Raw genomic sequence first — 240,035 nt, 5'->3', positions numbered from 1 at the left:
TCAGTAACCCTTAGAGGCTGGGTTTAGGCAGGGATTCTGGGTGAGGTCTCAGCAAAACTTGGTTTGTTTGGTGTATGAGCCACATGAAAACTGAGCTCTTTGGAAAGCCTCATCATCACTATCTATGTGTAGCTTTATCATTCTACATCAGGTAACCTTTCTGGGGACACAATCATGGGTGAAAGTACTGAGCTGAGGAGAAAAAGGGATCAGGAGAAAATGTACTGCAGTAACCCTTTATTAATGAATGAATGCATACTCATGCATACTTCAGCTATCTGCTTTGATATCCAAGCACAATGGAGCTATAGACTAGGCTCAGAATTTGACCTTCAGTATCTTACCGCCAGGGCATTTATTCCTCAACTGGTTTCTTTAGTCTTAGGTTGTTTTCCTAATCTGTGCTAAGCAGTGAAGAAGCCTGGTAACCCCTGCTGTGCTGGAGGAGACTGTGCCCATCCAGTGACGGTGGCTTAAGACTGGAAAACTTGAGTCCTATATTTTCTGACAATCCTTCTTCATCAACAGAAGCTAAGCTTTACTAAAGAGCTTTGGTGATGGGATAATGTTTACTTCTGTCTGTCAAGACCTCTTTCCAATGGAAGTACAGGAGTGATTTGAATAAAATCTAGTCCCTCTTAGCCATGAAATATGTTGTGAAGCACCGATTGTCTTTTGAGCCGTGGAGGAAAAATACAGAATACAAACACAAAATCAAGGAGCATGAATTATTTTTTCCTTCGATCGAATATTATGCTGAGCTCTATTTCTTTGCTACGTATTGAAACCCATTCACCTATAGAACATGATACTGCAGCTTTGAGTAGGGGAAATTAATTCAGTAAACATGAGGCCCTGATGACTACAAACAACTCTCAGAACTTCCCCTTTAATATCAGGGATAATACGAGGATGTATTTTGGGAAACTCCATAGGTCTGTGATGGATGTCCACGGTTTTAGAAGGAGAAAAGAGCACTTCCCTTTTAGGAAGGGTAGTTACAGGCCTTCCCATAGGAAAGGATGTACCCAGAGCTGGTTACGCTACTATGTGCTTGAAGGGCAAAGGCAAGATTTCTTCTCCACTACTGCATTGCCAGTCCCAGTTGTCAGGAATACCAGCTCTCCTTCAGCCAGGGGAAAAAGAGACAGGGAGAAGGACCAAAGCTTTGCGAAATTATCAATCAGGCTTCAGTATTGCTTCCAGTGGGGCTGATGGCGCGCAAGGCTGGCCAGAATCAGTTCCCATAGCTCCAGTACCCCAAGAAACAAGGGAAAAGGTGGCCCTAAAAAACAGTCACACAAAGAGAGCAAATCAGTTGGAGCCACACAATGCCTGCTGCTATGGAGTGAAAGAGGACTTCAGCAGACTTCTTGAGGCCATACTTGAGGAAAAAAATGCATTCACACATCGTATTGGACATTTTCAAGCTAGATTTGTCACTACACCCATAAAGAGGCACTACTCGTTTAACGTGTCCCTCCTCTTCCCCGCAGATAAGAAATATAACGGACAATCAAAACTCATGCAGCATGCAAAAAAATGCATTAGTTAAACTGTGCTTTTTCAAGGAATCAAATGAACATGTGGTTACCACTCAAGGATGTAATCACAGGGGTACAATGATGTTACTACAATATAGAGAGCTTTTTTGGCTGGGATTTCAACCTGTCTCAACAAACTATTTCTTCACAAAAGGGATGACAACTAGTAGCAGCACTGCAGGATGCTGAGTGATCTCCTGTGACGATCAGATGACATTGTTTTTCCTAACAGTTATCATAAATTTACATTTACTATTAAAATACATGACAGAAATGCTATTACATTTTTTTGTTCTGCTCTTAAAGAAATGCATTTCTATAATTCATTATCAAATCTGGCTAAAAGACTTTGGAATTGAGGTTTTTTTTTGCTGTAAATTGGAAAAGAAAAAAGTATCTCTTTGTCAAGGGGATTTAAAGTTGCCACAATCAAAAATCAAAACTTCTACGTAAACTGAAATGACCAAGAACATGTTTTAAATCCCACTGTCTTTAGTTTGACCAGCAGGTCTCCATTCATGCCTGTCTTTTGCCTCCTTTTCCTGATTTTTTACAGCTGAGGATCACAAGCTCTTGTGCTCTATGGAAAGCACCTTTAGAGATCTGCCAGCTCTTCTCTGCTCCCTTGTCCCTATGGGCAGTTTCCCAGCAGGTCCTACTGACTAACTCCTTGGAAGAGCTGGAATTGCTCTTTCTTAGAATTTAGGATCCTGACATAGAAGCAACACTTCCCTCCTTCCTTCCTTGCCTGCCCCTTCTGAACTGCCTGTAGCCACCATAGCCACACTCCAGTCATGGAATTCATCCCACCAAGCTTCAGTAACAGCAACTAGATTGCAGCAGTATGGTGGCTTCCAACTCCTGTTTGTTGCCCATGCTGTGCACATTGGCGTAGAGGCACCTTCTAGGAGGAATACCCCTTAATTCCTTTGAAGCATTTCACTGGTGTTCCCTTGTTGGCTCCTACTACCTCAGAAGCCTTTGGCTCCTCTCTGTAAGATGTTAAGTGTGCTGCAGTGTAGCCAGCATGTCTCAAAGCAACAGGCTGAGAGCCCCCTCTAGCACTCCATCCCTCTAACCTTGGTGTGTCATCCCACAGCTTGTCATGGGCAAGGCCGATATTACCCCATTCCCCCTCAAATCTAGTTTAAAGCTCTATCAATAAGACCTGTTAGCTTGTGAGCAAAGACCCTCTTCCCCCGTAATTAAGGGGGGGGGGAATGTAAGGCTTAAATTTGGTCACTCTTGAGCATTAGGCGGAATTTCACCTTTGGCCATTCAATGCAATTGAAACAGAAGCTCCAAAATAGTTGGTTTTGGGGCTGAAAAAGGATTTTATGGGCAGCATTTCTGAATCATTTTGATGTGGTACAACCATCTTAGTACTGCTTTTAGCAATCAAGCTGATTTGCTTTGGGTAGAACTCAGAACTTCTTAGAAAAACAGAATTGTGCTGATTTGTATTTTTTCCTTATGCAGGCTGCATTTGTTTGCACACAAGACGTGAGTAATGAAGGAGTCTACAAAATTCAGTTGGCAAAATTCTATCAGAGTTTGCAAGAAACAAAACAAACACGAAAACCAGCCCATCAAGTAAAAATGGCTGATTGATGCAAAAGGCAACACAGATGGAGGTAATGGGGTTTCAAAAGAGGAATTAGAGAAGATGTGCAGCAATTCAGCTTTGCCAAGAACTGCAGTGGGAAATCCTCATTATGGGAGATACCTCTATGCTGTAGTCACCCATGGGAGGTTTGCTAGGGCAACCACAAGGAAAGTATGATCTAGTGGTGACTGCAAGACCCAGCAATCAGCATTCCTAAGCCCTGCCAGGCTGTGCTGCTGACTCATGAGGCAGTCTTGAGTGAGTCACTCATTGCCAGGTGCTTTGACCTGACCTTGTCAAGGTGCCGCAAACAAGGAAGCAAAACAGACTTAGCTTTGGCAACTCTGGCAAACAAGTTTTATCATGTTTCAGCTTCCCCCATGCCACCAGACAAGCAGCATGGCCAAGGAAGAAGCTTTGGGCCATGACAGGGGGGCTGAGGGCTGTTGCCTTGGTGTCATAGAGGCACTACAGAGTTGTTTGTAGCAGAGGTGGAGATGACAGGCTCGGCTGTTGCAAAAGAAACACGAGGAATGGTTCAGGTCAGCTGAAGGACTTGTCTCCCTCTAAGCAGAGGCTCACTTTAGGTCTTTCACCAAGTGGGAAGATCACTGGTCCTAACAGTGGGCTGATGAATCTGGGAGGGCTGCAAATCTGGGAATTGGCCTGTTTATTCTACCAGTTTCTCACCAGAGGAGGGCATATCATATTGCTAGCCTAGGAAGGGCTGTCCTTGGTGTGACAGGCTATCTCAAGACATTTGTTGTGTCATCCTTTCTCTGCTACGGGATCAGATGTGAGGAGACTGATCTGTGTTTGAAAAAGATCATCAGGAGTTTCTGAGATACTTTTACTTGGGGCTGGGTTTTTCAAGAGGGTTTCTCTCTGTAGTGCCTCTCCACAGCATCTCTTGTACCACCACTAATGCTGGGCTGGACTAACAGAGATTTGACCTAAACCTGACTGGCAAAGCCTGCAAAAAGAGTTGAGACCTGAGTGGTGCTTGGTCAGACCTGCAAACCCAGGGGCGAAGGAGCTGTATTTGCCCCTCTCTCTGTCAGAGCTTCAGGTCTCCTCACCTCCCATTGCTGGCTCTGGACCAAACTTTCCTGTTTCACGACAGGAGACAACTTTGTCATTAATCACATTGCTGCATCCACTATTTATACATAGAAAATTCAACCTGTATTCCAGAATATTGAAAATCCCTACCACGTGCCAATGGAGGGTTTTGCTGCAGCTGCACGGATCCCATTACTGGTAAGGATCCTTACTTGTCAGCTCGGAGGGGAATTTTTCAAGGAGGTGTAAATGAGAGGCCACAGTGCATAGCTGTAATCTGGAGTTTGGAGTCACCTCATATGTACAAGAGCCGTATACAAGTGCCATTAAAGTCAGTCTAGGAGCTCCTGCTGCGATAGGCAGGTTAGACAAACACAGGCGACAGAATGCGCCCTGAGCCCTTTTGCATGGCTTCTCATAGACTCTGTGAGGGCTGTGAAATGCCGGAGGGTTTGGGAAGGGTTTCAGCTCTGCTCTTCTGGGCTGAAGTGGATAACTGTTGTATGCCATATGGTGCCTATTTTCTGTTGCTATAACCCTTCAGTGACACCCAAAACACTTCAAGGAGTGATTCATAAAACTACATTTAAAACATATTAGCTGCATTAATGGGGTTGCAGAGATGGCTAGAAATCTTCATAGGTGTGGGCTAAGCCCGACTGCATACCAAAGGCAACACAGAAAGCTGCCCTAAACTGTTTGTACTAACCCACAGGTCAGGCTTTATTTTAGGAGGTAGGTCTCTACCAGACTGCAGAGCCTCCTCGGCACTCCAGCAGTTGCCCAAGGAGGTGGTGGACATCCCTTTATATGAGGTCTCACCCTAACACCATGAAGCACTGTGTAAGGAGCAAGCCTGCATTCAGAGAGGGAGAGATCTCAATGCAGTAAGTGCCTCTCTTGTTTCTGCTTTGTGACTCTGTTGGACCAGGCTAGTGAAGCATGTTTGCCAATTTGAATCCCTGGATAGCACCGTGAAACCTTATGTCCTTTGTGATGCTTCCAGCTACAGCATTGCTTTCCTAAACATATTAAGTGTTAGGATTTTTGTACTCTCTTGGTACAAAGAGATAAAAGTAACACTTATGCTGGAGCTGGCCCATTTGAGCTAGCGAAAAGTTGAAAACTCCCAGTTGTCTTTGAATAGATACATTTCAACGTATTGCCCAAATGCCTGCGAACAATATTCAAACTCCTTTTTTTTTTGTGAAATATTTTATTTGATGTTTGCAAAATATTTGATATCTGCAAGCTATTGGATTTGACTCTCAGCTCATGTTGAGTGCTAAGCAATGTGCTTTATGACTGTGGGACTAAAGCTTCCCTCCCGACAATGAGGGGCTTGCACATCACTCTGCTTCCTTTTTGAGTTTTCTGCAGGTAATTCATGCTGAACTCATGAAGCGTTTGCAGAATGGCTTCTAATCACCAGTAGTTAAACCACTATGTTATCTCAGAAGCTGCAGTAAATGAAATTATGCAGGTTTTATTTGCTGTGCACCTAAATGTTTTATTTACTCTTTGAAAAGAGCTATAAATTCCTCTTTCTGAAACTATTAATGGGCATATTTTCTGTCACAGTTGGAGTTGCATATGTATTATGTGACAAGCTGTCTTGTTAAATTCCTTTGAGCAGATCTTCATTTAGGACCACATGTGCAAATTATTCTGCAGCCAGTAGGAGCAGTGAGTGTGAATGTGAGAGCTGCGTTTTGTCTGTTGAATCAAATGGCCCAGCCCATGAGATGACCAAAAGGGGATGAGGATAAAGATGCAAGTGATAAATTTGGGTACCATTGATGTACTGGTATGCTAGAAGGATATAGAGGGATATGCCTTTCTGGACATATAACCACTTCCCAGTGATGAGGAAAGCTGTGGAAAGTGGGGGCATTTGAGAAGCTGGGAAAGAGATGTAGCAACTGAAGCTAGTGGGAGAGCATGACTGTACCCACTGTCAGAGTTTCAGTGCACCAAAGCCAGGGTGCCTCACCCCATAATGACACAGCTAAATGGAAAGATTTTGTTTCTTTTGTGTCTCCACCCAGTTAGATAAAGGTACAGCTAACGAAAGCCAGGTCACACCTGTCTGTCTGCTGGCACCTTTTACTCTCTCATTATGTGTGTTACCTTCACAGATAGATTTATCTCGGAATAGAGATAAAGGGGGCTCTTTTTGTTTGTTTTCTGTTTTCTTTTTAATTTTAGAGGAAGTGCCTCACACCTGAAAGGTGCAGATTACAGCTGATTTTACTTTCTGTACGATTAGCTCTGGTGGCAGGATGGGAACTGCTGAATCTGTTATGCTGATCCACTAAAGAATAAAATGTATATCCTTCCAGTAAATAAAAAGTTGGGGTTGCAGAGATTATAGCCCTTTGCCAATAGTCAACTAAAATCTACAAAATAAACTAGGGATATCTTAAGCCATCTCATCTAATGAAAAATAATTATGATTTTCACATACATTTTTACCTTTTTGAATATTACGATTTGATTCACCTCAAAATACTTGCTAATGCAATGGAAATGCTTCACAATCTAGTACAGTTGGTTCTAGACCAGCATTTTTCATCAATACCTTCTCAAAGGAAATCCTTCCTATTTCTAACAGACAACCCAAATCAGTATAACAGAACTCGACCTACAACACATGAGGGATGCAGGCATGGCTTGGCTGAGAAAGCACAGGTTTCAGTTAATCTTGGAATTATCTGTCCTATAGCAAAATCCTTTTTGAATAGAATACTTTTTTCAGCTTGAAGCCTCTAGCAGAATGAAAAACTCCTCATGTTGAAACTTTTACAGGTGCTTCATGCAACACTGAGTAAATTACTCTGGAGTGAGTTTGGCTGGCGAGAAGTGACAGTACTTTTATTCATTACACAAGCACCTCAGTCAGTCTGTCTGCTCAGGTTTCTGGAAACCTCTGTGGTCTGATTCACTATTTCCTTACTGTTTGTTCTGGAACTGGGAGTAACTATGCAAACACGATGTTGATGCAATGTTGTAGGGAGTATCTAGGCTAAACCCTACATTCAGCTTCTGAACATGTTTGTTGAGAGCAATGGGTTGGAGTCCTTGCTGTCTCCTATCCTGCACTGTCTGTAAGCCTGTGGAGCTATAGCCACACACAGAGAGAGTTTTACACTTATTTTCCAACTGTAAATCACCATGCACAAGCCAGTGATGCTTGACACAAGACAAAATTTCTAGCATACAGTGGACACGTTCTGACAGTTGGCATAAGGACATAGAGCACAAGAAATGTATTATCACACTAGAAATGTTTTTACAAGTTGTCAGTTTCTGAGAAATCATCTTTTGTCTTCAAAATCATCTAAGGCAGTCAAGCTAATGCCTTGGTTTTGGTATTGGTGACTAAGCACTTCCAGGGAAGAATCACAACTTGCTTCCCTCCAGATTTGCTTTAAGTCATCCACAGATTTAATTGTTCTACCAGGACTCTTCAGAGTTTAGCTGGAGGGACAGTATAAGCGCCAGGGAGACACTTAAAGAGACCTGAGCCACTTTTTAATATGCATTTCAGACAGTATCCATCTCAACTAACACTGAGCTACATCTGAGCTGGTCCTGTATGTCCCGCATCTGACCTGGTTTAGATATTTACCTTATGAGGAAAGAAAGGTAGGAAAGCCTGCTTCCCTCCATCAGCTGTGAAGGGATGGATGCAGTGCACTCAGATGGAGCAGTCTGCAGCCAGTCTGGCCACAAGACATCTCACCCTTGCAGCTGAGCAAGAAGCAGTATTTGATACAAGAAGTAGCTCATTTACAGTAGCAGAAAGTGTGAAGAAAGAAAACCCCACTGACCTCCCAGACCTGCTTTCCAGTTCCTGGTTCTGCAGGGAGTGTTATGTTGGTTTTGGAGGCATTTATGAGGGAGGAGGATTTAACATTACTTTTTAAGAGCATGGTGGATAGTGGTTACAAGCCTTTTTAGGAAAGATCAACCTCAGTCTCTCTGCAGACACTACCACTTTCAGTTGCAAAGCAGTGGTATGGAGATCAGAAAGGCTTTCTGTTTAATCTCCCATTCAGAACTATAAAGATACAAACAATTCTCTAGAAGAACAGTTAGAAGATTGCATTCCCTGGCACTGGCTATGTAAAATTGAATTGTAGGTGGATGTGGTGTTCTGATATTGGGAACTTTACGTGGCCTGCAGACAGGCAGGACAGAAGTCTGTGGTACTTGGGGTGCATTAGGGTGCTGAGGGCTTTCTGCCATCTTTGAAAGGTTATGGTCAGGTTTCCAGTCTCAAATGACTGGAAAACTCAGTCACATCTGAAAGGTGAGGAAGGATCCAAGGAACTGTAGGCTGGTTGGCCTAACGTGGAAAGACTATGAGCATATCTCCGCAAGATGTGACCAGACACATGAAGAACAGGCAGGTAACTGGGAACAACCAGCGTGGGCTTAGCAAGGACAAATCAAGCCTAACCACCCTACCTGCCTTCTGCCCTGGCTCTGTGAACAAGGGGAGAGCAATGCTCATTAATAAAGATGTTAAACAGCACTGGCCCCAGTGCTTACCTCTGTGAGAGGCCACTAGCAACCAGCTGCCAGTGGGACTTTGTACCCCTGACCACGAACTTTAAAGCACAGCGATCCAGCCAGCTTTCCACCCACCATATAGTCTAACCATTAGTTCCAGCAGTTTGGCTCCAAGAATGCAATGAGAGGTTACAGTAAAGGCCAAGGTCAAGTCAAGACTCAACCAGCACAGGCTGCGACAAAGGAAATCCTGGTCAGACAAAAGGAAAACCCAGCCTCACAGTGGGCTGGTTATCTGGTGAGACTCTGGAACACACTGTCCTTGGAGATACCCACAACACAGTGACCCAAGCAAGGCCCTGAGCAACCTGATCTGCAAGAGCGCTGTCCCAGTGAAGGGGTGGATCAGATGGATGAGAGGCACCCAGACAGGTTCCTTCCACACTGAATTATTCTCTGATCTATTCTGTGGTGTATGTGTTAATACGTAGGTGTGCAGGAGGCTTTGAGCATCATCTCTGGACTTGTGTGGGAGGCTGTTTTGTACCTTAACTCAAAACAGCCATGCCTAGCTTTCTCCAAGAGAAGAGAAAACCTTCTGAGAGCTGATGTTTTTGTTTCCACATCTGGATCACCAAAGTTACCACTGTGTGTGGGCCGAATTACTACCTATTTGAGAAAAGGAATATGGGACTGTATTGCCCTCTTACAGAGTTAAGTGTGGAAGCCATTTGAGCAATGGGAGGGAGCCTGTGCTCCGAGACAGAACTGTCAGTTTACTGTTTATCACCTCCAATACACATCTCCATTTTGTGTGCAAGTTTGCCGTTTGTTCTCCCATGCCCCTGCTCTAACATTGAAGATATCACAAATCTGTAACAATATTTCAAGATGGCCTTGCCAAGCAGAAGCAACTAAAAAGAATTAGCAGCAAGGATGGATCCATAGGGAACAGCTGTGAGGTGCAGTACCTTCTCTGTCCTCCTGATGGGAAACGGAATAATCTTTAAGGGCTCAGCCAACAGTAAACATTTTAATTACATAATCAGTATTTAATCTAAGAAATTTATGTTAATATTGCCTCCAGTATCATGATAGAGGTAATGCCTGTGAATGGATAGGAAGGCTCCACAGTATGGGGCTGCATCCCTCTTGGTACAGTCAGTAAGGATCTAGACCATCTAGTTAGCATAGTCTGGAAAGCAATTTGGATGACCAAATGCTGGGGTCTGCCTCAGAAGAAGGAAAGTAGCTCACTAGGGTCCACTGACCAAGTGGGCTCAGTCTTCCTTGGCTGCCATGGGAATTTAGGCTGCATCTCACATCCAGGCGCTATGATTTTGGCAAGCTAAATCCCACCCATGGTGACTAAAAAGAGAAGAAATAAATACATTTATGAGAAAAATACGAAAATTATCACTTTGTGTTAAACATTGTGATTTTCATCCGATAAGTATAGAAGGGCAAACGTTTTGAGGATATTTAAGGTTCAGTTGCTGTGTCTGAACATGCAATCACGCACTCCCAGTATATTATATTATATGATATACACTCTCACAAAACATATCCTTTGTTTATAGTCACATGGATTTACAAACACTCCCTGGAAGAACAAGAATACACTCATTGTATACAATATACTTTTACTTCTGTAAACTATAAATGTGGAACTATAAATAATAGTTTTGGATATTTTGCATATGGTTTCCTGCATTTTCTGATACAATCTCTACAAGAGTAAATGAAAACATTGGTAGTGTATAACAATGATCTCTTTGCCCGGTCTCTTCTGTTCTTCTACAGTATTGTTATATCCTCCTCTGTTGCCATAGAAATGATTGATATGTCCAATCCCAGCATTCTTGCTTTACTCTTGCCTCTACATATTAAGTATCTTGCTCTTTAAACCAGACTCTCACTTGGCTTCTTGATATTTTGGGTTACAATCTAAAAAAAAAATAAAATAAAATAAAATAAAAAAGGAATCTTTGGCTTTCAGAAAGCTGAAATTAACCCAAAAGACAAAGCTGCGTACACTAATATTGTGAACCTCTGTGATTTTACTGTAGCCTTGTGACATTTGGTACCTTATTAACCCCTGACTCTGGGAAGAGATGACTTTGAAGAATTTTAGCATCTTCTCCTGCAAAGCAAGTGTATGCATTGTTTAAAGCTTCCCAGCTATGGAACCTGAAAACACAAAACCAAAGTTAAAGAGCTGCCTTTTGGGGGGGTGTGTGCTGATTTCAGGGGGAATGAATTATGATTTTTGCAGATTTGGGTTTCCCTCTTGAGAAAGCAGGAAAGAAAAATTACTACTGGAGCTTCTCTCTGACATGACACAGTGAGTAGCGGTCAGATTGTCCAGTTTAATTTTGCTTCACATATTTCAAAACTTAGTAATGCAGGCTGGCTACTTCCAGACACGGACGTCCATTCCACAGTAGTTTATCACCCTAAGAAATATCCTGGGGCTGCCTGGGCTTCCTTTCTGCTGACTTCTCATTCTCCCCCAGCAGTGCCTGAAGGGATATGGCACCAGACAAACGTCTCCTTCCCCTGTCCCTGGACAACAAGCCTTTTTTAAAAACTATTATTATTATTATTATTATTCTCATATCTTCGCCCAGAGCTGCATGAGGGCCTCTATGGCATCCCATGTCCATCCCCTATACAGGAGAGAGGGCTTTCTGTTCATCCAAGGCAATTGCAACATGTGCTTTCAGCTTGGAGCAAAGAAAACCAATGCAGAGGAAATTAACACAAGCCAGATCAGGAAACCAACAGAAGCTGAGTCTTGGGAAAGGGCATGGCTTTGCACCCCCTGCTACCTCCCATTGAGACACTCTGCATTTTGTTCGTGCCCCACAGCATCCCTTAGGAGCAGGGTGGCCTAGCCAGCAACAAAAAGAGCTTTCAGTGCAACTTAAGCAAGGCATGGATGGACCATAAAGCTGCCACTAAATCTCTTTCTCAGTCTCCTTCCTTTTTTTGGGGGGGGGGGCTCTGTAGCCTGATGCTGCCTGTAATACCGATTTCTAGCCAATGCCACTAGGTGGCTCAAGATTGAACACGCTGCAGGCAGCAGCTTTCAGTGGGATGTGCGTGTGTGGGGGGGAGGAATTTGGGAATTATCCTTGGGCGGTGAGCACCACCCTCATCGCTTCTGTAATTTCCAGATCTTGGTCGTAGATGGGAGACGTAGAGGAGGGAAAGGGGCATCCCAGCAAACCCGCTGAAATGGGAACGAGCTCGTTCTTATTTCTCATGTGAAACGAAACACCGGCAGTTTTCTTTTGATTTATTCCCTGAGAATCGGGACAAATTATAGCCTGGAGCCTAGTAGTCCTCCCTGGAATACCAGTCACGCTTCCCCTCCCCCCCCCTCCCCCCCCCCCCCCCCCGCTAAAGAAAAATGTGTGTTATTCTTCTCTTTTAAGCTTTATCAAAGGCAATCGTTACCATTATCAAGGGCTCATTTTGACCTGAGTTTGCCTTGAGAACACACCATGCATGGGAGGTCTGAGTCCAATGTACTGGAGGAGAGGAGGGCTTTCACACTCTCAGCAGAGGACAAGGGTGGTCTCCACAAGGATCACTTTTATGACTGCCTCTTTCCAACCTCTTTCATAGGAGTGCTCTGAAGGAATTGATTACTCCCCATTTCTCATTTCCCTCCATACCAGATCTCTGTCTTTTCTGCCCATTTCTATTCACTTTTACTCCGGGGTGCTCCTTGAATTGCCTTTATCTCCATGCATGGGGCTCTGTGTGTTTTCCTGTAGCAGGAGCTCTGCGGGCATCTCCATCCCTCCTCTCCCACAGAGTGAAATTCCACATCCCAGGAGGACTCTGTCCCTCACCCTTTTCCCATCGATATTTGTTCAAGCATCAAACCTGAGGGTTTCTTTGCACACCCCCCGTGATGGTGGTGGTCGCATCTCCCACTGCTCTGTCTTACCTGCTGCCCCAAGCGTCTCCACCTGCCCCAGGGGAGGTGTGAGAGGATGCTGTGGGGAACGGCTGGGAGGAGCAAGGAAGCTGGGATGCAGAGCTCAGCCTTCCCTGGAAAACCTCACCCTGCTCCCTGGGGAGGCCAGGGCTGAGCTTGTCAGGTGTCAACACCTCAAAGGCAAGGAGGAGGAGGGGGAATGAGGAGATAGAGGCATTGTTGAGCAAGAAGGTGCAAGTGGGTGCCATCAGCCAGTTGTTTGAACTATAAACAATTGCAGAGATGCTGGAAGCTGTAGCTATGCTAAGCAGTCGGCCCATCCCCCTCCTGTGGTGTTTTCATTCCCCTTTCCCTCTCTCCCCCACAGTCAACAAGGTTTTGGCCAGAGATACCTTCCCTGACATTTCGGATTTGATTAGAAAGCAGTATATATCCTATGACATGCAGGCAGGCGAGCACAGAAACACCATCAAGTCAAGCGTGTGGTCTCATAAGCCCTGACAGCAAGTCAAATATCTCCCCCAACACCACTAAATTCCTCATTTAGGGCCTGAGACAGCAAAGGTGAGCAACACCAAAGAGCTTCGCTGTGGAGCGTGGGGAAGATTTCATTTGGCTTCTGCACGGCAACTACTGGAGCTCCCTCTAACCATTGACAAATTGGGTGCTTGTTTGAAAGTGTAAAAATATACTTCTGCTGAACTTTGCTTTTACTGAGAGAAAAAGGGATGGAAAATGAATTCATAAGCCTCACCTAAAAACTCTTCCCAAAGTTGGCTCAGCCTCAGCTCCTCTCCCCACAAACACTACCTGCCTCCCCCCAGAGGGCTCCTCCTGTCTTCCTCATTTTTAGGGTGGAGGCTAATAAGCCTCCCCAGCCCTGGTAAATCAGGATTAATTAACCTGCAGATCCCTGCAGGCTTCCAACACCTGCTAGCTGAGAGAACCCAGCCAGGCTCTCACGGTGCACACAGCTAGCTTTAGCACCTGGAATAAGAGAAGGTTGCAAGCTCTGGCTTTGCCTGTGTGCTTTACGATGGAGAAGAGAAAAAGAAGGGAAAGAAAAAAAAAAAAGAAGGCAAAGAAGAAAAAAAAGATGTTTTGTTGGGTCTTTGCTCTTTCTTCTCCCCCCCCCCCCCCCCCCCCCCCCCTTTTTTTTAGGGCCAGCAAGCTCTTTTGCATGGGAGGGGCATCCGCTAGCAAGCAGCTCTGTCTCATGCCATTACCACCTTTCTGAGGCTGGGGGAGGCACTCTTAGCTGAGTTCTGACGCTCTGCTAATGGGCACCCGTCTCTCCTGGCTGGTGGCTGCCATCTGTGGCAGACGCTGCAGAACGGGTAGTCAGTCAGTCACTGCGGGATGCAGCTATCTGATGCAACGGCTCTCCAGGGACTGATTTAGGACCACTATAGTAAGGACAGTTGGAGCTAATTGGATTTTTTTCCCCCCATCCTATGTTTCCAGATGTGACAAGGCAGCATTGCTTCATTAACCCATCCGCGTTCACCCATGCTCCCTGTTACAGAGGAAAGGATCTTTTTTTCCCCTCTCAGTGTTGAATCACAGCTTAGTGGGGGTTGTTTCCTGCTGGTTCCTGAACAAGAGCCAAGCGGCCTTGCTTGCTTGCTGGAATTTTACAGCACACAGTGAGCAGGGGTGCCACCCTGCTGAATGCTGGCATTTCTTATTGCAGTGAACACTTTTTGTTATCTCCACTAGGAACTGACTCATTCCAGTGCACTGGGCAAACCAGGAGCAGAAGAAAAAAATTCCCAGGAGCGTTCTTCAGTGACTCATTCAGGTGGACGAAGCTGTCACAAATGTCCCCTCTTAGCTAACAGGACACTGGCAAAAAGCTTGTGTGCAGAAGAATTAACACAGTATTTTGCCGAGGCTCTTCTGCAAGAGCCTTGGGTACTCCATGTGTGATTTGCCACCATCCAGCCCTTCCCTGCCCAGGCCCTTGGCTGTGCCTTGGTGCCAGCTTTGGTGCTCCCCACATACTCCCGCAGCCATTTCATCACTATGACTGTGTGGAAGCATAGAGCTGTTTTCTGCTAGTGCTTTGGCCCAACACTTACCAGGCCATGAGGGAGGAGATAAGTCCACCTGGTTGGAAGGTGTTGGATCAGCATGGAGCAGCAGCAGCCTGGGCTCATGCACCAGGGCCACTCACCAGCTATGCATTCTCTTTCACAGCACCATCCCTGCTCCATCCCTGGCAGTGTTCAAGGCCAGGTTGGATGAAGCCTTGGGTGACATGGTTTAGTGTGAGGTGTCCCTGCCCATAGCAGGGGGGTTGGAACTAGATGATCTTAAGGTCCTTTCCAACCCTAACTATTCTATGATTCTATGATTCTGTTTTGAGAGAGATGAGAAATAGAGGCCCAAGGGGAGATGAAATCACCTGCCAAAGGTCATAATACAACAAACCTAGCCTCTCTCACAAGTTTTGCTAGTGCATTGTACCAAAACACCAAAAAATTACTTGTATGCTATATTTGTTTAGATAATCCTGTGCTTTAGATAATGGACAGCTTGGCCCCTCTGCACTGTGATCCACTCAAAGGGCAAAGGAGTGTGTTTCAGGGAGAGGAGATTATTTTCTGTCATGGCCATTGATCCTTTGTTTTCTGCATTTCTTCCCTAAGGATCCTTGATGGAATAAGTGCTCTGTCTTTATCTGTCCTAAAGGTCTTTAAGAGAGGCTGAAGGCTTGCTAGTACTGTGCACAGTATTACTTCAAAGCCAGAATGGAGAACACCCGTCAAAACATGGTAAATTTTTGTTCCTAACAGACCTGGGAAGATGCCTTCCAACACAAGTGGCTCTGTCAAGACCCTATGCTTGAAATGACAGTCCATCCACCTGCAAACAGGCATGGCAATGGCCTTGAGGAATACAGTTCTGGAGCAAGAAGGACCACATGCAAGCCATCTGCATAAATGTCAGAGGTCTCATTCCCTTGGATACCCTATACCTGTGGACACATCTGCTTGTGCCTGGCCACCACTTTCTCCTCTCGTCACACCTAACCTCTCTTCTTTTTTTCTTTTACACCATCTGCCAGCAAGAGGGCAAATCTCCTTTTGTATGAAGGCTGGTACCAGAACAGTAGTTCTCCCTATGAGCTCCCTACCTGCCCTCCCCACATAGTTTCCCTATGAAGCATCCTCCTTAACACACTGTGCTTGGCTTGCCTGAAGGCTGCAGCACTTTAACTAGAAGACAGGCTTCTGGCATTCTAGGAAAGTGAAATTAGAGTCATGCCGGCAGCTGCTCTCTGCCCCTGTCTGTTGAAATAGCTCAAGATGATCCCAGCAGCCCCTATGCTGCAGTAGGAAAAGGCTTTCCAGCGGTCAAGGGAGATGATTACTCACATCTCTTCAGCACTGGTAGATGTATCAGGGGTGCTGGGTCTAGTTCTGGGCTCCCCAGTACAACACAGACAGGAACTTTCTGGAGCAAGGAAGTGAAGGGCCATGAAGATGACAAAGGGACTGGAGCATCTGACATGTAAGGAGAGGCTGAAACCCGGGATTGTACAGCCCAGAGAAGGTTCCAGGGGGAACTGATCCAGGTGTATGAATACCCAAAGGGACAACTAAAGAAGATGAAGTCTCTAACTGGTAGCCAGTAAAAGGTCAAGAGGCAATTGGCATGAATGGAAATACAAGAATATAATTTCAACATACCCCCCCCCCCCAATACTTCTCTACTAAAGGATGACCACTCAGACAGGATGTGGAGTCTCCATCCTTGGAGATACTCAAAATCCAACTGTATCGTGATCCTGAGCAACCTGCACTAGCTGGCCCTGATCTGGGCGGGGGCTGGACTAGACAATTCCCAGCCTTAACCATTCTGTGATCCTGCTTGCTGACCCACATGTCCTGCAGTCAAGACCCACTACCCTTACTTGTATTTGCCCTCAGCCACCTTGGTGGAGTAATGTTTGACACTCCTGGGTGAAGGGACAAATTAGCTCTTCTGCAGCAGATACTCAGAGACACCTGGCCAGCTGACATATGCATACCTAATAGAGCAGTAGATGAGGAAAAGTCTTTCTATATGGCGTTAAGTCCAGACAAGCATGTGGGATTCATCCCATCTACACATCTGCAGTGTAATCATTTATACCTGAGTTACATATCTAGGCTCCCTTTTGAGTCAATACAGAGAAATAGCCATTTCTAGAAAGTGATTCATGTGACCTGTTTTACATGAGATGAATCATGCCCAAAACCTGCCTTTCTTTCTCTGATAACTATTATAAAGAGAAAGAGATGTGAAGAGGTCAGGTTTGTACTTTGACACCTTAGACATCTTATGGCATTTAGAATTATTCCCACCCTGATACTTGTGCAGAAGTCTATCTGCTATTGCCTGGAGTAAACTTTTTCACACCATAAAACGCAGTCAAAATTGATGTATGTCTCTTCACCTACGAATAGATCTAAACAAACAGACAACTGAAAGGGACAGGCAAACCCCAGAGCACTGCAGATTAAAAAATCATACAAGGAATCTAGGGGCAGGCTGGAACCCTGCTGTATTCTTCCAAGAATGAGTATTTTAGGGGTACAGCTCAAGGGGATTTTGAGTAATGGGACCTCATCTACTACATTATGCCAAAGTCAAGGGCCCCAAAGACAATCCTAGGGATTCTTTGTGTGGCTGGGCTCCTCAGCCTTGAGTCCAGGGGAGCCTAGAGAACTGGTTACTTGATCAGTCCATGTTATCATCTCTGGGGGGAATAGAGAACTATGGACATGATGGCTCAGTAAAGAGATACCTTAGACCCTCCTTTGCAATTGCTAGTCCAGATTCCTTTGCATCCATCCATCAAGAGACTGTTACTGGGGCAGAAGATCTTCACCTTGTCATGCTACTGTGATGTACTCCAGGTTACCCTGCTCTTGCAGGGGGGTTGGACTAGGTGATCTTTCGAGGTCCCTTCCAACCCTTGGGATTCTGTGATTGAACTTTCTTACTCATAAACTACACTTGGTCTGCAATGACAAGCAGCAAAGAGGTAACATACATCCTCGGCATGACAGGCCCTATGCTGGAGCATCAAATGCTTGAAGGGCACTGCAAGATGACACAACTTGTTTTGTTTTTTGAAATATGATGAGGCAACGTAGCATAAAACTGTTGCCCTTTTTGCATTGGCTGGTATGCATCTAGATAGCATCTGGACAGCATCTGGACAGAAGACTGGGCAAACTTGGCAGAGGTGATTTGGCTATGCAGAGTGATGCCTGCACATGCTATAGGAAGCCGGATCACATAAACACACTATGGTGGTATGGGTGCTGGGGTGCAGTGTGGTCCTGGGTGCCTTAGACAATCAGTTTAGGAGCTTGCCCTTCATGTTGCTGCAAGGGTTCTGTGAAAAGGCAATATAGCTCCAGATTTCATCAGGAACGTAATCTTTGGGCAAGATGCTTAGCCCAGGGATTTTTTAAGGCAAGCCACAACTTTTAGAGATCTGCATGCTTTTCTGGGATGTTAGAACTGTAGAAAAATAAAGGATTGAGAAAGAGTATACAAAGTCAACTGCCAAGAAGCATGACATGCAAAATGTGAATGAAAATACTTCATCTCTGCTGTGTGATGCAGGGATAAGGCTGCTATTTAAATATAACCTTACACCTTACCAGTGCAGAATTTTATCATCAAAAAATCATAAAGTGTTCCCATAAAATTTTCCAACATAAAGTTACTTTCGTAGTGAAAGTGACTTACAAAATACTTGTATTTTGTACTTGACACTAATGTAACTGGCCCTTATTACTGAAAAACTCAGTAATTTCACCCACTTGGTATTGTATTTTCAATGGCATGAAAATATATCTAGATGTTATTTCCCAGCAGAGCTGGGTGCACAACACCAAGACAGGGCCTTTTTTTCTCCTGCTCCACAAGTGTCCACCTTGTTGGAAATGCATCATATCCACCATTCCTTGCACCAGTATGATTCCATGGAGGTCAAGAACATTTTGGATGCAGAGGTTTTTACCCCCCAACCTTTTCAAGATTCAAATGCGAGGAGAAACAATTTTGGTGAACTCACATTCATCCTCAATGCACAGAATTTCAGCCCCTGACAGAGTGTAAAGTTAGTCTTTCTCTCCTGGAGGAAATCAAGGACTTGATCAGCAAGGGAACTGCAGGCAGGATTTGAGTACATCTGGCAATGTCCTGGGGAGCTCTGCAAAGTGCTTTTGCTAAGTACTTAGGATCTGATCTGAGGGAACACCCTTATTCAGAAGCACGCATTTGCATGTCATTAATATCCCACCACTTTCAGTACTTAAGCTGTCTTCTGAACTGGGACTTCCTCCTGTGGTGTATGCCTTCATCTCATCACTTGTCCCTGTGTATTTACACCTAGCTCAAATAACGGCTCCAGGCTGGGCTTATGAGAGGAGGGAACAATAATGATCAAAGCAGCAGCACAAGTTTCCAAGTGCTGTTGGGAAATCATGTGCTATATTTCTATTCTTTGTATAAATTTTCCTGATTTTTCCATTTCAGAGCTAATTGAGCTAAGGGCAAATTGCCTATTCACCGCTGCCTAACAACATTATTTCTGACATGACTGCTTATAGTAAGTACACCAGTCTTAAATGGGTGGAGTTGGTCAACAGAGCATCCCTGCAGTTTCACAAGAAGGGCTATGCTAATTCACAGCAGTTAAATATCTGCTCCTTTGACTTCACTGTGCTAGTCAAATGGGTAGTTACACAGGACTGCACAGCTGAAAATCTTAAAAGCTAGCATGGCATGATAGAGCATTGACCAGCTGCATGGTATTCATTGCACCAGCCTCAGATGTCTTCTGCATCCAAAATCACCATGCCTTCTTCAAAGACAGTGCTAAGATACTGTTTCTCTGAGCTACTTTATCTGTCTGTTTCAGGATGAGACGAACTGTACCTTGGAGCTGCTTACTTCTTTCAGTCAACTGTTAAAGGAAGCTTAGGTGATCATCTTAGACATAGCCATGCAAAATGGAAAGGTGAATCCCATGTGTTTTGCCTGGAGATGCTAGCCCTCTGTAGAACCTCCTTATTCAGAGTTTCTGTTATGTCCAGAAGACCCCCAAAAGCCTTCACATTCCAAAAGATAAACAATAATGTTCATTAGGAAGTTCTTCACTAACAGTTACACTGAGGACCTTTACCAAACTGCTGTGTCACAGCAGCCCTGAGATTTGGTTTGCTTAAAATCAGATCACAGAGTATCATACAGAAGAGCCATCTGGTAAATCAACAAGACCTAGAAGAAAAGAAAACGACACAGAATGCCCTTTCAAGCCAAACTGTAGCTAAAATACTTTGCCTCTCATCAAAACCCAGCAATGCCCCATAACATTTAACCTTTTACTATGTTTTAATGACAATGTTTTGTTTAAAAAAACCCAAAACAACAAACCCAACAGTACCTGGAGGATTACCTTGTGTCAATCACTGGCCCAAGGGTGACTAATACTTTTCGTTTCAACCATCTATTATGACCAGTGGGTGTCTTTTGTTAAATTATATACTGCATGGTGATGCCTAAAGGCTTTGTCTCTTCCCACAGGCCTTTCCCTGGCATTTTTATTGACATGTCAGCAGCAGTCCCATGAAATCTTGGCTTTGCTGTTGGAGCTAATTTAAGAAGTTGCCAATGCCATTTCATCATTTCAGTTTCCCAAATGCCCCTCTTTGCTGTCATGGCCTTCTTGGTGATGCCACTGCCAGAAATCAGAACTGATTCACTTCTTCTGGGACAGTGTTATTCCTGCTGTTCGGCCCTGCAAAGTCTGGTTCTGGAAACAGGAGCTGCCCACAGAGAGGGCAGTGCTCTGTGGTGTGAATACAGGTACGAGGCGTCGGGGAAGGGAGGAGAGGGAAAATCTTAAATTGGCTTCATTAACAAAGCCAGAGTTTCCTGAAATTATGGCTTCTGCGGACCTCATGCTGTACAAAATGAAAGGGAAACTTAAACCAATTAAGCCTGTGTATTAATTGTGGAAATCCTTACATTTCCTTCAACAGCTCTGGGGTTTTAGTTTTTCATTCGAAAGGACAGTTAATTTTTACCTCCGCTTTTTTTCTCCCTTTTTTTTTGCATTTTGGTGATAATTCACCCTTTGTTTTTAGAATGTCTTTCACAACGTAACTCCCTACTCAGTGTAAAATATAACACAAAATGAAAATCCTTTCAATATTCAAATAAAAGTCACTTGGAAACTGAAGAAGAAAGCTTTCAAAGGGCAGCCTTCAGTAGCCTTAATGTTTGTTTAAAATATATGCTTTAGACTTTAATTTTGATTTCTGTAATTTACGTCGCTTAAGCCACAGTCCTCAAAGATTTATGAATTCTCAGGGAGTTTGCACAAGGCATGAAGTTCAACGCGAGGATAATGTGCAGGGTTGAAGGCAGCTGTACTCAGACCAGGGCACTGTGAGAATTTATGCTCTCACAGCCTTCTTGCAGAAGCCCACTGTTGGAGGAAGTGCATTGGCTTCATTCTGGCAATGTGGTAACTTCTGTACCAGCTCTGGCCATGGTTACAGGTCGGTTATTACCGGATCTGTGGGCTTTTTGGGATCAGCTTGATCTGGATCAGATATAAGCACACAATAATCTTCTTTCTGTTCAGATAGCCCAAGTATACAGAAATATTTCTGTACCAGCTTTATGCTTTTATACCAGATTTAAGCTGGCCACAGTACCTGCTCCATCAGATGTTTTGGGATAAAATGACTCCTTCGGAAGTTTTTGAACCCATGTGAATTGTCAGAGTAACTATTTACAGGTTCAGTGCTTTGTATCATGTTGTTGTGGCATATCTGACTCAGTATGTGGCACATCGAGACTATGCTCAGGGCCACGTCAAAACTGGGCTGAAGTTCTTGAGATGTAATCCCTGCCAACCCCCTCAGGAGCCTGTTAGGCTTGCAAACTCGACTTGAACTGTGTTTATACAAGGTGGTTGTCTATGAAACAGAAACCCAGCCACCTCCCCGCTCACTTCTTTGCTTGTTTCTGCTCTTTCCCCACACTGTGAGCACAACTGAGCTGGATAAAACGAAATCTGAAAATAAGGGTTATTTCCAATGATGTGTTTGATCACATGGCTGTGCAAGTAAAGGCACTGGCACAGCAAGGGCAGTGCCATGACAGGAACAAAAGAGCAGGAGGAAAAGCACAGGATACGTGCCCATGTGCTTGGTGGAGAAGGCTTGGGAAATCCTTACACAAGCACTGCCTGTAGAGAAATGCTTACAGAGCCCCAGCAACCATCACGCTGGCAGAGCAGCTTTTCTTATGCAAGGGCACAAATGTGAAATGAGCAGGTTGTCTCTCAGCCTTGTTCATTGTCCTGAAGCATGGATCTCAAAAACTCTGGGTGAGCATCCCCAGGTGCCCCTGGGTGAGATAAGGCACATCAAGACGAACATGAGGAGGGACAATTAGCCCAGAGGAGTTCTGACGCAGACAGGGAGGAAAAAAGTTTGCTCACAGCGGCTACAGATATGGCTCAGGGCCCTGTATAAGAGGTGAAATAAGTGTCACGGTTGGGTCACGAGAAGATAACTACAAGCCAGCTTAGCTACAAGCAGAGATAGCTTGTGACAGCCAGCCACACTTAGTAATTGCATGCTTTGTGTGATAGATAGCAGGACCAGAAACAGCTAACTTATTTAAACTTAGGGCACGGGCAGTGTCCAAAAATATACCCAGGGTTATAAGGATACCCTTGTAATCACCAATTACCCCAAGCATGTAACAATATTTTTATGTGGGGTTTATGTACTTTTTAATGCCAGCTTTAAGCCTGTCTGCAGGACTGACAATTCCCAGTGTGATGTGAACTGCAAGGTCCTGTGCTGTGCTGTCAATTCAGTCTGGGTAGATCTATTAGGGGTGTGGAGTCACAGAAAGACTGTAGCAGCATGAAATCACTCCTCCTCATCCTGTTCTGTTGCAGGGACAGGAGCAGCTTCCTTGTGGAGGCTGTGGTTCTGCTGCTGTAAATTCTGTATGGGTATGTTCAGAACCCGATTCAAAATGCCCCAGCTAGGTGATGCAAATTGCTGAACTTTGCTGGTTTGGATTTGTTACAGATTTTCCTGGGAGCACATTGTCCTGGCAAACCTCATACCATTCAGCTATCAGCTTCTCACATCCTAAGGCTTTTGGTGGACCAGGTACCATATGTCTCCACCACACCCAGTGTAAAAGCATAAGGAAGATATAAACACCTTATCACATTATTTTCATAAGAACACTGTCATATGCTCACTTCAGATCTGGATTGAGTTAGAACTGCTGGGTGTTCCAGTACTGCACAGGTGTGATAGAACAGGACTAATGTTGTCTCCCTAGGCTATACTGCAATGCCATTTGAGGTAACTCACCCCAAAATGACCTACATCTCTGTGCAACAACCTAAGGAATTCCTGCTTTCACATTACTGCCCACCACTCCTTCAAAGCAGGGTGCTAGGAAGAGGTAAAGCAAAGCCTGCAAGAAATGGAAAAAAGGTGTTTTCTGTTTTGCTAGGGTCAGCCCAGGTACTCGACACAGGTGAGCTGTACTGGAACAGTTGAAGAGCTGCACAGATGTGGAGCCTGGCAGAATTGCTGACAGTGCCGACAGTGCTGTGCCTTCCTGCCCAGCACCAAGCAGCCGTGGGAAGTACTCTGCCTCACTTTGCCACTCTTCCCATGCTAGCAGGAGTGCTATATTTAGGCAGCCCATGTTCCAGGAGCCCTGTCAATCCAGTCCCTGAAACGCTAACAGAGGAAGCCAGGGGGTGAACAGGAAGCTGGTGGATGGCCCCAAAACATACAGCTGGTGGCAAGCTGCTCCTTCTGGGCCCTGTGCAGCTCAGTGTCACCTATAGTGTAATCTACATGTGCTTCCCTGTCCTTGGGTCCAGCTACATGCCTGAGCCTTGCCTGCATGCCAGTATGAGGGTATCAGTCTGGGAGGCAGGGAAGTACTGCAGGGATGGGGGGAGCAGCAGGATGTCAGCAGCAGCAGTGAGGGCACAACTGGGCAACCTAGCTGCAGGGACATGTCCCATGTCCATATGGCATTCAGATGCAGCATGGAAGAACCTGGGTGTGCCAGCAGTGCTCACACAGAGCAGTCCACACATGGAGGTGTGAGATAGTGGTGGTGGAAGCAGCAGAGGAGCATAAGCTGGAGGAAGGCTGATAGTGTGGCACCCTTCTGTATGTGCTCTGCTCCCGTATGCCTTGTAATCACCAGCACAGGGAGAACTCACCCAGCATGAGAACAAGCAGTCTTTAGAGCCTCCCAGCCTCCCTCTGGTCTTGGGAGCCCGCTTGCAGCAGGAGAGCTGTACTGTGCAAAGACTCACCCAGCCTTGGTTTCTAATCTGTCCTCTGCTATTCCTCACCCTAGACTGAGACTTCCTGATGCACTTCCCTGGCCAAGGAGTGAACCATTTCCCTAGACAGTACAATGGGGCACATGTCTAACACTTCACAGTATCAAGGAGGTCAAAGTCACTCCCATTTTCCACACAGGGAAAAGGAGTGGAGGCAGGAAATGAGATGCCCCAAGGCTACAGGATGAATCAGTAGCAGAAGCAAAATGAAAACTCAGAACTTCCTGTCTCTTTACTCATCTCCTTGAACACTGTTGATGATTAAGCTCTTAAAAAGTTAATGCAGTTGATGACCTCTACATCTCTGGTCAGTGATTAGGGCCCAAGTGTATTAAATGTGGAAAAGAATAAGCACAGTTTCAAAGAACTGGGAGGAAAAAAAACAGAGAACAAGGAATTTCTTTTGTGACTACAACATAAACGTTGGGTTCCCATTATTCCCACAGTGCCTCTTCCAGTAAGGAAGGAAGCTGCTCTAGTTCTACCCCTGTGGGTCCACCGAGATTTGAAATCGGTTTAAGCCACAGCTACCACCAAGAGGCAATGCTATGGTTACACTTCCTCCCCTGCACATAGTTTCTGCCCCCCCTCCCTCTCACCAACACAACTGCTCCAACAGGCATACGAGGAGCCAGCCCAGGGAACTGATCAATTGTAACATCAAAAAGTCTTTTCCTTTCTCCTGAGCTATCATTGCACAGCTGTATGAAAGCTTATGCTGACACAAGAGATGAGGTGCCAGACAGAGAACAAAAGGCTGGAGAAAGGGAGCCTCAGCCTCGGTCCTTCAGGGATGCTGAAACTGCTCAGGGAAGCTCATCTCTGTTCCATTAGCTGCTGCAAGCCCAGGGAGCAGGAACCAGTGCGACTGTGTCCGAGGGTGACAGAAAGCAGCATAATGACCCTGCAGCTTTCTCTTGCTTTGTTCCCAAAGAGATGGAGCTGACTCAGATTTTTTGATGCTTCTACTTAGTTTGTCATTAGAAGACAGAGTCATTTACTGCTCTGTGTGTGGGGTGACTGTCCACAGGGCTGAAATTGCCTATTCTTGCATTTCATCTGCATTATGATTTCCAATGGATGTCTCACTCTGTCTCCTTCAGGGATGCTGGTTTCACTCCATGAGGAAGCCCAAACAGACTGCTCATCTTCTTTCCAGTGGTTTTAGGTTTGGGCTTTTAACCTTTAGACTTTTCAAACTTGGGTAAATACGCTGTGCTGGTGAAGAGCATAATGAACATGTGAACAGTGGTTTTGGCCACAGTCAGAGAGACTTCTTCCTGGAGAAAGCAACCCTTTCATCCCTCTGCTTGTGTAGGAAGGAAAAGGAAGGTGAGGTAGTGCGGTGCTTCACCCCCAGGAACTACCAGGAAGTGGCATTTACTGCTTTATGAAAACTGCTTTTTTTCCCTTAAAATTAGGGGACGCACCAATTTTCAAGGGTTCACAATCTTGTTGTTAGCACTTTTGCTTCTTTAGTGGTCTTCTAGCTTCTTTCGGTATCTGATACGATACTAAAACCAAACAACAAAACTCACTGTAGTAAAATATAAGCTCAAAGATGAGCTGGGACACTATGGTGGAGCCACATCAGAGCTATAATGGTGAAAATGTGTATTTGGGCTCAGAGCCTCAGCTCTGAAAAAACTCAGACTGTATTTTCAGGGGCACAGGAAAGGTGTTACATACTGAGTATGGACAACTTGAGTCCAGAGCCTAGGCTTGAAAATCCTTATTTTATCCAGAAGGACACTGCAAGTCTCTGAGTAGTATGGAAAGGGTCTGTGGCATTATAATAGATTTGTTCCACAGCAATGTCTTTTTTATACTCAACAACAGTGAAAAAAGGGAGTAGCAGGAGAGGACTGGGAACCAGGACATCACCATGATGTTGCATGGGGAACCATCATGAAAATGATATGGGAAATTCTTCCCTTGTATTAAAAAATAAGTCATCAGAACTAGAAATGGTCCAGTTTGGGGCCTACAGGGATGCGGGTGAGGGACTCTTCATTAGGGACTGGAGTGACAGGACAAGGGGTAACAGGTTAAAACTTAAACAGCAGAGGTTTAGATTGGATATAAGGAAGAAATTCTTTACTGTTAGGGTGGTGAGGTACTGGAATGGGTTGCCCAGGGAGGTGGTGAATGCTCCATCCCTGGCAGTGTTCAAGGCCAGGCTGGATGAAGCCTTGGGTGATATGGTTTAGTGTGAGGTGTCCATGCCCATGGCAGGGGGGTTGGAACTAGATGATCTTAAGGTACTTTCCAACCCTAACTATTCTATGATTCTAAGTATGGAATGGCTTCCATTCATGGTATCACTAAAAAGACCAGAACTTGCTAGCTGGCAAAAACCGAGGGGGAACACAACAGTCTATTGAATGTAATGGAAAAAATGAGTAGGAAATGGCTGTTGTCCCATCCAGCACAAGTCAGCCACAGATCCTTTCAATCTAGCAGATGATGGTTTGAAGCCAATGAACAAAGTTAGTCTCCCCAAGCAGCTAGTTCCTCTTTGGAACTCCCTGCCAGGGGACACTTTAAGAGCCAGAACCATGTATGAATCTACAAAGTAAATGGACAATCTAATGGAAGGCAAAAATCACCAAAGACTATGAAATGAGGTGACACATTCTGCCAAAGAACTCCCTGGGCTGCAGAGAACTGGGAGGATGCCCTAGAGAAGTATCACTGGATGGTTAACATATCCCTCAGCATCCACCACTGGCTACTTGTGGAGACGGTAGGATGCTGGGCTGTTCTCATGCATAAGAAGACAGAGTTAAATTAGCCATGTACTGCAAACCAGGCCGATGATAACAAACCTTTGTGGAAATACACTTTTCAAAACTTACTGCATCTTTAGACCTGATCCTGCTACTGTGTGCATGCACTCAGATGGATGCAGCACTCAGCCCATTGCAAATCAATTGCCTTCTTATGCCTATGGGTTGCTGTACAGAGGAAAACAGTTGCCTGCTCCGGCCCAGGGTTTCCTTTCTTTGTAGCTGCAGTTTAAGTGAAAATGAAGTACACCATTAAACTGTTATGGTAATTTATCCTTACACTTTCTGCTCAACAGGTTTGCTTTGTTTTAAAAGCATGTTTCTGTGATACTTATAGCTATGTATATGTAAGTTTGTGGTTAAAGTAGAAGAGACAGGAAAACCTTGGTTCCCACAGGAAACGTAACTCGACCTCTTGCAAGCAGGTAACACTTTTGCCATGTCGGTGTGATAAAGAACTTCAATGAGAGACAAATCCTGCCAAGGTTTACACCTGCACGCAATTGCCTGATGTGACTAGCTTCAGAGTGGTTAATGAGACTTTTCCATGATTCAGATGCTGCTGCAGGATGCTTTTGGGTGGGAATGGGGCCTAAGACAATGCCGGCTGTCAGTAAATGGTGTGTTAAAATCACAGCACCATCCTAGCAGTGCTGGACCTGGCTCTGCAGGCTAGGGTTTGCCTCTGTGTCTGCAGACGTCTCTTGATGGGGCAGGGACTTTTTTCCTGTGGACCTAGGGTCTCGAGGCGGGGGCACAAAGAGAGAGATACGGGTTTGTGTGCGGGGAGGAAGAGGTGGGAATGGAAAATACCCCCACGCCCCACCCCACGGGCAATGCCTGTCGCGACAGCCCAACATTGACCCTGCTGTCCCCCTCCATAACCGCCGGGGGCCGGCTGGCACACGGTCCCCTTCCTTGCCCACGCCTAGGGGCAGCGGCAGGCTGGGGGGGCCCACAGCAGCCGACCCGTCTGAGCCCGTTCTGCCGCCTCGGCCCACGGCCCTACGCGGACACGAGTGGGCTCCGCCACACACCCCCCATCCGTCCCATCGGGGCTATTGTTGGAGTGCGGACAGCAGCGGTGGCAGGAGTACCGCTGCCGCGGCCGCTCCCCTCCCTGTTCTCCGTGTCTCTTTCTCTCCCCGCGAGTTTACCCAGCAGTGCTTTGGTGCGGGCGCGTTTCCGCCGGTTTTTCCTGTTGGAGAAGGGAAGGGGGAGCTGTTTTCTTTCTCTCCCTCCCTCCCCGCTCGCAGTATATTTTGTATCCCTTTTCTCCTCCTCCTCCTCTTCCTCCTCCCTCTCCTCCTCCTCCTCCCCGGCTATCTTTGTCTGGCTCGCAGCACCCCACTCCAGCCGCGCGCCCGTGCCCCGCCGCTGCCGGGACGCGCAGCCGCTGCCCGTCGGTGCCCGGCGCCGTTTCATGCGAGGGCAGCGCCGCGGAAAGGGCTCGGAGGCGGCGGGGGCTCCGCCGCGACGCTGGGCGTGAGCTCTCCCCAACCCCCCCATGCAAGAGCGGGGCCGCGGCTGCCGGCTCCCGGCGTGAGTGCCGCCGCCCCGGCCGGGCCGAGCCGAGCCGTGCCATGCCCGGGCAAAGGGTGCACCGTGAAGCTACCAGAGGCTGCCGGCCCCGGCGCCGCTCCTGCCGCCGCCGCCGCGACATGGTGTGAGCTCGCTGCCGCCGGGCACCCACCGACCGATACACCGAGCGAGCGAGGGAGCGACCGGCCAGGGCACCGCCGCCCGCCTCGGAGGGACCCAGCCCCGCAGTGCACCCCGGGGAGACAGAGGGACCGCAGCACCCCTCTCCTTCCTTCCTTCCTCCCTTCCTTCTTTCCTTCCTTCACCTCCCTCTCCCCCCTCCTCCTCCTCCCACCATCCATCTATCTATCCATCATCCCCCCCGCCAACCCCTCCCAATGCTGAAGAGTTTCAACCCGGCGGGGCTGGAGTGAAGAAGGGAAGGGCGGAAGGGAGGAGAGGAGCTCCGCGCAATTCACAGCTGCTCCGGGGAGGGGGGAGCGGCGGCCTTGCTGTTATTTAACAGAAGAAAAAAATAAGGAAAAAAATACATATATAAAGGAAGAGACGGGAAAATGGCGAACGATTCTCCTGCAAAAAGTCTGGTGGATATCGACCTTTCCTCCCTGCGGGTGAGTGCCGGGGTGGGGATCCCCCCGGGGCCGCCGCTCCCCTGGCCGGGGCTGCCGGGCCGGCGGTGGTGGTGGGAGCGGCCGGGGCTGGGTGCGGGTCCGGTGTCGGGGCGCGGGGGGCCGGCGGCCGTGGCGGCGTGCGGGGAGCCCCGCGGGGGGAGCGCGGCCCTGGGCTGCTTTTCCTTTGTTTGCATGTATTGGCATGTGCGTGGAAAAACAGGGCGCAACAGCTGCACGCCGCCAGCAGCCATCGCCTGACAAAGTGTAACCCCGCTTCTCTTCTCCCCCCCTCACCCCCACCCCTCTCTGCCCCTTCTGTCCCCCAGGACCCCGCTGGGATTTTTGAGCTGGTGGAAGTGGTTGGCAATGGCACGTACGGGCAAGTCTACAAGGTTTGTGGCAGCGTTTCTTCTCCTTTTATTGTTGCCGTTTGTCGAGAGGGTACCCGGTGGCTGTGCCGGGCTGAGCGCTCGGCGGAAGGCGGGCAGCCCGCTGTGGTGGGGGGTGATAAAAATGTTGTCCTTGTCATTGTTACTGCCCGTGACAAGTTTGGCAGCCTCTCGGCTTCAGCGTTTACAGCGGGGCAGGAATTACTGTCCACAGCGCACATCCTGAGATGGTGAAATAGTCTTTTATTGTCTTTATTCCCCGTGCCTTCTCCCCAGAGAAATAACCGAACGGGGTGGACACTGTCGGAGTGTGTTGTGGCTGTGCAAATAGGTCCATGGGCTTATTTAAAATTGCTGCTGGAAGTCCTCATGCAAGTTGCTGCTGCTGCGGTGACTTTAGACAAAGGCATTGGCCTTCGTTAATATTGTCACCCTGTTTTCCTTGTTGGAAAACCGTCAGAGTGCTGAAACTGTGGAGTCAGGACTGAGCGGTGCCACATCCAACCCTGCATGGTTTTGTGGGGTCAGGGTGACAATGATAAGCAGTCAAAGCAGGGTAGCTTATTTTGTGGAAATCAGAATTCCCAGAATAACCTGTTTGACAAGTGTATGGCTTTAAAAAATAGAAATCGGAGGGTGCCCATATGTGTGTGAAGTGAGCCTGCCTTTTTTTTCTTCCCCTCCAGTGTGCAGTCAGTGGAACAAACAAATCTTGAGGTTCCATGACTTTGCAGTGAGTGCTGGCTACCAGGATGACTAATTATTCGCACAGTCCTAATGCTTGGCGAAAGGCTGAAGGCTCCGGCGTTAAGCTGTGTAGAAATGAAAGGCACATTTGCAGGGGGAAGGAGAGGTGACCGATGGTGCCTTTCTGCTTTGTTTTTATTTTCTATTATATTTATTTATTCTTTTGCTTGTAAACAAGGCAGAATAATTGGTGAGTTCCCCTGATGGTGAGATACTGCCGCTTGCAGCTCCAGTAACTAAATAAAGCACTTTGGTGCCTCTTCGGCAAGCAAAACACATGTCAGTTTGTTTTGAGGGCGTGAACCTCAGCCTTAGTACTGATGGAGAGGTAGTCTGCCTGCGCTGCTGCCAGTTGCATGTGAAGACTGGAGGTGGAATAACCAGGCTGCTGCTGTTGGCAGAAGGCTGGGGAAAAGGATGTGGCTCAGAAGGCCAGAGAGGAAGGGGGAGATGAGTTCTGCACTTCATACAATCATAGAGTGGTTTGGGTTGGAAGGGACCTTAAAGCTCATCTAATTCCACCCACCCCCCCTCCAACCCCCCCGCCATAGGCAGGGACATCTTCCACTAGAGCAGGTTGCTCAAACCTGACCATTCATTTTTTCCTCCCTAGCATTGAATTTCTGACAACTTAAATGGCACCATTTGTGTATTTTCTGTAGTCCTTCTGCTCCCAGAGCTTGCATCACCTGAACCTTCTTACATAAAGAAAAAGTAGGGCGTGAATGTGTGACTTGAAACTCTCCTGTTAATTATTGCAATTTGTGCATTGTTTCTTGGCTTACTTGTTAATACTTTGACTTAATGAGCAAAGTTCTGGGTGGTTTAAGAGCCTTGACAATAGAAATCTTAAACTTCATTTTCCTTGGGTATGCTAGAACCCTCCTGGAATAGTCAGCATTAGAAATGAAACTCAGCATATGCATTTATTGACTTGGAAGAGTGAATGACACCTAAGGTCTGAGGGGCATTTGTGTCGCTCTGATAACGGGGAGCAGGAGGTGATTTCTGTCAGGGAGTTAGTTTAAGTGTGTATCTGATGAGGTTTCCCCTGCCCTTCCTCATGGTTTCCTCTTGCCTGGTGACTGAGGGCATGGTACTTTGGGTGCCAGGGATAAACGAAATAGGTAAATACTGCTTTGCGATGTTGGACAGCAATGGATTGTCAGCTGTGTAAGTTTGGATTGGCACTGCTGCTTCTTAGGCATTTGTCCACCTTTGTGTACAGAGTCCTGACATGTGGACACCTGGCAGGGTTGTATGTAAACAAAAAACACCAAAACAACAAACTTCCTTGTTGTGATTAAACCTGGGCTTTCTTCTTAAAATAATGCGGTTATATGAAAAAAACCATAGATCAGTGCAGTAGGATTTAGCTTTTCTCAGCCACTCTTCTGTTAGGAAAAATGCTCCAGGGACACCAGAAATAAAACTCTGTGTGTAAGTGGTGAGGGCTTTCGGAGGAACTGCATAACCGAGGGAAAAACGTGGTTACGCTGTGTTTGCTTGTTGCCTTCCGCTTTCCTCCTACCCAGCAACCTCTCCTCGGAATCCCTCTTCCCAGATGGTCTTATTTCCCTTCCCAGCAGTCTGTCATCCCAAGGGACTGGCAGTGGGGGGAAGGGATAGGTAGGTTGTCTGTGGAGCTGTGTGTGCCCCCACATGTGTGGGGCAGCGTTAGTTTGATGTACTTCCACGCTGGTGTATCGGCATCGGCGATGATGTCACCCGGGAGCGGGATTGGCTGGCTACCTGCCACTGCGGGAGGACGGAGGGAGCGGGAGAGGGCATGACGTTATCTCTTTGTCTAGCTCATACACCCCGGCGACGATACCGAAGGTTGTGTGCCATGCTGGGCAGTCTGCTTTCCAGCCCGGGTGGGAAGGGCACTGCACCGACCTGTTGAAAAGCAGAAAATAGTCCTGTTCTCCTCTTTGCCTCAGCTGGGCTTGCTGGAAATAGCTCATCTCTACCAAGCTAAAGATATTTCTATACATAGTTCTACCATAGCTATTTATTTAGCTATATATAGGTGTATTGATGTATATTGGAACATGAAATACAAGGGCAGCCCTTGTTTATTTGGCATCTAAATGCAAGTGGAGTTGCATGCTGTCATGGAGCAGTGTGGATCCTCCTGGGATTTTATGCCATTAAATGGGTTGGCTTATGTGGAGTGTACTGTAGGCCTGAAACCTTGCTGGTGAGGTTTTAAAAATACCAAGTTTTCAGCTGCTGTGTTGAAGTCTATGGAGTTTTATGTTATTTTCATCTTCGTAACCTGGCTTACACTTCTCCTATGTGAAGGAGCCTTGTGTTTCCAGAGGAGCTTGTTACACAGCAGTGAATGGGGGAAGCCTGAGTTCCCCAGGCCTGGGTGCCCAAAAGACATGGGTTGTTCTGGGGAAGCCTTTGTGCAGGGGAAGGGGCTGTGGCAGGAGTGTTTTATTCATCTTAGGGCAAAGCAGAGCTCATCCAAAGTCCTGGGGAATGGAAAGCCAGCCTGGAAGTTGTTTGCTGTTTTGTAGTCAGTTCAAAATCTGGGAATAGTGACACAGAAGAAAGAAGGAAGCATCTGCAAATAGCATCACTTGTAAATTAGAAAGCAAAGGGTTAAGTGTTGCAGAGCAGAGTTCCCTCCGAAAACACTGGCTTCGGAAGGAACCCCCAGAGTCCTTGAATGCTTTTAAGGAGCTCCACGCCTCTGCTGCAGTTTGCAGAGGAGTTTTGCCCTGCAACAGGTTGGTATCAGCTGATGGGAGTGAGAGGCATGTGCGGGCTTGTCCCTGCCTGCCTGCCTGCAGCAGGCAGAGCTGGCGTTGGAGCTCACCTGCCTGGGGCTGGAGCCCCTGAGCCCTCTTGTAACCAGTAGAGTAGTGATGTGCCAGCTTTAAACAGTGAGGTGCAAGCAGGGGTTGATGCCAGTGCACAGAATTCAGCAGAAAACCGGCGATAGTCTGTAACTGTGCTTTTGTGTGCATGCTGCTGTCTTGTAGGGTGGCTGTGCCTCCAGTCCCTGTCACTGCTGAGCTCTCTCCTGCTTCACCTGAGCTCTTCGGTGTAGGTGGAACTCGTAGCCAGTTTACCGAATGATCAGCTGCCTTCAGGACTTTATATCTGATCTTTTGCAAATCGTGGAGGAGCATTTCTAGCATTGCTGTGGTCAGATTTTAGTTTTTCACATCCAGCAGTAAGCTTCATTTGAAGTTTGGCTTGCACAAAATGAAAACAATCCTGAAATTTGCCTCGAGATAAGATTCAAACTGGGTGTTTGCTTCCTTTCTGTTTTTTTCTAAATGCAGAAATGACACCTGTGAGCTAAAGGGATTGGTTAATACTTAGCACATATTAAAATCTCTGTCATCTGATTGTTTGTGGAGGCACAAGTGTTAATTCTGTTCTTGAGACTGAACTGTGTGAGGCTACTCAGTCACTTCATTTATTTCGGGGTGTACATATGTGATTTTAAAGACAGTTAACATGTTGAAATAGCTGTTGTGAGTGTGCTATTATAACTTGCAGATAGACATCCTAATTCCCTTGTAGCAGTGATGACTGGGGGGAAGGCTGGTTTTGTGTGAGTTCTGAGGCATCACAGGAGTGCACTAGGAAGAGGAGAATTAGGGATGATATTCCTAATTGCCCTCAGCACAGGCTGGTGTGGCTTTAGAAGAGTCTTGTAATAGTTAATTCATAGTGAAGGCTTCTTTTGTTGATTTATGTTGCAGCCTTCCAAAACTGCATATAAATGATGTGTATTGTCTAACTGCTGGCTCGTAAAAGGAAATGATGTAAGATGTGATCGTTTAAATGCTGATTTGAAAAGAAATTAAAACTTGGATAAATGTTTTCCCACGCTAAGGATACTCTATTTTTGTCTTAATGGACTTTCTATCTTAGAAGGTGACTGTGTTGCGGGGTAGGAAAGGAGGACAGTGCTTGGTATTCTCTACTAACTCAGCTGAGTTTATTTTTTAGCCCTCCTCCCCTTTTCCTTCTTTCACTGCTAAAGGGACATCATTGTGGATTCAAATGATTTTGTTAACACGAATACAATTCCAGTCTTATCGCTATAAAGGCAAACTGTGCTGAGGGTCAGTGAGGTCACTGGCTTCCAGGAACTGGTTCAGACCAGCTCTCTTAAGTAGGAACTGCCCTTCTTGCCTTCCTCCTCCGACTTTTTGTGGGTTGTATTGCAATGGGAGAGTTAGATGTTGGAGAAACCAGGAAGGACCACGCAGCGGCTGAAGAATACTGGCATTTCTCTGGGTCCTGCAGCTAGATGTTTGTGCCCCTGTTCTACCCTAAATTGGCTGAACTTTTGAGCAGTTCTCCATCACCCAAATCCTTCTTAATTAAATATACAAAAGCTAGGCAGGTGGCCAGTGGGGATTACTGATATTTGTTTTTATTGGAAAAGAAAAAAAGAAAGCAACCTGCTAGTTGTGGGTAACCGCGTGTCCCTCTTGTTCTTCCTCCCCCAGCCCATCTGTCTGTCAAAACGTCTTTTCTTTTGTATCTTGTCTTAAATCAAATTGCAGACTCCCAGGCAGGGACTTCTTATTCCTGGAGTAATCGTAAGAGGCACTCTGGGACCTGGCTGTGTGCAGGGCTTTGGGGTGGTGGATGTGACAGAACACAGCTATATGCTGACTCCTAGGAAGGTTTCTCAGCTTTCTGTAGGGAGATTTTTTCTATTGAAGAGGATAAAATTCCAGTCGAAATAGTCTTGTACTCTCTCCTTGCTTTTTATGTGTGTGTGTGCTCGCTCCCTGTTGGCAATGGTGGGGGTCATTTCCCCAGGCTTGCAAAAGTGGATGGTTTTACCCATAAAACTCTCTGCACCTTGCTCTGGGCATGGAGAGGTGAGCTTTGTTTGTGAAGGCTGAGGACAGGGGTTGTTTTTAGTTTAGGGGTACTGAAGAAAGAAGGGGAGGAAGAACAGAATGTACACCTTCCGTGCCTTGCTTTAGTTTTGCTCTCTCCTGGTAATGGAAATTTTGGTGACTTCTCAACTTCCAGGTACCAGAGCATCAGTGGTAGCATGCAGAAGTGCTTTTTTTGGCCTCTGTGATGATGGCAGGTCTGCGCCTCCCACCCTAGGGAATGATACAGAGGAATGTCCCCAAAGGGAATCCAGCATTACAAGAGGTGTTCACCCTTTGCATTTCCCTGCCTTCAGCGTATACATTTTTTAGTGTAAGTTTTTGAACTAGAATGCCAGCTGACTTTTCTCATGTGGCCTAGCGTGTGTTTTTGTATATACATTATGTCCTAGTCATCCTCTTTTCAAGTGGTGCTTTCTGTTGCAGGAGTGATTTCAGCCGAGTAGGTTATGTACCTCCCTTCTTGAGATCTTTTCCTTGGAGGAAAGTGGTATTTTTGTTTTTCCCATTTTACATTTCTGACTGTACACTGGCTCCACCAGAAGTGTTTCTCCCTGCCTTTCGATGACGTTCATATTTAAGCTCAATCGCATTGACTTGCACAATGCGAGCTTGACTGTAGTCAAAAGTTACAGTCAGATCCTTATCTGCGGCGTTATTTTAGGTCCCAGTCCAAAGAAAGTGGTGGAAAGAATTTGGCTTGCTTGAACGAGAGGTGGATTTGGGAGGGGATCTCATAGCTTTGCACAAGAGTTTTGTTATCAAATACCTTATGCTTGTAGTGTTATGGGTCCCTGGTTGTTTCTCAGGCCGGCACAGGCTCAAGGAAAGATACTGTTGGCTCTAAAGTCAGGCTGCTAATGAGAAGGGGGAGGGAAAAACCCACAACTGTGCATGCTTCTTGGGAACTTTGAGGTAGCTTTGAATGTACAGGACTTGGAGATCTTGACGTTACATCTCTGTATTACTTCCAAAGTGTGTTTTCTGCCTTGGATGTGGTGTGAAACACTTGCACAGAGGTACAAAATGCAACACTGGCTACAAACTGCAGAGTGCTGCCAAATGGTCAATACACTGTTGGGAAGTTCACGATGCCTCCATGCAGCCCTCATTCCCTAGTCTCTTGTCCTGTCCTGAGCAAGGCTTGCTGTGTCTCCTCCTGGGTGGCCAGGGGCTCAGCAGCCCTAACTTCTGTGGTGTTGATTTCAGTGTTAGAGAAAGGGCAGGGCAGCTTTGTGAAGTGAGTACAGACAGGAGACACAATAGTCTTGCAGGCAAAGCAGTCCCTTGCTTTCCTGGGCTTTGCTGTCCTGCAGCAGAGTGAAATCTGCTGCTCCAAATGTAGTGGATAACTACAGTTTGACCTCAGTGGTGTTGGTTTTAATTTGCTGCTGAAGAAGGATGAAATCACAGAGACTGGGGACTGCAGATGCTCACCCTTGCAGGGGACTTGCGCTTCTGAGGCACATGGGGAACAAATAGATGTATGGATAGAGGAGGGTTTTGTCCACTTCATTTGGAAATTGGTGCAGCTAACTCTTGTCTTGAGTGTCCTGTAGCAGGCATGAAGGGTGTTGACATCTCCCTGGGGGTTCTCCCATGTCCTCCCCTTGCTTGATCATGCATCATACTCATAAGTGAAGGAGCAACTCTATGGGAAAATGTGGAGTTAGGAAGAGATAGTGGGACAGCTCGGAGAGAAGCAGCCTACTGAAGGTGAATTTACAGAGGAAAGAAGAGGGTGCAGAAGGAGAAGCTGGCTTAAATAATAAGAGTGACTTGATGGACTATTCATAGTTGAGGGAAACAAAAAGTAGTGTGGAGTCAAGGGAGTGCTTAATACAGGAAAAAGTAAGGGACAGCTTAACTGTCAGTAATAACCACATTAGCATATATAATTCCATATTAAAACCCATATATGTTATGAAAGAGATTAGCTTTTACCCATGGCAGGTCACTAACCACCACGCTTTGGGCTTATGCAGACTAGGGGAATGTTTATTGACACAGGTTTTTGTGCTGATTTCAGCATGGCTGAGGCTGAGGACACCTCCCTCAGCCCACCTTAGCAGTGTTGTGACCATGTGCTAGAATAATTGATGTCTTCTGGGGGAGATTGTTCAACATTCCTGGCAAAATCCTCCTTTCCCACCAAAGCTGCACCTCCCTGGGCTGCTCTGCCACTGTAGTTGTCATTACTGCTGTACAAACAGGACACTGCAAGTGCCAGCAGGTCTTGATCAGCCTGTCTAGTAATAAAACAGCTAATGTGGTAAAACTCCGAACGTGGATGCAGTTATACTGGTATTGTAGTGCTTATCTGGTATGTCTCCGTCACCTCCCTTTGGAGCTGTCCCACGGCATGTTGATAATCCCTGCTCTGTGTGCAGGGATCACAGTGACTCATGGTACCTGAGGCTGAAGGAGCTGCATGGGCTGTAGGCACATGCTTCTTGCAGCAAGGCAGCACTGCCGCTGGAGAAGGTGTGCTGTGGGCTGGGGTCAGCAGCATGGCTGCCGGGGCTGTTGGTGGTGCATTGTGGCTGTTGGTCGGCTTCTTCCCCTGCCACTCTGTACCTCCAGTGCCCCAGTATCTCCCTGGCTCCAGGGCTGCTGGTGCGGCCCACTTGCATAAAGCTCTTTTGACCACCTTGGCCAGGGAAGTCCTAAAAAATCGAGGTTGGATGGGGCTTTGAGCAACCTGGTCTAATGAAGGTGTCTCTGCTCATGGTTGATGATCTTTAAGGTCCCTTCCAACCCAAACCATTCTATAGTCCCTTTGGGAATCTTGCGTTTGCAGCTTTGGAGGCATGGATGCTGCCCTGCTCTGCAGCTGCCTCTGAAGGCTTTCCTTCTTCTAGTGCCACTCTCCACATGTAAACGCTGGTCTTCATGTCCATACATAACATCCATCTGTTTGGTCTTTGGCTCCTCACTCTGTAATGTACTACCCCCAGATGTGGCTTTGGCTTTCAGTATGCTTTTGGAGTCCCCTTCACTTCACTGGACATTTTAGGGCTCTCAAAATTGGGCTGGTTTAGGTTTGAATGTTTGAATTACCATCTTTTTATGTTGTACCAGCACATGATATGGACTTAATTGGCTCTGGTTCCTGCTCCTGGCAGCTTCATCAAGGGACAGAGATGAAATGGGAGGACTTTACTCAGGCAGATAAAGGAATGGCAGCAGCATGAAATACTCAGTTGCACCAAATCTGAGTTTTACTAACTTCCAGAGGACTACCAAGGCAATAGTTCACTCCTGCTGGTTTACCTCAAAGCTGATGCGCTTTGTTTGGGATTTTTCGCAACAGTTAAAAGTTACTTTAAGTCTTAAAACCACAACAGTCAATTTCAGTTAAGCTCTGGTAGGTTTCAATGGTTTCTTCCCAGGATTTTGTGAAAGTAGCTGTAGGGGATGACAGTGAGCAAGAGTTCATGATTCTAATTTAAACAGTAAGCTCAAACCAAAATAAACTTGTCTCAAAACTTGCCCCCTGCACTTCAAGCTATCTAATGGTATTGGGTTGTTTTGTTTTCAAACCCAGGAAATAAAAGCTTAACGTCAATGGGCCTTAATGTGTTACAGCTAAGTATGCTATGGTGTGTTTGGATTTATGTGCCTTAAAGTCCAGGACCCCACAGCATTATTGCAGTTCATAATTTTTCTTCATTTTTGTGCTTCACAAGGAAAATTCAATAGGGTAGCTTACCCATTTTGCAAGGCTGTTGTCAAGAGGGAATACTTGTGCACCAGTTCCCACAAGAATTATTATGACTATTGCAGCAGTAGTACTTGTTAGTGGACTACTGCTTAGGGTCCATCAGCATTTTGATTTTCTTTATGCAGCCCTTATCTGAAAGGGTTTATAACTTGGGTACAAGTATTCTTTGCATTTTGTAGTGGGAGCTGCAGATAGATTATGTGGTCAGTAGTTTACAGCTTGTTTCTATGCATTGGGCTTGGACAGTACTTTTGAAAGGTGCTTAAATAGGGTCTGCTATATGCCTATTGCCCTGCTACTGTCTAAATCTGAGCTGGGTGGAGAGAAAGAGGACAGGGGAATGGCCTCTGAAGATAACTGCCCTAAGGATGAGTTCAGTTGCTCTTTACCCGAGTCTTAATTATAATGGAAGCTTATGGTGAACGTCTCAGTTGTATGTCTTCTAGGTGTCTAAGGTTGGCAGGTTGACACCTCCCTTCTTCCCCCCATACCATGTATGTAGTAGCTCCTACAGTCTGTTGTCTTTGTGCGATATACAGTAGGAGTGAAGGTGTCTCTGTACATGAATATGCGAAAGTGCATAGCATATAAAGCTCTTCTTCCCCATCACTGTAAAGAGAAGCATCTCTTTACCCAGAAGACTCATAAATAAGTGACTGGCTTTTACATGCATTTACCAAAAGGTGAATGTGCTTTCCCTCAGTATCTCTGCACATTTATATGAAGGCTGGGAGCTTAAATGTAGATGGGTTTATTTCTGCAGAACTTCCAAGGGATCCAGTTGAGAAGAACTGTCAGTGTGAGAAATCAATGCCTTGTGTCTCCTCTCTTGTGCTCTCTGCAATAAGTGCTGAGGTCTTCCCTGTTAAATTATACGTCTACAGAGAATTCATTTATTCTAGGTTACCGCTTTTCAGGAGACAATTACAGAAATACTTTTAAACTCCTGATGATCTTGGTAGGGGTCATAATGAAGCATCTGACATTCAAGCTGTGTGCTGACATTCGAAGGTGTGCTTCCCTACAAGGTATCCTTTCCCAGCAAACCTGTGTGGGTTTTTGTTATTTATTTTTCCCCAGCCACGTCATTGTATTGCTTCTCTGTAGCTGTGGGCTCAGATAATAAATTCAGTCAGGTTGGGATCTCATTTTTAAATTTCAATCTGTTGTAAATCCAACCCTGATTTTTCTCTAATTAACACTTAGGGCTTTTTTGAGGCAATATAATGTGTGTTCCTTCAGTGGCTAGAGTGGACATTCCTGAAGTACCTGAAGCTTCGTATTCCACACCAGTTGTTAAACCGAGCTATCACTTGTGTGGCAATCTCCCGTGTAAACACAGAAGGGAGTGGAGCTCTTTTGTGCTTCTCTCATACTCCAGTTATCCACTGTGCTTCACATCCTCCTTGGGTGAGGATGTGTGAGGGAAGTACAGTGGGGAACTGATGTAATGTATTCCCAGCCACCCAGGAAATATATGACAGAGATACAATCCAAATCTCTGGATGCAAAATTCTGTGCTTTGATGAGAAGACATCCCTTTGTTGCCTTAGTGATAGCTGGGATCAGCTTTCACGCTTACTCGTGCCAAAGAGAGGAAACACTTTGCATGTTGACCCTCTGGTCTTGTAAGAGCGGCTCAGAGGAAGGGACTGTATGTTCTTGGATAGCTGAGTGAGCCTCATGGTGCCCCTGCTTGTTTTACTTGTGTTTGTGGTGGAATTGTTATGTGCCGTCTTGCAGTTGGTGAGGCTTCTGTTTATAAATGGGTTTTGCAGGAAGGCCTGAACTGTTGCTCACGTTGAACTGTATTGGTGTCTGTAACAGAGGTGAGGTGGGTATTAGGATATTTTACTGTGACTAAACAGCAGCGTTAATACCTTTAAAATTGGTATATTGATGTTATGAGCAGATACCACATTACAGCGGTAGCAGCTTCAGGGGCCTTCTGCTGCATATGAGAGCTCTTGATTGGTTTAGAAAGCAAACAAATAAAATTTAAAAAGCCACCCTGACACAATGGAACACGTTAAACCGAAAATGCAAAGTGATGCTATATCCTTAGCTTATCCCGCAATCCGCTGTTATTTCAGCAGATTAAGTTAATGATGTACTGTCGCAGAAGAAGGAACAAAAGGCGCAGCGTTGAGAGCTGCGGGGAAATCTCCCGTGTGAAGGGCCTCCCTGATTTCACAGCATGTGTTCTGTACACCAGCACCATACCTCACACATGATGCTCTTGTCCCAGGGCACGTTCGGAGGAGACCCTTCGCTGCAGGGGTTGGTGCTTTGGCAGGGCTGGCACACCTCCAGGATCCCTTAAATTGTCGCCTTTGCCTGTGTTTCTGGTGTGGTCTTGTGGGGGAAGAAAGAATGTCAGGCTATTAATAGTGACGGCACAGGCTTTCTCCTCTTCATCTGTTAAAAATCACTGGAATGCTTTGAATAACAAATTACTAAAAATCCATTTTTTTGGGGTTTTCAATCTGAGCGATGGGAGGTGTGCTTTGCTCCTTACTTTCCCCCATGTGAAACGCAACGAAATCCTCTGATCTGACTTGTCCTCGGGCGCTATGGAAAACGCTTTACACGGCTCCCTCTGTGTATTTTAGGTTCTTGCCAAGAGTTAAATTCTGGAGTGATGACAAGTGAATATGGAGAAAATGTTTCAAGTCATGTGAAAGAAATGTTACTTGCTAAGTAACTTGAGTGTTAAAAGAAGGGATGGGAAAAGCTTTTCCTAGGCTTTGTGGAAGTCTTATATGGCAAGGAATGAAAATCTTTAATATTGACCTAATTTTATTTGTATTTAAGATCAAAGAGCTCTTGTGAATGAGTTGCTTGTCTTATATGTCACTGGCTTTATGGTTTTCTGAATGGCTTGAGGCAGTAAATCAGTCCTGAGCAATGCTACCTTTCCTTATGTTTCCTCTGAGGTAATGGAAGAGCTCTCTGGTTTCCTCTTCAGGAATAAAAATATATTTGTTACTGAGCAGACTTCTTTCTGGTTCAGTTGCTGAATTTGGAGGTGCCTCCTCATGGGTCAAGTGTTGTGGCAGCACTTGCATTGGGTTTTGGGAGAGGAAGAGAGATGGGCAATGAAACCACTGTCATTGACACTGCCACTTCGGTCATAGATCAAGTCCCTGCTGCGACTGGGGTTTGACTTTGGAGCATCCCCTTCTGCTGCTGCTCTGCATCTCTTACGTTTTTGATAACAAAGCATGTAGTCAGTGTGTGCTGTTGTTGTGGGGCAATATGTTTTGTATACATATGGTGTGTTTGCACTGGGCTGTGTGGGAAAGGGGAAGGTTTTCTTTTGTACTCCCCAGCAGTAGGATTTCCTATTGCGGAAAGGAGAGGGGAAGGTGAAGCAGACATCTGAAACACCCTGGATGGTATCTTGTTACTTTATTCTAGCAGGGAGAGGAATCCCACTTGCTGACATGGTACAGAGCTGTGCTAAAGGCTCTGGGTCTTGGAGATATCTCATTCTCAGTGGAGAATATACGGACCCAGTAGCACCATAATGTGGGTTTTAATCTTTCTCTGTAACTCAGATAAGAGAAGATGGGAAAAGGGAATGTGGACAGCATTTCAGATCTGCAAAGATGGCAACAACTTAGTTTGTAGATCCTTGGGAGTTTGGAAACAAAGCCAGTAGGCTTGGGTATTAAAGTGTCACGTTACTGTTAATACCCACTCGCCCTGCAGGGTCAATATGCTTCAGAAAAGAGATGAAATCTCTGTGGGTGCCTTTGTCTGAACTGTTGACAGATGTGAAATAGCACATGTACATGAAAACCCACTGAAGAGGTGTGGGTGGTACAGTACTGCTGAGATGGGGATTTGGCCTGCTGAGCTGGTGGGTCTGTGTCAGTGGTGGTGGGTGGTGCTGACATGGCTGAGACTCATCTCCTCTGCTCGGAGCAGGTGTTCCTTGCGAGAGTGAGAGGTGCCCAATAAGTGAGGATTCTCATAAAGCCACTTGTGTTGCTGAGCTTTACCATACCTGGCCTTTTGTCAAGGTTAGCTGGAAAGTTGGGAGTGTGTTTTCCTTCCAAGAACTCTTGGTTTAAAGCGCCATTAATTGTATGTCAGTTACCATATGTGTTACAATAATAACCAAAAGTGGAAAGGACTAGATTTATTTCAGTAAACATTTCACCTAGTAAAAATTTAATAGCTTGTCCGCCTTCAAAGGCCATTCCTTTTTTATCCTTTGCAGACTGCGCACCCAGCAGCAGTACAGAGTGTTTCCCAGAGAGCCGTGTTTATAACCTGACCTTGAGATACTGCTCTTCCCAAGAGATGGGGCTGTTCAAGGATGCTGAGTTTCTTTGCAAGGCGCAGATTGGGTTCGCCTCTGCTGTGCTGAATTCTGTGGGTTTCTTTTAATAGTGACTACGGACAGCTTTGAAAGATGATAAAACCAGCACGCTGAAATGACTAGGGACTTGCGTCTGAATCACAGCCGTCAGCAAAACCACCTAGTTTCGGGAACTGCTCTGCGTGACGGCAGAAAGTCTTGTGAGCGCCTGAGCCAAAGCTCTCTTCAACAAATATGTGGTTTCATGATTTGAATGTTTTGAGGGGAAAGTTTTTGAATGTCTCTGCTGTCTTAGGGTGGCAGGAATAGTATCTTCTATGGATTATGCAGACTACCTGTGTATTTATAATTCAAGAGGCGTCAATGTCTTCTGAGAGAAAAAGAAGTGTGCTGGAATAAGAGCATGGTAGAGGTAGTCTTTGTTCTGCAGTGTTCAGGTGTATATTGGTTTAGTTCAGATTGCTTCTCTGAAGCTATAAGTACTTTGGCTGACCAGGGTCGGGCCCTATCTGCTGAAGTCAGTGGAACTATACTGGATATCAGCCTCATTGCAGCTTGCGGTTAGGGCTGTGTGGGCAGAGGCTTGCACGTTTTGGTTCGAGACAATGTTCCCTCATCAGGCTTGAGAGGAAAAAGTATTCTTTCTAGAAATCTTTTTGGAACATAACTCATTTTTGGGAAGTGCCTAATGACTGAAACGTCTTTGCCTTTTTCTTCAATCTTTTCCCATAGAACAAATTTTCTATTTTTGCCCTTTTTTGAGCAGTGGCAGGTTTCTCCCCCTTTTGTGGTTTGTTTTGTCCTTCTTGCTCTCTTCCCTCGTACTCATCTGATGTGGGTGAATTCCTCCTGCTGCTCTCCTTTCCTCTAAACTTGACACTCATCATCCTTTGCATTTCTTCCTCTAGGCCTGTCTGTGGCTTTTTTTTTCAGTATAAAAGTAAGTGGCAAATAGAAAGGATATGGTTAAATCCGCATGACCTCTGGTATTGGCTGTAGTTCTGCCAAGATGAGTGAGGTTTGTTTGTATTTTCATTAATGTGTTTTTCCACATGCATTCTGTACCTTCTTTAGATCTTTTTTTTGTTTGTGGTCTCTTTTTACCCTGGCCTTCCAAAGAAATGAGGCTCCATCCGTTTCATCCTCTCCTCAGCACTTTTTCAACCTAAGGGCTGACTTCAGCTGTATTTTGGTTTGGGGTACGGGTCAAATCCAAAATCCTCCCAAGTTGCATGAAAAATAGATGACTAGGTAAATGGGAGCAAGAGAGCCTGTTCTCTCTTCTTCTACCCGCTGCTTCCCTGTGGAGAAAGCCTATTAGTCCCCCTTTTTATTGGGCACTGGGAAGATGTGTGCCCGAGATGAAAGCTTCAGGTTTATCTCTGCTCGCAGCGCTGGCTGTTTGCTGAGGGGTCACAGTTGTTACCTGTTGGCTGAGCAAAAAAAGAGAAGATCTCAGGTCTGTCTTCTGCTCCACTGGATTAACTTATTATTACCCCCCCCCCCCACTGTCTTTCAGACAAAACTGTGGTGCTGTCTCCTGAAGTTAGGGGGGTCACTGCCGGTGGAGGTGGCAGTTGGAGGAGCTCTGTGGGGATGCTCTCTCCCAAGAGCTCCTCTCTCTGCTGGGATTGAAGGTGTGAGGTTTGTATATGCTAACTAAAGTGCATTGAAAGTCTTTGTCTAGACAAGGCACACTGCCCTTGACACATGCTAAGTCTGTGAAGTTAAAGCCTCAGGTGCTTAGTGTGTATGCTAACCTCGGGTGGTAAATCCAGGGCTAGACAAGCCCCCTGAGGAGGTGGTGGACAAGGTGGGGATTTCTTTGCATTAGTCTTTGCTCCAATCTCAGTTGGTGCCTGAATGCAGGACTGCTAATAAACAGTTGTAAACCCTGGATGCTTTTGCTCTTGTCAGCTCCTGTCTGAATAGGGTTTTTTTCATGGCACATACTTGTTTGCTCATGTTTCTCTTTTAAGGAAAGCAGTTAAACTAGGCAATAACCACCAGTAATTCAGTGCTCTGTTAAGCATGTAATAAACCAAGCCCCAGATCCCTTGCTCTCGAGCCATTAGAAACTGCTGCCCTTTGTTTCTCCCTGTGGGGGGAGGAGGGAATAAATGGGGCACAGCCGACTTGTTTGATATGGGAAGGACAAAAGGGTGGCCAGAGAGGGGAGCAGGGCGATGCATTACCATCCTTCCCAAAAAACACTGGATAAAAACCCGGTCTTTGCTCTGTGCCTGTGATGGCAAATTTGTTTAAGGAAGGGGTTGCAGCTCCTCACAGCTGGGGATGGTCTCAGCTCACCCCCCCGAGCAAAGCTTTTTGATGCCAGTGTGGGTGCAGAGTGGAAACAAAGCGAAGGTTTTAACCAGTGTGTGTATGTGTTTAGGACAAGTGTCTTACAGAGTTCTGGGAAACAAAATTAAGTGCCTTCTTACCTCTGAATTGCCCTTTTAAGCCTCAAACCCAACCTCTGCAAATCAGTTTGCTCTTTTACAAGGACAATGGTTTCATGCCATTTGTCCACATGATTTTGGAAACTGCGTTTCCAGAGAGGAGCTTTCTTACACATACGCAGAACAAATTTTGGCAGAATATTTCACTTCCTTCTAGCTTCAGACTTAGGAAAATGAACCCCTTCATGACTTTTCAAAGCATGGATTTAAGCAAAAGCTCTCAAGGCATTTCAGTGCTGCTTCTGATACAGCTGTTAGTTTAAGGAATCTCTTTTTAAGCTGGGGGTGGCTGGTAAATATATGCAGGAGGGGAAAATGCAGCACTGATCTGGATGAACTGTAGTTTAGCTGGTACTCTGAGGCTGCTGGCAGGTAAAAAAGACATCCTGTCAGAAAGGTAGAAGGAGAAGGACTAGTTTAAATTTAAATACATCTAATTTTTAACAACCTTTCCTGAAATTTTCTGCTTCTGCAACTTGTTTTATCAGCATTTCTGTCCAGGAGGGAACCATCGCTCCCTGCCACCCCACTTCAACTGCTTTGTTGTAATACTTCTGGCTGTTCAAAATTTGATGTGACTTTTAGTGCAATTCACTGTAGCATATTTAGTATACATGAATTCTGTTTCCCGGTCTTTTAGGTATAAGGAGGTGCCCAGTGGCTGTGTAAATGCCGAATGGCAGCGTGTAAGACTGTATGCATGAGGCAACTGGTAGGGAGGGGGCAGGGGAGTTGAGGGAGGAGAGTGGGTCATCCCCATGGGTCTGAGTTCATCTTGTTGACTTGCAGCTTCCACGTGGACTGCCACCGCATCCTGTCTCTGGTTCTGCGGGTTAGCCAATGCGATCGTCCCCCTGAGACTGTGTGGGCATCATGGCCTTAAGAAATGGTTCATTTAATTCATCAGGATGATAATAACATTTGGTGAGGGAAGCTTTAAATGTGGAGTGGCTGCCCTTGAAACCTGGAGCTTAGTCACTGTTTTCCTTGCTGGTTGTGCTTCTGCTTCCTGGATGTGGCTGGGGCTGTCTGCTCCCTGTGCTGGAGTGATGCTCTCACCTTAGGAGCCGCCTGCCCCTCTGCTTTGATTCAGGCTGTACTGCCCAGGAACCGCTTTCCAAAGGAGTGGAGTGTGTGGGAGAGCTGTGGACACGCCAGGCTTATTATACCCACAGTTTCCCAGCATGCCATGTTCACCAGGTGAAGTAAAATTGGTAATCTATTCAGATTTTTCTCACCTTGTGAATGAATTGAGGCGTGTATAAGGGTGTCTGTGGCCTTGTACCATATTGTGAGCAGCGGGGGATGAAGAAGAAGCTGATGTACATCTCTTCTCCAGCATTATGCATGCTGGTTGCTGCTGTATCCTTATTCAGTCTTTCAGGTGCTGGGTAATAATGCAGTGGTCCCTCTGGTAGCAGCAGGCAACAAATTCTAAAGATCAAAACTCTCCCACTCAGCTGCAATTTTGAATGTATTCACATAGCCTCTTTTTTTTCCCCCAGGAAAACCATCATCACATCTATTGCTCAAGCTGTTTTTTAAGGTTCCCTCCTCCCCTCCCACCCCTTGATCTGCAAGGAGGTGACAGTTGTGGGAGGATTGAGCCAAGCCTGTTTTTTAGGTATTAGGAGGTACTTAGAGGAGTTTCTGTTGAGCCCACCATCTGGCCGGAGACTCGTTTGCTGAGGAGCTGCACTGGTTCCAGGGGAAAACTGTTCCAATACAGTGTGTATGGTACTAGCAGGCTGAAAAGGCAGTAAGGGGAAGGTGTGGGCTGCTGTATGGTTACTTGAGGAGAGTTTCTTAAAGATTTAACTGGATAAAAAATAGCGGGCAGGCCAGCAAAGTGGGCAGATCTGTTTCTTGGAGGGTTTGGTCTTGAGCTCTGTAAAGCACTGGGTGGGCAAAAGGCTCTAGTCATTGCTTCTATATAGCAAATTCAGTAACAGTGTAGATGCCTGACTACTTAGGAATTGCTTACTTCCCTCCATTGGTCTGGGCCCATCCCAAGCAGGAATTGCTGAAAGCAGGTTATGTTCTTGGTAAGAGTTTAAATTGCATCAGATTTCCAACTTGACCCCTTGAAGTGTTTGGATTGCTAGAACAAACTCAGGAGAGAGATGCTCTTGCCCTCGGACACAGATCCTGTTTGTCCTGCTCTGCTGAATTTAACCTGCTGCCTTTCATGCTCTCCATGCTGGAATTGATTGAAGATTAGAGCCGGGTGGGACACGACATACATGTCCCTCTCTGGGGGCAGTGCACTGAGGGTGGGGGTGTTCATGTTTAGGCACCAGAAGGATGAAAGGGTGCACTTTGAAAAGATACTCCTTCATCTCACTGATAAGTGGCACTGGACAGGCACAGGCACAGGAGGTTAATGCCCCTTTTACCTGGGTCTGTTTAAAGAAAGGCAGTCGTTTAGCTGAAATATACATCCACAGCTCATTTGTGTTTAAACTGAAATTACTGAGTAAAGAGATGCATCCTGCGAACAGATTAAGCCATATGTTAGGAAAGGAGCACATTTCTCTCAAGCTGAGTTGACAGCAGCACGCTTAAGGGTTTTCTGTATTAAATATTTGATAAATCTCTACTAGACTTGCATTCTGTGTGGTTTTAATTACTTCTGATTTTTAAGCCTGTGGGATTGTGACATTTTCCTTCATTGTTACCCTGTTTCATTGTGGAATGAGCACTTGGGTATAATTGGCTGTAGCCACGTCCTGGTGATGGGCAGAGCCATCCCTGCAGAGCTGGCCATAAGGCTACATTTCCAGCTCTTGAAAAGCTCTGGTCCTGAAATTTGTTGCTTCAGAAATACTTGATTAACTTCATTGGTTTACTGTGAGGTTGGGCTTATTGCTACTTCCTATATGTTATTAAAAATCTATTATTTAAAGTGCAGGCATGTATGTTTGCTGCTAATGAACCCCTCCTTTCTGTGCTATTGGCAGCAGTTTACTATAGTGTTGTTAGCAGCCAGTGCTTCCAGGGATGGTGGAGTGAGGAGGAAGGAGTGGTAGGGAGGCATTCGCCCCTCCTGTTTTCTTTGAGATTTATATTTTGTTTTATTTTATCTATTTTCCTTTATTTTATATAAAAATATTTAGAGTTGTTCTTTCTTTAGGCTGGAGAGGGGCTGATTCTCCCTGTGCCTTTTAAAGCGGAGTTCTGGATCTTCCTTTCCCATCAAGTTGTATTTGGAGGATATTTGCCTGCCTGTGGGCCGTAAGCATGTTGGTGCCACTGGCAGCTTTGCCTGTTTGCTTTCTTCCCCACACTCTGAGCTGAGCAAAGGTCGGACCTTTCACCTGCTCTCCTCTTTGTATTGCCAGTGTTTGGATAAAGTTGTCTTGCTAGGGAGCCATAGGCGCAGACATTTCTGCAGGGCAGATGCACCCACGTTATCTCCTGGTGTGATTTATGCTAGGTAGTATAACCTAGCATGGTATGCTAGGTAGTATAACCAAAACCTGGTATAAGCAGTTGCATGTAGCTGTTTCAGATAGTCTGTTCTTGCTGCTGCTTTATCACTCATGTGTGTTGGGCTGGCAGGCTCTGGACTGCAGAGGGCAAGGAAATAATAAATAGATCCACTCTAGAGAGAGCTTGGTTTGCTTAGTCACAGTATGGGTATCTTTCTTAGCAAGAACATCAGTTTAAGGGAAAAGCACTGGTCCCATGTGAGCAGTTGTGATATTTTGTTGTGGGGAATCAACACATTGCTGTGCAAAGCAGAGCTGTTAAAAATACTTTCACCAGGCTAGGGGTGCAAGCTGGGGGTTAAGTTGACATTCTCCCTATTTCTCCTTATTTTGACCAGGTCAGCAGCTGTTTGTGTCTTGAGAAGCCCTTTCTGGAGATGTTTGTTGTGATTCCCCCCTGTGGTATCTTCTTGGTCTCTCAGTTTCCATCCTTTAGAATATTACAGATTTGGGAATTTAATCTTTCTTTGGTACATTTTCCAGAGGGTTGTAGGTATTAAAGAAATGCTGGAGACAGCTAGAACAAAAGATCTTTCCAGACAAAAAATATAATACAAGCCATCTTAATAACTTAGTCTTCTCCATCCTCCTGCAAGCAACCTTCCTATTCCCTCAGCCTTAAGGCCTCCCTGAAGTCTCTCCCTTCCGGAGCTGCCAAGTGCTCAGTTGCATGTTAATCACCAGTAATAAAAAGCATGCTTAAGATCAGACGAGTGTCTAAAGATACTTGTCCAGGCTACGTGTCTCCTCTGTCTCTGCAGCTCTTTCCAGCAGTGTGTGGATGGAGTGATTCATCCCCCTCAGCTGCAGTGCTCACTTGTGGGCACCAGCTAGTTCGTTTCCCTCTTACCTCCTGACAGGTATCAGTGTGATCCATGTTCTCAGGAAAGAACTGGCAGGTTGTGTATGATTGGGTAGAGGATGTGTTTGCTGTGTGCTGGTGAAACTTCAGCTGAAGGGCTCTGGCTCACTCTGCTCCTCACTCTGAGACCACATGTGTTCTAAGAGGACTCTGCTGCTATGGACACCCATGGTAAAGATGCTACCAGCATGGATACGGTCATAGGGGCATGGTCAAATAACTGATTAGGGTGGATCTGCATCGGGGTTTATGTTAGCCCTTTGTGACCCTCTGGCTGACCGGAGATTTGAAAGCTGAAGCTCAGGTGGGAGAGCCTGGTGGTGCCGTCTTTTCCTCTATCACCTGTTTCTGCCAGTGCTTGTCAGCACCTTGGCGTTGCCCAATGCTGATTTAACTCCTTGTCAATTCATCTCTGTTATACAAGTCATCTGCTGACAAAACAAAGATCTGGGTCACTGCTCTTAAAATAGATGCAGCATTGGGCAAATTGTTCAAGCAAGCTCTCCCCTGAGAAGGCAATGTCAACCCAACCTCATAGGTATACCCCTAACAAGCACAGCATCCTTCCGCAGAGGCCACATCAATTTAGCAACACTTGCTTAATGCCCTTGTAAAATGCAGTGTCCAGCTGTTTGCACAATGTCTGACTTGTGCTTGTGGGAGTAAGTTGGTTTTTTTCTTTATATTAACACAGATATATGCATCAATATGAGCTGCTTTTTTTGAGGTGGTCTTTGCAAATCTTTCTTTGTGCTTTGGTGCCTGCAAGTGTGGCCTAGTTGACTTTAATGCATAAAAGCAGCCATAAATGATATCTGTACAAGCTGATTGTTGCCCTTGCTTAGAGGCAGAGTTTACTTGATAATAGTCACCCAGTAACGGCTTTGAGCACCCTGTGCCAAGCCCATGTGCGGGTGTGCAAGTAGTCAAGGTTAATTTACTCATGAAATCCAGTTTTAAGGTCACAGCTGGGCCTCTGCAGACTCTGATCCCGAGTTTATAGGACTTCCTGCATGATGTGCCATTTTGCCAAAGTCCTGCAAGCTTCCTGGACCTGGGCTGCAAAACGTGCTGCCTGGTTGGTTTATTCTGCTTATCTAGGGGATTTCTACTGTGAAGAGGGCTGCTGTCACTGGGAGTGGGGCTGGAAAACACACTGATTGAGAAAGGGGAACTGGAAAGTAGGATGTTGGTTCTTTTTGCTCATCAGTCTACCTCTGTCTGTGTGTACTGACTTTGCTGTGGCCATGGAAAGCATGGTAGCCGGTGATTTGATAAATTGGGAAGTCTGGGTGGAATTTCCAGTTGTGAGGCAGATAGAGTAAAGTATGGTTTGGTGTCCCATGAATGAATTGCTTCCTTGACGCCATCCCAGCCTGGGCTGGGAGTAGCAGAAAAGTCCATCTAAAGGTAGAGGAAGTGTCAGTTTTCTACTAATTATGGAGTCATAGGGTCATTGTGGTTGGAAAAGACCTTTAAGATTGAGTCCAACTGTTAACGTAGCAGTGCCAAATCACACCATAGAAAACATGGTATGTGTTTTGAGGGGCAGTGGTTTGACAGCATAAGCCCTCATAATTCTTCCCCTGCCCTTTTCCTATTGTTACATTTGTAATATTTGCTTTGTGTTTGCGTTATACCCCAAGGAGACTAGACAAGATTGTGGACAGGGTCTTGCTATCATGTGAAATTGTCAGCACAAATTGTGCACCCTCTCAAGGCTCTGGGGGAGCAGATGCCTTAAAGATGGATCTAACAAAACCAGACTACTGACCAGAGAGCCATGTATGCAGGCAGGGAAAGTACCCGTGAAAGTTGTGTGCACAGGATTGTAACTGGAGTTTAAGATGTACCTTTTGGCAACAGGAAAACACTCTCTGTGAGAAGGCTGTAGCCATGAAAACAGCAATGTGACCACCCGTGTCACAAAATATAGGGAATGCTGGTGGTGTTTCTGTAGTGTGTTAGTAAGAGCACTTGGCTAGCTAGGACCTGGGATTCAGGCTCTTTCTCTGGGATGTCATTCCTTGTCTCCTACCCCTGAAGGCTAATCCAGCTGCTGTGCTGTAGGAGAGTCTTGGTAGAATTGATTCCTCTCTCTTAATGAAATTGTTATACTTTGCACAAATAAATGATTGGTTTGGGAAGGAGATGATACGATTCATATGACTCTGTGTCATATGTCATTACATACAGTGTTTTGAGTCCCAAATCTACATGTCTAAAAGTACTGGAATACTGTGTGGGTGAAAACCAGGATGCCCCTTCCCCATGATGTATTTGAGGGAAAAAAGAGAGTGTATCAGCACTGCTGAGGGTGAGAGGGGAGGCCAGGCTGAACTGAGGAGTTACTATTGATAGGTACCAGTTTTACCACCAAGGAACAGAGGAAGTCAAATACCTCTGTAGATACTGTGCTCAATGGGAACAGAAAGCTCCCTCCTTTATCAGGCCTGTATGTCCCCAGTAGTTTGCAAGTCCAAGCCATCTCTTGCCTATCAGCTAAGAACAAACCATTTCCTTTCACAGACTAGAGGAAAAACCAAGGAACAGTGTGGTAACTATTAATAATGTTTCTCTACTTTCCTGTGATAAAGTGTTGGCTTTGTTTCTTTTTCCCTTGATGATGAGAAAGCAGAAGTGCCAGGCAGTGATTTTAAACTGCCTGCTCCAAGGAGCACTGCTACTTTGAAAATTAACTGTTTCCCCTTGTCATGCTGCCACTGAGGTTAATCCTGACCTGGAGCGTAGCATTTGCCTTTTCATTTTGGATTCTTCCCACTCCCAAATCACAAATCTAATCAATTTAAACAGAAATTAAAGATGCTAACTGGGAGAAGGCTTTGTGACTGCTTTCCTGAGGAGGCTGGTGCTCGTCCTGGTGTAGCCTTATGTCATTGATGCACTGGGAGCACAAAACTGTTAGTTGTTGTTTACCTCAGATCATTGTCAGGAAGATGGACTGAATGAGGGTCAGAAATTGTTTCAGGTTATTGTCACCCTTTTTATTTCAACTCTTTTTCAATGTTTCCTTTACTGAGCCCAGCTCTAAGCCAATATGACCCTCAGCTGCTGCTGAACTTGCATTTGGGAGCCAAGCTGTGGGCTTGCATGTTTGCTTCAGGAAGGTTGAGGATTGGGACAGAGAAAGATTTGATGGCATGTGAGTGTATTTATGAGATCAGGCCCAAAGTAATTCACTTGACAATACTGAAGTACTGCAATGAACAGAGTAGCATTTTTCAGGGCGATGCTGTACACTTCAGTTCCTTGCTGTATCTTTAGAAAATAGTTCTTTCTCTCTGTTCAGTATTCCTTTTAAAAAATTAAATTGGCCCTAGAATGGTTTCTTTTTAGGTCTGGGGTGAAAAATTCACATAGGCTAGAAAAAAAAAAAACAAAAAGGAAATAGAAGCTTGCTGGAATGCTCTTGTTGCTTGTGCTCTGCTTTTAGCTTTTCTTTACTGGAAATGTTCAACTAAACTTTAACCAGGGCTTGATGGTGAAATCATATGAAGTGCTAATTTTGACTCAAAAGGTAAGATGACAAAAGGAAGATGAACAGAATAGTGGACGTAATGCAGAGAGGTTGAATTAGTATATTGAGTTAAAGCCATGTGTGGAATATTCTTACTCAAGCATTTTATGCAACTTCTGACCAAGAGCTCCCACTGCTGTGTTGTTTCTTGGTCTCCTCTGTGTTGTTAACCATGAATTTTTCAGTGTATGAGAGAACTGTGTCTGTGCTGCACCTCAGAATAGTATAAATCATGCATGTTAACATACTAAAGAGATAATGCTAACTGTTCTAGTTGGCTGCTAGCGTCTTAAAAACCAGGACTTCTGCATCAGTGTCCTCCCCTCAGTGTATGGAGCTGTGACAGCTGTCCCTTGGACATACGTTTGTGTATTAATTTTTGGTTCCTATATCAATTAGTAGCTTTATGCAAGTCTTGATCAGATTGATAAAAGGCAAAAAAGGATCCTCTCTAATACAGCTTATGGTGAAAGTGGCACTGTAAGTTCCTCCTGCATGAACAGCAGTCCCCTGATGCATCAGGGAGACCTGGTTATGCAACAGTACTAATCAGCTCTGGATGCTGCCATGAATTATGGGTTGGCTTAAGTGCTGCGATACACGTTTCTGCCTTAAATTGATGGCAGAAGCAAAACAGAAAACCAGAACAGAAAGCCCAAATGTCGACAAGGCTTATCTTCTTTATGTCTCTATCAGCGTTAAAGAAGCGGTTTCCTAATGTAATTATAACCTGTCTCTTCGATGCAGGCTAGCAAGAATAAACCAGGTTATATTGAAACTTTACTGCATAGTGTTACACAACTGTGCTTGTTTAAATGTGGCTATTTTCATGATGTGCACTGAGCCTGATGTGGGCCATGGATAAGGAGTGCTGACCCACTGTGTTATAGCTGAGTAGAGGAACAGTGTTTGTAGAAGTCACAGTGAAATTTGGAAATTTTCTGATGTGTTTGCACTTAGGGCAGAAAGAAAGGGAAAAATAATGATTGTTGGGAGGAAAATATCCTACCTGCCTGGTGTATTTGTGGTGTACCTTGGTTGCATCTATGGCTGAGAGAGGAATAGGTGCTTTCAGGTGATTCATATGACCCATCTTGAGACCCTGATCAAAAAGTGACTACCTGAAACTAGCAGATAGGTGCCCTGAATTAGGACAGATGTGTTCCCTCCCTGCATCTCCATAATTTCCCAAACTCAGATTGCTTGTGAAGATGAGGAGGGTGGGTTTGGTCTACCCCTGGTAGTTCCCAAACCAAGTCCACAGCTGTTAGGTGGGTTTGGAGGGGGAACTGTGCTTGGGAGGTGGTGGTTCAGACCAAGTGGCTTTCAGAAGTATGGTACAGTGCTGGCTCTTGAGTACTCAGCTGTTTCTTAGATATGCAAATCTGCTCCCTCTGATTTGGCTGGGAGAGCTGGGTGTCTGCATCTCCTCATGATGAGATTGTTTGTTTGTTTATCTGTATGGGGTTTTCAACATTATAAATTCCCAGTATAATTACAGTAATAGATGGCATGGTTATTTCACAGTGTGCCCTCTGCCGTGATCGGCTGTTCCACTTGAGAAGCCTACGTGCCGTCCACAGCTTCCTGCCCTCTTGCCGTCTTTGTCTTCCAGTTGTTCCAGCTTTCCCCTCCTTGGAAACAGCAGAAGTTTTCACACATGTAAAAAATGATAATAAAGGGATGCGCAGAACGTGATCTAGTGAGGAGGAAATTATTAACGCATTCGTAAGAAGCAGCGCTCTGTTGCCTTATGTCTGGGAGCACTGGGTGACACAGACCCGTGACGTGCGAGGTGTGTCTGTGGAGGAGAGCTGGCACTTACCTTGCAAGTAATTACAGCCTAAGCAAGCTTAGAGAAGGGGTGGAGTGCAGGGAATAACTCAGTTTGAGGACTTATTGTACAAGGAGGTTGGCTTTACTTGCTTTCTTTTCTTCCAGGGTTTTACCCTTGCAGGCTTCATGTCACGAAGCAAGGGGGGACAGCCACCCTTACGCTGCTCCAGGGATGGGACTCTCAAACTTTAACCCCCAGAATTTAAATGTGGCTGTTTCTCAGGCATTCACTTGAGCAGAAGCATCAGCTGGGAGAGCTGGGCTCTCTGCCTCTGCCATGCTGGTACTCACTAGGGCTCTGGGTCAGCTGGAAACTGTTAGCTTTGGAGTCGGAGCCCTCGGAAACACACAAAACCTGGATTAAAAATGTTGGGATGGAGCATGGTCCCTCAAGTCTCACCTGCACTGTGAAGACGATCATGTAGGTCTCTTTCTCCAGAGTACAATTTGGCCTGAATGAATGGTTGTAATATTGCTGATCACAAACACCCCACGGCTTCTTGTTCCCCTTGAACAGGCCCACAGGGCGACGCTTACAGACACTTGCAGCTCTGCTTGAGAAGTTTCAGTTCTATGCTGCTGCTCTTGAAGAAACATAGCAGGGCCCACAAAGCTCTAGGAAAACCTGTGCCCTTTCTCTTCCCTCCTCCTCCCAGCCCCTGTTTCTGTGGGATAGTGGATGTACCAGCCAGTGCAATACCAAATACACTTTTCGTTATTGTTGTTTCTTGATGGGAGGTCAAATCAAAATGCAAAAGCCCCACATCAGAAAACTGGTAATTAATTTACCCGGAGGCTGTGGTAAAGGTGTGCAAATTTCTTGATAGGTTTTCCCCTGAGATTGCATTTTGGCTGTGCAGCCCTTTTATTTGTTTGAACCAGGGATGCTCCCTCCTTATGTTTGCTGGTTTTCCCCTTTGCAAGCCGAACATCCCTCAGGTGCGCAGCTGAGCCAGCCTTGGGTGGGTGGGACGGAAGGCAAGAGGAGGACAAGTGTATGCAGGAAAAGACATATTCTAGATTCTTGCTGTGGAGATGAGTAATCGCTGGAGGATAAAGCAAAACAGGAGAGTTACAGACAAAGTTTTAGCTCGTGTCCCTTTTCCCCACCCGAGAGCTGTGTGCCTTTTTGTTATTAAGGTCTAAAGAGCTGAGCCAATAGGTTGCAGGGAAAGTTGTTGGCTGCTTTTTGATGGTGTTGGAAAAAGCTTTGCAAACTACCTTACAATTTTTCTCTTTTTGGAAAGGTGATGTGTAGCCAAATGGCAAATACGGGATTGTCTGCGAAAGGGATTGCATAATCATAGCACAGGAGGTGAGGGTACTTGTGTACTGTCTGGGTATGAGGATATCAAAAAATCATAATGTGGTTTTGTAGGTCTAAGTTTGAGTATTTGGGAACACAAGGGCAGAACTGGAGCCTGCCTGCACAGTCACCCAGCCTGGCAGTGTTAAAGGTTTTCTGTATGAGGCCATGAACAATGGCTCCAAATGTGATGCTATTGATTTTCTTCCCTGCAGTGTTTCATAAATACTGTGCAGTTTAACTCAGCTTTTAACCTTGCATGCAGGTTGAAGCGTGAGGCATCAGGTTGCTCCCTCAGTGGAAAAAAAAAGCCAACAGAAATCAAAACCCAACTGCTCTACAACCCAGATCCCATCGGTACACGAAAACATGCTCATTCTGCTGTCCAAAGGGGTGGAAACCCTCCAGGGTGGTCCATGTGAGATCTTGCACCATACCCTGCTGCCTGGGCCCTCAGGCTGCAATCTTAGATGGCTTCGTCTCTCACCTGGATCAGTATATCATCTGTTTGGACCCAGAAGGGCTTTGTAGTACAGCCTGGCTCTGTCTATTGAGTTGTAGATTGCATGAGGTACTCTGGAGCCCGCCTTGAAAGGTGGCTGTAGGGTGCTCTGAATTGAAATCTTATAGCTAACTAAGACTTGTTTTCCACCACAAGGTTGCTATTTCACTGAATATCGCATTGCATATTCATTAAAAAAACATAAAGTCCAGTGTGGGAGGTTCATACATTCTCCATACTTTTGTAATGGTCTGATGTTTCTGGGTGTGCAGGTGTCTCATTTACATTCCTAGAAACACAGCCTTCATGTTTCCTTTAAAGTCAGGGTTTCTGATCTGTTGTACTTAGTTAGCTTAAGGCAGCCTTGGCACCACTCAGGAACACCTTTGAGAGGGGATTGTTTCACAACTGCAGGAGCTGATGTCATGACAATACAAGCAAAAGGAAAACCATCAGAAGTGTCACCGTGTGCGCTGGGTTTCTCCTGTGCTGGGTCTTTGTGAGTGTGCTTTTTGTATGTTGAGTTTCTGTCAGTGCGTGTCTTGGCTTGCGTCCACGTGTTGTACTGTGCCTCTCGTACAGCCAACCTCTTGTGCAGGTTATTGTGCAGTTTCTGCTCCCAGTTGCACAGATCTGGATTTGGCTGGTGCTACACTCCCCTATCCAACTTATTAATTGCGGTTTCATATGGACCAGCAAATACTGAGGAGCATCCTGGCTGCTTCTTGCCTGTGCCTTGCCTGCTTAGCCATCTGGCTAAGATATTGTGTGTAATTAGGAGCATCCCAGAATGGTACACCTCAAAACGTGATCAGTGTCCGTGTAGGGAGCAGTTGGGATATGTGAGACCTGTGCTCTCTGCAGATTGACTCACATAAAACAGAACTACAAAAGGAATTCAGTGTACAAGTTCCTGTCTTTGCATTTTACACCTCTGCATGCTTACACTTATGCTTAAGATCAGGTTATCAGCACAGGTGTCTAATCAGAAGCATTGCTAAAAGATTCTAATATTGAATGTGACTTTCTAATACTCTAATACTGAAGTTGAGCTCCTCCAGGAATCAAATTCTTTCATTTTGCAATGGAAAGATTTTAAACAAGGGCAAGCGCTGCCTATGTTTGTGTCTTCTTTTGCATTTTTAGGAAACATTTTAAAAAACCAAAAAGCTAGTTCTGTGTAAGTTAAATGAAAATTAGTTCTATGTAAGTTAGTTGTAGCCATTAGGATGCTGGTAGGTTGTTCTGTGCTTCTGGCCATTGTACTTGAATTCTTCGCGTTCTGGCAGCACTTGCAGTTCAGCTGTTGGGATCCTTTGGTGTGCAGAACTCCACATGGTGGGAAGGCATGAACATGGGTTCTCTGCTGAAAAATCATTTGATTGATCCTTCCCTCTTCCCCTCCATCCTGCTGTGGAAAAGTACAAACATGCACTTCTGATGGCTATTTGTTTGCCTTGCCGAGGTTTGACTGCAAAACCCGCTCTGAAATTATGTTCCTTGAAAGCCTTCTGGAGAATGGTGTGCTCAAGCCAGAAAGGTCTTGTTTCATGGCCCTGCTTCCATGGAAGAAATTGAAGGATAGAAAAAATACAGCTTAAATGCCTCAGATATTTATTTTGCCCTTTCATTACACAAGCCTGCCCTCCCTCCTTTGGCTGGGAGGTCAGGGCATGTTTGTGTGTGTGTGTGGCTGTGCTTTAGGGGAGAACCCTGCTGCAGAGGCACTTGTGGGCCTCCTCCGGGCTCTGGCCCCTTTATTGTTTTAACAATTAATCTTTCACCATTTATAATGGTGAAATACTATATATTAATGTAATGTACAATATAATTAATGTACAATAATAAATACACCCTCCTCTCTTCCATCCCTTTTTCCCCTCCAGATTCTGAGGAATCTCTGCTCAATTACTTATCTCCAAGCTTGCACAAATAAGTCCTCCAGCGGTATCTAGCCAAATGAAACCTTGGAGGGAGGTGTTTGACCTTGGTTTGTGCAGTCACTGTACCTTACCCGCTTGTCCTGAAGACAGAAAAGAATGTTGACATTCACAATGTGAAAATAAATATTTGAAGATAGGTTTTGGTCTGTCAGCATAAACAAAATCCTTCTCTTGTTTGCATTTTCAGGGTCTGTATTGTAGCCTTCACAATGCTAGCCTGTATCATAGGAAGCCTTTCACAGGACACATTTTAAGTTTAAACCAGAAGTGAAACTCCTCTGCTCCTATAATTGCTTATATTCCTTTCTTCATCCTAAATTCCACGTATATTATTTTCCTTTTATGTTTTTGCGTATCCCCACAATGAGTGGGATGTTTGCTGTCCCACTTGGTAGCTCAAACCCATCCCCCAGTCTTGGTTTCTTGGGAAGCCTTAATTTGAAGTAAAATTTGAGAACTCCAGTAGACTGCTAAGGGAGAACTGGAAGGCTTGCTTCGTGTTAGAGCTCCCACCTCTTTCTTAGCTGTGAAAGTAAATGGAAGACTTGTTTTGGTGACCTGATGTGTTTGCCTGAATGCCTTCCTTTTCACTGATGGATGGAGGGACAGGCTTGTAGCTCTGTGTTAACAGTGGGCCATGGGAACTCTAGTTCCCAGAGCAGGACTTCTAACAGCAGGAAAGGAGTAGAAGCCAAAATATCTACATTTCATTCCATGTGTGGGCATCTGCTCCAGGAAGCTTCAAGATGGAAAAAATCTGAGATTCAGGGATACCGAGTTGGTAGCTTTGTTCTTGCATGTTTCTAGGTACTGTTCAGCTTTCCTCTCCTTTCTTTCTCTGCCTTGTTGAAAGAGTGTCAGCCCTTGTTTTAGACCATTCACCAACCATTATAACTACCTAAGAAAGTAAGAAATGACATGATGAATTTGGACTGGTCCAGATTTGTTTGCCTGAGGCTGAACAAGGAATTGTGTAGTTGAGCTCTAGGGAAGAAACCTCTTGCAAAGAAAATGGTTCCTCAAGAGGTGGTGCTAATTTCTCTAAGTTCAGTATGCACCAGGTGAGGATGTCTGTACCAATGAGGTGCAGTGTCTCCCAGGCACCCAGGAGAGGCATGCCGATGGGAATGGGCTCTTATGGATAGAAATCTGAGAGTGCCTCCCACAACTCTCCAACAAAGAGATTCTTTTGGAGTTTTGCTTTAAAGACTGAAGGGGACCAGAAACATTGGGTCAAAATGGTGAGATTATTGTTCTGCTTGCTGTGCTTTTATTTTATTTCTAAAGCCAAGGTGAGATTGGTACCGATCCGTAGCATGCTGTCAGTTGTTTTCCATGTCCTTCTGATGCTACTGTACCTGCCAGCACTGTTGCAGACCATCAGGATTCTGTTAGCTCCAGAGAAGACTATAAAAGAGCAATTGTTGGTATTGATTTGTGCACTGAGAGTTCTCTGTCAGTCTGTGTTGCATGCAACGACCAGATCTGGTTTTGATCTGATTAGCTTGATTATAGCTTGAGGTAGAAGAGCTGAAAACTGCCTGGAAGCCTCTTTGCCATCCTTTGTTTTCCTTGATTGCTTCAAAATACTGTTGCTTTTGCTTGGAGTTTATTGGGCACCCTTTCCCTGCCCCCTTTAGAAAGGGACTGCCGTGTTTGCTGTGGTGTTTGTAGAAAATCTAACGCTGACAGGCAGTGATAGATTTAAACAACTTTCCTTGAAACCTCTTTGTCATCGTTGGCCTTCCTGGCAGGCTGATTGTATTCTGCAGAGCAGGGGCCTGGAGTCAGATTTCATGTTTTGGTTAATTTGCAGGTCATTTAGAGCTAAGGGTATTGCAGGGAGAAGACAGCAAAACTGTGTGAAAAACATGGGCTTCAGTCGCTTGAGGTTTGTTTTTCTGCTTATCCCTAGGATTCCTGCCTTTCCTGCCTTTTCAGTTCATGCCCTAAAAATCACTCAGCTCTCAGTGAAGAGGTAAACGTGAAGTCAACAGATCGGCTTCCTTGGTAGTGTTTGTTTGAAAGAAGGTTTTAACTTTTAAAGGTTTAAGAGGTGAAAGTGTAACCAATCCTCTCCAATAGTACTTTCACCTCCTCACTGGTGGCCTGTACCCTGTGGTGTCCTACCTAGAGGTGGGCCCCTGATGGGACTAAGACCCTGGTGGTGGTCCTTAAAATGAAGAACACTCCATGTAGGGCTCCATATGCCCTATAGTTTTGCTCTAGTCTCTGTTCTAGCTCTGTTCTGCCAATAGTAAATAATAAGGGTGACTCTTCATGGTGTAGGAGGCCAAAGAAGGCACCAGCTACTTTCTTTTCAGATTACAGATCACCTAACTCCCGATGCATATGCACTTTGAAATGTTAGTACCTTAAACTCACACCATGTCTTTTTTGCTTATTCTGCTCACTATCAAGGTGGAAGCAAGGCACAAAAAGTAAGCACTGACTAAAGTTAAGAGCTGTGATTCACTGAGGTTCTCTGTTCCTTCCAGTGCAATATTAACCTTGTAATGGTCTTTTGGCTAAACAATTGCTGGGAACGGTTCAGGAGTCTGATCGCTTTAGCCAAATCCGTGGTTGGAAAGCATGACAGACAAGAATACAGAGCTGGGGTTTGCTAAGCTGCTTTGGTTTCCTGGTTAATCCGTCACTGCTGTGTGGTGCCTGGGTGGGTACAGAGAGCTTGCATGGATTGCCAGGCATCAGGGCTAGAGCAGAATGGGTCTGAAGCAAGAAAGCCTCTCCTCTGAAACAGTGGTGTCAGGGTGGCAGTGCCTGGTCAGGGCTGCTTCAGTATCTGATGTAGAACACGCTGCCTTTGAGAAGAGGCAAGAGAAGGCTTATGTGACAGCATTAGAGGCAGCAGATAGGAAGGGAAGACTGGCAAATTTGCCTTTAGTCAGGCAGAGCCAGGAAAAGCCATCATTAACTGTCAAAGAGAAAAGCAGCTGGTTCTGAGCTGTGTCCATGGCATGTAGACCTTTTCACAGGTACTGGCAGCTCAGCCTGCTGGCACTGGGGGATTGCATCTCACTGATGGGGTGCAGTCATTTTCCTGTTGCTCTCACGTTTTTCTGTACTGGGGTAAGGGGCAGAATCTGGGGTAAGTTGAAAACTGGTTGTTGGCCTGTGGGATCTTACTGGTGCCTTGTGTGCTTGTGGCTTTTGTCTGCATGGGTTTTGGGGCTCTGATATGACCTAGGGAAGACAAATTGAAGCAGCCTGTGTGCTCATTAAAGCACTTCTATGTGTGGTTGTAATTTGCGTTTCCAGAAGAGTAAGTGATCCATTTTAGCCTGCTAATTGTTTTTCCTTTCAGTATAGTGACAGCCCGAGTTTTTCAGAACTAGTCCACTGAGAGGAGAAAAAAATGGAAGCGTTTAGGCAAATGAAGGCTTCAGCAGCTTAGTGCTTGTCTACATGGGGAAGTTAGTGCGCAGTAAGCTAGGGTGTGAATTTACAGCACGCTAGCTGCTCTGCACTAACTCCCCCTGTGGATGCTGAGTGTGCACTAAGAGCGCCTGTTGTGCAGGTTAATTTAGTCCGCTGAGAGAAAGTGTGCTGAAAATTCACATTGTCGCTTCCTCCACCCTGACTTTCCCATGTAGACAAGCCCTTAGTAAGTGTAGGCTATAATGTCCTTGTTCAGAGGTGTGGTTTGAATTCTTTTTTCTTTCCCCTCTCCTTTCTTTCTTCCTCTCTTGCCTTTTTCTTTCTTCTCTTTTCTCTCATCAGTGCAGATTAAATGTTACTGGGGCTTTGTCATCCTGGTAAAGGCTCTCTGTACGTATAAATCTGGGGGGAAGGAGGGAACGACTTCAGAGGGAGGCCTGTAGGGGTATCACATGCAAGTGTAAACTGTTTCTGGACCAGATGCTGAAAGGGGCATGTTCTCCAAAGCATAAGGTGGGTTTGACTCAGCCAAAATAGCATAACCAAAAGCTTGAAAGCGTCGTGATTTGGAGGAATATCCTTCCCCTGGCTTAGAAGGTGAGGGGCTATTTATGCATGAAACTGTAGGTTTTATAGATTTATTATTAAATATGTTTAATCTTCAGCAGTTAGAGATCCCATAAAAAAATCTTAAACAAGTAGAGGCAGTAATTCTCTTACTGATTCCTGAGATACCGGGGTAGATTAGTGTTGTGGAAACAAATTAATTTTTTTATAGGTTGTGCTCACTGATGGTTATTTCCCTCATCACATCTTGCTGCCTATTACCTCAGTTCATTTCCTCTTGGGAGGCAGGAAACGTGAGAAGGAGGATTGGATGATCTGGTACAAAATGTAGAGCCCTCAGTCGTTTTGTTTTTTAGGTACATGCTAGCGTATGAAATTGTGGCTGTGTCTTAATGATCTTTTTCAGTCTAGGTTTTGGAGAAATAGGTGGTTCTGACTTAGGTGACCTAAGCGATGGAATGAAAATTGGCGTTTCTTCCTCTTAATTGGGAGGGAGAGAAGACATGGTTACACACATGTGTGAAAACAAGCCACTCCTTTTCAGCTCATCTCACTGTGCTAAAATAAGCCCAGTCAAATGGGTGAAATGGGTCAGGTACAGTGTTATGCCATACTGTGTCTTTGGATATGGATCCTGGTTCACGGTGGAGTTTCACAGAAAACTCTTTCAACTTGTCTGCCCCAGCCCTGATGAGGAGGGAGGTACAGGCTCTTCCCTTTTTAATCTCTCCATTACGTGAGCACTCACATACAATTCATGCACATGTTGTAATACTGGATACAGACCCTTTCATCCAGTGTTCCCAAATGTGAAGGAGAATGAGCAGCTGGGAGGTGAAAGAGAAATGCCAGGGCTGTCTTGGTTAGGAGATCTTGTTTTAAGGATGTGCACAAACACTCACTGAACTATAGAAAACATAGGCTAGGTTCGGGGCTTGGTTGTGTGTTGCAGATTCTCCTCACAGGCCCCATCGATGCTGTCTTAATGGTCCACCACTGTATTAATTGTCCATGGTTGTAATAGCCTAGAGGCACTGCCACAGGGGATGTGTTGTTCATCTTCCCCATCCCTATTGGTACAGTGCTTAAAATCAAAGCAGTTGTATCAACCTTTTTACAGTGAAGCCTGTGTTGTTATTGATGTAGTTTGTCTTTAAAGCACAGAAGCTACAGTTGTGGTTTCTGCTTGGTGTCCTGGCTGATGCAGTCCCAAGTTTCTGAAGCTTACTTTGGCCTCCTGTAGCAGAGATCATGAGCTGTAAACGTGGGTATGCCACCACTTTGGGGTGTTTTGACTGAATTCTTCCTGGCACTGTTTGTTGTCTGCTGCAGTATATCAGCTGGTGGTTTGTCAGCCTGTAAACATGTATTTCTTTATTTTATAGAGAGATTATAAAACACAGGGAAAAGTTCCTGTCAGGTTCAGGAAGAATAAACCGGCCCTCAACAAATCTCTGCAGAGCAGCAGGAGCTGTGGCTTATATTGTAATCGTAGCATATTGTTGATGGATTTTATTTAAACAATAAAAAAAAACCAACAAACCCCAAACCAACAAAAAAAAAAGCATTGCAAGCTGGTAGGTGCTGCAGTTTCCCTTCCAACTTGAACTGATCCATGCCTTTTTCTCTTGCCTGATGTAACCTCGCTTAAATTGCTTTGAGCAATTTTTGTTTTCTTTTTTTAAATCTGTCTGGTCATTTCCTTTCTTTTCTGGCATCTGTGGTGGGAATATGTCTCTATTTAGCCCCTCCTCCCCTCCTTTCCATTTTTGGGAGACCCTTCTCCTATAAATGTTCCCAGTGCTGGTTTCCCTGGGCTGCTGCTCCTGGCCGTGCCAAGCAGTGAACAAAGCTGAACTTTAGCAGTCTCTTGGCTTTCCAGTTGCCTGCCAGCTTCCGAATAGTGGCTGGGGAGACTGATGAGGCACTGTTCACCTCCCTCCTGCTTTGCTGCTCTTTGGCAAGGCAAGGCCGCCCACTGGGACTGTGCCCTCCTGGGCTTATAAAGACGTTACTTGCCTTCTCTTAGCCTGGGTTGGGGTTTGAGTGACTCCCGTTATAGCTGGTGGGGCACAGAGGTGGGATTGTGCTGTGGCTGAAAGCTCAGGCTCTGCTGAGGTTGGGGTGCTTGCACTGGGGTCCTCTTTTTTTTTTATGGGTGGGAAGAGTTATTCAGAGCATCACTTCTTCCCTTTGAGCATCAAACATCTGAACACAAGTAAGCAGGACAAGAGAAGGAAAATGGGACCCTCTGCCTATACCTGGCAGGTGCAGGAGATGTAGAACAGCAGGAGCTGTGGCAAAGCCTCACTGTGTGGGGGATGGGCAGCTCCGCATGGAGGGAGGACTCGAAGGTGACAAAGATAAGGCTTGGATGCTAGTAACCCGACTAATAAAGGACTTATTCCAGCCTTAATAAGCTCCTTGGACAGATGGATTCTGTTGGACAGATGGATTTAATCTGGGAAAATTACATGGCTTTTGTACTCATTAGTATTTCTGGTCTTGGTATTTATGCATTAATATTCTTGCAGTAGGTTGGTGAGAATAGGGTTGTGTAAACCTGAACTGCTTTCTGCTTGCAGCAGTGGGGCAAGATGCTTTTGTGCTCTCTTTCCTACCCAGTACATGGTGAATACATGTGCTTGTCTTGTATAGACTCTTTGTATTCCTGGGATTCTTGCATGACTGAGGTGCAAACCTCTTATTTTGATATGGCTGTGAAACCCTGTGTTCTCTGAAGGTGCAGCTGTAAGTGATTTTCCAAGCAGGAATATTCTGTCGGCATTCGCAGCTCTTCGAGGTAGTGAGTGAGATCAAAGTTGGGACTGTTGGGTTGTCCTGATATTCCCAGTAACATCCTAGGCAGCAGGGTGGACCAGAGGGTAGCTAAATTGCTTCACAGTGTTCATATAATAGAGGAAGGCACGTGCACCAAAGTGGGTGTGTAATAGGAGAATAATTAATGTTAGGACAGAGGGTGCTAATAAGCATCAATCTCTCCCAAAGTTTCATTGAAAGTAAGAAGCTATAGAAGCACAGAGTGAGAAAGAACATGCCAAACTGTTGTGACTTCTTGTTTTCATTGCCCTAAGTGAGAGGTACTTAATTTTAAGCACTCAATTTTCCCATTATGGGTGGGTGTCATTTGCAGCTCTGGACTGGCTAGGGATGTTTGAAATAGCTGGGGCATGAGGAAATTTTAAGTGAAGGCAGAAACCAAAACTTACAGTGGAAACTTTCTTCATGTGTTTCATTTTTTACCTCCAGAGCCAGTGGAAAAGGGCTGGGGGCAGAGGGAAAGGGAGGAAGAATGATTTTCATGGATTGTTTTGCGAGTGCGTGAGTGGGTGTTTTAATGGGAAAAAAAACAAACAAAAAAGTTTATTTCACAAGGTTTATGAACCTACTCTGCTATAAACCCCAGTGGTGTTTGCCAAATGTTTATTTTCTTCCTCCTCAGCACTTCATTTTCCTCTAAGTGCTTTACCAATGCCACCTCTTGTGGAGGATTAGCTCAGGGGTTGTGATCCCAGTTTTGCAGGCTTTGGAGGAAGAGCCATTTGTGGTGGGAGGCAGTTGGTGTGACCTGCTGTGGAAGTCTGGGCTGAGCTGCTGGCAGTGTGGGCATGATGTGGGGATGGGTGATGCCCACGCTGCCACCCCTCTGAAGCAAGGTTACCCTATGGGATGGGCATCTTTCCACTTCTGTGACTGCCGAGGAGGGATCCCCTTCAAAATACCTCTTTCCTTGTGAAGGTGTCTGTACTTTTGGTTTTCATAGGGAGCATGTTAAGGCTAAGGTATTGGTGTTTAAAATGTTTTTGTGCTTTCTCAGATGTAGTGTGTCCCTTCTCTTTTTCCCATGAGTAGGCAGAAATAGGTGAGCACAAGGTCTAGGCTGTGCTGGTGTTAGCCTGGCTTCCCTGCCTCTCCTTGCTGTACTGCAGCAGGGTAGTATTAAAATAACACAGACTTTTTGGTGGAAGGTGTGTGTATTCGATGTTCTGATTTATTTTTTTGGGTGTCTCTCATGACTTGTTCAGTACTTATACGTCTAGACTTTCTTGATGCTGGAAAAAACCCAGAGTAAAAGACTCCAGAAATTGCATGCTCGTGTTTCAGGGACCTCAGGGCTGTTGTGGTGAGATGCTCAAGACCTGGTTGCTTTGAAAGGGGGCTGAGGTTGTCAGGCAAAGAGCAATTAAAGAGTTCTTCAGGGAGCAGATGATCCCAGTTGTGTAATTAAAAATAGTGGCCTGCTGCTGTCAGTGATGTTGGGTTTGCTATTAGAAGCAGAGCCGAGAAGGGCAGCAGGCTGTTGCCCTTTCCAAAGCTCAGCTGCGGGATGCAAAGGACTGGCTGCTCAGTTGTTCTTCCCTCTGGTACCCTCTTTCCACCCTGCTTTCCAAGCATATCCTCAGGAAAGCCCCTGCTTAAGGGCGCGAAGGCTCGTCCAAGTTGCTGGGCATGTGCTGGGATGCTTGTTTCTGAGCAGACTGCTTCAAAGCACCAAGCGTCCCAGTGCATAGAAAACTTGTTCTCTTCATGTTTGACTGAGTGCTTCGTGGGTTTCTCATGGAAAAAAGGGCTAACACAAGTGTTTAGTTACAAACAAACAAGAGTAAAACAAGGGCTGTGGAGCAGCATCATTTATACTGGCTAGCAGTGGGTCTCAGAAATTGATTTTCCCCAAGTTGTGGAGTTGACTTTTCTTTTTTGCCTTTTTTGTTCACTGCTGTGGGAGTGTCCACCATGCAAATGGTTTCCCAGTGTAGTGTACTGCATTATATCACTTGGAAGTGTTGGATGGGGCTTTGGGCAACCTGGCCTAGTGCAAGGTGTCCCTGCCTGTGGCAGGGGGTTGGAACTGGATGAGTTTTAAGGTCCCTTCCAACCCAAACCATTCTGTGATTATAAATTACATTAATAAAGCAGCTCCTAAATAAATCCCTTTTTTAGGGAGCTCAGCTTCTCTCTTTTATCTTTCTAATGATGGTTTCACTCTGCTTTCTGTCTGGTGCCATGAATCATGTGGGTGTTAATAGCTCTCTGTCAAGGTCTGCTTGCTTACAGAATTCAGAAGGGGAACAAATGATTAGATGCCTCATAGATGAAGAACTGCTGTAGCTTTATTACGGGTTGAAAAACAAACAAAAAAACCCTCTCAAACCTGCTAGCATGAGGTTATTTTTCTGTGAGGAAATATGATTGAATGGGAAAGCAAGTCGGCATAACCATGACCCTCCAGTTCTTTGTCTCATCCAAGTATATAAAGGAGTGCAGATGGCATTGACCTTTTTGGCCTATCTTTTCTTTGCTTGCCTGTCTCTAAGGTTCTTTAAGGATATTTGCATCCTTTGCCTGCAGCAAAACAGAATTTGCTTTTTTTTTTCTGATGAGATTTGGATGATACAAGGGAATTTCTTCCATAGTTTTATTTAAATTCAGAACACCTCCTGATTAATTGCATGAAGAGGGATCATGTGGCCTGTATGCTCTGTTTTGGTAGGAAAATCCCTGTGCTTCCCATATTCAATGTCAAACAAGCAGTTGCTGTTTTGTTGAGCTGCTGGTGCTTGGTTGTGATGGCTGGTCCAGGGTTTCAGGATAAAGAACTTTGGACTCCTGACTGAATTCCTGCGCTCAAGTCATTGCCAAAGCAACTAACTGAGCTAGCATTTGTGATTGCCTTTTTCATTCACTTAGATGCACAAGCTAACTGAGGTATGAGGGGACAGCCAGGCACCTCCATGAGTGCTTGCAGATGAGCTGTGAGCAGACACCTGGGTCAAAACAGACCTTCAGCTACCACAGAACAACCAGCCAGAGCTCATCTGTTTTGTCTCAATTAATAAACTGTGTTTGGGTCACATTGACAGAAATGAGATGTTATCCTCCACCCCCCAAAAATAAACAAACCCCAAGTTACTACATTGAGTATCTTTGTTCAGGAGTAGTAAATTGGTAGATGCACTTATTCTTGCAGCAGCTTCTTTTTGACATCCGTGCTTTGTGTAGCTAAAACATGCACAAGCGGAGTATGATGGTACTTTATCACAATGCCAATTTGTCGGGATAAAAGAATAGTCTCAGAGGGGCCAGAAATTGCATCCAAATATTGGGTAGTCCCAGCACAAAGAAAAAGGTTTCTGCTGTAGGTTTAGGGAAAGGGATGGTAAAGGTTTTTCATTTTTCAGCAATTGTAAATCTGTCTGGTTTTGGCACTCCTTAAAAAGTACTGTTTTTTTCACAGTGTAGCTGTCATACACTTCAGTTTTCTTTTGGGTCTTTTAGAAAGAATAATTCTTCAGGCTAATCTTGCTCTCTAAAGGATAGGTATGCATTTACTATCCAGCTCTGCTCTGGCTTCTACTGGCCAAATCCTAAATAATTCCCAGATTGAATGAGATCAGAATCCCAGCCCTGGGATTCAGCAGTGGGTTACAGGTCATGTGTAAATGTGCCATGTATTGGATGGAGCTGGAAGCTGCTCTGTTTTGAGATGCTTGTGCTTAATGTTGGTAAGCTCTTTGCCTCCCTGACCCCTGCTTGCTGTTTTGGAGATGACTGTACATTATTGCTCTCCTTGGAGGTTATTTGTAGCAGTTTAAGCTATTCTGATTGCCACAAGTTAAGGCTGTCAGTAAAGTGTATTATTTGGGGTGCCTTTGTAGCCTAAAAAAATAAAAAATAAATATTTTTATCCCAGCCTGTATTCTTGGGAACTGCTGGCACATATTAACCAGTCTGTGGAAACACCTTCTTGTGGCAGGCACTACTCAGTAAATACTATAATCTCCGTGAAAAAGTGGCAATTTTCGTCTCTTATTCCTTCTCCCTTATATTTCTCCTCCCAATGTTTGTTCAGCTTGATTGCTTGGAAGCATGCCTTTAGACTCATGTATGTAGAAGGCTGCTATATAAAAAGTTATCTTTAGTTTTGGATGGATGTTCTAGGGCATTGATACCGTGGAAAACACTGACGTGGTGTCAAGTTTAGCTTCACAAATAATTTCATTGACTAGGGGCCTAAAAGGGCAAATTATTCCAGTTTATTCATTAAATTTTTGTAATCCTGGATTTGAAAAGTTTCCTGTTTGAATTAGATGTGTCACAAATGGGCGAAACCTGCGTCTAGTTTATTTTACTTATCGAAGAACTAGAAGCGGTTGGGTTTGGGTTAATTAGAGCTAGCAGTTTTACCCACAGCTCTCGGACTTCGTCTTGAAGAGCAGATTCATCACTGTGATTGAAGGTGACATGAAAACTGAGTCATATACTCAGCCCCATCCAACACTGGCATATAATACATTTTAATTACTTTTAAATTTGGAATAAAAGTCCATCTCATGAAGATCTTTATTTTTATTCTAAGAGCATGTTTTCTGATTTCATGGCAAGACTGCATTTTGGCTGATCGCTGTGTGGCATTTTAGGGTGGTTTTCAATGAGGATTTTTTTATAGAAGCTTTGCTCTATATTTTTACAAAACCCAAATAGAATCTTGTATTTGTAGTCTAATGTAAGAAGTAATAAGTTGAGAGATAATTTGCCTTGTCTTTTTTTCATGCGGCGTTCTTTTGCCCTACCTCAGTTTTGAACGATGTTACCTTTGGGTACATGATGAAGTTGATGACAGGTTGGTGAAGTATGACGGCAAAGTCAGGCTTAATTTTAGCGTATTTTATACGTGGAAAGTTAGCTAAGTTCTTTTTTACAGTCTGACTTTAATGCATCTGTTAGTTGCTTAACCCATGTTTGAAGTGGAAGGAGAAACTTGTGCGCAGGGCAGAACGTGTAATCATGGCAAGTGAATAACAGCTTGTGATTATGGAATTGAAACTACTGGTGAGAATTTTTATAGTGGCATGTAGTTTATATAACTAACCAAATTAAAATTTAACCATATGTGAATATCTTTCCTCTTACGGAATATGTTTACTTAAAAAAAAACCCAATAAAATAAACCCCAAAGGAATCCAGCAGTTACACAGGGGCATTGCATTTGATCTCCTACCAATCTTTTGCTAATAGTATTTGAAAATACGAATTTAGTCTTAATGCATACATAATTCTTTCCTATTTCTACTTGTTTGATTTGGACTGTGAGAACAGACCAGCAGCTGATGTCCATGGTTATCAATACCCTCTTCCACACTGCTGCCTCCTCAGGGGAGAGCTTTTGCTTTCAGAGCAGTGTTTGAAAAGAACTTCTCTAAGCTGTGCTCCCAGGCTGGCTGGTCCTGAGGGAAGCAGAGGACCATTTTAATTTACCTGGTGCTGCTTCCATAGGGAAGAAGATACCCGAAAAAATGGAGAGGAGTAGCGGAAAAAGAAACCATCTGCTTTTCCCATTCAGCTGTACAGCTCCACTTAGCCAACTTGATATTAAATCCCGATAGAGAAAACAGGAGCTTTCTCCTTTGCTTATTGCTTAATGTCAGCGTTATATCTCCTCAGCTGCACTTAATGCTGGATCCTGCTTCTTGAGATGCCAGTGAACTGCCACTCTTCATGTAAAAGCCTGTTTCCAAGAACTGAAGCTTTTTCTACACAAAAATCTAAGTATATTTGGACTAGCCTAAGAGCTTCCATGTGGGATCAGACTACAGGTCTGTAATGTGTAGGCTGCTGTTTCTAATACTTGCCAGTGATGGAGAAAAGGATTAAAAATACATATACAGAGAAAGAGAGAGAACTCCCATAGGCTATGTCAACCTTTGGCAGCTGATGGTGGTGGTGCGGGGTGGGTGCTTTCTTTGTTTCCTGACCAAGGTTGCATCCAGTTCATCCACGCTTAATAGCGCTTATGGTATAAACCATGTTCCCACCTTTGGCTTCAGTGGCATCCTGTGGGAAGGATTCCGGCTGTGTAAAAAAGTACTGGCTGAACTCGCTGCTATATAAACAGTTGTAGAAGCATGGTGGCATGGCTCTTCAGGGTGGATTTCTCTGCCTGGGGAGGAGCGCCCAAGAGCCGTCTGCAGCTGGCACAGCCTCATCTTTCTGCTGTTCATCTGCCCTCATTGTGAGATAGCAGAATTACACCTACACTTCGGCAGCTTGATGACCTGTGGGTTGAATTGCAGGCGCACGCAGCCCGCTTCCATCTGCCAGGCATTATTAATGATACGTGTGTGTCTGTCTATTAGAGTATCAGGCTTGTGTAAACAGTCCTTTTTCCTTTGGAAACAAGGCTGCTCAAAAGCATGCTATCGCCAAATTGGGTTTTTTTTATTTTAATCTACAAGTGGGAAAAATATGTTTTTCTGATTTATTAGGCTGTCAGGAGGGCTCCATAAGTCAGGCCCGGAGCCTGCAGTCTCCTGCAGTCTCAGCTGGGACTCCCTTCCAAAACTGCTACAAAACCCATTTTTGCTGAAGCACTTAGATGTGTTCTGCAGTTAGATGAAGAGCACTTCAGATGAAAATTTGTCTGTTAAGAGTGAATTTGAGACTTAAATAAGAAGTTATTTCAGCTTTGAAAATGTTCCTTTTAGCTGTGAAAGAGATCTTGTTCCTGAATTTCTGCAGTTCCTTTCACACTTCTCAACAACGTACAGGAGGAGTTTTATGAAGAATCAAAGCAAGTTTTAGGCATTGCTTGCCACATGGTGTTTGTTGGCTGTAGTTTCTCAGCTGTAGGGTTTATCTGCTGTAATTTTCTAATTTGGCTCTCCAGCCTGTGTTCTAAATTTATGGATTTAATCATAGATACACATTCAAAGGTTCACGTATGGAGTTTGGTCCTTTAAACTGTTCTTAACCTTTGTGTTACACGTAGAAAGAGGAAAGAACAAAGCAAAAATCTGCAAACTGCATAAATAAACATTTCGTGATATATTCTTATGTTCACAAGCTCAGATGTTCATCACATCAGTAGGGAGCAGGACTCTTTCCAGTTGTGGTGTCCATTGAGATAGCTCAGCAGATTTGAATAGCTTAGGAAGACAGGAACAAAAGGATGTGACTCATGCAGTGTATGTCTTCCAGAGAGACCAATGAAAATGTGAAGAAAGACTGAAATTTTGTGTACGTTGTTTTTGGCATCTGTTTGGACCTGCAAAACCCTCCTGTTTTTATGATGGGAAATGCTTTTGGGTATCTGCTTCTGTCTCCTAAATATTTTCAGCAGCCTCAGAAACCAGCATTTTGCTGAAAAAAGTTCGGATTATGAATTCTTTGTTAGCAAAGAGTGAGCATTATTATGTTTTACTGTAATAAATATTTTCAGGATATGATAACCCGAAATGAAGTATGGGATGCATTGAAGGTTTCCCAAAACATGGAATACGTTTTTAATATTTTTCAGAGAGTATGTAATATTTTTTTTTCCAGGATGGAGATTATTAAAAAAAGGCTTTTTTTTTTCCACACCAGCAGTTGGTGACATAGTTTGCAGAGCATGCAGTATATAAACAGATGAAAGCTATTTTTGATGTGTCATTGTCTCAGCAAGATGGGAATTGGCAGCACCGATGAAATGACAAGTACTTGGCCATGTCGACTTCACCACATGGCTGTCAGTCTAGCGATTAAAAAGAACTGGCAGGCAAGGATTACTGTGGTTGAAGCAGAGGAGCTGATTTTTTTATGCTGGAGCCTGATTCTGCACATTTTGACTTATTTTGTAGTCCTGAAATCAGGTGACTTGGCTCAAGTGAGGCAGGGGTTGCTTGAGCATCTTGTAAGGTTTTGCTCCTCAGGACCAGGTCGGCTCCTGTGCAGACCCTCCTGTTGTGCTGCAGGGCTTGCTAGCACACACGGATGCATGGACACGTGGATAGACATGTGCATGATCGCCATCAGGGTGCTGCATTTTGAGCCAGAAGGGTTCAGGTCTTGTATTGATCCTTGGGCAAAAATCCTCCATGCACCTCTTGACTCTGAACTCTGGGCTGAGGTTGTATTTGCCTTTAGAACATTGCTTCTGGTTAGCATTGGGCTGAGGAGAATAAGTTGTTTTTCACTGCAGTGGGTACCTAAAATAACTAACTGTCCTCTTTCAGGTACCATATAGGAGATTTCACCCCTTAAGTTAGCAAGTTAGCTGAACACTTGGAAGAATGAAGATTTTGATCTTCATGTGGATGGATACTGGGGGTCAGACAGCATGCCTAAATTGAGGAATTTTCTCCCCGGGCGGTTGGGGGTGCATGTGCCCCAGCCGTGTCACTTTGTGTGGCATGGTGAAGGGCTAACATTGTTGTATAAAAGGTTTTTCTTTTTTTCACTTTAGTGTCACAGTTTAAAGGCTAATTGGAAGGATACTTGTCTGCTGTGCAGAAATGCTTAAAGGGCTCCTTGTGGATAGCCCAGCAAAGGGCCTTTGTTCAGTGTGCAGGCTCACGTGACGGCAGCGAAGGGATAAATAATGACAAGACATGTGCAAAGCAAAGGATTTACTTATCTTTACAGCCCCCACCCTCCCCATCTCCCCTATCCGCAACCCTGCTGCAGGCTCTTGGCTGATTTTTGGTGTTGAGCATGATCCAGTTCTCTCTTGTGCAGTTAAATTCGGCGTGGAGAAGGGGGAAATCTCCATTCGAGTTAAGACGAGGTTGCCAGTGACTTAGTGCTGCAGAAAGGGCAGTTCTCCAGACATCTTTAGGGTTTTAATGAGCGTAGCTGATGGTTTGGCTGGGGCTTTTCTTTCCTTTTTTATTTGATAACCATCCAGGAAACCCAGATGCAATAATCATTCATGGCCTTACTGTTGTCATTGTCCTCTGTCTCCCTGGGTCCAGCAGTGCTCACTGCGGCTGTGGGTATTGCTTGATGGGACCGGGCTTTTCTGGCCTGACAAGATGCTGCACACCAATCCTGCTGACAGCCCTGCTTGCTGCTGGTGCGGGCCTACCCGTGCCAGCAGATACCTGGGTGATTGATGCTGGTGCCTGTGTTTCAGAGGAGCGTGCTCTACCAACACTCCACGTGAGCCATCTGTCTTTAATGACCTCTCCAGCAGGGTTGGGGGTTTTGTGTGGTTTTTCCCTTCTCATCAGACAGGAAAAATTTCAGTATTGTGCCTGTTGGTTTCACATTACAAATCCTCTCAGCTGGTTTCTCCTTGTATTGGCCTTTTTTCTGACCACCTTGTGCCGCTGTAAGGAATGGAGTGAAGCCGCTCTCCCGGGCTAAGGCTCAACTGCTGCCTCTGCAGTTTTGGCCTTTCCTACTTCTGTTTTTCAAGCTCAGTTTTAAGTCCCAGGTGCCAAATGCATGACACAAGGTGGCTGGACCTATTCAAACCTGAGCTCACTTTAACATTTTAGACTTAGCAGAACTGTGTTAAGGGATGTAAAGCCACATGGCCGTTTCAGAAGTGCAGCAGGTATTAATTCACTGAGCTCCATCATTAAGCTTTACAGAAGGAGCTGGACAACTGCACATTTTTGACCTTCATTCCCTGTATCTGACGAAAGGAAGAGGAGGTAAAATACAACTTAACTATTGTTTAGTGCAGGCCTCTTTGCTTTGTTGGGGACATCAGGAAAGAAATGGGGGATGACACAGAGTTACCTGGTACTCTTTTGAAGGTTGGAATAATACTTACATGAAGGGAATGTGAGTACTTCACATTGCTGTTCTCAGTCTGGCGATTGGCAGAGCTTACAGCAGCTTCAAACAGCTACAGGAACACATGCTTTAGGTTCTTTTTTTAGTCCCTTTTCTAGGAGATTAGGACATGTCTTTGCTTTGTTTTAAGGAAAAAAATGAGTAGGCATCAGTGATTAGTCTTTCCTGTTTTGCGTAGTTAACCAGCTATTATGTAAAGCTCCCGTTACTGTACTTTTTATTCAGATGTAAGATTCAACCTGTCCTACCCCTGGCCTATAAGTTTTCTAGAGATTTGAAAGGTAGCACTGTTTCAGATGGGAGTTGAACTTACTGCTGTGCTCCCTCATGGAGTATTGTGGTTATTTTGCTCAGCGCATCCATCTCCTTCTCCAGGTGACTGGGCTTCAGAGAGATCCTGAGCTCACACAGCTCTGGGATCCTTGCAACCCTGACATGGGTTTTGAAGAAAACGGGCCACTTCCACAGCTTTATATACTGAAGTTTAGCCAGAACTGCTTGCAACTTAGGCTTTCAAAGCTTTTAGTTCTTATGGAAAGGTTTTTTATGTTCTGGGGAAGAAAGCAGGCAACAACCCCTGAATGTTTTATGAGTGCCATCTGAATATCCTCTATGTAATCATTAGCATCTGATATTGCCAGTTGTTACAAATACTGCACATTATTATCTCTTGCCAGATAATAAACCTTACCCCAGTTTGGAGGGGCATGGAGGAGACAGACCAAAGGAAGGGGTTTTCTGTGTGCATGGCTTGGACAAGAAATCTTTGAGTCTCTCACATAGGTTTCTAAATGAATTCCCGGGAGGTGTGGATCCTGCAGCTCAAACTTTCACACCTGAGAAGTGTGACTACTCATGTGCCCTCATTTTTTGGGAGGGCTTAAACAAAACTTGCATTTTGTACTGTGCACTTTATCCATCTTCCAAAAATCACTGGCTGCTTCTTTTTCCTTGTTCAGTTTATTTTATTTAGGTTTTTACTTTTTAAGTCCCACTGCTACTACTCAGTCTTCCGCAGTGCTGATGCTAATGAAATGCCATTGCTATTGTGATACCATTTGCACTGCTGGTTGCAGAGGCAGTGAAGTGTTGTGGGGTGCTCGAGGTGAGGGCAGCAGCTTGCTGTCTTGGCTTCCCACCCTTCCCACTGTGCTCTTGCTGGGACACATGGCTTGTCCTTCTGGACTTTATCTCTCCTGTCATGCAGAGGCCCCTTTGTTCTAGGCCCTTAAGAAGGTGGCAGAGGTACCCTGGAGGGCAGCAGAAGCCTGGAGGGGTAGGTAACTCAAAGCAGACACGAAGGGTTTGCTCCTGGATACCTGCCTGGTAGTTGCAGGGCCCTGGAGCCCCATGATGCTCTGGCATTGCCCCCAGCAAGGTTACTGATAGCGTTGTGGTATCAACACATCTCCCATTGAATTCGCAGTCACAGCTCCTTCTTGAAAATACCAGACTTCCTCTCCTGACTTGAGCAAATGTCAGGCCTTGTTCCTAATCAGCTTTTTCTTATTTTTTTTCCTCCTACCCTTCCTGTGTGAAGTCCCTGTGCTAGCCTTAAGAAGCAGATCAGAGCTTGAATTCTCATTCCTGTAAACATGGTACTCCCATGCACTGACTTAGAGGTCCCATTGAAGCTCCTTATGCTGTTATTCGGTGTTGAAATATTTCAGATAGGCTCTCATTGTCTGTGGCAGCCTGTTTATTTGTTTTCTTACTTATCCAGGGTGCCCTTTGGCCGGCTGAAGGGCTTCAGTCATTTTTGGCTGCACTTTGGTAGGTCTTTCAAGTGTGGTTAGCAAGCATGCTTAAGCACGGTTTAAAATTCTTACGGCTGAGCAAAATTACAGCGTGCTCCTGCCAGCATTGTGGTGGGAGCCAACTGGTGTCGGGGCTGTCTGAATAAGCATGCTTCGAGATGAGGGAGAGCTGTGGCAGAGGCAGGGGCGCTTGGCCACACTGACCTATGTTACAGCCTGGGTTGGCCACCTGGGCTCCTGCACCACTGAAGGCTGTCAAGGAATGCCCTGCATCCCTTTGGGGAGAAGGAGACTTTGCTGATGAGGCATGAGTTGATGGAGAAGAGGGGCTTCAGCATTGCAGGGTGGAATGATTCACAGTGCTGGGCGCAAGCTGGGGCAGGAATAATCTGTATTCATCTGTGTCATCCTGTGCTTTCAGTAGGCACTTTCCATAAGTGTTTTTTATAATAGCAGGTTAACCTTCCTGAGGGAAAAAAAATTGCCTAGTGGTTTAAGAGTAAAAGTCTGGCTATTGCAAAAGAAAATGTTTGTAGCACAAATGGGTAGTTATCTCCCAGAGTGTGGTCTTATCTGTTCTCTGGTCTCAAAGGTATCTGATGATACCATCTCAGTGGCATTTCCTCAGGAAAGTTGGTAGCTCAGATCCCTGACGCCACCAAGGCCCAGCTGGTAACGAAAGCCCTGGTCCTCCGTTGGGAAGGGAAGGGAAGGAAAGGGGGAAGAAGGGAATGCAAAACAGTCATGTTTTCCAAGGGAATAAAACCAGGATTCATTGCCCGCTTTGCCTCCACCTCTTTCTGGAGTGCCCCATGGAGCCCGTCAGGTTTTTTAGGGATAAGGGAGGTTTGAGTACATGTCCCCCCTGGCGCCTTTGGGCAGCACGAGATGTCGCGTCCATGCGTATGCAGCATACTAATCTAACGCATGTGATCCCATCTCCTTTCAGTGTCTGGCCTAAGTTACTTAACAACCAGCAGATTAACCTTAGGAAGATTTCCTTAGGCTTGAGGGGGAAGCCTGTTCTTTTTTCCCTGCACTGGGGACTCAAGCCTTACATAAGGTACCAAAGGTGTTGGTTGCCCGCAGTCCTTGGGTATGGGATTCCTGGCACTGTCTTGTGTCGCTGGGATTTTTTAAAGTGTGAATCATTTGAAGGCGTTTGGGGCTGTTTTCCTTTTCTTCCCAGGCAAGATCAGTCACAGCTGCGAACTGTATGAAGGGAAGTAAGTATCACATCTTCCCATGCCCCCAGATCAATAATTTATATGTACATGTTTGCGTATATCATGGAATCATATAATGGTTTGGGTTGGAAGAGACCTTAAAGCTCTTCTAATTCCAACCCACTGCCATGGACAGGAACGCCTTCATTAGACCAGGTTGCTCAAAGCCCTGTCCAGCCTGGCCTTGAACACTGCCAGGGATGGTATGTATATATATATACACACACATACATACATATATGCAAGTGTAGATACATAATCCATTCACATAATTAATTCGTATAGAAGAATCTCAAAGAGTTCATCCAGTCCTGTGTCACAAGACTGGATCATTTTGGTCTGCCAGGCTGTTCCTGATGGGTACATTGTGTAGCCTATAGTATCGTGGAGCAGCGTTCTTAGACAACCTATTTCCATGTCCCACTAGTTCTCATTGGTGATGTTTTTCCTATTGCCAAACCTGTACCTCTCCTGGTCAGTGCCTGATTTCTGGAGTTACCTGTCGTCAGTAAGGAGGACCCTGTAGCCTGCAGCAGCAGGCCCCCTGATTTCCAGCTGATAAGCGAAAATCAGTAGCAGTTTGTGTCTTATCCTCAGCAGAGATGCTGTTTTTGGTAGAAATGCCACCCTCTTTTCAGAAAGCTCTGCCCTCTTGCTCACTGACAGCAGGTGATCAGCCTCCCAGCGCAGCAGCACCAGTTTTGCCTCTGAGCAATGCTCCTGGCGGCAGCAGCTCACCCAAGCCATATACCCAAATCAGACACACAGGCATCTGTTCACGTCCCTGCTGAGTGAGGTATTAACCATGGCACATTGGTGGTGGGGCGAAATGCAGGTGTAGGCTGTGGCTTGTAGCAGTGTGGTCTGCCCAAGGTACATGGACTTATTTCAATAGCAAGGAACTCACAAGGTATTGGTGCACATATGTGGGCTTCTTGACCCCGCTGCTTCCACACTGCTCTCTACTTGAATTCTCACATGCTTTCTTACTCTTGGCTTTTGCCCATTTTTTGCCTTTTTCTTCTTGCTCACATAGTGGCTTCCCTGCTTTGTCTCCTTTACCTCCAAACAAGGATGGGAACTAACTTCATGCAGCTTAGCTGAAACTGCAAACAAAACAGCTTTCTCCTGAACACCCACTTTTTTTTTTGTTGGGCAGGCAGTAAACCTCTTTGAAAGAGCATTTTCACCACTTCTGCTTTCCTCTCTGGGGATCGATATCTCTTTTTCCAAATCTGCTTTGGCTAAGTACTGAAAGTGATCAAATCACCCATGACTTTTTGCAAGTGATCCTGTACATTTAGAGCTGTGACTCCTGGCAAACTGGACCTTTTGGCTTCCTTATGCATTAAAAAGAGGTGACTTGCTCTTCCCATAAACAGAAACTAACCTTCCTATTTCCCCAGCTTTAGCTGAAAGGATGAAGTCAAGCTGGGAAAAATAGTCCTGCATTCATCTGACTGGTGAGAGAGAGTCTGCTTTCATAGAGGCATGTTTTGAAAAGGCTTAAGTTACTCTTATGTTATCCTCAGAAAACAGAATTTGTTTTCATAGCTGAGGACAAAGTAAATGGATTTCTTTAAATGACAGTATTTTTAGTAAGAATGTGGGGAGTTAGAGTGGTAATAAAATTGTCTGCAGCTGAGATAACATTTTATTTTATTATCTGTTTTTTTACTGGTTGAGAGGTAGCATAAGGCATTGTCATTGCATGAGCACTGCAGAGAAGCAAAGTGCCTATTGCATGTTCTCTAAGAAAGGGACAAGAGCTGGAGGAGCTCCACTTTGCTGGTGAGCTCATAGTCTTTATTAGCAGCCTCTGTGTGTTCACTTGTCGTGGTGACATGGTTTTCTTCTTCCTTACAATGTTACAAGATCATCCATCCATCCATCCAGACTTATCTCTTCCCACTGCAGACTTATCTCTTCCTACTTTCTTTGCAGAATTAGCTCTCTGGTTCCTTGGTCCTCCTAATTGAAGAGTTCCCCTTGACTTCCAATCCACCCATCCATCCATCTTTGAAGTCTACAGATGTAGTAACAAAAGCAGAAGTAATGGGCTCAGGAGTCTGCCTCAGCCTTTCTAAATTACTTCTCAGTTCTTTGGCACCTTAATGAATAATCCCTAAGATATGGCTGGGGAAAGGTAGCTGTTTTTCTCTTCCTGATAGGGTTCATCGCAGCTCCAGTCACACAGCATAGTGGTGTTGTGAAGCTGTGCTGAAAGTGATGTTCTTGGCAGCAGTGAGTTTTTCTTGTTGAGCTCTTTGGCATGGAAGTGGCTTTTAGCAATCAGTTCTTATGATCCTACTTCCTTAATTTATAAATATTAAATTAGATGAATTAAATGTCTTCTGATTTTAGTCTTTAAGCTAATGAAAGCAAAGTAAATCATGGCTATGGATAAACTGCTGTGTAAACTTACTGCTGTAAAATACCCTGCCAGATAGAACATTGTAACAAAGTAAATCCTATAAGCCCAAAGCTTAATTATTGATTTGATTTAGGCATATGTACAAATGCTAAGAAAATACTGTAAATTCGGGGTCTAGTGTAAGTTGTAATTCAAGTTGTAGAGCAGTTTCCATTATAAGCCTCAGATCGGACACCCTCTAACTGATTTGTTTTTTTTTATTTCCTGTTTTGGCTAAAAGTTTGCATCTGGCTTGTTCTCCCTAGAGATTGCTTTGGATGTTTGTGCTCTAGTTTTGTATTGGCCTTGGAAATCCGAAGGGTGACGGGAGGAATTAGTTCTGTTCATCTGATTAAATCCTAGCCTTTCTTTTAAAGTGAACTATAGCAGATGTTTTAAACTAGAGAAGAAATTGGCATTAGGGAGATTTTGATGGCTCTTGAGACATGGAAATGTTCTGAATTTGTAGAGCAGTCCTTCAGTGGAAGAATGCCCTGAGAAGCTGCCTCCAACAGGTCCTTCCAATATTTTCTTAAAACCAAGAGTGTCAATAGTATCACTGACCCTATAGGTTAGAACTATGGCAATTCTGACAGAATCACATTTACAGGGAGACATTTCATAGCTGATAAACACAGTCAAAATTTGGGCACAGAAAACCTCCTTTAGCAGACTTCAAGGTAAACGCAGGTTGAATTGCTTCAATTTCGATTTCTGTGCAAGAAGTGATTTCTGGGGGGAGTTTGTTATACTTTGGATGTGTGTATTTTATGGGGTTTAATGTTCTCTTTAATTCCATGTCCTCTCTTTGAATACCATGGCTGCATATTGACCATTTTAGAGCACTTTTTAGAAATCCTCAGCAGCACCCAAGAGTTTTCGCTTTCATCTTACCAAGGATCTGGGATCTCGGGGGGCCTGAGCATTGGACACAACATAGCCAGGCAAAAGAGCTGAGTTTGCTGCAACAGTTGCTTGGGCCAGGCCTTTTCCAGAATGCCATTTCTGCAATAACTGGGACAGGATTAAACTCTTGGAGTATTTGCCCTCTGGGATAGCTTGGGTGCACATGTTTTCCTGAATGAGGACATTGGCTTGTGAGCCATTTGGGTTAAGCGCTTTGCTGATGTGGGTGGTTGAACAGTATCTAACACAATGCTGCTTTGGTCATGATTTGAGGCCACTGAGTGGTACTGCAGTATAAATAAGAAATAAATTGTCACTGAGCTGCACTCCCACGCTGAGCCTGTGTAAATCCATTCAGTCCCAAGAGGCTGTTGTTCCAACTTTAATTAGCATTTGGCATGAGCTTCCCCCAGTACCCAGACCATGTCAGTAGCTGGTGGAGAGGCTGCAGGCTTATCTCTTCCCACTTTCTTTGCAGAATTAGCTCTCTGGTTCCTTGGTCCTCCTGATTGAAGAGTTCCCCTTGAGTTCCATTGCGCTTGGTCCCTATGTGCTACCCCCACAATGAATCATTGTGTGTCTGCCTGAGCTCTGGGGTTGCCACGAGCTCCTTTAATCTGCCTGGATTTAATCTGCCTCCTTAGGGAAGGGCTTCATCTTCCTGTGCTTCAGGCCAGGTTGGGTCCTCAGGACATGGCTGCTGAGGAAGTGTGGGCTGCAGGCTTCCTTCTTCCCCGCTGCCTGGATAACACTGTCACTGTCTGGTTTTGGCTGTTTCCCCTTGGGAGTTGCTGGTATCATGTGTGATGCAGAAAAACTGCCTGGCAAACCCAGCCTTGTTCATGTATTCCCATGGATGGCTTGTACCTTGGAAATAACCTGCAGAACATCTGTGTGCAGGGGTGTATTTGATCATGGTTGAGACACCAGCTATGAAGTTTCTCCCATCTGTGTCTCTGCCTAGACAGCTTAATTTAGTTGTTTTAAATAGCTTTATTTTACCATTCATTTCCCCCTTGCTCTGCTTTAACTGTTGGTGTTTGGATGTACTAATATCAAACAGATGACCTGGGGGGGACGGGGGGTATAAAATAGGTACTTATAAATACTGCACGCTCAACTTCAGCATTCCCCACAACATCTTGCTGTGAGCTTGGCCTTCAAATGCAGGAAACCTACTAGCTTAACAGAAATGGGGTAAAGCAGGTTGCTGGTATCAAATCCAGTTTCAGAAAGAGACGAGAGGAGGAGCATGGGGAGAAATCACATTTGGACTTCACATTTGCATGTGATGAGAGGTCAGGTATGCTTTTGCGGTGGATGGTGCTTTGGTGACCTTCGTCATTGTGTTAAATGACTAATCAAATAGATAGTTAAATAGTCTAAGTTATTAGTCTTCCTATTCCAACAAAGAGAAGAATAACATAATTTTAGCCCACTGTGCTGCTCCCTACTGTGCTATAGTGTTGGCCTCACAGAGGGCTTTATTTGAAACTTGGCACAGGGAGAAGATAATTGGACTGTTGCTCTTTTTTTTTTACTGTTCTGTTAAATTCATGATGCACGTCCCTCTAACTGATGCTCATTATATGTAATCTTGTAAACTGCCCTGCTAAAGCTGCTAGCAGCATGATTATCTCCGACTGTACCTTAGTAATAGTCTAATGAATTAAAGGCACACAAAAGCACCAGGCAGAGGGTGAATTCAGGACCTAATTAATGATGAACTAAATGTCTGCCTCCCCTAGAGGAGGTAGGTGACAAGTCCTTAGCGTTGGATGTGTGGTGCAGTTTCTTTAAATAGCTGTAACTCCTGCATCTGAGTGAGAAAGGAGGATGAGGATGTGTTCCTACTGGTGGGTCGTGGGAGTGGTCAGGTACACCAAGGTGCTTGGTGGTGCTCCATCACAATAACTAATAAATCATGACCGAGGGGGTTGAGGATCTTTTGCTTTTGAGGAGTTCCTTGGGGTGCTACCTTGCCATGCAAAAATTGGCATTTAAGGGGGGGGGGTTAAACCAGCAGCGAAAGCTGTGTGGGTTGTGGGGCACAGGAGAGGGTCCCTGTGGATGGAGAGTGCTGCACGGCCCTGGGCTACTCCTCGTTTCTGGAACCTTCTTCCTTGGATTTGCAGAGTTTTAACATAATTTGGCATAGAGTGAGCCATCAGTTGAGAAGTGTGGGAGGAGTTGGCCTGCGTTAAAGGCAGTGTTTTCTCACCACCCCTGAAACACAGAGCCTTTGGAGGATCCAATAACTTTTTAATTTCGGAAACAAGAGCACCTTAGATTTGAAAGTACACCAGCAGCTCCGAGCTGGGCAAGGTGCAGAAGTGACAGCACTGAAGCAGTGGAGTTCTGTCCTGAAGGACAAAATGTCTCTACAGAGAGGGAATTCAGAAATTTATTACATTTTGCTTTGCTTTAAGGCTTATAGATAAAGATCTGAATTTCCTCTACATCAGCAGATCTTGGGTTTACAGCCTCTCGAAGATATCCAAATGATGCTGTTAATATTTGTTCAACAGATCTTTCTGTAATAGAATAGCTACCTCTTCAAGACACTGCCTTAACCTGCTCGTTCCCTTTTGCTGTACTGAAGTGCAGTGAAAGAATTAAGAATAATCCTTCCTGTAACCCCTTTCTTCCTTTCCAAATTTAACATGGAAAGCTCAGAAGCTGGAAGTTACAATGCATATACTGCTTGAACAACTCACACAACCTTTTCAGGAATAGTAAACTAGCCTTTTTGAGTATGCACTCTTGTTTTTCTCATCCTGTGCTGCTTGCAGCATGACTTTCTGTGCAGGCTAGGAAGCTGTGCCTGCTGTTAAGCTGCTCGAATGTCCTTTGTTCTAGTCATGCTGAGGCATTTCCTCAAAGTCAGAGGTGTTCATCCCACTTTCAGGGGCCACAAGCCCAGCTACCTTCAAAAACTTGGGACAAGGGGTAATGGTTTTAAACTAAAAGAGGAGAGATTCAGGCTGGATGTGAGGAAGAAATGGTTTACAGTGAGTGTGGTAAAACACTGGCACAGGTTTCCCAGAGAGGTGATGGATCCACCATCCCTGAAGACCAGGCTGGATGTGGTTCTGGGCAACCTGATCTAGTTGAAGATGTCCCTGCTCATTGCAGGGGGTTTGGATGAGGTGGCTTTTGAAGGTTCCTTCCAACTCAAACTGTTCAATGACTGTGACAAAGATCTCTCATAGGTGTCTTGCTGTGTTCTGCCTGCCCTGGGGTGTCCCACAAGGCATGAATCACCCATATTTAGACTGCACAAATGGAGCTGCAGGATGCCGGCAGTCCGGGCTCAGCTGCTTGCTGGAGGAAGGGGAAGTCTGACTCTGTTTCCTCAGTTTTCCCTCAGCACCCATGATCTTGTTGCTTTGCTTTTATGGTGTCGGCTGCTCTCCTCCGGATCTGGCGAGGCACCGAATGTGCCTGGCGCTTCTGCTGGAAGTGTCGGCTGCTGTTTCCTGGTCTCAGATGGCTGCTCGGTACAGAGAAACTGCATATACTTGTGTAAGGCACCAGTCTTGGTAATATTTAGCTCTTCTTTAATATGTGATTGATCTGTAGCAGCTTTTAGTGAGGGACATCAAAGCACTTTTAAAAATAAGCATTAATGGGTTATGCCTGACAACACAACTATAAAGTTAGTTAGTATTTCCATGGATTTAAAAAAACCCCAAAACAAAACCCACAGGAAATAGAGTTACACATTCAAAATTGCACAGGAGGTCTATGGCTTGAGTGGAAATGCGTTGCCTCCTTCCAGGCATCTCTTCTTGACATGTGTTTTCCCATTTCACACCATCTTGTGGTAACAAATGCTTCAGATTTGTGTGTGTTCATGAGTCTCCTTCAGTGTGCCTCAAGTTGCTCAAGATAATAATCCCCTTGTGACCTTAGTTTTGAAGCTTCAGTAGTTTTCATGGCAAAGCTGGAAAACTAGAGCTGGGTAAATTGGGGGCTTAGTGTCTGGAGTTTATCCTGAGAACTGGTTCTTTCTTGGATCCTGGCATGTGTCCATCTCCACACTGTTTTCCAGCCCCTAACCCATTGTCAATATGAGAACCTTTCGCATATTCCTGTGTCTTCTTGTAAACAGAGGATTAGAGCTATGTACTGGGTTTAACAGGAAGAAGAGATGGTTAGCACGTTTTTATCTTTCAGAACAAAGATGCAAGTGCATGCTCTTTATCTCCTGAATGCTAAGGCTGTTTCCTCTGAGGAAGTGGAATGTGGCATAAGAAAACCATTGCTTACTTTCTGTAGCAGTAGACTTTGCAGGATGTGGTTTGAAAAGAGTGGAAAGAAACGTTTGCAACCTGAGAATATTTAGGGAAGTGTTCATAAGGTTAGAAATACAAGTGCTGTTTGGGTCAGACTGTCACTGCATGCATGAATTGAAGGAAGAAGGGTAGCAATGCTAACATCTAAATGCATATAGAAATTTCCACAAATAGTTTGTATTGAGGTCCTCAGGCACAGCTGCTCGTTTCAGAAGTGCTTTGGCTGAGAGCTTATGGCTTGCTAGAGAGTTTTGCAGACACATTTAATAGATACTTGTTTTGTAAGTTTTAGAATTTATGTTATTCTACCTTTTCATTTCAGGGGTCTTAACTGTCTTGGTTTTGTAGATTTGGGAAGCACTTTGCATGTTTTTGCTGTTGCAGTAGACAAACAATACAGGATGTTGGTGTTGTTTTCTTCTTTTTCCTGTCTTAGCACATCAGGCCATTTATTTTTTCCCACCACTGTGAAATTGAGGTCCCTGTATTTGAATATTGACTTTTTATTCACTGCTGAAGTGGTGAGAAGGACAAGTAGAGTCCAGTCCTGGAAGTGCCTGCCTCTAGCTGTGGTGAAAAGAAGCATCGTTAACTCTCATTAACAGCATCATTAAATGGATAAACCTTCTTTAAATCTACCTTGGAGGAACCGAAGTCTCTTAATCTTGTATTGGCAATAAATCACTGACACTGTGCAGGGAATTTTTTTTTTCCTTTAGGAATGAAATTTGGCACTCTGAAGGGAGACTCCTGAGTGAAGAGCATATGGGCAGGTTGTGGTGGTGGTAGCTGGGATTACTAAACGCTGGAATTCCCTCATCTTTATAATCTCTTGTGTGCACACTTGTTTCCTGGGCTCGTCTGCTCTAATGGCTTGCCATCACAAGTTGTCTTCCTAGTAATGGGTAGGCAGGGAACCTTTGTGAGGCTAATGGTCTTGGAAGCAGCCCCTTTCTCTTCCTTCCAGCTGTCTGGAGTGGATTGCTGCCTCTTTATCCATGAGACAGGTTTCTTTGCCTGAGTTTGGATGTGTAAAACAAGTAGAGATGTTAGGAAAGAGGCTCTGTTGGTGTTCTGTCCCTGTCCTGTCTCCTTGCCTACAGCTGATTTTTGACTGCTTGTCTCTTTTGCCTGGGCATTGCCATTTGTGTCATATGTGATCCAGTATCAAGTAATCTTGATTGAAGAAAGAAAGGCTTTGCTCGTCATTCATGAGGTGATTCTACCTGGGGGAAATTAAATCCTAACAATACTTGAATTTATTAGGTATTCTCCCTTTGAGATCCTGTTCTTTGAGATGAATGGAATTGTCATCCCTGGGAGTGCTGAAGATCTGATGAGGAGGAAGAGATGAAAGATAAGGCTGTACTTGCACCTACATGCCATATCTTCAGCTCCCTTGCCATTGAGCCATCCAGTAAAAATACTCTTTCTTATTTGTTTGGGGTTGTTAACTCCTATCTCCCAGGGCTCTGCCAAAGCTGTAGCATGGCATGGTTCCCCAGGCTGGCTGTGCCAAGCTGGACATGCAGACCTTCATCCTGGTCCCTCGCTGGGGCTCTCTGCCTGCTCTTGGGTCTCTTCCATAGGGCAGCCTGAAGAGGTGTAGCCCCCGGGCCCTCCTTTTTAAGTGGATTTCCTTGAAGAAATCAGACTTGATTTAAGCATATCATGTATCTTCTACTTTGTTTGCTTGCAACATACTGGCACAGACTCGCCTATGCTTTGATTTCTATCTCTAGGCAGAGCTAAAGCTTGTCATTAGTAAGTGTGTACTTATCATTGAGTGTGTGACACATTCATGGGAGTTGTAAACGTAAAACAGATGAACTTCTGCCTGCAATAAACATGAGAACAAAGACTGAAAGGCTGGGGTGATCTACTTTGAATTCACACTAGTAGGATTTCCTGATAATTTCCAATTGCTTTTAGTGAGACTAAGGTTGACTCTTGAAGTTTCCAATGAAGTAGTCGACTTGACTGTTTCTCTCACTTTTTCTCGCTTGCCACTTGTTGAATTTCACCCACTGATTTCAATGCTAGCTATGAATGCAAGTAGCAAACAGTATAATTAAGTAGATTAAATCTCTCTTAGCTACAGGCTTATTCACATGATGGAGAAATGTTGGTTTTCTTTTTTTGTAGCTTTTTTGCTTCAGAAGTGTCTCCTGAAATTCTTAAAGTAATGAACAGACTAAATGGAAGCTGTGCATTATCCATTCTTCAGTGGGTACAGAGGGTGGCTTGTGAGCAGTAGTTAAAAAAAGAAAATAAAAAGCAGAGTCATCAAAATCAATAAAAATGAAATCAGGCACTTGCTAATTTTGCTAAAATGGAGTGCTTCCAGTAACCTGCGTTTGCTTGTTTGCTGTGCCCCAACCATTGAGTTATATATTGAGGAACCTTTGCTCTCTGCTTCCTGCAGAAACTTTGGATGTTACAGCTCCTCAGTTTTAATTTTCCAGATCTTGGACGATTTAAACTTTGCTCCTCTTAGCTCTGCTTCTTTCGTGGTTGCACATAGGGTTTGTGGCAAAAGTCAGAAAAGGAAGCTCCTGTAGCTTTCCACTGGTGGCAGGTATGAACTCCTTCCCTTCTCTCTTCTGTACTGGCCATCTTTCACACTTCCAGCTTTGAATTCTTGTGTGCATTTGAACTCAAGCCCAGTGTAACATCAGATTAAGCTTTTGGGGTTTTCTTGATGTTTCAAATGAAATTCATTGGAGGCTTTGAGCCTGGTTTTGTTTATTTTCTTTCCAGGCATCTCTGAGATGTGCTGTAGCTAGACAAGAAGAGAAGCACAAGAGGCCTGTGTTTTTTCACTTGGTTTTGACTAAAGCATTCTCCCAGGCTCTGGTAGAATAAGACCTTTGGGACAGACCTGTGTTTCTATAAGGATCTGACTGTCCTCCATCAGGCTGTTTGTAGCTTCAGTGGTACCTTTGGGAGGACCAGAAAGCCCTCAGCTTTCCCGTGGAAAGAGATGGGCGTAGGAACCTACCTCTCTGCCATAGGCAGAGGTGAGTGCCAATGGCAAATGTTTTTTGGGGTATATGCATGTGTGTCTGTGTGGTTTTCACCTTTGGTGATAGTGGAGCAACATTTCAGCACACTGTTGCCAAAGCTAGGGCTGCACTTTGGTAGCTGCTGCCCTTGACTGTCCTTCCTTTGATGTTTTGTAGTTTCTGAACGTGGGTAGCTCCCCTGGGTGATGAAGCACCCTTGTCTACTGGGCTGGTGGCTGGGATGGGATTCTGACTTCTGTTAGGGTTTTGTCACCCAGGGTAGGTGATATGGGTAGTGGAATGGTTATTAGTGCTCAGGTTTAGAGCATGGTGCCATAGCCAGCCCGTAATTCAGTCGTGTATTTGATGGGGCTGCCTCACACTTGGCATAAATACGAATCTGTGCTTGTGCACGTCTTCAAACACGGCCCGTAATTCACAGCATGTTGTGCTAAATCTTGTCTTACATGTGCTTCTCCTGGTGATCCATTGGTTCAGTGAAATTGCATCAAGTGTTAAGCATTACTCTTGCTCATGTTTTGAAAGACAAGCCCTTGGACTTGTTATGAATTCTACTTTGACAGCAGTTGCAATAGCTGTGCATTGTATAATTGAGCAATCAATTCCAGCATACTATCTTGATGTTTTCAGTGCAGACACATGATTATAAGAAACTGTAATGCTCTTTCAGTAATTAGACAAGTGGTTGTAAATTTAAAAGGCAAACTTTAAAAGCGTTGGGACTTTCAGAAATCCAGTTTTATTACAACTTAAAAAATAATTACTTTGTTTTAGCTCTCCTCAGAGTGCTGTAATTTGGGACAGGCACAGCTGGCATATGCAGACCCCTCCCCAGCATCTCGGAAATCCAGTCCTGCTGGTGATACAGCATTCAGACTGGTGGAATGGATTTTGTTTTCCTTCGCTGATGTGGAGAGAAAGAAGTAGTAGGGCAGCATCACAGCTGATTTAATTTTGTTTTCAGTGCATGACGCTTAATTGGAAGATTGCTTAATTCTGGGAACTGTTGTTCTGCACCACCATACCGCATAATGTATTTAGGTCATGGCTGTAGCGTTTGGTCAGAGTACCTGATTGTGTTTAATGCAACTGTTTTCCAGATTCAGATGGTGATTTGTGTAAATGGTAGGTAGCTTCTGAGGCAGTGTTGCTCAAACTTTCCTCTGTAGATAGGTTTGCATACATCCTAGGAAAGTGTGACTGAGAAAATACGTTAAAACAGGTATAAGGCTTCTACTTCTTTAAAAACTTATTTCCAGCTCCCCTCTCTGCTCCTCTTAGTAAGGCTGGAAGTAGTGGAAAGGAATCGTAAGAGATTAAATTTGGGTACAGCTTTAGCATTATGGATATCTGTGTTTGCAGACTACAAATTTTGAAGTTTAAATTCTGTGTGGGACTAAGTGGTGTTTTCATTTGTGAACCCTTGGCCAGAAACTGTTCCTTCTCACTGGGGTTTCTGGGTAGTTCCCCACCTGGGTCTGTCTCTGAGCCACAGCAGCTGAGGCAACCAGTTATTTTGCAGGCCCATGCGGCAGGAGGCGGTGTGCTGGCTCCAGCTGTGCTGCCATCCAGATGTGGCCGGGTGCATCCCTCACAGTCAGCAGCATCTGCTCTTGGATACACCAGAATATGGGCAGATACACGGGATCTTTCACAACTGCCTCTTTGGAAACCACGCAGCTGAGGATGGAAACTTTGGGTGTGTAGGACACTCCTGAGCTGGGGCCGAATGATTGCTTTTTTGGTTTGCCAGGGGCTGGGACTTCAGTCCAAAATGTTTACAGGCTCTCATTTCCATATCTGTATTTAGGAGAGATGAGCTGATAGGACAGGAGATGGTCAGCCAGCTGTAGTCATTGGCAGGGCTGCCCTATTGCCTGCTTCCTTTATGTTGTGCATCTGCCCTCAGTGAGACAGGACTGTGTCCGGGCTTATGCTGTATCCCTGCTGCCTCTTTCCTCCATGTCTGCATGGCTGCCATAGTGCTTGCAGGGCCAAAGGGATGCCTTGCTGCTTGTACTGGTGGATTGTTTGGGGTTCAAGCACTTTACCACCCCCTTATTTCTTCCCCTTTGCTGCCTGGGAAGCTATGCAGTGTTGGGGAGGTTTCATGGATGGTGATGCTGTGATTAGCTGCCTGGCTGTAAGTGGTTACAAAACCTATTAGTGGTCCTCCAGGGCTGAATTTTGGTCCTTGCTCGTTTTCTGCAGTCCTGGAGCATACTAAGATGTCTTATTTGTTCCAGTTTGCTGAATGATTTACAACCAAAAGCTTGGCCTTTCCAACCAACAATTTTTATATTACATCTAATGACAGTTGTGCTCCAGAGTCATGACTTGTGGTCTGCAGGAATAACTGGTGTTGGAGCATAAGCAGGATAATAATACTTTTGTGTAGTGTCATGAGAAAATAGTGTGGGGTTTGGTTTTGTTTTCCCCAAGTGCAGTTGTTAGTAGAAAGCCTGAAAAAAAGTCTCCAGTGTATGCCTTACCTACAGTTACAGAAGGTGTGCACTGGGACTAAGATCATAGAATCATAGAATTGTTAAGGCTGGAAAAGACCTTTAAGATCACTGAGTTCAATCATTAACCTAGCACTACCAAGTCCGCCACTAAACCATGTCCCCAAGTGCCACATCCACAGGTCTTTTAAATACCTCCAGGAATGGTTTTTCCACCACTTCCCTGGGCAGCCTGTTCCAATGCCTGATCACTTTCTCTGTGAGGAAATCTTTCCTAATATCCAACCTAAACCTCCCACGGTGCACCCCAAGGCCTTTATCTCTTGCTCTATGGCTTGTTCCTTGGGAGAAGAGACCAATTCCCACCTCAGTACAGCCTCCTTTCAGGCAGTTTTAGAGAGTGATAAGATCCCCCCTGAGCCTTCTCTTCTTTAGACTGAACAGCCCCAGTTCCCCCAGCTGTTCCTCACAGGGCTTGTGCTCTAGGTCCTTCATCAGCTTTGTTGCCTTTCTTTGGATCTGCTCCAGCAGCTCAATGCCCCTTCTTCCAAAGGTCATAAACTCTCTTCTTTTTCCATGAGTTCCAGCCCAAGCTCTCTGTTCATCCAGACCGGTGTTCCCCACTGGCTCGTCTCTCTGCACATGGGGACAATGACAGCCTGCTCCTGTGCCTTTTAGATTTCCTTATGTCCAGCCATCCTGGGCTCCTCTGCCCTTCAGGACTGCTTCCCAAAGGACTCTGTCAACCAGGATCCTCAACAGGCTAAAGCCTTCCCTCTGGAAGCCCAAGGCAGCAGTTCTGCTTACCCCCTTGTCTCCAAGAATTAAGAACTCTTACCATTTTGTGCTCTCCATGCCCATGATCTTCACATCACCCACAAGTGCTTCTCAGTTCACAAACAGCGGATCCAGTGGGTGCCTTCCCTAGTTGGCTCCCACACCAGCTGTGTGAGGGAGTTGTCTTACACACACTCCAGGAGCCTCCTGGACTGTTTCCCCTCTGCTGTGCTCTATTTCCAGAAGTCCTCCCATGAGAACAAGGGCTAGTGGTTGTGAGACTTCTAACTGCTCATGGAATGTTTCATCTGCCTCTTCATCCTGGTTGGGTGGTCTGTAACAGATTGCCACCATAATGTCTCTCTCATTGGCTTTCCCCCTGATTCTTACCCACAAACACTCAACCCTATCGTCACCATCATCAAGCTCTAGACAATCAAAATAGTTCCTAATGTACAGGGCTGCCTCACTGTCTCTCCCTCCTTGCCTGTCCCTTCTGAAGTGCTTACAGCCATGAATTGCAGCACTCCAGCTGTACAAGTTATCCCACTGTGTTTCCGTGATGGCATCTATATAATAGTTTTCCACAGCTGCACAATGACTTCCAGCTCCTCCTGTTTGTCGTCCATGCTGTGTGCATTGGTGTAGATGCACTTCAGTTGGTGGGAGAAAACTGTAATTCTGGGTGCTTCTGTGGTTTCTGACACATCAATAACTCTCATGTCTTTGCTGTCACATGGTTCTCCATCCCCTACCTCCACGGAGACAGCAGTCCAAAGAACCTTGCTGGCATGTTGTCCCTTAAACACTAGTGTGGTGCCCCCAGGTTTATCTCCAGGGAGCCTGTTTTTACCCCTTTCCACCTTCAAATCCAGTTCAAAGCTCTTTCCATGAGCCCTGCAAACTCTTGTTTAATGATCATGTTCCCCCTTTGGGGTAGGTGTACCCCATCCTTCAGCAGCAGCCCTGGTGTCATGCAAATTGACCCGTGATCAAAACCCCCAAATTCTGCCGGTGACACCAGGCTTGGAGCCAGGCATTGATCTGATGGCTCTTCCTGTAGAAAGATAACCTCACAAATCCTTTGCACCAAAATAACTTTTGCTTAATCTACATTATATCTGTACACTGAGCATGCAGCAGGGCAGGTGGGGACCGGCAGCAATGGCAGCAGCACCATGGGCCTGCTTTACAAGTGCTCCAAAGGAATTTCTTTCCTTTTCTGTTTGCCACAGCTAGGTCTGTGAAAGCCCATGGTGTGCTATTTAAGACCAGTGAACGTGTTTTGACTGGCTTTTGCGAGGCACTTGGTGTGTTCTTGAGTACTCGGTAAAAAGTAATAATCAGAGAACGCACAGGCTCTATTTCCTTAATGAATGCTGTTCTTCTCCATGGATTAACCTATGAGTCGAGTATGTTGCATTTTCTGTTGTGTGGCCCTTTCATATAATAAACATGTTGGCTACAGGCTTTGGGAGCACAGCTTAAATACTACCCAGGTAGCAACTGAGAGGAAACTGTGTTCAGCTTGGACCTTTAAATGCTAAGTAAAAAAACAAAGGGCCTAGCGACCTCTGAGGTTGGGGTTTTGTTGCTGGGGACTCTGGTACAGAAAGGGTTGTTAGTACAGGCTTGGATTTCTGAGTCAGGCTCCTGTGCTGACGAAGCAGAAATAGTTTGAGGTCTGAAAGTACTGCCTGAGCATTTGGAAATAGTTTTTTGTGGACACAAAGCTGTTTATGGATCACTTGCTGGCCATGTGCCACTTTCTCAAGGACAAGGTGGGTTTTTCTTTCTTTAGAATCACAGATGTACTTGGCAGGGTATCAGAAGATAAAAATGCTGGAAAGAGTCTCCTGGTAAAATCCCTCGTTTAATTAAAATACACACAACTCCAAGCTAAATGTGTGTTTTGCATTTTGCAAACAAGTTGGTGAAGTATTTCTTAATTTGCTCTTACAGATGGGCCACAGTATCAAACATGGTCCCCATTCTTTGTAAGAATGCCTCCTCTTGTAGCACCCTCTCAGCATATCTGGTGCTCCAGAAGTTCTGTTTTAATTTCAGCAGTTGCTGCCTTGTAAATTATAACTCCCTAGTCCGTAATGGTGAGAAGATGTGACTAGCTGGAAGCGGCACTGCTCATGTTTGTAAGGAAAGAAGTTGTCAGTCGGTGTCTGCCCTCAGCAGGAAAAGCAGAAAGCCATAAACCACACAGTTCCAGCCCTTCTTTGTTGCGTGTTGTAGCACTGGAGGAGTACTGACAGTTGGACTGGAATTTATATATTTTTATATATACACACATATATAAAATGTGTTTTTAACACTTCCTTAACTTTACTACCAATGTTCTGTAATTTTTTAAAGGTTGTGGATGTGAAATCTTTGATTTTAACCATGTTGAAATAAAACTCATTGCACAGCCTGGCTTCCCTGCTCAGCTTGGCTGTATTGTTCTTGTGGAATGGTGTACAAATGAAAATAGCTCTCCTTCCCTTTGCCCCTCATTAATATGAAGCGTTCTAATGATAGCTTCAGGTACTTCCCACACAGCAGGTTTGTTAGTGTCTTGTGGTGCAGCTAGACAAAAGGCGAGACTCTCGGTGGGTCAGCTAAATGCAGTAGTGTGTGTATTGGGCTCTTCCTTGTCCAGTGGGTTGAATCAACAACAGCAAACCCCAAAACATATTAAAAAGGGAAATAAAAGCAGTGGAGCCAATTGTTCTCCCATTCCCCTTCCCCTCCCACCAGGTCTTTTGCATTTACAATAAGGTTAGTTCCCCTGTTGGTTTAGTGTACTTTAAAGAAATTGTTGATTTGTATTTAATACCCTTGGTCCCCTCTGGGAGGCTGGTGGACATTTTGGGATGGTGCCTAGGGCAGCCAGGTCCCTGAAGCAGTGTAGGTGAATGCATGCTGTCCATGTGTGCTGGATGCCACCTGGTGATGGGTACTGTTTCCTTGCTGCCTTGGGGTGGATATTGCCTGTCTTTCAGAGCCATGCTTTTTGGCAGTATATTGAATGCGACAAGACTGGTAGGGTGTGTGTGAGCTTGATTTTCCTTCTCTCATGGTGTGTAACCTCTTGACAGTGTCTTCCGGGAGAGTGCAAGCTGCTTACAACAGCATTTGTGCATAGAGAGGCAGGGCCTAACTATGGTATTGATTTTATTTTCCACAAAGAGAAGTATGTCTTTTGTGGCACTTCTATATACACAATGCTTAAATACTTAAATTCGCCAGGGAAAACTCTCCTTCTCTTTCAGAAAGCACTGAGGTGGTTTTTCAGCAGCTTCTTGGCGGTGACCTGAGTGAAATGGGTCCAGGCTTGCCTGGGTTTGCAAAGGGCCTTGGTCACAAGGTGTAAATTGCTCCTTTTGGTTGGAGAGCTCAGATTTGCACATCCAGGAGTGATGAGTTAAATGTCAGTATGAATTCATTTAAAAAGCAAACAAACAGAAGCAGCACTGAGCTTCTTTGATCCAGGTTTATTTCAATGTCACACTGGCAAAGCGATCGGGAGACTCTGCTCTTTATCCGCTGTCTCTCCCAGCTAAGGCACCTGTGTTGTTTCAAAGCCCTTATCATCCATGGCAGGTCAGTTGAGACTACACTTGGTCTGAGGTGGAAGCATCTGAAGTGGCACTATGTGGTTGTGGTGGTGGCTTGCTTGGTCTGGAGACCTTTGGTGGCCCTTGCAACCAGGACTTGGTATGGCTGTGCCACTAAACCAGACCTGCCTCTCCTTCAGTCGGTGCCCAAGATCCAACAGAGGGTGTTTGGTGATGAAGACGGCTTCTGAGGTGTGCAGTGAAAAGTCATCTGTATCTGTAGCCCATGTCATCTTCTATCCGCAAGTATATGTTTAATCATTTTGGTCTAAATTCTCCTCTTCATGTTCTCCATCGGGCTTGTTTTTATTTATAGCTGCCAGAAAGAAATGATTCTGCATAAGAGACCACTGCAGGAGGTCCGAAGAGACAAATCAGTGTCAGGAGGGGTGGATTTAGTGACTGGTAAAGCCATTATGGTAGAGTGAAGAACTGATTTGAATGAGAGCTGGACACAGCAGATTTTAGCTGTTGTGTACAGAGGAAGCCAATTGTAGTCTGATCCAACTGTGTCCACATGGGAGCTGTGCCTCTGCTCTGGTTTTATTCTTTTATTTTTCTTTTAGTTTGAGTTTTTTTTATGTCTTTCCGTAGTGTCCTAGCTATATTTCCTATGTATGTTTAAAAGCAGAAAAAAACAAGAATAATGTTGGAGGCCCTTCCCTTCTTGGAGAGGACTCAGGGTCAGGACTCTTATAAAAGAAAATGAGTGACTATGTGTGTAGTAAAAATCACTAAATGTGGGCATACCCTGGTGGTGGCTGAAAGGATGGGTCATGAAGAGGATGTTTTCCAGGCTGGGGTCTCAAGCCGGTTAGGTTGAGTGTAGAAGCAACATTGAGTCTGGGGCAGGAAGCTCTTGGTGGTTGCTTGCAGAGCAACAAAGCTTGATGCAGCAGCCAGATGATGACTAGGGTATCTGATGGAGGGGCAGAACTGTGTGCCATTGCAGTTCCCTTCCTATCCTCTCCCATTAGGCAAAAGCATCTCCTGCTAATCCTTGGGGTGAGGTGGACTGCTGGTCAGGGTGTTGGGAGTTGGCAGAGATGCCTCCTCACTCTTGAGTTTTGCCGTTGACCTATTGCGATCCTGGGAAAGTTAGATTGTGGCTTTCTGCCATGGTTTTCCCCACCATCCTTTTTTTTCCCCCTTCTCTTCCTTTTTCCTATTTAGGCAATGAGCTGTTTGAGAGAAGGAAATGCCTCTGATAATGTATATCAGCATCTTTCGGAGTGGGAAGGCTACCACAAAACTAGCAATTGAAGTAAAAAAATCAGTGCATGGAACTTTTTATCCTTACTAGTGGGTAACATCTTTTCACTCCATCTCTGCAAGTGCAGGACTGATAATAACTGTCTTTCATACTTTATAGAATGGAGTACTATGCATGAATAAATTGTCATAATTATTTCTTCAATACACAGCTAGTGAGCTTGTGGATATCTAGAGCAGGATAAGAGAGTATGTTGTTTTCTGTTCTGCTTTCCAGGCATTTGATGTCAAGAGTTAGACAGAGGGAAAATGCAGAATCCTGTCCTTTGTCTTAAACAGTGGGAGTCTTTAATAGCTTCTGGTTGGTTTGGGTTTAGAAATCATCTAACAGGAAGAAAGAACATTAATGTTGACCTTTTTTTCTTCTCATGTGTTTCTGTGGTGATTTGCTAGGCTTTTGTTCTGAGTTTTTTTGCTGATTTTTGTTCTAGAAGGAGCTTCCATGCCAGATAAACATTATCCCTCTTTTTACAGATCTATCTCCATCACTGGAGCCTATGATTTAGCTTACAGAACACTGTATCAGTGGGAACAGCATTATTTTGGCTACAAATGCAACTAGGTGAAAATGTATAAAATATGCTTTTTATATTTTGTTATTTGTTTTTAACTGGGGAGGTTGTTCTCATTTTGTGCCATTCTGTCTTTTTGCCTGTCAAAAAGGCATGTTCTGTTTCCTTCACAAGCACTACTCCCGCTGTTTTACATAGGGTAGGCCTAGTCTTTCTGGGGAGTTGGAAGAAATGTCTTGTAGAGTCCAAGTATTCACAATGCAAAGTTGTTGGTCTGCAGCTTTTTGTGTTGGTGAGTGACAAAAAGAGCTGGTGGTAAACATGCATTGGAATAATAAGGTATCATTTATTGCACTGGTGTGTGCAACTTAATAGCAGAGTATTGCTCCATGGCCTATTGCCTTAGGCTGGTAGGAGTTTAGAGTCAACTAAATAAGATGGAAACTGAGAAGTTAATTTTGGCATGGGGTATTGTACTGCACTACTAAGTGGTGGTACCACGGTGAGTTTTCACGTCATAGCATGTTTAAATGTAGCCTGCTGCTTCTTTGTATGTTGTAGAAACTGAAATATGACTTTGTAGATTATTTTTTCAACTTAGTTGCTTTTCTTTCCACAACTGTCAGCATAGGATTTTGGGAGGCTGGAGAATTTTTCCAAAGACTTAATTGTGTACAGTGCACAGGATAATCCAAGCTTGCAAGTCCATGAGTCATACAGACTGCCTTCCTCCCTTAATGTGTGATGTTGCCCCATGTTCTGCTTCCATGGCATTTAGCTGGAGAGCAAGCTTCCAGGAACAGTCCCCCAAAAGGCACATTACTACACAGGACAGAAACTGTGCTGGTAGGAGAACTACATTACTGTGGAATACATATCTTGGGTAATCAGTGGGGTAGGAGGTAAATGAGCTGATAGGATTTCTTTTGCACTTCATTTGCATAGTTCTTTGATAACATTAAGGCATCTTAGGGGGGGGGAAAAAAACCACTGTGAAAAACAGCACATAACACTGCTTGCCTTTGAACCTTTCCAAAGCAAAAATTTTACAGTAATAACATGTGCAGAGAAAGAAAGAGGCATGAAGTAGGTGTATTAACTGACTTGAAGAGTGTGAGTGGGTTTGAAATCTATAATGTTCTGCAGATCTTGGCAGTCTACCAAGGATTCCCCTTGTCCCTCTGCTTTTCAACATGCTTAAAGCCCACTGAGATGAGAAATAAACAGCATATTGCTATCAGACATGACTGGGAATATGCTTAAGTAGTGCATTCAGTTTAAGATCCAGTTAAATGCTGCAGTGTTGCTGTGTTGATGAGAATAGCTGTATTTTAAACTGCTCCATATGTACGTGAACTTTCTATCATCCTCATGAGAAGAAACAGGACAAGATTTGGGGTCAGCAGGCTCAACTATGTTGACATGCTCATCCCAACAGACCATTTAAAAATAGAATGTTGCAGTAGCCGTCTTAAAAATATTCTTATGTTGCTTCCCTAGGAGGATTATCAAGTGCTTTAATATGAATAGATTAATGGAAAGAGGGAAAGAAAGGCAGGGAGGATACAAAAGAAGCTACAAGTAGTTTGGAAATCTTGATTGATAATAACCTTAACATGGTCTAAATGAAGGGAATGTGTTGGTGGGCTGTTTTTCATGGTGGTAGGAGCCAGGCTTAGGTGACAGTAGCAGTGGTTTGTTGTGGCCTCTACCCTGAGACTTGGTAAAGGGCAGACTCTCGCTCTCTGGATGACATAACCTTTACTACTTGTTGCTGTTGCTGTTACTATTCAGCCTCCTCAGTCCATTGGCTCTGGAGACAGTCACCTTATGCTTAACAAGATGCATTTAGGTTGCTATCAACTTCAGTGAATATTTCATACTCATGTTTAACTTTCTGGCCAGGGGACGCTTACCCGGTGATATCCCCAGCCTCTGATATTTGGTATCTAGCAGTATTTTAAGAAGCTGCTGTTTTCAGTTAGCATGAGTCGTGTTTTGCAATCTGGTGGTGACATTGTTCAGATACTCCAGTGGTAATTGCCAGAAACACAGCTGCAAGAATCTCTGCTGTGCCCTGGGGATGGGTGAGCCTAGGACACCCCAAGGGGCCGCAACTCCAGACAGTGCTAAAGCAGAGGCTTCATTCTGCAGGAAAAATGCTGTCCTGCTGGAGTGTTGGCCAGTGGTGTTGCTGAGATGGTGTCTGGATGGGGCCTTAATGGTTACCGCATTTATGAAGTGTCCTGGGAGTTGGACTTGAATAAATTTTTGTCCCAGGAGGCTGAGTTCAGAGGGTTTCTCCTATCTACACCTCCTGTAGCTCCTTTGTCGCATTCTACCACTTTGTGATTTTGTTATTGTTTTTAATGCAGACAGATTTTTCCAAGGCAAAAGCTGGCTATGAAAATCTGAAGATCAGTTTCCGAAATGGGAATGCTTAGCCATTTTATGTTGCAAGCAAAATTACAGCAGCATGCTAATAGTTTGACAAGTCTGTTCTTGAGCTGTTAAGCAGATAAACAAACAAAATCTCTGCTCATGCTTATATGTTGTGCTTGTGCTGTTTGCTTTCTCCCTCCTTCTAAAAATGTTCTTAATGAAAAGAATGTGGCTTCAAAATGTCCTCTTACTTCTCTTATATAAATGAATATCGTACAACCCCCCACATATGTGTTGTAGATGCTTAGAGTATGAATGCTCCATACATTATGAAAAGGGTATTTGGAGTAATTTTAAACAATATTCTGAAATGACCGGGGTTTAAATTTGGCCTGGGATACTGAGCAGCCCACACTTCCCACAGTCTGCAGTTCCCTTGCTTTCCAGTCCCTTAGGAGGGTTATGGAGAAGCTTTTCCCATCCCTGCTGCAGAAACAGCAAAGTGAAACATGAGCAATGACTGCGCTGTGCTGTAGCTGTTGTAGCCCAGGTTTTCATAGGGTCTGGTGGAGGCACCAGCAGGATCTCATAAAGCTGCAAGGGAAAGATGGTTGGGCTGGTGCATGTTAGTCATCCTGAGTGGGCCAGTCTCACAGGGAGGAACATCATCTTGAGAATAGCTGTGAAGCTGAGCTCTGGGAAGCTTGAGGCTTCTCTCTGGAAATAACAAGCCCACCAGTAGTTCATAGATTTAAAAAGACAAATAGAGCAAACTTTCCATAAGATATGTGGCATCCTGTGGATGTCTTGCTGCATCGTTCTCTGTGTCACTTTCTCTGCTTAGCGTATGTTCTAGCACCGTTTTGGCACCCCTGCTTTGCTGCAGAATTAATAGTGAACCATATTTCACTGTATTTTTAAATGTTTCTTCTTCCTCATTAGTGTTGTGAGCTTTTTTCCTCTGAGATGTCCTTGTTCCTCTCTTATCTTTAGCATATTCCTCTTGTACCTCAGACTGTGCTTCCCCATGTCCTTGGGCCTTTTAATTCCTTCCACGGGGCTGTGGGCAGTGCTGAGAGAAGGCGTTCTTCCACCTCCATGTGAAACATTTCTCCCTCTTCCCTTGGTGGGATGTTAAATCCTGAGGAGAAGACCACAGGCTTTTGTCATTAGGCAGAGGTCCAGGGTTGGAAATTGGAGTTGCATCTCTCCTGGGCTTGCTGAAAGGCAAGAAGTAGTAAGGTCAAGGTGAGGTCAGTCTTGGCTACTGCACACCTTCCGACCCTAACTTTGTTTCAGAATCGAAACCAGCTTGAGACCAAGCTGTAAAAAGAAATGCATGCAATAAAGGGAGTTTACAGAGCCAGCAGAAGCCTGAGTACAGTGATTTATTTATAGAAAGCATGGGGATTGGTTAATAAGGGGAGAGAGAAGCGCAATGAGAGTTGTGAAAGAAAGCGGAGGCTGTGAATTCTGCAGTATTCCATCCTTTCTACGGCACCAGCAGTATGCCTGGCTATTGGCTTCGTGGAAGGGGTATCATAAGGTGTGAAGTGGTCAGGATGTCTCCAGAGAGGCTGGTGGTTTGGGGTGCTTCAGTTCTGGGGTGTCAGTCTTGAAAGAAGCTGTAAAGTGATAAAGTATTTAGTCCAAGAAAAAAATATCCTGTTGATGTCCATCAGTTATACTGGATGCTATGTATAAGTTTCTGCCTAGGAAACCTAAAAATTGGTGAGAAGAAAGGTAAAGGAACTGTGACTTTAATGCAGTGTTTTGTTGTGGCTTTTATCATTATTTGTGATAAAAGTGAAGAAGTGTAGTGGGCACACCTCTTCCTGGCAAGCATGACTGATTCAGACAGGAGCCTTTGAGGACGATGCTTGCAAAAGGCGTTGCGAGCCCAGGCTGTTTGGAAGTCTCAGGGCAGCCTGCTGGGTGTCATGTAGAGAGCAGGATAACACCAATCCTAGGGCCATTTCTGAGTGCGTGTTTGGAATAAAAATACAGCACAGCTAATTGATACGGCCCCACCTTGTGTAAAAATATACTGGAGAAAGAAAGGGTTTTGTCAGAGTCAGCTGAGGCCAGTTAGAGCCCAGCCATGGCTGGAGCTGGAGGGGCCGGTGGTGCTGCCTGCCTCCCAGCCATGCAGTCCGCCTCCTGCCAGCTCTGGCTCTGCTCTGACTGCAGAGCACAAACCAGTTTAATTTCCTGATCTGCAGTCCCCCGCCCCACCCTGCAGTTTGCTTTTTCTGTGTTAACTTTCTGCCATTTCAGTGATCTCAATCAGCTTATCATATGATCTGATGAGTGCCAGAAGGAGCTCAGTGCTCCCAGGAGAAATATGTGACAGGAGGCTGGAGGGAGGCAGGGGAAGGAAGGGTTGGAGCTCCCCGCTGCAGGAGCTGGGATCTATTAATTCAGCTCCAGCTGTACTGAGAAACCATACCCTTATGGTGGCGTAGCTGAAGGGAGACAACGTCTTGTTCTTGTCTAGCTATTGTGAGACAGGCGAAGAGAGCTATTGCAGGTCTGATGCATCACTTGAAGAAAACTCACTTTCTTTCACTGGTGAAGACCAAAACAAAGAGAAATGTCCTTTTTGCAACCCCCTAAGCATGCTTGCATTTAGCTAGTAATATGTCACCCAAGTACTAGGTGCTGGTGCTTGGAAATAAAAGACACAATATGGCGAGTTTTACTATTCTAGCATGTTAATAAACTATCATTACCGACTATGAGCTTTGCTAAAGTAAACAGAAGGGAAGCTGTGAATGTAATCTTTATGCACTTAATCTTGGTAAACATCCTTTTAATGTGGAGAAAAAAGAAATGGGTTCTAAGATTTGTATAAGAACACTTTAAAAAACCTTTTTTTAATCCTTCCAGAGCGTTGTTTTACATATGAAATATCAGAAGGGTCCAGTGCAGCTGGGGAAAACCCAGTGTCTGGACCTGTTGTCTGAATGTTTTGCTCTGTGTATGCTGGAGGGATGGGTGAGATGCTGGCACTGACTTTTCTCTCTCTTCTTCAGGGTCGACATGTCAAGACAGGTCAGCTGGCAGCCATCAAAGTCATGGACGTTACAGAGGTGAGCAGAAGAACAATCTACTTTATTAACAATATGGGTAAAATTTAATAATAAGAGATGGCATATGGCTTACCTCGTATTTATTTTGAAGGGCATAGTCCTTGTATGTGGACCTTTGCTTTTTGTTTGCAGGACCTGACCTCTCCAGCCCATCTGCCCTTTATGAGATTTCTGTTTCAGGCCCTCTGGTCTTCTTCACAGATTGCTTTGGCTGGTCCCAGGACATATGAGCAGTCATTGCACTCCCTTTTCAGACACTTCTCAGAAGAGAGGAAATAAGTCAGATTCCCCTCTTCCTACCTTTTTCTCTTAAATGTAGCATCTTGTTTGTACCAAAAGGGGTGAGGAGGCTGCTTGACGTAGAAGTTGGTAGTTTCACTGCTACATTTGCAGCCTACAAAGGGTATATATTTATTCAAAGGAGTGGGTCCAACAAAGTTCCAAGAAGTCTGAAAGCAGAAACATCTGCAGGAATGATGAGCAGATTGCTGGCAGAATTCAGCAGTATAAAGTAGTAGTTGTAACTGACCTGGAGGATTTACTGTGGAGCTTTAGATGGGAAAGATGGGAAATTAACCCAGCCAAAGAAATAAAAAATATATGCCTGTACTTGAATCCTTAGATGTCTTGCAGTTTATGCTGTTCAAGAAGCAATCAGTTTAAATTATGTCTTCAAAACAGATCAGGAAAAGCATGGGTTTTTTCCTGTTGATTCCATTCGTATTTTCTAGAGTTACATCCCCAAATTAACAACAGCTTCAGATTTAAAATCAAATGGTATCCTCCTGTGTGATATCTGCAACACTTGACTGATACCACTCTTCTGAAGAGAGGCTGTGCCTCTTGAAACCAAGCATCTTATTTTTCTGAACTCTTCAATCTTTTATAGGTATTAGTGGAAAAATTGTGTTAATGCATGTGTATTGTAGAAGGCAGGAGGGCTTTGGCAAAGTCACTATATTAAGCAAAACTCCTAAAGGGTGTTGCTGCAAAATGTGTTATAGTTTGGTGTGTGTATAGGTGCCATCAAGTAAAAGGGGCTCCAAAAGGACACAAGCTCTTAGGTGAGTGACTGGGGAGTACTGGGTAAACAGGCAGGAAAACAAGAAGGTAAGCTTAGGTCAACTGGTGGGACTTCAGCTGTATCTCTGAATCTGCTTGTGATCGATGGGCAGTGTGACTGCCCTTCTCTAACTTAAGCTGTTGTGTCTGCCAAGAGCTAGACATTCTTGCTTTGTAAGATGGCCTGATAAAAATCAGTTTTCAGCTGGAGATTTTCAAAGGCTGCCTTCATGAGGAGGCAGTGCTCTTTTGCTGCAGTTAACAAGCAGGCAAACCAGAGAAGAATGAAGGTGTGTTGACACACAGTGAATGTTCTTTGCAGAGCAAACGTTTCCATTTGTGCAGTGGTTTTACACAGGGCAGCTTTCTGGACAGTGCACAGCAAAGGCGTCTTCCATAAGATTGGCTGTACTGTACACTCCCTCTGTTTTTAATAGCTTGTCTTAATCAAAAACAGTTGTAATGGAGAGGTTGCACAGCAAAAGGAAAAAATTGAAAAATGCTGTCTGTAGTATGGCTGAGCTCATGTTGTGGGAGATGCTTATGTTTTGAAACTCTTTATTTTTGGCTGTTTCTGAAAAGCCAGTTGTATATTGGCATTGTCTGACTTTCATCTCAGAAGCTCATGCTTTTTCAGGGGCTAAGGGGCAATCAGAGGGAGGAGTTTGGAGATGTTGGCCCCATGCAGCTTGAAAGTGTTGTCGTTCCTACCAGTGGAGCTCACGTGTTTTTGCTTCTAAGCAGTGAGCCTGCAGAGGCTAAAAATGTGGTGTAAATTCTTCCAAGTCGTGTTAAGTCATCTCCAGTTTTTAACACCAGGCACGGATGATACTGTTCCTAACACCAGGCATGAGTGATACCATTGCATGTACCATTTTCTTGGTGGCAGATGTGGCCACAGGATATTCCTGTCCACTCTTTCTTGCTGGTTCCTTGCCGATTTCCTAACACTTGTGCCGGCACAACTGCCCCGGGACCAGATGGTGACCTGGATCAGTGAACAAGCTGTGGTTCCAGGTTAAAAATACCCTCGCTCTTCTTTTTCCCCTGGTTATTTATAACCTGGATTGGTTTGCTGGTCTGGTGTAGCACATGACATTGAAAACAGTTGTGCTGTCGCTATGAAGAAGGTGGTGTGAGACTGGAAAAGAGCTGTTACCAGGCATGGTGGAGAAGGGGCAGTAGCTCAGATTGATGCTGCTGACAGAGATGTCCATGTCATGAAGTTTTGTCATCAGTTCCTCAGGGAATGGTGTCATGAAGGCCTCCTTTTGCTGGCAGACAGCGCATTCGCATCCTGGAGATGGAGGCTTATGGATGGTATAGAGAGAGCATGTGGGACAGAAAGGGCAGTGCCACCAGACTGCCACCATCAGCACTGCCCCAAAAGAAATGCTGGAGGGACCACAGGCTCAAATATACCTTCTCCACCTGCTTCAGGAGCTACAATTAGGTGAACTGCTCTTGTAGGCCAGTGATGACACTGTGTCGGTGTCCATGGGGAAAGAGGCCTCAGTGGAAACTTCCATAAAACAGAAAATGTGATTTTTTTTTGGGGGGGGGGGTTGTGTTTGGTTTGTTTTTTTTTTTTTTTTTGTTAAACATCTACAGAACCTCTAGGTGATTGTGATTTTTGCCTCTGTGTCACTGGCAGTGTTACACTTTTCTGCTTAACTACAGGCAGTGCCATGGAGGGTTATCAGATTGTTTAGTATCACCTGCATTGAGAACAGATCCAAGGCTTTCTTCTGGGATACGTCTGATCTAGTACCTGCTTTGCCAAACACTTGACAAATTAGGAAGCTTAATGTGTTGGCACGCTCTGTGGGCACACCCCAGATTTTCAGTTTTCAAAGCCCCAGTTCTGCAATTCACACATTGCTCAGGATCAGCGAGGTTACATCAGTTCTGGGCTGTACAGCTTTGATCACCCGCATGGGAGGGATGTCAAAATCGGAGTGACGGCTTTCCTGAAAAAGTTTTGGTTGGCATGAAGAAAACAAGGTGGTATAACCTCCGATTAGAGACATTGGAAGAAACATCACAGCTCTGTAACATACATGGTGCTGTGGAAATGCTGTTCATCCTTCCCAGCTTTTCTTGTGGTTTTCTCTTCAGATTTTAATTTTGAAAAGAATGGTGGTAAGGATGAGAAAAGAGGAGGTGGGCTGAAGATATCAGCTTGATCTTTGAATATATTATGACTAGTTAGTACTGCTGCCTGAAATGTTAGGGGGGTGTTGATGTGCATAAAACTTTCCTGTCTCTTCCACTTTCCTCCTCTCTAAACAAATTAAGAAAAGGCTTAGAAGATTGTGTGGATCTTTATAGATCTTTACATCTGCAGCACTAAAGCAGAGGCACTAAAGGATCTGTAAGATCTAAAGATCCGTAAGTTTTCCTACAGAATGGTGCATGTGTAGGTCCCATTTTCACTTTCTGAGGGCGAAGCTGGAGAGCATGTAGGGTGAAAAAAAATTTCACTGGAGCATAGAACAAATAAAAACCCCACAAGTCCTCATCAATTGAAAGCTATTCTGTTGTTGGAATGAGCCCAACGACCGTAAAAGGGGAACAGTATGAACTCTCAGGGTGTACACGCTTCAGAAATCATTCTCTGAGATGTACATATATGTAGGGTGAAGCTCAGGCTGCATGCGTGTTATGGAGGGAGGCATCATTTGAGAGATTGTTGTAGTCTTTAATCCTTTTAGTGTCTCTGTTCCTTTTGGGGCATTGTTTTGGAGAAGGCAGTGTACAGTCCATGTTGACCCCTTCCACTCGCTTGCCCGTGAGCTCCTTGCTGCTTACTGGTGTGCAGCCCTGTAGCACACCAGCTGAGCCGTGACCGATGTTATCAGATGCAACACAAGTACACTGCAAGATTTGGCAGTCACTGTAGTTAGAAGAATCCATTTTCTTGTGAAATAAATAACATTTAAAACCTTAGCAAAGCTTACTTGGCAAATCTGCCTGCATCTAAGCTGTTAACTTGCATTACACCCTAAACAAGCGGCTCAACTCTGCTTAACTTTTTTGGAGGCTTTCTGTGCAGGTGCACAGTTGGTTTCCAGTGTCACTCCTGTGTTTCCCTTCCAGCGATGCTTTTCTCTTTGAAAGGTTTAGTAACGATTTAGGGGGAAAAACACAACCGCTTCTTTTCTGTTCATTATAACCCCTGACGCTGCTGCTTCTTCCTCCTACCTCTTCCCACACACACGCTTGGCATCCCTTGGGAAAGTTTTCCGCATGCCTTTTTTAATAGCAGCATTTCTCAGCTCTTGTGCCCAGTGTTTCATGACTTGTCCAGTCTAGTCTGTGTAAAATTATGCTAAGTAAACAACTGGATACTGTATCCTGCTGATTTATGAAAGACAGACAAGCTTTTAGTGCTTGACTGTCATGCCCTTTCTGTACGTGCTCTGCACAAAAATTAACAACCCCAAACCAAAACCTCTAGGCCTGCAGAGAAACATGTCACATCTCCCATACCTAGACAGGAAAGGTTACCCGAATTATTCATTGCTGTCTTCCCGACTCTGCTGACTGCTTTTTTTTCTGTTGCAGTAGGCAAGTCACTTTGATTCTTATGAGTCTGTATCTTATGGCCTACGTAGTGTTATAAACTGCGATCATGTGGATGATCTATCCATAGTCTGTAACACATCCAATACCAATCTGCAGAAAGACTGCAGATAAATAAAAATGTGTGTGTTCCCACACATGCAGGCAGACAAAATGAGGGGAAAACAAAAATGATAACCACCAAAAATTTATCATAACATTTATTTATATTTATATTTATTTATTTACCATGAGAACCTGTAGACAGTCTGTGGATTTTGATCTTAAGGAAAACATTAAGAAGTTGATGCTTCATGTGAAAAGACTGGGAAATGCAGATCCTCACAGCACTGTGTAACAGAACTGGGTTAAGCCAGTCCAGAGAAACTGATTATGGGCTGGCCTTTTATTGTGGAGACATGAATGCACTGCTTTACCTGGCTTAGTGCAGCTACCTGATGAAGTACTTATACAGCAGTCCATGCCTGTGCTTACTGCAAAGTTAGCCAAAGCAGACCTGAAGCCAGTAGAATTACTGAAAGCCCTTGCCATATCCTTTCCTCTTGATATGAATTGGAGAGAATGGATCATGGTACTAAGAATCTAGATTGTTCCCATGGGGAGTACTGGCACCCTGTTTGCTTGTCCCTCAAATGTGAGTTTGCTTGCTACTTGTCTGTACCGCATTTTGCAGTCTTTGGTTAAACAGTTACTCGGCAAAACAAAGAATCATTCTGTGGAAAAGGAATAAACAGGAAAGGTATTTACAGTGTGAACAGCCCAGTCCCTCCTGAAGCTGGTGAACCTCTGATCTCTTCCAGGGATTAGGTCAAAAAAGAAAAAAAGAAGTCTTCTGGGAACTTTCTGTTGCAGTTCAGAGGAAAACAGAGCTGAGCAGAGTGGTCCCTTAAGCTGTAACATCTGGTTTGGGAGGTCAAAAACAGCTACAATAGTCTAGCAGTCAGCGGGGCAGCCTTTTTTTGAGCTGTAGAGCATTTGTATAATTGCCTGTTTCCCTCCTTAAATTGAGCTCCTGCAACTACTTCTGCTGCATGCCCTTGCCCAGGAGCTTGGCACACTTCTTTCCATGCTTTATCATGGCTCTGATGGCGGGAGGCTCTCAGCCCTGTGGTGCTGGCTGATGTCCTTGTGGAACCAGGCTCTCCTGCAGACCCATCAGGTACACACTGCCTGGGTTGGGCAGAACAGGTCCAGTCCATCTTCATGGTGAAGGCTCTGCACAGCGGAGGGAGCTCACAGCAAGACATTTACAACATCCGTGTCCTTGGGTGGCAGGGCAGTGCTTAGCCTTCCTGCTCGTAGTCCTGACAGAGCAGAGTGACATTTAACTCTGGGGAGCCTTTTGTCCTTACAGTCATACTTTATCTCACAGCAAGACAAATACATCTAACACCCAGCTTGAGTCAGATCTGCAGTTTTTGGGTGCGATCCAGTAAACCTTCCTGGAGCAGTGGTAACACCAGTTTGGGTAAAGGGCAGACTTCCACTCTCTTCATCTGAGTCCTGGGATGGTTAGCAAGACTATCAGTGGAAGAGCTTATTTTATGAAGGGGAGAATGTCGGTTTTGATGCAGTTGCAAGAGGAAGGTTGAATAAGGAGCTCTGCATTCAGTTTGAGTCAGGACAGAATGCTGTGGCTATTACCAAGCACAGCAACTTGGGTAATGATACACAACATGGATTGACTGGAGAGAGCTGGTGCCGAGCACCAAGGCTCTGCATTACTGCGTCCCAGTGAAGAGCAACTTCACACTGATACTGTGGTTGGTGGGAAAAATTTGCTATGGGGAAAGAAAAATACATGCTTGTTTCTATATTTGCTTTTTCCAGCATACAATTTCTTCTCAGTGCAAGTTTTTCACCCGGGTGGAAGACTGACTGCATTGCATGCACTGCCTGTTGTCAGTTGTCCTTGCAGGTATACTGCTCTATATATTTTAACATGCCTGTTTTGGGACCTGACTGTTTCAAGGCTAGAAGAAACAGATGTTTTCCTTTTTGCCTTTAAGATCCTTGAGTGCATCATTGCTGCCACACCAACATCTATTACCTGTCAACAGCAGAAGTCTGTGACAGCTTCATGGTGCTCTTTTAGTAGTAGTACTCCTGTTGCATGGCTTTTTAGCTGAGGCCAGGAGATGGCTTCATACTCAAGGCTGATCATGGATCATTGTGTTAGGAAAGTGCGAAGAAAGCTGTGTTGCCTCTGCCTTCTCCTCATCTGTGTGCTTATGCCAGGTCTGATGTGCAAGGTTTTTGTCCTGTCTAGCAGAAAAAATGCTTTGCCAATGCTCTGCAAGTTATAATGTAGTTTAGATTACTCAAACTGAATTTATAGCCACATAAAGGGAACTTTGCTGTAGTTTGGAGTGCAGAAGTATCTTCTTTTTTTAGGGAGATAGCTTTAAACTTTTGCCTACCTGGCTGTCAGAGAACCAGATAACAATGCTGTAGCACAACAGATGATACTGAGGTTATGCTGCCCAGCTCTGGCACTGTAATCTGTTACTGCTCATCACTTTGTGGGAGCACATGTTTAGTACTGGAGCATAATGGAAACTAGAAGGCTGTGTAGGCTACAGCTGACTTCCATTAGTGACAGGGTAGGATTGTGTATTAAGAAGATTTCTCTACAAGCCTTGAGCTCGTTGGACAAGTCTAGACTTTTTCTGCAAAAACTTCTTTCCTTTGGTCTGATGGTGCAACTGCATTGACACACTCAAAGGAAAGGATAAGTCATCTACGTGAGCTACTGACGTCTGTTACTATCCTTATAATGAGTAGAACAAGTACTTGAATTCCAGCTTTTGGGCACTGTTTGTCAGTCCAAGTGGGCAATATTCATACATTTAACTGTAATCCTGTGCCTGTTTTTTCTTTAGTCATAAGCTTAGTACCTGCAGTCATCTGGAGACCTTCTGTGAGCATTAACAAGGAAGTCACTAATGACAATGTGATTTTATATATATATGAATGACTGCTAGCATATGTCTTTGTTAGGGAATTCTGGACCCTAATACTGGCAATGGTGAAGGCTCAGTGTGGGTAGTGTGAGGATGCTTTCACAATCGTGATACTTAATCTACAGGTCATACCTGCACTGACACGAATTTGAGCAATAGTAGCCTGTGCAAGTTCTAGTGATGGAGCATATCTTCTGAGCTGAGGGGAGCGTTCATGCAGGTGGCCTCAACAGAGGCAATTTGCTGCTGCCTTCCTGACCATTGAGCTCTGTTTGTTTGAGCTGTCTGAGGAGATTCCAGTTCTGATGGGAAACAGAAATGTTTTGTGTGCAGATAATAGCAAGAAGCACAGGGCTGCGTTTTGTATCATTTCTGTCAGACATGCAGCACAGCTTAATTTACCCCTGGTGAATCAGACATATTGTCTACTCAAGGAAAACAAGGCAACCCTGTCAATACGGCACTAGAGCATGTGTGCTCTTGCCAGTTTGGGTAGAGAAAAACCAATGGGGATTATGACAGAGCATTGCGCTTTGATTTTAGCGAGTATCTAGGCCGAACTTGTGTCTGCGGTGTATTCCTCCTGCCTGTGAATAGGCAAGCAAGAGATCCCTGGCCCAGCATGAACTGCTGTCTCGCAGAAGTGCACTTTAAAATGTGGCTTGGGCATTAAGATCAAAGACAGAAGAATTGGTTTTCTGTTTATGTTAAAGGGGGTATATCTGCTTGAAATATAATCTTTCTTGACTGTGTTTAACTGTAGTTTCATAAACTGCACCTGCCTGTGGGCTCCTCCTGTTTTTGCTGTGACATTCCACATTTTTATCTCGACTTCCTAAGGAAATGAGGCTTCTTGGCAATAGTGTGTGTGTGTGTGTCCGGCTTTCTTTTCCACCAAATATCTTTTGGATCTGCTGGCCAGCTTCAGCCAAGTTTAATGAGGAGGGGAGGAGAAATTCCAAAGATACAAAGTCCCAACAAGTTATGTGAAAGCTGGCAGGCTGTGTGGGGAAGGGAGAGGCTGAAATTTATAGCCTCTGCTTTGGGAATGGTAGGCAGACCTTAGCCACTGTCCATTATCAGTCAGCTGGCCACTGTTCTGCAGTAAATCAGGAGGGGAAGTAGATGTTTGGGTTTTTCTTCTTTAAAGAAGTAGTTCTGATGCTTGACTTTCAAGTGAGTGATGCAGTGCTAGGAGTGTGTGCAGGGTAGCACGTGCAAACTACTTCTGAGCATCTTAAAGTCTCCCTTTGGTTCTTTCTTTAGCTTACCGGCCCACAGGTTGCACTGTGTATTTGAGATTATCCTGTGTGAGCTCTGTCCCTCTCTTTCTCTTTCTTAACATGTGTATATGTAGATATAAATGTAAAATAGCAGTGTTACTCTCCAGCATTTAAGGAGACAAAAAAATGTTTGGTCTAAGTCTCTCGATAGTGCTCCTTTTGCAAGATGCAGTTTGAGTGATTATGTAGGGAGTTGGCTACGGTACAGTCTTAAAGTGCAGCTCCTAAATCCAGTGATAAAGGCAGCAAGTGCTAATGCTGAAGGACCTGGGAATTCGTTGTACTCTAAGCTGACTTGTAACCATGATAAACGCTCCCCTTGTGCCTAACAGGAAAGTGTTTTTCTCCCCCTGTGCCTTATCTCTTGAATATGCAATGGGAAGCACACGGCTGAGCCAAGTGTTAAAAGAGCCTTGAAGATGCTGCGCAAAGCAGTTCAATTGATCAGTGTAGAAGATGCTGTTTTTCTCCTGACCCTAGAAGCATTGCAAGTCTTTCCGACAAGGGGCCTGTGAACATTCCTCTAGGTAGGTTTAATCCAAAAGAGATTAAAGCCACTGACTCTGCTTTGTGTATTCCCTCTGGCAGAGAACATGTTCTACTGATAAATAAAAGTGCAAAGATGTTGTTATTAAATTGCAAAGATCCGTGCTTCATAAAAAGCACAAGTTTTAGTTTTGCACTCCTGTCCTTGCTGTCTCAGTAAGACCTGCTTCAAGCATGATTAGACCAATGGAAGTCTAGCCAAGGAGGCATCTTTTTGTTCTGATGATTCCATGCTGACTTTTTTTGTGTCAGGCTTTTATTTCTCAAGCAGTTGGATCTGGAAGGTGTGCCTGTGAGAAGCGAGTGAGTTTAGCAGCAGAAGCAGCTACTGCTCCTGTGTAGAGAGCAAGCACATTGGTGGTATGTTTTGCCTCACATCCACCTGGTAAAACAGTAGTTTCTTTACCCAGCACATCACTGGTGCAAAAGATGTGATGAGAGTTCAACAGCCTGCTCTCTTTTGCACCTGCATCTGCAGCATTGGGGGTATTTACAAGTATCCCTCTCTGTTTAGTAGAGGAGTCTGTTCCAGAAATGAACTTCCAGGGTTTTTTGCATGTCAGCTGGTGTATGTAGTGTTTCTGCAGTGTTTCACTAGGGCAAGGATGTTTTCCAGTGTAGCTTCCCCTTCATGAACTGAACTGAATGTTAGTGTTTCATTCTAGAGCCAGTAAGAACTAAGTGGAAATCCTAGTGTAAATGCAGCAGCCCACAGACCTTCGGATAACTGTTACTGGCCTGGCGAAACACCTTGGTTCTGTATCCAAGATCAAGAAAGGAGAGTGTCCGTAACTCCTGAAAACCATGTTATTAATGTGGAATATTCTACCGAATAGAAACGTAATTGAGTGAAGAGACCAGAGGCAGCTGGGAGATGCAACATCCCCGTGGCTGGCTGCTGGGCTCCCCACAGCACTAGCCTGTCCTCCCAGCCAGGGCTGCGGGTGGCCAGGCAGCCATGAGTCACTGCTGTGGAAATACTGATGCAAAGGCAGCACCATTAGAGAGGATTTTATTTGTCTCTTGCATATTTTACCTCAACAGCCTTTTCTGTATCATTTATTTGTGTTTCCTCTCCTTGAGCCTATAAGGCAAACCCATTATTTATAAATGAGTTTTTCAGTCTGAATTTTTTATTTCCTTCTCTCGCTATATTCCTTCACAACAATTTGTTTAAATATAAAGCCTTGAGTAAATTACAAAATGATAGAGGTGCACTGATTTATAGATCAGAGGGGGCTGCATCATCAGGCAAAGTCTCCAGTCAAATTTGAGGCCCTAAGAGTGATGTCAGTTCCTATTTCAGAATTGCTGCTGCTCATTAAAAGAGTTTGGAGAAATATACCTAACCTTATCTTCATTTGCAACACAAATGGTTAAGAGTTTGCACTGTTCTTGTGAAAATGGATAGACCAGCTTGAAAATGCAAACTCATTCTCTTTCCTGTGTTTACAAATGTAAACAAACAAACACCCATGTAAATTCAGGAAAGGATTTCTTCCCCTGGCAGGAAAGAAAGGAGGATCAGTTGCATTTTCTATTTGTAAATGTTCAGGCAGCATCCTGTTGTGATAGCAGTGCTTTCTCATTACGTAGGTGTCTATGGGTTTCCCCCATTTTCTACTTGCTTCTTCAAGATGTGATTTTACAATACAACAAAGCCAGTTTGTTGTCTGGCTGCTACTTCAGGGGCAACCCTGCCTCTCTTCCTCCCCTTTCCCAGCTCCCCTAGGACCACCATCTATCTGCTTCCATCCTGCAGAGAGATCCACTGGCAATAAAGTGTGTATGTGTGTATATTTATTCATATACATAGTGTATGTATATACACACTTTTATTAATATACCTATAAATATATATATTATTACAGATTAGATTTCTGTTGTTTTCACCCCAGTAAAAGCTAGCCAGGAGCTGGGCAAGAGGGGCCAGGCAGGGCAGGGAGTGAGAGAGGCAGCGGCTTGGGAGCTGGCTCATAGCAGCATGAGCAGCCATGAGGCTGCCTGGGGAACACTAGCCCCAAAGCCATCTCTTTACAGCGGGAATCTGAGAGGGAAGCCAGCTGTGATGCATTTCTGACAGCCTGGCTGCTGAGGAGTGTTTGTAGTGCTCCACACCTGTGGATTTAGAAATAAAGGATGGAGTGTAAAGGTATTCTGCAGGGATTCCCCCACCTTCTGATTCTTTCCACTGTGCAACAGACTATTTTTAGTCTACTTGCTTGCCTCAGAAATTACTTCACTTTATGCTTTGGACCATTTCCATAACATTTGTTGTGATTCTGAATTCCAGCCTTTAGGATAATGTCAGAGCAAAGAATTGGTGGGTGGCAAGCTCAGTTCCAGTGGTGTATACAAAAAACCTGTGCTGAGGAAGCCTGATCTGGTGACCCATGGGAGACTGGCTTAGGTGAACCACTTTTTGGACCTTGCCCTGTATTTGCAGGCAAAGAACCATGTTAATTATGAGTTTAATAGTGCTTTGGTTAGTGAATGGCTAAAGAAAACAAGCTTTGAGTGGGCTAATCCAGGTAGCCAAAGTAGATCTACCTCTGAAAGACATCTGTTTGCTTTAAGTGAAGTCTGGAGTCAAAAGCCTAGCCTGTCCTTGCTGTATATGGTTGTGTGGTAGCATTGCTAATTCACTGGATACCACTCTTTCTTCCTCCAGATACTAGATAGGTATGATTTAAATCAGTTTCTTTGGCAATAAAGTGGTCCTAATATAAATAAGGTGTTAGAGGAGACTTTACTGTGGGAAAGAATGCTCATTTTAACGTTGTTGCATATGAGGCATCTAATGGTTTGCCACTTTGAGATATAAAAATATGTAGCTGGTTCTGTAACAGGTGAATTTCATACAGCTGGTTGACAAAGCTGAAGAATGCAAACGAGTGGGTTTAGGCAGAGTCTTGTAGTTTCATAGGGAAGACCTGCTGACACAGTAGCATCCTTGTCGCAGTGCTGGATTCAGAGAGGGATGTAGACTGGCTGGCAGTTAATAGGAATTTTTCTTAGGGGAAAAAAAAAAAAGTTGTTTCTTCTACCGGTCTCTGCAGCTCAGTAATGCATGGGATGAGTATAGTTGTGGAACCTCAAGTATTCAGGAGCTGTATATTCAGTGAAGAGCAGAAATTACATCTGTTGCTGAAGCACAATATAGATTACAAGTTGTATTGTTTGGGATAGGAATAAAAAAAGGAAAAATAAGACATTTAATATCATGCCTACATTCTTGTAAATTTCCCACACAGAATCATAGGATGGTTTGGGTTGGAAAGGGTCTTAAGATTGTCTAGTTCCAACCCCAGTGCCATGGGTCTTAGTTAAGAATCATAATGGATTGATGCTGGTTTTGGATTAGAGTCTAATCCATTGTTGTTCACAAAACACCCATATTCATCAGCCTTTGGAGGACAAATAGAGTGTGGATAAATGGTCACAAACGCTCTGCTTAGTGTGGCTCTGTGAGCTTTTGTGTACTCCTTGAGACATGGCCATCTTGACCTGGTGTGGCTGGTGAGAAGTAATTTTTTTGTGCAAGTGTTTGTCTACATTTTATCTCCTGGTTGCACTCAAGTGAGTACTTGTGTGACTGCTGCACCTTTGGCCATCACTAGAGGGCTTCGAAGGGCGAAACCTGCTTGCCTTCCACACGATGTTAAGAGCCAGAAGATTGTTCTGGAACCTGATACACAGCAACATAGCAGAGATCTTTGAGTTAAGATAGTAGGAGCTTATTGGTGTTCAGTGTTTTTCAGTGTCTTCCACTCAGAGAAATTGTTTCATCATTATTTTTTTTCTTTTTTAGCCTTCTCTTTTAAACATCTTTAGAAGAGGAAAGGTGTGAGGCAAGAAGGGCTCATGGACAGCTGGCAGCAGATAATGGGCTTTGGGGTGTTAAGCACTTCTCTGAAGGGAAGAGGTGGGAAATGCAAGTTGTTGGTGTACATGAGCATGTGCCTGCTTTGCAGGCCAAAACTGGGTTGTGACTGTTGCATGGCTGTGTGCACTATGGCTCCTGGGGAAAAGTGTCTACTCATGAACCAAAGGCGCAAGGGAATAAGGGCTCTATTGTATGAAAGACAACCTTAGCTGGATGTCTTGCTTTGAAGAGGTTTGCCAATGAGTTGGAGAGCTGCCCTCTGCCAAGCCTGCTTTCAGTGGAGAAGTTTTATAGGTCATGAAAAGCAGTAGTGTCCGTTTCTTACACTGTGCCTTGCCTTTATATGCAGCAGTGCACATGCACTGCTGTCATCCCTTGCGCTTTGGATCGCTGGCTCGGCGTTAGCCCAAGGAGAATTGTGAGTGCCTCCAGTTTCTCTCCGAGGTGTGGGAACGTTGGAGCACATAATGGCTGCGATTCAAAGACAAATGCTAGCTCTTTGCTGCAGATCACTTTGGCAGAAACTCCCAGATGCTCAGAGACTACTGATGGAGCTGCTTTGGGGTGACTTCTAAGAAAGAAGGAAAAAGCACCCGCAACATTAGAACTTGCCTTCTTTTTTAATTATTCTGTTTGCTATCTTTATAATAGCCTCCCTGTTCTTTTTCCTATTCTGCATCCACCGCCCTTTGCTTTTTAATTCATGCCAGCCAGAGTGCAGCTAAAGGCTTTTCCTAGCAGAGCGTCATTTGTTAGTAAAGCAGCAAAGACAAGCATAGCCAATTTAACCAGCAATTTCTGAGGCTTTCCTTTTTGACTGGGCTTTGGGATTTCTCCATGCGCTTGTTGGAGGGGTGAGGCTGCAGGAAACCGCAGGAGAGGAGCCTCCAGCCGTGATGGGCTTTGTTCAGATGCCTGTAGTCTGGCAGAAGCTGACCTCCGCAACACATGGTCTTTCACTTAGCTGCTTCTCTCGAGCTATTGGAGAGGTCCGATTTGCTGTGTGTGGGATTTCTGCTGCTTCCATGCTGCTTGGTAATGTTTCCAAACCAACCAGCGGGTCCTTGCCTTGGTGGTGGAGCTGTAGCTGGCAGGGTTTCTGCAGCCTGTCCCTTTGTGCATGGCTTCATTGTCACACAGCTCTGCTCTAAGCAAATCCTTAAACTACATCCCCCTGAATTTTGGAGTTCTCCAAACAATCCAGGTTTCTTCCTTCAGATGTAAATGCCTCCCCCTCCCTTCAGCCCCCATGCTTTGGCAGGGCTAATTGGTCTTTGTTTAGTTTCAAATCAGTGTGATTAAGAGAAGATTTTTTTCAGACTGTCACTTCATCCTGTTATGGGACTAACAGTAAAAAGTTGTAGTATCTGTTGGGATGAATACCCCGTGCACAGAATTACAGGCCTTTTCCTGCTCATGAATCATCTTCCTCTGAGACCCTGTAAGTGATATCATTACTTTTGTTTTAAAGGAAAGGTCCTGAGAAGGCAACCATTTATTTATCTGGACAAGAGAGGCCATCTGGTCTTCTTTAAAACATGTAACTGTAGAATTTATCCTTGAAGACACTGCTCTGGGTGTTCAAGGTGGGCACAGCTCCCATGCAGATGTTGGCTGGTGGGTGTATTGAGGTGGGCTGGGGCCACGTTTGGGACAGGAGATGGATTGGTAGCTGGTGGCTGGGAAACCAAAATGATGCTTGTTGTGAGGGAGATGAGTTTATTCCCATATAGGAGGATTTCAGTGGAACACTTTATGCCTGTGTTTATTTTACAGTCAAGTTGCAGAGTGTTGCTTTTTAATAGTGGCTTGCAGTACAGGAGTAGGCTGTGCCTGTCTGAGAAAAGAGTCCCCAAAGCAGTTCCAGAAAGCTCACAACACACATACATGTCATCTTTCTGCCATGCTTCCTTTGAACACATGCAACGCCCAGCAAGTGGAATAAGCAAAAAGTGATCCCCTCACCACAAACCTGAAGGAGTGGCATTGCCCTTCGCAGCCCTGGGGAGGTTGGACAGGGCTTTGAGCAACCTGGTCTAGTGGAAGGTGTCCCTTCCCATGGCGGGGTGTTGGAACTAGGTGATCTTCAAGGTCCCTTCCAGTCCAGACGGTTCTGTGATTTATTATTTCTACCCTATAGCCCCGTAAGTCCCTTCTGCTGGTCATGGTGCAGTTGGGGAAGGTAAGGCAAAGCCTGGCAGGTTGGGGTTGGCTGGGGCCCCTGCTTTGCAGCATGGACAAAGAGCAGCCGAGACTGACCAGGAGCTGGTGCTGGGGTTGGGGATTGGACTTACGTCCCCAAAAGCCTGCCAGTGCTCTCAGGCTTTCAGTTCAAAGTGTGAGAGACTTGTGCTGAGATCTGAGCTGTTTGTTTTTAAACTGGAGAGTGAGATGCCATGATGCTGTGATTTTTGAGGTGAAATACTGTTTAATAAATGCAACCCTGTTCACAGCCCAACAGTGAAAGCAAACACATGCTGTACTATTAGGACCATTTAGATTTTTTCCAGTCCTATTTTCTTGGCTGTTAATCATGGTCTCTTTGTCACCTGCCCAGCTCTAGGGTACATGTAGCTAGGGTGTAATATTTTCTGTAAGTATTTGTTGCTTTTCTTTATCCTGATGGGGGCAGAAGGCCTTTTCTTCTCAGGCAGGTAAATAATTAGCTGGCTATCAGCAGCTTCCTTGCTCAGAGAGGGGGAGGAATAGAGAGAGGGGACCATGACACCCTGTCTGATAGATGGACACGAACATCTTGTGGCTCTGTTCATTGTTAATTCACTCCTTCAGCACCTCTCAGCTGTGAGGTTTCCAGGCGTGCTTGGCAGCGCCAACAACAAAAACATCTGGTCCAAGAATATAGTTCCCTTCTGCTGGCAGCTGCATGAAAATGATTTTGTACATAGTGGCGTAGTGCCAAGTGCACTTACTTGTACACTAAAGTGCACAGCCTTTATAGAGCTTTGGCAGTGCAGAACTGTTTTAAATGCTGTGCGTAAGTCAGCATTAATCTACCAAAGAAAATCAAAATCAGCAACTGATTTGATGGAGAACTTGCTTATCACGGGTGCCCAGACGTGTCCATACCTTTGTACCTGTGTAACAGCTGTTCCTGTCTGAACGCAAAGGAAAAGCCTTTTTGGTTGCAGCCCTGGTTGTCATCTGTCCTCCGGAAGGGTTTGGCACAAACACAAAGGGAAATTTGCCCCTCGCAGACATCCCTGAATTCCTCTCGTCAGCAGCTGCGTTTGTCTGTTACTGATAGAGGCTGTCTGTCTCCCCTCTTGTTTTAAGAAAGACCTAGTGTGTGCTGAAGAAAATGTTAGCTGTGAATCACATAGTTTGTGTGTCTGCTGGTAAATTGTAATTGGAGTGATTGGACCTGATAATTACAGAGTCATCATCATCATCTTGTCAGTCAGTTGTAAATCATTACATAATGGATTTCCCTTTTAAAAAAGAGTTGTATTTCTGAGTGCAGGTGTATTCTAGAGGTAAAATACAGTATCTGTATTCCATTTCTGCTTTGAAAATCCTTAGAGTTACAAGTGTGGAACTCATGTGAACAAGCAAGTTTAAGAGAGGTCTGTGCTCCAGCAAAGTTCCTTTCAGTCCATATATTTCTAGTTATTTCTTTTCTGTTTATTCTCACAGAGTAGCTGAGCTTGGTGACACTTATTCACCCCCACAGCTGCTGTTGGGTTGTAGGTTTCAGGAGTGCTGCAGAAGAGCATGGAGGAGACTCGGTCTGATCTGGCATCCATCATGGGTCTAGGTTTGCCCTTTGCAGAAGGAGCTCATTCCTCCCCAGGAAAAAGCAGGTGGTTGGAGGGCTTGGACACAGGCTATGTCAGTGGGTGTGCATAGGGCTGACTGTCTCACATCTGCCAACCTGATGTTAATCCTCTCCTCTGTTGCTGCTGGGAGGAGCAGTTCTCACCAAACCAGAGAAGGAGGAGAAGGTGAAGATGGTGGCAACGGGAGAAGGAACAAGCCTCCTCTTGCTTGGCTTTTGAGACAGTGTTTGCTTGTGATGCCAGTGAAGAAAAATGAAGGTATTTTGGGGGGTATTTTTACAGTTGAAAATAGAATATTGCAAGCCTGGAGGGTTGGTCAGTTCTCTTCTGCTCACCCCAGCCATCCACAATCTGAGCAGACAGTATATATTCACCCAAACACATGACAGTGGGCTGGTATTGCAGCTTTATTTGCAATCCCTTTCACCCCTCATCTGGTGAGAGGAATGGGCCTTTGAACCTCTTGGATCCTCCCTGTTCCTGCCCAGTGTTTTGCATTTGCAGTACTTTCTCTGCGTAAGGCAGGGGAGAAGGTTACAGATTACCAACAGAGGTTGAGCGATGACTAATATTGGACCAGAGAAGCTAAAGTGTTTAACCTTTAGGCAAAGATTACCTGAAATTAAAACTTGTGAGGACTTGTGCACTCGCACTGTGTCATTCAGTCGTGTTTGTAAGACACATGTACAGATCGGACGATTCCTTTTATTCCTGGGTAATTTACATATTTTGGCTGCTGCACAAAAGAAACCTTGTGTTGAATAAGTCAGATCATGATCTCACACTGGTCCTTGCTTACAAGGAGGTTTTTTGGAGGCTGTAACATAGCCCCAAATTTGAAGTTTTCCTTTTGTGGGTGTTAAACAGAGCATAGGTTACCAGCAGCATGTACAACGAGTGTTAAACGTAGGTATTAGCTCATGAGCCAGCGTATTACCTTCGATGTTTGGGGGTGTGATGGCTATTTGTTAGATGTTATTTCATCTGGCAGGTGTACCTCAGACAGAGGCACACCACTTCAGAAAGAAAGTGTTAAGTCTGTTTCTTCTTAGTAGTGGGCTGTGTGAAATACGTCACTTTCTAGAAGTGGATTGGTGGGCTGCAGAAGAAAATGCAGTGTTTTTGTTTTCAGGGCTTTCTTGGTACTCATTTTCTGACAAAATGTTAGTGTTGCAGACAGAGTTTTAAATATTTGGAAGGAAAAACTGCAGCATTCACAGCATTTTAATGAGGAGGGTTTGGTTAATTAGAGCCTGGAAGATTTAGGGAATGTGGACAGCTGAGGGATTAGCAATGTGTTACAAAGTTGTTCTTCCACCTACCAGTTGATTTGGGTTCAGAAGGCAAAGCCCGTAATCAAACTTGTAGTCTTCCACTGGCTGCTCGCTGGCCTTAACTGTTGACGCTCCCAGTGCACACAGCCCGAATTCATTCTGCTTAATTTTAGTCACATGCTGGTAGTACTGAAGCCTGGAACATAGCTGCCCTGGGCACCCACAATTTCCATTGGGGGAAATGTTCACAAAGGGCTGGAGCATGTCTCACTGAGAGAGTTGGGATTGTTCAGCCTGGAGAAGGGAAGGCTCTGTGGAGACATAACAATCTTCCAGTACCTAAAAGGGGCCTATAAGAAATCTGAGAGGAGCTTTTTACAAGGGCTTGTAGTGACAGGACAAGGGGGAATGGCTTTAAACTGACAGAGGGGAGAATTAGATTAAACATTAGGAACAAATTCTTCCCTCTGCACTGTGAGGGTGGTGAGGCACTGACACAGGTTGCCCAGAGAAGCTGTGGCTGCCCCATCCCTGGCAGTGTTCAAGGCCAGGTTGGACGGGGCTTGGAGCAACCTGGTCTAGTGGAAGGTGTCCCTGCCCATGGCAGGGCGTTGGAACAGGATGAGCTTTAAAGTCCCTTCCAACCCAAACCATTCTGTGATTCTGTTTAAGATGTCTGTAAGGGAACAGGCCTGAGATGGGTCTTTTCCCATAGAAAGGTGAAGGTCACTGATGGGCCTGTATCTGCTGGAAGTGTGAGGTACTTGCTTTGTGGCTGCCAGCTGCTGAGTGCTGGTAATTGTGGTGGTGCTTGTTTGTGTTCCCTCATATTTTTATTTTTTGTTTTAATTTGATTTTTAATATATGATTAGTTTTGGAGCACCACTGCCAGTCTGCTCTCTCTGGTTCACAAATCGGTGTGTTTGCTTTTGGCCCAAATAATACTACAAATGGAGACGTGCCAAGCTCTCCATCACTGTCAGGTGAAGAAATGGCAGCATGTGATGGAGCTTCTGATTTTCTTTTGTCAGCTACTTCTCCAGCCCCATCTCTTTCTAATAAAGGATCCTATATGAAACAGCCCAGAGGAAATGCCAAAGTGGAGTTATCTGTCCTTCCTTTCCTTTGTTCTGTTCCTGTTTGTGTGTTTGTGGTTACAGCATTTGGATTTGTGATCATGAAGTATTGGGGCATTTTACTTGATTTTTAGCATTTGGGTTTCATTCAATGCACAAAATGTAAGAGGGTTTCTTCATTTACAGTCTAGTTGGTCACTGGGTGCGAAGCTGTGTACTGAATCTGCCCTCTAAGGGAATAAGTGCTTTTGTGTGATCATAGGTTTTAATGATGTGCATAGTAGAATACTCATGTTATGCCAAAATTGCTGGTTTTTAATGTATTTTATCTTCCTGGCTTAAATTTCTGCTAGTGTAGCTTTTGTGTGGCATTTGCTAGATAGGAAATCCACTTTTAGTCATTCCGGCCTTTTGTTTTCCTTTCTCTCCTGTCTCAAATGCTTGCTTTCTGCCTTACCCTCCTCAAAGACAAAGCTTAGTGTCAAACTAGAACGGTAATTTCTTGTTTAATCTCTCTAGTTACATCAAACCTGCAGGACTCGGGAGCCTTTTCTGTCTCCCAGGTGCAGACTGCATCCCAGCAGTGTCTGGACTACACATGCAGGGAGGGACCCGTTTGAGAAGATGTGCCCTCCAGGCGGGAATGGCAGAGCTTCATGCTGCCTGGGGAGAGCAGGGGCCAAGCAGTGGGCAAACACCTCCCCTGGCTCTGTTGCCCCCAGAGGTGTTGTTTTCCTTGGCATCAAATGCACAGTGAGACTGGAAGTAGAAAAGATGTGCAACTTGCTGTATTTGTGCTTAGAGCCTGCTTTCTCTCCAGCATCTACGTCTCCTCTTGTTTGAGCATGGAGCTTTGCATAAAGGAAATTGTTTTAATTTCTTTTGTTCACACACAGGCTTATTTTTCATATCTGCTAGCAAGGGCTTGCTCTGATCACAAAAAATAGCCCTGACATTGGATATAGAATTGTATGACAACAGGCATTTTTAGTGTGAATAATAGTAATGGAAGCGGGGTACTAAACTTTTCCTCTTCTATGAAAGCTCTGAAGATGTCAGTACAAGGCTAGCTTGTTGCATAACTTGTAAGTAATTTAGGCTTGATGAGGATGGACAGTTAAATTGTATAGCTGGGATAAACAATGCAGTCTGAGCAGGAAACTTTTTGAAGTGATCATGACCAGAATCAAGGGACTAGCCTTGGAGATGGTTGAAGGGATTTACCCTCAGGTTTCTCTCTTGGTTGTCTTAGAAAAAGCCCATGGCATCCTGGGGTTTTACTGGGGGAGGTCAGCAGCAGTGCAGTCTCTGTGCCTTCAGTGCAGCTCATTCAGTGACTAGTGAAGGCATCGGGAGCACGTCAGGCTAGAAAGAAAATACTGTTGTCGGAGTGATTGGCAGAGGAGGTGGTTTGGGGGAAGACAACAGAGAAGTATTGTCTTCACATGGTTTTTGGCTTCTTCCTGCCGGCACGTGATTCCAGCTTCTGTGCTTGCACAATGGTGCTACACAGGCTCCTTCAGGCAGCGCTGGGACCCTGCTTAAGAGCTAAGCCATCCCTCTTGCTTTTTAGTCTTGCTTTTTAGTCTGCTTTAATTTGATTGTTGCTTTATGGCTGCAGTCTCAGAGATGGCACTGTTGCGAAGAATTTGGCTCGTTTTCTCTCTTGTTTCAGATGGTGCCTTTAGCATGTAGTAGAGAGGGTGTTGTGCCAGGGAGAAATAAAGCAGCCTGTGTTCTTCGCGTGTGTTAGAGAGTGTGTTTCTAACCTGCTTGATGAAATCTTGCCACTGAAGGTAACCAAACGTGGTCATAAGTACAGCACTGTTCTGCCAGCCAGTTCTCACGAAACTAGGGTTTTTTTGTGACCGTTGAAAAAACATCACAGCCGTGTTCTGCAGTCAGTGCAGTGCTGCCAGTCTGCTGCTTCTGGCAGTGTGGCTCTGTGCTGGCAGCGGAAGCATCTTGGAGGCTGTTGGGCAGCTCGCAGTGACGAGATGGGCTCCAGAAAGCTTGCAGATGGTAAAGCCCATGAAGGGCTTGCTCTGCATGGGTAGACAAGGGGTAAAGTCTGAGAGGCACCCACACAGTGATGGTGGGGCAGTGCTCACCACACATGCTGCTGCTTGATGGATGTTTAGTGCTCCTTCATTGGCACTGAGTGTGTGGCATGATGAATGCATTTTCTTGAGGGAGAACAATCCAGAAGCCTTCTTCAGAAGTTTGTGTTTGGAAATGGCTTGATGAACAGTGCAGAGAAATGAACATGTTGATGCCAGGGTGAGAATAGTCTTGTGTGTAAGGGGTCTGTGAAAGAGAGACCTTGTACATGATGTGGATAGGGCAAGTGAGTGCTGGTGGTGAGAAGGTAATAGAGGAGAGAAACAGAAGGGAAATAAAGTTGCATGAGGTCTTTAGCTTCAGGGTAACAAAGCTCAAAGGCTCCATAAAAGACTGAAGAAAGATGGGATGTAATAAGAAAGTTGGAGGCCTTGTATGTTGAGATTTAGGAGGGACTGTATATGGACTTGTTAAATGTTTACTGCTCGTCTTGATTAAAGTCTTTTCTTTTAAACAGTTTTTTTCCCTCCCAAGAAGCCCGAGTTTGCCGTTACTTTTTAAGAAATATTTTATGTCATATTCCCAATTCCAGCACTCTGCTGTTGCACCAGAGAGGATCACATTTCTCCATATTGAGCTCTCTGTTCTGCAAGCTGCTCTGCTTTACACCAGCTTCCTACCTTGACAGTCACTGGCAAGGACGTGCCTGGTGCTTAGTGTCTCATTGCTCGTGTGGTTAGGTTCCTCCTAAAACTAAAATCTCTTTCCCGGCTTGGAGGCAGTGCCACAGCTTCCAGTTCTGTGTGCAGTACTGCCCCAGCTCTTCTCGCCAAAGCATTTCCCTCGTGTGTGAGAACTTTATTAACAAGTGTATATATTATGGATTCCAGCACCAGAAAAGGTCACCCATTGTGCTAGGCACTATTCAGACTTTCCTTGGCCTAGACATATTCTGCTCCGAATGGATGCCGGCCAGGTCTGGGCTGCAGGAGGGGGGAGAAGGGAGGATGTGACACACAAGCAGAATGGTGGTTTGTAAATGTTGGTGTCGTGATTTACCCAGGGAGATTTTTTGGTTGTGCTTGGTGCCTTTTAGGATATTTTATTTTTTCTAAATTTAGGTGGAGAACAGAAATTGAAAGTGAGAGGGAGCAGAAAGGAAAATGAGCTGGATTTCTTGTGGGTTTCTCCTTTTTTTCTTGAACTTGCATGTCAGGGGGAGACAGTGAAAGAAGGGCCAAGTCATCATCATTTTGCTGCCTCTGAAGGCAAACTTAATTTCCACCACTCTGGGTATCTGTGGGTTAGCAGTCCCCTTCCCAGCACTGGGCTGAGGCTAGCGCCTGCCCCTCCACACACATTCCAACTCTCCCATGATTTAAAGAGTCCTGAATTCCATTAGCCATCACTGGAGCTTGTGATCCTCAGCAGCTCAGCTTACTCTCAGACCCCAGGCAGAGCATTGCCAGCTGCTGTGCTCCACACAGTGCAGCTCCCTGGGTATTAGGCAGGCAGAACTTTGTGAGCAGCATTCAGAAAGCAAAGGAAAGGAGACTTGGAGGCTTTCCTTTCCCCATCTCCCTTTGCCTGTGTGTTTGGCTTTTTGCTGCTGGGGAGTGGTGTTAATTCTGAAAGCACTTGATTGTAGCTTAAAATGACTGGATGTGTTTGTGGAGGGACAGCTGAGATTTGTTACCATTTCATTTCTTAAATCAAAAAGGGAAGTTGCTCAAGGGACCAATTTGTGTGCTTATACAAACTGATTTAGGGCAGCATAGAAATCATCTGGTGGGATAGGTAAACTTGCTCTTACCATGGAACATTGTCTTGCTTTATCCTTGCTTGGTTGTATTTTCTCATTCATGTTTCCCATCATCATCATAGTACTAGGGTAAATAGAAGCTTCTGAAATGGTTCTGAGTTTCTCCTCCCTGAGCTGTGCCATCCCTTGAGGGTTTATTTTGAATTTACCTCCTCAAATAATTTCCTTGTGCTATCAAGTTGGGGAAACAGTGTTATTCCCCCTCTTACTCCCCAGGTGTGTTTCTGAGAGATGGATTCTTGTAGGGGTCTCATACCAGTTGCAGTGCTGGGGCAGGTCAGGACTCTTTTGCTTGGTCTCCTGAGGCACTAGACTGATATTTAGGGAAGTAGATTAAAATGGGGCAGGCGTGAAGTGATTTTTTCTTTTCCTTTGGTTTTGTCCTCCCTGCTTCTGGCGCTTCTGGAGCTATAGCTCCCTTCTTCTTCCTCCCTACCACCAGCAGAAGTCCTTCTGAATTCCTCATCTTCTAAGAATTTGTACAGGCAAGCAGGATTTTCTTGCAATAATGATGAAGGGGGGTTACCTTTGAAAAGCGGCCTGACATGTTATCATTGAGTTGTTCAGATTAATATTCCTTACACAGATCTGCTCTAGTAGCTTTTATTTGGGAGTTCCTCCAGTGGCAGTAATGGTCAGATATTTAAATCATTCAGATACTGAAATCATTGCAGTTTTTTAAATGGTGATGTAATGGAAATGACAAATCATGGAGTTGCCATCTGCATGCAGGAAAAATAATCCGGTATTTAGCGTGCAGCGATGAATGGAAGAACAAGAGGAGTTGGGGGTTTGTGCTCTAGCCATAAGCAAGCTGATGGGGTGCCACTAGGTGGCAAGCTGAGAGGTAACATGCCTGGTTTTATTTTTAACGTGCTAATTCAAATGGTTAGAAACAGTCTCCATTTACACAGGCTGGTTTCTGTGCGGGTGTCGTGTGCAGTTTTTAGTCTTACAGGCAAAGTTGTTTTGATAAACAGCATTGCGGTTAGAAATCCCTGGAGATGCTGACAAATCCATTTAATCTCTGAAGGGAAATGCACGGAATGGGAGAGGAAAGCCGCTTCAAACTTGATTTAACCACGTGAGTCTTGCAAAAGTATAGCTTACCACAGAAATTACTGGTAATCAGACGTGCTGTCACAAACAGTGAATGTATAAGTATAAAACACTTACACCAGCCCCATCACAGGCCAGACAAAGAAGGTTTCAATGGGAGTTTGTATCCACAGATAATGGCTTAAAGTGGTAATTGATGCCAGCTGCATAAAATCACTAGGAAGGGCTCACCAGCTGCCTCTCTCCTCCAAGAAGAAAGGATGTACTTTTGTATTACTTCATGAGAATGACAATCTCTTGCCTTAGTCGGTTTTAATTTTCTCCTTTTGTGATTCTGGCACCTCTGCAAAAGGAGTGACTGTTAGTGGTGGTGCAGGGCGTGTGTTGTCAGGAGGAGGTGAGGGACCTTCTGTCTCTGAGGGTGGCTCATGTGCCAAAATTCTGGGATGGCCACCAACACACCTCCCTCCTGCACAGTAGGATTCCTGCACAGTAGGATCCCTGCTACAGGCTGCAGTCTGTCTTCCCTGCGGTACATGTGTCCATAAGGAGACCTGTGCAGAAATGGTCTTATCCGGTGAGATTTTTGGGTGGGATTCATCTCACCCTGATGCGAGACATTTGCAGCATTGGTGTCTGGATCTTGGCTAATGACCTCATCCTCCTTTTGTAGTTAGTGGAGAAGAAATAAACTCCGGTAGGGTGCGCATTGTTTGGTCTCTTTCAGATGTCCACATCAGGATGAAATCAGTTGGACCCTGGAAAAAAAACTGTTCCTGAATCTGTAACAGAACAATTTTGAACTGGTCACCTTTATTTTATTTTTTATTTATTTTAATTTTATACCAGTTGTTGTACCCCAGTGGTACCGCAGACTTTCTCCATGCTGATTCATCCTCATGATAGTTCCTGTCGCCAGAAAGTCTTCAGGACTCAGTGCCAGGGAGATATCGATCCACACTAAGTAAGTGGCGTCCTCCAAAGGCCTAGCAAGAATTACTGAGTCCATTTATTTTTGTAGGCTGGAATTTGGACTACCTTGAACTGTAGGTGAAACACTGTTTGTGTTGTGGACAAATGCTCAATGACAGCTGAAACAGGAGTTTGGAACCATTATTAGGCTTAGGTAAGGAGGATGCTTGGGGTTGCTGCAGGCCACTGAGCAGGTGCTTTGAGACGGCCACAAGGAGAATCTGGAAGAGCAGTAATTGCCTGCAGTCTTCTGGGTCTGTGTGCACCTTTTTTGTTGTGGTTTGGGTTTTTCTGGGGGGAGTGTTTGTTTTATTATCTGTCCTGGTCAAACCAGGACATTATCTTATTTTTCAGAAACAGATCCTGTCTAAGCATTGCCATTTTGGCTGTTGTTACAATACGTAAACATGAAGAACCTTTAGGATATCCTGCCCATTGTATTGTAAATGCTATTGTGTTCATGTGCTGAGGGTAGGAAGTCATTTTCATATGAAAATCTCAGTACAAAGTAGCAGATTAATCCAGTTATGCATATTAACCCATCAGCAATTAGGTCTCAAACCAGTAAGTTTAATAAAGCTCCCCTTACAGTTGTTGTTATTTTTTTGGCCTAAATTCAAAGTTCAGTGTGGTAGTTTTGAGCATAAGAACATATTCATATGGTCTAAATAAATAACAGAATCACACAAAAACAAGGACACCAGAAGCAGCTGAGGAAGCACTAAGTTAGCTTTTGGCTCAAAAACCTGTTCTGATAACGCTTTCTCCTGGCTCTGCTGTTCACTGGGAACTTTGATTTACAAGATTATTTTACTATTTCAGTGTTCCAGAAATACACACTATTTTACTTCAAGATGCGTCATGAGAAATTTTAAGAATAGTTCGTCCCTGGTTCATTTTGGGAGTTGTCTTATAATAATTTACGAGTAAGCACTGCATCACACTGTTAGTGTATGTGAAATAACTGTTTGCTTTGTGGCATAGCGTGTTTTCTTCTGATAAAGCCAGGGCTACTAGTGTGTATAAATAGTTAACATGTACTTAGTATTAACATCTGCATAAGTCATGAATAGGATATTTGATTGCTAGCATGGTAACAAATTGCAAGGAAGTTTAAGGCTTAAAATTTTCTCATGTAATCAGCTTTGACATTACAGGATAATCAAAATATTGATGCTATCCTTTCCATCAGCCAGCCACCCTTGGGAGCAGGGCTTTCGCTTTCTTCCTGGAATCAGTTTAAGGTAGACATTTTCCCCTGGATATCCAAGGTTAGAAAACTGTGTAGCGAATAAATATTTTACCTAAAGGGGTAAACCCAGCTGCCTTTTTATTCATTGCCTTAAGAGGTGCTAGGTGAAGGCTCCCACTGTCTAGGTGTGTTAAGAGAGCTGGGGGTACAATGATGTTGTCTTACTCAGTATCCACTGACAGCCTGCTTAGACATCACGTCAAAGCATGTGAGGATCCTTCCATGCAACACATCCTACCATCACTTCAAAACTGGATTGTGGATGTTTTTACGGAGTGATTGCATAGTGTTGCCCATTTCAGCTCTCTGAAGGGGTGACCTCCTTTCACCCAAGCTGCTTTCTGCTTGGCACCTCTCTGAGGTGGGGGGAGCCGGGGGAAATCCTTCCTCAGCCTTTGTGTCCAGCATCCTGTTTACTGCCCTGGCTCCTGGCCCTCTCTTCCTGATGCACTTGCTCTTCCTCCATAAAGGCAGATGCAGGAGGAGGAAACTTGTGCATGAGGCAAATGCCTTGCCCACGCAGGGAGGGGAATTCCTGATCTCCAACTCTGCTTTCCTGTGCCAGCCTCATGCTGGCACCAAGGGGGGGACCCTGTGGTCCCCACCGTGGGGGAACTGTACTCAGAGGGCTTGCTTTGGTGTCCAGCTGCATTAAGCCGCTATTCTGGCTTTTAAATAGAAGTGTTTGCAATTTTAAAAATCCAAGGAGAAAAAAAAAGAGAAAGATGGAAATAATGCTCCTGTATCGTAAATTCACAGATTTTTCTGGTTTCCTAGTTTTCTGGGTTACATAGAATAAAAGCCTGCTAGCTGTATATTTGCTTAAGGTATTACAAGCATAGGGGTTTTAAACAGATCCTGCCTTGCTCCATTATTGTATGAAGTCCAGTGCTTCATTGCTTTTTTTTAACTATTAAAAACTTGGGAAAATAAAGGTCTGTTTTAGACCATCTCAATAAACAGGATTTTGATGAATGTCTGCTGAGCATGATGTTGGTATAAATTGAACTTTAAAAAACCTGCTTTTGTGAAAGAAGAGGAAATAAATAATGCATGTGGTGTGTTAAACATGCTTTTTGCGGTTTATTCTTCTTCCCCCAAAGGACGAAGAAGAAGAAATCAAACTGGAGATTAATATGCTAAAGAAATATTCTCATCATAGAAATATTGCAACTTATTATGGTGCTTTCATTAAGAAGAGTCCTCCAGGACATGATGACCAACTGTGGGTAAGCAGATTTTTCTCAAGCATGTTCATAATTTTTTCCCTTTTGGATATAGTTTGAGGATGACAGATATATCATGTTATGAAAAGACAAACTAATAGAATTTGGTGCTTGCCTGAACGCATAGATAACTGAATCACATAGGCTAATCATGCATCCTTAAGAGGATGGCTGAACCAAGATTCATTGCTATTAGCAATGGATTTGCTCTTTAAATAACTTTCCCCCTGTTTCCCAGATGGATGGTAACGTGTTTCTTGGGAACAAGGCAGATGAACTGAGCAGTAAGAATGTGTGGCTGTTAAAAAAAAGGCTGCACTTGAGAATTGTACCCATTACATTTCTCATCCCACTTCATCTACACCCTCTAGAGTATTGAAGTTTGGGCTGGAAATGACAGGGTACAGACATCAGTGTATGTTCTTCCATAAATAAATGTGAGTTGAAGAATAAGATGTGTTGCAATGGTGTGATCAGTTTGATTCCTTCAGCATTGGATGTGCTCTTACTGCTGTTGCTGCTAATGCATTTTGCATAGCTGAGCAAATCCAGATTCCCAGCATTATATTACAGTGATTAAATCAGTCCTTGAAAATGTGGTAACTAATGTGAGACATATTCCGTATACGTCTGACACACACTGGAGACATTTGGTTTGGATCTGTTTTCCAGGCAGAGATGTAAAATAAATGATACTCTCTGCTTCATGAGGGTTTCCCAAATCAGTGGTGCAACCTGATCATTTTACTTCATGAGACAGCTGGGAACTGTGTTTAATGTTGGTTGCATGCTGATATTTGTTTTGCAGCTTGTTATGGAGTTTTGTGGAGCCGGCTCTATCACAGACCTTGTGAAGAACACAAAAGGGAATACTCTGAAAGAAGACTGGATAGCATATATCTCCAGAGAGATTCTCCGGGTAAGGAAAATAGTCTGCTCCATTTGAAAACACAGAAACACTCTTACAGAGATGTAACCTAGGTTGAGGTTCTACAAGAAGCTGTTTCTGATCAATCCCGTTAGCTTGGAGAGTACTTGGGAGCAGATAGATGTCTGCTCCACATCATTTAACTCGGTGTGAGTTGTACTGTATTGTAACAGCAGCCTTGCAGAAAATAGCAATTTTTAGTCAAGAGAAGTCAAGGGGAAGAACCAGTGACCTTACCTATTGTAGAAGCTGTGAAACAGCTGCCATAAGACACTGTTTTTGAGCAGCTTAAGGTTGTAACAGCATCGTAACAATAGGGTGTGGAATGGTCTTTTCCAAGTGTGCTTTCAGCCATAAATCACTGCTTCTAATCAAGTCTGTGGAGGAAGGGGGTTGTTGGCCCAGGCCAGCAGTCAGGGTTTCTGTACTGCCATGAGCTTTCATACTGTGGATTCCTGCAGTCTGTCTAGAGCAAGCAGCTATGTTGTACGTGGCTCTGCGCTGTGTAGTGCTAGCAGACGGCACTGTTAAAAGTTTAGCAGAAAGAGGGTTGCCACTTACCAGTTTTTCTAAACTGAAGCTTTAACTGATTACTCTTTTTGAATTGTCATTTGTTTGCTGCACTAAGTAAATCTGGTATGGTTTTCCTTGTACTTCTTTGTAAAACAAACTGCCTCCTACCCAGACCACTATGCAGTATGTTTGTTCAGTTGCCTCATCATAAATGAAGTTCTGAAGAGCTTTATGTTAAAGGAAACCACCACTGGCTCTTGCATAAATCAATGCTGCTGTGGTCTGTGTTGCACGTTTGCTCTGCCTTGGCAATTTCTGAGTTGGCAAGGGAGGGAAATGTATGATGCTGGTCTCTTGTTCCAATTCTGAATGCTAGGAGAGTCCAGCTGCTGGTGTTCAGGCTGGTTGTTTATGGGGGAAGAGTTGAATACCTACTGATGGTTATATTTAAAATCAAATAGATAGCATGCTTTAATACAAGGAAAGCTAACTTCTGCAGGATTGCTCTTATGCTTAATTTGAAAACTGTGTCACCTTGGAGGTATTGCATGCTCTGTTACATTCATCCTGGGTTTTCCTTATGTAAAGAGGTTAACAGTCACTAAGAGGAAAAAATTATTTACCTCAGAGAAGAGTTAGGTGAAAGCTATTTTCTCATTCCTGTGAGAGATTAGCAAAAGGAGCCCTTCATTGCTTGCCAGAAGGAACTGGAATATCTGGAAAGAAGGAATGTTAAACTCACATTGCTATGAGACATTGCAAAACCTGAATCGACACCGAATTTGTCATAGAGGAGACAGGTTGTGTAACAGAAAGTTAAAATGAGCTAAAGTGCCAAAGATCGGTGCAGGTAGAGACAGAGGTGAGGGTTGATCCAGTTGGAGGGGCCTGGGGGCTGCAGGAGTACAGAGACATGCTCCCCTGTCTCCTGCCAGCGCTTTGCAAACAAAAATGTGTTTTTCAGTAAGGCGAGATGGTACTCTGGAGAGAACAGACGATTATCTCTCTGGCTGGGTCAGTGTAGCACAAGGCTTTAAAAAGTATCCTGCGTGAAGCTGTGGAAAAGCCTGCATTCCTGAGAAAACTAAGACGACACTTAGCATTAGCAGCCAGCGAAGGGTCTTGGGGACATGAGCCGTTCACTTGATCTGCTTGTGACATATGTGGGGAGGAGCTGAGCATGGTGGGGTTTTTTGTCACGCTCATTAGCTCTTTTAAAAAAAGAAAATAGCCCAATGGTTATGTAGGCAAACTGGTAAATGATCGTTTAATGAAGAACATGTGTTAGGAAATATTTCTCTACAGCAACCACTACTCTTTAACCTCTTGCAGCTGTAAAGGTTCTATTTCTTTATTTTTCATAAAACATTAAAAGCCTATGAGGGCAACACGAACAGGCAAGACGATCCCACCGGAGACTACAATTTTCCGAGCAGAGGGCTGAGGAGAAACCAAAATACAGGCAGTTGCTAAGAGGGTTGCCTGTTGTTCTCCCAATTACATTAGAGAGTAAAATGCAACATATGTCTTCCTCAGCCCTCCCTCCACATGGCTAACGCTCTGGGGCATGCATCCAGGTGCTGTCTCAACAAAAAGCACCGTATGCCAGGAGGTTTTGTTTCCTTTGGAAAGTAGAAAGCTCATACATTTTTTTTTTTCTTTTTCATGGGTTTTGGAACAGTTATCTGGCTTCATGGCCAGAACTGCAGCTTTGCAGCAGAGCTTTTGTTTGTCATCAGTTGTCCCTTGTCCTCAAGCATAACTGCCAGTCCACCACCCCTCCACACCCTTCCTGGGGGTGCATATATGCATGTTCATGCTGCCTCCTTTCTTCCTCCACTCCCCTTGCCTGGACTGAATTCTGGGTGACCCTGTATGTGCTGGATGTCAGTGATGTACACTGACACGATGCCATTTACAGTGTCAATGTGTTTCTGGGAGATGAACTTTCTTCACATGGCAGCTGAGAGGTGTTTGCACAGTGCAGATATTGGACTGTGTTTAGGTACAGCATGTGTGTGACCTGGGGCCTCTGTCTCTGCTCCATTACTAAAAGCTATGTGGGTGGTGTGCTACAGCAAAGGTTCCTGTAGGTCCCATTGCATCCAGCCACTGAGCAAGAGCCCAAGACCCCATGCTATGGACTTTGGGGGTGCTGGGAATAGGCAGCCTGCTGATAAACAAAAAACCTAATTCTGAACATCCTCTCCTTCCTTTCTTCTCTTTAATGCAGGGGTTGGCACATCTTCATGCCCATCATGTGATTCACAGGGATATCAAAGGGCAAAATGTGTTGTTAACAGAGAACGCAGAAGTGAAACTCGGTAAGTAGGCATGCACGTGCACTTCCTCATTCGTTCAGCCTTTGCTTTTATCATGTTTCTATATCAAGTTCGTCTTCTAAAAGCCCTGCAACATGTTCTGTAGCATGAGTGCTCTGTCACTGTTCCTATATGGATTGAGGCCCTGCATGTATTTCCTCCCACTTCAGGAAGATGGAGTGCAGGTTGTAGTGTTTCATTAGGTGAGATTGGCTTTCATGCCAGAATCAGTGTGGGGATCATTTTATTTTCCCCACCAAGCTGTGCGTGACTTGTGTTCATTCTGATTACCTTTATTCTGGACTTGGGAAGTCACAGGAGTGTCTGTTCTATTTGGCTTTAATAGCACCTACTGTTCAGGTTCTAAACACAAAAATATGATCAGGATAGCACTCCGAATGGGCATCAAACTTAAAACACAATTCCAGCTCTGACATGCCTGCCGAAAACCACGCTCATTCCTGGCCTCCTCCTCTTTCCCTTCCAAGTGGACATACTCTTTTTTTCTTTCTCTGTAATCTGTCTCTTCTGGTTACTACACACTTTAAACTTCTGAGTTTGTATCACAGTGCACTAGCCACCTTTTTTTTGGTTAAATATAGAGCCATGCTGAAGCCCTCCCACCCAGCCCACATCCCTTCTGTTTGTATTACACCTTCCTGCAGCACAAAGCATGGGAAGATGTCCTGGCTGCTGGAGGAGGAAGCTCTCAGAAGAGCTTTCCTCCTTTTGGTCCAAAGCTCCCAAACCGTTGCTCCCACTGAACTCATCTACACAAGTTTGTCGGTGTCACCCAGCTGATGGATGCAGTGAAGCTGAGACGGCCCTCGTAGAGCAGAAGCAATTATTACTATGGAAAGACATATATCACTGTGGTTGTGAACAGGAAGAAAACACCCTTGTAATGTAGTTGCCTTGTAGTGAAACGGGCATCTCTTCTGCAACCTATGTGTGTATGTGTGTGTAGTTAAAGTTAGCACCTCTTGAATAAGCGTCACCTTCTGCTCTGTGCATTAGATCAGAAAGCAATTCCCTGAGCAATAGATTATTTTTGCTGTCCAGTTTTAGAGCAGAAAAGGCATATTGTTTTCTCATAGCATGAGAGGTACCTCTGGGAAGCAGCTCCTTCTGTATAGGTGAAGGTGCTTGGCTTCACCATTTGGGAAGCGACTAGACCTGCCTCAGCCTCCCAGGCTGTATTTTTGCAGCTGTATGCTCCCTTCTGCACAGGCAGACTGGTGAGAGGTGCAGGAGAGGTGGTTGTATGCTGCTGTATCCCTTGATGCTTGTGGTCCAGGCACATTGCATGTGAACCACAAGGGCTTGGCTGCCTCACTATTAGTCGTCATATTTCTCCTCAGCATGGTTCTCCCATGTGGCACATCCACAGGGTTTTATTTCCAACTCACCTTGCAGAAGTAATCATTGCATTTTTTTTCCCTTCTTATTTTATTTTATTTTACTCTTTTCCCACCCGCAGTGGATTTCGGTGTGAGCGCTCAGCTGGACAGGACAGTTGGCAGGAGAAACACTTTTATTGGAACTCCGTACTGGATGGCTCCAGAAGTTATTGCCTGTGATGAAAATCCAGATGCTACGTATGATTACAGAGTAAGAGAGTCTTGTTCACAGGAAAAAGACCCCAACAAACTAACATAAAAGAACTATGCAGTTGCAGTATGAACACCTTGAATGATAGCAGTTTTTGAGACTTCTTATGCTTGGCAGGAGTAACACTGTTTTGTGTAGGTACATTCTTACTACAGGAGTACAAGGTATGGGTACTGTCAAATCGTGAGCTTTAACAGTTGCTGTAACTTGTATTATCATAGATTTGAGACATAAGGAGTATAGGACTTCAGTGTGCTGTAGGTGCTCAGAGAAGGCAAAAAAGAGTTTAACTGGAAACACTCATGTACTCAATTTGTATAATGATTGTACCTTAAATTATGTTAGACTGTGTCCCAGTTATTGTAGTAGCCCAGAAGAATACGTTTTAGGTTTTGCCTTAAATAGAACCACCGTCTGGAGAGCCAGTGAAGTACAGAAGGACCTCTTTAAACTGTGCCTATTCCTCATTTCAAGATACATATACATGTTGATAAAAAATGATCCATCACAACATTTCTCAGCAAATAGTTTTTAATGTAGTTTGCTGCAAACAAAAGATACAGTTACAGCAAAGCCCGTAATTGGCTTGATGGTATTTGTGCCACCATTAAGAATGTTATGTATGTATATTTGAAGTTAAATTTCTCTAGTGAAAGCATATTGTAATCTTAAAAATTCTTCTCTGGTAGCTTTAATGAAAGCACAAGGAAAAAAGAAATGTAAAAATACACGTCTAAAAAAGATCTTGGACTAATGCAGTTGTTCCAACTTCTAATCAAGGGCAGCTAAGATACCAACCTGTGATTAAGGTCTTACAATGACTTTTAGAGCTGCATATCAATTAAATGAATTTGCTGAGATTGATAGTGATGTTAGCTATCCGTATGCTTGTGTATGTCTGTTTTGAAAAGCCAGATTATGCGAATTGGTGTGTTTGTACCTTTTGACTGAAATTGATCAGGTTGATCCTATTTCTCTCGAGTTAATCGCTTTTTACATCCATTGGGGCATTGTACTAAAGATAATGCTTTATATCTTTGCAGCTGGAGTTATTAGGTAGGAAGGGTGGCTATTATCTAGTAAAGGAGAAGAACTTCAGCATTTGTTAATGTAGTAGTGATGTGAAAAATAACTCCCTCTGCCTCTGAAGGCATCTGTTTATTGTTTCTAGTAGGGCACTTTCCCCCAAAAACCTCATGGTTAAAAGATTTTGTAAGGTCATGAGTCTGTGCAGTTTAGCTTAAATGGCTGGATTGGACCAAGAGCAGAGTGCCTTGATGAATCAGAAAAGGCAATCATTAGAAATACTTCTCTGCTTGTAGTAAAAGAGCTTATTTGCTCATTAGTTCTGGGTAATTTTTTAAAGCATCACTGTTATGACCAGAAATGAAGACTGTTTTGCTCAACAACAGCTCTCTTTCAGTAGCAGCTTTCCTGGGGAGATTATTCCAATGGCTGACTGATCTCATTGTGAAAAATTTTCCTCTTGTGTCTAGTCGGAATCTCCCCCAAAGTAACTTGTGTCCATTACCCCTTGTCATGTTCCATGTGACTCTTGTAAAAAGGAGTCTTTAAATACCGGAAGGTGTCCCTGAGCCTTCTTTTTTCAAGGCTGAACAAACCGAGCTCATTCAGTCTTTTCTCATACTTCAGGCTTCCAGTCCTTTGGCCATTTTTGTGGTCTTTCTTCGAACCCTCGTCAGCTTGTCCACATCTATTTCTGTGTAGTGGGGACCAAAACTGAATGCAGTATTCCAGGTGTGGCCTGACAACCGCCAAGTGGGATAATGACTTCTTTATCTCTGCTGGTGATCCCTTTTTTGATGTCACCCAGCACCTGGCTTTCTTTGCCAAAGCAGCACACTGTTCACTTATATAGGGCTTGTTGTCCACAAAGACCCCAAGGTCCCTTTCCAAAGAGCTGCTCCCCAGCCAGGGAGATCACTTGCTGTGCTGCACTTCTGGATTACGTATATTCAGGTGCAAGACCTTACATTTGTTCTTCTTGAACTTTATAAGGTTCTTGTTAGTCCACTCTTCCAGCCTATCCAGGTCATCTTGCAGGGTGGCTCTCCCTCCCAAAGTGTCCACTTCCCTACTCAATTTGGTATTATTGGCAAATTGCATCGGGGTATACTTGATCCCATAATCCAGGTCACTTATGAAGGTACCAAACAATGCTGGGCTCAGTAATGATCCCTAGGAGACCTCACAGGTAATGGATTGCAAGCTAGGAAAGGAGCTATTCACCACCACCCTCTGGATGCAGCCTGGTAGCCAGTTCTTCACTAACTGCACTGACCATTCGCCAGGACCATAATGTGTCAACTTCTCTAGCAGGAGGTTGTGGGAAACTGGATAGAAAGCCTTGGAGAAATCCAGGTAGACAATGTCCACCATTTGCCCCACATCAACTGAGCAGGTTACTTTGTTGTAGAAGGCAGGTTTATCAAGCACAACTGGCCCCTGATGTATCCAATCATGTGCTTAATTTGACTTGTAATAGTCCCTAAGAGGTTTCTCTCCATCACTTTCCTGGAGACTGAAGTAAGACTGATGGACCTATAATTTTGTGGATCCTTCTTTAAGCCCTTCTGGTAGATAGGGGTGACATTTGCTTTCCTCACGTTTTCTGGGATGACCCCCAATCTCCACAACATCTCAAAGATTATGGGAGAGTGGCCTTGCAACGACACGAGCCAGCTCTTTTAACACCCTTGGACAGACACTGCCAGAGCCCACCTATGTGTAGGGGTCAATCTGCTGCAATAGCTCATATACAAACTCTTCCTTCACTGATGGTGGATCTGTGTTTGCATCAGCCTGGAGTTTAGTTCCCAAGGCCTTGGGTCCAGCAATACTGATAAACACAGAGGTGAAGAAAGTGTTGAGAACCTCTGCCTTTAAAGTGTTAACGTGTGACTGATTCACCTTGACTGTTCAATAGCAGGCCAGTATTTTTCTTCTGCTTCTGCTTGTTATGTATGTACCTGAATCATAGAATCAACTAGGTTGGGAAAGATACTTAAGATCATCAAGTCCAACATTTCTTGCAGTTTTTGGCATCTCTGGCCAATTTCAGTTCTAGTTGAGCTTGTGCTTTTCAAACTGCATCTCTGCACACCCTGACAATGCTCTTTTTCCATCCTTTGTAAGCAAGGGAATATTAAAAATTCTGTTGTCTCACAGAGTTAGATTTCAGGCAAATACAGTTTTCATTGTCATAATGTGAAAGTATTTTCATGTGTTATTTGAAAGGGTTGTTTTCATACTCTTTAGGGATACGCACGGGCATTTCTGCATATATATATGTATTATATGAAAAGTATGACACTGTTACAAGAAAAATGTTGCTTGTATTGTTTAAATAGCTGTGGTATTTGGTTTCAGTCTCACCTACAGGGCCTCTGTAAATAGTACTGTCTGAATGGGTAAATCCACCTACTAACATATGGTGTCTCTCTTTTTATGCAGAGTGACCTTTGGTCATGCGGCATTACAGCCATAGAGATGGCAGAAGGAGCTCCCCGTAAGTGATACATATGCTGCTCCAGTGGGCTGATTAAGACTGAAACATATACTTGGGAGATGCTGGTTGTAATCTAAGCCTAGTTTTGAGGTTTCCAAAAGTATCCTCATGTTATTTCTGTTCTCTTTGGTTTTGCCTGCCATATAAAAATAAAATCCCATAAATAGCAATGCTTTCGATAAAGATAGGATTGTGTTTAAACACTTACAGTGCAGACTGGAGTAATTTAATTTCTATAGCAGGAATATTGGAAGCTAATCGAGTGTCAGACTTCCTTCCTATGGGTAGTATATTGTGTTTTGGAGTTGTGTCTCAGTTTTTGTATGGCCTGGCCTGGGATGCTGAAAGCTCAGCCAGGGAGAGGGGCAGTGGGGCCTCGAGAAAACTGACCTTAATGAAAAAAGCATATGTAGCAATTGTTTCTGTGTCGGCTTTCTGTCGGTCTGGGTAATGCTAACATTGCTTCTCCTTTTGTTTCCACTCGTCAGTGGGTGGTGTTGATCTTCACTGACATGACTCAAACTATAAATCCGCTTTCAACACAAAGTGTTGAACTTAATGCTCCTTGCTTAAGAATCTTTATCTGTTGTTAGGGATATTTTTGAGAGAGAAACCTGGAAACCAAAAATGCACAACTTCTAATAGCTTATTTTCTGAATGTGAAGGCAAACAGCAGATATGTGCAAGGAGGGCAGAAAGATTTAAAAAGAAATTAGGCATGATGTTTTGACGTTTAATGACAATTTTCATGGAAGTCCTTACTGAACCGTTGCTACCCTCACTTGTTATATTTAAAAATAACAGCCTAAGGAACCTAAGATTCAGTTAATTATTTTTTTTCTACACATAAGCAACTACCACTGCGACACAACAGCCTAGCTTGAAACCTTTGTCTTTGAAATAATCAAGTTGAAATGAAGTATTGATATTTTCCTAGTTAAAATATGGACGTTTCGTTACAGCTGCTCTCTGATCTTTTTGTTGTTGTTGTTAATGTGAAATTTATAAATCAAATCACAACGCTCTTGTTCTGATTCATGTTTTAGGAGATGTAATGGTTTTGTTTGGTTTTTTTGATCCCTAATTGCACATCTGCATAAATGCCCATGGGAGAGCTGCTTCCTGGACACTTCAGCCAGCACTGTATTAATAGTGTTTGAGCTGCCACTTGACCTCCTTTTTGCCATACCTTTTTGTTTAGTGCATTGAGTTGCCTGGATGGCTTCCAATTAGAAGCTGTGTCCATGGGTTTTGTAAGCCTGGAATTGAACAATAATACTTTTTAATTTCCAAACCAAAGCAGAGCTTGGTCCCAATTTGTGTAAAAGCACAAGAGGGGCATTTGAGAAGTAAGCAAGGATCCAGTGTGAATTCTGAACAGTTCTTGCCTTGCTCTGTCCTCTGGCATTTGGGCTCTCCCTCCTTCCATGGCAGCTGAAGAGTCCATCTCTAAGCTTGATGGTCTGATGGGATCCACAGGCATCCAAGGGACTTCTCTGCCAAGGTTGTGACCCCTTATTTCTGAATTCAGAATCCTCTTCACATCAGTCTGTTTCTCCTGAATTTCTGTTGTGTGGAAAACGTTACCTCTTTCTCCAGTGATTATTCAGGCTGAGACTGGTGCTGAAAGAGGTCAAGCATAGGAAAATGGTAAAAGCCAGGGGATTTGCTTCTAGTGACTTTTCTTGGGCAGCCTCTCCCTGTTCTCTTGTTTTTCCCTTTGTTGGCTGTGTCATGGTGCTTTGCTGTGGAGCAGAATGATCCTTAAGGCAGAGAACCCAGACTCCCACTAAGTGTGTGCTGAAACAAATGTGACTTATTTTGACAAAAGGAATGGGTTTACATTTCAGTTCTGTGGGGAATCCTTTTTTGATATAAACCCTCCCATGCTTCAAAACTGTCAGCCTCAGAGTGAAGAAAATCTCCAATTCTGGATAATAAAAATGAGGCATCATCCACAATGGGAGAGAAGGGAAGTTTGTATGAAACAGTAACTGTGTCATTCTTTCCTTCTGCCATCATCATCTCCCAATATTTTATTGACCGGAACGTAAGTTAGATGACTTGGGGCTGGAGGAGGGCCATGCACAGATGTTCCCATCATGATTGATTCTGAAGGTTAATCCATGCCTCAATCTCTTTCTCTTTTTTGGGCCACCCTTGGCACATTGAGCTGTGGAATTGTCATTTTGGGCTAATTCCATTTAGCTACGTTGCTCTCTGTGTCTGCTGCATGTGTGGTCAGGATAGTGGGAATGTTTGTGGAAGCTAAAGACATGGTATTTGAAAGAGCAGCTAAGCCAACATCTGTATATTCTGTTTGGTTTTGTTTTCTTTCCTTCAGCCCTTTGTGACATGCATCCCATGAGGGCACTCTTTCTCATACCCAGGAACCCTCCGCCACGGTTAAAATCCAAGAAATGGTATGTGTTAGTTTATATCTTGTTTGTGGCCCTTTTTGTACCATGATGTGTTTTTGTGTCTCGTTGCATGCTGTTTTGTTCCCACTTCCAGAGAACCATAAAACAATTTTAAGTTATCAAAAATCACTCTGTTATCTTCTGTGCTGCTGAATCAAAGCGTGAAATAAAAAGCATACATTGTTTATTTAGTTCTATTTGTCCCAGAGAAAATTTGTCTTGAATTGTGTGAAAATAAAAACCAAGCTTTTTTTCTTGACAAAGCAGCATCTGTATTAAAGTGACAAGTGGATCCATATTTTAAAAGATAAACTCCCGCAGCACTCTTAATATGCAGTATGTTTTCTCAGATGTATTGTAACACAGAAACAAAACAGTACTATAGCATTCTAGTTGCTAAGTTGAAAGGAGCTATTAAAACTAATGAAGGCTTTTACTATAATTATTGTAAACTAGTGGAATTGAGTGTGTGCTTCTTGCCAGCTGAGAAAAATCCATTAGTATCGGAGGATTTCCTCCCAGTTACTGGTTACACTGGCACATATGAAACAAATAACTCCCTATAAAGAGGTTTCATATATATTGAATGTGATCACAGGATGCTGTGATCCTGTCAAAATAATGAAGTGATTTCACTGCCTATTCAATATCAACATAATATAAACTTGGCTTGCTTGCTGGGCTTGGTCTTTGCTCTGATTGACTTATTTATGCACTTGTACTGTCAAGGCATCCCTCTCCCTCTCTCATACTTGCTTTCTGCATATGTTAAAGTAATAGAGATGCATATGCAGTATTTGCATAAGCTATTAGTTAACCTTTTTATTTAGAATAATAACACTTAAAGTGTGAGGAATAAAAGAAAACAAAACAAAGTTACCTTGAATCCAGCCTCTTAGATTCCAGTAGGAAGGTGAAGTGATGGATGGAAACTCTTGTTTTTATGCTTAACCATGGTACTGGAAGTGTTTGCTGCCTAAGCACAGGAGCAAGTTGGGAGCACCCTGCAGTCAAAAAGTGACGCTGGCCAAAGCCAGTGCTGCACTGACTCAGCTATTGTGGTAGTGTGCTCATGGCAGGTTATGAGAAAATAGGCCCAATGATGAAAAATGTGGGTTTAAGTATTTCCATTATTGGCATTTTGCAAAGTGGCTTGCTTGGTGACTTCTATCAGGAGGTCCTCTTTCAAGCACTCAGATGAAGTGCAAATTTAGGAAGGTGGTACCTCAGCTTAGCTAATTCCCATGCCCTGTCACTTCATGTGGCGTGCAGTTCAGTTCATGCCCTTAAATTGTGTCAGTGAGAATTTGTCCCCAGGTGCCTGTGTTGAACAGACAACAAACACTGTTCAACAGCTGCCTATTGTTCTACAATGATTTTGTGCATGGCTCTTTGGGTAAAAAATAAAATAATCTTAAATGCTTGTAGTCCTATCTCAGTGAGCCCAAGTGTGTACAAAAGCAGTGGAGTGCTGCTTGAGTCAGGGGAAATGTTGGAAGCAGTTCTTGCAGCTTTCGGTACAGCTGCTCTGAAGCAGATGTGCCCTTAGATAGCATGGGCAGGTGGAGACACACCAGAGCTGCCCTGCCTGTGCTCTGAGCAAGCTGGATGCTACCCAGCAGAGCTGGGTTTGCATGATTTGCCTTTGCTAATAGATCCTGCCTTTCAGGGCAATTACGCCTGTGAAAGAAGGCACATCACTGTGAGGCTGTGCCTAAGTACTGCAGGTATGTTGGCATTACCCTGTGTCCATCCAGCCCAGTGCTCAGCTGGAGCACACTCAGCTGTGTTTGGAGGCACACTTGCGGATAGCACTTGTACCGTCTTCTGGAACACAATGCTTTTTGAGGAAAGGAATTAGACTTTCAGAAAGAACAGAAAAAAAAAAGTTTGAGCTGAGTTTTACCTCTGACCTTGCTTTGATTTGGTTTGTTTTCTTTTCTACATTCTCAGGTCTAAAAAGTTTTTCAGCTTTATAGAAGGTTGTCTAGTGAAGAATTACATGCAGCGACCTTCTACAGAACAACTCTTGAAGCACCCATTTATACGTGACCAACCAAATGAAAGGCAAGTCCGAATCCAGCTTAAGGACCATATAGACAGAACCAGGAAGAAGAGAGGAGAGAAAGGTATGCAGCTTCTAAAAATTAAGTATTGTGCTTGTTAAAAATATGTGGTTTTGTTCTACTTTGCATTCTAAATTCCCACCACTAGAAAAGCACATAACCCAAACCCTGAAAGATTCTTTTTAAATTCATGTTTTGACTATCAGCAAACTTTTAGTTTTTGTGCTGTCCTCTACAGAGGACAATCAATTCAAGTGTCTTATTTTCAGATAAGTTAAATTTACTCACTTCTGGGCCTCTTCCATACGAGCTTTAAGCAGTATTTAGGAGGATATTGGCATATATGGCCTTTCCCTTTTTGATCTATGGTAGCTTCATTCCTGAAATGGTGCCATAAATCAGACTCGCAGGAAATAACCCATCACAAGAGCTATGAAGCAAATGTTCAGCCTGTTCTCTTTATTCAGGTGGTGCCGAGGTTCTCCAGGTGTCTTGTCTTATATGTACAACCTGGTGTCATTCAGGGAATATGCTGAAAGTGTGCCACAAAGCACTGTGCTGCTCTACAAGTGTGGGAGGATGGGCTTGTTTATGTAGAATAAATCCTATGGTCTGCAGTAGATCTCATTGAAGAGGATGGGAAGTGGTTCACTAAGGCACTACTGCAACTCCCTGCTGTCCTAAAACTTAAGATAAGCACTATCTAGGCCTTTGTTTCTTTCTTGGTAGATGAGACAGAGTATGAATATAGTGGAAGTGAAGAAGAAGAGGAGGAAGTGCCTGAACAAGAAGGAGAGCCAAGGTAATAATTGCTTTTGGGAGGGCTTTGAGCAGACATGCCAAGTAAGTCTAAAGGTCTGTGACTATAAATCAGGAGCATGCTGAATTTCTGTCTCTCATTAAATGCACACATAAGCCACACAAACCACCCAAAGGGTCTGAATACCTATTCTGTGATGCTAAAGGCTTTAAAGCTCCCCCTTACATGGCTTAGAGCCAGCAAGCTCTTGATGGAGGGAGTTTTATGGCAAATATGATTGGTCATGGGCTCCACAGTGGCAGAATTGGACCTTATTTTGCTTGGCCTCATTTCACGCCTTCCACTGAGAGCATGTATTTGACATGCATCTAGTGTCTTTGCTCCGAAAGAAATGAGATTAAAATTTAACATCATGATATATTTTATTAATGTTCCCCTGCCTTTGAAAAAGGTATTTAATGGCCGATCAGGCTTTATTGTACAGGAGCCTTTAACTTCCTCTTGTTGCAGTTCCATTGTCAATGTGCCTGGAGAATCAACCCTCCGACGTGATTTCCTGAGACTGCAGCAGGAAAACAAGGAACGGTCCGAGGCCCTTCGGAGACAGCAGCTGCTGCAGGAGCAGCAGCTCCGTGAGCAGGAGGAGTACAAGAGGCAGCTGTTGGCAGAGAGGCAGAAGCGCATTGAGCAGCAGAAGGAGCAAAGGAGACGGCTGGAAGAGGTAGAGACAGGAGGCTGGTGTTCAGAAGCCCCTCTTCTACTTATGTTTCCTGTTCCCATGCCCATTTGTAAAGAGTTCCCTGTAGCCCCAGCACATCTTGGGAAAGGAAACAACGTGCAAATCCAGTGGCAAATATAGAGCAAAGCACTTAAATCCATGTCTGGCTACCTGAGTAAAAACCACCTTCCAGAGAATTTGAATATGCAGCAGCTCCTATGGAGGCAACAGGAGCCAGAGCTGAGTTCTTTGAAGGTATCTGGAGGAGGCTCTGTCTTGGTCTCTGTTCCAGAGAAGAGGCAACATGTCTAGACTTCAGGTAGCTGTAGAGAAGGGGAGACATTAATTATTCCCAGGTGGATTTTTCTCAAGATTACTTTTTTAGGGGCCCATGACATGCTTTAAATTTCCCTTTAAAGATTTCTCCAACATCTGTGTTTGGCACTCATTCATGGGTAGGTAGAAGCCTAATTTTTAATGTGTTATTCTCTCATGCGTAGTAACATGATGACTGTAAAAGCTACCTAGATTTCTAAATAGTGTATATATAAATCAGTGTTAAAATTATAATTCTGCAAAAATTACAAATATGTAAATGATACTTTTGTGATATGATAAGTATGCAATTTGCATACACTGCTGGAAGATAAAAGAAAAATGAATCTACATGTCCAATATTGTTCTGTCATACTTTTCACCTCCTCAGATCTCATGTGTGTTTATATATAAGTAGATGGAATATGCAGTGTGAGCTTCAGAGGTAGGAGGATTTGAAAACAGTTCTTCAGGCCAGAGCTGGGTATGACACAGAGCTGAAGTGAAACCAGTCCTCTAGCTTCTCAGGAAATGCAGGGTCACATTCCAGTTGTCCTTAAATGACCTCTTGAGTCTATGTTTCAGCTCTTCACTTAGCAATGGGGGAAAAGCTACACCCAGTCTAGTTTCCCAAATCCTGGTAATGTTTAGTGACAATGCAGCCAGGACCAAATGTTGATTTGCATCCTGTGACATGTTTACATAACAAATGATCCAAAGTTCCAAATAGCTTTCCAGCTCACATCATGCTCCTTATACCTCTTTTTCAATGTGCAAGGAGGTTTAGTGCTGCTGTAAGGAGGTGCTGGTAGCAAAGACTCAGCCACACGTGAAGCCAGGAGGAGCAACAAGGGGGAGGCATATAACTCCATTTCTCTTCTGATTCTTCCCCACCCTACTGAGATCTCGCCAAGTGTCATGGTTTGAGCATGTTTTGAGGGTGTTTTTGTTCGAGGTTTTTTCCAGCCAGGTGGAGGAGGGGAGTCCGGGAGGAAGGAGAGGCAGGACACTTGACCCAGGCTAGGCAATGAGGTATTCCATACCATAGCACGTGATGCCCATGATGCATACTGGGAAAGGGAAAGCTGGGAGGGGAGCTCTGGAGAAAAATGGAGGAGGGAGCACATGGTGCTCGGCCAGGCAGGGTGGAGTGAGTTATGGGTCGGTGGCTGGTGGGGTGTTGTATTCTTTTCACTTGCTGTTTGCTGTATCATTATTATTTGTAGTAGTAAATGGCAGCAGGGGTTTTGTGTTATGCCTTAGCAATTAAACCGTTCTTATCTCAATCCGTGGGGGCTACATTCTTTGGATTCTCCTTCCTAACTCTCCGGGAGTAGGGGGACTTGGTTTAAACCACGACACCAAGATAAACATCATAGTGCTTCTAACTGTTTTTAGACTCTGTAGTGATTTGGGGAGGGGAGGGGGGGGAGAGGAAGGGTGAGAGCATATAATAAAAAGAGGCTATGAAAATATGAAAATGAAACATTGATATTGTCAAAGGTGGTCAAAAGTTGACATACTTCCTAGCCTGTGAATTTTTTTCTTAGTATGAGAGTCAGTGATTTATTTTAAATGCCCCTTTAACCTCTGAGGTTCTGCTGGCAGTACTTTTTTGGTGAGGAAGGGGATTACAGTTAAATTATCTATGTCATTTGACTTCAGTATAAAGTGCAACACTTAAAATCTGGAATTTCTTTTTAAAATAAAGGAAGTGCTGCTGCTGGCAGTGGAAACAAAGCAATGGACCTTCTGCTGCACAGGATTGAACTTTCTGGGGATGTTGCAGAAATAATAATTTAATGAACAATTAAAAAGAAAGGTCAATTACCTGAAAGTTATGTTTAAATAGTCCTGCTTTTGTTTAAATAGTCCTGCTTTTGAAAATACAAAACAAAACTTCCACAACCACAAGACAGCATGTGATGTAGGTTGATCCATTACTGAATGAGATTGCACAGTGAACCATGTAGAGTTTGTAAGAGAAAAGCTTTTACCTTTTATTGGGTCTGTAACCTCAGCCTGGTTCCCTTGGAGACATAAATATGAATGATGAGCTATAAAGTTTTCCTTTTGCAGGTGGTGGGGCAGTCTTATTGTTCTTAAAGTGAATTAAACAAAGGCTTGCGTTTAGCTTTCAAAAAGCCCTACTTAATTCACTGGATCATGTGCTGGAAAAAATGTATGATCCCAAGTGATTTTTAACAAAACAGCCAAAACGAGCTTTTTAATGTGGGGGAAGGGTGGTAGACACATATTTAGATAAACATCAGTGTTGTGACACAATTGAAGGCCAAAATATTGAAATGTTGTCACTTTGTCCTTAACTCACCCCCCACCCCCCATCCCCTTGTTTTGATGAAGCCAGTAAACAATGAAGAGCTTGGTAATGTGAATTAAAATTAGTGTCATACACTGAATCTCTGGGTTTCCATCACTTTGTTGATATTTTTACCAAGCCTCGCTTTCTTGTAATGTTTCTTTGTGTTAGGTGTATGTTTGGATATACCTGTTCAACATTCTTTGGGAAGAATTTTATGCATTAGATAATCTCCCTGGACAAGTTGCTTATACTTCCCTCCCTTCTTCCCCACCTCCCCCACCACTTCCTAAATTAAAATTGAGGGCTTGTTCTTACAATGCTGGCACAGAGCCTAGACAGTTTTGACCGAGGCTGCAACAGGAACGGTGTTTAGGACATCTGCCAAAATCTGTAATTCTCAGCAGTATTAGAGAAAAGATTATTTTTTAAAAGGCATATAGGTGACTTCTAAAACTCATTGTTACAGCAATCTTAGAATTTGTGTATTACTGAGGAGGTGGAAATGATACATGGTCAAAGTATAGAAAATGACCTGAAATGTTTCAGGAAGGGGATTATTTGTCCTCCCTCTGACCTCCCCCTGTAAAAATCATACAAAGACTAGTTGCATAAATTGTCAGCCATATGGCATATAAGTGTTTAGGCTAAGAAATCTGGCTGTTCTAAGATGTCTGTGTTTCTGTTCAGCAACACAGAGACACCAGTTCTCAGTATGATGGGTAGTGAAAGGCATTTGAATTTATGCTTTGCAAACCTAAACCTGGTTAGGGAGAAATTCAGAATGAGCTGTGGTGGAATCCCATTCTGCGTGGACCTCCACAGTTTGGGATAACTTCATTAAATGGTGTGTCTCCCTGGTTATGAGAACCTAAGATGGATGTTTTTGAAGTGGTAGGTTATAGCTCCATTGGCAAGTAGTACAGTCCTGTAGAAGCAGATTTGTGGAGCACAGTAATTAAAGTGCTGAGGACCTAAGGACTTCATTCCACATGTTTAAAGACAGGAAGAGTTCCTTTGGACTAGCTGAGGTCTAGACTGCATGCCTGCTTGTGGTTGGAGTGCATCTGCCTTTTTAATTTCATCCAAAAGGAGTGGTTGGCACACCAAGACATCTTCAGAATATGAAACAAAACTGGGTAAGTGGAGATGATTGGATGAGTCACTTCAAAAGAGCAATCCTGATCTGAACCAAGGTGGTAATGTAGGTGTACCCACAGGTGATTTTTTTTACCAGGACTTTGTTTTTTTACAGAAGAGGAGATTATTCATATATACTCCATTTGAATTGCTTGCAGCTTGGATTGGTACTGAGTAAGAAGTTCTGCTTCTGGTTTATCTCTAGTGTGGGCAAAGCAGAAATCTCTTTACTAATCTTTCCCATCCTCTTCGCAAGCTAATACCAGGTTACCTAATTCTTTGTGAAAGAAATAATTAATATATCTATTTATCAACCCTCATCTGGATATAAAACAGAATAATAAGATTTTGTTAATACAGAATTAGAGGATCTGTTTTTATCTTCAGCATTTCACTGTATGAACAAGGTCCTGAATTTGTTGGTGTGTACCAACTGCATGTGTAGTTGCATTGCCCCCTCCTGGTAAATCATGCTCTACTGCATGGTCTTCCAAGTGGAGATCTTGGATTCCATTATGAGATTGTCGTTAATGTACCCTAAAACAAGACAAAGAGCTAGTGTATTGACACTGTTTTTCTGTATGGGTTTTTGGTTGTTGGCCTAGTAAATGCCAATTTTGCGAAATGCAGCAGTGTGAGGCAGTTTGAGCTCTGTCAGAACTCTGGTTTGGCAGCTCTGAAATTTCTTTGAAGAGTTCTTGCCCTCACCTTCTGGTTAACAGTTAGCTCCTTGAAAATAAGCTTTTCATCTGACATGTAAAAGAAAATTGGTAATACCAGATCCAAGAAAAGAAAATGTGGATATGCATCCATCATTTCAGTGAGTCCAGATCCATACCTGCTCGCTATTGGGCAACAGTGGTTTGTATCAGGTCTTTTTTGTAGCGTGTGATAAAAATTGTAGTATCTATCACTCACACTTACTAAATGCAGAAGCCCAAGTTTTGCAAACAGAACTGATGTTCATTTTAACTAATGGTTTTCCCTGTCCTGCTCCCCTCCTTTGGGCAAGCCTAAGGAACATGGTGACCACGGCTGTGCTGTGTCCTTGTGGAAGACTTGCTAGAGCAGTCAGGAAGGCAACCTTGTGCCAACAGAAGGGTGGTAGGAAATCAGCTAAAGGGCTGCTTCTAAAGACAGCTTGGGTCAGCGTCAGCTTGTCACCTCACAGTTTTGCCATTGCTTTGATAAGATGTAGACAAGGACCCAAGAGATGCTTGTTGCTGTAGGTTTCCTTTCCCTGGGCTTGTTAAAGGTAAATTCCACTTTGTCAGCTGCCAGTAGTTTGACGCTTAGGTTTCAAAGGCCACGTGCAGAGGAAGTGAAACCTTTATTTTATGGCTGGGGCTGGGATAAGCGGATTGTATGGGTTGTTTGTGCAGGCTTCTGTGATGCCAAGTGCCTCCTTCCCGCCCGCTTGGCGAGGGGCTAAGGCGGTGTCTGACGGGAAGGCGGAAGCAGTGCCGAGAAACCCCATCTCTTTGTGTACTTTGGCACATAGACAATAGAACATTTGTGCTTTGGAGATTTCACTTAAATGCACACTGGTGGCAGAGAATCCTTTTTTTTTTAGTTTCTTTCGTTGGGTGATAAATATTTACTGTTGGTGCTGAGCTGGAAGTCTGGCTGAAGGTTTGCTTAAAAATCTTTTAACAGCTGATTTTGTTTATTTCATGATATCACTGGAAATCAGCTCTCTTGGTCAATTTGTAACTTTCTTTTCTCATATTAAGTTCAGTTATTTATAATTATTACTGAATACTTCTGTGTTGATTCAAAAAGCAATGAACTTGTTTCATCCAAAAGACCTAAACTCTGCCTGTCTTCCTTATAGTGAGAATGATGCCATCCCAAGATCTGCAATATATACGCTTAATAATGTCATCACAATATTGTTAAACAGACAGGCTTCATATGCTGAAGTGTTAGAGTTGATAAATGTTCATATTAACCAGTCAGCAGTGTGCTGTCTTTTGCATCCTCAAGGCAACAGAATTACTGAACTTCATATCTTAGTTTTCTTAAACAAAGAGCCTGTCAGACTTGATTAGCCAAGAAGCACCTGAATGTATTGACTTAAATATAGAAATTGTTTGACATAGATGTGCATATTCAGAAATAAAAGTGCCTACTTAATCCTTTTATGGTGCTTTAGAAATGAAGGAGTGAAACCCATGAAATGCACTGCGTGCCATAGCTGCCTTGCAGCACTTTTACTATTTTTGTATCTACATTCATTGAAGAGAGCTTGTTTAAGCGAGAGAGAAAAGGCTGGTAGATAGATTTGGTTGGGAGAAAAGGCACAAGAGCAAGGGAGCTGTGTTTCTGAGAAGATACAGAAAATGTGGTGCAGCTAGTTAAGCAGAATCGGAAAGCAGACTGTTTTATTTAAGTACTACTAATTCTTAACCATCTTTACTCCCATCCCCCATCCATCCCCCCACCCCCCCAGTGTTTCTTTTCCACTGTCATGTCAGTATTGATTCCAGAAGATGGAAAAGGCTGTTGAGCTTTCAGTTACTGCATAGTCATGCAGGGTCATGTGCCGAGCAGAGAAAACTTATCCTGTAAGGTAACACAGGGAGTGTAGATTGGCCTTTGCTTGTTCAGCTGAGGACAACTATGAAATGGACACTAGTAAATGGATTTGTGAACCCAAATAAAAGCTTAGTTTGTGGGCTCTTGCAAGTCTACTTGAAGAGCCTTAAGACTGACAAATCTGGGGCAGTTTTTCTTCAACAAAAATTGATAATTGTATTAACCTTAACCTGAATGGGAAAAGGAATAGCTAACGTAAGTTAGCATTTTCTTGGGATTAAATTTGGGTGTGCTTCTTTTTGTTTAAATTTCGTCTGTGTTTTTTTAGCATATTATAGAAATGTATCATGGAAGTAAATATTCCCAGTAGATGGTTGAACGGGAGACAGCTGGGTCTTTTGACACTTAGGCAGTTGTGGGAGGCTGCCTGGAATTTCGAGGTAGGTGGAGTAACTGGATGTTTCTGTAGAAGTGCAGGAAGAGTTGGTCACGACTGTATGGGCATTTAAAATGTCTCTTCTGAAGTTATTCGTGGTGCTGTGTAGACATAAATGAGTCGGTTCATGGTTTCTAGAGCTGTTCTCCAGGTTCTTTTCAGACTTGAGCAGACTTATCAGCACCAGTTGGTATTTGGGTCATGCATGGAAGCTTATCTGTGTGAGTGTAAAACCTACCTCAGCTGTTTTTCCTCTTTTACAAATAGGTGCTTTTGATGTCTGGGGAGGTACTGAGGTTCTGCTGTTCAGCACTTGTCTTCTCTTAGTCAAAGTTTTGGCCAGTGCGTTAAATTGAGCTTGGTTGTGAGCCAACACCATTAAATTCTTAGCAGACCATGGGCTGTGTTAAGAGAGAAGCTGCTTATCAAAAGCTCAGTTGTCATTTGAGTTTTAGCTGATTTAGTGGGACTGTTGATTCCCTTTTGGCAACATACAGATAATGTGTTGGAGTCAATAAAATTGTCAGTCTGATTAAGATTTGAGTTCAACAGTTGATCAAAGATTGAGACTTCAGTATGAGCCTCTCTTGAAGAGCAGCAGTGAACTTCCACACCTTGGTTGTCAGGAATATGGTACGTGACTTTGTGTATGTGTGCATGAAGAAACCAGAAAGAATAAGTGAGGCTGCTTTTAGGGACAGTTGTGTGCTGGGCATGAGTTGGTTTCCTGGTGGAACGCTTGCAAGGTACTGTTTTGTCACTCAGTTGCAGAGCTTGCCAGTCCTGGTAAATCCCTCTCTTCACAGTAGAAAACAACCCCACCTCTTTCTTTGATAACAACAAAAGTAAAACTTTGTGGTTTCTTTTCCCTTTTGTAGCAACAAAGAAGAGAACGGGAAGCTCGAAGGCAACAAGAGCGTGAGCAAAGGCGGAGAGAACAGGAGGAAAAAAGACGTCTGGAAGAAATGGAGAGGAGGCGTAAGGAAGAGGAAGAGAGAAGAAGAGCAGAGGAGGAAAAGAGGAGAGTAGAAAGGGAGCAGGTGAGTCCATGATAACAGATATATGTGTAATAGGTTTGTTTCTTCTAAATTCTAATTTGATTTTTTAAAAACTAGTAAGCCTAAATCAGCTTGGACAACCTAATGCTGACCCTGTCATCTTTGTTGTCTCTGACAGCAGACGCACTAACACAGATCATAAAGCTTTATGGAAAATTTTGGCAGCCTCAATATTCCCTCAAAAAAAGAAGTCTTGTTGCAGTACTTGTTCTAAATTCAGCTCGTGCCCCTGGGCTTGGCTAAAACCATCAGAATTGGTGAAATCATCACTGGGGCTGAAAATTGTTTCTAGGCTTGTCTTGCTGGATCAGTGCTTCTTGCAGGACATGCTCCTGTTTAAAAGGCCTACCAGAGAATGGCAGCTCTGTTGTGTGTCAGCTTCTGGCACCCAGAATTGGTCAGAGGCTTGTCATAAACTTCTGAATATTCTGAATTTGAGGTGGAAGCTTTGAGCTGCCAAGGGTTTTCCTTCCTAAAACTTAAATATGCAATCTCCCTCTCTTGCTTTATTTAAAATCAGCTCTAATAATGTATGCCAGTTCAGGCAGCAAATGTATCTTTAAGTTGTGTCAGCATATATTTAAGTTGTGTCTTTAATACATAGAGAGTACAGGTGAGAAACTTTTTACACTATGAAATTCAGTTGCTATATATGCATGAAATCTGCATGTTTTAAAATCCTTTAAAAACTTGAATCAGGGTGATAATCAGAGTAATAATTACTGTGCATGTACTACAAAATGCTGATGCCAAATAAAGGGCCAAAACTGCTTGCAAATTTCCTATGAACTTCAGGAATGCTGGTTTTGGCCTGATGCACCTTAATTTTATTCCAACATAAAGTACCTGTATTTTCGATTGGTGGTTATGTTACTGGGGAGTTTTATTGTGTTTCTATATATTCAAAAAAAGGAGTTGGAGTCAAAAGGAGAGAAGACTTAACCAATGGGAATAAATGTATGGAAAATCTCTAATTACAGCACAGCAATTTGCTTTTGGGCAGACACCGGGTATTCCCCCAGCTGCTTTTTAAACTGTTGAAATGCTAATTACGCACAGTGCCAATAATGACAAATGGTTAATTGACGTGGCCAAGCTGAACCACTCTGGATTTTCAAATTTGTTTATTTTTCAGAAGAAAAGATATGCCCCCTCTTAGTGTTTTTGTTAACCCAAACTATGGCACAGCCAATGTGCGTAACAACAGTATAGTGTATCTCATCAGTCTGTCACAAGACTTTATATAGCTCCCATCACTGTATCACTGATCCATTAATTTCTTTATGCATACACTGTAAATGTGTGTGTGCATGTGTGTGCTTGTGTGTGTGCGCATGCACATGTTACATACTTCCATTAATTGCATGATAGGATGTTATCAGCTTGGGTTTGGTGCTTCAGAGTTTGAGTTCTTCAGGGGGTCAGGCGAAGCAATGAGTAAACGTCTCGACCTGTTGAGGCTGAAGGTGAAGAGGTGGCTAGATCTCAAGTTTGGTCTAATATCTGTTTTCTGGTGGATGTTTGTTTGTGTCATAACCATCGCATAATTCAGCAAGGCTGGCAGTGTCTGCTCAGGACAAGCTTCTGGTGAGGGCAGCAGGGGAGATGGCAGGGCAGGTCCCAGCTGCACTTGGCAGAGCCCCTCTCGGGGAGCTTGCTCCAAGTCTGCCTACACTATGCCTGGCTCTAGCTGTTGCTAACAGTTCATCGCACCAGTGCAACAAACTAATGTTTAATACAACTTGCATGTGACTTCGTATTGGCTGTGTTGAGTCAAGACTCGCTGTTTTAACTTTCCAAAACCTTCAAGTGCATTTTGCTGCTTCTTGAAACCACTTCCAAAATACGGAAACGAGCTCTGGCCCATGCTGGCAACATTTGCAGGAGTGCAAATTTCAGAACAGAAGGGGCCGAAAGCCAATGCTCAGGAGGCAGGGCTTCCTAAATTGTTCTGCAGGCACTAATCCATCCTGAAGTGCGTTTCTCATTAAAGCTGAACTGGGGAAGTAGCGTGTGGTGTTCCACCCAGGGGGTTCTGATGCATTCCTTTTGAATAAATTTATTGCTGGGTAATTTCTATGTGACAGGAGTATATCAGGCGACAGCTAGAAGAGGAGCAGCGGCACTTGGAAATTCTACAGCAGCAGCTGCTCCAGGAGCAGGCCATGTTACTGGTAAAGCACTGTATCTGTTTTGTTCAGTAGCTATAGGATCCATTTATCCGGCCAGTCCTAGGCTTCCCTCAGTCGGGCACAGCTGCACTGACAGTATGACAACAAAGGAGCTTGATTAAAAGGCCATTTATGCTAGCGTCGTGGGCTGACAGGCACATATGAGAAGTGCTGTATGGTCACACTGCTTTCTGGGCTGTAAGAGGAGGCTTTATGTTAAAGTAGAGCGGCTCTGGTGTGGTGGTCGAGTTTCTGAACAGACCTTGGCATTCAGTGAAGAACTAGAGTGCTTATGTTGCAGATCAAAAGCACACATGATATGTAAATCCACCCCAGGATACAATGGCCTAGTGTTGGTCTAAATCATTGTTTTATGAACTTTACACTGGATTTAGTATAAATAATTTTTTTTTTTTACTTTAGTAAATATCGGTTTTGACATAACTCTCCAGTCGTGTCAAGTTTAGCAGTACACACTCAACTTCCCCAACATGAGACACATGCCATATTGGTCTAACTTAGCTCTTGGGTATACTTTAATGTTGATATAAACAAAAAAAGAAAACAAGAAAAAAAGGCAACAACAACCAGAAAGGTGCATTTTTATTGGGATGGATAGGGACATGTCCACTGTATGGTCAATGTCATGTCTTGAATTACACGTTTTTTCAAAGGAATACAGATGGCGAGAGATGGAGGAACACCGACAGGCAGAGCGACTTCAGCGCCAGCTGCAGCAGGAGCAAGCCTACCTCCTGTCACTGCAGCATGATCACAGGCGACAACAGCAGCAACAGCAGCAACAACAACAGCAGCAGCAACAGCAGCAGCAGCAGCAGCAGCAAGAAAGAAATAAACAAAGCTATCATACCCCTGAGCCAAAATCCCACTATGAGCCTGCTGAAAGAGCGCGTGAGGTAAGTCCTGTTTCTGGGCAGGAATCTGCTGCCTGCTCCTCTGCCCCTGCCTGTTGCCATCATTGCAACTGCAGTTCTGCTGTAGTACAGTTGGAGACTAAAGCATCACTCATAAGGGTCAGGGTATTTTAAAATGTAGCCCACTGGTTTCTAAACCTGAGGGCTACTTCTGAGTACTGCTGCTGTGATCATTGGAGTTCAGAGTTTTGAGGGTGGAAAGAAATTCTGAAAGGCTGCACTCTGAAGGGACTGGGTTTTGGTAGCGTCACATCAGGAATTTAATTTCATCTGCACTTCATCAGGCATGTTTTCATAGGAAGCATTGGTGCAGTTGGCAGTCTGTGTCTCTGGCAAGTACTGGCAATTGGAAACTGGGAAGCAGTTGGAAAGCACAAACCTATGAGGGATGCTTGTACATAGTAGTGCCTGTTTACACATTTGGTGCTTTAGCTCATGCTCTTGGAAATTTCCTTCTCATGAACATAAACCCGAATTTCATCAGTTTCATTTTGAAATGTGAATTATTCTCTTCTGAGATCACACCTTGCTCTTATGAAAGTCAGTGGTGTTGCCTTCTTGGACTTTGGGCACTAACAAGTAGTTCTGAGATCATCAGAGTGCTGTTTGTTTCAGTGAGTGGTCTCCTGTTTTCATTGGTCCACGATTAACTTTGCTAAACAAGTAGTTGCCTCTTTGATGCACCCTTGGCTATCTTTCAGCAGTCTTATTCTTACGTTTCCCTTGAGCACCATAGTGCCCACAAACCACCAGACTGGGCAATACTGGTCAAAGCTGTTAATGGCATTCATTACTAGCATGTGGGAACTAGGTAAATACATTTTGGAACAAGAACAAAAATATCCTTGGGACTGTTGAACATGATAAAATAGCTTTCAGTCCACCTTTGTCCACTAGCACTTTATTGCCTTTGAAGTATTGCTGTTTGGGCTTGGTGAGCACAAACTCATTTTCTTGTAGATACTGCTGTCCAAGTTCTTTATAAACCATGTTTATGCTATCTCATCCATTCTGCTTGGTGGTTGAAGTATCTGGAACGTCTCTCTCAGAAGAAGTTCAGACTTGTCCGGTATGTGGTGATGCAGGCATGGAACCAGGCCTCCTGTCCTCTTTTCACATTCCTGGCCCACCTCAGTGGAAGCACAGTGCCAGTCCAGTGCTCCTGTCCAGCCTGAAGGCTGGCTTTGGGGGAATACAGGAATGTATCTACTCCTTGCCTCCCATTTTCTTTTCATAACTGAAAAGGAGAGAAATACCCAAAGGGTCAAATTGTTACATCCTTCAGCAGAATTACTGATTCAGCTGGTTTTTGTCATAGTTTTTTTCTTTTGTGATTGCTCTAGCTAGGAGGAGTAAAGTGAAGGTGCAGAAATACTGTGTTAATAGTCAAATCTTCCCAAAGATTGCTGTGTAATATTCTTAAAAACTGGGGTAAGAACATAGCCATAGTATCTATTTTTTTTCCCTATTGCAGTAGCAATGGTGGTATAAGGAAGGACTTCCATGATTGACTCTGGGAAACAGCAAGGAGCTTACAGCAAGGTGTGAGGCTTAATGCCATTTTCTAATCTGTACAGTCAGATGACTGGAACAGGGCCTGTTTTTATCTAGGCGTGTGCTCACTGTCTCCTTCCCACTTCTTGCCTGGTTCTCAGGACATGTGGTTCGTGCAGTTTCTGTGCTTTGTGGAAGAAACCTATCATCTACAGCTAGCACCGTGAAAATATGTTCCTTCAGACAGAAAGACTTGGGGCTTTTCCTTGTTCTATTCATGACAAGGAGTCTGGCCTGTTTTTTAAAGGATGGCTCTGTGAAGTTGAGCACAGTAGTGAAAATGATTGTATAATGAAGATGTGTGCCTCCATTATTGTCCCAAGACATGGTGTAGTTTGTGTAGACCTGGCAGAAGCTTGTCTGCTTGTTCCTATAGGCAAACTGTTAACTGTCCTCAAATTTTGTAGAGCAGAGGCAGGTTGGGTTTATGAAGCAGCCCAGCTGAGGAGTCCTGAAAACTTGCCCTTGTCTTCTGACATGGCTGTGAGAGCAGTGGGTCTCTCCAGACCATCACTGCAAGGAAAATTGATTAGGGAACCACCCCAATGCTGGGTTTTTGCTCCAGGAATAAGGGTTAAAGCAAATATTGTGAGCAGAATTCATCAAATGAAGTCAGCCCAAGCTGCTAGTATGATTTTTCTTTGATGATGTGATAAAGTGATGGGAGTTTAATGTTCCTCAGAGACAGCTGCTCTGGCAGAAATGTGCACACTGCCCTGGTTGCAGCAACAGGCCATCTTGGGAAACAGGGTATTTCCTTTTTGCCTGGAGCCTTCCTTCACCTCTTGCTGTTCGTACTTCTCATTTTGTTCACAATGCTACAGTCTTGGAAACTGCAACATTTCTGCATGTGGACCTCACTTGATGTTCTGTTGAGAACTGAACACATTCCAACTTAGTCTTCTGCTTGACTAACTCTCACAGTCCATGTATGATCAATTCTACACCTCCTTGAGAACAAGAAACAAGCTGCTGGGGCTGTTTTCTGCAGCATATGGGGTTGTGTTGGGACTGTCTCATAAGAGAAGGATGACCAGCCCTACAATTTCATACCTAAAACTGAACAGGGTAGAGAAGCATATTCTATCTCTTCTTGCATTGCTAAAGAAACAAGCACAAGAAAGCAGATATCAAATACCACTGGCTGAGTGAGGCAGGTAACTACAGTAAGGGAAATACACTTTTATATTGAAAAGTTGTTTCTATTTTCATCTATCCTTTTCATTGTCTGTGAGGAAAATACCAATGGATAATAACTAGTCTAGGTGGAAAGAAGCTCCATAATGGTCTTTAATCATACCACTTCACATCTTACTGTGTGCTATATACACTCTTCCTGTTATTCCCTATTGAAATACTTGCCATTCTGGTGTAGCTCACTAGCTGTTTTACAGTTATGGTGAAAGTGTTAGGGGAAAAATCCTGCCAAATGTATTTGGTTTCTTTATGGTAAACTAGAAGTGGTACTCACCTTCATATTTCTACTGTAATTCATTTTATTGACTCCAGGCTTAACCTCCATTTATTTTGGTTTAGGTGGAGGAGAGATTTAGAAAAACTAATCAGGGCTCCCCTGAAGCACAGTCTAAACAGATGGGCAAAGTGTTGGAGCCACCAGTGCCTTCAAGATCAGAGTCCTTTTCTAATGGAAACTCAGAACCTGCTCAGCCTGCCCTGCAGAGGCCAATGGAGCCTCAGGTAAGTGTCCAAGAAAATCTCTGTGAGCCTGGAGGAAATGCAGAAGTCCCAACATGTTTCTTTCAGATTTGCAGATCTTGGCACTTAGTCTTATGTAAAGGGTAGCACTGTTACACAGAGCAGCTTATTCAGTGCCTTTACTTCTTGTCTGTTTTTGCTTATTGATAAACTGATGGATTTGTGGGCTTGGTGGTGGATCTTTTTTTTTTTTTAGTTTGAGTTTGGGTTTTTTTTCTTTTTGTTGTTATTTTTTATCTAATGTTACAGCTAGATTTAGAACTGTTGCATTCCATGATTATCTGTGAAACAGCGGAGTGGTGGGCTAAACACTGGCAAAAAGTTGAACTTTTACACTTTTACAATTCAGAATTTGATCTGAGTGAAATATTTACTACCACAAAGGGTGCTCGGGAAAGAACTGAACTTGCTTTGTTTTTCCAGTTCTTGCAGAAAAAGCTAACTAAACAAGTGGGTTTTAATAGTATAAGCACTGCTTCAGAGAGATTTACAAAACATGACTAAGAAAAGCAGGTTTGTTGTCAGTAGGCCTACAGTTGCTAAAGAGAGCTCTGTACCACCCCTGGAAAAATCAAAAAGAGGTTGAAACCACTGAGCTCTGTGGCTGCTGTCATTCTGTTGTTTTCTAATGCAAAAACTCCAGGTCTTGTTATCTGCATTTCATAGGAATTATAGCATGAATTTATAAAGTAACCTTCGTATAAAACTTAGATATAGCCCATACATTCAGGGGGATCTGGATATGCTAAATTAAAATGTGTAGTTCTGCATTCAGTTCCTCTGTTTCCATGCAGAATTTTCCTCTCCCAAATTAAATCTGCTGATGACAGTGCAAGCTAAACCCATCCCTCATTGTGACTAGGTACTGCAACTCTTTTAGGCAACAGAAGAATTTGAACAGACGGGAGAGTGGGAGAAATCAGGACAGAACTTCATCTCTTACTCATTAATTCCTGGCTTTTATTCAAACCTCTATGACTATTTCAAAATATTGGACTTGTATCTTCATGCTCTCTGTGCCAGTTACTTTCAAAGTCTGGGTCTTCCACTTACATTAAGGATAATCAGGCTCTTCAACAGCTGTGTGTATTAAATTTGAGGAAATAATAATCACATAAAAACAAATACAACCAGCCTACTGAAACCGAGATTGAAAGCAAAGTTTTGCTTAATTATGAAGTGTGAAAACAGTGTGTTCCTCAGTTATGACCTTTTCTTCTCCTTAGTTTCAGAAATGAACTCTGAAACACAGTTTTTTGCACAAGGAGGGAGTTAGCCTGAAGGGTCAATATGGATTTCACTGGAAATCCCGATAGGGTTTTAACTCTGGAGTCACTGTTGTGCCTTCTTAGTCTGTGTAACTGAATACGTGTTCATGTACATGTGTTCTTAGTTTTCGTATAAATATGTATATATGTACAGTAGATGGTACATATATGGTGTAAGTATAATGTACATCGTACATATGTATACTATATACAACTTATATTATGGGGTTTTTTTTATGTATTTCAGTGACTGTAATGGAATAAAGGCTTTTGCATTATGGTCTTTGTCCAAAAGTTTGGAACTGTATCTAGTTCCTAAATTTATTTGGTAACATAAACGTCTGTCAGTTTGCACATTTTACAGCATTCTTTAATTTTGTATATTTCTTCAATTGGATATGTGCTTCAAATTTCCCAGCCCACCAGTGCTGCCATGAGACCTGACCAAAGCCCACTGAAGACCAAGGAATGGAAGGCAGCTTCTGTCTTGAGTGGCCTTTGGACTCAGGCTCAGGGTGCAGATATTAGGTCCCCTTTTCTTCTGGGCACCAGTGTATGTGTATGTGGAGAGCGTACCTCACCAAAAATGCATATGTGCTGTATTTTCAGTCTGTTACGTTCTTTGGGCGCTTGCCTTGCTTTTAAATGCATTGATTCCACCCCATGCTTACCTAATGCCATAACCAATTTGTCTCTGCCCGCCCCACCTGCCTTTATTCTGTGTTAATTGGAAAGCCAGTTATACTGAGCGCATTGAATGTTTTATGTTTTGTTTTCTTGTAAGGTACAGTGGTCCCATCTGGCATCTCTCAAGAACAATGTTTCCCCTGTCTCGCGATCCCATTCCTTCAGTGACCCTTCTCCCAAATTTGCTCATCACCATCTTCGTTCCCAGGACCCATATCCACCTTCACGCAGTGAAGTGCTAAATCAGAGTTCTGACTCTAAGTCGGAGGTACCCGACCCCACCCAAAAGGCTTGGGCTAGATCAGACAGTGACGAGGTGCCTCCAAGGGTAAGGAGTAGAAAGACAGATGTGTGCTATTTTTCTTTATTATTGATTATTATTTTCTTAAGGATGTGATACCCTGGGCACTGGGAAGACTGTGCCCTTGTGCCAGCATTGGTAACTATTTTGGAAGGCAGATTATAACATAGGTGTTTAGTCAATGGGTTAATGATAATCAACCTTAAACACAATATTGAAGCTTCATATAAAATTGGCAATTATTTATAGAATGTAGCTATTTCAGAGACAATTTATTATGCAAAGATAACAAATCATTACCATACTCAGGAAAGAATTTAAAATATCCCTGAGGTTATTGCTCAGAGTTAATTTTCCTCTTCATCTGTTAGCAACCCAAACTATGAATCATACACGTATTTAAAATTGAGATGGAGCTGAACAAAAAGGAAACATTCAATATATTTCCTCCTCCTCTCCTTCTCCCAACCCTCCTCCCATCCACTGGGATTTGCTTCTTCTGAGTATGTTCTTGCTCCCCCCCACCAGTCTTTGCCTTCTGCTTATCCATTCCCAGGCATTTGTTTGGTTCCCCTGAGCTTATTCTCCTAATTCTCATGCTGTTTCAGCAAATTGCTTTGTGCCTTCCCTGCTTCAGTCAGAGTGCCATATTCTTTTAGAATGTCTCAGTAGTTGGAGGGTAGTGGGGCGTCTATGTGTTCATGTGATAACTATTAAATACTGCTTAATGTTAAGACTAAACTTCTGAGTTCTCTTCCAAATCTGAACAGCAGTCCAGCTAAGGCCCTTGGTTTTGTGGGTGTTTGTTCATTGCTTTTGGTCATTGATGCTAGCTTGGACTTAGAATTGTTAAAATCTTAAGACTATGTTCTGTAGCAGGAGAGATTTAATCTTCCTCTTCTCTCTCTCCTCTTCATGGATTTAACACAACCTTTCTCTCCCCAAGGTTCCTGTGAGAACAACATCCCGATCACCAGTCCTGTCCCGCCGCGATTCTCCTCTGCAGGGCAGTGGGCAGCAAAATAACCAAGCAGGTCAAAGAAACTCCACGAGGTGTGTAAGCCAACATGTCATTGCCTTTCTTGAGTTGGAAGGAAAAGGCTCATGGGAAGCCAGGCGTTTCCAGAGAGCTTCTGGCATTGTATGCTGGACTTGAAAGGAAGATGAATTTGGATCCCTTTTCAGTAATGATTAATATTAATTTCCCTTGGTGCTGCAGATGTGCCAACAAACACTGGCAGAATTCCTTCTTTCCTCCTTCGAGTAGCCTGCCCAGTAACTTTAGCAACATTTTCAAAATATCCTTAATATTTCTGAAATAATGTGGCCATTCATGAGCATCTTGCTTTTTGATGCAGCAGGTCATCTTGGCCATACTGTGGGGATTCCTGGCAGCAAAAGTGTTTGTAACATCTGAAGGGAAACAACCTCAGAAACTTTCTGGCCCCTCAGCCAGAACCAGACTTTAAGAAGGAAAGAAATGTCCATGAGCTGTGACACAGCATCTGAGGTCAGGGAGGGGATGGAAGGGGCTTCCTCCAGAGCTCCGCAGGTCAGCATGGATAGGCCACCCTGGAACTGGCTCACTGACACTGGCTCACAGGGGTGAAGGTATTCTGAGAATGACAGGCAGTTACGTCTTTCTGGCTTATGCTTGGCTGGCCAGGGCACTTCTGAGCTAATTTTAAACTTGCTGCAGGCTGAGAGAACTTCAGATTCACTTTAGATTAGATACCTAAGAATAGCAGGTAGCCAGTTACAAATAAAAAGAATACCTTACACACACCTTAACTTTTTTTTCTTTCCATCCTAAATAAATAAATAGGGTGATAAATAAATAAATAAATAAAATAATATATCCTAAAAAAGGATAAGTATTTCAAAGGAAGCTACTGCCTGGATTGTAAAGCATCGCTGATGTTCTCAGCTCAGCATTGAGTGCTCTTTCAGATAAGTTATTAGCAAAACACGGGGGAAGACAGATATTTGAGTTTAGGAATGGGAATCTGAAACTGAAATGTGTGTCTTTTCTTCCACGATACAGCAATATAGAGCCTCGTCTGCTGTGGGAAAGGGTGGAGAAGCTTGTACCAAGGCCTGGCAGTGGCAGTTCTTCAGGTTCAAGCAACTCAGGCTCACAGCCTGGCTCCCACCCCGGCTCTCAGAGTGGGTCTGGAGAGCGGTTCCGCATGAGATGTAAGTCCTTTCCTCACCCTCCGTAACACTGTGTTTCTAAATTTGTGAAGTTACGAAACAGTCAATAATGAAGGTTGAAAAGCCTTGTTGGGAAAGACCTTTGAGCATGCAGTATCAAAGCTGGATTAGCTTCCAGTACCCCCCCTTGACAGTATTTCCTTACTTGGGGAAGATGGTAGGCTCAGAAGTCATTGTAGAAATGTTTCATTATTTTTTGATTCACATCCAGTGACTGCTGCATTTTCCTGTATGCAAACAGCATAGTCTCCATGCTCTCACAGCTCCTTTCCTCATGTGCAGGGGCACATGATGCTTTTTACTGGTCACCTTGGTGGTGGCTGATGGGGTGCAGACTGCTATGGACACGTCTCAGCTGGGTTATGTTGGATGCTGATGCAGGTTCTCCAGCTTGTGGCTACACTCCATTTACTCTCTTTAATCTACAGCTGTGTGACAGTTTACTTTGGCTTCAATCATAGGCCAGCTGCACCTATACAGATCACAGCTTATGACAGCTTTTTGTGTAGTCCTTCAGGGACAATGTAGTAGTGAACCAGTGAAACTTAGGTCTTCCTGTCGGGAACAGCCTGATAACTTTCTCATCTCTCTTCCCCACTACAAAGTGAAGTAAGAAAATATACTTTAGTTACCTGATTAATCTGTTTTGTTCTGTGTTCCTTCTGGGGCCTTGCCACATGTAGCATCGTCCAAATCAGAGGGTTCTCCATCGCAGCGTCATGAAAGTGCACCTAAAAAGCCTGAAGAGAAAAAGGAGGTCTTCAGACCTGTCAAGCCTGCTGTAAGTTGAATCCATCTTCCCTTGTCTCCCCTCTCTTTGATGTAGGCCCATAAAATGTACAGTGTGAGCTTACATTCATGATTCCATTGGGGGTGAACGTCAGCTGGAGTTGAAGTTTCTGTCTTGCAGGCCTAGCAGCATGTCCTGGGCTCTGCCACTGCCTCCACACATCACAGTACCTGAAACGTTAGAATTTGCTCTGCTTCTGGAATTGATTTCTGCTCTCTAGTCTTCTTCTTTCCTAATCTTTTCCTTTCTCTCTTTCAATCCTGTGTTTCCTTCCTGGGGCTGGACCAATGATGGTGCTTTTGACCTGAATGTGCCAATGCTGGGCTGAATGGTGCAGGGAGAAGTGGTAAGACCTTAAACTGGTGCTATTTTCTGTGAAAGATTTCTGGTATTTTCTTTATCTGGCTGCTGTTACAGTTGATTACAGCTCGATGTTCAGTTGTATCTGGGGGATCATGGTATTTCCAACTTTCCTTAAAACTTTTTTGCTCTTGCCATTATGGTACTGCACTAGCAAAATCTGTCAGTTAAAGCTGCTTTCTTAGAGAAACACAGAGCTTGGTCCTTCACTTCAGATAGTACAGTGTGTGAAGTGTTGGCTGAATTTGTATTCAACTAAGTAAAGCATCACTACACAATTGAGGGCAGACTGCACTGACTGCAAACTTGGTTTACCCACACTCCAAGCAGCAGAGAGCAGAGCAGCTTATGTCTCATAATGACACCTGTGTGTGACTGAGTGGGTGCTAATGAACCTGACTTCTCAGATGAAATCCTTAGTGTGGATCCATGCAACTGGAAATGGATCAGAAGGTTTCAAGGAGATCAGCTCTCTGTGACTACCTTGAATGTCTCAGTATGTCTAAGGATCTTTCTGCTACCTTGCTGCCTGGATTTCTTGTGGTCATTGCTATTAACCTGCAGAGTTTAGGGAAATGAACTGTGACAGTCAACCAGTGGGTGAGAATGCGTCCAGGTGCTTATATATGTCCTTCAGATGGTATCATGGGTTAAACTGAAGTCATAATCAGGATAGCTGGGATTTAGAATATACATTTTTATGTAATATGGCAAGGCCCCCTTAGGTTGACTTTCTTGGTGCTTTAATTTATCAGAAAGTGAGCTTTAGTAACTCACTATCAAGAATGAGTAACTCAAAAGAAACAATACTGCTGGGGCTATGGAAACGAACAATGTTCAGCAATGAAAAAGTGAGCAAATTGGGCACTGATTCTGTGGGTTTGTCTTGCAAATTCTTTTCTTCCTTGCAACATCAGCTTTTTCCTCCCTCTCCCATCAGGATTTAACTGCGTTAGCAAAGGAACTGCGAGCGGTAGAGGATGTGCGACCTCCACATAAAGTAACGGATTATTCATCCTCAAGTGAGGAGTCAGGGACAACGGATGAGGAAGATGATGATATGGAACAAGAAGGAGCAGATGAATCTACTTCTGGCCCAGATGATGTCCGAGCAGTGTTAGTTCTTCTAACAGTGTTCTGTTTTCCCTCTTAGGGGGTTGAAGAAAAAGGATGCTGGGTATTTTGACTTGTATGTTAGCTCCTTCAGCTTAGAACAACCTATGAGCAAGACTTAGTAGTATGTTCACATTTTCAAACTTGAGGGTAATCTTTTCAAAAAGTAGGCTTCTATGTATTATGCCTTTCCCTCTTCTCCCTTTATTTGTTATAAAGCAAGAAGTGGTGTTTAACAAACTCCTGACTTCTTTTCCTTTTAAAGAGAAGCTTTCCTAGGCAGTTTATGTAAATACTCCACTCTGAGCACAATATAAATGAATTTTGAGTGTGCCTTGGTGTGGGGCAGCGAAAGCTAGGGAGTAAGTGCTCTTATTTCACTCAAGTTATTTCTTGTCCGGCAAATAGGTCAACGTTGAACTTGAGCAATGGTGAAACAGAGTCAGTGAAAACCATGATCGTCCATGACGATGTGGAGAGTGAACCTGCCTTGACTCCTTCTAAGGAAGGCACCTTAATTGTCCGACAGGTATTGCTTTCCTTCCCTGTGCAGTTCTGCACTTTTTCTGTGCTCATTAACCCACTCGCTCATTCACCCATGCTGTTTCTACATTATATTTGTTGTTCGTATTATCAAGACACAGCTGTAGTGAATTCCAGATGAGCAAGATGTTTGATGCATGCAAAGAGGAGAGTAGCCCTTCACCCCTTGCTTCTGTTTTGCATGCTTTCCAGTGACACCATGGCAGCACCATGCAGAATACCTCAAAGTCTGTGGGAGAGAAGGGTAGAAAAGCTGCAGGTGTTTGGAGCAAGTACCTGGAGCAAAAAGTTTTACCATAGAACTAAGCATAGCTCTCAGGAGTGGGGCTGGGAGGAGGCTTGGGGGAGCATTCAGGGATTTTTCAAATAGTTCTGAACCTGTAGCTGAGGGCTTACAGACCATCTAGATAACATACACTCACACACACTTACATACAAATTCATGCAGCAGTTACTGTGGGGGAATGGAGAAGCAAAGTAGGTAGCAAGGTAGAGAACATGGACAGAGCTAGAGTGCTGTGTTGTTGCCTTTGATTCTGAAAATACTGCATTCTTGTGCCTCTGAAAGATAATGATTCCCTGCTTTCAAATGAGCTCGTGTGTTAATGAGCGTGCTAGCTTATAGGAGTTTCCTCAGTAATCGCATTCCTGAATTTCACAACTGAATGCCAGTTTCTTAATTGAGCCCTCTGGTTTGAAAATTGAGATTTCATGCTTACTGTTTTAAATAGTTAGCTGAAAGCATTTGCCAGACAGTCCAAGCTCATACCTGTGTAGGATTTAAGTTAGTTTTAACCAAGACAACAGGGAAAGAAATCCTCCCTCCACCCCCAAAAATGTGCTTGTCCGTGTTGTGGTGGAGGACTTTCCAGCACAGTTACTCTTCTGTTAATTAGTGGATGGAGCTGGCTGTGCAAGTCAGCCACATGAACTAAGCTTTTGCCTGCCAGAAGAGGTGGGAATTTGCCAAATTCTAGTAGCTCTGCCCACTTCCCCTTTCCATCCAGGCATCAAGGCATGGATTATCAGCTTATTTTAAAAAAAAATTAAAAAATAAATGTAAAAAGGTAGAAAGTGAGGGAGAGAAGGAGAGAGGTTGTTAGGGCTATAGACCTTTAAGCAGCACTTGAGCAAGACAAGTGTGCCTGTTTTTTCTACAGAGTACAGTTGACAAAAAGCGTGCCAGCCATCATGAGAGCAATGGCTTTGCCGGTCGCATTCACCTCTTGCCAGATCTCTTACAGCAAAGCCATTCCTCCTCCACTTCCTCCACCTCCTCCTCCCCATCCTCCAGCCAGCCGACACCCACCATGTCCCCACAGACACCCCAGGACAAGCTAACTACTAATGAGGTATGTCTTACACCACAGCTGGCTGCTTTCGTAGGGTTATAGCAGCATTGCCTAGTAGCTAGTTTGCAAAGGAACTCCAGCCAATCTCCCCTGCTTTTTTTTTCCTGTCACCTTTGTTCCCACCCCCAAATAACACATTTCAGTTCTGTATAAGAAGCCCTTAACTCTAGAGCAGTCTCACGCCAAACTTGCCAGTTTACTATTTTTGCTTCCTCTTAGTCAGTCATTAATTGCATGGCATTCATTTTAAACTAAACTTGACTACTGCATTTCCAAGCCAATACTATTATATTTTAATTCTGTTTTATTCTGGGAGCAGGCTAATTGCAAGCAGTGTGCCTCTTAAAAATTAGCAGTTAATTTTGGCTTTGTCAGTAAAGGTTGAGCTGGTAACTCCGCATGTATGAGGAGCTGCTTGTGGAAACTCACCCTTTGGGAGAGGAAGCGGCCGTGGAGGAATTTTGCTCTTTAAAGCTTGCCACATGGGCTGGGTGAACAAATCAGGTTATTACATGGGAGGGTTGTAAAAGCCTGGGGTATTGTTGTTTTGGAATAATGAATTGGGGAGAATCTTTGGGTTTTTTCCAAGTATGTGTGCACTCTGAAAAGCAGCTGTGTAAAAATGGCTGTTCTCCACCAGTGCTGCTTGTGTCCAGGTGGAGAAGCAAGGCTTTGCTGCAGGGGAAGCTTCCTCTTGCTGTCCTGGGCTGATTCTGGGCTGATGCCTTCCCTTACCAAGTGCTGGTGGGCAAGCCTGGTCCTTCACATGTGTGTAACCCCTTCAGTAGAGGAGATGCACACACGTGAATGATGGGCATCATTCGCCTATTGCCAATCCTAGCAGTTGTGGTGGTTCCACTCCCAGCTGGGTGGCCAGCTTGGCTTTTGGGGAGAACTTCTTTTTGTGGGCAAGCAGTGGTGGTACAGGGGAAGCAAAACTTGGTGAAAATAAACTGCTGCTTCTTAGGGTAGAGCTGTACTGCCACGTAGGCGTGCAAGTGCTATGACGAGGGAAGGTTGCAGTGAGCTGGGTAGGCTGATGGCAATGCACGTGTTCACCACAGGATCAAAAAGGCTTCTGAACCACATAGCAATAGGGTGGGTGGGAGGATTTCCTCCTGGAAATTTGGTTAGCATAATATTAATTTTCAGCTATGCTTCATTGGTCTTTGATCTTTCTGAAAGCACGCTCTTGTAGGTTATAGGGATCAGTTGATTGATCCAGAGATATGACTGCTCATTACTTTGATCTAAGCAATAAATAAGCAGGGTTCAGTTGACTAAGCTTGGGAAGTGGAGGCTGTGGTGGTGGCTGGTGGCGAAGGAGCCTTTTGGTATTGAGCTGTGCAGGGGAGTGATACACTCCTAAGACCCATTGCTATTTTTTTCTGCAGAGTAGAGGCTTAGAAAGGTAGAGGCTGAAGATCAGTTGATGATAAAGAAGTGTCTCTGTGCTCGCATAAAGCTGAGCAAAATCGCAGTACTGCTTGATATACCTTACCCACATGCATGCCCTTTACATATATATTTTTTTTTCACTTGTCCTATTCTGCTTCAGTATGCAAATGTTGTCACTTTAATACTAAACTGGCAAGGGTTTTTAAGTTGTTCCATTTCCACTTTTAACAGTCCATTGTTTCACTTGTCTTCTTCTTTTCTTTATGTTTTTTCATGTTTAGACCACATAACTCAGCAAGCACCAGCGATTCTATCCACCACATATTCATAGCTTCCTGTCACCGTTTGCTACACTTTCCACACTAATGAGCCCCTTTGTTCGATACAGGTTTAATATGTTGCTTTGTCAGATAAAGGTGGAAGAAACTGCTGCAGCTTTCTGGCAAGAGGCTCAGGTTAAACAAAATAGGGAGAAAGAACAGTAGTGGACATTGAAAGAAATGTAATCCATCATAGAAGTGAGCGCTTGATCCCAGATGGTTCTAATTTTGTTGCACAAGCCAAGAGATCAAACTTTCTAATTTATTAAACTAGCTCACTTTAGGAGATGCTTCATAAATTCAGAAGTCATACGTAGGTAGTGGACAGCTTGCAGACCAGACAGTATACATACATTTAAGCAGATTTTTTTAAAAGTAGACATTCCCTCTCTTTCTGCCTGATTGTAGGGGCCAGTCTGATAAATCTTCACTATCAGCTGAGGTGACAGGGATGACGATTTAGCTAATTACATTTTGCTGTAACATGTGCAGTGTGCATATGTGCCTAGTGCAGGTGTGGTGTCTGCAGTGCTTTGTGTATCTATAAAGGGAGTATAAAAGCTTGGGGAGGCTCTGTAGCATAATTCTGTAGTGACTTAAATATGTTGGTTGTTGTTATCCGTGCTTTTTATTGTCATTAATATTAATAAAGTTGAAATTTACATTGCAGACTCAGTCCGCTAGTAACACACTCCAGAAACACAAATCTTCCTCCTCCTTTACACCTTTTATAGACCCCAGATTACTACAGATTTCTCCATCTAGTGGGACAACTGTGACTTCTGTGGGTAAGTAAAGTAGCTGGAGACGACAATTGAAAAAGGGGTCTGTGACTTCAGTGGCTCTTTAAATACTACAAATGTTACCATCATGCTTTTTATTTTATTTGCAATGGAGTGCATAATTTTATTTCTTTTTCCATTTACATTTCTTACAAAAAGAAAGACTTGCTCAGTATTCTCAGTTACTGATTTGGGTAGTATGGTGTAAGAAATATATGGCCAGAATTTAGCACTTGAGTGGTATTACATGCGCTTTACTTTTCTTTTTTTCCAGTAGGATTTTCTAGTGAAGCAATGAGATCAGAGGCAATAAGGCAAGACCCTACGCGAAAAGGATCAGTTGTCAATGTGAATCCCACGAATACACGGCCACAGAGTGATACCCCAGAGATTCGCAAATACAAGAAGAGATTCAATTCTGAGATACTGTGTGCTGCCTTATGGGGTAATGCAATCCTGTTCCTCCCTTGCCTCCTGCAGTTCTGAAGTGCAGACTTGCCAGTACGAGCTTACAGGCCTTGAGAATGTATCTCTGAAACTTTAGCTATTTCTCTGCATTTATTCAATGCTCATTGCCTCTTTTTATTGCAGGAGCTGCTTATTACTATGTTTTTCACAGTATGTTGCTTCTGCTTTGATATAATTTCCTGCTGCTGGATATATGCTTCTGATGGCACAGTTTAGACTTCATTCATCTTATCATGATGTCCTTTTCAGCTCTCTCTAACCCCTCCTAGTACATCTCTTGCAGCTTTTGGGAGCTTGTAGTCATCTTTGCATTGTGCACCTGGTACCCATTGGTATTTCCTTTGAAAACTAATCATCTTCTTGAGCCTCTTGCTAAGTATTGTTGCAGAGCTTTATTAAGATGTGTTTTGTAAGACGACTTTCCATCTCAGTCATCAGTTTATGTAGGAAGGAAGCAGAAAGAGAGGAGTAAGAGTGTAATTTTCCAGTGTGAGGCTTTGGCTTGGTTTCGTTAAGAGTGGTTAGTGCAGAGAGAAGCTGGCCATGGGGTGTCAGCTGACCAAGTGTTTTTGGCCTTCTTGCCACAAGGGATAATTTATGTCAGTGTCAGACAGTTAGGATCCTACATGGGTGAAAGTCTTAGAGCAGTGCTTGTTGCCTGCTACAGTGTGGAATCACTGCTGCAACACCCAGCAAAAGGCTTTCTCTGCTGTGTAATTTCTTTCTTGGCCAGAACCCATGGGGCCACTTGATCTTTTTTTCATAGTCTAGATGTTAATAGATAATGTATATTATGTACATACTGCATATATTGCATATGTATTTATCTAGTATACCTAAACTTAATAGGCTATAAATGCATATGGGTGTCATCTTAAAAACTATAAAGAAGAGAGTTGGCCATTCCCCTGAGTCACACAATGATTGCATAGGTAATGCACTGCACTGCTCTTGTCTGCATTTTCACAGCTCTTTCCAAGGCTGTAGTTGTCTTTTGGGGTTATTTCCAGTATTTCTTGTTTCTCAGAACAGCACTGTTGCCCTGTCATTCTTGCCTGCAAAACCATGTCAGTTAAACCATGTTGGCTCTCCCAGCACCTTATCTTCCTATCTGCTGCTTTCTTTATTTCCACAGTTTGCTGGTAAGAATTTTTAGCCCAATGCTATTTCTACCTATTCTTATGAATAATTCTCTGATAAAATCAAGATTTGTGCAATGTAAACTTCCAGGCAGAGAGAGGGAGAAGGCAAAGAGAAATCATACAGGATCAGTAAAGATGACTCATAATTTCTCTGATCTGCCTTGTTTTGCCAGTAGCTATTTGTGTTAATGGTTTTATATTTCTTTCATCTATGTATTTGACTGTTACAGTGACTTAAAGTACAGATGTAAACTCCTAGAGGTGTTTCACAGCTGTAACAAAGTATTTCCTTGTTGAAGATTTAAGGCCAACCTGATGGTGACACAAGCTGGTACACATGCTTATTTCTTGATAAGGTTTAGCTTCCTGTACCCTTAAGTAAATGAAGGCATTTCATGATGATATTTCTTATTCAAAAAGAGGGAGACTTGCTTTCCTTTGTTTTGCCTTGCCTTTACAAGTGGTTGTGCCATAGTATCTGGCAGGTTGCTGATTGCATTAGGCCTGTGATGCTGTTTCTTCTAGTTCTGAGTGGTGAAAGTCAATGTCATGGATTCGGTAGAGTAGATTTGTACACCCAGCCTCCATAGAGAGCCCATACTTTCTCAGGAAGCATTTCCATTTGTTTGAAGAACCAGAACTGGTTAATTGTAGGGTGGTGGCAGAAGAGCTCTGCTGGCTGTGACCAATGATAGTGCTTGCACTGCTTGCCACCAGCATAGTGCCTCATTAGTTTAATCTCAAAATGCATATAGCTAAGGGAAGAGGTCATGGAAAGGTGCACATGCAAACTTGAAGCAGAAACAACTGCACCACAAAGGCAGCAGAGGAAGAGATGAGGGTGGAGGTGAGAGCAATTGAGCCCTGATGTGCAGACAGGGGAAGGGACCCATAAAAAACAGTTTGCATGTGGCTTGCCTTGAATTGTAGGCATACATGTCAAAGCTGAATCACTTACAGCTTTAGTCAGTGGGTCCTGGAGCTGCAGGAAGGAGACCAACTGCTGGGCATTTCCCTGGCTGGTTTGGTGGTGCTGCATTTGTGTTGATCCCTGAGCATGTGCTCTCCCTGCTTCCTTTTGCTGCTTCCCATTTTAAGGATGCCTCCCATTAAGGAAGACAGTAGGTGTGAAATGCCCCTGGGGCTGTGAGATGGGATCCAGCAAGTACTGACCCAGTGCAAGGTGCAGAGACAGGAGGAGGGCAGGAAGGGGGATGGCAGAGATGTCAGCAGCTGAAGGACAGCATAGGAGTGTGGCAGAACCTCTCCCAAGGCAGGTGCTGTGGCTGCCAGCATCCGTGTGCTCTGCTGCCTGGAGGAGGCAGAGGAGGAGCAGAGCAGTGAATCTGAGCAAAGGATGTGATGGTTTCTAGGGACTGCTGATGCCTCTGAAGTTGCCTTACTGAAAAGGCAAGAGAGAGAAAACTGAAGATGTGTGTTGGTTTCCAACCTCTCCATAGGCTACATCTGCTTTTTTATCCACCCAGAGGCTTTTCAGAGTGCCCTAGCACCAGTAGCTCAGGCCCCTTCTCCATCATTACCTCCTTCTGGCCACCACTTATGCTTAAGGATGACAAGTTTTACATTGTGATTGCAACACAGGAGTTCAATAAAGCAAGTCATGCATTTGCTTTGATTCCTGTTCCCTATATCTGACCTGTCTCTGAAGCTCCTGGACTGGAACAGTATTGCAAATTAAATAGTTAAGAAATTTTAAAGTGACAATGTATTAGTAGACTTTTAAAATCCAGTCTCATGCATAGGCATATTTTATATTTATATTCATACATTTATTTCTAAAAAATAAATAAATATTGATTTTAAATACTAAATTTTTGGGGACTCTTGGAAAGTGTCCAAATACATGTTTGGACCTTTGTATAAAGAAAAGGGCCTACTGACTTTTCTCATCTGCAGTTGCTTATCTTTAGGAGGAATCTGTAGAAATATAAGATTATTGTAACTCCTCTAGTTATAACATTCAGATGGAAAAGATTGTTGGGAAGCTGAGGACCAACTCTGCATCTGTCCGTTTACAGGAGGGCTGCCCTACAGTCTGTTTCTCTAGTGGGGACCAAGCCCCTACCAGCAACCCCCTTGCTTTCTTGCAAGTGGCTCTTGTCAAGAGCCTCCTGTTACCAACACCATTACTGACAGTTAATATATCTTTGGAATACATAAGCTTGGGTACCACTTTGTGCCTTCCCCCTCTTCCAACATTAATGTGCCATTTTGCTTGGGAACTGGTGCTCTACGAAGCTCTTACTCTCTTGAACATTGCAATTTGGTGACAGTAGTCATTGTGACAGGTAATGTTGAAAGCCTCTGCATCATGAGATCTTTTAGGCTGCAGGCAGCTGAGACCCAACCAGCAGTGGTTAGACCTGCTTGAAGCAGGACAGTTGATACACCAATCATCAGAATATGTGAAAAATCTGCCTACTAACTTGGCACTTTGGTTTTGTTTCTTCTAGGAGTGAACTTGTTAGTGGGCACTGAAAGTGGTCTGATGCTGCTAGACAGAAGTGGTCAGGGAAAGGTTTATCCTCTCATCAATCGAAGAAGATTCCAGCAAATGGATGTACTTGAAGGACTGAATGTCTTGGTGACAATTTCTGGTAAGGTTAACTGTTCAACATGATTTTTTTCCCCCACCTAGTATGGCATGGCAGAAAGCTTTTCTTAGCAGCCTGTGTGTTGAGGGGAAGTCCTGACTTGATTGAAGTCAGTGGGTTTTCCATCATTTCACCTCTCTGAGTCTATAGTTTGTTTCTGCAAGTGAATCATTTTCTACACTACACCCTGTGCCTGCTTGCCCCCGTTCTTCCTCCTGTGGGGTGGGTTTAAAAATCCTGCATGGGGTTGGGGGAAACATCAAACTTTGTTAGTTTGTTCAGTGTTTGGGAGCTAGAAGTTACTGCTTTGTGGACTTTGTAAAAATGGCATTCTTTCCCTCTGACATGATTACTTTCAACCTGGCCTCTTTCTAACCAAAACATGATTCGCCACTTGGGTTTAAAGCCATCTTGTGTGTTGAAACCTGTATGGGGGAAAATGCTTTCATGAAGTCTGGAAATAAGAATGATGTGCAGTGAGTGTGTATGTGTTGGTGAGAGGAGAGTACAGTGTGTACGTGATGTGGAAATTACCAGTGTGAGAAGGCAGATCGGTGCAGTGTTTGGCTTTACTCTCATTGGGTGCAACTGTAGATGGCAAAGCAATGGGAGATGAAGGGTGATGGTGATTATTGTGTTTGTTTTGTGTGCACTGATGGAAAAATGTGTTTTATGAAGCTGGAGATTCCAGACTGTTTGGCTCCAGACTGTTATTGCATAAGGTTATCCTGCTGTTAAGCAACCTGATGTGGTGCACTGTTAATCTTTCTTCACGGGTGTCATTCAGCCATTTACCTTCCTTTTGTTTTGAATTGTTTGTGAATTCAGCTTTTGCTATGTGCATGTGTATGACAGGGAGAGGGTATAAATGAGGTTTCTCACAGTGGCCCCTGTGGTGCTGTTCAGAGCCACCCAAAATTTTGGTGAGGCTCCAGAACCCTCCAGTGGAGGAGCTCTCTGGCTCTCCCAACCCTTGTGCAAAAGGTTGCACACCTAGAAAATGTAATGCAATTTAATGCATTAATGGTATTATCCCACTACAGGCTCAAAGAAGTGTGCCCATGCTGGTTTTGTCAACAGAGGGCTTTGTTTCTGTCTAGAATAAGTGTATTTTATTGGCTTGTTGCTTGCTGCACTCTCAGCTACTGTTATGTTGTGAAATCTTTAAAAAGAAAGGATGAATCAAGGAAGATTAAAAAAAACCTGCAACCTGCTGTATGTCCTTTTGATGTTTAGTGCTGTATGTTAAAATATAAGCTTTTTGTAAAGCACCATTTGATAGTAGACTTTGTAAACAGAAATATTGTATAATCCAATTTGTGTAAAATCTGTTGGTTTGAGGCATACCTTACGCAGACAAGCATCTGTGATTCAGTCTTGGTTCAGTTGTTTTATTTATGTTTGTGTCAGCCACAGTCCGAGCACCCTGACACATCCATTTTCTTTTCTTCCTTCAAAACTATTGCTTCCTCTGTAGAGACATGCTACATTAACCCTTAAGAGTCAGCTGATCTTTGGCTGGATTATGCCTTCATTTCTGTCCCGTCTCCTGTGTCTTATGGGGGGTTGCTGGAGTACAAGGCAGGAAAAAGGTATCCAAGCCCACTAAGAGACAGGCCTGGGGAAGCATACTTGGTGAAATTGTGATGCTGTTATGCCCAGGCTCCTACTTATATCCCTGTTTTGTCTTCAGCACTGCAGTTCTTAATGGAAGCTTCCCTCATGCTGGACTTCCCTTGGTGACTTTATTTGCAATGAGTGGCTCCATCTCTTCAGGCAAACCAGGAACTCTGAAATGAGATTGTGTTTCTGCAAATGGTCTGTTCTGACAGACTGCTTATGGAGCTGCCCCTGAGCTTTATCCTAGGACTGCTACTGCTTATCTGGGAGTGGTGTTCAGCTCCCTATGGTGCACTTGGCTGTATGGGTTTTTTGGGGAGTGATGTGCTGATAGTGGTAAGTTTTGAAAGGTGTCACCACATGGTACAAGGAAGTTGCAGTGTATTAAGAATTTAGAATCATAGAATAGAATCACAGAATAGTTAGGGTTGGAAAGGACCTTAAGATCATCTAGCTCCAACCCCCCTACCATGGGCAGGGACACCTCACACTAAACCATATCACCCAAAGCTTCGTCCAGCCTGGCCTTGAGCACTGCCAGCGATGGAGCATTCACTACCTCCCTGGACAATCCATTCCAGTACCTCATCACCCTCACAGTAAAGAATTTCTTCCTTATATCCAGTCTAAACCTCTGCTGTTTAAGTTTCAACCCATTACCCTTTGTCCTATCACTACAGTCCCTAATGAATAGTCCCTCCCCAGCATCCCTGTAGGCCCCCTTCAGATACTGGAAGGCTGCTATGAGGTCTCCACGCAGCCTTCTCTTCTCCAGGCTGAACAGCCCCAACTTCCTCAGCCTGTCTTCATATGGGAGGTGCTCCAGTCCCCTGATCATCCTCGTAGCCCTCCTCTGGACTTGTTCCAACAGTTCCATGTCCTTTTTATGTTGAGGACACCAGAACTGCACACAATACTCCAAGTGAGGTCTCACAAGAGCAGAGTAGAGGGGGATTGTCACATAAAATTGTTTTTAATATACACTCTTGAGTTTAAAAACCTGAAATCAATTACTTCCTCAATTTATATATGAATAACAAAACTTTCTGACAACAAAGCTTGTGATACTGAGATAGTGAGCTGCTATGAGAAAGCTTTGCAGGTCAAAGCAGAGTAGCTAATCAGTTCTTCAGTACATACTGTTGAGAGGCTAACAGAGTTCTGGCTGCTCAGGTAATGATACAGTGCTGAGAGTCATAAAAATGCAGGAGGATAGAACAGCACCATGTATACAGAACATGCTCCACTTGTGGCTCGCTGAGGATTTTGCCAGCACAGCTGGCTGATGGTGGCACTTGGGAAGGTAGGAGGGGGTGACAAAGTGGAAGAACTGGTTGGAATCTGCCTGCTTAATAATTAAAAAACACAGTGACAATTAAAAGCAAAACTCAATATGGGAAAAGGGACTTTGCATTCAAAATAAGGTCTGTGGGAGAAATCAGAGCCAGGAGTTCTCAAAGAAATCACTGTCTGATAAGTTTATTTGATAGCTGGAGTGGATTTTTGTTTCTTATTTCATAAAAAATACCATAAAAATTAGACAAAGATAAAAAAATAAAAACCAGAAAAATCCCACAAAACAAAAGAGAAAACACCCAGATTTTTGAGAGCTATTTAAACTGGCTAGCAGAGATTTACAGGCAGAAGGCTCTAATCCCCCCACTCCCAGTATGAACATTAACAGCAGCAGAACTTGTTTATGGCACTATATAGTGATATAAATATGTCCATCACATAGCCATCTTTGTATCACTAACTGGTCCTTCTCTTTTCATGCCAAGCTGCTGAAAGGCAGAGGGACTTCCTGTCTTGTGACTTTCCTTGTGGTCTAGACACTAAAACACAATGGGAACACACGTGAGATGTTTTGCTGTTGTTTTGAAAATGTTTCTGGTTGGAGAGAAATACCGTGGTGCACATGATATGAACCAAAAAAACCCAACCAACAACTTAGCCACGTGCTGGGAAATTCCTGTGTGCGTTGTTTGTTTCAAGTCTTCAAGTTTGACTAAACTACTGAGAGAGCTAAACCATGGAAATATCTGAGAGACAATTTGTTTCCCAGTGGACAGGGACTCGTCATGCCTTTAAAAACATTTGGTGCATTGTACTGACCTGGAGCCCTCTGAGCTCTTCCTTGCCCAGAACCGCAGTGCCTTCTGGTCTGGACTGTGTTCCCTGTTCTTCAGTGTTTCGAAAAGGGCCCTTGTGGCTATTGTTCCCAGTATGTTCAGGGGAGAACCTTTCCTTAGTCAGATGTGGGGCTTCTGGGAATATTGTTTCCTGCTCTGGTCCTTTTTCCAAATCTTTAGAAAGCTGCAGGATTGGTGGGGCTTTATTCCTTTATGAAACATAACTTAATAAATATGAAGTCAGGCAATAAATCAGGGTGCTCATTTACTGCCAGATCTGTTGTCACTTTTGTAAAGGGGATAAACACAGGACAGCACAATGTTACTTCACATTTCATTTAGTGCCATGAGAACAGAGGGACTTTTAAAATTAAACAGCAGGTCCAGTAGTTAAAAATGGGTCTCCAATTCCACTTTAAATTTAAGCTCAGTGATCAGATTTTTGATTTCAGAAGTGCCTCTCTTCCTCCTGCCCATCCCCATCCAAGTAATCATAAAAAGATCTCTTTCAGACTGTGCATCTTTGTAATGGAATGGTTTGTAGCACTGGAGCCCCTGCAGCAGCCTGTTTGCAAGCTGTGCTTCTCCATGTGCTGCCCCTGCAGCTGCCTTTCCCAAGGACCCTGGCTCTGTTAGGGGATCTCCTGCCATCAGGGTGGGGACTCTGCACCAGCTCCAGAACCCCAGTGTGGAGCTCTTTGGGCACAGCAGGATGGTCTCAATGCTTGGGCCTCATCTCCTGCTGCAGCAGTATCCCCTGATGCTGTGTGCCCATCCCTGAGATGAGCAGCCAGCTATGAACTGATACATCAATAGGCATCATGTGAAAACTTTAAAGACAAAGACATCAGCTAAAAACTATAGCTGGATTGGGCTGGCAGGCTGCCTGGTGGACCATCCTGACAGCTCATGGCTTTCTGCAGCATAGTGTCACTTGGCCAGCCCAGCACTGACTGCTGTACAGGTCAGATGTCTTCCTCTCAGCTCTAAGGGCTGCAAAATACTATACACATTCACCTTGTTGCCTCATCATGGCTGGAGAAGCAGTAGCATGGAGCTACTCCACTGACAAGTTGGGTCCCTGACAGTATCTCCTGTTTCATAGAATCACAGAATGGTTTGGGTTGAAAGGGACCTTAAGGCTCATCCAGTTCCACCCTCCCTGCCATGGGCAAGGACACCTTCCACTAGATCAGGTTGCTCCAAGCCCCTTCCAACCTGGCCTTGAACACTGCTGGGGATGGGGCAGCCACAGCTTCTCTGGGCAACCTGTGCAGCACCTCACCACCCTCAGAGTGAAGACCTTCTTCCTAATGTCTAATCTAAACCTACTCTTTCAGTTTAAAGCCATTCCCTCTTGTCCTGTCACTATGTGCCCTCATAAAAAGTCCATTTCCAGATTTCCTGTAGGCCCCTTTAGGTACTGGAAGGCTGATATAAGGTCTCCCTGCAGCCTTCTCTTCTCCAGGATGAACTAGACAGATTTTCTCAGTGTGTCTTCACAGCTCTCTGACCATCTTCATGGCACTCCTCTGGACTTGCTCGAGCAGGTTCACATCCCTCTTGTGTTGGGGGCCCCTTCCCTTCCTTGTGCAGAAACATCATGCAGCCTTATGAAATGGCTCCTAGTCAAAGCAGGGATGATCTCTCTTCCTCGCCTCCAGCTTCATCTGTGACACTGTAATGGCTTCGTGCAGCAAAGCATCTGGAGAAAGGAGAATGCAAGCTTTGAGTATGTGCATGTAAAGCCACCCTCTTGCTAGTTCAGCAAATGCTTTGTAGGCCATTAGTTGTTAAAGAATCACTGATAAAGTTTATCATGAACCTTGCTCCGCATTCAAAGAGCACTTCTCATATTGAGTTAAGAGTGTGAGCTATATTTTAATGACTGTGGCAGATGCATTGTCAGTTGAAGATAGGGCAGCCTGGGTAAGCAGATTCTCACCTGTGGAGAAGAAACACCTCTTGCAGCTCATGTGTGCAGCCTGATAAGTATTACACCCCTTGCAGCACAAGGGAAGGGCTGCTGATGAAGCAGGCATCAGCTTTTAGCAAGCAGGTGAAGTTTGCATGGGCTGTGTGAAATTCTCCCACTGCATTTTCAGATACTGTATGTTTTTCCTTACAACAGAACTGGTGTAAAGTGGTTCCGTGATGAAATTTTTAGTGCTGCTGTTAGGAAATTCAGAATTCCACCGGGGAAACAGTGAATGATTTTAATGAAACTCGACCAGTTTGTGTTAGGATGAAGATGGAATGGAAATGTGCTGGTCACTAACTAGGAAGAATTTATAAAATCCATTTCATCCCCATATTTTTCTTCACTTTTGCTTCCTCCCTTACAACCCATCCTGTTCTCTTCTGATAGCTGTGTACATAATTTTGGGCCTCAGATTCTATCCTGCTGCTCTCCTGCAGTTTTGTGTGAAAAAGAGCCATTCTGACTCAGCTATATATATATTTTAACCTCAGTGCATGACTCTCTGGTGCTTTTGGTGTGGGAGTATTTACCCTTTCTGATAGAAGTTTTTTGGATCCTAAGAACCAGACAACTGACAAGCTGTTCCCTTGAGTTTGTCATTTTATGTTTGTGTGGCATTGCCATGTGTTTCTTTCATTGATCATAAGGAAAGTGTGTGCTTGGGTGGAGTCTGGAGTAAAGCTGTTGTGGATGTAAAAACTGAAGGAGATCTCTGTGGTTTCAGCAGTTTCTCCTTCAGTGTTATTTTGGTTTGCTCTTTGGGGCTTGCTGTTTGCTTGGGCAGGGTTTTTTGTGCTTCTCTTCCTATGGAAGTAAACCAGTCTTTTTCATTTTGTGGCCAGGTAAGAAGAACAAGTTGCGAGTTTACTATTTGTCCTGGTTAAGAAATAAAATCCTTCACAACGACCCTGAAGTAGAAAAGAAACAGGGCTGGACAACGGTGGGCGACTTGGAAGGCTGTGTGCACTATAAAGTTGGTGAGTAGTGAATGTAGTAATCAAATTGCTGGGATTAAAGCTGGCTGGAAGGGGAACTGCAGTGTGTGTAGCTGCTGGGTTTAAGGTTTGGTTTTATTTCTAGCTGTGTCCCCTATCCCTCGGGGAGAACTTTTCTGGCAAAGCACCAGCATAGATGGCAGGTTATTGGGTTAAAATGAATATAGAAGAGTTTTCACAGTGGGATGCTGGGCTGTGAACTGGAGTGGGCGCAAATCCCCATCTGTCTCTTTCCTGTAGTGGATGCAGCTTCCAGGAGAGTGCTAATATGGGCAGTGAGGGCAGTAATGTTTCACCACCTCTGTTAGACCTTTTAGGTAACAGAGGGGCCCTTGTCAACCAGTAGCTGTTCTCTTTACCAGCAGTTTTTCCTTTTCACAGTTTTACCATGATGAAGTCACATGCTGGCATGGAGTGAAAAAAGTCTTTCTTTTTAATGTGTATTTTAAATATTGAGGGGGAGAGGGGAGAAGAGAAAAGGAAAAAAGAGGGAGGAGAAAGCAAACCCAGCTAGTGCATGAGCTTTGGGGAGGCATCTGGGAAAAGAAACATATGTTTAACTTCAAGATGATTCATTGATTCCCTGTAGCTCACAGAATTTCCTAACGCCATCTCAGATCCACTGCAGTACACTTATGGGATGAAGTGTGTTTTCATTAGGCAGGTGGCTTTTGAGTAGTTTTAAGTAATTTAAATGGATTTGACTGTAGAAACTTCCACCAAACTAGTGAAAGACATGTAGCTTTCAGTCAGCAGAATATGCAGTGAGCCTGCTGCCCTGCAGGTGGGGATGTGAACCAAGAGCTCTTTCTCCTCCTTCTCTTTCATGATGCATATTAATGGACAGTGGATATTGCCTTTGATTTGGTTTTCTTCTAAGAGCCAGCTCAGTTCCTTTCCAGCTGTGTCAGTCAATGTGGGGCAGCAGCAATCGAACTGAGCTCAAGTCTCCTCCTGTCATGCATGTGCTCTTGGAAAAACCTGCTAGTGGGGTGTAATCAATAATGATGGCAGTAAGTGACTGCTGAACCAGGAGCTTGACCCTGAAAACAATTAATAATGTACTCCTCTGGTCTCCCACCCCAGGCTGTCAGCAGCATAATGAAGTGGCCTGTTAACAATACATTAACAGCTGTTGAAAGGAGGCTTTCCAGCAGGGAAGTATCTGAAACAAAGAGCATTCTCTTCCAGATGAAGAGGGGTTTGTTACCCTGGGCTGCAGCCTGGCACTGAACTTCCCTCTGAGCCACAGATGTACAGTAGACTTCTTCAGGTAGTGAGAGGCCTCTTTGACAGCTGCACTGCAGTTCCCAAGAAGGATGAGCTGCCAATAGTTGGACTTGTGGTTTGGAGGCTGCCGCCGAGGCAGCTGGCACTGATCACTTCCTTGTCTCTTTGATGCAAAGGGGGTCTCAGACGTCAGGGTGAAGTGGTATTTATGGGTCTCAGTTGCTTCAGGCAACTTTTGGCTCCTCTAAATGATAAATTGCTCTTTTGAAACTTCAGATTTGGGTAAATTCCCAGATAGCACCCAGCACAAAGAATGAGGATTATCAAAGGTCCTTTTTAACAGAGAAGGTGGTTTTGTTCGACACCCCCTCTTCCCTGAGAAAAAAATCCAAGAAGTCTTGTAAAGTAGACAAGACTGAACAAAAGCTCTGTTTTTTAGTCAGTACAGCTGTGGAGGATGAGAGGCTTTTCTTTGTCTGTTGAGAAAGTGTCAAGTCCTTTAATGCTTATAGTTTGATAGTCTTGCCTTCTTGCAGAATAGAAGAGCAAGTAGCAGCTTTGTTCCCCTGAGACAACAACTGCAGGCTTGTACAGTAGTAAGATACCTAAAAGACATTAAAATAGTATTTATTAAAGAAGTCTGCTTCTCACAAGTCTGAGATCCTAATTCTGCCATGTTTCAAAATCAGGGTTGGAGATACAACAGGCAGAAGGGTGAAGATGCATGAAGTTATTAATTGTTTTGGAAAAGTGGCATATTCCCCTAAGACTCAGGGTAAAGAGGTTGCAGAAACCTCCAGAGGTTTCTCAGTGTCATCTAAATGCTTTTTTTTCCCTCCCCCTAAAATAGTGCTAGAAATAGGTTAACCCCAACATCTGGAAGTCCCATGATTTGCTCCTTCCCAAATCCAGGTGGCAGCTGAAAATGCAGATCCAGCAATGCTTCTGGAACGGCCATTTCTAGATTTCATCAGTCCCCTCCTGAGAGCAGTAGCTTTTTCTGATGTTTGGTTTAGCCAGCTGTTTAAATGTGGCAACAGAGACACAGTTGAGCATTTGTGGATCAGCTGTGTAAGGACACTTTATTTCTGATAAATTCCATGGACTTTGGTATTCTGTTTTCAGATGAGTTATCTCAGGCTTAGGAACAAAGAAAAGTGCACTGCTATAAAATTTGCCTTTTGCTTTTGAAATTGACTTGTTTCTTAACTTTTTATTTCAGTTCCCTTTTTCCCTCTTTCCCTGGGGAATTTTGCCATCAGTGCAAAATGCCACTGCCAGTGCTGTGGCTGAAACTGTCAATACACTCTGCCACAGTCATAGCCTTCTCTTATTGGAAATGTCTATGTCTGAAAACTGATTTTCTTGTCGTGATGAGTAAGCACTGTCTAAGGTGGAAAAAAAAAACAAGTGTAAGTGTATACTGACTGGGTAATTTGAAACATGGTGACAGGTTCAGTTACTAGTAAGGGTTTTTTGGTGACATAAATGTGTCAAAATACTTAACTACAAAGACTGAGCAATCCCATAATGCGGTATTACTAAACCCAAATGTCTGTAAGTATGGAGAAATATTGTAATTTTCTGCTTTCCCGAAGTAATTGGCATGACTTTGGAATTACTGCTGAATTCTCTTCTGTTCTGTTTAATTCCAGTAAAATACGAAAGGATCAAGTTCTTGGTAATTGCATTGAAGAGTTCTGTGGAAGTCTATGCATGGGCACCAAAGCCATACCATAAATTTATGGCCTTTAAGGTAACAGTATATTTCAGGCATACATAGGATTTTCTCGTAGCCAATTGCAGTTACCCCTTTACAAAAATGTTCTGTCATTCTGTCGTAGCCGTATTACAGGTTGTTCAGAAAATCTCCACAAACTTTGTATTATAGTTTAATTTAGGAAGGTTTTTAGCTCTAGAGGCAGTACACTTAAAGTTCTAAATTGTGACCGAGCATAAACTAATAAACAAAATGACACAATATCACACCTGTTTCTTTTGTCTCTCTTTAAATAAAACATGAGGCAGAGAGAAGCAAACTGAGTCTGAACATCTTCAGCTGAGCAGACCAAGTCATTAAGTGGTACTTGGCATTGCTATTTTTTTTTGAACACTGCAAGAATGAAGTTAGCTGGCTTGGTATAATTGCCAGACTGATTTACAGACAATTAGTGTTGGTTGTGCAGATTTAAGTGAACACTAGTGTCAAATCACCCTGAACTTTGGGGAAAACAATTCTTACTAAAAACCCAAACAGACCAACTAAAGGAAACCCCACAGAAAATAGCTTACAGTGTTATGTGATGAGATGCAAGAGGTTGTGGAGCAGTGTGTCCTTGTGCATGAGAGACATGTGAGCTTCAGTAGTCTGGGGGATGCGGGCCAGAGGGATGTGTGAGAGGAATAAACCCATAATATTATGTGCAGTAGAGCATGTTTTCATAATACCTACTGTGGTTCTAAGCAGTAAAGTAAATCTCACTCATGGTTGTCTCACAGTCATTTGGAGAATTGGTACATAAGCCATTGCTGGTGGATCTCACTGTAGAAGAGGGTCAGAGACTAAAAGTGATCTATGGCTCCTGCGCTGGCTTCCATGCCGTTGATGTGGATTCAGGATCGGTCTATGATATATATCTACCAACACATGTAAGAGCTACTGCTGGGGTTGGGGTTTTTCTTTTTTTTCTGGGTCCCTATGCCCTCTCCTGCCCCTTCTTCCCCTCAGACAACCAACATGTCAGGCTGTCCCTGTGGATCACTGCCAGATACTGGCAGTGGTGAATTGGGTGGAGGGGTCCGAGCAGATGTGGCCACTTGTGCTTAGGGGCTTGTGTCTCTGTCATCTCCTTGTGGTATGTCTCCATGATTGGGAGCTGCCTGTTCAGGTCTGTTTCAAGGGAAGCAGTTAAGTGGATTGCATTGCAGATGCCTGGCAGAAGCTGCAGGGAAGGTGGCAGTACAAAAATGACACAACAGCCCCCTGATGAGATTCAACAGAGTTAGCAAATGCCAAGGTGGCCTTAGATACCAAGGTTTCTGTTGTTTGTTGTACACAGATGTGTCAGGTGGGCCTGCAGTGTGCAATGCACCTTCCTAATAACTATTCACTGCAGTGCAGGTTTCTGAGGTCTGCATCTGGGCTGCTTGCCCCAGGCTCCCTTCCTGCGCATAGAAAGAAATGGGCACTCCTACAGAGAAGTTAATCTTTCCTGGTTTTAGATGTCTGCCTTAAAATGAGAAGATTTGTGCCCCAGGGGTTTACAGGTCTTTGGTGTCACTGTGTAGCATGACTAGCTTGTGGGGGAGCAGAGCTAGTACTTCTGAAATGAGTGAATCCCCACTCTGCTGTCAGCCAAAATCAAAAATCACCCAGCCCTTTCTTCCAGCAAAGGCTCTGTGGCATTAAAACAAAAGGCTTCCTCTCCTCTTTTTCCTCTGTAGATCCAGAGCAGTATCCAACCTCACGCAATCATCATTCTCCCAAACACGGATGGGATGGAGCTATTGGTCTGCTATGAGGATGAAGGAGTTTACGTCAACACGTATGGAAGGATAACCAAGGATGTGGTTCTGCAGTGGGGAGAAATGCCAACTTCAGTTGGTAAGTGCCTCTGGTGAATCATACATAGCGTACTGTTAGGGAGCATGAGTGTGTGCACGTGGACAGGAGGGATGCACATGGGGTGTAACTTCATATTCAGAAGCGGCGATGCTGTAGTGTTCCTCAAAAACAGTTGTGCAAAGTAGAGAGTAATCACACGGATCTGTTTTGTGCTAAGTTTTTAAGAACCAAATCCAAACAAGCAAGATGTGAAGTTCAGAAATGAAAAACTCACCAGGGCCTCTGTAGGTTGCTGCAGAATATTTGCTAGACAGCCACAAAGCTGTGGAAACTTTTCAGTATAGTCATTACCCAGAGTACTGCGTCCAGCTCTGGAGTCCTCAGTGCAGGAAAGACAGGGGCCTGTTGGAGAGAGTCCAGAGGAAGGCCACAGAACTGATCAGAGGGATGGAGCAGCTCTCCTAAGAGGAAGGGCTGAGAGAGTTGAGGTTGTTCAGCCTGGAGAAGACTCCAAGGAGGCCCTGTTGCAGCCTTTCAGTACTTAAAGGGACGTAATAAGAAAGACAGAGCCAGACTTTTTAGCAGTGCTTGTTGTGATAGCACACATAATAATGGTTTTAAAATAAACAAAGGTAAATTTAGACTAAGTGTAAGGAAGAAACTTCTTACAATCAGGGTGATAAAACACTGGAACAGCTTGCCCAGAGAGGTGTTACATGTGCCATCCCTTGACACATTCAAGGCCAGGCTGGATGTGGTTCTGGGCAACCTGATCTAGTTGAAGATATCTCTGCTTATTGCAGGGGGGTTGGACTAGAGGACATTCAGAGGTCCCTTCCAACCCAGACTATTCTATGATTCTATGTAAGGTGTCAAATGGTAAGATATTATGGGTATTTCTATATAGTTAACAATGTATCGATTTGATGTGTTTAAATTCACCTGCAGATTGCGTATCTATCCTAGCGTGATAATTCTCCCACATTTTCCCCCTTTCAAGATAAGGCACTTCTAAAAGTGAGAGAAATGAGTGTACTAAAATGGACACAGATTTGTTGCGATCACAGGTACACACTAGGACCCCTCTTGCCACCTGTTCTGCCGTATTTCAGTGCTGAGCATACCATGGGCTGCAGTCACACCTTCATTTAGTTGGGCCAGGCACATTGCATAGTATGTGCTTTGGAATGAACGCATGTATTAGGAGGTGACTGCTGATACCCTTTCGAGCAATGCAAACAATAATGGGAGAGGAAGGTTAAAGAAGTCTCATGCACAGCTTGTTCACTCCTGTGGCGACTAACTTTTGACTAGACCTAAAAGCAAGCAGGGTTTATCAGCTGGCAAATGGCAGAGCCTTTTGGGTCTGGAGTGCCTGTGAAGTAAATGGCACTGAGGCAGCTGACATCATCTGAACATCTCATCTGACAATTTTTAGAAGCTATTTGGCCCAGTTACCACTAGTGGCATTTTTAAAAATAAATAAATCTCCAGTATGATGGCACATGCTATGTTGTAGGTGTATGTTGTACTGCAGTAGATAATTTGATTTCATTTCACAGAAAATTAATAGGGAAAAATAGCTATAAAAAGGAAGTATTGCAAAATCAAATATGTTTTAATTTTACTTGCTAAGAGCCGTTCCTCTTCTTTTTATTTTTATGTTAAGTATGCATGCAAATCAGAGGCAACAGCTTATTCTTCACTAAGGTCCCATATGTTATTTCTGGCAGTGTTCCTAAGACTATCCATCAAAATGCTTTTTTTGAATATACCTTTTCATAATGCTGGTGACTTTCCCCTTTATTTCATTTTTTTACTGCTATGAAGAACAGATTTTTTTCCTCATGCTACTACTAATCTGTTTCTCCTCAGTGACACTCTAAGGAGAAATGCTTGATTTTTTGCTTTATTTGTGCACAAAGGAAAACATCATGACAAAGAATAGTATTTCCACTTGGAGAGCTTAACAAGAACCTCTTTTGAGATGTACAGAATTCTTTTCAGACCAGTTGGTTTTCTCAAGGAGATCAGGTTTTTGAAGTATTACTCCTGTTAAAGGAGGCTAGTTCATTTTTTACTTTCTGTCTCCTCTTTCTCTGTTTTTGCTGACAAGCTCCTTCAAGGAAGGGAAGTAACACCGTAAGACACAGAGCTAGTGCTGGTGACATACTGGAGTGGTTTGGCTTAGTGTGTTTAAACCTCGAGTTCTGCTTTCTCCTTGTCAGCGCCTAATTAGCTTGTCTCTTTGCCAGCCTAGATGTTCCTTCCATTTAATTGAAGGTTGTGAAGTTCCCTTTGTGTCATGAATGCTCAGGGAAGAAGTATATAACTAACAAAGAAAAGCCACATGGATTTTTTTCTAAAGCAGGAGGTATTTTTAGGCATCATGAAGGTGCTGAGGACAGAAATAGCACTCTGAACATATGTGTTCTTGTAATATGCACATGCATACTTTTAACTAGAGTGTGTCAGGATATTACTCTGCTTTTTCAGTTCCTCCATGTTACCCTCTGCCTGTCCTAATGGATTGTTTTCTTCCCAAAGCGTACATCCGATCCAACCAGATTATGGGCTGGGGAGAAAAAGCTATTGAAATACGATCAGTGGAAACCGGACACTTGGATGGTGTGTTCATGCACAAAAGGGCACAAAGACTCAAGTTCTTGTGTGAACGCAATGACAAGGTATAATTCCCCCTTCCTCACCTCCCTCCAGTTTGTTGCTGAGATGATGAACATGTACTTCACCTGGTTATGTGGGTTGGGTTAATCCTGACCAGCAGCCAAACACCCACCCAGCCTCTCTCTTACTTCACTTCCCATGGGATGAGGAGAAAATAAAAGGAAGGTGAAAAGCCTCATAGATTAAAACAGTTTAATAAGATCAGCAGTGGCCAAAACACTGATGTGTTGACCACACTGTTTAGCCACATACAGGCTGCTATGCAGAACATCAACTCCATCCCTACCTGAACCAGCACAGCACTGCAAATATACTGTAAATATCAGGGACAACGAAGGCAAATCAGAGCCACTGCTTTCCTACCTGTTGAATTTACCAGTGTCTCTTCTTTGCAGGTTTTCTTTGCCTCCGTACGGTCGGGTGGAAGCAGTCAAGTTTATTTCATGACCCTTGGCAGGACTTCTCTTCTGAGCTGGTAGAAGCAGTGGGATTTGGCGAGGAATTGCTGACGTCCAGAGTCTGAGATCTTCATAACTCGGAATTACTTTCAACTGGAGTACAGACCTGCACTAATGCAGCACTCTGTGTAAATGTGTGTGCAGGCATCACTGGTGTTAGGTTTCTTTTTGTTTTTCAACTGAGGCTGCGAGGCAGCTGGTGCTGTAAAGATATTGCCATCAGGTGCTACAATGTCTTTGAGATTTGGGGTCACGCTAGAAAGCTACAGGTCTTCTTTTCCCTTCAGCTCCAGGATTCCTAGGCTTTGAAGGACTCTGTCTGTTAGTGTTGAAACAGAGAGGGGGGGAATAAAAGGAAAATGAAACTGACTACCATGAACATGCTGTTGAGTGGGCAGGAGGCAGGCAAGAGAAGGTGAGAAGTGGTGTAGAGAGTCAGACTGGCTGAAACAGAGGGCAGATCTAGTCTAGTAATGTTAACAGTGTATTTAATTGACATTTCTTTTTTGTAATGTGACAATATGTGGTCAAAGAGGAAGGTGCAGGTTTTAAGAAGTTAATATTTATAAAATGTGAAAGACAGTGACTAGGATAACTTCTTCTTGGGACAGGGAGGGTGGGAAGGGGCTTGGGGTGGAATTCTTGGGATTTTTTTGTTTCTGCAGTTTTATTTTGGCCTGGCCAATAACTTTAGTCATTTTCTGTGTACCAGGTATTGCCTGAAACATGTGCAGATAATAAAAAAAAGGAAAAAAAAAAGGAAAAAAGAAAAAAAAAAGTAAAAAAAATTTCATTTTCTATAATGATTCTGTGTTAGGCCAGAACTTGGTTATGTCACAGTATTAGCACTGCCTCAGTTAAAGGTTTAATTTTTGTTTAAACCTAGAAGTGCAACAACAGTTTTACCACAGTCTGCGCTCGCAGAACTAAAAAAAAAAAAAAAAAGAAAAAAAAGGAAAAAAAAATAGAAATAAAATCCAAACTACATATGTTTATTTTTTGTGCCTACCTCATTGTTTTTAATGCATAAAATAAAAGAGGTGGTTTAGTTTATACGTTTTTAGATGAAAACCATTAATGTCTAATTTAATCTTAATACCAAAACTACCAGATTGAAAGGTTTCCGACTGTTATTGCATAGCAAGTTTCAGCAGGAGGAGCGAGTGGTCCGTCAGGGCAATAGTGGTAGCGGTATGGCAGTGAGACACTGATTAATGTAATTTGCTTACAAAATTTGGTGAAGCAAGCATTTTTTAAAACCAGTTTCATCCTTAATAGAAGTCTGAATTTAGCCTAAAACCAGAGGCTTCACTCTGCTAACACATGGGCTTAGTAACAGGCAGGTAAAAATAACTAGGCTAGTTCTATAAACTGTTAAATGTTGTAGGAAACATTTTGGGGCGGTGATGTTTTTCTTTTTAAGAATGCAATGCACTAAAACTCTTTTAAGAATGTAGTTAATACTGCTTATTCATAAAGACAGCGTATACCTGTGTTTAGATGTAAGATCCCAGCTCTGGCTTTTTTGTTTTTCTTTCTTTTTTTTTTAAGTCAGTTTTATTTTATGAATAAGTTTCTGACATTTGTAATAAATGTCTTGAGAGTAATAATTTGTTTAATGGCTACATGTTCATTACTTGAGAAACCTTGAGTGTATAATAATCTGTTGGTGTTGTAATAATGCACAGTGTCACGATTCAGCCACTTCTTGTTTTCACTTTTATTCTTAAGTCCTTTAATTCACAATTTGGCCACTTTTGTTTTTGTTTTCACTCCTTTTTTGCGTTGTTTTATTTCCTTTGGTGGGGTACTTTGTTGACAGCTGCCTTAAGCTGTTCATTCAGTGAACAGGCTCTCAGTGTTTTCATGGGCTTTGTCTTCTGCTGCGGTTAACTTTCCTTCACGGCATGACAGGTAGGGCTTTTTAAACACGTATTCTTCAGTCAAGCCGATGGCTCAAGCGACTGGTCACACAATCAGTTTAAGAGCCACGAGCACCCCGTGTGCAAAGCTCAGACTCAACAGACCCTTCTTTTGGTGTCAAATCTGACTGCTGTAAATCCTTCAACCCCAATCAGCATTGCTGCTGAAGACTCTCCTTCGAACATCATAGACGGTTGAAAAGTGAGTGGTAAACGCGCACTGCCAGCGCGTGTATGTGTGTGCACACAACACCCTATCCCACCCCCCAAAAAACGAATCACAACTCAAGGAAGCCTTACATTTGCTGGCGGAGGAATACCTAGAACTATTTTTTTTTTTATTGTATGACTTTTGGATAGCGTTCGAGGTGAAGGATGTGTTCTTTTCGGGCCCGGTGCGGTCAGCCAGAAGAACGATCAGCCTTTTGTACTATAATGAACTAAAGGGGACTCAGAAATGCAACGTGATGGTAGATGTGGGTGTAATCACACAGCTGCCCTGTAGTGTAGTTTGCCAAAGCTGATTCGATCGAATGTCAGTCTGCGTGATTTAAATCTTCCAGCGCTATGTGGTCAAAATTTAATCTAGTCCTTCAAAGCTGATGCTATTCACCTAGAAGATGCTCCAGTACTGTAGGGATGCCCAGGTCATGGATATGTGCTGTTGAAGTTTTGAGGCTCTAGGGAGGGGAAATCTCCTTCCTATAGTGGGCTGCCTGCCTGGCAGCTTCTGCCTCCACGGAAATGCCAGCATGGCAAGGTAAAAACAGTATTACAAAACCACTACGTATACCAACACCGAACTCTTCAAACAGTGCTTCTGTAAGCAAAGAAGAAAAGAAAAGCTCCTAGGTTTAGTTTTAAGCTTTAATAAGTAATAATTTTCTGTATCTTTAAGTCAAAGTAACCCTAACTTGTATGACTGCAGTGTTTTTATTTTTTATCTTATGCACATGTTATGTTGGAGAAAATGTTTACAAAAATGGTTTTGTTACACTAATGTGCATCACATATTTATGGTTTATTTGAAAGTGATTTTTGTGGGTTTTTTAGTTTTTCATAGTAGTAGTAGTACACTTTTTGTGATTTATAACCCCAAACTCTGCTGATTATAAAGATGCTAAACAATAATACAAAATGACAAACTGCATTAAAATTACTAATCGTAGAGCTGCAAAGCAGACTGGTGACAAGTAAAACACTCAGCCTTTTTTTTGCAGTGCTATCTAACTTGTCTTCTGTGTATTATGGAAATTACTGTTTTTTCCCCGTTTTTCCTTAAATAAAGTCAAATTGACACCTATTGTATGTGGAAAGTATTTTGAATATCCCCTGGCTGCAGAAACTGAGCTGCATGTTGCCTAATTGCATGTATCACAAGAGCAAAAGCCTTATTGTCAAATCTCGTAATTCTAGAGACTTTGACAATTACTGTGGGCTTTTGAGGGCTTTTTTTGATGTTGGTTTTTTTTTTTTTTCCTTAAAGCCCTGTCTCCTGGTTCATTTGCTTTTTTGAGAATTATAGTTTTCCCCCTTAAAGAGAAATAAGTGAAAAGCTTAGAAACATTAGTGAGCATTACAGTAGTGGTGATTCGGAAAGAAGAAGTTGCACAAAGGAGAGCTTGGGTGTGTTGTCGACGTGCCCTCCTGCCACACTGCTTTCAGGCATGTGAGTTTGGAGAGGTAGTGTTTCTTAATGCCAAGAGAGTTTGATGAATGGGGTCCTGAGCCAGATTGTTGCATGGTATAAAAGCATGGCTCAAAAAACCCCAGGCTTTCCAAGTCATGAACTGTGAGTACTCTGCAGGTTTGATGCAGAACTGCTGTTTGTACACCCCAGGTTCTCGTTGGCCTTTGCCTGTGATTTTCCACCACGGGCTGTGTCTGTTTTCTGAAGCAGAGATAAGCAGTAGACATTTCCTTCTGACCAGGCTGGTGTCTGCAAGAGGAAGAGGAAGTCTGCGTTCCTGGGCTCCTGCCTTTCCTCGCACTTGTATCTGCAGAAGGCATGGGATGTGGTGTAAGCTGAAAAATGTTTCAGGGTTTCACTTGCTTCTTATCTGAAATCCTCGAGCCCTGCAGCTTTTCTGCTTCTGCAAGTGTAAATACTAACCTTAAACTAGCAGCCAGCTGCTTGTCAGGCTCCTGCTGTCTCCACTCCCATTTGCTGCTCCAGAGCAGCTCATTTTCTTCGGTCATTCTGGACCGGCCGAAGATTTCCCTCAGTTAAATGTATGTAGCATAGTTGACCACATTAGCTAGTCATGAGGACAGAATCAAGCTGTTGCTCATTACAGTATGCAATAAGTAACTGCAGGCAGCAACCCCAGGTCTGAGCTTCATGGTGAGTGCTGGCAGAGGCAGTGGAGAACATGCAGAACCTTCACACTCCTGTGAAGAAAGACACAGCTGCAGTGGTTCACAGGAAGAAGGAAACAATAAAGCATTGAAAACTGAGCAGCATATCTTATTGTATGGGACTTCTGCAGGTAGCAGTAAGAAAGGACCAGATTTGTACCTTCTGAGCCTAGCAGGGATGTGTGCAGGACAGAAGAGATCAAATAGTGCAGCAAAAGAACATGTGCATCTTCAAAATAACTAACTGCAATTAATGACGAAATCAAACCAGAAAGAAATAATCAAACATCAAAAGGAGCAATTGAATCTTTTTTTCTCAAACCTTTTAAAAATTCAAGTTAAATATTAGTAGTAACACCCATGATATTAAAGTAAAAACCCTGCACATTAGAAAGGGTTCAAGCGCTACCCCTTTTCAGGGGGTTGCTTTGCTGGAAAGGATATGCTAGAACATTAGGATTGTGTAGGACCTCATGAATGAGGAAAAGTCTAATTTTCAGGGCTGCCACCTTTTTTGCAGAGAGCTTGTTAATTCTACTTTTATCTATATTGTGGTCTGGGATGAGGACTGTAATATTGCTAAAAAGAGACTGAAGTTGTTGTGGGAAACAGCTTCAAATGCAGGAAGAGAGCCTATGGTGGAGAAGGGACTTGGTATGGTGTGTTCGGCACAGGACTCTGGTGCATTAAAATGGCCCAAGGCAATAGGTTTGCTAATATTAGTGTGAATGTATTTCCATCTGTGTCTGTTCCCCACTTGTGAGCTTCAGCACCTCATCCAAAGCTCTTTCTCTCTTCTTCCAACATCACTGAAGACATACCTGCACAGAGTTGTGCCATGTTGCTTGTGCAGTATTCCATAAGCACTTGTCGTGGCTGGCCTGGTTCACTGGCTGCTAGCTTTTACTTTGCCCTTAAATCCCAAGCATGAAGCAGGGAAGCAATTCTGGGAAGTTAACTCAAAACTTCTTTTGCCCAATGTGGAGCATGCTTTACAGCCAGGATTTCAGCTGCACAGGAAGGGTGCCCCTTTGGGTGCATGTAAGGGATGCAAGTCTAAGGAGCTGTGCACCCATCAGCTGTTAAATGTTGGCTGCAGCTCTCTTCCAGTATGAGCCAATTCACTGCTGAGCTCCAGCACCCAGCTGTTGGCCTATTCCCAACCCATTAATGGTGGAAAGGCTGGCAACAACTGTGTTCCTTTCACTTTTCCTCCCTTTTCAAGAGGTTTTTTAAACACACTGTGGTGTTGGTACTGCTCAGGGAGGTGTGGAAAGGCAGGGTCAGGCACAGATACTGCTGTGTGGGCTGCTTGGAGGTTAGTGGTTGTGGGAATGAAAGGAGAACACCAGGTAACGGCAGTCACTTAGTTTTCAGTCTGTGATCATGTGGCTCCACACAGCATATGGTCCAAAAGAGGGTAAAAGCTCTGCTTTAGGAATAACTGCCCATCTTACTCCTTCTCCTTATCTCTGGCTTATCCCAGACTTCTAAACAAGAATAAACTATGCGAGAAGGAGGGAGGAAGGTGTTTTGTTGTTTAAGAAAATAAACCCCTGACTCAATAGAAGTGTGCCCATTCCAGCTGAGGAAATGACAGGGGGGTTCCTTTGTTAAATTATAACAGGAAATTCACTTTAATGTTTCATTCTCAGGGGCTTGTGGTTCTGTGGTGTAAATATGTAGCATGGGAAAGTCAGATAAAATTGTTCCAACTGCTCAAATTTTACTTACCTTCTGTGTGAAATTTTTATTGCACAACCTCATATTTGTCATTCAGCATAATTTGTTCATTAAAAGGCATTGCCACACTTCCACTTTAATATGTGCATCTCCTAAGCAATTTTGCCTATGCCATGTTATCCATGGAAAAAAAATGCTTTTTTGGCTGTAAAACAAGCGTTGGAATGAAGGGATTGTAAATTGCTGTTTGCTTTGGCTCTTGCCACAGGGACATGACAGACAATTTTTGGTGAAGTCCTGTTGTTACGGTCAGGAAGGCTCTAGTCTTACGAACAAGCAATGCTGGAGGACAGAATAGGGTATTATGTGTTTGGCAGCTTTTACTGAGCCAGAAAGAGTGTAAAGAAACAGGACTTTGAGATCTTTCACCTCAAGCATTAAACCATCTTGGGGTACTGACATCTCTCCTGGTTGTGATGAAGGCATCATCATGTTTGATGGAGTGTAACTCGTACAGTCACTTTCCTGGGCCATATACTGATACTTGTTAACCTTTAGTAGTCTGGACAGAAAGCTCTTGACAACGCTAGACCTGTGAGAAGGCAAAGCACAGGGGGAATTCATGTTTTCTTCTTCTGTTCTGTTGCAATGGTTTCATCAGATTTTCAGCTAGTGGCAAGCATGCATGTGCATGTAGCTGTCGTAGAGCATGCTTACTTGTGGCAAGGAGGGATCCTGGCTTTTGGCAGCCCTGTGTCTCCTACTGGTGGTGCCATGAGGAAGAAAGTGGACCTGGGTGCTCCTAGAAGAGCCTTGTCAAGAGCCTTGTTGATCCCACTGCATTTGTTTTAACCTCAAACATAACACACATAACATAACATAGACATAGTCTAACCTCCATTGTCCCAAACCCTTAGTTGTGTCCTTGCTCCACCTAATGCTGAATATAGTCCCAAACCTGAAGGCAGACTCCCTATCCCATGGTTCCTACCATGGTGCAAACTACACGGTGCAGCTGGCAGAACCAGACCTTGTGTGCCCATACAGAAGCTCTGGCCTAAGAACTGCCTCACTGGGCTTTATTAAGTCCAAAACCTACCCCAATCAAATCACAAGAACTTCTGGAAAGTTCATATGGAAATTTTCTTGATGTTTTGGTAATGAAATTAATGAAAGATAAGAAGAGAGCACAAACTGGCATAGAACATGAAAATGCAAAGTATGTAATTATAGACTCACAGTTGTAATGACTCTAATGGATATCAGAGACTAGTATAAAAGGAGAATAAATTATTTCAGGGCATAAAGAATCAGTTATGGGTAATTAAGCTGCAATTATCATTACTGTGCTGCTGTGATAGGTTTTTTTAAACGAATTTTTCGCAAATGGAATAATGCAAGTTCAGCTTGAGTTCATCTGTTATCTTCCATTCAGATAAAAACGTTTCTCTAGCGCTTTTCAAAATGTGCCAGTGGGGCAGATCTCAGTTTTACACTAGGGAAAACACCAGGGATTCTTATGAAGTGATTTACTTCACGTTCCTGTTCAGTGAAGTGCATGCACCCATGCCTACTGCCAATCACATAAGACAGCAACTGGGTTCAACAGAGCTCTTCACATGCTCAAGATGAGGTGATTTGGTAAATTGGTAATCCAGAGCTTGCATTCAGAGCAAGGATGGCACAGTTTGGAGTGGCCAAGTGCACTCTTGGTTCAATCCACAGGGCTGAGCTGGCTGAACCTGGAAACCAGCTGTTGAAGTTTCAGATTACAATATTGAGATGAACGGTCGTTGGTGTCACCTTGCCTTGAAAGGATCCTTATAAAATGCGTCAGGGAGTAGCTAATCCACGAGCAGGTGTGGTGTGTGAAGGACCGGCTGTAGTTCTGCTCATGAAATCAGAGACAGGAGACAGCAGTGGTATTACAATGAGCCAGAAAGGCAGTGGGACACCTTTGCATCTTAAGGCACTGAACACTTTCCTATTGGAGAGTAACTTGGCATATGAGCTTAGGTGTTAGAAGGGACAACACAAAATTCAGACAGAGGTTAGGTTTGTCACTACTGCATGGTAGCCCACATGAAGAAGCAAGGAAAGGGATTCTGGGTTTGCTCCTAGCACTGTCTCTCTATGGGTGACCCAAGGTAGTTAGGGGTGTTGGCAGAGGGATTATTCCAAGTCCTTAGAACCTTGATGTCCTTCAGTATCCTGGCTGGCTTCCAGAAGTGTTGGGGTTCCCAAGGCAATGGGGGTGTCTCAGATACCTTGGATGTCTGGAAGGGAATTGCATGCTTGGGTTTAGGTGCCTAAATCCTATCAGAGGTTTTCACACATTTGTCATGACGCTGAACTCCTCAGTGTCAGGCTTGTCATCCATTGCGTGTGTTTGTGTGCTGCCTTGCGTAACTTAACCAATTGATGCTGCAATGCAAACCTTCAGAAAAAGGATAAAAAAATGCTGAAAAATTGGAAAATACCAGGGTTTAATGTTCCTAACTTAAACTTCACCCAGACACCTCTTACTACTGCTCAACATTTAATTACATTTATAGACTTCTCTTGAAGTGCTGTACTCCTACAACAGATGGTCCTCATGGGAGTGTTCAAAAACTCTCTTTAGCCTCATTAATTAGTTCTGAGCCTTATGTATATCTTGCTTGGTGTCATCCAAAGTGCTCGTTTTCTCATAAATTATAACAACTTAGCACGGTTCACAAATACTAATGAACTTCTCCACATTCATGTAAAGTGAGGGAGGGTTACACTAGAAGGGATCCTTTTTTCCCCTGCAATCCTAACTTGAAACAAGGAACAAAAAGTTGGACTTTTTAAATGAAGAGAATTCAAAAAGCATTCCATTTCAGAAAAGTCAAAATGAAACATTGCAGTATTTGGTCAAAACTGATTCCTTCACTTCTAATAACTAATATTTTGTTTACTGTAACCACCACCAAGATAGTAACTGTAATTTGAATTTTAAAGGTATTTTCTTGTTGCTGCCTATATCCATCATCCCTATACGCGGTGCTTTTTGAAGAGACAACTTCCTTCATGGTCCGGCTCACACAGTTTGTCTCCAAAGGAAGTGTGTTGCATCAGGATTCATTTATGTTTTTTGAGGGGTTGGATATATCTGTAAAATCACACGTGCTGAGTGAAAGAAGGTGCTGACAGATAAATGCTTTATAAACCTTATGGCATTGATGAAGTATTTCAGAGTGCATCGATTAAACTAAGTACTCTGTCTTCACACCACGGCACCCACAGGTCTCAGCAGCAGACTCATGGACAAACAAGTGCCAGTTGCACATGTTTTGAGTCGGTGCCTCAGAGTGATGTTTTTTGTTAAGATTTGGGGTGGAAGCAACAGGAACTCAGAGACTCTGCGAAGCACACAAACCCTTCCTCAAGTGCACTGAACACAAGTGGAGAACATGCTCTTTGAGTTCAATCGGCCATGTTTCTAACTCCCTGAGGGGAAAGAGAGCTTATGGTAGGTGACTATCAATTAGAGAGGAGACAAGCTGATTGTTTCCTAAGGGAAAGCATGCTTAGAAGAACAAAGGAGGTTTAGGCTGAAAAGGAGGAAAAAGGGGTGGTTGTGCTATACCATAAAACCAGTGTCTACAATGGAGCCCTGATTTCTTGTGCCTGTTTCTCAAGCTTGTCTTTGGAAGATGATTTATTCCCTGCCTGTAAACATGTATTTTCTGTCTAGAAGGGCAAGGTGCATGCCTTGACCTTTTCTTTTGTGAAGGAAGTGCAAAATAGCTTTTTCCACCTATTCTGCTTGGGAGCTTTTAAAGAGCCATTCATTGCAGCTACTTCCAAACCCATCTGTGAGCTCCTCTATTCACCTAGGCAAGGCAGCAGGCAAGCCCAGAGGCATCCCTGGCTGGCTGTGGTGAGCTGCTCCCCCTGGCAGCTCTGTCACAGAGAGTAGAAAGAAGAGCAAGAGGTCAAGAAAATAAACGAAGTGAAACTGTTGGTCTCTTTTTGCCCCACTTCTAAAAATAGAACCAACCGTTTTGGCTTCAGTTTTATTTCTAGTCATGGAGATCGTTGTGTTCTTATTTCAGTTGTTGAAATGGCTAAAATGGCTCCTAGGTCCTTTTTCTTCCCATTCCTTTGTGATAACAGCACTTCATGGAGAAAGACGTGATTTCCTACTCTCTGGAGATGTTTGCATGTTTGGGACAAATATGCAAGTGCTCAAATTGCTCTCTCAGCACCCCATGGAGAGAGAGCAGAGATGCCAGGGACTGCATCTCAGTGAGGCTGGGGCTGGATGCTGCCCACAGTTGTGCCCCATCGCTGTATAGTCTGGGGAAGCTGGTAAAGGTTTATACCCGGCGCTGCACCCTTGCCAAGCTGGGTGCCACCATCTGCAGCAAGCTCTCTGCAGCAGATCCCACTGCTCAGTGGGACCGGTCCTTTAGGATCATCCCACACTGGGCTGTATCTGCTGCAGGAGAAGCAGCTTTCTTCCCCCTGGCAGCCATGCCCTTAGGGCCTGCAGGACTCATTCAGTCTGAGAGCCTTGTATTTCGTTGCAGCTTTAAATTCAATCTTACTTGGACATGTGTTATTGGTGCCATTCCCTCCTCCTTTTCTCTGCTCTTTCTTTCTGCTGTTTGTCCTTTCTTTCCTATGTAGCTATCATATGTCTGTTTCTGCCCAAAGCAACGTTTCTCTTACAATGTAATGGCTTGAAGCAACACCCTGGAGGTTTTTATAGTGGATTTCAGCAACTATTGTTACTTACAGCGAAGATGTGACTGTGTGGCACTGGAATTGCTTTACTGCACTGCAGCGTGTAACTACTGTTACTAACTACATACACAGTTAGTAGTAACTAACTGTGCATGCATGCATCCCAGTACAAATTGTCCCAAGATGGGAAGACACTCTAACTTTTAATCACAGTTTGGGGCTAATATGGAAATCTGTGCAGATAATAGAGTATTTTCAGACAGGGATGAAGCTGCAGAATAGGTTTCCCACTCTGTAGGAGTTCTGTTGTTATTCTGTAGCTTAAATACCAGCCTGCTTTCAAACCTGTCCTCTTAGGAATGTATTTTTTTGCAAGAAGCAGAGATGGATGGACCAGATAACACAAATAAGGATGGAGCTGGTTTTACGTGGCTTGATGACTTTCGCCTTGTGGTCACTCTTCCAAATCCAGGTTAAAGACATACCAGCTGGAGGCTGAATGTTTACATGAAGCACTGCCTTGGCAGGCACCTTGCAGATGCCAGCAGGCATTAAATGCTGCAGAAACAGGAGGACCCCTCCAACAAAACTGTAGCTGGAGCATTTGCTCAGCATTAGACATCTAAATGTGGTGATTAGGGACATGGTTTAGTGTTGGACTTGGCACTATGAGATTTACAGTTGAACTTGATGCTCTTAAGGGTGTTTTCCACTCTAAATGATTCCATGAGTCTAAGAGGTTTTGAATCCAAATCTTGCTTCAAAATTGGCCATCTGTTTGCAAAATGTATATCAGCAAATGCTATAATTTCACGTACGTGACTTGGTTTCAAGTTGACTGTGGTAACTCTGAGGCTTGACTAATGAAGTTTTGTAATAGCTGTCTTCACTACTTACTCTGTGTTATTGGTGCCAACATTTCTCTAACACCAAATGCAAAGGCCTAGAACTTCCCTTGGATTTGAAATACAGTGCTATTAAGCAAGCTCATTTTGCAAGTTCTAATCTCACTCCAGGAAACACCATTCTCCAGAAGAGATGACCATCAGGAAAGTGTGTGAAGTTGCCTTTCAGCAAGATCTGGGTTGAACACATATCACCCAGCACAGATGTTGAGTGCTTGCTGGCACACAGGGTAGGTTCTTGTGGAAGTTTTGTGCAATGAGAATAGGTTGGAAGGTGCTCAAAAATCTGAAGTCTGCAGAAGCAGTGGCAGTGAATATTGTTTTTGAGGTTGTAATGGGTCAGAAATAAAAATCCTAAAAAGCCTGAATCTTTGTCAGGTGTGTAACACTGATGCTGTGCATGTAAATACTTCTAATCATGATACACAAACACTGCTTCTCGCAGGATCTTGACCTCTCTGCCTGTTGCAAATAGTTAACTTTTTTTTTTCACTTGTTTTATTGTTTTTGATGGGCACATTACAACAGCCAACTTCAAGCCACAGCCTAGAGAGGTTCACATCTCAGGTAAAGAAGGTTCCATTGCTATTCCACATTAAGGGTTTTCATACAGGCCACAGAGACTTGAAAGCTGCTTCGGGCTGGTGGCCTTGTTATCAGTTTGTATGGTGTTCATAGCATGGAGGTATGAAGAGGCTGTGAATCTCATCTTGGAAGGTTTTTATGTTGTTTTTATTTATTCTCAGATTCATAAAACTTGAGCATTTAAGCCTACTCTAAAAAGGCCTCTAGGAAAACCCAGATTTCATTTACCCTCAGTTAAAAAGTAGTTCAATTAACTCTAGCACTTGGCATTTCTGTTAGGGTTTTCCTAAAGTAGGAAGGGTTTTCCTGGAAGGACCTTTGGGATCACTGCTGCCTCGATGATTAGTTCAGGTAAACTCCTACTAATGGATAGAAGGGAACAATCCTTCTCCAGTAGAAATACAGTACATTTTAAATGTACAGTCTTAGCCCCTTTGATGGAAAGTGGTCAGCTCCTTATTGTATGTTTTTAAGATGCATCATGGCAGAAAATGTCGCGAGAGAGAGCTGTTAACCATGCAAACTCACTTGTGGCTCCTTGTTATGTTCCCCTTCACGCTTGTCTGAAATTGGTGGGTTAATACTGCCTGCAGAAGCAGGTGGGGAACAGCCTCTAAAAACAGACTTTGGGTGAGACTGGAGAGATCCTATTAATTGCTCCTTTAGATTCTTCTTTCTGTCTCTTCAGAGAAACCCAAAGATTTTGTCTAAGTGCTATCATTTAAATGTGTTAGGAACCTCTTCTGGTGTCTTCATCTGTGAAGAGAATAAAATTCTCACTTCAATATACTTAAAAGCTTTATCCTCCTTCAGCTGAGTACGATTTGAGCTTCAGTTGGGAAAGGCATGGTGTCTGATTTTGCTGAGAAGAGCAGGCAAGCTCTTTATGTATTGACTTGATGTACTATTCACAGCATACTATGGCACCCAAACACTGGCTAACCCTTTCTGCTTCCTGCAGAATGCATTGGTGGTTGAATTTCTTCATGATTTGAAGCAGATTGTTTGCAGTCCATTTTGCTATCATTTACCAGAAGGGTCCCCTTGAGCTACAATGATCTTGTATTTTGTTGCCTATTGAGTCTTTGATCTCTAGGTGTAGTAATCAGCATGACATTTCTCAACAAATGTAAAAATGTGAGTGTATAATTTCACAAGTTAATCTAAAATAGCACAAGTGTAAATGTCACATAGTATTTTTTACATAGATACATTTAACTTTCTACATTGCTTTACTTTTTATAGCTTTAGATTGCCTTTTTTATTGCAAGAAAACTGGTATTAAGCTTACTTATGATATTTAAAAGATATTGCAGGGAAATGAAAGTGCTGCCAAAATAAACCCTGTCTAGAGATCTAGACTATTCCTCCTTGAGAGAATGAGTCTGAATTGTTTAGGCTGCACAACAACAGCTGGACTTGAACAAACCCGTTTGACCATGGTTGACTGGGATTTCCCCCTTTTACTGGTGCAATACCGAGACAGTGAGTCCTAAGCCAGAGCCAGATTCAGATTTCATCAGTCCTCAGGTTTGAGGTTGTTTAGGCAAAATGTTCCCACTTGGGTCATGTCTGTTTAACAGATTTTTTTTTGCAGAAGTTTGTGTGAGTATATGGTTACATGAATGGACGTATTTCGGCCCCCAAATCTGTGCTGCTGTATTGGGGCTTAATTAAACTGATGGGCTGAAAGTTAGTTATTTCTTCACTGAGGGGAATTATTTTTAAAAAGTGATGTATTTGAGACATATTTAAAGAAAGGATGGCATCCTTGAAGTGAACAGTGTGTGATGTGTGAAAGGAGAGGAGGGAACAAGCAGCTAAAAACAGAGCTACTTAAGTTAGCAGTGTAAGTGCCATTGTGCATAGACAGATGGGTACCAGCTGTCTTTTTGGTAGATACTAAGATTTTCTGTATGAACTGAGAGAGAAGAACGTACTTTAACTGAGCACTGCTGAGCTTGTAGAATAAAAATAGATCAGCGAAAACCTTTACAAAACCTGGATTATTTTTTGTTGTTTCTGAAACAGCTAGTGCCATGTTTGGTATAAATTGTTTGTTTTTTCTTTAATATAGAAATGGGAAAATACTTCAAGTTGTTTCAGCCTCTAGTGCTGCTGTGAAACCTCTGGATACATGATAAAATGAATATTTATTGTTCATCACAGATGGGGAAGCAACTGCTATTTTTGGGCCCAGGCAAAAATTATAGATGGTGGGTTTTTTTCTGAAATGTTGATTAAATCTTTCACCAAAAGAAAAAAATGGCAGTGGACCAAAAAAGTACAAAAACGTTAGAAAATGTTAATTTTGTATCACATATTCAAACTTGACAAAGGAGAGGGAACAGTCCATTTAAAAAATTACAGAAAACTGTCTCCTGTTTTGGAAGAGTGAAGAGCCAAGGCTGAAAGGAGAGGTAGGTGAAATACTGACGTGACAAACTGCACTGTGCGTCCACTTCTGCAGCTGCCTTCCTTGCTGTACTGGCGTTCATAACGTCAGTATAACAGATGCAATATTCACTGATTCAATATTCACAACCTTACCAGAAGGAACCACAGGATTATATTGCTTTAACTCCAGTTGCTGGGAAGAAATGTTATATAGGAAACTCACTGTATAATTTTTGTTAAACCCCACAGCATTCAGCCTTGATATGGTGTTCACAGGATCATAGAATAGTTAGGATTGGAAAGGACCTTAAGATCATCTAGTTCCAACCCCCCCTGCCATGGGCAGGGACACCTCACACTAAACCATATCACCCAAGGCTTCATCCAACCTGGTCTTGAACACTGCCAGGGATGGAGCATTCACTTCCTCCCTGGACAACCCATTCCAGAACCTGTTCTGTTGAGCAGGTTATGCTACCCACCAGCCTAGCTAACAAGAGGTCTGGGTCATGTTTAGGACAATATTGATGTGCCTATCGTTCATATTAACTCTGTGTCATGGCTCTCAGTACTTTGGTGTAGAGAGCAGTGATAACTAAGGCCATCAAAAGAAAACACTTCGCACATCCAACAAAATTGGAGAAATGTATCTTGGGAGCATCCCACAATGTGGAACAAACTCCGTGACATATTTGTTAGGAACAAAAACATGCAGGTAATGTTAGTCATAACTGATGTCCTGCAGGTCACATCAACAGGCCACATTAAACTTCAAGACTTCAGTGACTATAATGGCCATTTGGCTTGGTATGTTCCAGGATATATATCCAGAAGTGAATTCTACTTGTTCCCGTGTGCCTTCCTCTCATCTGGTTCCCCAGCACTGCTGACTTGCTCCAGTTTAAAACTGGACTAGCTTAACCAGGGTGAGCTTTTTGTTGTCAAGTGAGCAGCAAACTTATCAAAATCAAATTCATAAAGAGGAAGCACGATGAAGCCTCTCAATATGTGGCAATCCTTCCGGAACAGGCAGGCCACACGCAATGTGGGACAGCCCCTGAGGACAACAGATCAATGAACACTTGCACGGAGATGTTGCTTAAGTAAACACAGTCACAGGGTCTTATTTCACAAGCATGTCTTCCTATTACTTGAGTAGTAATAGGCTGCTTTTTGTACAGTTGACTCTGGGTACCTTACAGCCACCCTGTGCACCTAGAAAACCTGAGATTTACACCTTCATGAGTCACACTGCAAAGCATGAGGTTCAGCATGAAATGATTGCAAGAGCTGAATTATCTTCAAACATGTTTATCTCAGGGACATATCTACATTTTCAGCACCACATTTGTGCTGGAGCTCCATAGGGTTGCATGAGTAGTGCACGTACAGTACATTTTGTTCTGCAATCAGTGTCCATAGGCTTCATTTCGCTATGTTCCACATGAACACAGATTGCCGATAACTGTGGTGTGTTCTGGTCAGCTGTCCCATCAAGCCTTGCTCCAGTGACATCCCAGAAGTTTTCAGGAAAGCTTTGCGTGTTCTGCACAGTGCCCTAGAAAGTGCAGGGTATCTTGGGTCCTCTGGTGTCATTCCTGCAACTCCACTGCTCCTGCAAATAGCTGCCTTTATAGAGCTCTGCCTCCTTGCATGGAGAGAGCCTCGATATACTTTGTAGTCTTTACAGTCAAGCATATAAACTGGTGAGTAACTGAATCTGAAGGTAATGAGGAATATGTAAGGCATCAGCTAGTCCTATCCCTGGAAATGGGATCAACCAAAAGCAGGCACAGGGGTGCAGTGCTGGGGGTCAGAGGGATGGGATGGCAGGTAAAGACCTCAAAAGGCACTTGCCTTGGGCTTGTGGAAAGAGCTTGCTGCAATTGCCTGCCAACATGAGAACTCCTGCATGTAGACTTTGCTCTTTGCAAATTCGCTGTCCGTTGTTTGCTAACCCACTTGGTAGATGGTGATGGTGCATGACAGGAGAATGTGTAATGCCACCATAAAGCACCTCTGCCCAGCACTAAATCTAAGTGGTAAATGGGAAGTTGTCCATGATCAGACATGTCTGGACTTCTGGGTCTGCTTGCTTCTGGATTCAATTGGTAGGAAGAGACTATACGGCACAACAGATAATGTTGTTACAGAAGTTTTGAAGTTCAGATTACACATACGTGTAGTTCTGGCTCTCCTACATCAAGTGGGGTATAAAATTACATGCACACATGGGCAGCAAGAACGACAGTTTCTGGAGTTGTGTCCCCTACAGCAAGGTTAGATACTTGATGGATCAGAGAAGAGTTGGCAGTTGGAGGATATGATCAGGGTTAGAGACTGGAGGTATTCCAGGTTCATGGAAGCCAGGTGGTGTGGGATCAATCCTTTCTGGAGGCTCTGAAAGACCTCAATTGCTGGTTGCCAAAAAATACAAGGGGGAAAAGTAACACTACATGTGCCATGCTCTTACTTCTCCTTAGACATCGGCTGCAGGTTACTGTCAAGGTCAGATATGTGGCTATGTGGCCTTTCAGTCTGCCCTACTGTGACTGCTCTGACATTCTTGTGGTTTCAGATTCCCTAGCTGTCATGCATATTTCTCTGTGATGCTGCAAGCCCTGATCCCCAACTGTTGGGTGACCTATGAAGGTTCATAGTGTCTTTAGACCCATTACTCTGTTTATTAAGAAACTTTTTCCCATGTGTATATGTGCTGCTTTTTATCCTGATGTCCCAAAGATCCAGAACATCTTTTGCTCTTGGCTTATAGTAGTGTTTTAGAGCAAAAGAATTAACTATTTCCTGAGTAAGCTGCAGCGTGTACATAAGTGTATATGTGCATAAAATAAAGCATATATTTGCAGGACAGAAAGGTAAAGAGAGGGTCTTGTGGTCGAGGCTGAACATTGTGAGAAACATCTTCATGTCACGAGAGATGCTGGCTGTGATGTGGGCAGCCTTCATGAATGAATCAAGTACACGACAGGCCTCTCTACTGTGGTGCAGTTCTTGTACTAACAGCCTCTTTTGCGTTTGTGCCACTGTGCACTCTTTGTCTTCTGTGTTTTGGCCCTACTTCTGCTCATGATTCACCTTTTTCTGTGGCTGTGTCAGTAGGTCACTTAACTCTGTACAAAATAAAACTTTATTATATCTTTCAGTAGGAAAGGATAATAAAGTCCCCCATCTAAATATGTGAGCTGGTTATAACAGCCTGGGGGTGACTGATAAGGGTGCTGGGAGGACAGAGGCCTACAGATTGGTGAGAATTATGGAGGAAAGCAGCTTAAGAGCTGGACAAGAACACACGTCAGAGGCACAGCAGATCTTGGCTCAATGTGCAGATGAATTTACATCCACTTTGCTGAAGGTGGGGGCTTGATACGATACTATAGGGTTTGCAAACCCTGCATTTTGTTTATTGAACACGCAGCAGCTGAACCCAAAGCAACTTGAATTTACTCATCCTGAGTCAGGCTTAAGCCCTGCTGAAGGCACAGCCCATTTAGTTCATTATTCCTTCTGCGCACCAGTGTCAGCTTCTGATGAAAACCCCTCTTACAAAAACATCCAAGGCAGCACATTCATGGAATCCTTTCCTCAAGGTGCTGTTTCTTCATCTTCTCAGAAAGCACAGCCTCAAGGAGCAGTTCTGCCAGGCACTTTTCTTCATTACAACATTACAAGGTTTTGAAACACTCATATAAAGAGGAGTATTAAAACCGGTGGCTGTTTACATTATTAAGCAAACACTGCATATCTCCCTTTAGCAGACCACAGCACCAGAAAATTTCAGGCTCTGTTCCACCAAGCCTGCAGAAATAAGAATAATTTGATGATTTGAAGATATAATAGAAAAATCATTCTCTCTTATTACAGCTGTGATTCTGGAAAGTGAAGAAGGAAATTTATCTAAAATGAGGAGACAAATGGTCTGTGCAAGGACTGGAGGATGGCATCCTAGCTCTGGCTCTGTGAACGCCTAGCTGCAGGGTCCCTGCAAGAGGCTGTCAGCCTCTAATAAACATGCTATCGCCAGCAAACTCATTAATGGATTTTGACTTAAAATGACAAACCACTGCTGCTACTGAATGTTTTAATGTTGTAGAACTATATAAAGTAAATGCTTTTTAATGTAGTTCTTGGGTTCTCACTATATATGTAACCTTCACTAAAACGCTATTAGCTGTGTTATTAATAACCTTTTCTGGCTGGTGTCTTGCTGTAAAATAGTTTTGAGTTTCCACAAACATTTGCCAGCTTACACTCAACAGTTTTGGCCAGATTACCCTCATGTCCCCTGGTGAGCACAGCCAGCATCCTGCAGCTATTCTGTTTTGCATGGGGCAATGAAATAACAGAGAGCAGAGCAGGAATGGAAACCCTGCAGGGTGTTCATTTCCACCCTTCGTTTGGGGACTTTTGCAATTGGAATACAACTCTTTCCCCCCAGCAGGTGGGAGCCTCTATATTTCTCCATGTATGGATACGTACATGTCTCTTATTTTCTTTTCTCTTTGTCTCAGTCAATATATCTAAAGAGAGTTTCTAATGAGTCTAAAATTACCACTGAAATATAATAATTTTTAGGAGTATGTGCCTTCTTGCGTACCTCCAACATTATTCTTGGAAATTTAAAAGCCAGCAGAAGATCCTGTGACTTCTGCATGGAACATGTAATTACAACCCTCTCATCTCAGGCCAGTTTCATAAACACATCATGAAACAGGCAGCTCTGAACCACTGAAGAGCAGCAAGATACCCTACCGCTGATTGCTGTGTCCTTGACGTGCAGAGATGTCCAGTTGCAACTTCAAGGCAGTCAATGATGGTTAAAGGCTCCAGACAATGCTGCCATATCATTATGGTATTAAATGGTTAAATTCAGTTCCCCATTTTTTTTTGTTCCCGTAACTATGGTATCAAGCCAAGAGCAGTATCAATTATTCATACATCCTGCCGAAAACACGCTCCCTGGGAAGCCTATTCACAAGAACTTGTACATTAATCAAAATAGTAACTTGTAAAGATCTTGAGATCTTTCAGCTTTCTGTGAAGAAAAGGGGAATGGCTCAGCACTTAAGAGAAGATCAAGTTCCATGAGCTTCCCTTATAAGAAGATCAGGTTTGATGAGCTGCTTTCATCCCAGCAGGGTTGTGCTGTGGCCCCAGTGAAATAAATGCCCCTGAGATAACAGATTCTGGAAGCTACAGCCAGAAAGGCCAGCAGGGATCTCAGCTGTTGGGAAGAAACCTTTTAATCCAGGGATATTTTTAAGGAGAAAGAGAACACTACTTTATTGCAGTCTTACATTAAAGTTATCCAAATTTTCCTGCAAATGGTAAACCCTCATCTTGGGTTCTCTCTACCTGATGCTCTTTCAGCTTGTGATTAAGGAAAATTTGCATAGTAAGGCAATACTGTTGTTCAAATCCTTTATTTTCTTTCAAAATAGAAATTACAGCAATGATTTAAACAAAAACCATTAGATATTGCCTTGACTTTCCATCATTTGTAAAATCCTCCCAAAGTCTTTAAAAACCATTTACTGAAATTATGAGTTCCCTTTTCAGCTTGTACAGAACATCATGTGTTGGAAAAAGGCTTTACTCAGTGCACTTGAAAGCTGAAATACTCCTAAAATTAAGTATCGCTGCTCCAAGTGTATTTGTATGCTCGTTAGGTGGTCAGCCATTATAAATATAACAGAACCCTCCAAGCTCAGCTGATGGTAACTGATTCTTATGTGTTCATTAACCTGAATGAATGGCACAAAATCATACTTTCTTCAGTTCTTCACAGTGTATGTGCACCAACTGAACAGATAAATTGAAGATAAAGACTTAGCCTACCTCATTGTCACAGCATTGCTTTATGTTGCTCTTGCATTTCTTCTTTAGGAGGACGATCATGATGATGGGATTGGCTCCTTTTCTCCTGAACTGACTTGATTTCTTCTGATTCCTGTTTGCAAATGCCCTGATTGTCCCCACCATCACTGAGAAGCAGTATCTGTTGCATTTCTTCATTTGTTATTCATTTATTTGTAGCCCCCCTTCCATTCCATCACCGATCCAGAACAAATCTATCTTGCCTTTTTTTTTCCTCTAACAACTCTATGCCAGTTGGAATTGCTGACCATCATGTCACTAAACACAGGACAACTACTAAGGAAGAAAGCCAAGTACAACTGAAAGTTTGGTGTCTTGATTTCTATGCCATATGCACTTTCACTTGTTTTGCACTGTGACCTTTCACCCCAGTCCCCAACTCCTGTGATAATGAATTACACATTGAGGTAATGGAGTAGGAAAAATACCATGGGTAATTCTATCTACTAAGTGTATTTCATTCTCCTGCTTCTTAAAACAAGTGCGTGAAATATGCTTGTGTGTCAGAAGGACAGTAAAGCCAAGATGAAAGAGGAGATCTACTGCCTGCATTAAACAAATTACTTCATCTTCTCAGTGAGACAAAAACTTCACTCAGGAACATGTAATAAAAAATGAATGGTTAATATTACAGTACACCTGCAGTAATGTATGATCCATACCAGCTCAATTTTCCCCTAATCATAGGACATATATTTGTCACTGTTTTTCATAGCTATGAGGTTACTCATTGCCAATGAATTTTAAGTTCACCTAACAAAAAAGCAATTGTGAACAAAAGTCTTTGTTATCTGCTTTACTCTTTGCTTCTGGAATGCCTGTTTGATAGGCTGGCTGCTTAAGCCAAACACCATAAGTGATCTAGAAATTTTACGTTGTCCCTGTTGTTTTGGTTCACGTAACTCTATATGACTTCATGCTCCTCAACTGCACACAGTTCCTCCCCTGCTTGCTGTTATCATGGGCTTTTTGTAATCACTGCCATGTTTTTAAATCCCACAACACTTTTCACATGCAAAACCACAGAGCACATTGTGTTACTTCATATATAAGAAGACTGATCGTGATTGCAAGCAAACACTGCAATTTTGGAAGTGGAGAAAAGCTACTCAGCAATCTCAGGTTCACTTTTTTCTAGCATGTCCTTAGTGCCAGAACTGACTCACTGCTTGCAGTCTGAGAACATGCCATAGCTGTGGGAAATGTCTGCTCGCTGTTCTCCCTGGCATCCTTAGCTTCCCATTAGCCCTGACACATTGAGTGACCACAGCCGTGCTGCAGCTTTGCCTAAAGCCCTTCACTGAGGCATGGTAGAACATATGCTGCAGGCTTACTCCATGCTAGCAGTAGGGATGGCTGGTAGCTTAGGGAAGGGCTCAAGCTGAGCTGCAAGTTGTGGTCCACCTGCGTTGCCAGATCATCTGCAGATCTGCAGAGAAGTACATGCAGTATGTAATGGTATCAACATCTGAGACTTTACACTGGTGAAGCCACTGCTTGCACACCATGAAAAAAGTCAGTGTTTCTATACGTAATTTTATCCATGAGAGAAAGAAGGGCAATAAGACATCTTTTTTTTTATTTTTACTGTAATTTTAGAGAGGCATTGGCTGCAGTGATGGTAAGACTGTCACTGTTTAGCAATTTAGATTACCCTCTCCAGTTCAGTGTATAGGGACAGAGATATAATTTTACCTCTACAGCTTTCAACAAACTTAGCTTTGCAACAGTCCTTTTTCCCTGCTTGTGAACATCACATCACGTCATGTACACTGTGCCCAAGAATGATTTTCTCTCTCGAATAAAAAGCCATCAAATCATACATTTTAGAAACAATTTCTTTATTTCATCAGTCTATGTCTGCATGTCTGCACACACACTTTCATCTGTTGCTGGCTGGCTGTGTGCAGCACTAGTGGGTAAGATAAAGACCTTCCAGTGTCCCAGGCAGGTAATGCAAACCTGGGTGTGATATTTACATTATGGATGACTGATAAGGGGAGAGTACCTTTGGTCAACACAAATGCCATTTGCGGTGAGGGCAAGTGAGGCACTTCTTGTTGCTTGAAGTAATTCTGGTGTCACTGCTGCTGGATCTGGGCCTTTTAGCCATTACTTTGTCCCTTGCAGCCTGTTGACTTCCACAGTGAGGGTCTCCTCCTCCCTGCCCCTTCCAGGTCTTGACAGTGTAATTGCTTTTCACAGCCTGCCTGGTTTCTTGTGGACTGAAAGGGTCTGTGGAAATCCCAGGAGCCCATAGCAGGGAGGCAATCTGTAATCAAGCTGTTACTACTCTGGCCAAATGTACATTCCCTGACAAAGTGTATATCTCTTGGCCCATCTCCTCCTGTTTCTCCAAGTCAATCATATGCAACTGCTATGTGACAGCATTATTTCTCTGGATAAGCATGCAAATTACTGTATTCTTGACATCTGTTGTGCATTGGGCTAATTCCTCTGTTTAGTCTTTCTCTTTCTGTCCCATCTATTTGGTGATTCTCAGAGCTGGATAACTTCTTCCCTCTCCATTTTTATGCTCCCCAAGAGACCATGTGGGAACAGTGCACAAGGACATTATAAATTATTAAAACCAGGTTTGCCTATATCAGTAAGCCCAAGAACATGTGTTGGTGCAATAGTTGTGGTTTACTTTGCATCTGCTTGCCAGTTAGCTTTCAACATTCAATATTTCTTAATGTCTCACCACCTTATTCTGATGTGAACCAGAGAAATTTTCTCCTATTTTTAATCGCATGAAGCTGGCTCAGGCAAACAGAGTAATAGAATAAACAGCAAGGTCCATGTGAGTGCAGTTCCTGGATGCCAAACATCATCAGCCACAAAGCCACTTTGGTGAGTTCCTCCAGGACAGACAGCAGAACCTGGGAGTTGCTAGAAAAATCTGGCATCTTAACTGTCCCTTATAGAAATGGTCTTATCCCCACTCCATAATGCCTGGATTTCCATTTCCCCTTCCTTGGACTAGAGATAATGAACAGACACACCTTGCTTGTAGAGGCTTTTTGAAAACTTTTGTTGCAAGGAACCACCAGGATGCTAAATACTACTTAAGGTTTTGGTTATTTCATTGGGATGTCCTAAGAGAGCAAAATCCACCCAAACGTGGCAAGGAAGCTGCATGTAGCCCTAGTGCGGGAAATCGTGATCTAGTGAGATGAGCAATGAGTAACACATGTGGGGAATAGCCTGGTCTTCAAGTTAGGAATTTCACAGCTATGCTCCAGTATCTTGAGCTGTATAAATGAATCATCAGCACAGCGAAACCACAGAATGACACCAGCTTCCCTTAAAAATTCTCCCTATACATATAGTTGCTAGACTTGCATATTTGTTTATAAAGACTCAGTTATAAATGACTACAAAGTGACATGTCCTTCTCAGCAGACAGCTCATAGGAAAAAATATAATACTTTTTCTATCTTCCATTTCTTCCTGAGTTATTTGAAACAATTTTTTTGTGCCTTCAGACCCACTATTTTAACTTAAAGTCCTGGTACTGGTGCATGTTTTCGGAGTAAAAAAATGTCATCTAGAACAGAGCTCTTCTGAAGAAAGGTTATTGAAAATGTTGATCTTATTAGGTGTATCTGAGGACATTCTGCTATGTGGGAACTGCACTGCTACTCTGTAGATATTTGGGTTTAGTTTATTTGACTAAGGCAGGTCAGCATATGATATTGCACTATAAACTGACTTTAATCCCTTTGGCCTGCTCCAGCAGCATTTTCCAAGGGGCTGTGTTTTCAAAGAGTCTGGAGTGGTAGTAGTGTGAAGAAAACTGGTCGCTGCTATTGTGTATGAATGGGAAACCCAAAGCATTGCCTCAAAGAGAAGTCAAACAGAGCCCAGTCCTTACATGTGGTGATGGGCTATGACAAGCTGACCAGTTATCACTGATGCAGTTGTGAGTGAGCCTAAGGATGTGCTACACCTGGCCTAGACAAACTAGTCATGGGTGAGGTGGGAGCAGAGGGTGTTATCTGGGTGGAAGGAAAGGGCTGGAGCATAGTAGGGAAAGGCCATGAGGGGAGAGTTGAGGTGGCTGCAGTGGAGGAGTGCATGTGTGTCAGGGCATGGGGCATGAATCTCCAGGAGAGCAGGTGATGCTAGCTCTGCTGCTCACTGGACAGCTTGCTGTTGGATAGCTTTACTCAGTGAATGAAATGAATGTGTTTGCAGCAGCTGGTAGGTACAATCTTCCCAAAAACATCAATACTCATTTACTGAAGTTTTGTTCTTTCTGAGTCTGGTAAGCCTCTGAGTTATTTGCTGGGCCTGGCTCTTGTGACTAGTGTTACCATTGAAGGCTCCCACATCTATTGCATAAGTCACAAACACAGTAATAGCCTGAACTTAGACATAACAGAGGTCACTCAGCCTGACAGCCCTTCTGCCTGGTGTCATATAGTGAACTGGAAAAGAAAGGACTGAAATAATTCTATAATACATGAGGTCAGTTTCTTAGAAGACCAGTGGTTTCATAGCCCAGATGTGAGAGTTTAGCATCAATGGAGATGAGTTCTTTCTTTCCATTGAGAGGATGGAGTGCTCCCAGGCAGTAACTAACTTTAGTTGCACTATCAGACTTTTAGGATTGTGGATAACAGAACTATTTAAGGAAAACTGGACAGACATGTGTGGGGCTGATAACTGTAGAGACCCTTGCAATGACTGCATTGATCAGGATATAGAAATTGTAAAGACCATTGCACATTGAAACATGGGGTTTTGTGATTCTTTTTCTTTTTACTTATTTACTGAAGTTGCTGTAATAGGGCAGATACTGCTTGCATAAAGGAGTATGTGCAACCCAAGCACATGGCCCCAACTTTCTCAGCCTGTCTTCATACAGGAGGTGCTCCAGTCCCCCGATCATCCTCGTGGCCCTCCTCTGGACTTGTTCCAACAGTTCCATGTCCTTTTTATGTTGAGGACACCAGAACTGCACACAGTTCTCCAGGTGATGTCTCACGAGAGCAGAGTAGAGGGGCAGGATCACCTCCTTTGACCTGCTGGTCACGCTCCTGTTGATGCAGCCCAGTATGCGGTTGGCTTTCTGGGCTGTGAACACACACTGAAGCTGGCTCATATTCAGTTTCTCATCGACCAGCCCCTCACAACATTCTTTATACTCCACTGCAGAGAGTCTTAATGTAACCTGTGACACTAAGATGAATGGAAAGGGGAATCAACCCATTTGTGATTCACAAGTGATATGTCTGTGAAGAACTTGCTAAACCACATTATGTAAGGACTGCAACTATTTAGCTGCTGACTATGCTGCAGAACACCTTTTGTTATCTGTGAGATTTTTTTAATTGAGGCAGAGCATGAAATAGTCATGTGAAGACATGAGTGTGTGTGAACTACCATTCGTCAGAAAAAGGGAAATTTAGTCATATATTTGGCATTCATTTCCCCTCTTTGGGAAATCCAAATACATTTTTTTTTCTCTCTCTCCCATTCTCACTCTACGGAAGGAAAAAAAGGTGGGTCTAAAATGTCATTTGCTTCTGACACAAATCTGATTGGGCAATGAGAGACAAATTTCCGCTGTGTGTTGAGCTAAACCCTATATAAGGTCCTCACTAGCACTTTTCAGTCTTACATCTTTTCATGAGAAGCTAATGGCTGAAAGGCTTCTGAAGCACAGGTAAGTGAGTCTGATGGTAAGCTGGGAATGAAACCTCTCTAAGCCCTCAGATTGTGTAGGACTTATGGAGACTGACAGATACTAAAACAAAGGGACCAGACAGCTCTGAACAAAATAGCCCAGTATTTTCATTAGGCAAAGGATCTAATGAGAGAGAAACTTCCCTGTTACAAGGTATTACATATGAACGACGGGACTTGTTAACACTGCAGACAGAGCCTAGTCCATTGCATAGCCAAGAGGGGCCACAGCTCCATGCCAGTGCCCTTAAAACTCTTGCAGATCCAGCTGGAAGGGAGAATACCCATGGTTATGAAACAGTATTATTGAGCAAGAGGTTGGCTTTGTGGTGTGGTAGAGACGACAATAAGCTAGAAATAGAATGTTATAGTCAAACTATCAGATGTCAGATAAATATAGCTACTAGAACAGGAAGAAATTTGGATTAAAACCAAATTATAAATATGAGCATGATGGGATACACGGAAGATGCCTGAAGGTGAGTACCCAAAATATGACTGCATTATATTTGTAGAAATATGTTTTTTGTTCTGGATACAATTTGAAGTAGTTGTGCAGTCATTTATTGTTCATCCCATGGGAAAATCATAGTGTTAGGCTAACATTGAATGCAGGCAATTTACGTTTCTCCGTGTAAAATGGAAATAGTATGTATCACATGCATATGTGTACTGTATAGCACATAAGTACCTTACATAGAACATAAACTGATGCCTGTACATAGCATGATTTATCTATTATTGCTTGCAATACACTGAGATAGTACATAATCTATCAACTGAGTAGCAGCAACTGAAACCTCGTGGCAGACCAGAAAGCATTCAGTCATGTATGCAGAAGCTGTCTTGCCTATGCCAGGCCAATACAGATGACAATCAGTGTATGACTGGCAGTGGGTAGTTTTGTTTTCCCTTAGTGTCACTGCCTCTGATTTTTAGGACAAGTTCAGGTGTTTCCTCACCTTTCTTATCAGAGACAGTAAAAGAGTGTGCACGTTGAAAACTCACTTGTGCACCAATACGAAGATGGGTGTGCATGCCATGGGAGTCAAAGTTTTGTCCCAAGAGCAACATTTGTTGGAGACTTTGAAAGCTTGGCTCTGCCTGTAGCAGAGTTTGCCTGCAGTCTCATCTATGCTAGGTGGCCTACTTTGATAGCCACAGAGAAGACAGACACAGGATTTAATGAGGGCAATAGAACACCTGAAGTGACTGCTTAAAAGAGCTAAAGTCTATTCCACTGCATCTTTGCTCCTGTGTTCACTCAAGCTACTACACTTGAAGCAGCTGACCTGTGCCTCAGTCACATCTTACTGCAAAATAAGCAGAGCTGTATTTTTCCACCTGTAGCTGTTGCACTGAAAAGCTGTGAGGACAGCAGCATCTTGTGGTACGTTGTCTGCATGTCCTAAAATGAAAGGAAAGGGACAGAAGTGATGTGTTCTTGCCAAGCCAGATGCTCTTGTTCCACAAGTCAGACCCCATAAACTAGCGATGAAGAAGCCTTTCTGCTCACCAAAGCTTACCATGTCCTGAGGGAGGAAAAGATCAGATGACTCTTAAGTTAATGTTTAGTATTTTCATTGTATATTTTGTCTTGTCACAAACTTCCCTGTAGATTTCAAAACATTTTTCCTCGATCTTCTCCTTCTGATTTCCTCTGGGAAAAAATGTATGGGCTCTTCTTTGTCCTGGTGATGTGCACAGTGGATGCCTCTGCTTTCAGACTCCAGCAACTCAAAAGCACAGGTAAGGGCATGCTTTTATTTTTTAACCTTCTGTCTCCTTCTCGTTTCTTTTTAATGTGCCTGTCTGATAGTAATGTAAAAATATCTCTGATTTACATAGAAAACTGCCCCCATCACACCGTGTATTTCAAACACTACTATGAACTGCATGGAGAACCTGTGGTTCTGAAATGCCCTTCCCCCAGATACAAACATTGGGATTTTTCTGCCTTGACCCCTAATATCACATGGTATAAAAATGGTTCAAAAACCATGATATCAGGAAGAGATGAAGATCCAAGAATATGGGCAGAAGGAGACGCACTCTGGTTTTTACCAGCAACGTTAGAAGACTCAGGAGTATATATCTGCACCAGAAGGTGGGTATTTGAAAGAAAATCCAATGTACTGACAAGATGACTATGTCAAAGCCACATTAGCTGGATTCTAAACTCCACTTACTTTCAGTGTATTCCTGGATAAGATTAGAGAAACAAGAAGTGGGAAGTCAGAACTCTTCAATGCACCATGTGTCTCCTATAGATATATATACTGAAATAGAGATAATCGTGACACAGTATTGCTGCTCTGGCTACCATCTCATGTATTTACTGTACTGGTACCAAACTTGTGACATTGCAGTGGGTTCAGGCTGGACCTATGGCTTTTTTTCAGTCATCCTTTCCTGAGTGTTTACAATCTGACAGCCTGCTATACAGTTTCAAAAGAGGTACCAGGGTCTGCATCTGTGGGGAAATGAGGAAGGCAAGAACCACCCATCACCACTGGAGCCTGAACTCCAGGTGTTCCAGGTCCTTGTCCCCAGCTCCTCCATCCAGTCATCTTCACAGAACTTCCCTGGCAGCTGGAACCTTGCTCTGGGATTTATAGAGTTAAACATACCTCTATACCCCTGGACCTTCTTGTGTAGGGTTCAGTTTCCTTGCTGGCAAGGCACCCCTCATGAGTGACATGTCAGCAGTGGAAGAGATGGACAGGCAGAAGCTAATAAATCATACTCAGCAGGTTGTCCTTTCTACATGTCTAGGCACAGATTGCAGATGCAGAGCAGAAAGGAAGACTTTGGAAGTGAGGCCAGAAAACAGAAGGTTGCAAATATTGTCCTAGAGCACAGAGTAGTTGCCTGAGACTTTCAAGGGTGTTTTTAAACCCCCTTTTTGAATTATTCTGCATCAGTTCATAAACCTACAACACTATGGCAGTATTACTGAGAACTATAGTAAAATGCTGTGAAACTTCTCTGAGAAAGATATGCAAGAGCCAAGTACATAGCTTCATTGCCTGCATTATTAAAAGATTGATAAAGTACAAGGTTGCAAATCATCCCACAGGGAAGCTGGCAGATTTTTTTCAACACTGTAACATGAAGGTAGAAGCAAACTATCAAAGAGCTCTGCTTCTGCAAAGCAAGTACCTTGGATTTTGGCATCTGTCCTGCAGGTGACAGCAGGTCCCAGAGCCCTAGCAGTAGTGTGAGTCCATCTGCTTACAGCACTCCAGGGGCACCAGTGATTTTCCAGGATCCCTCCTGGTAGGATTTCAGTCTTGGCCTCTTAGAAACTACTGAGGAGGGCAATGGAGCCAGGAGGAAACTCAAGGGTGTCACTCAAGTTCCCCTTGCCACTGGTGGGTGCTCACCTCTCCCCACTCTATCTACAGGAACTCCTCCTACTGCGCTGAGGTCTCCATCCACCTCACTGTCGTGGAGAAAACAGCTGCTCAGGAGATTGCCTATCTCCAGGTCCTTTTCACTTTCACCTCTGGAAAGATTGTTTGCCCTGAGCTATGGGATTTTACACCAAATAGGACAAGCCTGGAGCTCAAATGGTACAAGGTACAATTTTCACCTCCTCTTTGTGCAAAGCCTACTCCTAACCTGTTTGTAAAGGCACATCCATCTCCATTTTCTTTATCTCCTGAGCATCATGTTGTTAAAGTCATGAGCACAGCAGAATATCCTGTGAATCTGGGGGCAGATGTATATATTTTAAGAAAGTTTCTCTGGGGTGGGGATAGCACTGGGTGAAGGATCCACATGTTATATCCTCTCACAGGCAGTGTAACTGTTTTAAAGGCTAGATTACCTGACTCCAGGGTTTGATACTTCAGATTGAGCCCTTCTCTTCAACATTATGCTTCTTTTTGTGGCCTCTCTAGTGAATCCCAGAAAGTAGGATTTCCCAGTGATGCTTCCCAAGTGCTCAGGTGGGGTAGCTTTCATTAATCAACTGGAATACAGCATTTGGGAGTACGAGATTCATCACACGATGCTTCTAGTGTTCCTTGCCTAACATTGCCTGTCCCTGGCTTTTCAAGTAGGCAAGCTTGGCTTTGCCTGCAAGGTCAAATATCCTTCACTTGGGCATCCTCAGCTGCACAATCTCACTCTGGACAGCATGGGATTCTTCTTGTATTTTTGCAGTACCTTGCTTTAGTTTTTCTTTGCACTCCCGCTATGAGCATTTGCTCTGCCTCATGTAGCTGTCATTCTTGCCATAGGACATAGTAACTAGGCAGGCTTCATCCATGGCAGGAGGAGTGGAACTAGATGGTTTTCCAACCCAAGCCATTCTGTGATGCTATGTAGAGTGAGTAATAGTTTTGTGAAAACCTTCATTATTACTAGTATTTGTCTTCAAAGAATGCCTTAGAATATTACTCTTAAGAGGTCACATATGGAAAGTGATAGTGTTGTGAAACCATCATGGTTACTAAAATGGTTTTGTCTTAGAAGAATGTCTAAGATGATTAAGAGGAATCGTGAAAGAGCCTATTATATCTTTTCCATCTTAAGATATGCACTTTATTGAAAAGCTGTACACACACATTGTAGATGATAGATAGATAAAAATAGCAATTTTTCACACTCCATATAGTGCCTGAGAGCATTTTAGAGATGGATGTACATTTGAAGATCTTTCCCTTTGGTGGGAAAGTGGGACTGCTCACATTTCCTGGTGATTAAATGAACTTTTAATACCAGAGAGACAAGAATAAGTGATTTTGTCTGGAAGTTACACGGGTGTAACCACACCTGTCTGAGCCATAACACCAGTTCCTGTCCTTTCTCCAGGATTCTCTGCCTTTGGAAGCTGACAGTGGAAAATTCATAATTCTGAAAGGTTCGACTGCGCTGATCATGAATTCTGTGCTACCAGCAGACTCCGGTTATTACACCTGCAAGATGTCATTTCCATTTGAAGGCGTGATGTATGAGATCACAAGAACAATTCACCTCAAGACTGTTGGTAAATATCAACCCCTTCAAACACTACAGTGCTGAACAAAGTCTTTCTTTGTTAACGCAAGAGCGGGGAGGAGCTCGTACCTGGCCTCTCAGCACCGTCAAGGGAAGGGGGACGCCAGGGGTGCCTGCTTTGGCACTGGAGGTTGTCTCAGGACCCTCATCAAGGCTGGGTCACCTCTTCAAGGGAGGTTTAGGTTGGATATTAGGAAAAATTCCTTCACTGAAGGGGTGCTCAGGCATTGGAACAGGCTGCCCAGGGAAGTGGTGGAGTCGCCGTCCCTGGAAGTGTTCAAGAACCATGTAGATGAGGCCCTTATGACATGGTTTAGTGGTGGACTCGGCAGTCGTGGGGTAATGATTGGACTTGACAACCTTAAAGGTCTTTTCCAGCATACTTGACTCTACAATTCGGCTGACTTGCCACAGGTTTGCAGAAAGCAGAACTCCATATTGCAAGTTTATGTGGTTGTAAACCACAATAATTTATGTTTGCGGGGGTTGTCACTGCCGGTGCTCTCGGAGGGCTTAGGAAATGAACACCTAACGCTCCCCAGAACAAGGTAAAGCCGCTATTCCTCTAACGGGTGAAACCGGCTCCTCCAGACGGGCGCGGTTGCGACGAGTGGCCAGCAGGGGGCGGGTGTGCATCGGTGCTCACAGCGCCGTCCCGCCCCTCGCCCCGCCCCTTGAAACGTCACACCCATAACCACGCCCCTCGCTACGCCGGGCGAGCGCTGCGGGGGCGGCCTGACAGGTGGCAGAGCAGAGGGTGCTGCTGGGTCCTAGTGCCCATCGATAGGAGTGCGGAAGATGTAATCGTCGTTCATGTACACATCAGTTCTTTGCTTAAGCGTGTGGCTTTTCTGGTTTTGCAAGTATGAAGTGGGTGTGCAAGGATGTCGGCCCTCACTGCTCATGTAAAGGAACCTTAGTGCCTGACCTTACTGTTGATTCCAAAAGATGCTCGCTTACCTGCCAGAAATTCCTCACAGTGCGGCTTTCAGGATCAAGCTGTGGGCTTAATCCTATCTAATTCCATGAACACAGATCTCTGGGCTTGCAATTGGCATGTCTCCGTTTGCTAGTGGGTTTAATAATGAAATGCTTTCCTGAGAGGTGAGAGATACTGAGCAAAGTGGCATGGTTATATCAATATACGGAGATACAGCTCTGGGCAGTGCCCACATATTCTCTTCTGCTAGCACTGACTCTCTGTCCCCTTTCTCTCTCCAGAAAAAGAAAAGAGAATTACTCCAATAATTGTGTATCCAACACAAAAGACAACATCAGCTGCTCTGGGTAAGGCCCAACATTATTTTTGGAAATGTCTAATCAGAGAAAAATCAGACTAGGTCCACTTCTCCTCTAATTTATTGATATAAATTGTTGCAGCTCTTTTGATCTCAGTTATATTGGCTGAGGGTTGGTGCCAGAGTAGTTTCTGCTTCTTATTGTCCACAACTAGATGTGATCCATCATGTAGGAGAAGCTGCAGAGCTGCTGTAGACTTTAACCATTAACAAGGCAATAAAAGCATGTTTGTACCATTAGATCAGTTATCCAGAGCTCTGTCTTTACTAAGAACTTTCCTTTTGCAGTATTTCCTCAAATTGGTCTAGGTTACCTGGTGGCTTTGAGTGAGCCATCCAGCTCTTTTGGGAGGAGACATTTATTGCTTTTTTACTGTTTGAACTGGGCAATTGACACTTAGAAAGTACCTTGATAGGGTCTCAATTTTTCTGTGAAGATTATATTATGACAACAAATATATGTGACGTTTCCTTTCCCCTGAAAACGCCAGGTATGTTTTACACTCAGCTTTCTTACCTTAGGTGCTATACACACAGCTGTGGCCCATGATGTCTTAGTTTTCCCTGCTACTTTTCTTTCCATCAGCATAGACTACCAAGTGATTTCATTTTTTTGCTTACCGACCTCTGTGGAGTGTTTTATATTCTTTTTATCAGCAGCTGCACCAATACAATAATACAATTGTATGCATTATTGAGCCCCTGTAATATAGATACACACCAACCTGAAGGCTCTTTGTCCTTGGCTCTGAGTTACAATAATTATAGCAAAAGTTCTGAACTTTTGCACAATCACTTTATCCTTGGAGGTCCAACTTTGAGTTTAATGTCCCTGCCCACAGCATCTCTTAGAGAAGCTCTACTGCTGGCTAATGCAGCTGCTCCAGAGTGGTAAATCACACCATGCCATTTGGGCTGCAGTAAATCAGAAGGAGCAAGGCCACAAAAGGGCAGCTTTGCTTCCTGAGGAATGTGTCTAGTGGAAGACTAGCTACTTGTTGCAATGTGAAAATAACTTGGTGGGCAGTGGGAAGGACTGCCAAACTGAAGGGTCTTGCTGCCAAGAGTAGGGAATCAAAAGCAACCTGTGGCTTGACTTCAGAGTTCAATGTAGTGGTGTGTGACGTGCATGGGAACTTGATCTCCTAGTGGAGAGGTTGGTTTTCACCAAGAGAATGACTAGTTCTCCATATGTATCCAAATGGGGTTTTACTCATTTTCTTTCACCAACAGGCTCCAAGATGACTCTCCCATGCAAAGTGTTTGTTGGACTGAGTGACCATGTCCATACCGATGTGGAATGGTTAGCGAATGACACCACCATTGATGTGATTTACAAGCAAAGCAGGGTTACAGAGGGCGAGCGACAGTAAGTCTGGCTTAAAGTGTTTCCTTGTTCCAGGGGCTCTCAGTGCAGCTGAATGCCAGGTAGTGAAACGGGGTGTGGATAGATTTGAAGTGAAGGTGAGAGCTGAGAAAAAAACAGGGAGGCAAGCAAAAAAACCCAGACCCAACCCAGGCACAGGGTGAAATCAGTTCTTTATCTCTGTTTCTTGTTCATGGTATATTGCAAATGAGCCAGCTGCAAGGCTTAAACCTGGTCAGCTGAGCTGATGGAGGAGCTGACTGCATTGAAAAGCAATGGGACTTGATCCTTCCCAGTGCTTCTCTTATCTCTCCTTGCCCCATGCCAGTGGAATGGAGACATCCTGTCCCTGTTATTGACATTCTCTGAACACACTACGACAACAGAAAACTATCCAGTGGTTTGGGTTTTGTTGTTGTTTTAGCATCATTATTTTTCCCCTTAGGCTTGTTCTTTTCCAAATTAGTGAGTTAAACTGATTCACAGAGATGCCCCGTGAGCACTAGAGCTGACGCCAGGGAAACACTAGGGGGAATGCTGCTGCGAGGGAGAGGGAGGATGTTGCACATCCTTTTGCCCTGATCCATTGTCTCTCCCAGCCTTGAAGAGCATTCTTTCAGCTGCCTCGTAGCCGTATGCCTCAAGGATTTTCCAGCTAGGAAAGGAGGAAAAAGATCTGATTTCTGTACCTGTGACATACTACCTGAGAGACACTAACTTGCTATGTTCAGGCTTGCTTCTAATGCTTTGCAAATATGGGATAAACCTACTGACTGAAATCTCTTCACTGAGGCCCAAGCCAGCATGTGTATCTCTCATTTGATAAAGCTGAGCATGTCCACAAAGATCATCACCCTCAGTCAGGCCACAGTGGCTTTGCTTGTAGTGATGGACAGAACCCAGAAAGTTCCTGGTTCTCAGATGTCATTGCCTCTGTTCTTTATGGTTAAACTGGTAACTCACCAGATAGCAACTTCCCAAATTGCTCCAGGCTACTGATTAAGATTTAGCATGGTGTAGGAACCATTGCCAACAATTTGGGGATGTAGCATCCCTATTATGAGGGACAGTTATGGTTAGCTGGTTTTAGCCATTTGTGTCTATCAGTGCCAGATAACAACCTGGCCATGCTTAGATTATTGAACAGCTGCAGCCAGAGGTAACATGGCAACTCAGCTCTATGCCCCCTTTTGTGTTTTCACATTCCCCACAGCATCATTAAGACATGAAAAGTGTCAGTGTTTTAAACCTGTGGTCATGAGCTGTAAAATTTACTGTGGCTGTAGTCTCTGCAGGCTTTACAATAGAGCAGCACATGTACTTTCTTACTTGGACTTAAACAATTATTTTTATGATTGCTATCGCTATCATTATTACCATTACCTGTTATACAATTACATTAGGACAGATACCACGACAGCTAAGGCTCTTGTGAAGCCCACGGTGTGTGAGACACCCCAGTTCTGCTGGAAGAAAGGCAAAACAGCTCAAATGCCACTGGGAAGTCAGATTCCATGCAGAAATCTCTGGCAAAGCACCCACTGCAGTGTTGCTTCCTTCCTGCAGTACTGTTGCATGAGGAGAGCAAAGGGAGTAACATTGCCACAGTGCATAGCAGGCTCATGATCAGATCATTAAAGATCATCTGGACAACTGCTCCAGCAATGGCTATATATAAAAAGATATCAGCAGACAATGTCTGACTGCAGCTAGAAAACCGCTTTCTAATAGTTGGACTGATGAAGAAATCAATCAGGTTGAAATAAGCTGGAAACTTCCTAGACAGTTTCTAGTACTAAGCGCTTGGCTTCGGGCGTGTGATAGACAGGGATGGTGGTTCAGTTTGCTGAGTGAGCATTTGCAGGGTTGTGTTCTCCATATGTCTTCTTCCAGCTGATAGCAGGAATTAATCTCAGAAATGAAGAGGTGGTCAGAGAGGAGGAATTAGGTAATGCCACATTGCTGTGTAGAGAGTGCAAAGATACACAGAATTCTGTTTGCCTTTCTTGTCTCCTTTTTCTTCACTTTTTGAAAGACAAATCCAGATTTTTTTTTTTCTGGAGAAGTCAACAAGTGCAGGATGGATACTGACTGCTGAGACTCAAACAGCTGGCACAACTGGTTTGGATGACACAGTTGTCCTCCAGTGCTGAGGGGCTAGTGCAGAAATGAGCAAATAGCTAATGCAATTTCTCTCAATGTGCTGGTAGAATAAGCACACCAAAATGGCAAAAAGCCAGCTTATAAAAGCATTTATCATTAAATTTTTGTTTTTCTTCCAGAGAAATGGTAGAAAATGGTGAAAACTTCATTGAAGTGCCACTGATTTTTGATTCTGTTGAAGAAGTGGATTTTTACACAGACTTTACATGTCTGGCTCAGAACACATATGGATACCAAGTACTACCAACAAGGGTCAAGCAGGAAGGTAACTAGTTGGACTGCTTATTTGGGATAATTATTATCATTATTCTAATGCTAAATTATCATACAAACCTTTTATGCTGTCAGACCTAGTATCAAAATGAATTACTGCCTGGGGAAAACCTCAGGAGAGCCTGCCTCCACCTGTAAACTTTGAAATAACCTGTTCACAAAATACAGTTTTTGCAGGTTATTCAGTGACATTTTGTGCAGTGATAAGGATCTGTGTGGATATATCTGTTCACTGGAGAGGGCTCCAGGTTAGATACACTCTGTAAAATGATAGCTCTAGTGAGACTACTGGCAAACTCCCATTGGATGCAGCAGCACCAAATCCCCTCCAGTTCCTCAACAAGTAGGAAAAAAGACAATAGCAAAATAAAGACCAGAATGCTCCTTCTCTTCATGCACAGGCTGCCGCCAAAATAACAAGAAGTATAAATGATGATTGGTGTTGTTATTTTGGCTCCTGGTGATGGGAAGAGAAGCCTTAAGCTCAATGCAGTTAATGCTGCAGTGTGATAGACTGCTGGCCAAGAACCAGCTGTAAAAACAATGTGAAGCAATGCTAGTTGTTTCTTTGCATGACATTGATGAATCACCCAAGCTTGTTCACTGTCTTAGAAAGGCATATGAACATTTACAGTCTTCATTATGAGTTATAACTCATGACTCACTTCAGCATCCTTTGATGAGCGATTTGGACTCACTTTACTAAATGAAGTGCTGCCCTTGTCTTCCATGAGTTACACAGGACTTACTACAGAGGAGGCAATCCATGAACCCATATAGGCTGGAATAATCCAAAATGGCCTGGGCAAATGATGGTGTTGGAAATTAGCTGTATTTTGGGAAAAAGCTCAAGGTCCTGGCTTGGTCATTAGTAATTTATAAACCATTCTGTATGAGAAAATTAATCATGCAGCTGGAGGGTGGACCAGGTGGTGCTTTTATGTCCTGCTTGGAGTGTCTCTTCTTTCATCAAATTAAGAGAAAGCACACAGTCGCTCCAGGTAAGGGTTGGGAACGGCCATGTGTATGCAAAAGGACTGAACTTGAAATTCTCACCCTCTGTTTTTTTCCAGTTCTTTCTCCCATTTTCATAAAAAGCTATTTCCCAGAGCACTCAATCAATAGGCCTCTTCCTTTCACTTCTTTTCCTGATCAGAGTGATCAGCCCTGCTGGAAGGTTAACATGCAGACATCCTTTGTATTGTGATTTCTCCTCCTCCTCCTTGAACTTAGAGAACTATGTTCCTGGGAGGGTTATTTTTTGAAAATATTCCATTTCTTTACTTTTCCAGCTGTTGGCTTGTCCTGGTACATTGCAATGATTCCTGTCACATTGGCCTGTGTGATCGTGGTGGGGATATGCATACACAAGTGCTGGAAGCGGAGAGCTAATAAAGGATACACAACAGCAAAGGTTTAAAATCTGCTTTATTCTCCAACCACCAACAGAACAAGAAATAATCCTTCACATGAGACACAGAGAGACATTTCTGACTGCTTTCCCAGCAGATGGATATGTATCAGCTCGTTTCCTCTTCTCCATCTTCTATGATCAGATGATTTCAAGCTTTCATTTAATGCTGCCTAGACAAAAAATACCCATACTTTGCATGGGACACAAATTACCATGGAATGTGCCCTGCGTATTGGAAGGGTAGGGAAAGGGAGGTGCTCTTACCCTTTGTAATTCCAGTAGTCTTAATTTTTAAAAGAATCTGAAAACAGAAGCTAGGAAAGCTTGCTGCAGAAGGATAATTCCACACTAAAGTGAAAATGCAGTTTTCTTGTGTACCCAAACTTATTTTATTTTCCTTCAGTCTAAGAAGAGTATTTTTTCCTCTTTTCCAGAGCCAAATACAGTTGTCATGGCAACTGTAGATCTGTGAACTTTTCCACAGAAAATGTCATAGGTTTTTTTTGTAGCAGTTGTATTATTCTCTGCTTAAATGGACTATCTCAGAATATCCCTCCCCAGAGATAATTACATCAACATAAAAGATAATTGTACACTGAAGAATTCAGTTCTGTTTATCTACCAGTATCTGATAGCTAGGGATTCATAGGCAGCTGTAACATGTTGTTATCTCTGCCAAGAAAATAATTTGGAGGGGTGTTTTAGTGTTTTGAGAGTTATTTGACTAATATAAAGTTTTATTCCTGGAAGCAATTGGACAGATTGCCAGTAATAATGTACTTGCCCTTCTGTGACTCTAAGTTTTTCATGACTGGCCTGATTCTCCACTCTGATAATGAATATAAAAGTCTGGCATGGATTCCCATAAACAATGAGTCTGCACCAGTCTGAAGCTGATGCCTTCTGTCTTTTAAACTGAAGCATGCAAATCACTTACTCATGGAGTAAAATGCTGCCTGTTAGGTTAATCTAACTGGATTCCATTCTTGACGTAAATCAGAAGGGAGCAATAATCAGTGACCGTGCTGTACTTTGAGGATCAGAATAAGTAGAATGACTTGGTTACTTCCTCTTCCAAGAGATAAGACTTACGATAGCTGAGAAATCGTTTCATCATATATAATGTGTATTATCTCCATCTGTATGGGAGGGGAAGAGATTCAGCCATAAGGTCTACTTACAGACCCTTAGCTGACACCTCTCACAGACACCAAAGATAAAGCTTTTTCTTAAGAAATTCAGAGGTTTTTCTAACTCCGTAGATATTAAAAAAAAAAGAAAAAAGAAAAATAATGGCTCCAAAGAAGCAAGTTGTAACGTAAGAATGTTAAGACTACATGTGGAACCACAAACTAGGGACATGAACAACCCTTCAATCTGTTAGCAAGAACCTTCACATTTTGTGAGATTTAAGCCAAAGTCTTCCTTTAAATGTTCTAAATGTTTGATGTGAAGATACCGGTACAGATACTAGATTTCTGACACAGTCTGAGTCAAAGGCAGCCAAAGAAGACCACTGGACTTACTCCCTTTGAGTGCAGGAAGATGATGATAAACAATGCATATATTTTATGGACAGATGGGAAAAAGGTGGCCACAAGTGTGGAAAGCAGTCAATCCACTTGAATATCTGTTCTTTGAAGGAAGAAAACTGTAGATTAACTGACCACTGCTGGAAGAAACATCAAAAATGGTTTAGGTACATCAGGAATGCTCATTTTTATGAAGCAATTGCTAGTTAGGAAAGAAATTGGGTTTGCCAGTAACTGCAACCTTTCCAAATGTGATTTGTTCTTCCTATCCATATGTATCCTCCAAGAGTAGTGCGGTAACACATCTGGCTGTAGGTGCGGGGTTGGATTTCACGGAGTTATGGAAAAGAAGCAGAACTTTTGGTATATGGAGTATCAGTGCCATAAGGAAGTTAAATACCTCAGATGCTCCTCCAAACTAGAGAAGGAGAAAGAAATGTGAATGAGATAAAAATTAGGCATATGGAGAATGGATGTTACATATTCAGGGGCATCTTGAATACAAGGGGAACGTAAAGAAACAAACTTTTATGAAGTGATAATTGCTTCTCTGACTACAGGCATAGTAATATTGCACAGGCTTCCACCACAGGAAGATTCATTCAAGCAAACTACATAGTGTAAATGTTTTACAGGTAGTCTTGAACAAGAGACCTACACAATGTAAATGTTTTACGTAGATTTGGTTTGTTATAAACAAGGGTATCCTGGTCTGTATTGGTTTTGAAAATGTGACATGAAAAATGGACAAAAAAAATAAAACCCAAAGTGCTGGTGTGTGAGTTGGGTGGGGAGGGAGCTCTGAGATGGCTCTGTGGGGGTGTCAGCTCTTCCCAGGAGAGGTTGGATTTTGCCAGTGCTCTGCTGCAGAGGGACTTGTCCACTGGGGGCACAAGAGACCCTGGCTCTGTGGGGCTGCAGGATGAGCTCTGTCCTTCAGTCCTTCAGCTGCTTCTGCTCTCACCCTGTGGCAGTGCCTTGTCACACCAGAGGGGGACCGAATCCTAATGGGCCAAGCTCCCTTCCTGACTGCCACCATGCTCATGGCTGTCCTTGCTGTCAGTCCCCTGAGCATGTGAGCTCACTCTGGGCAGCTGGTATCATTCTGTGCCTACCAGCTGTTGAAGAAGTATTGTGTTCCTCCACTGACTCCTATGGCGAGACTTCTGGAAGGGTAAGTTAGCACAGGTCATCACTGTGGGGATGTGGATTGAGCATGTGCTCCCCAGGCGGGGAGATCTGTCTTATTCACCTTCCCAAAGGGAAAATTTTTGTCGCTTCTTTTTTTCAGTCAAAATTGGAGAACACCAGTGGTCACTTTACTTTAGGTAGGTCTATCCCAGGAAGTTCAGTCACTGACCTCAATGCATTTTGAGGGGAGAGTGTCCTGAATCTCAAGGCAAATTGAGACTGAGGACTTACTTGTACAGGTTTAAAATCAGACCTGAAAAGAAATACAATATCAGGGAACACCACCTCACATCAAAGATTCAGGGCTCTACACCTGTCCTAGGTTCAGCAGTAGCAGTCATTTTTCTCCTTCTTAGTAGCTGGTGCAGCGCTGTGGTTTTGACTTTTGGCCTGGGAACAGCGCTGATAACACCGATGGTTTTAGTTACTGCTCAGTAATGTTTACTCTGACCAAGGACTTTGTGAGTCTCATGCTCTGCCAGGGAGGAGGGGAAGCCAGGAGGAAGCAGAGACAGGACACCTGACCCAGGCTAGCCAAAGAGGTATTCCATACCACAGCATGTCATGCCCAGGATGTAAACTGAGAGTTATCCAGAAGGGCTAGCTCTCTGTGGGGTTGGACTAGATATTGGTTGGTGCTTGGTTGGGCTGGGTATCAGTTAGTGGGTGGTATTGTATTCTCTTCCCTTGCTATTTCCTTTATAATTGTTATTATTGGTGGTAGCAGCAGTGGTTTGTGTTATACTTTAGTTACTGGACTGCTCTTATTTCAACCTGTGGGAGTTATATTATTTTGATTCTCCTCCCCATCCCTCCAGGATGGCAAGTGGGAGGAGAAGGGGAGGGCAAGAAGGGGGGGGGGGGGGGGTGAGCAAGTGAGACTGTGAGGCTGACTGGGTTTTAAACCACAACAGCACCAGAATGTTTCTATTGAGAAAAACTAGTGAGGTAAGGAGGATGAGGCCACTGCTTTCCTAGGGCTGTGTGGGTTTATAGCATTTGCCAGAGAGCTCATCTGTCTGTGACAGCTTCAGAGGCACACCTACAGAGGGGAAGAGGCTGGTGTCCCCTGGTCTTGGCATGAATTAGCATCCAGGACAGAGGCTGTTCCTGCAGAAGTAGCTCTTTTCCAGCAACATAGAATCATAGAATCATAGAATGGTTTGGGTTGGAAGGGACCTTAAAGCTCATCCAGTTCCAACCCCCCTGCCACAGGCAGGGACACCTCATACTAAACCAGGTTGTTCAAAACCCCATCCAACCTGGCCTTGAACACTGCCAGGGATGGGGCAGCCACAGCGTCTTGGGACAATACGAGTTCAGTTATCAGCTATTTTCTTGTTTTACTCAGCATGTGTGACCCTGATGTCAGCTATTCATCCAACAAATAGACAGTATAATTAATATTTGATGAGAGTAGCACCTAAAAAAAAGGGAACATGGAATTTGGAGAGCACCAAATAATTAGATCTACTGGTTCCCAAACAAAACTCTTAAATAAATGTGGGAGAAAATGGAAATAAGAACTGGATCCACACAGCTGGTTGTGGCAGATCAGGATAAGAAGGTTACTTTTAAAAGCTTACTTTGTTCTAGTAGCTGGGGAGGGCAAGTGTGTGTGCAGGAGGACTAGAAACATGTGGAATACCATTGCCAGGAATAATGCTTTAAGTATGAGAATAGCTGATGAAAGCGTCTGATGATTATTCTGACTCAAATCTGCAAAGCAAAAGGCCCAGAAGAGCAAAACAAAGTAAGGAATAGGTCTTCAGTTTTGGTACTGAGAACTCCCTGTACACTTGTAACCTCAGAGCTGCTAAATATAGCCTAGGGTGGGGTACTTCTCATCCAGCCTTCACACAGCCAAAAGGAATACAGCCGGCCCAAGACAGCAAAGCTAGCCATTGATATTTCCTCTCCACTCAGTGGAAAAAGAGTTATCTCTAGTGCCTAATGTAGAGGGGATGAATTTCCCTCTAGAGGTGCCTGTGTTTTTCCACCAGTTTAAGACAAAGTGAGACTACTCCATCCTGGATTACAGGAACAATTGTTTGTGGACCACTGGATTTCAGGTTTTCAGAGAGGTTATAAAAAAGAAGCAGACTGAAGACCACAGAAATCCTTTTCATAGCTGGAGATGCTGGGTTTTCTTAGGAAATGACTCTAATGCTGGCAGTTCCTTGGGCAGAGCAAGGACACAGGCTCATGCTAAGTTAAAGTACTGTAAGAGGTTGGGGGGCGGGTACAAAGGTATGTATTATGGAATTCAACAAATCATCAGGCTGAAAATATCTGATTGATGCCTTAGAAAAACATCTGTGGCCCATGGAACATGTGGCCATGAAGTGCCACAGCTCCTACAGAAAGAAAAGAAAGAGCTGCTATATATATGCAGCTGAAGTATACAGAGCCTCCCCAGGACCAGGAGGAAGTCTGTGAGCTGGGGGGTCTCAGACATCCATGGTGCGGGGGGGGCTGCCAGCCCTTTCACAGTGCTTAGCCAGCTTAGCTTCCACTGCCTCCACTGCCTGCCTGCTCTTACCAGGCACTACTAGACAACAGAAGTGGAAAGGAAATACTGCTATGTGCAAATGAAATATCGTAACACCAACCTGCTGCCAGTGGACAAACAGGCTGTTGATAAGAAACCACTAAAATTATATATAGCTCATTAATCTGCTTTAGTGTCTTCATTGCACTGGAAATTATAGTCTGTCTCAGCTTATACATTAGCTAGTATATACAATGTAAAGAGGTTAATAAAGCAGATGAAATATAGCACCAGTCAATTTTTCAAGAAGGACATGTCAGTATCTTCCATGCACCTAATAATAACAGGAAAGCTTTCAAAAACTCACATAGATCCAAGCTCACTTGTTAGAACCTTGGAAATTCATCCATTACTGAATCTTCAATTGCAAAGTATTGTTTAGCTCTCATAGCTGTGTGTCCCTCCTGGCAGTTTTAGGTTTTTGCACCGGTCTGAATTGTCTCAGAGTCTGACGACAACTACAGGTGTACACAGCAAACCCCTTTGTAGTGTGTTGAAACAATGCCTCAGTCCTGACGCAAAGCAAAGGTCCTCTCTTTCTCACTCTCTTTAATGGTTTGTCATTTGTTGATCAATGCCACAGGCACATCACTTGTATGTACTTTAATTTCATAGATATGCATCAGTTTCTCTGTGGATAATGAGGCATTAGCAGTGTTTCTGTCTTACGGGGCTTGAATGCTGCTGTTGGTTTAAAAACTTGGATGTCCTGTTTTGCCATGGTTATAGAGGATTTATCTGTCTGCTAAGCTGTGGGATGAATGAATCACCCTGTTTGCTTGGTTTGGCTCCCAAATATGCTTCATCATAAGTGCTAGAGAGGCCAGACTGTGACTGGAAATAGTTGATACTATGTTTGTTTACTTGCAGAAACATACTCTCAAAGTAACTTGTGACTTTCAAGTTGTGGACACAGCTGAACTAAATAATTAGAGGGTATTATTACATGTACCCTCATTATGTTGCTACCACTCTTTTCATTTTTACTGGAACTTGCAATAGCTGGTCTCCAGCTTAATTGAGAACTCTCCAGGGGAGATTGGAGACAAGCCACAGTGGTTTCAGCTCTTGTCATCATAACCTGGATAGCAACCCGGAGAGCTTGTGGATGCTAGAGAGTAGGGTCTCTTGTGAGTAGAGAATAGCTACCAGCTCAGAGGAGAAACAGATGCCCTGCCTTTGGTCACAGCTGATGGTAGTTTACCTGCTGAATCTAAGCCAGCAAAACACTGTAAAGATCAGAGCTTCATGTCTCCACCTAAGAGTGGTTGAGCTGTATAGCTAATCACTCCTGGCTAAGAATGTGGTTTTTTATTACTGCACGGATGTGGTGACATTATGGCAATGTGGATTGTGTGGAAGAATGTAAGGACGAGTGCAAGAGGGTGGCTTCTCATGGGACAAGCTGTGAAGTGCTGCAAGAACACCCGGAGAGTAGAGGACTTGTGAGAATTGGCACTATGAGCTTATCTCCTGCCTGGAAAGGAAGAGACAGGCCTTGGTAACTGCCTGTAGGCCCATACAGTCGGAGGGTGAAAAAACAAGGGCATGTAGTTATTTCCACTTATAAAGGAGATTGGGGTGAAAAATGCATAACCAAACTACTTCAGCCTTGGAGGAATGGGTGGGTGAATTGAAGAGAGGATCAAGGGCCACGACTGATCATCCCATGAGAGCTGTGGCTTCAGTTTCTGCTGAGCCAGATGAAGCGGAAGAGCTGATTTTACTCCAGGTCCTGTGATAATGAAGAATAATCCCTTTCAACACAACTTAATTGTCCAGTGTTGTGATGACTATTAGAGGGGCCCTGCCTGCAGCCAGGTGGAGGTAGGGGACAATTGGATTTACTGGACTGTGTGGATCAAATGGCCTGGCACATCAGTCCCACAGAAGTATAAGGCTCTAGTAGATACCGGTGCACAGTGTACCCTGATGCCATTGAGCTGTCAAGGGGTGGAACCCATCTATATTTCTGGAGTGACAGGAGGATCCCAAGAGCTGACTGTACTGGAGCTGAAATCAGCCTGAATGGGAGGAAATGGCAAAAGCACCTCATTGTGACTGGTCCAGAGGCTCCACGCATCCTTGGCATAGACTCAGGAGAGGGTACTTCAAAGACCCAAAAGGGTACCGGTGGGCTTTTAGTATTGCTGCTTTGGAGACTGAGGAGATTGAGCAGCTGTCCACCTTGCCTGGTCTCTCAGAGGATCCTTCTGTTGTGGGCGTGCTAAAAGTTGAAGAACAACAAGTGCCAATTGCGACCACAACAGTGTACCAGCAGCAATATCACACCAACCAAGACTCCTTGATTCCCATCCATAAGCTGATCTGTAGACTGGAGAGTCAGGGAATGATCAGCAGGACCCGCTCACCCTTTAACAGCCCCATATGGCCAGTGCGAAAGTCTAACAGAGAGTGGAGACTAACAGTAGACTATTGTGGCCTGAATGAAGTCACACCACCATTGAGTGCTGCTGTACCGGACATGCTAGAACTTCAGTATGAATTAGAGTCAAAGGCAGCCAAGTGGTATGCCATGATATATTGCCAATATGTTTTTCTCAATTCCTTTGGCAGCAGAGTGCAGGCCACAGTTTGCTTTTACCTGGAAGGGTGTCCAGTTCACTTGGAACCGACTGCCTCAGGGGTGAAAACACAGCCCTACCATCTGCCATGGACTGATCCAGACTGCACTGGAACAGGGGCAAGCTCCAGAACACCCGCAGTGCATTGGTGATGTTATTGTGTGGGGCGATACAGCAGAAGAAGTCTTTGAGAAAGGGAGGGAAATAACCCAAACCCTGCTGAAAGCCGGTTTTGTCATAAAATGGAGTAAGGTCAAGGGACCTCCACGGGAGATTTAATTTTTGTGAATAAAATGGCAAGATGGACGTAAACAGATCCCCACAGAAGTGATCAACAAGGTAACAGCAATGTCTCCACCAACTAATAAGAAAGAAACACAAGCTTTCTTGGATGCTGTGGGGTTCTGGAGAATGCACATCCCAAATTACAGTTCGATTGTAAGCCCTCTCTATCATGTGACCTGGAAAAAGAATGATTTCAAATGGGGTCCTGAGCAAGAGCAAGCCTTCGAGCAAATTAAATGAGAGATAGTTCATGCAGTAGCCCTTGGACCAGTCCGGACCGGCCCAGATGTGAAAAATGTACTGTACACTGCAGCTAGGGAGAATGGTCCTACCTGGTGCCTCTGGCAGAAAACTCCAGGAGAGACTCAAGGTCACCCCTAGCCTTTTGGAGTCAGGGATACAAAGGATCTGAGGCCAGCTATACCCCAACAGAGAAAGAGATACTGGCAGCCTATTGAAGGGGTTTGAGCTGCTTCGGAAGTGATTGTCACTGAAGCACAGCTCCTCCTGGCACCCCGCTTACCTGTGCTGGGATGGATGTTCAAAGGCAGGGTCTCCTCTACACATCATTCAACTGATGCTACATGAAGTAAATGGGCTGCACTAATTACATAACAAGCTCAAACAGGAAATCCCAGTCGTCCAGGCATTCTGGAAGTCATCATGGACTGGCCAGAGGACAAAGATTTTGGAATGTCACCAGAGAAGGAGGTGATGCATGCTGAAGAGGCCCCACCATATAATAAACTGTCAGAAAGTGAAAAGCAATATGCCTTGTTCACTGATGGGTCCTGCCGTATTGTGGGAAAGCATCGGAGATGGAAGGCAGCCGTATGGAGTCCTCGATGACAAGCTGCAGAAACTGCTGAAGGAGAGGGTGAATCGAGTCAGTTTGCAGAGGTGAAAGCCATCCAGCTGGCCTTGGACATTGCTGAACGAGAAAAGTGGCCAGTACTTTATCTCTATACTGACTCATGGATGGTGGCAAATGCCCTGTGGGGGTGGTTGCAGCAATGGAAGCAGAGCAACTGGCAACATAGAGGTAAACCCATCTGGGCTGCTGCACTGTGGCAAGATATCGCTGCCCAGGTGCAGAACCTGGTGGTGAGGGTACGCCATGTAGATGGTCATGTACCCAAGAGTTGGGCCACTGAGGAACACCGGAACAACCAACAAGTGGATAAAGCTGCTAAGATTGGAGTGGCTCAGATGGACTTAGATTGGCAACATAAAGGTGAATTATTTTTGGCCCAGTGGGCCCATGACACTTCAGGCCATCAGGGCAGAGATGCAACATACAGATGGGCTCGTGATTGAGGGGTGGACTTAACAATGGATGATATTGCCCAGGTTATTCATGAGTGTGAAACGGGCTGCAATTAAACAATCCAAATGATTAAAGCTTCTTTGGTATGGAGGACGATGGCTGAAGTACAGATATGGAGAGGTCTGGCAAATTGACTATATCACACTCCTACCAACCTGCCAAGGCAAGCGCCATATGCTTACCATGGTGAAAGCAACCACAGGATGGCTGGAAACATATGCTGTGCCTCACACCACTGCCCGGAACACTATCCTGGGCCTTGAGAAACAGATTTTGTGGTGACATGGCAGCCCAGAGAGAACTGAGTCAGACAATGGGACTCATTTTCGGAACAATCTGATAGACACTTGGGCCAAAGAGCATGGCATCGAGTGGGTATATCACATCTCCTACCGTGCACCAGCCTCTGGGAAAATTGAATGGTACAATGGGCTGTTAAAAACTACACTGAGAGCAATGGGTGGGGGAACTTTCAAGCATTGGGATACACATTTACCAAAGGCCACCTGGTTGGTCAACACCAGAGGATCTGCCAACAGGGCTGGCCCAGCCCAGTCAGAACTTTTACATATTGTAGAGGGGGACAAAGTTCCTGTGGTGCACATGAAGAATTTGCTGAGGAAGACAGTCTGGGTTGTTCCTGCCTCAGGTAAAGGTAAACCCACTCGTGGGATTGCTTTTGCTCAGGGACCCGGATATACTTGGTAGGTAATGCAGGAAGATGGGGAAGACTGATGTATACCTCAAGGGGATTTGTTTTAGGGGAAAACAGCCAATGATCTCAATTGTATGCTGTTGCCTGCTGTGTAATACTTTCATAGCCCATCAGCTAGATGTCCTCAGGTCACCAGCGATTGGCACTGACTTCCCTCCAACCATCAGCCCAATAGAGAATGAATTTTGATAGAACCAGGCGAGTTCTGCAGTAAAGGAATGATCAGCATCAGCAGGCAACGATCCAGCACACAGCCTCTCCTGCCCCGAAAGACTGTTACAAGGGATGGAACCTGACATCATGGACTGAATGGACTCAGCAGCATTATGAGGATTAGTCTGTGCACTAAGGAATGATCTCTTTCTCTCTGTGTATGCGGATGTATATGTAAGAGCAATGGTATATTGAAAATGTGGGATCTGAGCATGACATGAATGATATGGAATAAGGGGTGGTTACTGTCCTGGGTTCAGCAGTAGCAGTCAATTTTTCTCCTTAGTAGCTGGTGCAATGCTGTGTTTTGACTTTCAGCCTGGGAACAGAGCTGATAACACCGATGTTTTTAGTTGTTGCGAAGTAATGTTTACTCTGGCCAAGGACTTTGTGAGTCACATGCTCTGCCAGGGAGGAGGGGAGGCCGGGAGGGAGCAGAGACAGGACACCTGACCCAGGCTAGCCAAAGAGGTATTCCATACCACAGCATGTCATGCCCAGGGAGGTAACTGGCAGTTACCTGGAACTGGGTTGGGCTCATTTCGGCGGGTGGTATCATATTCTCTCCCCTTGTTATTTCCCTTATCATTATTATTATTGGTGGTAGCAGCAGTGGTTCATGTTATACCTTAGTTACTGGACTGCTCTTATCTCAACCCGTGGGAGTTACATTCTTTCAATTCTCCTCCCCATCCCTTTGGGAGCGGGGGAGGGGGTAATGAAAGAGGGGGTGGGGGGTGAGAGACTGAGTGATTGGGTTTAAACCACACCACCAAATTAAACTGGTCACTAATCACTGAAGCAGTGAGGTCCTGAAAGAGTTTCTTAGCAAGAGCAGTGGGTAGGAAAACAAACCACTTTTAACCTGGAGCTGGATACAGGTATGAAAGGGATTTGATGTGTGTGACAGCAGGGGGTCCCCCTGCAAGACTGCATCATGTCCTCTGCCTTTGTGCTTCTTAATTCCAATGAAAAAGGGCTGGACAGCTGAAGATAAAAAATGCCATCTAAGAGTTTAATTATTGTGTTATTATTATTTCTTCACTTCCTCCAGTGTCTGTATTTACAGGCCTTTCAAGCATGTAAGGGCTGGAAGATCAAAAGAATTAAACACTGAACACAATTGCTGGATATGTCTTTGTAGACATGCCCAAGGTCCTAATCTGCTTTAGACTCTGCTGGGAGATGCCAGTTACCCCTGGAAAATAGCCCTTAATGAGACTTGGCTTTCCTCATGGAGTGAGCCAGTCTATAAACACAAGTGTGTTGCAAGGGATGGCTAGCTCTTCATCTGACCCTGTGTTATGCAGCGGAGAAGGAGGCCCTTAAATGCTGTTCTCTTCTTTTTAACCTACAATGTTGCAGAAGGGAAGTCTCTTTTGGGAATGTCAGGTCACCAGAAACAAGGAGCAAAGAGCACAGTAATGACAAGTGGCAGTGGTACTCTTCCCAGCTCCAGAAGAGTGATTTAGGACATAGAAACCAGCTGCTGAAACACAACTGGAGGCTTGACAGAAATACTTCAGAGTTTATGGGATTATGTTTCAGGGTTATTGCCTGTGCCTGGGATTTTAACTTTAATTATAAAAGCAAAATGCTGTTTTACCAAAGTGCAATCCCCTCACCCCCCATTAAATCAGTAACTTTAGTTTTTCATCAGCTGTCTACTCAGTAGGTTAGGCAG

The 240,035-nt window shown here is 43.8% G+C and overlaps 2 protein-coding genes across 11 annotated transcripts; both read left to right on the top strand.

Moving 5' to 3' along the window:
• Window positions 1–28,224: 28,224 nt before the first annotated feature.
• Window positions 28,225–193,501, top strand: MAP4K4 (mitogen-activated protein kinase kinase kinase kinase 4). Of its 10 annotated transcripts, none has more exons than XM_034059981.1 (33): window positions 28,225–29,046; window positions 29,373–29,438; window positions 103,288–103,344; window positions 131,086–131,211; window positions 132,017–132,127; window positions 134,883–134,973; window positions 136,451–136,581; window positions 140,056–140,110; window positions 142,455–142,533; window positions 144,484–144,659; window positions 145,326–145,398; window positions 145,867–146,077; window positions 153,702–153,863; window positions 155,969–156,055; window positions 156,727–156,969; window positions 160,078–160,239; window positions 162,316–162,540; window positions 163,460–163,566; window positions 164,558–164,709; window positions 165,411–165,508; window positions 165,855–165,863; window positions 166,818–166,993; window positions 167,399–167,519; window positions 168,694–168,885; window positions 171,274–171,391; window positions 171,660–171,830; window positions 175,470–175,613; window positions 182,186–182,320; window positions 185,224–185,324; window positions 186,068–186,217; window positions 187,013–187,172; window positions 189,681–189,820; window positions 190,214–193,501. In XM_034059981.1, exons 1-33 carry the CDS (start codon window positions 28,990–28,992, stop codon window positions 190,295–190,297), a joined length of 4,170 nt encoding a protein of 1,389 aa, XP_033915872.1. In that variant the 5' UTR covers window positions 28,225–28,989; the 3' UTR covers window positions 190,298–193,501. The 10 variants fall into 10 exon arrangements, with proteins under 10 accessions (XP_033915872.1, XP_033915871.1, XP_033915870.1 ...); XM_034059980.1 differs by having other exon boundaries at window positions 162,310–162,540; window positions 171,663–171,830; XM_034059979.1 differs by having other exon boundaries at window positions 162,310–162,540.
• A 22,884-nt stretch (window positions 193,502–216,385) lies between these two features.
• Window positions 216,386–228,346, top strand: IL1R2 (interleukin 1 receptor type 2). Its single transcript, XM_013129641.2, has 9 exons — window positions 216,386–216,411; window positions 218,050–218,180; window positions 218,280–218,538; window positions 219,839–220,013; window positions 221,253–221,427; window positions 222,660–222,725; window positions 223,970–224,105; window positions 226,385–226,530; window positions 227,831–228,346. The coding sequence occupies exons 1-9, from the start codon at window positions 216,386–216,388 to the stop codon at window positions 227,956–227,958; spliced, it is 1,242 nt and encodes a 413-aa protein (XP_012985095.2). The 3' UTR covers window positions 227,959–228,346.
• The last annotated feature ends 11,689 nt before the right edge of the window (window positions 228,347–240,035 follow it).

The sequence above is a fragment of the Melopsittacus undulatus genome, chromosome 2, assembly GCF_012275295.1.
Source record: "Melopsittacus undulatus isolate bMelUnd1 chromosome 2, bMelUnd1.mat.Z, whole genome shotgun sequence".
NCBI classification, from domain to species: Eukaryota; Metazoa; Chordata; class Aves; order Psittaciformes; family Psittaculidae; genus Melopsittacus; species Melopsittacus undulatus.
The sequence above is the reverse complement of the archived record's forward strand: the minus strand, read 5'-3'. Positions and strand labels throughout refer to the sequence as shown.

What these genes read in the sequence shown, in the direction of transcription:
- MAP4K4 (XM_034059979.1), top strand. Translation starts at nt 28,990, where the DNA reads ATGGCGAACGATTCTCCTGCAAAAAGTCTGGTGGATATCGACCTTTCC. An exon ending in CGTACGGGCAAGTCTACAAG is followed by an intron (nt 29,439 to 103,287) that starts GTTTGTGGCAGC and finishes TCTCTTCTTCAG; the next exon opens with GGTCGACATGTCAAGACAGG. An exon ending in TGTGTGAACGCAATGACAAG is followed by an intron (nt 189,821 to 190,213) that starts GTATAATTCCCC and finishes TCTTCTTTGCAG; the next exon opens with GTTTTCTTTGCCTCCGTACG.
- IL1R2 (XM_013129641.2), top strand. Translation starts at nt 216,386, where the DNA reads ATGGCTGAAAGGCTTCTGAAGCACAG. An exon ending in AATTCACCTCAAGACTGTTG is followed by an intron (nt 221,428 to 222,659) that starts GTAAATATCAAC and finishes TTCTCTCTCCAG; the next exon opens with AAAAAGAAAAGAGAATTACT. An exon ending in GTTACAGAGGGCGAGCGACA is followed by an intron (nt 224,106 to 226,384) that starts GTAAGTCTGGCT and finishes TTTTTCTTCCAG; the next exon opens with AGAAATGGTAGAAAATGGTG.